The sequence below is a fragment of the Chamaea fasciata genome, unplaced genomic scaffold, assembly GCF_029207755.1.
Source record: "Chamaea fasciata isolate MVZ Bird 193981 ecotype frontalis unplaced genomic scaffold, bChaFas1.0.hap1 SCAF_1, whole genome shotgun sequence".
Taxonomy (NCBI): Eukaryota; Metazoa; Chordata; class Aves; order Passeriformes; family Sylviidae; genus Chamaea; species Chamaea fasciata.
In genome coordinates this window covers 25,299,585-25,587,942 of record NW_027094086.1, presented here as the reverse complement: position 1 = coordinate 25,587,942, position 288,358 = coordinate 25,299,585, and the positions used below count along the sequence as shown (strand labels likewise).

Sequence of the window (288,358 nt, the reverse complement as noted above, 5' to 3'; positions counted from 1 at the left end):
GAATCCATGGACAAACTGCACCTGCTGACCCTAGGGACCTGTACTGCCCTGAGGAGCACTGACATCAAATGTGCAGAGATCCCAAACTGTGAAGACTCAGTTGAATATAGGTAACTGTCCTGGTTTTAGCTGGGATAGAGTTAATTTCTTCTCAGAAGCTATTACGGTGCTGCGTTTTGGATTGGGAATGAGAATGGTGTTGATACCACACTGACATTTTTGTTCTTGCTAAATTGTATTTATCTAAGTCAAGGACTTTGATTTTGTTAATGGGTTTTTGGTTTGGGGTTTGGTTGGAGTTTTTTTGGTGGGTGAAAGGTGGTTAGGTTTGGTTTGTGGATTTTTTTTGGTTGGTTGGGTTGGGTGTTTTTGTTTTTTGGTTTGTTGGGTTTTTTTGGGTTTTTTTTGTCTCATGCTCTCCCAGAGAGGAGGTACACAAAAGAAAATGCCAGATGACCCAAACTGGCCAAAGGGATATTTAACACCACAGAGCATGGTGCCTAGTATATAAACTGGGAAAGTTACACAGAAGGGGGCCAGTTGGGGTTCAGGAAGGGAAATCTGGCATTGGTCAGCAGATGGTGAGCAATTGTATTGTGCATCATTTGTTCTTCCCTTTTTATTGTCAATATTATTATCATTTACCATTCTTAATGTGTTTTACTTTGGTTTTGATTATTAAACTGTTCTTATTGCAACCTGCAAGTTTTACTTTGATTCTCCTCACCATTCCACTGGGCTGGGGGAGAGAAGGGGCTTTGAGTGAATGACTGCATGGTGCCTAATTTCCAGATGGGCTTAAACCATGACAGTAATTTAATTTGCTAATTCCAGGGAAAATTGTGTTATAAATACAAACTACTTGTCTCACTTATGCATGGTTAATATGCTAACAGAGACTGACAAGTGTAAAGAAGGGTCACATCTTTCTAATTTGAATTCATAGCATTAAAAAGTTATTTGGGGTTTTCATGTTTTTGTGGTTGGTTTGTTTTGCAGTAGCTATTGTTTCCTTCCTTCCTTCCTTCCTTCCTTCCTTCCTTCCTTCCTTCCTTCCTTCCTTCCTTCCTTCCTTCCTTCCTTCCTTCCTTCCTTCCTTCCTTCCTTCCTTCCTTCCCTCCCTCCCTCCCTCCCTCCCTCCCTCCTTCCCTCCTTCCCTCCTTCCCTCCTTCCTTCCCTCCTTCCCTCCTTCCTTCCCTCCCTCCCTCCCTCCTTGTAGAAATGTCTCATGAAGAGTCTCATGAAGGAGTTCCTTAAAGAAATCAGAAAACTAGCAAGAAAATTGGATGTGAGATGTTGAGTTTCTGTTGAGAGCAAAGATCTTGTATCTTGGGTCTCTGTAACACCTTTAGTCTTCATGATTTCACCTCATTGTTTCTTAGTTGCCCCTTTCTTTAAAATTCGTCGTGCATTTTAAATTTTCAACTCTTCAGATGCTTCATGTTACTTCACTGGTCACTACTCCTCCACTTGTTAATTTGACCAGAACTTGCGGGGCAGAAGGCAGAATACATTTCTTAGACAATACCTTTCGAGATTGCTTCAGAATTAAGACAACTGATGATAAACTTAGTTTGCAGTGATAAAGCCAATCCCAGTAGCTTCCCAAGAGATACAGGAAGCTTTTTGCAAGGTTACCCTTTAGAGACATATCAAATTTAGGAACAATTCATTGCACTGACATTTGGAATCTGCAAAGCATTTATTTTTATTGTCTTGATTTTTAATTAGCATTTTACTTATTTAAGTTTAAGCAGCCCTTTCCCATCTTTATAGTTATTCCTTTTTCTCAGAAATTTCAAATTGAGTCTATTCAAGGTAAACAAGTTGGTCAGGCAGGATTTTCATTTGGGAAATCCATGATTACTCCCATATATGTTTTTCATGTTCTCAGAAGACTTTATTTGTGCTGTGTGTCTTTTAGATAACATACAGAAAATATTTATTCAGAATGCATTTTTACTCTGACTAAATTTCTCACTCATTTCTCTGCCATACACTTCTCACAGTGTATTTTCTGGTACAGTACATATACCATGATCTCAGAATGTCACTTGTGGAGAGCAAACACAAACAGGGCTGGATCCAACCCATATCTAGACTTGGGAACTGTGCTGTGTGTGGGGCTTCACACAGTGTGTCTGAATCCATGTGCACACTGGAGAAGGCTAAAGAAGGATGGACCAGTGATGCCTAAAGAGGCTACCTGGAACAGACACTAGACAGTGTTAAAGGATTAAAGTAGGTATTTATTAAAAGGCCTTTAAAGGATACACCTTGGGCAGTGCAAGAGCCCGGCCAAGGCTACACCTAAGATGGACCCAAGACGAACTCAAGATGGATGACTGCTCACGAGGTTTCACACTTTTATATGTTTTGGTCCATTTACATATTGGGGTTAATTGTCCAATCACGACTTCAGGTCATGAAGTCCCATCCTCCCAGTTTACTCTCCTCAATTCACTGTTGTTTATACTTTCTTGGGCCTTGAAGCTGCAATGGTGTCCTTGGTTCTCAGGCTGGAAAAGGATTGTTTTGTCTAACTAAGCTGTGAGGAGAACTTGCTAACACTTTATATGAAGTTCAGAGTCACACACTAAGGCAGTACAGAATCTGGAAAATATGAAAGCTAATACTTAAGGCATCTGCAGGACAAGGTTAGGGTTAGTGTTGTGTTACCTGTCCATGTTACCTGTCTCCCTTCCCTGCCTCTTCCTTCAGGGTGTTATTGTCCCCTCATTAGCAACTATTTCTTTAAACAGGTAAAAAACCGGAGGAGGGAGATTAATAAAATTCTATACAAGAAGTAGTTACATAACTGAAAACTTGATCTGATTCAATAGGGCATTACAGTAGCTATAGAAGAAATTATCCTCCTTGACAACAGAGATTTTACATGAGCAGAATAGGGGACACAGAAGCAGTCTTAGTCTTCAGTGTAACAGAAGGCTGCTTCAACAACAGAGGTGATAAAGTAGTTGTAACTCTGCTGCATCCAATTACAAGGTTTCTAATTATGAAGAATTATTTAGGATTTCCCCAAGGAGTTAATTTTAGAGAGTACCAGAGATTATCTCTAAAGACCTCTTCTAACCTATCGCACTTAAAAGCATTCCAGCTTCTCAGACGTGCTGCTCAAGGGAGCTCTTTCTATTTTATTGGTATCCACTAGAGAAAAATAAGCAACAGCCAAGTCATAAAAAGGTTGGGGTTTATTGCTTAACATTACAGCAATTTGCTGTTTCTAACCTCGTTGGGAAATTGCAGGGAGGTGAAGATGAGTGGATGAACCGATTCACTGGGGAGTATGATTGATTGATGGTGGGAAATAATGACAAGTCCCAAGGAAGCACAAAGGAGAGAGAAACTTAAGCAAAAGGAGAGCTTTAAAGAGAAGTGTTCTTTACTTTTTTTTTTTTTTTTTCTTTTTTTTTTTTTTTTTACAAAAGCACCCAGTATCTTTATGATATGCTTTGATGTGCACAATTTTGATGAGGGTATTTTCAGAGCACAGGAAGCTCTCCTTTCTTTGGGAGTGTGAAAAGGCTGTGCTTGCCACCCCTGGAAACAGCTGTGGGATTCACAGTTCACTCAGAACTCCTGAGAAAGTAGATTCACATATGTAGTCTGTATTTCCTTTTGTTAACATAAAACCAGCTGGTTTGAAGTAGCTTGTTAAAATGAGTCTAGACGAGGTCACCTGTGGCTGGTGGTGGATGCATAGCACACCTGAGTGGATGATGAACTGTTCCTCTTCATGCCAGCGTTTAGTTCAGAGCAAAGCACACATAAAAAGCCCCAGAATATTTCCCCATGTTTCCTGTCCTCCCACAGACTGCCACCATCCCTGTGGTTTGGAAGCAAAGCTGAAGAGGGAAGCTGTGATTTCAAAGCAACACAACATGAAGGAAATGATCAGTGTGGCAACAGGGTCTGCTGTGCCTGCTGTCCTGAGGGACAGTGATAGAATTGCTCTGCCAGTGTGAAATACTTGCAGCACACATATCTGGAGATCTCCACTTTGTGGTTTGCAAGAGCACCTCTGCTTTACCATGAGGGCAAAAGAAGGAAAATTTGGTCAACTGGAGGGAAAAACTACACAGCCAAGATATTTCCTCTTTCTCAGAGCTCAAGGAAGAGGAAACTGTAGCGAGGAGAGGAGAGGAGAGGAGAGGAGAGGAGAGGAGAGGAGAGGAGAGGAGAGGAGAGGAGAGGAGAGGAGAGGAGAGGAGAGGAGAGGAGAGGAGAGGAGAGGAGAGGAGAGGAGAGGAGAGGAGAGGAGAGGAGAGGAGAGGAGAGGAGAGGAGAGGAGAGGAGAGGAGAGGAGAGGAGAGGAGAGGAGAGGAGAGGAGAGGAGAGGAGAGGAGAGGAGAGGAGAGGAGAGGAGAGGAGAGGAGAGGAGAGGAGAGGAGAGGTATGTGTGAGCATCAGGAGAAAGCCACACTGAGGGAAGCCAAGCAGCCTGTCTCTAACAGATGTCTGCTTTTAGGGGAACTCAGGACATGGGTAAACTTTCTGACTTTTCCTCATTGTTGACATATACAGGCAGTACCACATTAAGTCCTCTCCTTTAAGATACAGATTACCACATAAACATGATCCTCCATTTTCATATTTTTTGGAATTAAATTTAAACATACATTGTACTAGCACAGCTAGTGTTGCTACCACAGTGGTTATCTTTTATTTCCTGTATTTCTGCAGCAACACAATTTAAAATAAATGAATGAACATGCCTTTAAGACAGAAGAGTCCCCTGTAAAGGAAATTATCTCGTCAGGATTCTGGACTGAACTAAACAGTCCTGTTTAAGTGCAGAGGAGACCAAAATTAGTATGTTAAAGAGAGCCTGTACTGCTTATGCAGCTTTAGGAAAGGAGAGCTGCCACAGAGGGATTATTCCTGGTGCTTACTTCAGACATCATTTTTCAGCCTATGTAACAAAGCAAAACAACAGCAAAAAAAAATTTATATATATACATATATATAAAAGAAAAAAAAAGAGAAAAATACTATCATCATTAAGATTTTTATTAAGGAATGAGAAGGGCTGAAAATGAAACAGGAAAATCTTCCTTTTTTTTTTTTTTTTTTTTTTTTTTTTTTACTTCCTGAGTATTTATTAGGTAGCCAACACAGGCCAGCTCCTGGAAAAACACTTATTTAAAAATTGGACAAAAATCAAAAGATATATTTGAAGGCCATCTCTTTGGCAGCTCTCTTCAGCGTGCAGTAAGGCTCCTTTAAAAATGTTACAGGCCAATCAATCTAAAGATGCTGTGTATCTTTTAGGAGAGATTCAAAGTGAAACTAATCTGCTTAGGGCCATCATGAGCCCACAATAACATTTATCGTCTGTCCTCATCTCATGTTCAGAATACCAGCATGACAATCAGATTTTCCTAGAGAGCATATTGTTAATCTTTGCTCTTTATAATAAACTGTTGGTTTTATCTGTATTGTATACAATATGAGCCCAGGATCCTGTCAAATACTCATCCTTTATGGAACCCCCTCAGCCCAGCAATGTGGGAGTGGGAGTCTCTTCTAAGACTGAAAAGATGTCCATTGTGATTTCCCTTAGCTCAGGAGAAGGAAAATGCCAATAACTCCAGAGAAAGAAGTGCAAATTTCACAGATTACAGCACCCTGCATGTGACCAGCTCAGGCACATGTGCTGGTTTCAGGCATGTGGTTGGATGGGTGCACACACCGAAGCAGGTGAGGCTCACTCCCACCTGACTCTGCAGGCAGAACTGTCAGTTCCTGTATTAGGCCAGGTTCCCTCTTGGGAAAACCTCAGAAATTAGCAACTCTAATTGCCTGCCCAGAGAGATTTTGGCCATGCTGAGCAGACATAGCCACCAGTGAGACCTTGATAAAAACTATCAGTCTTTTGCCCATCTCCAGATATTTCTTAGTAAGTTTACTCACTGTAAGTAGATACAATGTAGCAGAATAATAGCTTTATATAGGCTGTATAACTTTATGCAGCCGGCTTGAGGGTCAGGGACTGAAGGAAAAGGCAATAGGAATACTTGGAGCTGGAGAGCCTAAGAGAAAGAGCAGTGCAAATACAGCCCTCCAATAAAATAAGTGCTTGTGTTTTATCTAGATTCTCTTGTGCTTTATATTTAAGACAATCTGATTAGTTCAGGTTATTCAGCACCTGGAATGTTCCCTTTTCTGCTTGCCAAAAATAAATTATTAAGCTTTATGCTTTGTGCTAGAGGGCATTGGAAAGGGAAGCCATGGAGAAAAAGACAAGAGAGTAGGCTTTTCTCTATTGAGAAATACTCAGAATACTCAGTAATGTGTTTATAATTTCTAAGTATACCTGAAGTCTACAAGAGGTCAGAATTTCGGGCCCACAAACATGAGGGAATTCAGAAACTGCTCAGTCAGAAATGATGGAAAGAACAGGTGTCACAAGAGTGCCAAAAGGTGAGGATCGCTTCATCTTGGTCATATCCTTAGCAAGGAAGAAAATTATTATTTCTGTAATTTTGCCCTTGATTGAGTATGAAGTCCTAAGAGAAACAGAGTGTCTTAATGATGTTTCCCTGCTGACAGATGTTTCCATGTCTAGTTCTGCTCATATTCACTGCTATGCCAACAAATGGGCATCAAATGCCTTTCCACTGATGCTTTTTTTTCCAGAACCTCTGCCAAACCATCCAATTCATGGGTTTTTTTCAGTGTTGATGCACAGTTTGAGAGAGTATAAGCTGTAGTTCCTGCAAGATACACACAAAAGCAAAGTGAAGAGAGGAATAAAAATCTCTTGCCTGCTTTGATGGCAAAATTGTCTGTACAACAAGGAAATAGAATTTCTTTTGTTCTTTCCTTTTAAGTTTCTACAGCTGCCAAACTCATCTTCTGCAAAATTTCAGTATTTCAAAAATGCAGTGACTTAACTCCAAAGAGTTTTGCTGATGAATTGAAATCCCATACCTCTAGCTTTGAAGCTAACTTTTTCAAACCAACATACACAGTCATTTTCGTACCTGGGTGTAGAGGTTCTCCCAGTCCCAACCTCAGACCCTGTCTTCTGTATGCAATATCTTTTTTCACATTTGTTTCCTTACCCAATCAAGAACCACTTTCATCCTTCAAACTAAAGATGGAGATGTTAATTAGTACTAGTTAGATTAATATGTAACTTATAGTTAGACAAAGGACTTGTCAGTGGAAACTTGGGAAGAGGAAGGGGGGGGGGAAGAAGAGGAAAAGAGAAGAAAGTTTATTTGGGGAAACCACTTCATAAGCACCAAGGATACCTCTGATTGCCATTTCTGAAGGACAAAACTAAAGCAAAAACTTGCATTTAGAACTATAGGTCTGACTGAAACCAGTACATCTGCCAAATCATTTGGCTGTCTCGGGAAAATTTCACTAGGCAGTACTCTCCATTATACTGTTGTTTCCTCATGTGAGTTACATACTCAGTAAAGTGAGCAGAAGGAAAGAGTCATTGAGTTAAGGAGAGAGAAAATCCCCAATAAGAAAAACTCAGTTCCCACTAATACTATTAACTGATATCTAATGATAATGCATAAACAGTTACCATCTTGATAATTAAAAGGTAATTGTATAAACCTGTGGCTGTAGTGTAAATGGAGATGTGCTAACTCAACTGAAATTTGTGCATGTATCATCAGCAACTAATCATACCCTTCTTCTGTATAGGTTTGCTTGAATTTGCTTATTTTGGAAACAAAGCAAAGCTTTATCCTCATTTGTTAAAATCGTATTGACAGCAGAATCAGCCACTGTTTTACTCTGTCCCATGACCTACTAGTAAAGTTCCCAGCATCAGCAGATTTCCAGGTGCAGAAATTTTGACTGGTGACAATATACATGGCAAAGGTGACTTGTGAGTTGTAAGATTAATAATGAACTAACTAACTCTGATGTGTGTCCCAGTAATTTATTCCAGCGGTACATCCAACACATTTCTGTGAGGTGTCCTGAAGGTCACCAGCATTAAACATAAGTCAGCACAGTCAGGTTCAGTCAGCATTTTCAACAATATAGATCTAGACTGACATCAGTATTAAAACATCAACAAGAGAGAGAGAGAGAGATCGAGAGCACTTGGCTTTTCTTCTGGGAAGACACAGAACCAAAAACATAGTACTACCTTTCCCACAAAATTTTACATGGACAGAAGTGATGGAAGCATGTAGGTACTAATTCATAATCCTTGGAATTAATGTCTACATTCTCCTATCGTATCCACTGAGACTCTCAAATTACTTTTGTTTTAACATCATTTCAGGTGGAATTTGTAGGGAAGTTCTGACTCCTTCAAAGTTGTGCTCATTCTGAATGGGAACAAAATCAACTTTTTATAGTTTCTTAAAAGACAGTTTCTAGAGGAGATGCTGTTTCAGGAAATTTAAAATGCATTACTCTAAGATAATTAACTAGCAAAGAGGTTTAAGTTTCAATCATGAAACAATTTATTCTGAAAAGGATCCAAATTAATCCCACTGACATTGTTAAAATGCTTTTCAATTCTTTTCATCATAGAATTTCATGAAAAGCAATGCATTTTTTCAGATAGTTGAGGTTTTTAATGAAGCTTTATTTCCCAAAGGAGAAATTTTCTTACCTTTTTAACTTTATCCTTTGTTTTCTATACCCTATTCATCTGACACAATTATACAATGCCGGACAGACACTTGCAGCACTTCCACTACCAGTTTCCAGGCATGAGTCTCTTACTCCATCTGTCAGTACAGAAGTGTATTACAAGACAAACATTACAGCTCGATGTATTTAACGGATGGAAGGTTTTCTAAGGGTTAAATATTGATACCAAACTATACTGGTAAATGCTATAAACCTACAGCACACCCCAGCTTTAATCTAGTTTTTCATATTGGAAGTGAGTGCTGGCTAAATGAGGCCCTTCTGCTTTTAAAGAGGTGATCAGAGAGAAATGGGTAGATTAGGAAAAGAAGCTTATCTAAAAAAATTAGGAGGGAGGAGTAAGGCCTGAAGTTGAAAAATACATAGGCAGTATCTCAATTAACAAGAAAAAGCTTTCCAAAGAATGGATGTACTTGAAGCATGGTAAAAAAATTAATTGGTTCTCTTGAGGTTAATAGGGAATTAGACAGAGGATGGAGTCGCATTGCAGACCTGTTGTGTAATTTCCCTGCCTGCTTTTACAATTGAAGTGGATGGAGATTTGCTTTAGCTGGAAGCCCATTTTCACAAACAGAAAGAAAAGAACTAAGAAATATTGCTCAGCTTTCAGGACAGGCAGGACACAGCAGGGCCAAATGGAGTTGAAGCAAAAGATTTGCGGATGGGAAACTGTCACGTAACTACTGACAAATATTTGTCAGGCTGGTTTTGGTTGATTCTAAAACAACAAATATTCTGAAGGACGGGGGGGGGAAATGTAAAGCAAATACCAATACAAGAATCAAGGCTTATTTGCCAGAGATTAGCGACTTTTATTACTGAGCACACATATGAAAATCTGACCTTTGGCAAGGAGATGTAATTAGACTGTGTGCACACTGCAGGCAGCGTGGCTTTCCCCCGAAGGACAGTGTGAGAGCAGCACGGGCTGAGGTGCTCTGGGGTTATAACACAGAGACCAGCACATTCCAGGCATATGTCACCTGTGTAGCAAATTATGCCCGTTGTCCTTGGGAGGAAAAGAGGGTGCACACACTCTGTGCAGCTCAGGAACCTAGCCTAGGTCTGTGAGGCGTGAGATCTGGCTGCAGCCTCTCCAGGTCCTGGGTCTTCTGCAGATGCACCTTTGCCCTTATTCTAGATAGTCCAGAGTTGGCAGAGGAGTTAGTCCCAGGCTGCGATGGGCTGTGGTAATGTTCCTTTACTAAGGGCTGCTTTAGTGTCTTTGAAATGTCTTACACATAATCTGCTTCCTTTACAAGTGAGATCTACCTGATAAATACTTCTGTTTACTGTTCAACTGCCCTGTGTTCCTCATTGTTGGCAACACAAAGCAACTAAGGCTGGTAAATCTTAGCTGTTAATTAAGGCTATGCTGAGAGTCAAGGACTCTGTCATAAACATCCATTTTATTGCCACGTGCAAGAACCTGGGAGAGCACTGCAGAGTGAGTGTGAGCTACAAAACAGGGAAGGAGAATTTTTATAACTCATCCACCAGCTATCCTTAAATTCAGCACTGATCTTCCTCTAGTGCATACCACCTCCCAGGCAGACTCCTGTTCTTTTATGTCTGCTGAGCAGGTAGGCAGGACAGCCAGGACCAGGATGGGCCATCCAATGTTTTGCAAAGTGCAAAGCTAGGTGTGTGGGAAGGAAGCTGGCATGGGAATAACATGACTGCAGAGGAAACTGAAGGGAGAGACTCCTCTGGACCAAGACCCTGGGGCTATGAGGATCTTGTCTCTTACAGATAAAAGAGACATCAGCTGGGGTCCTGTGAATATTTACAAAAAAAATAATAGAAGGGAAAAAATACATCTGCTACATATCTCCATAAATGTTCTTCTCTCTACAAAGGTTTCAGACATTAAATCCTCACTCAGTCAAGAAACTGGCATTACCTAAAAATAATCATATTGACAAATCAAAGAGCTGAGAACAGACAAATGAGGAAATTATTACATCTGCCATATTTGTGATTTTTTATGCATTGTATCCATCACAGGATTTCATCTTGTATTTATCAAAATAAAAGTTCCCTCCTTGCGATCTTTTCTGAAAATAAAATCACTTTCTACCTTAACAGAATCGGGAGCTAACGGCTTTGAGTTATTAAAGATGCTGCAGTTAAACACAGAGTGCTATTCAGCAGACAGGAGTGTTCAACAGACCGTGCCAGCTTCTGCAAACACTGCCCATGTCTCTCTCTCTCTCTGTAAGCACTTTTCCTGCTTTAATTTGTGGTTTGCAGAAATTGATAGCCCATCAGTAGGTATCTTAGGTCATCATCCTGTTAATAGCTTCTGTGGTTTAATCAAATACACGACAAATACTACTAACCCTTGTTAATTCCCAAATTCTTATCCATGAGAAAGGCTTAGTGTAGGCAATGCTCTTTGTGCAATGGAGTTTGTACATGTGTGCATTTTATTTCTGCAGCTCTCATTTAACCTGTTCATGTCCTTTGAAATTTAGGAATTGAAATACAAAATGGAGGGAAAGAAAATCAGATGGGGACCAGATGTGACTGGTAAACCTCCTTCCATGCACCACAGCTTTCTAAAGACCAAACAAAATTGCTGAATGTCATGCAGAGGGAAATAGGAGACTAGCTTTGCACAGCTTTAAATCTCTTGTTTTAATGACTTGTTAGGCAAGATTCAGAATTTCTGAAGTGTTCCATGTCAGAAACTCACTGGCAACGAAAAGCAAATAAAACAAAGAAAAATGTAATTGAAGAATGTTATTCAAACCACCTTCATGCAGTTTTATCATATGACAATTTTGATTTTTATCTAAATATGATAAGCTCAAAATGAGTTAAAATTAATATAGGCATCATGTTTATTCTCCAAAATAAAAGTAATAGATTTATAAACTCGGTTTTCTGAAATGGTAACATGTATTTTCTGTTCCTTTTACATGTTAAGGTAGAATATTTGTAAATGTCATTTTAATGTTTTAAAACTTTAGTCAGATCATTATTCACAAATATGTTTGATGATTTACTTGTTTAGTTCTGAGCAAATACTTTAATGTGGAAATTTAGAAAGATTGTTCAAATATAATTCTGGTTGAGAGCCAGCAGAAGGCATGTTTGCTGAAAATATACTGTTCTGGCACTTTAATACAGAGAGACTGGAGAAAATTACCTGAAGCTTTTGGTTAGATAGTATTAGGCTGAAGTGTAAAAAATAAAATCTAAAATGAAGGAGGAGTGTTTGTCTCCTGGCAGGTTTGTGTTCAGAGGGGAAACCAGAGCATGCCTGCAGCCCATGTCATTTTGCTAAAAGGTGTAAACCTTTAGGATTTTGCATGCTTTTCACAGCAAAATTGCACCAGATGAGAAGAGCAGATCCATGAAAATTAAGACAAGACTCAGCTACTGAAAATAAAATCCTCAGGGTCTTGTGCTGTTCTGAGACTCCACAGCAGGGCCCGCGGTGTGCTGAGCCCCTGTGGCTGGAGGACAGCCCGTGGCTGTGCCCAAGCTGCCCAGCTGGGCAGGGGAGAGCCCTAGTTCCAGGCCTTTTGCATGAGCTATTCCTGTCCTGACTTTTCCAGAGAGGCAGCATTTTCTAAGGCTGTAGCTTGTGCTGTACCTGATCTGTAGATTAATGGAGTTCAGCAATCTCAGCTGTTAATCTCCTGCTTTTCAGGAACATGATATGTATACTTATTTACACTTGCATTGCTACTCATGAATGTATAAGCAACTGTGAAGGGAACAAAAATAAAAATAAAAAATGAGACTCGTGGGAACTCTGATTTCTAATTAGAAACACTGCACATCTCTTATTATTTTGGCTCACAGAAGTTAATAGAAAATGAGATCAAAGGCAGCTTATGTTTACCAATGGTAGATCATGCCAGACCAAGCTTCTTTGATGTGCTGAGAGATCTGAATAGGAAATGCAGATCTCATCTATCTGAACTTCAGGAAAACATTTAATGTGCTGTCACTTGGGACCATGTCTGATAGATAAATGGTAAAGGAACTCACAAGAGAAATGGAAAAAATGGAAATGAAAGTTTGGAACAAGACAGATGACAAACTGATTCTGTTGGAAAAATAATTACTATTCCGGAAAAAGGTTAGTAGTAGAGACTCTTGTGGGTTTGTGGTGGGTTAGTAATTTTCTGTAACAGCACTTACACAGTCACTCCCCCTCAACCAGAGAGGTTCCCGAGAGATTTTCTCACCAGGTGCTTCAGGACTGTACAGCAAATGAATGCAATGCTGCCCTGGACCCTGAGCTGCATTACTCAGCCTTGGGAGCCAGTGTTACACGGCAGTTCCCTTCCTTCCTCCCAGGAAAATCCTCCCCTGGGCTGCAAGTGTATGCTCCAGGGAGGGCTCCAGTACACAGCAAATGCAGGGAAGGGGATGCCTCCCACTTCCCTTCTGCACAGACACTTTCAGAAGAGTTCTCAGGGCTGCACAAACACCACAAAATCTTCTGGACTCAAGTCCAATTGACAGCACTGCCAGGTCATCTGTGAACTCATTGAGAAAATATGTTCCTGTGCTGAGCAGAAACAAACAACACAGGAGCTTTCATCCCTACTTTAAAATGTCATTTAATTGATATTGGCATGATGTGACAAAGCAGAAGGCTGCAATATCATTCAGGAGGATCTAGGGAGCTTTAGGGCATGGAGTCAAAGCAGTGTGATGATCTTTCATCAAGTATGTTTTAAGAGCCTGCCCCTTGGACCTGCAATGAGATTTGTGTTGCAGATTGCGAGTGGATCATCAAGGAGATGATGAACCAGGGGTTATTTTCAAAGAAACAAAGGCATCCAGAAGGTTTTGTCTGAGCTCCTGGAGCAGGTTCAGCAGAAGATGAAGATCATGAGGGATGGGAGCACCTGACTTAGGAGGAAAGGCTGAGAGAGTTGGGCCTGTTCAGCCTTGAGAAGAGACAACTGAGTAGAGACCTCATCAATATCTGTCAGTATCTAAAGGGAAGGTGGAGAGGCTGGAGCCAGGCTCTTCTCAGTGGTGCAAAGCAATGGCACAAGAAGCAACAGATAGAAACTGATGCACAAGAAGTTCCGTCTGAGTATGAGGAAGAAATTCTATACTGGGCAGGTGACCTTTCACTGGAATAGATTGCCCAGAGAAGTGTTGGAGTCTCCCTCACTGGAGATATCCAAGAACCATCTGGACACAATCCTGTGTCTTGTGTGGTGTGGGATGACCCTGCTTGAGAAGGGAGGTTAGACCAGGTGACCCTCAGTGGTCGCTTCCAACCTGGCCCATTCTGTGATTCTGCACTCGTTTTAGCAAAGAAGACAGGACATGTAATGACATTTTCCTTTTGAACCCTTTCTGAGAGGTGGCATAAAACGCTTGTCCTCTGCTTTGAAAAAAGAAGCAAATGAGTACCAGTGCCCAGAAGCAGAGATGATGAGGGAACTCACAGCTTCTTTTAATGAGAAGCATTAAAAAGTTTAACTTAATTAGCTCAGCAAAATCAAAGCTGAAAGAAGAAACAATTTTTCTCTGTAAAGCTATCAAGACCAAACCTCAGGGAAGGAAAAGGACTTTTAGCTGACACAGCGAGACATGGAAATCACCTGGCTGTGAATATATTTAGTCTGGAAAATAGGGGGGGAAATAACTACCAGGAAGCAGGGTTGTCTCCCAATAAAGACAAAAAAAAAAAAATGCAATTTTAGGACAGCAGCTACTAAGAATATGGAAGGGCCACCTGGAGCACCACCATCCTGCAGCAGGAAAAAACTCCATGAGTAGTCAAAAGGCATTTCTAGTTTGCAGCTGGACATACAGAAGCCAAAGGGATACCAAATTGCGCAGCAGTTAAGTAAAACCACTTCATCTCTCAATGGCAGAGACTGCTCTCAAAGCAGTATATTAATGCTGGGATTAAAAGGCCACTCCTACATTATGGCAAGCAATTCCACGGCTCTGGGGTTATAAGTGAAACTGGAATCATATCTATCTGGCTCTTTTTGCACCCATGTGCTCCTGCTCCTAAAAGCAAAGAATGAAAAGAATGGCAAGAAGAGCAGCAAGCTCACAATAAGGAACTTCAGCCAACATTCAGATCCACAGCTGAAGCTGAATTGCAATGGCAGAGGGTTGGTTATAAATCCTCTGTGTTGGAAAAAAATGCAGGACCTTCTAGAAAAGCTTACATATACTTTTGCTATGAGTTATTGAAACTTCAGGTAGGAAATTAACACAATTTGAAAGTGAAAAGACCTCTGGACATTACCACAATGACATCCTGACATGCCTTGCTCTCTACGCTTGCCAACCGACAGCCTGCAGACTTGAAACATTTCTTGGGGCATGTGTCTGTCTGTGAAGCATCCTCTCCTTAGCCATCACCCCTTGGCTGTGGCTGAGGACAAGCTGTTGCACTTTTGATTAATTCCCAAAGTAAAAATCATTACAAGCTTTGTGCAGACCACAAGATGGCACAGATGTAGTAGCTATATAGAACTGCTTAAGGCAGCCCAGCATGAATAGATTAGAAATAAAAATTAAGATAGAGTATAATATCAATTTGGAGTTGGAGTAGAGCAAAAAATGTCCTTTTTTGGTGAAAAAACTCTAATTTATACTTGAAAGATAGTGTTCTCTGAGCCCATAAACAACAACAACACTGACATCTTTCATTTACAATAAGCAACTGCTTATATATTTAAAATGAAAAAAACTGAAAGCAGAAATTACTTCTGAAAAAGCTAATCAGTTTTGTTCGAGATCAAACAGAATCTTGTGATTTTAGATTCTTTTCAGTCAAATGGTACAATCATTATAGAATGGATTTTTTATTGATCTATTTTCTTAAGCTGGAGAATTCTTTAATTCCCACAAAGCCTGTCTATCCTACAGACAATTCCATTTGCAATCATTTTAAATTTTTGAATAGCAAAAGAGTTTGAGAACAATCCCTTATTAGATGTCACAAACCGATGACCTTTTGAAAATAGCCTTTTTACAACACAACCACAAGGCAATGAATGCACTCCATGATACAATAAAGTTAGTGATATGGATTTATAGGTTTCAGAGTCATTGCTCTGAAAGTGTGTCACGAGGGACTGGACAGTGTAGGTGTACTGTATCCAGGATTTGCTTTTATTATCCCTTAACTACCAAAGCCATTATTTGAGGTAAAGAGAAGCAGACATATATCAAGAACTATGCAGGGAGGAGGAATTCCATTTTATCTCTATTATGGATCTTTTAAACAAAAATTATGTGATTTATATTATTCACCAGTGAGTTTTGCCATTTGTCTTGCAGCTGTTAAGCATCTATCATAACAGACTCATATTCCATGGTTAAGATATCTAGGAACATCTGCAATAAAAATATTTATTTTCTATTCATGTGCTGCCATGTTTGTCAATAATTTTCAAATATCTCAGGGATTTGGGGAGGTCCCTTTATGACAGAATAATCAAAATGTAAACATAAAGTCATTAAAATGCTGAAATATAAATGTAAATATAAATACAAATATAAATACAAATATATAAATATCCACCAGAAATATTTAGATCTATTCATCTAATCTATATCCAAAGAGAAGGAAAATAATAACTTCATTATTCAGTTCCGTAGTAAATCAGAATCCCTGATTAGCATTCAAATGAAAAACTGACCTTTCCCAATTTGCTACATTTCATCTAGGCAAACTGTTCTCTGACTTGGACAGTGAGGAGACTCATAGAAGCCTGTAATTTCTTTTAAATAGGATCTGAAACTTTAATTAACAATTTTTTATTTGGGTTGACAGCCTTCCTTATGCAAGTAACAGGGAATTGCCTATGACTGTTCTTGCTATGCCTGGGGTAATATTTATAAGGAATATCCTAGTAAGTGATTTGTACAATCAGTCTCTTCACTCTCTCACAGTGAAGCACATACAATGTCCCTGTTGTTTATTGCATCCTTTGATGATTGTGTTTTGGCTTTTGTAGAGAGTACACATCCTAAAATCTTGTTACAGTTGCCTGTTTGTGTTGCACGGAGTGACCATAGTCTGATATCGTATGCATATCTGTAGAATTTTGTTTTCCTGCCCGTATCTTTATAGGTAAATGCACTGAGGAACCTTCTCTTCTCTTCTCCAGGCTGAACAGTCACAGCTCTTTCAGCCTTTCCAGGCCAGCTGGAGGCCAGTCACTAAAGTGGGACAACACAGGGGCTGATACTGGGACCAGTACTATACAACATCTTCATCAATGACAAGGATGATGGGACAGGGTGCACTCTCAGCAAGCCTGCAGATAACTTGTGGATCCAGGGGCTCCTAGGTGTACCAGTGCTACTAAATTCTTTGTCTAGGACCCTACAGAATATGGCCAGGAATTTTGTAGTACTAGTTTTCTTTGGGTTGGGCTAGCACTGGGGCATTGAACCAGCATTCATAAGCCTGGCACCAGGAAAATGGCAGCATTAGTGGGATATGTCTGTCCAAATCACTTACTGTTATCCTCAGTCTCAAATCCCACCTGTAAGTAGAAATTCTCAGGGAATATTTCAGCCAGAATTTCTCCAAAGAATCACAATGTTCAGAAGCAAGCCAAAACTTTGACATTCATTACCAGAAATTATTTCAGTTTCTCATCCAGAGTTGTATTTTGATGGAAATTTCTCCAAAGCTGTGCTCTGTTTGGATTAAGGCTTTTGGTTCTGTCAAACAGCGGAAGTGATTCTTCATTTCAAGTAGACATCTATTAATTCTTACATTAAATATTTAACCAATAATTGTATTAATTATTGTTAAAATCAATAACAGATAAAATCACATCTCTCACTCCTTTTTTTTTACAGTTATTTCCATTATTCTCCTTAGCCTAGGACTGAGCATGATAACAGCTGGAGAGCAGGCAGTGATTGACACTGAATTCTCTGGCAATCTAAAATTGCTAGAGACTTTATTTTAAAATAGATGGTGCCATATTTGCTCTTTCTGCAAGAATTCAGTTTCCCCCAAAGATCCACTGAAAGCAAAACAGAGTCTTACTGCACTTGTAACAATATGATCAAAACATCAGTCAAAAAGGCCTTGAAGAGCCCTTTGCCTTCCTTGAGGTAAGAAGTACCAGGAGACGTTCCACTAAGCTGTGAGCACTGCCCAGCTGGGGAGAGGGTTTTGCCTGCATATTCTGAGCTGTCAGCATGGCTACAAGAGATGAAATCACTGAATTGGTATAAGCCAGGAGGTCATTTCAGACAGCAGAATTTCAACAACTGCCAGGGATTTTCAAACTGAAAAGCAAAGAAAAGAACTGGAAAAATCACATGAGGTAGTGTGTTTCATGGGAGATGTATATCTGAGGATCAGCCTGGGAATGGTAGGGAGAAAATTATTCAGTTCAAAAAGCCATAGGAATAATACAGTTTTTCTTTAAAAAAAAAAATCTCAAATCCCGCTACAAAAATGAGTTTGAGATACTCTTCTCAGATCCATGATTTTTTGTAATTAAAATTTTGTAATGTAATTAAATCCCAGTTGAACAGGAAGGATAATGACCTACACCTAGAAAAATATTTGGGCACCCAAAGCAGAGCTCAGGCACTGAAGATTTGCCAAAGTCAAAATCATGACTCCATGTCACAGGTCTCAGACACTCTCCCAGATTGCTGTACTGTCTATTAAATGTGTATATATGTGCTCATTTCTGGCCCAGGTGTGAGGCACAAGGGCTTTGGCATTTTCTCAGTGGTGATCACAGCAACAAAATATGTTACATATAAGTTGCCTTTTGGCAGGAGCGCACATAGACATGGAAGAAACTGTAGTTATTTACACACTCCAGCTAGTCTCAAGCCTTTGAATAAATTAACCAGACTCCTAAAAGTACTCTGTAGTCAATGGCTCCTTCTGAGCTCTTATAGGACCAGGACCCTTAAGACTGGAATTAACTCTTTGGGGGAGCCTGATTCCCATTTTCAGTTGTGTGGGAAATTGTTCTTCCAGGCTTGATAAACAATTACTTTAATTAGTGACTAAAGCTTTGCAATACAAATAGTGATTAAAGCTTTGCAATTAGGGACTAAAGCTTTGCAATAGCTTTAGTCAAATTTGTGACTAAAAAATTGTGACTAAACAATTAGTGACTGAAGCTTTGCAGTACAAATAACCTTGTGATCCCCCCTCCAAGGGGGAACAGAGCAGGGGTGTGTGAACTGCTCAGGACCATTGCTTATACCTGAGCCTGACAGTTGCTGTGAACTGAATTTCTTTGGGTTTGGATTAAATATATGCCATGGTTTAGAAATGGTACTTCCAACTCACTGTCTCCTCCGAGACTCTCCAAAACCACATACCCGCTCCCCTTTGTCCTTCCCCCCTTCCCAATTCACTGGGATGGCATTGAGAATTGGAGGCACAAAAGGCAAAGATCCTGGGTTAAGGTAAGAACAATTTACTGGAAAAAGAAATGAGAGAAGAAAATGAGCAATAACAGCAACAATACTAATGACAGAGGTTTTAAGAAAATAAATTTTTTTCATGGGGGAAAAAAAACCTAATAATAGAAAACACCATGTTTTATTGATTGGAAGGAATCCCTCCTCCCTGAACAAGTGTCCCTTTCCCCTGCCCCCAGCAATGACCAGAGGTGGTTCAGAGCAACCTCAGTGCCCTAGCCATGCCCCCTCCCAGCTACTGCAAAAAATTAACCCTGTCCTGGCCAGAACAAGGACTTTATAAAATCATTTTAGCTGCAGGCTAACAATAGCAGTTTTCTTCTACTTTTTTTTTTTTTTTTTGTGGGAATGTTGCGAATATCAAGAATGAAAGCACAGATTTTTCACTGAGCTTTTGCACTGTTTTGCTTCTGACCCTTATGCTTTGATCCTCTCCTTAATTCTTTTTCTTAGATCTTATGAGTAAATATCTGCCTTATCCATCCAGTCTCACAGCAGGCTTTCTCTCAACATGAGCCACAGCCGCTGCTGGGTGCCCCTTTACCCTCCCTCCTCCCCCTTGGCCAGGGGGTGCAAACCTGGCCTCAGTACAGCACCCTGCTGCCTCCACACATGGCCGATTGTTTTGAGTCATTAACCACTAACATTGCAGTTTCTCACAACGGCTTTACATCATATTTGTTTTCCTGGTGGTTTAGGAAAGAGCTCCAATCCATGCAGACTGCGTTCAGGTTCACCTGCTGATATTTATCCCTGTTGTTTGCACTGGCTTGCCATTGAACGGCCCTGTGGCTCCAGTACAGCCTTTGTCTGGTTTTCCTTTCCACCACCAGGTGGTTATGGGACCAGAGGGAAAGCAGGAGGGCAGGAAAGCCATGGGAGCAGACTCAGGCCTTGTCCCAGGAGGGATCACAATGAGGGCAAAGTGAACTCCCAGGGCTGGGAACCTTGAGGTGATTTTCATCTGATGAACTACACCTAGCTACACGCTCTTGTGTAGGTGGCTGACCTAATGGTTTTCCAGGCACACCACCACTCCTTCTGGGATTTTATACATCTACCCTTGCTGTCACTGGCACAGTTATCATATGTTGTAGAGAAGGACTAACTTCATCATCATCAGAGTCCAGTTACTAAGAACACTGAGCTGTAGAAATACTGGGTCCTCACTTGGGTCAGATTAGTTCATGTCTGAAACACAAAAGGAAAAGTGGCCTCTGGCATCCTCTGTTTCTGCTCATATTACAAGCCGTGGCAACAAACACACTAAATCTGAATTTTCTCTGTTTTCCCTTTATGACTAAGAAAAGTTATGAGGGAGCAACTACAGGGGCAGCATTTGAGTACCCAAACCAGAGGCTGGTTTGGGGTTCGCCTACAGAGCACCAGACCAGATGGTCAAAACATGACAAAACAACAGGTTTTGAAAGCTGAAGGGGGACTCTGTACAATACTGACTCAGCCCTTTGGATATGTACCAGTCAGCTCCTGCAGTGAAAAAAAAGATTATAAAACAGATCCATTCCCTTAACCAAGTGCAAATAGTACTGTTCTTCTGCTGGAAAGGTTGTATTTTGACACAAGCATTACATAGTGTTTTTCCTGTCCGTTAGAGGCCACACACGTGTGGAATCATGGAGTGGTTTAGTAACTTGATTAGGCACTTGGACAGCTTGCATTTCCTTGGTAAAAAAGGAAGTTTTGCTGTTTATCTGTCTCAGCATCGATGGCTCTTGTTGCACATCACAGTCCACTGCACAGTAAGTGGAAGATAGCTCTTGCTGCCAGCTTTCATTTGTTTGTTTTTTCCAGATTAAAGGGCAAAATCATTACACGCTGGCTGACCGTTTCACATGAGCAAAGATGCCGGTAAAGTAGCTGCTTTCTAAATAAAAGTTTAATGATTTGACACACAGCAAGAAAAAAACAGGTTCTTCTAGGTTTTATCCTCAGACACAAATGGAACAACTTTTATTTCTTGTAATAGATGGTGAGCAGCACGGGTCTGTGGCTGCTGAGGGGACCATGATGCTGAGTGCTGACCTTTGCTGACCTCACCTGGACAGGTCACAAAGCCATCATGCTCCCAGTAAGGCAGTACCTGTGCTCCCACATCACAGGGCATCACATAGCTGCATTCCCCTCTCCTCACATCTTCTTGCTCAGACACAGAGGGAGATCATTGAATGAATATGGAACCTAGTAAAATTCAGAGCTCTGATTCTGCTTCTGGCACTAAAATCGAGGTAAATTGCTTCAGGTAATTTTAAAGCGGTATAAAAACTATCATCAGTAAGTTTCACATATTCTCTACTCACAACTTTCTCATATAATAGAAGTCCTATGAGACATTTTTGATTCTTATGTTTTAATTTTTACCCTAAAAATATCAAGATGCCACAATATTTTTTCTTACAATTTTGAAGGAAGATTTCTCTAGACAAACAAAATATTCTCAGTGAATGTTAAGGCTGTTCAAAAAGGAAAGAAACTGGTTCTTCATCAAAGGTCTTTTTATTTCAACATAGAAATTAGTCAAAAAAAGTTAAAAATGTAGACTATTAATGTTGTTATAAAAGTTAAGAAAAACAAGCCCCTCTATAGTCTAAAGAAACTTGTTCTTATTTCCACTCACCTTGGCTCTTGAGACAACCTTTGGAATTTTTTTTCTTCTTTCCTCTCTCTGGAAAAAAATATATTCCCATTGTTCCGTCATAAAAATCAGATTAAACAAAAGCCTTTCAGTATTATTAAAAAGCAAAAATAGCCTGAGATGATCTTTCCATCTCTTTTTCAAGCCATCTTTATGAATTGAGATAAAAATTGCTAACCTCGTGAAATGCCTTGTCTTTCCAATTGGACAGTTCTCTCTTCCATCTCTTAGGTTTTCCTCTGAAATGTGGAAAGGAAGATGACAGAGGGAAGCAGAAACTTTCAAGTCACAGCACGGCTGAGGCTTTTCATCTATGGTGTTTTAAAACAAAAACTTCACTCTAGAATTTTTTAAGAAGCCTAGTATCATATATAGTACTCAATAACTGTAGTATATAATATATAACAGTGTTGTAAGAGATGATGCATAATTGCAATGCCATCTGCTCGTGGTGTGTGGTGGGAGCACTAAGTCAAAGACCCTGTTACACGATGTCCATGCAATAACTCCTTGGCACAGGTCTGAAACAACACGGAGAGAGCTCTCAAAGCTGCTTTTCTTCTCCCTCACCCCGGGACCCTTCTTTGTCTCACCTCACCGAGCCCGCTCCTGCCCCCATCCCACAGCTCCCCGCTTGCTTCCTTGCAGGAGCACCACAGCTAGGAGTCCCTGCAGCCCTTGATTTTTGGCCAGGCCACTCTGAGGGATATATTATATTCAAGCATCTTATCATCAAGCCCGAGCGCTTTTGCGGAGCGCAGCGCTTGGCGGTGCCCGCCCCGCGGTTTGGAAGCGCAGAGCCGTCCCATCACCCCTCTGCAACTGCCGAGACTTCATCCTCGGGCTGGGGTCTCGAGGCTTGCTTGAGAAACATCTCCCAAAAGTGACCGTGCTGAAGGGGAAGGCAGCCAAAAGGACGGCGCAAAACGTGACCCGACAGATCGCAAGACCCAAGTTTACTTCGTGGAGAGGAGGCGAGTGTCGCCAGGGCACGATCTGAGAATGCAGCAGGGGGTGTGTGCCCTCCCGCAGGGCGCGGGGAGCGGCAGCCGCGGCCGGCCCTGCTCCTGCCCTTGCCGGGGCGGGTTCCCGGGGCGGGCGGCCCGGCCCCGCAGGGACCCCGGCCACGGGCAGGCTCCGCGGGCGCTGCGGCGGCTGAGGCGGCCGGATGGCGGCGGAACGGGGAGCGGGGCTGCGCATCTTCCGCGATGTGAGTGCGCGGCACGGAACCCATCCTTCCGCACAGGGCACCTGGGGAGGGGGCACCTGGTTTGTTATGTTTTGCCTTTTTGTCTTGTCTTTTTTTCTCTCCGTACTTCCCCCCTCCCCCCTTTTATTTCTTCTGTCCCTATTTTTTTGTTTCCTTGAGCTGTTATCTCGTCCCTCGGTGGAAGGGAGTGAAGCCCAGTGAGGCTGTGGATCTTCTCCCTTTCCCTTTCCCTTTCCCTTTCCCTTTCCCTTTCCCTTTCCCTTTCCCTTTCCCTTTCCCTTTCCCTTCCCTTTCCCTTCCCCTTCCTCTTTCCTTTTTCTTTCCCCTTTCCCTTATCCCTTCCTTTTCCTCTCTCCCCTCCCCTTTTGCTGCTAATGGCTGCATGGGTGAGGAGAGAAGGTTAGTGTTTGGGAGTGGTTAGGAGAGGTTCTGGGTGAAAACAGTCACTTTTCCAAACACATTGCTTCAAATTTTATTGTTTTTATTGGGATGGGGGGAGGGGAGCGCTTTTCACTAGAGTTTCTCACCTTATAAAAGTAGGTTTTTCACTGACCATGAAGATTGCTCCCATCCCTTTAGACCCTGATGAATTTGAGGTGCCCAAGGTCAACATGCAGAGAATCCTGAGCCCCTCAGCCCAGGGAGGTGCTCTGATGTGCACCTGGCCACGCAACCCCCAAGAGGTTCTGTGGTAGATTGTCACCAAGGGCTCAGCATCTTGCAAGGTACAGCTGTAAAGGGTTTGTTTGTTTGTTTGTTTTTGTCTAAATTTGAGCAGCACAGAGCGCTTCTTTGCTCCAAGGCAAATCCTGGTAAAAGGCAAACTCCCACGGAAAGTGGGACCTTAAAACTACCCCCTGACCTTGGTGAGACCTACAAATCTTGAGACCAGCTCGACTACCAACGCTGATCCTCTTCAGACCAGCTCTTGTATTGGCATTATTCCACAATATCATCTGAAAATGGCATGTTCTGTAATTAAGGACTCTCTATCTAATTGTTTTCTCTAATATGCCCATTTCAACTTCCTCAACCTTTCCCCAAATTATTTCAAGCAACCCTCATCTGCTCATCTCCTGATTTCTCTAGCTTCCACAGGAAATAATTCAAATAAGACTTTTTATTGACTTCTATTATTTCAATTCAAATGTATATTGAAAATGCAGATTTTTTTTCTTTTTTTTTTTTTTTGTCTCAGAGATACCACTTTTAAAAGAAATGGGAGAATTGCAGTCATACATCGCTAAAACGGAAAAGAACTCTAAGTTGCCAGGAAAGAGTTAAAAACCATTAAACTGGGGAGTTGTTAACAACTCCCCAATTTAACTCAGCACACTGGGTTAGGAAACTGCACATGATCAGATTATCTGATAGACTGAAAACTTTTGATTTCACTAAAGTAGAAAAGATAATTCAAAATAAAGTTATTTGTTTGATTTTCAGGATTTTCTTAAACCAGCGTCAGGCTCATATTCATTTAGGAAAGCAGATACCTTTCACAAACCTGCAAATAGGAAGGAGGGAGGCTGTTTCTGTGATTCTTCTCTTATATCTGGAAGAAAACCTTGAATCCAAACCGTGCCTGCTTCAAAGCAGGGACTGGACCCTGGGTGCCCTTCCTGCTGTGAGAGTACATTCATGTCACAGATATTTTAGATATTTGGGGGTGTGTAGGTGTGTGATTACTCCTCAGTGAAGTACCCCCACCTATATAAACACAATTAAATTAGACCAGGCAGCAAGAGGTTTGTTGCAAGGCTGCAAAGGAAGGGCAGTCACTGAGGTCCTGATCCCACTGGGAAATAGAATTATAGAATCATAAAATGGCATGGATTGGAAAGAACCTTAAAAATCATTCAGTTCTGAACCCCCTGCCATTGGCAGGGACACCTTCCACCAGCTCAGAGCTTCATCCAACCTGGCCTCAGACACTGCCATCCACAACCTCTCTGGGTCACCTGTACCAGTGCCTCAGCACCCATACAGTAAAGATTTTTTCCTAACATCTAATCTAAACCTATTTTCTTTTAGTTTGAAGCCATTCTCCATTGTCCTGTCACTAAATGCTGTTATAAATAATCTCTCTCCAGAGAGAGAGACCTGATGAGAGTGATATATGATTTATGATTGCTAAGTCAACCTCCTCCTTGTTCTTCTGTCAAACTCCCTCTCAAGTGTCTAAAGGATTTTAACATTTCCTGAAGGTTGGGGGCAGGGAGGTTAATTAATTAAAACAAATTAATATAAACATTAAATAATAATTATAAAAATAATAAATACATAAAATAATTGTTTCTAAATCAATTTTTAAAATTACTTATGCAGAAACTTCTTGACCCATGATTAGGGGACATTTCTATTTGACTGAAAGTCCACTGCTACATCCCTTCAAAAGTCCAATCGTTATACTGAAAATTGAGTGTATGATTTATTTGGATAAATATGGATGGGAAAATATCATCTTACTAAGTATATTTCATATTTTATGTACTGTAAATTTGGTCCAATGCAAAGTTCAGCTTAGAAACCATCTGTGAAGTCCTGGATGTTGGTCACAACTCTGTTGGTTCCCTGCCAACCCCACCCTACGTAAAACAGTCATGAAGGTGCTCCAGCATAGCTTGGCAAGATCCATCTTGTCTGGTTTCACTTCTAGGAGAAGAGCAGTCTTGGCATGGGCTGGAGAAGCTGTTTAAATGCTATTAATGTTTTAATAAACCAGAGAAGATTTCTATTGCTGTCAGCTCTCAAAAATATATGTGCCCATTTTGAAACACTTCACAGATATTCACAGCAACAATAGAAAATACATTTGGAAGATTTTTTTTCTTCCCTTACCTACACTTGTTGCAGAATTTCCTGGATGAGTCCCCACTGCAATTCAGGCTGAAGTAGTCTGTGACACTAAGTCTGATCCCTCATGCCACCCAGCTCCTCTTCTGACTTATCCCTCAACTTCCTCCACCCACACAAACCATGAGTCTTTCTCACCATCTCAGATGCTCAGCACACCCTCCCAGCCATCATTCTTACTCTGCTTCTTTAAGCCACTTCTCTCAAACCTGAATCCAGTATCATGGTAGCCATGTGGTGTCAGGCTTTGTGCTTGAACATCATCCCTGTAATCCATAAACAAACCAGACAATAAAGCTGGTTCTTGTTGTGGTCTTGGTTTTTAGTGCAGACAGCAAGGGAGGAGTTAAAAAAATACTGAGGGAAGGATGGAGACAAATTAAGAACTTTAAAATTTTACGCAGCTTTGTGAAAATATGGTGTAGAGCACAAACTATAAATGTGTACTAAGAGGAACATTGTTATTAACCCATACAAGCAAAAATTTGACTCTGTTCTTTCTGTCTCTCTTTTTGTTTAGATATTAAGAAGAGCAGACAAGAATGGTAAGATTGCTTGCATGTCCTGCCCCCTTCCTTTAGATAAAAGAATCCATCATTAATTGAGCATTTTAAGTCATGTCTTAAACATTGTAACAGAAAAACCAGACATCCCTCATGTCATTTTATGTTTCCTGCAGACTCAGTGCCATGTATTATGTTGTGCTCTGATCTTCCCTTCTCTAAGGACAGATCTTATGTTTCCACAATTTGACATTTGTGTTTGATTTGCACTTTGGGTGCATGCGGGTGTTTTCCAGTGACACTGACTCAAGAAGGTTTGAAATACTTGTTAGTAGCTCCATCTTCCTATTTTTTAAAAACACCATAGGCTACATCCAGAAATCAGACTTGTTTTTGTATTTGTTCAGTGTGTCAATAGGAAGAATAAACCCTTGAATCCCACTCACATATTTAGAGCACAGAAGTCATAAGTTTTTCATTAACAAGAGAAACATTGAACAGTGTCAAATACACAGATCAAACAGGTTTAACCCTGACATGTAATTCCCAGTCCAGTCAATCCTCAGAAAACAGATACTGTGTGCATTCGATAAAGAGAAGACAAAATGGATACCATTCAGAAAATCAGTGATAATAACTTACAAGGAAGAACTCTTGGACAACAAGTGGCTACTGTACAGTTTGGTGGTCTAACTAAGCATGTTGAATAACTGTTTAGTGTTGCTGAGACACTAAAATCTCACCTCCACAGTCCACTTCTGGTTGCTCTTGCTGCCCCAGCTCACATGCATCAACTGGCACTTCCCACAAGACCATGTCAGGCTCCTTCAGAGAGCTCAGGAGCCGCAGAATCCATCACTGTGAGAGTTTTTTGGTAGTGTCGTCTTTAACTCCCTCAGTCAGCTTTCCAGTGGTTTGCATGGCCAGTGATGGTGCAAGTTGAATTTCAAGGTGAGGGCTGGCATGGCAAGGAGGAGGACTCCATGCAGCTGCAGTGGTGCATCTCTAGCTTATTTACCTTCCAAAGCTCTGCTGGCATCCTCCTCAGACCTCCTCGTGGTGTTTGGAATAATGTGTGTGTATCTGCCCTGAAGACTGATGAGGGTCAGAGCACATGGTACAGAGCAGAACTCATCACTCCCCTCTAGAGCTTTGTGTCCCTGCCCTGGCCTTTGGGCTCATGCTGTCCCAGCCCTGGTGGATCTGCAGCATTTTGGTGGTTAGAAACACTTCAGTCCTCATGTGGGTTTCCCCACAGCTCATTCCTATACATTGCTATGAAAACAGCAATTTGGGAACAGCTCCCAGTATCAGTGACAAACCTGCGTGTTCCAGAACAATACAGAACCATATCAGCTCCAGAGGCCTTGGTGACTGGAGTTCCTACCTGTATACAGTTTCTTTACAAGATATTATTGGCAGAAAAGTGGCTAAGTTCAGTCACTTCAGTTCTATTAATTTTCGTCCATGAACTTGAAATTATTTCAGCTTTTAGGCCTTAATTGTGTTAGCTCAACCATCAGTTGCCCATGGGACTTCCACTTTGCTAATCCAGCAATGCACAGGCTTGTGCCACATTGATAGGGAGATTTGTTTCAAGGCTGTAAAGTTAAGTACATTCTCAGAAAGGTTACTGGATATGTGACCACTTACTGAAAATGTTTACACTGTTGTCACCATAAATTATTAGCTTTGATTAATGACTGGTTTACTTACACTTTCAGTGTCACCTTTCTGTGCTACAGGAAACCAACTATTGACTTTCAGTAACAAATACTTCATTACTGTCCATGACCCAGCCCTGTTAAATTCTCCCATATACTTTTAATAGAACCTTCTCTGCTGTATTCATTCACTTTGTGAGATTAAAATACCTTCAGAGGAAATATCATCAAAAACTTTACTAGATTCTTGCTAGACAGCAAGGAAAAAAATATCAAAAAAGTGGATCGATCTGATAAATAGGAGTATTGGATAAGCATTTTTACAGTTCATTCGTGGACTGTGGGACTTCAGGTAAGCTTACCACAGCAAGGAAAGACAAATTTTCTTGCAAAGGCAATATAAAATAAGAGATCAAAAGAGCCAAAAAATTCTGCTGAACTGCTGGTACTCAAAAATGCTACAATAATTTATGACATCTGTGTTCAATTTAGTCCTTTAGCAAACAGCCATGTGAATGAAGTCATACAAATGGTTTCTTTCTTTGCCAGCCCAGGTACGTATATCATTCTGTTACTGCCCTGTTTCTGGAAATATCAGCTATGCAGAGATTCCATAAGAAGATCAGCTTCATAAACTCTACTTGTAATTCTTATTTCATGGCTGTGCAGCTGTGCTTTTTGTGGAGCTGATCTATACATACATCTCCCATAAATGAAAACGTCATATAATTTTCTTAAAAGGAGAACAAGGCATAGGGAAGGATTTTTTTAAGAACTATGTGGTTCATAATATTGACAAAAGCAACAGAAAATCCTGAGGGGAAAAAAGCAATTTCATGAAGGTGAGATGCTGCACATTGACCTTTTTGGAAAGGAGAAGTTGCAGGTCTCTATGTCAAAATGAAATTTTGGTCAGGTTTATTTTATAAAACTCTATGTGCCCAAAGAAAAGCATGTGGAATTCACACAGAACTAATCTTGAAAAAAATCCAGCTAAAAGGGAAAATCTTCATTTGTTTAATTTCTGTTGCTGTTTAAAAGAAATCAAATTCATTAAATTCCTCTCGAAAAGTAAAATCTTGTCCCTAGCCTGCAAGGGAGGGAGTGAAGAAAAATGGAAAACTGGAACTGCCAGATGCAGCCTTTCCTAACAAAAAAAAATTTTACTTCCCTCATCTCTCAGGAAACAGTGGTTGCCTCACATAGGTGTGAATGCAGCACCTGTATGTGCTTGTCTGCATGAGGTGTCTTTTTTCTCCTGATGAAATGGGGCCCCCCATTACCCTTGCAGTGACCTGCAGTCAAGTGAAATGATATTTGTTGTTGGTGAATGTCACCCAGGGGACTCTTCTGACTATGCAGCTGTGACATGTGCCCAGTTAGAATTGCCTCCTGCCAGAATTCCATCCCCTTAGCACAGGAATGGAATTTGAAATACAGACTACATTGCAGAAATCCAATCACAAACAGCCTGTCAACATAGAAGGGCAAAACAGAAGGTAATAATCTACTGAGAATGCAACCCTTGATCTTGCAAGAGTGACAGTCTTCCTTCAGCGTGGGGAAGGTGCCTCAACACTGATGGTTCAACACAGACCAAAGGCAAGGAACACCACAAAATAACTAGAGAAAAGTGCCCTACCTTTGCTGGCATTGTGGTAGTGGTCATTTCTCTTCCCATCCCTCTGGGGAGGAGGCCCCCACTGTCTTTTCCTTTGTCTATTATCTCCAGCTCTGGATCTCCTCTCTTACTCTGGAAACTTGGCATACTCTGGTGTCTGAGACTCCCCTTGGCACTCTTCAGTGTCCATCCAGTCAAATCTGGAGGGAGTGACTCCTAGCCCTGTTCCCCAGGAGGAGAACCTCTCAGCTGTCTCTCTCCTCCACAAAATTCAAATTGGTATTTGATTATGGCCTTGTTCCAAATTTAACAGCTCCTGCCCCCAAGCTCTTGGATACCTCTAAGCCCTAAGGAGGGCAGCTCTAATATGACAGGTTTGGAAAAGATGTTTTGTACGTAGATGCTTTAATTGATTTGCTAGTACAAGTCAGCTATTATGAAAAAACACTGAGTAAAACATATACCTCAAAAATTCTTAAAGCTCCTAAGAGGAAGATATTTGAAAACATCCTTGGTAACATCTGCCACAGAAGCAGACATTTTTGTAAAAATCCAAAAAGCCTGAACTGTAAGAAACACTGTAAACAGTATGCCTCAGGCAGTCAGGAATGACTGAAAACAAATGAGGCAAAATTTTAAAAACTGACTAAACAAAAGAAGACTAAATCTCCATACACTGACAAACCTGAATATCAAACAACCAGCAGATTTGCAACAGAATCTTATTAATGTCAGAGTCACTGCATTTATATCTGGTTTAATTTTTTTTTTCTCTGACATTTCAAACAAGCACTCACTGAAAGCTTTTTCCCCCCCTAAAAATATATATTTTTAAATGTATTTGAACTAGGATCTGTAAAATGAAAAATAGTCAAATGAGACTAATCTTTTCATTCTGTCATATGCCTTCATTCAGTACCCTGATGTCCATGATATAGGGCAGGGACACCAGGCTTTTAAATGTAGAGTTCTGAAACTGTATAAGATACTGTGATAATGCATGCAGTATGTTGATTACAATAATCTGGGGATTTCAGCCCAGCTCTAAAACTGTGCAGCCTTTGGCCTAACAAAAACTGTGGGTCATATATAAAGGATTCCTTAAAGTAAGGCAAGTGCAGCAGTAGCACCCTATCCCTTTCACTGGTGTCAGTGACCAAAGGGATAGATTTACAGATCATAGGCTTTTGAGTGACACAACAAGGTTTCCAGAAAATAACCAAAATGCTTCTGAACTGCACCTGTATGATTGTCAGAAGGAAATCTTGCAATGCCTACTCCAGAGGCAGTTTTGCAGAGATCAGAGGAGTTTTCCTATTCCTTATTTATTGACAGTGCTATTGCAGAATAAACACTGACTTTTCAGGGGAGTCTTCTACCATCTGTGTTGGCTCATGTGTCTGTAGGTGAGCTCTGGCAGGTTGAAAGCTGCCTCACTGCAGCAGTCCTCAGACTGTGACTTCTCAGTGGCTCCAGCTCGTTTACCAGAGTGCTTGTTCATACTGTGACAGCGGATTAAGGGAATGTGCCTCTGAGAGGCAGAGAAAGCACCTCAGGAAAGGGATCTCTTGAATCAGCGAACTGTCAGAGTATTGGGGTTCCAAATACCTCTGGGGGTCCAGCCCAGCCCTTGCAGGAAAGTGGCTAAAATCAATTAGTGAGATGTCATGATCGAGTGTGTCTTGAAAAAGTAAAAAGGTTTTAATAAGGAAAGAAAATAATACAAACGCAAAGAGTAAAGCCAAGCACGATATAGGGACAGGTCCCATACCTGCTACAACGCCTCGAAAGTGCACAGAGCTTCTTTGTTCTCTTTCTTTAGTACTTAATAGTTCAGGTGGGCTGTTTGGCTTTTGGCCCAATGAAATTAGCAACAGGCTTTGAGTTACACTTACCAAGCCCAATCAATGCCTCTGTGCTGGCACTGAGCCAATTACTGACAGGGAAGCTAAGATGTTTCTGGGTCCTTTATCTTATAAGAAATACAAAGGGTCTTAAACCTTTTCCTATTTGGAAACACCTGCTGCGGGTGTGGGGTGCATGCCAACATCAGATTTGGCCTCAGACTCTCAAGATTTCCACTTAGTGGGTTTAACCTTACTGAGAAAAAATTTGGAGTTATACCAGAACAAAGAATGTCAAGTCCTTGATTTCAGCATTTTTTATCTAAGCCAGTATTTCCTAACCCTAGGGCTACAACATCCTGACATCCTGACATCATGAGGTCTTCAGCTAGCCTGGAGCCTGCCCCAGAAACTCTGCTCAGTGGCACCTGCATCAGTGCTCAGGCATACAAAGTGGCCAGAGAGGTCACAGCATGACAGGGTGATACATCCCTTGTGTGACCTTTCTGGAGGAAAACAGCAATGTGCAGGAATCCCTTGGGGAAGCTCTGTGCATCACGATACCCAGAAGACCCATGTCTGAGTGGCCCAAAGTGGCCATGTTTGAGCTACAGATTTACTGAATGACTTAGAAGAGCACATTTTCTTAACAGAAGCCAGAGGACAAACTCTCTGAACTGAAGCATCCCTGATTTAAGCTCCCAAGTTACTCAGTGAATGGATTAGTAAGGCATAACCCTTGCAGTACATCCCATGAATTCTCAGCACACTGCTGTTTGCTTCCTGACCATCTGGATCCACTGCAGACATCACCCTGCATCCTATTTCTGAGCCCAGGCTCAGCCTGGGGTGGGATTCCCCATCCCACCACCCTGGGTCCTTCAAGTGCTGCAGGGCTGGAGTCTGTGCTTCAAATCCTCAAAAATATTTCTACAGATAAAATCTAGACTTTTTCCCTGTTAGCCTTGGAATCACTTGCTTCCTAGGCTTTACCAGCATAACAGATGCCCGATAATGGCTCAAAATCCTTATTTCTGATTATATCAACATACAGTACAGATCAGAGTCTATAAAAGCTTAGTGCATTTGCCCAGACTGTTAAATCTTCAGCTATGTCTGTGCTTTTTCTGATGCAGCCCCTTGTGACTGAGACCTAGTGGATATTATTAACACACTCACTTTGGCACACTGAAATTTGTTATTTTGGCAGATCTTTCTTGATCTGATTCCAGCCTGTGTGTCATGTCCCAATAAATCATGTGGATTTCATCTTTTTGCATCTGGTTCAGTCCATCTATGTCTGTTGTGATGTGCCCCCCCACACTACCTTGCTTTCTCTGTGTATGGGGCAATATCTTATAGCACTCGAGTAATCTGATCCAAACCTTTTATAGCAAGTGTGGACTGTCAGTTCTTTCCACAGGACAAGTGCCACAGCAGATCCCCAGGAGCAGGTGAGCTGGGAAGAGGCTCCATGTTCACACTGCCTTCCCTTTAGGTTCTATAAAGGCAGATGGATTCAAAAATCCATAAAGGGCTGTCACAGCACCCACATGAGGTTTAGAAACTGAGCTCCCATTGAGAATTGTGTGGGTCTAGATGGGGTTGTGTTCTGGTCCTTTGCTTTCCCACGGCAGAAGTGACTGCTTCATTTTGAGCAGTCATTTCCTAGTCCCTGATGTACTTCCCTGGTGAATAAGCACTTTCTGCCACAGAAAATTCTTGTATGTATTGCTTTCACTTCTTGTTATCTCTTATTCCTTTGCTAATTGTTGGCTTACAGGGGCAGAGATCTGTGCTCATAGAGCTCCAGACCCCAAAAAACCTCACTACCCTGCTAGTGTTCGTGTTGCCAGCCTGGAGGGAGGTTGGACACTGTCTGGTTGGGCCAAGACAGTGTTGAGAAATCGACTTTCCAAATCACATCCTTCCAAGGTGAACCCCAGGATGAGCTCTAGCCAAGTGTGGTTTTGTTCTCTGATTGTCATAAACTCTCACATGTGGCTCTTCCAAGAGCCATAAGCCCTATGACTGCCATTCAGCCATGTAAGCTCCATCTGATGTGGCCCCTGCTATGAAAAGACTGCTTTTTATCTGCTGAGAAAGGCTCACAATCCTAACAGGATGCCCAAAACTGGGGGCAGTGGAAGTGGTTTAGTTGTCCTCCAGCATTTTCTGGCACCTCTGTGAGACATCCTTTTTCTCTACATCCCTGTAAGTTCCTTCACTGACTGCAGTCTCAGCATTTGCCATTATGTTTGTGCACACAGGCTCCAAATACATCTGTGCCCTTGTCCATTATTCACGCGATACCTTTTGACTCTCTGAAACCACCTTTCAACTCAGAGAGTGTGTGTGACTTTCCTCTGTCAGATATGCTGTTCTCTACTGAAGTCATTAGCTATCCAAAGCATGTCCTGGAGATTATACTGGTGTTTCTGCAGCAGACTGGCTGGGGGATATCCCTTGGGCATATTTTACACAGAGAAACATCTATTCAATAGGCAGGTGAATTTTACTGAAATAAATGCGAGAATGCAATTGTAACCTGAAGGAGGCTCCTGTAAACCACTGTGTCAATCTACTTCTGAATTTGCAAGTGCAAGGTGGGGAGATGCATTTTATTGTTTATATCTTCATTTTATTTATTTTTCTGGCAGTTAGGAGACAAATGAGAACAGGTGACTGTGCCTGTTTATGAAGAAGCCCTTCTTTTGAAAGATGTCAGAAAAGACCGACAAAAGCAAGCAAGTCTTGCAAAACAGCTTCTTAAATAACATTGCCAAGGCAAATGCAGCTGAAGTTTGATTTCCCTGATGGCTGCCTCGCTTCAGAGAAGTTTGCCTTTCATTACTCATCCTTCCCTTGTCACTTTGCCAGTGGCAAGGATTGAAGGATCTCTAATAGAGGTTTCTGCTCAGCTATTCTGCAGCACTTAAACCAGATAGTGTTTATCTGGGCACCCCAAGGGCAGTGAGGTGTGCCCCGGGCAGTGGTGCTGAGGACACATGACACAGCCTTTAAAATAAAAGCTATTCTTGACACTTGAGGGAAAAAAAAACCCCAAAACTGTCTAGGCAAATGCATCTTCAGTTTAACAGCACAGGGAGCACTTGTCCAGCATTGGGTCTGAGCTTCATGTGAGCACTGAGGAAGCATAAGGATGGCCACAGGCAGTGGAGCCCTCCCCAGTTGCTCTGGAAAAACAGTTACACTCCTACAAAATCAGAGAAATGCCCTGGATAATCAGAGCTTTTTTTAGTAAAACTAACTGTATGAAGTCTGTAAGTGCCAAACAGGTTCAAAAGTCCTTGTTTTTTGCCAGAAACAATCTCAGTGATTTGTCACTCAATGTCAGTAACATTCAGAATGTTTTTAAGAATAAGGAGCAGTGAACCAAAAGGCAATGTCTTCTTCTGGATGACAAAAATTTTAAAGAAAATAGCTAAAGTACCAATCTGTTGGTGGATCAGTGATTTTCTGGACTGAGATAAAGCCAATGATCCTGAAGGACCGAAATAGACTTATTTAATATTTTGTGTCATACCCCAGGCTGTGCTATGGGTAAACTCATACATTTATCTCAGAAAAGTTGCCAGAAGTCACTAGTTTCTTGAGTATGTGTATAATTTGCATGCAAATCAGCCTTCCCAGCAAAGGATAAAGCTGCAGAAGTGGTTTGATTAGGCGATTTTATCTGTAAGAGCCATAGCTGTGAGAACACTCAATATTTGATATTAATTCTCTGTAAACAGTGCTAAATGACAAATGTATTTAGATTCTCAGCTAGGTAATCATTGCAGTTTTGTGCCATCTTGGTTTTTGGCTCTTGAAGATCTTGACGTTTTATTTTGATTGTAATGATGGTCATCTCCAGCTAAAATCTGTCTTATCATATAAAACATTTCAAAATGGTTTTGTTGAAGGAGTTATTTAATTTGTACAATTTTGAAACCTCTTCAAGAAATCTGAAGCCGTATATTCCAGTCAAAGAAATTATGAAATAATAGCAAGTAAAAGAAGAAGGAAACTTCTCCGCTTTACTCATCAGATCCGCCTGCTGTAGTGTTGTATGCACTTACAATGTTTAGATACTGCCTTTATAATAGATTATTCTTCTTCACCATTATAAAATTACATCACAATACACTGTAGATTAGTCTGATGCTTAGAGCATCTTAATCTTATCCTCTACAGTTTTTTAGTGCCCTATGAGTGATTCAGTATGTTTCTGAAGGAAGAGAAAGAAACATGTGAACTTAAATTTAGTGCTATCTAAAAAAGTTATGAAGCGTTAGGCTATAAAATATTCTTTATGCTTCGTGCAAAAGCTCAGTCAGTTTAGATCAATTATTGCTTAACTATAGTTTAATCTTTAAAATTTCTTATAATAACAGGAAAAGATGAATCTTTATTTGACTTTTGTTTTCTCATTATCACCCTTGCATTTAAAATTTTAAGTTTCTACATTTGAGCTGAAGACCTAGAAGCTTTTAATACTTTCCTCTTCTACTGCATGAAGTAAACAAGAAAAAAAGGATGAAATTAAGTCAATTTCCATTCCTTCATTTTCTCAGATGATGGAAAACTGTCCTTTGATGAATTCAAAGCTAACTTTGCTGACAGAGTTCTGAGTGGAGAAGAGCTGCATGAACTTTTTCACACCATTGATACTCACAATACTGAGTAAGTGCCCCCTTCTTACAATTCCAGTGCCACTTTCTGTTCCTGCAAGTGGAAAACAGACCTCAGGCTGATTTTAGGAAACCAGTTTATGTAGAAAACTGCTTGAGGGAAGTCAGGCTGTGTCATATGGCTATAAACTGTGTAAGTGAAGTATTTTGAAAACTTATTGAAATATTTGCATATTCCAATAGGGTGGAAATTGGATGCTTTCTGTATTCCGCACCCATGGAAAGAAAAGGAGCTGGGGCCTCTTTCAGGCTTAAATATGAATTCCTCAATTCTCAATTCCACTGAGTCATACTGAGATGAATACTTGGAGCAGATGTTGAGAAGGAAATAAAATAAATGAAGCAATTATATATAGTAAAGAGTTGAAAAAGCCATCCGGTCTGGTGGCAGGGTACTTGTGCTGGTGTGCTGGTCCCTTGGCATACTCCCATTATGACTGGGTTTAGCAAGGCCACAGGGAAATAAGCTGAAAGGATCTTCACAAAGTTCAGCAAGGAGAAGTGCAAAGTCCTGGTTTTGGGGAGCAGAAGAGCAAGCCCCAGCGTTTGTGGGAAATGGAATCAAATTAAATGTTGTTTTTTAGTAGAATTCATAAGATTTTATAGTTTGTGCCAAAATAATGTCCTAAGTAAACAGAAGAAATGGTACTCATTCTGTTGGATTTGTGGGGAATAAAAAATGTTACAGGCTTTATAAGGTGATTTAGGGATGGGGTGATGGAGATAGGGAGGGGGAGTCACCACCCTGGAGGTATTTGGTGGATTTGGCAGTGCTGGGTTAACAGTTGGACCTGATGGTTTTAGAGGTGTTTTCTAATCCAAACAGTTCTCTGATTCTATGGTTCCGTGCACCAATATTTGCTGCGGCCCACTCAGCTGGAAAGGAGCTTGGCAGAAAAGGATATTGGGTGAACACCAAGTTGAACATGAGGCAATAATGTCCCCTTATGGCCAAGAAGGCAAATGAATGGTATGAATGACCCAGAGTCAAAAACTCATTTCAGAGCCAGACTCATTTGTACAGCTTTGGACTTCCTCATATGTACCACATATCTGTAAAAATGGTTTTATTTTACCACAATTCCATTTGTCTGCAAGCATCCTGACAAGGGCAGAAATTCTTGGTACTAAGCAAGATTTCTAAGAAAAAATACAGGTGTTCTACATCTATTTTTCCTTCCTTTTTATTGGTAAAGTTTTTTAAATTCATGAGTTGTTATTATTATTATTATTATTACACTATTTTCTTTTTGACAGAAAATATATAAATCTGAAAAATATGTAGGAAAGTGAGGATAACATTATACTTTTCCTCCTGGTAGATAGACACACTTGAAGAATCGGTGCAATTGTTGAATGCTGTTGCTATTAACTGAAAATAGGTAATTAAACTGTCATGACAGCCATCTGAGAGAAAGATCATTCTCACTGTCCAGAAAAAACCTGGCAAAAATCTGGGCACAAAAGTCACAGAATATATACTGTGGATGGTTCGTTTTCATGTATTTCAGGGAATGGAGCAGGAGGAAGATTAAGACAAGCTACTAAATTACCTTTTTGAACCAGAAGAAAGGGTGCTTTGTATTGATGGATTAACATTTGTTACAGGAGGAGAACCTAGATATGGGTAAGAAGACATGCTTGAAACTTAGATTTAAGACAGTAACAAGAAGCTTTTTGAGTGTTTTTTTCGTAAAGTCTTTAACTGATAAAAGGCTTTAGGGTGACTTTGCAGCCGAAAAATATTCTACCATGCTTGATATTTAACAGAGGCAAATACATTTTAAAGGCTTTCCATTTTCCCTTTGTAAGCTTTTGAGAAACCTGTCAGCAAGACGTCACAGGCCAAATATCAGAAGGATACAGCAAAGAGAAACAGCTTGGCCAGTACAATATAATTTCCTTGTTAGCATAGCTTTCAAAAAAAATCACATGGAGCAGCTATAATGAGGCAAAACCTTTACTCACTGGCATTTCCTGAAAAGGGCAGGTTATGTAAAATGTCTCAAATTAATGAGCTAGCTAAGAAAAGTAGCAAAATGTTCATTGAACCTTGGGAAGTGTTTTAATGTAGGCTTTAGGAGAATCGTGTACATATCAAACAATCCCAAAACCATCTATTTTTAGATATTTTCACTTCCAAATTATCCAAGGGAACATAATGGAAATGATGCAACGCAGAAGTAGTTTATGGCTGCTTTTCAGTAGGGGAGGGCAAAGAATTCTGCTCAGTTTTGTAGCTAGTGGGAGATTTGCACAGATTATTTTGTCTCTCTTATCCAATTAAAATGCAGACACTGTCAAACTCTGGGCAAACCTTTTATCTTCTCTTGGCTTCACTATTTACAAGTTGCAGACTGTAGCTCCCTATCCTAGAAATATTTTGTAAGCATTGAGATGATGCTATGATTTACACTACATGTAAATGCCTAGAACAGATGTCTAGGGAAGCATATCATGATCCCTTAGTCATTTCTTGGAGTACCTCAAGATTTCATAACCAGCTTGTCACAAGATCAGACTTTGGGTTGTTTCCACCTGTGTGAAATCCTTTAGCTCTGCTAGCATTCAAAACGTCACTGTCTGTGTGTGTGCACGAGTCTTTGTACTTTAAAGCCTGAAGATGAAAAAGGAGATGTGGCCTTCGAGTGATAGCCATGGACCACAAACTCAGGCAATTTGAATTCCCTTCTCAGCTATGCTGCAGCAATTTTTCAATAAAATATTCAAAGCATGAAAGATTTACACTGGCTTAACACTTCTGAGGGAACTAAATTAAGCAGGTATTAAACCCCATTATTACACAGGCCCAAATGTCAGTCTTGTTGAAGTGAGATTTAGATTATTAACTTTTAAAAAGACCAATCCAAGCTAATGCCACATGCTTGTCACAAAGCAGATAGGCTGTGGAAGGCTGCTGAAATGAATAATTACCATTTCCAATGTGATAGCAGGGCAAATAACAGAGGGTTTAGCTTCCCAGTAAATCAGGTTGTGTCTGCCTGACTGACTAGGATCTCTGCATCTTTTTATTTGGAGCAGTCAGGTGTTCTCTACTTACAAAGTAAAAGAGGAGTAAATTACTGCATGATCAGCAGGGAAAACAGATGACTAAGAATGTTACTGCCACATAAAATTTCCAAGACATACATTGAATAGGAATTTATTATGACATGATGAATTTAAATGTACAATTTTTCTAGACCCTAAAGTGCAGGTTATTCATTCAGGACAGATCATCAAATTTTTACTGAAAATTTGCATTAGCTAAGGGTATTTCCTCAGTATGTAACTTGGACATATATTTTGCAGTTTATGAATGTACTTACATGTGTACTATTTTTTTCTTTCTATTTGAAATTACCTTACCTTTTTATAACATTTGAAATATTAAATAAATACCACTAAAGACACAGTGTACAAATTGGTTGCCTAATTTTTAAATTTCTCTTCCTTTTTCCTTTGGATACAGCCAGAGACAAGTTCATAAGACAACCAAATTAAGTAGTGTATCCATGTAAAGTGAAGTAGTGGTGTATCCATGCCAAAAGGAATTTATTTTTCCATCTTTTAGTACTGCTGTGATATTTTACCTTTCTTGAAGGTAAGCTTTGATTAGGCCATACAATGAGCATTTCTGACATGTAATTAGTACAAGGTGACAGATTTAGGGGGGTAGCAGTTAACTGTGCTTCTCTAAGTACAGTTTCCAGTATTGTCATTACTTCAGAGTGCAGCTGAAAGCCAATTAGGCATTTGACCGCCACTAAGAGTCACTTCTATTTGTGCTTTCCAGGATCTCATTAAATCTTTGGGCAATCACACACCATTAAGTGGTATAAAGAAGCAGTTACAGAGGGTCCACACTCAGATGCCCTCACTCTGCCAGTGAGAGGAAAGGCTTTGCATTGATGCAGAAGGGATCAGGTCTAGGCTGTTACCGCCACATCTCCAGGTTCTTGTTTCCTAGCATGCATTTTCTTCTACTGCAAAGTAGTGTCTTGTATTGAAAGACTCTTAAAAAAACACCCAACCAAACAAGTATAGGCAAGAAATCAAGCGCAGTGAGTTAAGCTTCAATCTGGGGTTGCTACAGTGATTCTCCTCCCCTTTTTCATAATGGGTTAAGTGTTTTGCAGGTAAGCCCAATATAAACACACTCCAAGCATCTGGGCAACATCTTAGGTTCTTTTTAAGTTACCAGGAGGCCAAGGTAGATCCCCACAGTTTCTTGAGTAGGAGCCAGGTCCCCAGTGTGTGAGTTAGACCAGCATGAGTGCATGTCTGCAAGCAGGGAAGGGGCAAGGGGAAGAGATTTTCCTTGTGTCCTGATTTGACATATATTTGACATGACAACCATGTTATACATCTGTAATGTCAGTTTGGACCTGCTCAGTGCTTGTCCTAACACTTCAAAAAAATCTCAGTGTACTCTATTTGAAACCTTTTAGGAGGTTTGTGAGGGTGAAGGAAACACAGTGTGGTTCCTCACCCCTCTCTTCTCCCCCAATCTGAGCTCTGAGCTCCACAGTGCTCAGTGAGACTCTGCAGGGCTGATGGCAGCAAGGGGAAGGGTGTTGGAGCAAATGCAAGTGCTGCAAAGACACCAGAAGACTCTCTTCGTGTTGACAAGGAGGGTCATGGAGAACATGGTCTGCAGGTTGTAGTAATTTTGGAGCTGAGGACCCACATAGTGTGCTGTGTCAGAGCATTAGGTAAATCGTCTCCTACTTAATTTTAATGTCACCTCGGTCATGTTTCAGCAAAGCAAGAATCCTTGACATTGTTTATGGTTTAGCAAGTAAGCCTTCACAAAAGTCATTGCAAATGTAACCTTGCTTTTACTCTTATCCTTTACCCTTCCCTCTCCCCAGTCATGACTTCCATGGAAATTGTTTTAGCATAATGGCATCCCCTGGGAAAAGGTGTCAGAAGATAATGAGAATATTTGGCGAAGTTACAAACTGGGAGATATACAGAAGGTGTCAAGGGGATTTAGTCTGCAGCACTGCCAGAGAGATAGTGCAATAAATGCTTCACTGATTACTGACTCACAGGAGTCTGTGGGGAATCAGACTTAGTTTTCTCTCTTTACTCATTGGTGAAATAAAGTCCTTAGTCAGGACCCTGGTTACAAGGTAGGAGGGAAGCTAGAACTGTTGAGGGCCTGGGGCACAGGCAACCTCCCAAAGGTAGGGAGGTCCCATTAAACCTTTGTGTGTGGCATAAGTTATACTGTGCACAAGCCAGAGATGAGTTTGGTGAGGATTTGAGAGCCTTGGCCACCTGCAGCACTGAGCTTATGCTGGGCATTTGTGGAGTGTGTCATGCTGCAGACACAGCAAATGCAGGATTTGGATGTGGCACTATGGAGACACATCTACACTTTCATGCCTGTGTGTCAGCAGGTGTCTAAGGCTCCCTCATGGACAGAGAGGTCACTAGCACCTAAGACATGGTACTGTTCACTTGGGCTTCAGCTCAGTTGCTCAGGCATTAGACATTTAAGATGCTCACACATGAAAATCACCCCAAGGTGGAAAAGATAACATAGGAGAAGTAGTTGGGACACAGGTGGTAGGAGAAATGCTGGAGCATTCGAAACAACACTGGATGCCTGTGTTAAATTACTTCTGAGTCTCCTCCCAGCTGGTCTATTAAACCCTCTCAACTCCACTGAATACACTGTGATTCCTTTGCCTGTCAGGGAAGGTTGGACAGCTGGTGCACATACGCACATCTACATTTAGGACTCGTCCCCAAAATGAACAAACCTTCCTCCCACCTGCCCAGGTCTTCATTAGCAGAGGTCTAGTTCCTCCCTTGGGTCAAAAGAGAGGTGCTGAGATCATTTGCCCTAGCAGCAAATTCCAAAAGGTGACAATTGGATGTTGAGGATGTAAGAGGCTGATTAGCAATCCTTGCAGCCATGGGAACCCATGAGCCTGGAGTCCAGTACTGTGCACTGAAACTAAAATTAAATTCATGTTTATATGGATCAGAATGCTTCCTTCAAGGGTCTGCTTGTAAACTTACTAATGACAAGTCCTCAGTAGTTTAAGGGTACTCTCTAAGTGTATTGATTATCTCTGCCTCTCCTTTTGTTATAGTTGGAAGGCATATTGCAGTCTCATGCTGTTGTTGATCTTTCACAGTTCAATATAAGTGCACAGAATAAAATAATTAGCTTCTAAGTAAAACATGGAAAATAAAAAAATTGTTTAGAACAATATGACATGCAGTCAGGATCTTTAATTAGGTGAACTGCAGGTGAGTAATTTTTTAAGGACTTTTGAATGCAAGAGGAAAGAGGAAAATAATATGTTGAGGTCTGACCATTTTTTAAAAACTGGTTCTTTTTGGTTAAATTAGAATTTCAGGCATATGGTGCAGCACTGGCATCAGAAAGATGTGTTTGCTGATATTTAGGACATCTATTGGCTTTAACACAGATGTCTCAAGGCCATAGCTACAGAAATCAGTTTGGAAAGAAAGCACATAGACAAAGGCAAGATACCAGTCTGAGTGAGCTGATTGTACATTTTAGTATTTCACAACTGATCAAAACAAGTTTGCCAAGAATGATTTACAAAATTCTGATGCCAGCAGATCCTCTGGTCAGACAAGACATGCTGCGAATAGAATTTTGCTTAGAAATTTTCCATATGAGTGGTTATTTTTAATGGGAAAATCAGCTTTCTGCAGAAACAAATGGCAATCCCTCTCAGCGAAAAAATCAAACAGTAATGACTATTTTCAGTTGGCTGTAACTAAATGGAGCTGACTTAAAGTGCTTCATCTCAGTTCTGCAGTAGATAAGATTGGCTTCCCTGCGGTTAGCTCGTTGCTTAATGGTAGGTATAGTTTGGAGGCCTCGTCCCTTCCATAACATGGCTTTCCCAGAGAACCACAAGAGTTTTAGTACCACTCAAAAATCACCTAGAGAAGTTTTACAATTCCATCAGATAGCTCTGAAGATTCTTAGATGAGTCCCACTAGGCTCCAGAGATTTGTAGGGATCTACCACCTGAAGGAGCAGATCACACACAGTTTCAGGGTCTACTGGGAGTCAAACATTCTCACAGCCACAGTCCTCCAACTTAGGGCAGTGAGACCCCCTTGGTCCATCACCTGTGTTGAAGACAGAGGAAAAGAATGCATTAAACACTTCTGCCTTGTCCATGTCCCTGTTTGTGAGGTGCCCATCCTAATCCTGTTAGGCTGATGTTATTTCTGTGCTGCCTTTTGCCATTAATATATTTACAATAACTTTTTATTTTCTCACACATTTCTGGACAGTTTTAACTCCAGTTGATCTTTGGTTGTATGAATTTTCATTGGCAAGCTGCATCTCTGTATTCTTCCAGGTCACCTGACCTTGCTTCACTGGGCAGACACCTTCCTTTTTCAAAAGAAGCTGCCTGTTCAGCAAAGCTGACCTTCTGCCTTGATTTCTGACATTTTGGAATTGCCTGCTCCTGTTCATTTCCAAGGAGTGTAAGAAACCAAAGTAAACATTTTATTATGTCTAAGAATAAATAATTTTATCTCAGGGTTTTGGGTATTTTTTAAAAATCAGTTTGTGATAAAATCAGAAATTGCAACATTATCCCCTTCTGTGGGATGAAACTCTGAAATTTGCTCTCTGTGGCGAAAGAGCCACCGTGATGCTGCATCTCATTTCCTCATTTAGGTTTGTGTCATTCAGACTCTGCAAAAAATTATAGCTCTGCAGCCCTTGTACGGTGCTCCACAAATTTTGTCATAGACCACAAGTTTTAATAGCATTATTCAGCCTCTTTTAGCAACACAAAGGTTGCTACAGCTGGGATGATTAAGGTGACTTGTCAGTGATATAGTCATCGCATCCCTATGAATCACTGCTGAATGCAAAAAACTAGAGGATTGTTTTTTTAGAGTTCTCAGTCAGGAAGAAAAAAACCCCTTTATTCTCTCCTTCAGTACTGCCACAGGCAGAGCAGTAAGTGATGATTCTGAAGTTATCACTTAGCCTGGAGCTAGGCAAACTAGGCAATTATTTAGTGAAGCAAAATGTGGGATAGCAAAAGAGCTGTGACCCCACTGCCCATGTCAGAGCCCAGAAAGCCAAGCTGGCTGCTGCCTTTGGGAGCCCAGAGGGTGCACAGTCCAGATGGGTCTGGGGTTGAAGAGCAGTAGTGTCCTCAGGGCAGCAGGAAGTTTGTATCCCCGCGGACAGAAGCTTTGTCCCACTTCTGCCTCCTCTTCTTCTTCTCTCTTTTCTGTGACCAGAGGACTGAGCTTCTTGCAGCACTGCATCCTACTGGAAGCAGTTTTGTCTTCACTGGTAAGAAACCTTGAACAAACCTGAACAAAAGGTGTTGTTTGCTGTTGCAAAGAGCTGTGAGGCAGAAAATCCTTAAAATGGAAGTGAGCACAGAGGACTCCTTTGCAAAACACCCTCAGTAGTGTTGGAGCGGTTACTTCATTTTGCTGACTTAAAGTGGGATGGTACACAGGTTTTCTTGTTGCAAAGACCTTACAGCTTTTTGGCTGAGATCGTCTATTCTTGGATGCCTATTCAGCTACCCTTGCAGAGTTTAAGTAATGCTCTAATTCCTTTTACTCACAATTTATATACTTCTACTTAACAATAAGCAATACTAGCTTCAAACTTTCATCCCTAAAACCAGATTTAGCAAAAAGACACACAAATGGGACTGAAAAGATAGTTAGTTCTAAAATAAACCAGTTAGTTAGCTTTGAAATAAAGATAGATAGTTAGATAGTTAGTTTTGAAACAAGTCCTTCTGTTATCTGAGAATGAAGAGAGAGCTAAAGAAGAAAGTGTTCTCCTTCTCCAGCTGTAATTCACGGCAATGATTTTCCTAAATTAAGTTAGTTCATAAAGTCTTTAATATAGTATTGGGTTCTTCAATAAAGTAGCTGCTTTATATTTCGGACTCCATGCTCTGTAAGATATTGCCTATTGGTCCAGGGAAATATGTAGATCTTCTGCTGGTTCCTCTGCCTAGAGGTGCCTTTTGTACCATAGAACAGTGTGTGTCAGGTGACTGGATGGATCCATGCACCCACAGCAGTGGACAAGTGGTGGAATCGCTTTAACTTTCTCTCCTCCCTGGCTGCCCCCAGTACAGTGCTAACTGTAGTGGGCAGAACAAGAGCACAACTGCTTTGTAATTCTACATTTTGGACCACTTGCAGAGGTACTATGAATAAGCACTTTTGCCACAGTTCATGCAAGTGAATTTGCTTATTTTTCTGTTGCTGGCCAATAGACATGATCAACTTTTCAGTGATCAGGACTGCTCAGTGTAATAGTCCTTTAAAAACATCTCACGTTTTTCAGTTAGAGAACATTTTAGACATGGACAGGTAGAAGGACTGCATCTAGTAGTCAGAAAGCAAATTGAGAATTATCATTCTGACATGATGTGAATGCATTTGCCTCACCCTGTGCTTTGGTTGCTTATCATGAGTGGAGAGCTGGTGCCTGGATGTGAGTCATCCAGCAAATATTGTTAATAACCTGTTCAGCATTTCCAGATTATAGGTCTAAGCAGAAGCATCCTTGAAATGAGGAACAGGTGCCTGCTGTAAATCTAGTACTGAGTTACAGAAACAGCCCTCTGGTGTGCACCTTACTCTTGTACTATTAAACACTTGCCAAACTTCTTTAAATATTTCTGTAGCACCTTGCAGGGAGCTCAAAATTGTTTGTATGCAGCAAAAGAATTCCTAGGTTTGTTCACAACTGTTTTTGAAGCAGCATGTCATTATTTCCGAGAGAACGAAATAATCACTGACACAAAATTATAGCTTCCCTGTCTAGAACAGCATCCCTTTCAAACAGGATACCAAGAACAATGAAGCCTTCAAGGGTATTTATGACAGAAGGAAGTACCGAGTATGCTAGACAGAAGTCCACGTTCTTTATGTCTTTTCTGTGTTTTTTCTCAGGCTGCATAAAATGTTTTGGATAATATTTTCTGGTTATTCAGGTGTCCAGTTCTAACTGAAAATGAATTCAGCACCTGAATATTTTTCCATTTTCACTGGTAGTCCATTTGCAGCTGTGCCACTCCTGTCAGTAGTACAGTATGACAGCCTGTTGAAAACAGGGATGTTGAAAGCCTCTGACCCACTTCCTATGTCACTTACATGGTGCTGAGGACGTTGAAAAGAAGACAGATCAGAATGGATTTAAATATAAAATTTTAAAAGAGAGCATGAATTTGTCTGGCTAACAATGTGAAAGGCTGTTTTAAACACAGTTATCAAGCTGTGCACTAAGAAATGCAGAAGTATCTTTTACATTAAGTGATATGGGCAGATGATGTGAAGGAGCAGAAAATGCAGAAATTTATGAAAAAAGAGCAGGCATTATAACAGCAAACTCCTGTCACTTAACCACATCATATCCTGTCAAGGCTCTTTGACTCGGGCAATTTTCCAGCTTTCAGGGTTTCAGTTTGCATTTACGAGCTGAACATCTGGACTGTTTCAAAACTGACTGCTGAACTGCAGAAGTGTTGGCCAGAGACATTTGATCATAGATACTGTAGTGATCTGTGGTAAACAGCCTAAAGGTGTTGCAGATGCTTTTCCCCATCACATAGTTTGTTTTCCTAAGAGTTGAGTTTCACAGCTCTAGCACCCGTTCATACAGACTGTGAATTCCTTTATACCTGCCACCAAGGTCATTGGAGAAATCAGGTGCAAGTCTCATTTGCAGCCGTCTAACTTGGCCTGAATCACCTTCAATTAACAAATGTTGTGTGAAAATCTCATTTCCATTATCAATTAAAAGTGTTCAGAAGTTTTTATAGCCCTGAGTATGCAAGTTTGTGATAATCCAGGATCCTGCAATTTCTATAATTTTCTCTCTCTTGTGAAATAAAAGCCAGATGTATGGAAGTTAGCAGTGGAGAAAGTGATTTTAAGATAGTACTGTGTCATCATTTTATTAAAAGGTCAATTTAAAAATTCTATTAAAAAGATAAATTAAAAAATACTAAGTGCAATCAGCCGTTCAATATTTACCCCTCAGAATGATTCAAAGAGGACATTCATGCTTTTAAGTTTCTTTAATAATCTGTTTCTTTTCCTCCTTGGAAGAAAGGCAATATGGTAACTTTCAGTAATGACCTGTAGGACAAATGTTTTTTTTCTTTTAACTATTAGAGTTGATCAAAATGAAATCTGCTTCAAGCAAACAGGTTTGGATTTAATAGAATACTTCCCTGCATTTATGCATTTCTATAACATTGGCATGGGAGTATAGCTGTACATCTATACTTTTCACATCACTATTTTGCCGAAGTTAGTAGTGGTGAAATGGTCTTGCATGGCCAGAAAGTCTTAGGAGTTATGTGTGCTCACGGGCTGTGACAGGTTTTATCCTCCTGTACTGTCTCTCCCACAGAACACTATTGTGCAGCAAAGATTGCAAATGGGAGAAAGTTATTGGGTTTTTTCTTCTTTAGCCTGGAAGGCCAAGCTCTCTGAGCCTTGCTGTCCAGCATGACAGCCACAGAAGAGGAGTACAGGCAGAAAGGTGGAGAAAAAAACCCCAAACCTAACAATTCTGATGTTCAGATGGATTCCTGCCAGAACTGGGGCCAAATGTGTAAGGCCTGAGGAGCAGTGACTGCATCATGATGCACAGAGGCTGAACTTTAGAGTGAGTCTGCAGTGAGTAGGAAAGTGCCCATGGGAACATGCTCAGGAACAGAGGCTGCACCTGAAGCCATCTTCAGAAAGAATGCAGCCTTCTGCCCCAAGGCAGCAGAGCAAGAGCCAGGCACTTGCATCTCCTGCTGCAGCCCAAGCAGGGGGTCTTCATCTCCCAGTCAGGCTAATATTTGAGTTGCACTATTTACCAGTACAACAAAAAAAATTACTAACCTCACTAACCTCTTATATTATTATCTTTCCAGCAATCTTGACACAGAAGAGCTCTGTGGTAAGTTCTTTTTTGGGAAAGAACATAATCTATGCCTGCAGCAGCCCTGTGCAAACAAATATGCCATGTGATTTTTTTTTTCCTGTTTAATCTTTGTAGCTCAAACAGAAAATAATTTCCACTCAGAGAACTCCTGGGAAAATGCAGATGGCTTATAATCTTTTCAGACTCTGTCATCCCCCCATGTGCAGAATTTACTTCCAAAGTATTTTTCCTAATCAGTATTTCACACTCTCTGAGATTCAAGATCTGTTCTGACATAAAGATAGATAGATGATAGATAGATAGATAGATAGATAGATAGATAGATAGATAGATAGATAGATAGATGATAAATTACTTGTATTTTATTTCCCTTTAGTATGAGGTATTTTTTCTGGTTAGTTTCTCACTTTATACCCCACTAAAAGAAAATTCATTACTTTCCTCCCACTTGAGCCAGGGAGAGCAGCAAGTTTGACAAGTTCTATGATCCTTTGTCACAATAAAGCTTCTGCAAGGCCTAGATTTTGGCCCAATTACCCATTTCTGTACCTCATTCTGAGCTGTGAGTCATTTCACCAACACCCTGTTTGCTCTCCAGCTTATCTTACAGCACCTGATTTAGGAGTGCCTCTTGCAACAGAAAACAATTTACAAATGTTTTCTCAGGTTCTCCCAAAAAATGTCAGAAAAAAAAATCATACTTGTCAACGCCAGCCAATTTCTGAGGGAAAGATGGCAGCCTGAAAATTTTCCAGTGGTCAACAATGTTAAACACCTTTAAAAGGTGAATAAATAAAAGTTGAATACCAACTCATTTACTCACCCACAGTGTGATATGGCGAAGAATCCACTAAAAGACACCTCACCCCGTGGCTTATAAATATATGACAAAAGGCTTGTCTGAAGTGAAGTGGGCTGTGACAACTTCTGCTGGTTGAGCATCTGGCCAAAACTGTGTAAACCTGGCTGAAGAAGAGAGGTGGTTTTGTTCCACAGGGGATTTATTGCATGGATGTTGCACTGGAGGCCTACAGCTTGCTGGCTGAGGGGATGTCAGTCCAGCACTGATTCTGTCTACCGTCTGTTTTAGTTAAATACAGGCTGCTTCAAATGCCTTTCAAGTCTTTGACTTGAATGTAGCCACAAGGATGTTTCTCATCCATGATTCTGGTACTGAGTTTATTCAACACATGTTGAGTAAACATGTATTGTTTATATATTGTGATTATACAGCTCTGAGTTGTATCAGTTCACCTCAGAAATGAAGCTAAAAAACATCCAGGGTACTAATTCATACGTTTCCGTCCTAAATAATTTCATTCAACCTCTCAGCAATACCAGGTCGTGTCACAGTGTTCCTGGTAACTTATGTTTTCATGATTCTCCTGAGAAGCTCATGCTGACCTCTTAAAAGCCCCAAACGGTTGCTATTGATTATTTCAAAATGCTCCTATCTAATCTTGTCTGCCATCTAGATGTTGATTTTTGTGCTCTTCCAGGTGATCTGATGTCTAAATGTATTGTCTAACAAAGTGTCAAATCCTTAATGTAATTTTATTTATTTATTTTTCACACTTTTTCCTTCCTGTTCTTCCCTCTATTGTATTTCACCACATCAACTAAATAGAAACTCTGGTCATGATTTCTCAGGTTTGCTTCCTCTTTTTGCTGTAATCCCTCTGATTTTACATCAGCTCTTTCTGCTAAAAAGCCCTTTGCTTTGAGAAGCTACACAAGGAGATCGTGCAATTTATTATTTCCATGATTTTTATTAAAATGAATTTTGCATGCATCATATTTGTTGAAAATATCACAGCACCTGGGACTAGAAGTTTATCTGACCAACTCATGGTGTTTTCATTTCTCAGAGAAACAACTGCTCTCAACCAACCCTGCCTCACAACAGCCGCCACTTGATATTATCTGCTCTAAAGGAATTATTCATTTTTGTATCAATATAATCAAATTCACCACATACATACAAAAGCTTAATTTCCTGCTAGTAACTATAGACAATTAGACAGAACATCAGTTTACAAAGAAGATGTAGATATTTTGAAAAGAAGTTGCTTTCCGCTGTCAAATTGATAGTTACATTTTCTGTAAATTTGGCAACTCATTTATTGAAAGAAAACGTTTAGAAATACTGGTTTAGGTTTTTCAAGTACACCAGGAATGATTTTGCAGAGAAAAAGTACAAAATTTAAAACCAAAATTATTGTTTTCATTTTAATTCCTTTCCATTTCGTATTTAGATGTTTAATAATGCCATAATAGAATTCAGACTTGATAAAGCTGATATTCAATGCAATACTGGTTTTTCAGGCCATTTGTAGGTGATATGGGATTTTGTCTTCTTTCAGATTATTTTTCAAAGCACTTAGGAGAAAATGAAAATGTTCTATCTGTCTTGGAAGACTTAAACATAACCATACTGAAGGCAATGGACAAAACAAAGAAAGTAAGTAAAAACTGTGAAATTCTCTTTACATTGTATATTTTGTTTGTTTGGAGTATTTCTGGTAGTTTTCTTATCTGAATTTACTAATTCATATTTAAGTTCTTCCAAATATATGTGTTTGGAGCAAAATCCAATATATAAAGGCTTGTCAAAATGGTTGTATACGAAATCTTTAAAGTCCTGTCTGCAAACTATTACAGTTTGGATATAGCCAAAATTCTCTTTGTGAATGGTCTGAAGAATGTTCTTTGCATGTTTGTACAAAGAGGGTTCTATGTCCCCTGCCAAAGTAAGTATCATCACCAACATTTGGAAATAGATCAAATTTGAAAAAAACAACATAGTTTGTTGAGAGAAAGCTCCTGGCCAAGAGGAAAATTTAATTTCCATTTGAGGCATTTTGAACAAAAGCAGTGGTCACAGAGCCTGCCAAGAGGAGGCGTTAGGGCTGTTGCCCACCAGCACAGCACAGCAAAGCAAGGGGACTTTTACCGTGGAGAGAGGAGGGGTTTCTCAGGGGAAGAAGGTCAGTTTCTCCACCTGCACATCCCACCAGGAACATGACCATGCTGCTGGACATGCCAGGCAGCAGATCCACCTGGCACTCAATTCATCATGGTTGTACTGCTCCTGTGTTCACACCACATCCCAGCTGTGTGTCTGACCAAAAGTGCCTTGATACGTTGGGTGATTCACTCCTCTTCCCTGGCTGAACAGGTAAATATCCTGTGCAAGGTGGAACAGCTCCAAAAGGTGAGGGAAAGCACAAACCAGGGAAGTGAACCCAGATCCTCCAAACCCAGTCACAGATCCACACCATGCTAGTCATGAAAACCAGAAATTCCAGCCAAAATTATTCAGTGAGATCCTGTGGGGTCAAAAAACCCTGAGGTTTTTTTTCAATCAGTGGAGAGATCAATGTGGAGAAAGTTATGCTTCTTTAGTGAAGCTGTTATCTTTGGTACTTGTGTGCTTGCAGGAGTAAAGTATTCATACATTTTACATAACCTGACAAAATAAAACCCCAAAAGTGTAGCTAATTTATTTAGAGCTTGAGTCAGGAAGCTGAATGTCTCTTCATTCATGCTGTGCATCTTCCACTCCTAATGAAGTGAATGGGCACTGACTCACTGTCTTGTTGAGCTGGATATTAAAAAGCAACAGATTGGTTCATTTGAGCTATGCATTATTTTAAAAAAACAGCCTGTGTATAAAATACTGCTGCTGAAGGGCAGGATACCATCTCACAATAACTGGAAGTAAATAAAAGACAGCATTAAAGAATTATTTCAGGAGTTAATTACAAGGAGGAGTCCCAGTAGAGTAATGAGATTATAAAATATATGTACTGGTCTGACTAGAAATATGGATAAGAAAATCTGCAATATTACTAAGTGTTCATTTGTCTACTTGAAGAACCCATCTAAAATATAACCAAACCACAATTTTTTTAAAATTTTATTTTCTTACCCGAAGATTCAAGCCTAATGGGTTTTCTGTCTTTCAGGAATGCTTCAGCTGATTATTTGTTAGAGGTGACAGGAACAGACAAGGCTAACACTGGAAAAACACTTTTAATTCCACTTAGTAGAAACTGTGTGTGAAACAGTCAAACAAAAAAGATGTCCTCAAGTATTCTAAAATAGAGCTTTCTGCCAAGGATAAGCTCAGCCATTACAGCTTTGTATACAAATTAAATTTTCAATTCAAAATTTGGATTGTTTTCAACAAGAACTCAGTTCTAAGGAAACAGATAGGTTCTTTGACCTCATTACCTGAAAAATCATTGGAGTGCAAATATTAAAATTTCTATCTTAAATAGTTCAAGTTTTACTTAAGTTTGTGGTCTAAAATCTGGACTACAGCCATCTAAAATCAGAGCTGGAGGTGGAGCAAAAGTTAGTACATTAAGATAGCTTAATAAATTATGTTCTTCACCAGTGACACACAAGATGTGAGGCAGTTCATAGCTCCAGCTGACTCCCTGCTCATGCAAACAGGTGCTCAGAAGTGATTGGTCTGGTTTTAAATGGTCATCATCATTCATCCCAGGGAAGACTCGGGTTTCCTTTCCTAGTGCAGCATAATACTTTGTCACCATTCTGCCACTGAAGCCACTGAGTCCCTTGAAGAGTCACTGAGTAGTAGCAGCATTTTTTACTCTTCTAAGTGATGCCCTAGTTGGAAAATTCATATATGGAAAAGAAGTCTGGAATTGAAGACCTACACTGTGACACCCAGCAGCACACGGTGTATCTACAGCGGCTGAGTCAGATCCCTCCTTCCAAAGCAAGCTAAACAGCATCTGGGAAGACAGGGAGCCCTTGGGAGTGTAGGAACCATTGCTTGATGAGAAGGTGATAAACTAAAGCTGCAGAGAAATAGATTTCTCCAACATATTTCTACAGGGAAAGGACCGAGTTGCATTTGCAAGCACTATACTTCAACACAAATCCCATTGAACCAGAAGGTGGTAGGGGAGCTACAGTCTTTGTGCTCTGGTACTGTTTTCCCTGTGTTTTATCCTTACAGCAGGAAGGAAAAACATCTGAGGAGTTTTAGAGGGATTTGTGGCATTTGATATTTGATCATTTCTCTCCTTAGGATGGAGAGTCTGCATGAGTTGCTTATACTAGAGTGGTGAGGACAGGTTAATCTTTGGCGTCCCTTGGTTTTCTTGGTCCTGCCGATATTTTCCAGAACAAAGTGCTATCTGGATAGCTCTGTTTATTGCATTTCTTCTTCATCCTATATACAGGCAGTATTAAAAATTAGACACTCAGCAGAACTTTACAAATGCATGCTTCAGGCCTTTTTTTCTGACATCTTTTATAAAGCATATTTAGTTAAAATACTTAATCTTTTTTATTACCCACATGAACATAACACTTTCAGCAAGCTGCATTTTTATTACATTCTCTAGCTTGCAGTCACATATAAATATAATTAAGGAACATTTTTCAACCCACAGCTCTGAAAATGAAATGTCACTGAGTAATGATGTAGATAGGTAAAATAGACCATTTGTTTAAGGTGCTCAACATCTCAACTCTATTGACTCCTGAATATTGCAAATCAGAAACTTACAGATTAAATAACGTCTTCCTTAAGTTACCAAGCTGTAAGATTGTTGCTGTTTGTCAGCTATTTGGTAAGAACAAGTTTTGCTTTATCATTTTGATTTCTGATATTGCTATAGTTTATTGCAAATGCAACCTTCTGCTGGTGGTGAGCTATTTTGTATTCAATAACCCAGCAAAAGCTCATTTAATTACCAAAAATCTAATTTCCTTATGAAATTAAATTGACAATATAAAAGTATTCAGGGATTTAAACAGTTATCTAAAGATATTTTAGAAGATCTGGGATATTCAAGGATGTCCAAGATGTTTCCACGGGCCTGACAAATAGCACACAGGACCTCTACGAGACCCAGGGGCAGGATGAGACCTCCTTGTGGGGCAGCAGCTGGAAACCAGGTGGGTCTTTGTAGAATTCCAGTTTAGATACTTGAACAGCTCTGAGGTCTCTGAAAGGTTGTTGTTTTTTTTTTTTCCCAGAGGAAGTGTCTCTCAGAGAAAGACCAGGTGATGCTTACCCTGATCCGACATTATCTTTTATAAGTCATTGCACCCGTTTGAAGTTCACTTTTTTGTTGTCTGAAGAGCACCCCGCTCTCTGCCTGACTCCTGCCTTCAATTTCAGCGTTGGCAGAAGTCTAACCACAGCAGGCTGGTGGTCAAGTGACTGTGCCAGGGGGATTTCAGGATGGGACATGCTCCCTGCTCCATGATTTCAGTGCCTGCTGGCTTGAGCCTCACCTACCAGTCTGTTGTGGAACTGACAGTGGTCTTGACTTAGGATATCAGCTCTTAACTTACTGGAGCAACAGCTGGAATTGAGACTGTTTGCACTGGCACAAAGAAAAAGTGGTGGGAACTGGGAATCTCTGGGAGTGACTGAATGTGGCAAAGCTGCTTCCTCAGGAGATCAACACCAGGTGACCACGCAGTTGTTTCTTTTCCTTGCAAGTGCAGGGTCTGTTTAGCACTCACACCCCCCTCAGGCTGTGACCTGCCTCAAAAGGGGCTTAAGACCATCACAGCTGTTGTAAATGTGATTCAGTCTCCCGCAAAAAAAACCCTCATATCTGAGCTTCTACTTAGATTATATTGATTATATTTATTAGATAGTGTATTTTAATTTCAAAAAGAAATAGTGCTATAGATTCTATCAAAAAAAACTCCTGAAACTGGTTTTTGCAGTTAACACTGCTAATAAAGATGAAAATTTGATTCAGTGAGTAGGAGTGTAGCTTGATCTGATATAACTTTCTATCTCAAGTGTAAATCAAATGACTACAATGCAATAGCAATCTCCTGGATAGACTTGGGCAGGACTTTTCAACAGCCAATGGAAAACATTTATTTTTTCCACATATTCAAGCCAAAAGGTGCTTTGGCTACAGCAGTTAATGCACACTTTTTCTAAGTGATGACCTCGGAGTGCACACCACTCCTGTAAATACTGAGGTACAGTTCTTCTTTTGGAGACAAAAGCACAGCAGGCTGGCATGGAAAGGAATTGGCAGAAAACACAGGAAAAGAGCAGTGGGACACTACAAATTTTTGTCTTTTCACACTCTGTAAAAGTCTGATTCTTTGCTTTGGAAGGACTTTCTTCCCTCCTTTGCAGATCTTTTATGAAAGACACCTAACAATCTATCTGTGATAGCAAAGGACCAGACTAGATGAATTAGCGAAATGCATCTGAGCAGTAGTTAGCAAAGCTGGTTTATTTAAGACTGGTTTTCATGCAGAATTTACATACACAAAACATAGGCATTAATTTTAGGATGAAAACAATACAGTTCTTCAGGATGAAAACAAGACAATTCTTCAGCTTCTGGAGCGATAAAGTTCTCAAACAGCCTTCCAAGTCTTTTTGGGGGAAAAAGCCCCTAACTTCTTTTTACATGTTGCTTGCAAAAACATAGAAAGGAGGGTGTGGGATGTGCAACAGCAAGATGCTGGATCAACACAACAAGTCTAATTATCTGCTTCTGTTAAATCATTACTTTTTCTGCTTTGCTCAAAAAAACCCCCAAAGCTAAGCCAGGTCAGTGCAGCCTTATTATTACTTGAAAAATTCTTGAATAGTCTAAAAATAGGAGCCAATAAAGTAAAAGAGAAGATTATAGGAACTGAGAGAGTAACAGGGCTTGAAATTTAGTTACTGGTGGTGTATTTGTGGTAATTATGTAAATCACTGCAATCTTGAGAGTTGATAGCCATTATAAACAGAATGTCTTGATTTTTTTTAACTTGCAAATTTGACTAATAGTAACAGTAGCATTTATGTAAACTTTATCTCAAAACAAATTGTCTGGGAAGAATGTTAAATAAAGATTTGTTGACAATGGTGTTCCACAACTAACCTTCTGTTTGAGCAAAAATGAAGTTTTAAATTGCTTTTTTGTTTTCAGAAAAACTGTGTTAAATTGGATGGCACCCATTTTTCCATGAGGTTAGAATTTATTACCCTTTTTCACAGAATCTAGTCTTGTTCTCTTTGAAATCACACTTTCTGCAAATGCACCTTTCACAGAATTAATGCAATGAATAGCTGCTGCACAAGAATAACAGCTAGTGCTCAGTTTATCCTGAGTATTACTTTTCATGCACTGACTTGGAAAACAGTTCATTTGTTCCTTTAGATTTATTGCTGATTTTTTTTATGTCAATCAAAAATCATAGACTCGTTAAGGTTTAGAATCATTCCAGTTGGAAAAAATGCTTGAATTCATCAAGTCCAACCATTAACCTCCTGGCACTGCCAAATCCAGCACACAACCATGTCCCCAAGTTGCACATCTACACAGCTTTTAAATACCTCCAAGGATGATGACTCCACCACTTCCCTGAGAAGCCTGACCCAGTCAGTAACTGAACTGACTGTCTCTCAACCGAAGAGAGGAATGCTGGTGATAATGCTAAATATATCACCAGTTCCACCCTGCCACAAGGCAGAGAGGACCCTATGAATAAATGCTCTTTTTATCTGGGAACATTATTAAATTATGTTTTGGAATTTTTATTTTTGTTTATTTTTAAGATTGTGACTTTTAGTGCAAGCCAAATCATACTAAGATGAATTCAAAAAGTTGCAAGAAATTAATTCTGAGGAGTCATGCAAGGATATTCCAGAGATTCATGCCTTTCCTCTTCTAGCTCCTTATCAGAGTAATGAAAACTCCTGGGAACTTCTTTGATCTTTTTTTGTGGGAGTTTTATACCTATCGGGTCAGAAAGACACAATGCTCTAATTTTTGCCAGTAGCAGAGAAGATGTGTTTAGTCAGAAATGAAGATAAAATGAAAACTCCCGTAATTTAATATTCATGCCTCTAAATAGAAATTACTTCACAGCAGGAAAATAAACATTCAACTAGCCATTCTCTTCTTGATACTTATCAAAACCACCAGAGGCTTTGATGTTTCCTATGTATTGTTGCAAACTTCTTCCTGGAGCAATGGCTTTACACATTTCCCTGCTACCTGCTAATATCAAACACGGCCAAACCAGTTTCTTGGCTCTAAGCTATGTGCTACACCTAATAGCACTTCAATAGGAGATTTCATCCATGCATGGATTTTGTGCATACTATTATTGCAACAAGAGTGTATTACTCCATCAGTAATCCCAGTACAGGAGAGTGATAAACTGCTCTGAGAGATGCTGTTACAAATGTGTAATGATCTTCTTTCTAATCAGCCATGGCTGCCTATTTTATCTCATTGCTGTTAAGTCAGCACTGTAGATGGTTAGTAGAAATTGTCACTGTTCCAATTCCCTAGGTAGAATTTAAATACATAATTTATGCTAAATATTATACTTGGATAAACTTATAAAATTTGTGCCGTATTCAAAGTTGAACCTAATAATTGAGCACATCCTGCCTTTGATCACTTTTACAGTGAGGATGCTGTAAAGGGTTACATGTGTGTGACATCAATACATTGAGAACCTCTCAACATGGCTTCTGGTGAAATTATGATTTTATTCTGATGCTATTTTGATTTCTTCTTACAGTCTGAAGAATTAGATCTTAGGGATTTCTTTTTAATGAAGTTATTCTCACTAATTTTATATCCTCAATTTAAAGTTGTAACCCAGGGCATTGTCCCTCTAATTTGGGATCTAATTTGGGAATTTGGGCAGGAGACATTCTATGATAAAGGGAAATTTAAACAGATTATTCCTTATTGAGTTCTACTCAGTGGTAACTGCTTTTCAGTTGACTTGAGGGTATTTTCTGTAAAGATAAGCATACATATTTTGTGAAATTATTTTTAATGCAACATATAGATAGGAAACAGAAAAATGCCAAGTAATATCTCAGTAAGAAGTGCCCCACTCCTTCTCCGTCTCAAGGAGCTGCTCTTCTGGTAAATGGAGCAGCACAGTCAAGTCACCCAGGGGAGAAGGCTGAGGCTGGCACCAGAGGCTGAGAGGATCAAGAGTTGCTGAACCTTGAGATGAGGACTGCACCAAGAGATTCCTAAACCCTGCCTCCTCTGCCTTTATAAAAGGAGAACCTCTTCTGCACTTTTTAAGATAGCCTTTAGACACTTTTAAAGACCATGGTGACCTTTTCCACAGTGAAATCACTAATTATGTGCATTTTCAGTTGCATTAAAGGAAACACAAATCTTTGCTGCTCACAAAGGTCATAGTTGCCTCTTGATGAGGAAAATGTGGAAAATTACCCTCATTCATTCACACTCAGTAAAACTAACAAGCAGAACAATATGTTAACACAGACTCATTTCATCTGGACTGACCAAATTGTGGTGCAGTGTAATGTGTATGTTAATGAGCAGTCACTTACAGCTAATGAAATTCAAGCAATGGGCCAGTTGTCTAGTTTATGTACAGACAACATCCATGGGTCCTGGTGGCACGATGCACTGGCAATACAAATGCTGGGCATGTCAGTTAAGTTGGTGCTACCATTATATGAACTTAATAAATTGATACAAAAATGTTGTACCAGTGTGCCTTTAGTAAAATATAAAATAAGGTACTCTTTGAAGGAAATAGAGTGGTGAAATGATACCAAAGCATGACTATTAATGTCTCAGTGCTGAGAGCTGGGCTTGAGGTTTAAATCAAATTGTAATGGACAATTTTTTTTCCCTCCATGACTTAAATTACAATAATTTAGATCATTTATATATGCTGAATACCTTCTTCGGTGATCTTTGAAGAACTTTAGAAAGACAGGTAGTAGTTATTTTTCACTGGGCAGGAGTTGAAGCTGCCCAACATTGGTAGAGCTCAGAATTTCTTGACTCAGCAACTCTTTAAAGAAAATAGTAAATACTTTGCAATTATTTGCTCAACGGCATGCATTAAGAGAGTTAAGTAATTTCACATAGAATAGTTGTAATCACTAATATTTGGATAAAATATACATAAGAAAAGAGTCTGATAATTCTAGACTGCCACAGATGATATTGGCATCCTGCCTGCCTTTCCCATCTTTACAAAAATAACTCTTTAAATCTGATAAGGTAACTCTAAGACATATCTAAAGATCACAAGTACCTTTTCCATAGGGAAGCCTTTAAATATAGAAATTATGGGACAGGAATATAAAGGAAAAAAAAAGAGTAAATCCCAGTGCAATGCAAAAACTCGGAGCAGTTCTAATGAAAAATATCTTACCAACTTTGAGATGCAAGAAAGCTTTTCTAGCTAATTTTTTTTCTGAAGGATTTAGAAGGCAGTAGCCTCAGACAGCTGAAAGGTAGCAAGTATTACACAGGTAGTGTTTATATGATAAAATAATCTATCTGTGAGAGCCCACCTGAACAGTTTGCAAAATGAAAATATACTGGTGTACATTTATGCTGTAATTCAGCATGTCTGTATCAGATTTACCGTGACCATCAACAGGAAGCAATATGAAGATATCTGCAACATTTATATGCTGGATGCCCAGAATTTTAAAACACAGTTCAAAAACTTACAAGAAATGGTCAGTTCTGGGATGATTTTTTGACTTATTTCCAAGAGCAATGGCAAAAGTGGAAAGAAAAAAAAAAAAAAAGAAAGCATACCCTGGATTTCTACTGAAGGGTTTTAATTATCTGTCTTTAATTTAAAGATTTAAAGATCTTTAATTGCTTTAATTGTCTTTAATCATGCTGCACAGATGATGTTCTTCTAACATGCCAGATAATCAAAACTTTTGGAAATTAAAGGATCTGTCAGGTTCACTGAAGTTTTAAATCAATTACAATGGAGACAGTTTAGAAGAAGAATAAAATAACAGCTTTCCTATTGCACAAAAAGATTAAGTAATCATAAAAGTTTGCCATAAACATTATTTGTAGACTGGTGTGAGTCCCTCAGGTAGACACATCATCTCTCATGAGCATCGATTTTAAAATTGTATCAATGAAAAATTATTTGTAGGAAAGTGACTCACAGCTAATTAATCTGAAGCTAGAAGAAGTAAATGTAGAAGACCAGGAACCTTCTAGCTACATTAATAACTTCTGATGATTCATGGGGGGTTTTACACTACCTCTGAGATTCCTGTGGCAGAAGTCTTCCAACAAGAACTAACTTACTAACATATATTGTGAAAAGCTTGCACTCATTTGACAGCAAAAGGCTTTTAAAACTATTATCTGACAATCTTTCATTTTACATTCGAATTTCTAAACCTCTTGTATTTGTGTTCTGATTGCAAACACATATATAAAAAAATTCTAAGAGAAGTCTAAAAGTCAGAAAGGCATTTCAGCTGTAATTCACATTGGAAAGAACATGGAATGCCTTAAAAATACCCATATGCATTGCCAAAAATACTCAAATGGGTTCTCAGATAGTGTGGAAGTCAATGCCATTGAAGTGACAGGTCTTCTTTAAAGCTTGGAGGTAGGGGACCATCATCTATCTGTCTTCAGATGTGCTGAGTAAAGAAATCTGTTGTTGAAGGCACCTTGTATTTTATGAAACTGGTTTAGATGGAATTGTGCCCAAAGGTTTTCAAGATCTGCTGAGTGAGGAGCCAACAAATTCATTCAGAGCTTAAGAGATGTAAACCTATTTTCTATCTCTGTTCCTGATGTGACCTCAACACTGGAAGCAGGGGCTTTAGGGGTCTGTTCTATCCTCTCAGCTACATTTGTTAATGAGAAAAAAGAAAGAGGGTGTTTATATTATTGTAAAAGTGACGCCGCTCACAAAGCGTTACCTACATATTACTGCAGAACTGCCAAAACACAGAATCACATCATGGGCACGGTTGGAAGGGAGCACCGTGGGTTTTTGTAGATCTGGGCTTGCCAAAAACGTCAAATTTGACTCCAGCCATGGAAATGTGATTTATTGGGCCAGGGAGACAACAGGCATAAAAATAGATTTCTGAAATTATCTACACAAAAAAAAAAAAAAAAAAAAAAAAAAAAAAAAAAACAAACCACAAATATTTTTTGTTACGTACAATACATTGGAAATGTCATTCAAAGAACCACTACAAATTGCTAAGTACAGGTGCACACTTTTATAATAACCAAGCTCTAGTTTAAATAACATTTAGATCCATTTAATGAAATTGTGAAATATACAGATATATGGTTTCAAAAATAATTAAGCAAATTAAAGAAACAAAAATCAGTCAGAGAGTGTTAAATTCAGAAGGCAACCTCTCTCACATCATCCTTCAGCCAACTGCTAGTGGGATTTTTCAGGAGAGTATCCTAAACATGTGCCCTGTTCCAAGATTATTCCCATAGTCAGTGTCTGAGACAGGCCAGTGGGATTGAGAAACATCTTTTCACAAGAGTGGATCTGAATTAAAACTTTAAATTCAGTTCTGCAGCTGCCAAGCTTATTTTGGCTTTTCCACACTTCAGAAGTAATGTGGCGCTGCCATCAACTGGAGTTGATGATGTAAAGAAAAGGATCTTTTTGAGTAGAAACTGTGTTGTGTCACTGTGTATTTGGGCCTCTTTTTGGGTGGGAGTTGTGTCTACACCTGGAAATTCAGAGGTCTTTTTGTCCATCAGCAAAGGTTGCTTATGTGGTTTATATGTATAAACATGGAAACATCCAACCTGCTTCCTTTCTGAATGAAGTCTGAACCTTCCCATGTGTATTTCTAACTTAGTAAGCAAAGCCTGACCTTTCGGGTTTGTTTTGTTTCATGTGATTCTTAGGACTATCAGGAAGCTTCCAATTTGGAGCAGTTTGTGACTCGCTTTCTTTTGAAAGAGACATTGTACCAACTGCAATCCCTCCAGAGCTCCCTGGAGTGTGCCATGGAAACCACGGAGGAGCAGACCCGGCAGGAGAGGTGAGCAAGCCCCTCTTCAGCTGCAGGGAACGGGCTGAGGAGCGAGATCACCGCGAACCTCCACGGCCACTTTACATTTCACCCAGAAACCTGACAGAGGGAATAACAGGAGAAATAAGGATACGCTTTTTATTCCCTATAGGAACCCACTAATAGGAGTTTTGCTGAAATTGAATGCATCTGATCTGATACAATTTAACACGTGGCCCGAGTGTTTTGAGCCCTGTGTAAATGTATCAAACCTCTGAGGGTCCAACCCGTACAGACTGGCTTAAAATAATTAGCGACACTGCTCTTCAGGTGTGTTTTGTGAAAGTAAAAGGTATAATACATGAAAAATAACAAACGTTACAGAAATAAAAAAGAAAGCCGAGCACAACTATCAGAGAAGTCCCTGACACCCTCCTTAGATGCCCTAAAAATCCCCTGAGTTCCTTTGTGCTCTTATCTAGCTAATGATTGAGGATCGTTCTACTGGCAAACTGCCAATAGAAGGAGGTACAGGCTTTGACAAACAGTGACAAGACCCAACAGGTGCTTCTTTTTTGGCACTGAGTCAATTATTGTCAGGACAGCAAAGAGGTTTCTGAGTCCTTTGCCTTATAAGAAATTCAAGGGGTGAGTCTTAAACCTTTCCCTAAATGGAAACACCTGCTGGGGGTGTGGGGTGCATGCCAACACTGGTCTTATTGAGGGCTGCCTGTCAGACAATCATTTTGGTACATGCTAGGCTGTGCTGATTTCTTTTTAAATCCCTCAACAGTTTACTATCAAAGGTAGAAACCAAATCACTGCAATATAAAGAGCTCTGAAATTACTAAGATGACTGACTGTTTTGTTTTTTCCAGCTTTATGATTTTTCTTTTCATGCACAATGATCTCCAGGTTATAAGAAGAAATAGCCAGACCATAGCTTGTCACAGCTTCTTCCTAGAATACATGGCCATATTCTTTGTTAACATCTAGCTCTAAACTCTCAGTCACCTGGGTAGCCTTTATCCATCCAAGGATTTAGCTGAATTTAGTACAATGTGATTAAGGTTTGTAGAATCAAGGATCAAAATATTTTTGAAAAGTTACTTGGCTATATGGAATTTTTTTGCTCAGTATGCTATTGTTAAAGGCAATAGGGAAAGCAAAACTGTTCTATTTTATGCACAAAGAAGATCTTAAGACCTTTCTGTTGGAAATGTCATTTTCTTTTTCTGTTAGAAATGTAATCTTATTGTTTGCTTTGCTGTTGGTTTGAGATCCCTGAAGCACAGGTCTCATACTCTGTGGTTTTGTGCCAGCATCTTGACTGTAGGAATCAAGCAGGTTTTGAAAGTCTGAGGGTGCACTGAGCATGCACAGTGTCTGTGAACCTCTATTCATGCCAGTTCCTCTGCAGTGATGCTACAAAATTCCTGTGGAGGAAGAAACTGTGAATGATTACTTAGGTCAGGTCAGAACCACATCATGGACAGATACTAGCCTTGAGATTTGTCTCCTTCAAAGATGTAGGTTTATGCCAGCTTAACCCTCTTTTTTTTCTTTTCTTTTTTTTTTTTTAGACTTCTTTAATGACATAGTCAAAATTAATGAGTTATAGTGAAAATACAGAAAATAATTCAGTGCTCTCAATAGTTTTTTTTTTTTATTTTATTCAAAAGGGAACATAGAAGCACATTTTTTGAGAACAGAGAGAGAAGAGCTATGCCACATATTTTTCCTTAAAAAGTCTCCTGTGTTTCTGTGCAGAAAAGATCCAACAAAACAAAAAGTCCTCTCAGGCCAGGAAAACGCTTAGCTTGGAGGCTTCAGAGGAACAGCAGCCGGTCATCAAATAACCCTTATTCTAGCACAGGTATGGTATTTTACATTTTAAAGATATTTAAAACACATGCATGTACACATTTACAGAAAAATATACACATACCTTCCTCTCCAGAATTTAATTTAGACATGTAACTAACTCAGATACTTTACTGATAGAAGACACTTCATAGAAGGTATTAACTGAAAACTTAGGAAACTGAGGAAAATTAATTCATATCCATAGATCTGAAATTATAAAAGATAAAAAACTTAATTGCAGGCTAAAGTGTGTGTTTTGGATTGATTCAACATTTTTTAGGTAATCTTTATTGCCTGCAGATATGAATGAAAAAAGGTGAAGGCTATAACAACCAAGTCCTCTGCCACGACTCATATCTCAGCTGAGGGGAATAAATAATAAACAGAAAGGGGAAACACAAAACCTGAAAGAAAATAATATTTCACTTAAAATAATACAAAGAAAAATCTGCAGAAGCATTTCTACTTTGGAAAATGATAGATTACTCTGGTAAATGGGATTCTTTGGAAGCAGTGACATTAAGCATGAGGCTGCAGTGACGATATCTCCGTGCTCAGTAGCATGTCCCAGAATCAAGGCACGAAGAAAATAATTCATGGAGTCAAATCATGCTTTCCTTCAGTTTCCCCTAAATGAACATTGAACTAGTTGCAGCATAACCTTTGAGAAGGCAAATAAATTGCAGGGTAATTTTTTATTTTAAATAAAAACCAGGAATATGTTGTGTATCATCAACTTAGTAACATTTTACAAAGGTTTACCAGTTATCTTTTCCAAAGGTTGGACTGAGGAAGACAGCCAATGGGTGATCCAGAGAAACAGAGTCCAGAAGCTAATTGATAGACTGGAAAAGAAGGTATGTGGGCTTTCTCACCTGTTTCTTTTTTCACTTTCAGGAAGACAATCCTTAAAACACAAATGTTTCCAATGCTCCCAGCTGCAGCATCATCTAAGAGAGCTAACAATCATTAAACACCTACATTTTTCTTCCACCTTCTTCTTTCATATTCATGGCATTGTTTTTCTTTTCTTCCCTTTCCCCCTCCCATCACCACAGAGTCAACTTTTCATAAAGATGTGAAAAACTGTAGTATTCTGTGGCTGGAGGATGTTAATGTATTTAGTTATGCTTCTTTGGGGGAACATGCTATAACCTTCCACATTTAGGATCTGATATTTTCCTCTTCAAACTTTCCCATGAAAGCTTGATGGGAAGTTTTGTTTCCTCCTTTCCCATCAGAGAATACTCATTAATAGAGATTAAACTGCTTTCCTTGTCAGTACAGTTCAATCAAAATCTGATGCAGATCCTTCTTGGGAGCCAGCTGCAGCAGCCACCAGAGCCCAGATATCACCCCTGGTTCCCAGACCAAAGCAGAGCCCTCCGGGAGTCGGACAAATGACCCATCTGATCCAACAATGCCAGGGCTTCCCAGTGCTTGTAAAATCCTGGGCCACATCTGCCAGTACAGAAACTGTCTATTCTTCTTGATTATTATTCAGAATTGATTGCTACCCTGGTGTTCAAAAGTTGTTTTATAATCTGTGTGTGATGACTTCTGAGGTTTTTTTGGAGAAGAACAGCAGAGGAAAAAGTAAGGTTATAAATTCCTAAGTTGTTTTCTGCATTAAGTTTCCCTATTGAAGGACAGACAGACAGTTTCAGATAGGCAGTAGGGGAGTGGCTGAATTCAGTGGATTTTGAGACCCAGGGTGTTTCTTCCTCCTAGTCCAATAGAGGTGAGGTTTGGAGTTGAAGTGTTCTCAGACTCAGGAGTAGCTCCAGTCCCAGTGCAGCTGATGCTGTTCCTCCCCACAGGTCAGTGCTCACCAGCAGTCAGATTGTGCCTGTACTCCAAAGACATTGGCATGGATCTCTTCACCGGCACCCACAAACAGGCAGCACTCACAGGGACATGAAAGAGCCTGATCTTGTTCTTTCTTTCTAGCTGATTGGGATATTCTCCCGTGAATATTGTCATCTAGTACTTCTGGTTAGACCCCTACCCCTGACCCAGCACTGGCTCAGACCTTGGGTCATGGCACAAAAATGTGTCCTGTAACTCAGCCGCTAGTCCAACTTGAGTTCAGTAACAAGTTACACACACAGAAAATAGTTAAGTAAGAGATTTAAAAAAAAAACCCAATAAACAGTGGTGACTTGGCACAAGGCTCAGCAAGAGAAGTATATTGACCTTTCTCTGCTATTCCTCCCTCCCAAATGAAAAATTGTCCCTAATTACTTTTCCCCTTTGGTTCCAGTTTGGTATTTCTGTTATCTCAGCCTTATTACTGATTAGCTGCATATGGCCACCCCCAGCACTGCTGGCCTTGCTCCAAAAGGAGCCCAGTATTCCCTTTGGTTATCCCTGCAGTCTGACAGTCTCTCGCATCACTTCTCCTTAACCAGCTGTGAAATTCAGCCATTCCTTGTGGCACTGCCCATGACTTCTGTCAGCTTCTCACTCTGCTCCTTGCCATGCTCATCAGCTCCTCATGGTCTGCTCAGTCCAGTAAGCTCTGCCAAGGAATATTCATGAGCCTCCATCCAATTGCTTCCTCCCTGAGGTCATTTCTGCATGGGAAAGGCAATTACACAGCAGTTGCCACATTAATGACATTTTTGTAGCAACTTGATCTTTTTCTGAATAGATACAAATTGGATTTTGAAATGTCAAAGTCCACCATGAAAGATAAGTCTGGCTTTACTCCCCACTCTGCTTTGGAAACAGCAGCTCACTGCCCTGCCACAGTTGCCACCTGACATGGACTGATGCCAAAAGAAAACATTTAAAAGAATGTTACTTGAAAAAAAGAAATAAACTAGCGCTCAGCAACAATCCAATGCAAATGTTACAGAAAGCAGCCAAACATTTTGTGGTAAATAAACTTACAAGGATGTTTTAAAATGATCAAGTTTCCTACAGACAAACGACAAAGAACCTCAGTCTAAAAACAAGCTCGGTGCCAAAGGGAAACAGTGGAGGGCATAGACCTCCCATAATTACCTCCTTGTCAATATAAAACTTGATTAATAAAACATAGCAATTACATAAGTCTAATTTTTCCAGTAGACAACCTATCTATATCCACCTTTGCCTAACTTTGCATCTGGTTGACGTCGTATCTCATGTTAAATATCAGCTGCCTTTCATGCAGCTACTAAAAGCCCTTTTTTTGGACTTTGCCCTGAAGCAGATTAGAAGGGATTGCACAATCGTGCTAAAAGGCCATTTCAGAAGCCACCACTCTCAGCTGAGGTGAGACAGGATTGCAAAGGCATTTTAAAGCCCTGGCTCTGAGCTGAAGCCTTTTTTATTTCCTTTTTCATTTGCGTGGTACTGGGCTGGCAGGACCTCTGTTCTGCACACTGAGCTACTTCCATCAGGTTCAAGGCACCCAGTGCACGAGCCCTCTTCCACAGGGATGGGAAGTGTGCCAGTGATCACACAGGCGGCGGTGCACACCTACCCCATCTGTGCAGCCACGCTGTGCCTGATGACATAACATCACTGAAGAACTACCAGAGACTATTTTTAACTACTAGATGGGGCTGGCACATTATGAGTCAGTGTTCCTACTGAAAAGCTACCTGGTGAAGGGTAGATTTAGTGCTAAGTCTTCTGCTGTGTTCTGTGAAAGGGGAAATTGACCATAAATCAGTCCTGTAATTTGTCTATTTTCACTCAAGTTCTACGTTTACATATACTGGCAAAGAAAACAATTATTTTCTTGCTACATTTAGAGAAATTTTGTAGTTCTTCCTTGAGTCATTCCTTTTCTCTCCTTCTCCATATGTTTCCTGAGAAAAAAATGGCAGTGAAAGTGAACTTGCACTTCAGGAATACACATTTTTCCCTCAGTTTTTTAACTGAAGTGTCTGCACTGACAATAAGGCTGGCTATCTTTCTTTTCACACACATTTCATGACTTTAACTACACAGCAGTTTCTGAATACTTCAGAGTACTGCCTTGCTCTGCCACCTGCTGCTGGTGGAGGTCCTCTGTTCATTTAAATTCTACCTGTACATTTCTTTTCAGTGAGTACAGCATCTGTGCTGGCAGAACAGCTGCTACCTGAGGTTAATCAATCCTTACCCACACTGGGAGTGGAAGGAAATTTTTCTCTTTGTTGCACAAGAACTGTGTTCAGTGAGAAGCAGAGTGTGTTTTTGCTCCAGCTGCTTATTGCAAATCAATCTGCTTTTTTTTTTTTTTTTTCAGGCATATGGATATTTTTCAGAATATCATAATGGCACTGGGTTAGGAGGTACTGCAAGTGCCTGGTTAGTAAAGAATGATTTTGTGTGTGCTACTGGTTGGTGTTTATGTGAATCACTGATTCCTGAAGCACACATCCAGTTTGTGTACCAGGTGTACTCACAGACATCTCTTTGCTGCTGCCCAGCCCTCGTAGCAAGGGCAGCAATCCAGAAACCTGACTTGGACCATCATGCACATCTCTTTCACTGCTAGAAAACAGCCCCTTGCAACCAACCACAGATTCCCTGAATGGAAGTTTCTTCTGTGTAAAGTTTTATGATTGCACAATAGTAGCTGATAGTTCATTGCTCATCTCCACAGTCCATGTGACAATTGAAAAGGATGTCTGTCTTTTCTCGATTAAGTCCAACATACATTTGAGACCAAGCAGATTTGTTAAAATGAAAAATCACCTGCCAAGCACTATAAATAAAACCTTACAAGACAACCTGGGCTGGAATTAACCACTGAGGCATGCAAGATCTTGTAAACCCTTGTGTTTGACTTAGAACTAATAAAGAAGAGATTTAACTTCTTGAGGCAGAACGGAATCTATTGGAATAGTTTGTTTAAAATGTAAGACTGGAATACAGCTGTTGTATTGACTCTTCTTACAACTTCTCTTTTCTTTTCAATTGTCTCAAAGGACCTAAACCTTGAGCCACTTGAAGAGAAAGTTTTGGAAGAAAATGCAAGATCTGTAAGTACTGTTCAAGATAACGATTCTGACATTTTATTTCAAACACCAGGCATTGAGACCACACCAGGCATTGAGACCACAACAGGTCTCTTTTGTTAAAAAATAATCTAAAAAATCTTTATCTTCACTTTTTCCAGTGATAAGAATCCATTTTAGTTAGCAGAATACACTGTGCAAATAGTAACAGAACAAAACTTAGAATATAGGGGGTAAAACTTTTATATTAATTTTTGCATTGTTTTCAAAGGATAGAGTGAGCCAAAACCTTAACACACATAAGGAGAAAAAAGTGTCATTAATAAGATTTATCAAATTTGGCAGCAATGCTTATGGGGTGGTAGCTTCTCTGCTCCAAAGGCTGCATGCACCCTTTAAACATTGTTGTACAGCCTTCCTCCCTCCCTCCCAAAACTACTACAGGAAATCCTATGAGGAAAACCAAAAGAGTATCTCATTCTCATTACAACCTACAAAACCAAAATTGGGACCAGAAATAAACTTACTGTTAAACAATTTTATGTCCCAAGATTGATATACTAGCATGCCTAAATTCATGAACCTAACATTCATTCATTTGAACCTAACAAAATGCAAATCAAATACACATGAAAAAAATTATTTAATCAGAGGAGTTGCATTAGATTTTTTTTAAATGAGATTATGCAGTATTGCTACACAGACTGTTTATAATCCATGATATAACAGTATTCATAATCAAGGCAGAAACAAGTCAAAAACCTGTACAAGAAATTAAGTTGTACTCATTAAGAAGCCCATAGTGTTGCTTTAAAAATTCCATTAGTAAAGTTGACAAGCTTCAATAGATTAATCAATAAATAAACTACTTGAAAGAGCTAAATGATAATTATATTAATTGAGAAGAAATAGTTCTTCTGCACTGCTAACTGTTTCCATAGTCCTGTTTATAAAGACTGTTCATTTTCCTGTAAAATTATGCAGGGAAAACCCCCTCTCCATTCATCACTTAACCCGGGCTATATTGGGCATCTCACTCAGGTGAGGGTCAGGGCTCTAAAAGGTAAAAAACTATGAAAGCACTGTAACAAAAGCAACAATGCATCCAGTGCAGATCGTGTAGAGGTGCTCTTATCCCAAACCTCACACCTGCTGGCATAGAGATTCATCCAAGGAAACACACTGACATTATTACTGAACATCTCAAAGACCAACCTCTGCTTTGCCCTTTTCTGAAGGCTCTGCTCCAGAGTTAGGACAACTGTCTGAAGTGGACACTCATGCCTAGACATAAAAGCCTTGATGCTTGAGCATTTCTACTTTTCTCCCCTCCAGATCACTAAATCAGGGACTGCAAACTTCAAGGGAACTTCTGTGGGTTTTCTTTTATGACTGCGGTTTGTATTTTTTCATGTATTATTTCAAGACTTTTCTGAGTTTGAAGTACAAGGAATTCAGAGGAAGATGTGGCAGTAAATATTGTAATGGTTTTGTATCAGCACATAATGATTGCTTAGCATCAAATGTCTGTGATAGAAGGAAAAGTTGAGGAATTCCATCTTGCCCTGAAGCAGTACCTGGAATCTGCTTCTGTTCAAGGTGGCTGCTTGCAGTAAGTACAGTGTTATTGTCCTTGGGCTGAAGGAAGAAATGCAGCCTTTTTTCTTTAGTAACTCAGATTATTTATGAAGAGAGAACCTATGACACTTTTCTTGTTGGGTTATGTGCATAGGTAAGACAGAGCTTTTCAAAGGCACCCACAACTAAAAAGAGATGTCAGACTGTGCAGATTTTAGGTACTATCAGAAAATGGAAGTACATCCCAAAGATGCTAAAAAATCTTTGCAGGCTTGTTAGCTCTGCAGGTCATCAGTTCATGACTTCTGGAAGCTCCTAGGCTGACATTCTTAATTGGAAAACTCATTTGCCATCCTTCATTTGTGCTCACCTGGCAAAGGAGCAATTTATCAACTTGTTTGCCAGTACTCTGCTTGGAAGCTTTCACAATCTTCCTTTTAGGCTGTCATTGTAAAATTTTAACAATTTCATATTATTATATTTCATAATAAAGGACTGGAAAAATTGAAAAGCAAAATTTTCAATGAAACTGTGTTTCTGCTTTGCTCCTTTTAGAATTAATAAAACATTAGAGCTGGGTTAATAATAAATTTTAGTGGTTTACCACTGTACTTAATTTCTGAATTTAACATAGTGGGGAGATCTACCATCATACATACTACAGACCATTATGAAAAAGATATTTTTGTAATGAGTACACAATACAGAATCTTCCTATGTATTCAAGGGCTTCAAAGACTGCCTATCATGTCCCTCATTTATGAGTCTTGTTGCTATGAGATTATCACATTTAGGATTGTATCAGTAGTGTTCACATAGACCAGAAAAATTAAGCTGGAAGAAGAGTGATCTTTCTGCAGTGGTTCACTTTTAAGGCATACTGATGAAGAAAATAAAATTCTCTTGTTGGCTAAGAGATGGAAAAAAACCCCAATGAGAAGTCCTCCTGGCCTGCTCTCAGAAATGAACATCCAGCAAAACACTGTAGTGACTGCAGATTTGCCGGGGAAGAGAGATTACATGACTTCAGAAACCAAGTTAACAAATGGTGGCAGAAAGTTCCTTTCTTTCCCAAGTTTACAGGCATTTGGTGAGTCTCTAATGCCACCTAAAGGATGGGTTTTGCTGTAGCTATAATTGACAGTGACTTGTTTTTTTTCCAACAGCTTTTGATATTTTTGCAATTTTACCATGCACTTTCACGTTCAGCAGGAGAAAACAAATAAATCATAAAACATTGCTGACTACATTATGAAGCATAATCTGAGACCGGTTTTCAAGCACATCATTAGTGAGATGAGCAATCTCACACTTGGGCACAAGGAACGATCTGTATTTATACTTTCTGTACTCTTTATCTAAACACTAATTTGAGTACCCAAGTGAGTAAGTACCCTACGCACTATAAAGCTTTTATGCTCAGGATAATAAGCAGGATGATTCTGTGTAGAAGATCAACAGTTATCCTGTGGGTCATTTTTCCCTCTTGAGAAGCTGTTACTCGAAAAACTAAAAAAAAAGTAACTAGTAGGCAAAATATTATTTTAAAAGCATATCTGCAGCAGATATCAGGCTATCTGGCTTTATACTCCATTACTTGTATACTTAATTTACTCCCTTTGCTTTCAAAGCACCTAAATTCTATGACACTTCAACGCATCTCTCATACAAAAGGATAACTTATTAGATATTAGATTATCTTATTAGATTATCTTCCCTGAACAGCTGTTTAATTAATTTTCTGTTTAGCATTTGCTTAGAAAAATTACACTATTGGAGCAATATGAAAAATGAGTTTCATAAAAAAATACTAATTAATAAATATAGAAAGTGGTTTATTTCTGAAAGCTCAGATAATTCGTAGTATAGGATCACTGTGATCACTCATTTGTTAAGTTTATTAATTGGGTTGGTTTGGGGTTTGGTTTTCTTGTTTTGCTTCATGGGGGTGTTTTTCAAAAATCACTGCACTTTTTCCTACATATAAGCAGTTAGGAATAAAATGTATATGTCCAAAAAACTTTGTTTCATTTCATTAAATTAGTTCTATTGTGAAATTTTTTGTGTTTCCGTACAGAAGCTTCCATGTAATTTCCACTTCATTGTCTATGAGTTCTAGGAAAACAGCAATATCAGGACTTTGGTGGCTTTCTTTTTTTCTTTTCTTTTTTTTTTTTCCCCTTTTTTTTTTTTTCTTTTTTTTTTTTTTTTTTTTGGTAATACATAAAGTTTTGAAGGTTAGAAATGAATTGTGTAGAAAGACTGAGTACAAATTACTTTAAATACTACTAACTGATCTTTTTCTAAATATATCACAATTAATACTTCAGAACAATACTTTCATTGCTAAAGACCTGAATATACTGAAACATAAATAAAAATGCCAGAAATAAAAAATAGAACTTTTTAGAAAATAAAACTTTTTCAAAATAGAAAAAGTCTGAAAGTGAGTACATAAAGGTACAGCATTGGATGGATGTTAATTCATCAGAGACAGAAAACCAGGAAGACAGCAAAATCATCAGTTTCACAGTAAAGAAGAAACAAAAAGACAATTATTGAAACAGAAGACGTGCCAGCCCACTGCACACTTCAGCATGCAAGTAGTTGTGGGGAGCTCTACCAAAACTTCCCAGTCCAAATCACAGGAGCCCACCCAACAGACTCCCAGAGTGTCTCTTTTGGGCCCAAAACAGAAATTATTAAACATTCTACCAGCTGAATTCTAGCTTCCAGCAGGCAGATGACTAAGGAATTGAGTAGAGACAAAAAGATTGTCCTTATCTATAGTTAAAACACTCAAATAAACCAATTCTACGATCCTAAACTGTAGAGAGAACCTGTTCTTAGGTAGATGGAGAAGTCTCTTGCAGCTTTGTGGCTTTCCTTTCAAACAAACCCCCAGTTTTACTGGGTTTCCTATCACAAAGACTCAAGAACACTGGTAACACATGTCAACACTGGACTGGGTCACAACCAAGAGATGAGAATCAGACTGACAGTGAGGTGCACAGAAGAAAACCTGTGCTTAATATAACATGCAGGCACTTCTAAGCTTATCTGGTCACCTCTCCCACTATCACTGCAAGTTTTGAAGCACAGAATCTCTGTACAACATTAACTGTGAAATTTCTAATGCTCATTTAAAAAAATTGAGCCCCTTTAAAAAACCTGTTACATTTTTAGTTTCTACAATTATTTAGCCACTTTCAAATGAATTACAGCAAGGCATTCCAAAGAAGTAATGTGGTTTTCTTGGAAACGCTAGAGCTTATCACAACAATGCTAGTCCCTGGTAAATATCAACTTTTTTTTTTTTTTTTTTTTTTTACTTTTTTTTTTTTTTTTTTTTTTTTTTTGTTCTATTAATGTGTTCCACATGCAAGACCATTGCATAACATCACCCTTATTTAGATCTTCTTTGGTAAAGTATAGAGGAGAAAAGAACTCCAAATGTTTTTATTCTAACCACATAAATATAAAATGCATCAGCAAGGAGAAGACCCACAGTGCTTTATTTTACATAGTGTGAAGTTACACTAACATACACTATTTGAGAAAATATCTAGAATAAACAATACTATGTGTCAATGGTAAAATAGACCCCATTTAAGCTTTTCTAGGAAAACAAATGCTTTCTGATTAAGACTTCAATTTATTCCTACTTACATTAACTGAAGGGAGCCTTAATTACTAATAATTGAAATTTACTAACACACTTGTACACACCCGATGCTATGTTAAAAAAAAGCAAGGTGGTAAAGATTCTAAATTATTACTCTTAATACAAACCAGTGAGCATGTAACATCTTTCTCCTAGAAATAAGAGTTAAAAGACACAGTGCAGATGCAGGATGAAGCAAAGAAAGCATCAGTCCCATATTTACAGAGAGAGGACAGTAATATTTTTTTTTTTTTTTATTTTAGGGAACACAAATCTATTACAATGAAGCTCTAATTTTCTATGTGTCTGACTACAGACTAAATTTAATAGAATAAAACTCCACTTAGTAGAAAAATAAATGTAGTCCTGTACCCAGGGTTTGTCCTTAAAAGAAACCAGCGAAGACATCTCCAGACTCCGTGAGCTTGATGTGGACACAAAATTATATGCCAGGGATTCCTGCAGAATCAGGAGATTGAAGTTAATGAACTGAGTATCTCTGCAAATCTTGTATCTTACTGGGATATTGCTGGATTTATGACAAACTTGACTGTAGGAAACAATGAAGACTTTTCCCAAATTCTTTGTGTCCAAGACACTGCACATGATCCAGCAGTGTTCCAGGGTAGTTTACTCACGGGTAAAGTGCAATTAACATAAAATAAAATGTAAACATAATTTTTAAGTGCTAAATATGGAAGTGTCTGAAATTGGATTCCAAGTACTCATTAAAGCATTTACTCTGCCTGCTAAGAAGGATTTCAGTCTGCAGCACTCTCTCCTGGCAGACAGTTACCATAGAAACAGCATTTCTCACTGTGCACTCCTTGCTGGGGTTGGGAGGGGGAGGCAATGGGAATTAATGCATTCACAGTTCTTTGTACAATTTTATACATTACCTGTAATTTAGAAATCCGTGTAATGATTTGAACTCTGTTTCACAGAAGAGCTTCCCACAAATGATCTATACAAATCATATTTGTGTTTGAAAGACAGAAAATTATCTTGAAGTCAAAAACGATGGCTGCAATCCCACCAGTACACTTTACAAAAGAGTTTTAGAGACCATAAAGAGATATCACTGTAAAATCAGAAGGAAAAACCCTAAACCTGTCTGCAATTAGAACACAGATAGGCTCTATTCTAAAAACAAGTTTACCCCAGCTGAGAAATTTCCAAACTTCTTTTAAACATCTGGGTAGCTAAGAATGGAATCAATTGCAAATTGTAATCTGAATCTGATTCATTCAAAGTTTACAACCCATAAGTCTTAAACCAATTACCTAAAATTAGTAAGGATACACTTATGTGGCCAAAAATGATTCAGGAAGACAAGTTTTCAAAACTGTTTGATCCAGTACTGTCACCTTAACTTTGCTTGTTTTTCAGTGTTTGCATTTTGTTCTCATGCAGCTTCAAGAAAACTATGTATATTTTTATAATTTATCTATTTTGTTTACGTATTTCTCCCCTGGGAGGAGAAATGTGATTGATGGTGATGTTCACCAACGAAGTCAAAGAGGTGGCAACCTATGTAGCCAATCTTTTGCCTTCTGATCAAACTGCATATAAGATGGAGTCAGAAAAATTAAAACAGAACTTTCCTGCTGACTTGCTGTTGCCTACCTCATTCTTCTGTGTCCCTAAGAGAGACATAGTACTATCCTAAAGAAAATTAATTTACCATCTGTTAAGACGAACCACAAGCAATTATAACCACTCATACAACTTCAGCCAATCTACCAGGGCGGCACGAATCACTCAGTTCACATTCAGTCAATGTCTCATTTTTATACAAGATCTGGACCTGAGGACTCTAGAGAACCTTTGGGCAAAGAAAACAAGCTAAGGGGAAACCACTGAACACTTATAACACTATAACCCACGAAATAAATACTTAAATTGGCTTTTTTGGGGGCTGAAATGCATTAATCCACTGATGCTTCAGAGACTACTAGGCTCATAATCTGAATTCAGGTAGCACTCTTGAATATTTTCTCATAATTTTTCTTCACAGATAATAATTTTCATTAAATAACATTAATGGAAGCATTTATGGATACACACATAAGAAATAAGGTCTGCTAATGAATTTGTGTAGTGTGAAACTGACGTAGCCTAGAACACCCCTCTACTAAGGGCGCTTGGCATCTCAGATATAGTCTCAGTACCTTTCCTTCCTTCCCATCTCTCTCCATAAATCTTGTGGTTCCTCTCTGCAAAATGTTCCATTTCAAAAGGCCAAAGGCTAGAGATCGCGGGTAAAAAACACAAATTGGTTTCATCCCAGCACTGCCTATAATCTGGTGATTACAGAACTTTTTATGAGAATGACATTTTACAAATTCATCAGTTCTCTTACTTTTGAGGACAAAAAAGCAACTAACTCCTAGAGTTGTGTGAAAAACCTATCAGATTTAAATTACGTCACCAGGAAAGCAAGCCATTAAAGCTAACGCAACCACCCAGGGAACATAGTGCTTGTCTTAAAAACTGACACACACAGCACCACAGGACTGAGGATTTATTTTGGTTTGCTCCTAGGGATCTGGGCACTTAATTCTATGCAGCCGCACCTATGACACATTAATGCTTCTTTGGATGTCATCAAAAGGAGATATAGTTCTTGTGATAAAGCCACCTTCCCACCACTTACACTCAGCTCTCCCAGTATTCTGAGTATCCTTTCTCACCAGTATTAGCTGCATATATAAACAAAGGTCAAAAAAGAAATGCAATTTATGCTAACAAATAAATAAGCTCTGCTCTCTTTCAGCATCTTGGTGGGTCCTCAATAACAACTAGAAGCTGTGGTTCCAAGTAATGTTAATGTTGTATTGTCTTTCATTACACTAACATTCATATTGCAGTGTACAGGTGAATTTATGATGTGATAATGTTTGTTATTATGGATGGGATCTTTTCCACTTTATCAATTCTAAAATCTGGAACACTGCACATTTATATCCTTTTCTTCTTGTGACTAGTTCAGTGAAATGATGCATTTTAAAAACTGAAATAAGACAACTATGATAAACTATTTATTTCTGTGACAGTCTAAACTGTCACAGAAAAGTATGTCTTGAATGTATGACTAAATATTTGTGAAAAGTTTTATTACTGTAATAAAAAACAACCATTACTTAATGCTGCCGTGGTCTCCTTTTACAAAAGAAAGAAGTATGAACCTGAACACACATTTTCATACATATCTGCAAAGAATCTGTAAGTCATTAATGAATGGCAACTGCAGTAATGACATAGGGACAACTTCTTGTGCTAATACAGAACTTCCCCCAGGATATTTTCCACTCACAAGACAAGGTAGCACAATCCTCTCCTAACAGACTTAGCCCTTACCCTCGCAAGAGGAAACTTATCTACCCATCTGTTGTCACTACAGATCCCCAGACTGAACACTGCACAACCTCCATGTCCTGACCACTCAGAAAATATTTTCTTTGGATCTCTGGCAGGTCACTGCAAAATCATTAGAGAAACTGTAGTTACATCATTAATAGCCATGAACCTTGAGCTTGTTTGGAGGTTGGTTCTAGCAGGGGGCAGGGCTATACTGTATACCCTTGACCAATGAGCAGCACCACCTCCATGGGGAGATCACCCTCTTCAAGCAGTGTGCAGCTTTGGTAGGGATGTGCATGGAGCACTGAGGAGGAAGTGGACAGCCAGGTCAGCTCAATCAGCTGGTCATCAGTGGTGACACGTTGCAGCCAGACTGCCCTCACATCCAGGGGTCTGGGGCCCTGGTTGATTGAATATGGGCCAGCAGTGCCCTAGCAGGCATCTAAGATTTGACACAGCCAGTATTTGTTGTTCCATTTTTATTTCTGAGGAAGAGAGTTGGGAGCAAGCAAAACATCCCAGTCAAATATTTATTTAGAATTTATGGTCAGGCAAAATACATGGCTACATAACACAAAAAATTCAATGACAAAATTCTGCCACACCAATATGTAATTTTTATTTTTTTCACTTTAATCACATTACCATTTCAGGCATTACAAATTAAACGTTTTTCTCTTAAAGCATTCAGGCAATTACAGGAAGAAACAGGCATTTTCATACGTTCCACAGGGTCGTACTTCCATCTGCAGGCACCCAAGTACCTTCAAAAACCTGGAAGACCCTACATCAAATGTAGCTCCCTCATGGATGGACTTCAGATCTTCCAAACAACATGTCACTTCTTGCAGATGTCAATGAAAGGTTTGTTCTTTACCTGTAAGACAAACCAACCCTCAAATTACTTCAGTTATAACAGATCACTTAAAGTTTCATTTCAGTCTGCTTGCAACTCTTTTCTAACCCATGTACATTTCACATTTTGGATTTTTTTTTTTTTTTATTATGGCAAACAGTTCTATTTTCATTAATCATAGGGACTTCATCTAAAATTTTCCTATTGTGTGCCAACACAGTAAAATCTGTTCAAATGCTGAGCCATGTATTGGTAGCCCTGGTCTCCACATCTCAAAAAAAGGCCAGTGTCCTTTGGGACAAATGCAGTCCACAGTCCACCAATTGTAAAAACTGCCTCTCGCTTGTACAAGTCATCCTAGGAAGTTTTTTTCATCTGAAAATACAACTTTTACTCATAAATGGGCACATACTTCAGCAGCAGCTTCAAAAATTCGGAACTAGGAAAGTCTTAAGATAGGCATGAATTGTCTGAATACTGAGTTCAGCAGCAAACTGTTGAAAAGCACCTGCTCCAAAATACAAGCTCACTGACACTGTAGGATTGTCTGTTTGTCATTTGTCAAATTTATTTGCAGGCCACCTTCTACCACTTTTAAGCATCATTCATTTAATTTACACATGCATCTCATCAATCCCTATGGTTTCTATGCAGAAAAACAGGTGACATGATCAGTCAACAGGCTGGAATTTTGGCTGAACTAGGTGATCTCACTGATTTCTGGAGGGACCCTCCTTTTCCCCAGGAATGTAAACATCTGAATGCATACAGATTATCAAAATTTGCCACTCTCCCAAACACAGGTGGTGGGAGAGGGGGGAAGGTTAGGAAATTAGAGCTGAGACTTCTAAATCTGAAAGCAGGTGTTGAAACAAATAAAGCTTTCATCTTGAAGGTAAATAGAAATACATAAAAATTAAGATCAGGGAAAGCTGATTATGGTCATATATTAGTTAATTTTTTTTTCAAAGGACAGAAATTTTAAAAGCTTAAAAATGCTTCCAAATGTGGCCAAGACAGTAATCATGTGGACATACTTTTCCACAACAGGAATCCTGTTTCTAGCAGAACTACATCCCAATGGTCTCAAAATCAACCTAGTATGTAGCCTAATTTGATATCATGATTACACAGAAGATTTTCCCACAGTTGGGGTCTGGAATGTGATCCAGTAGATGTTTTCTCCTTGCATATGAAGTATTTGATAATTATTTCATCACAAACATCAAGGTAGCACACATGGATATCCTTCACATTCATCATTCATTTCTATTAATTTCTCCCCAAAACCAAAGACCAAAAATAATGATAATATAAACTGTACTGAGCTCATTAATGGTTTTGTAGTGGACACTGGTGCACGAACAACTCAAACACTAGATTAAGACTTTTACCAAGCTGGAAATTTATCAAGATTATTCTCTTTTATTTTGAAAATACGCAAACATATCTGATCTTTTTTCCTGAAAACAAATTAAAAACCCTTTCCCTTTATATGGTACTAGCCAGGGTAAGACGGCAAATACCAACCAGAGAAGCTACATACAAAAGTTGTGCTGAACTGCAGAATTTGTCCTTTGAAGGTTTTACCAATTCAGCAGGCCAGTTTAAAGGAGAACGTTTCCTGTCAAATGGTTAATCAAAACCTCCATGGATGATTTTAGAACTCCACTTACTACAAAAAAAATGCACTTACTGGCTTTTCAAGTACAACTGGGTGATCAGGAAGAAACTCTGGTTTCTTCTGAGAGAGAGAAACACTTGAAAGCTTCAGAAGGAAGTCTCTGCTGTACTGGATCCTCTCTGTGGATATACAAAATCATTAAGTTCAACATTCTTGTTTAAGGGATTAAGATTGGGAATTTGAAAAAAATATTTGGTTACTTATAGAATGGTAGAAATGCTACACATGGAATATAAAAATCAGTTTTAAAATTAAGTTAAATTTCACAGTTAAACTGTTTTAATTACAGTTAAATTTCACTTTAACTGTATCCAACTGACACAGTAAATCAACACAAAAGAACAAAAAAGGTGAATCCAACCTTACACCAGACAGACTCACTGTATCTTGTTCTAATTAGCAGAAGAACCACAAACTGGTCTTGAAACCCACAAGAAAATCTGTTTATAACTCACTCCAAAGTGGCACCAATTTCTAAGGGATAACAAAAACAGGGTGTCTATTTTCTTGGAGATAGTAAGTTAAATGCCTTTCAACACCTAAAAGTAATGAAGAGATCTGCTGCACATCAAATGGCCAACAGATGAATAGCAGTGAAATACTTTTGAGGGGTTATGCTGAATCAACAAGAGTCAGAACCTTTGCTCAGAACATGTAGGTTTCTCATTTGAGTTTATAGCACTATCTCTACTATGGCATAGCTTTGGATACAATATGTCTAGAAACGTCTGTACTTAAGCTGATATTCTCAAACAAGAGCAGAAACAAGAGGAAAGGAAACAGGCAAAGGAACAAACTTCATCTCTGGTCCTTGATGAAAAAGAAGCTTATTCCTTTAGGAATGATGGGCTTCCTGCAAGATTGTTACACTGTCACCTGATGGACAACAATTTTTGTTTCTCAGACTGTAGGATGTTGAAGCTGATATCACCTATGACATGATTTTTTTCCTGCCTTTGAACACAAACCATGCAGTAACTGGTGAACCTAAGGGAGAGCATATGGGTAACTTTGAAAAAAACAGTTTAAAGAATATGAGCATACTTGAAAACTTAAGCTTGTTGTTTCCTCCCCTTGATTAAAAACCTATGAAGATGATGACTTCTGTAAGGCCTTTGACACAGTCCCCCACCACATCCTTCTCTCTAAATTGGTGAGATGTGGATTAGATCGGGGGACTGTTCACTGGATGAGGAACTGGTTGGACAGTTGCATCTGATCTCATGTTGGAAAAAGTCCAGAGCACAGTCCCTAAGTTAATCACAGGGTTGGAACACCTCTCCTGTGAAGACCGGCTTAAATATTTGGGGATGTTCAGCCTGGAGAAGAGAAGGCTCTTTGGGACACTCTGGGGCAGCATTCCAGTATGTAATGGGGGTCAACAAGAAGGTTAGAGAGGGACTTTTCAGAGGCATGTAGTGATAGGAAAAGGGGGAATGGCCTTAAGCTGAGGGACAGTAGGTTTAGGTTAGATATGAGAACGAAATTTTTTACTGTGAGGATGGTGAGGCACTGAAAAAGGCCGCACAGAAGAAGTTTTGGGTGCCCCATCTCTGGGAGTGTTCACCATCATACTGGGTGGGGCTTTGAGTAACACGGTCTACTGGTAGTTGTCCCCGCCACGGCAGGGGGTTAGAACTTGATGACCTTTTAGTCGCCTACAACCCAAACCATCCTATGATCCAAAGAGCAGTGGTCATGTCTGGATGTAGATAAGTGAGTGGTATCCCTCACGGTTTCATATTTGAACTAGTACTGTTGAGTATCTTCATCAATGATAGACAGTGGGATCAACTGCACCCTCAGCAAATTTGCAGATCACACCAAGCTGAGTGGTGCAGTTGACACACCTGAAGGACAGGATACCATCCAGAGAGACCTGGAAAAGCTCAAGAAGTGGGCCCATGGGAACCCCATGCTGCACTTAAGAACTGCTGAGACAGATAATTGAAAGCACAGTACCGCTGAAGAGATATCAAATGGAAATTATTATCTGGAACTTGAAGTACAGCTGAACATAAACAGAGTTCTAGACGAAATTTTACTGTGCAAGGAAAAAAAAAAGAAAACAAAAGACTTATTTGTAAGCAGTAGCTGAACAGTAGGGCCTCTAAAGTTGTGTAACTCGGAAGGAAAATATTACAACAATCAGCAAACAAACAGAAGCCCTTTGAAAACAAGTGTGAGAAAAAGTTTGACAGTGTGGAGAATTGTGGAGTAGACTCAGGGAGGCATGACAGAGCAATTAACCACAGAAAACAGTCCAAAATACAAGAGACCAGGATCTGATGAGAAGCTGTTTAAGACCTTGTAGAACAAAACAATCTCTACCCACCACAAGCAGAATCGATGTGAAAGGATCAGAAAGACACCACCAAACAGACAGGACTTGACAAGTCTGTCATCTAACTAGATCCAAGAACCAGAACTCTCTTCTGTTTATCAGGATCAAAAATAGAAGAAATGAACCTGAGCTTGAAAGGAGATACACGGAAGACTTACTTTCAAGTCAGTAACACACAACAGAACAGAACTCAGCTCAAGAACCTGAGACATGGTAACCTCAGACTGACAAAAATACAGAAATCTCATTAAAACTTAATAGAATTATTTCAATTTTTGAGTGCTAAGAGCAAAAGAACAAACCACATCTTCAGAGATGGCTTAAGGACTGGAGATTACAGATGGATGCCTTGATTACAGGCAGACACAGACAAAAGAAATAAACTGTCTCAATAAACCGGTGACCTAACCTGGGTCACTGATGCAGTTTCTGTGACATGTTTAAGAATGAAGAATTCGGTAGGAAGCAGGGCAGAAGAGCACTGTGAGAATGCATTTGAATGCTGAGATTATCCCTTAATGAAAAAAAAAAAAAAGGAGTAAAATTTTGACTTGATTAAACTACCAATTGTCTATGAGTACAGTGGCAGGCAGTAGAGAGAGATAAGGAGCAGACCTTAAGGACAATACTGACACAAAAAATCGTCCAGGATTAATCATAAAAAAATTTAATTCACATCTAGCCACCCAAATACTATTATTTCAGAACCACTGCAATAACGAAGGTTCCTGGAAGTTTCTTCCAGGACAAGGAAGCCAAACTGCTGAGTTCTTAACTTGATTACATTCAATAGTCTGTATGCCACAGCTAAGCCCTGCAACAGGCTAAAGGATGCAACTCAAATCTGTACTTCTACACACACAAGCAATCTATACAAACCCAGGATTTTGTGTGAATGATTGTTTTTATGTTTGGGGTCTGTTTTCTTCAGGGGGTTGGTTGCGGGTTTTTTGTTTGTTTTGTTGGGTTTGTTTGGGTTTTTTAAAGATAGTTATATGCAAGCAACTCTACCAGTGGAAGTTTTCCACCTCAGTTATGGTCAAATTTACACCTTCTCTAGAACGTTATGTGAAAAGCAGAAAAGGTTCATATTGCTCTCCAAATTATCAATGCACTGGCTGATCAGAAAAAATAAAAGTGCAGCCCACATCACTTCAAAGTTCAGATGTCGTCCATCCAGAAAATACAATCCTGACACAGCTCCCCGTGCAGTATTTTACCTTTTTTTGCTCCTGATTCATGTTGTTTTGGTTGACAGAGCATCACAGTTTGAGTTAAGATCTTCACTTCAGTCATTTCAGATGACTAAAATAAGAAGGAAGTTATAAAGCTTATCTCCTTTAGTCATATTAAAACAAGGATACATGTTTCTTAGTTAGAAGTAACAGTTGTAGCACAGTTTAATTTGCACCTGTAGGATGTTACTGTTGATTACATACAACAAGGAAATAGCTCAATAAAACAATACAGATGAAGATACTGGAGAGACCTTTTTTACACGGAGTGTTACAGTGCCATTGTCAGTTTTTCAAAAGAACACATTTATCCTCTCCTTTTCTATTATCTCACCTGGAACACAGCCACAAGCTGCTACATTTGGGAATAATACAAGCAGGAAGGACTTTCCTTAAGACCGAAGGATGGACTTGGATTCTCTCACTTAGCAAAAAGGTTTGCTTTTTAAGCATCAAGCCCCAATATCCACAGTACAATGCCACAGTTTCTTCCAGCTGCCAAAACCTTGAAGAAAGTGTTTTGGAAAGTTGGAAAGCAGTTTATCCCTAAGAGCTTGTCTTAGCTCTGAAAAGGCTCTACAGCTTTGAGGAATCTTAACATCACTCTGAGTCAGATGGGAAGCTGGCAGGAACTGAAAACTGCTCATCAAGCAGGGGTGGGTTGATAGGACACTATTCAGATGGCACTTGGGCTACTTATGAAACAGTTCATGGTCAAAAGTATTATTAACAATTCTTTTCCATGTGCTATGTTAAAGAAGAAGTTTAAAAAAAATTAAAAATACATCCATACTTATATCAAACAAATGCAATATGCAGCTGCATGTAGCTAAACACTGATGAAACTGAATATTACAACACTGATGATTGGAGGCTTATTTAAAAGGGAGTAGTTTGTTCTCCTGAGTCATTGCTGCTCAAAAAACAAGTGTAAGTGTTAATTTCTCCATGTCCGATCAAAGACAGGCTCCAAAGACCTTGACTTTTTTTTTTTTTTTTTAAATCAAAGGCAGCTTGCAGAAGCTTAATACAATAAAGAAGGACTACAGGATTACTAAATAATAAAAAATAATAAAATAATAAAGTAAAAATTAAGGAACAGGTATTTGTTCTAACAAAAAAACACATCTCTCAATGCTCTGAAAAGATATTCAAATCAGAATCAACTGAAGTCAAATTCAGGCTATGAAACATGAAGCATTCCAGGTGGAAGACTTCAAACTTCATTTTCCAGCAAACAGTTACAACCACTTTCAAGTCTGAAAATCATCTCTGTACCATGTCCAAAGCCAAGCACTTCCAGCAATAAAGCATAAAGTTTCATGAAGTTTGCTGTCTCAAATGCATTTGTGCACGTGCTAACAACAAAAAAAACTTCTAATTTTATTATTTACACAGAATAAGTGAAGACAGAATACACACACTCTAAGTTTTAAAGAGCTGACTTAAATTCAGTGAAAACTAAAGAAATGCCACACAGATTTTCGTAAGAATCTTAAATTCCTAAGCTGCATTTCCCAGCTATTAGTGCATGCAAACACCAGGGAAAGGCATTGCTGAAACTCATAATTCTTTTCAACAGTTCTGACACTGATGGTTTAAAACACTCAGAGTTAAGGACACTCCTAGCTGGAAATAGTTTTCATTTGCTTACATAACAGATCAGCTGACCTCCAATTTATAAATAATTATATATTTCCTCAATACTCACCCAGTTGACCTTACTCTGCAAACATACTTCAGTGCTGCTGGGTAATTCAGTCCGAATGTTTAATGCAATGGGTGTTGCTGGAGAGCACAAAACATTCAGAAAAAATAATTTCAATGGACTCCACAGTATTATTTTGTGATACTTGCCCCAAGAACACTCTTTGCTGCACAGGGATTATGTGGGCATTTATTCACAGTTTAGAAGCTCTACATCACCACAGGACCCCTTTCCAGTCTCTTCCATGAATTTTATACAAAGTAAAAATTTATGATGCTGCTTATTTTCAGTCCACACCAGCGCAGCTGATGATTTTCTGACCACCAAAAATTTCTAACTTAAAAATAAAAACAACTGTAATACTGTAATATCTAGGCTTTAATCTCTAGAGGTTTAAAATGTAAACCGAAATATTCACACCTGACATAAGTACGGCATGATTATTTTTCTTAAAGTTTTTTGGGTTTTTTTTTGTTTTGAATTTGTATGAAAGCTAGATAAGAACAATGCAGTGCAGTGTACTGTACTTGCAATAAAATAATCTGTTAAATCATGTATATTTTATTTTCAATAGCAGGAGTCAGCTACCCCAAGAAACCCAAATTTAACAGAGAAGCCTGATCCAGCTTTCTGAAGTTACAATTCAGATGCCAAGCTAGAAGAGCAGTACCAAAGAGCTCTGCATAATCTTAATGTAGTTTAAATACAGATTTTATCACAGAGATTATGTCCTAAAATCAAGACACAGCAAGGTATTTACTCATTGTAGTTTAACAAAATAATTTAAAAACAAAACAAGACAAGACACCTTACACATCCTCGTCACTTCCCTAAACATAACCCAAACCTTGGTGAAGTGAAGTGCACCTTAGCCATGCCACTCACCTTGTTTAGAAGACAGTTGATGCACAGGTCGTGCTGGCTGAAGGGATTTACGAATAAACTTTTTTGCTTCTGTAACATTTTGAAACATCGCACTTCAAAAAAGAAGCTGGAAATCATTAGCATTCAGTTTCACACATGGGTGTTAAGCAAGAAGAGCAATCTACCTACTCCTTGTTAGTTGCATTTGACAAGGCAATATTATATCTGGGCAGGAAAAAGCAGAGAGGTCTGATGAGTAATTTTTTTTAGATGATTGAACATGCCGGATAGAATTTGCAAGAAGACAAAATCAGACATTTTTCTCATTTTTCCTTCCAGTTGAGCTACCCTAGCTTCCTCTCAAGATTCTTTCCCTGTATGTCTATGTATACATTTGGAAAAAGGAGAGAGGGACATGACGGAAATAAGGAGATTTTGAATATTTTAGTTCAATGGGTTTTTAATTAATTAGCATCAGCACACCCCTTATCAATCTGTTGTCTGCACAGGAGTGCCTTACATATCTATATAAACTTACAGGATTGGTTTTTAATAGCTACTCTAGTTAAATTAATACAGTTTTGTATCTTACCACTCAGTTTAGCTACTACAGAAGCATCAAAAACTGCTAAGGTGGTGCTGGGCTGAAAAATCTCACACTTTTAAGTTGAAGTTGGGAAATGTTCATTTGCAGTATCTGTATCTTAATATATCTCCTCGTCACCATCTCATTTGTCAACTGGGAGATTTTATAATTTGAATGAATTTCAGCTTTTTTTAGAGAAAAAGAATACCAGAAAGAACAACCACCACAATAAAAATGATACTGATTTTTTTTTTCTCTAAGGAAGTTTACAAAAAAAGGGAATAATTGTTATAGCAAAAAAAAAAAAATCAAGAAATAATCACGACTGCAAGAGTTACAACTACATTATCCATTTTCAGCATGAAACAGGAAAAGAGAAGTTAGGCTATTACAGCCAGCATCACATTCAACTTCAGCTGGTCTTTGTGCTATAGGAAGAAAACTAAAAATCATCTAGAATTTATTACATTATAATTTTTGAACCCTTCTAACATAGTCAAATAACAATTTTCCAACACATGAAGTTTGAGCCCACCCAGGTCTAGAAACCAACTGTTTGATGGTTACTGCCTGAATAAGAACAACTTAACTAAAGCTAGGAAAAAGATTTCTCGTTTGGTTCTCTAATTTTCCTAGCCTCTCATCCTAAAAAAGACGACTTCAAAACTGTAGTCAAAAGCAGCAATGAAAATTCCTGCAGCTGAATTAACTAAGACTACACATATGGATGACATATTTCATTTTACCCAGATCAGGAATGCTTGTCACATTTATCCTAGAGAGCGAATTTCCACAGAAAGCAATGCAGTAATAATACACATTTGCATCAGAAGCGTGAAAAAAACCCCAACAAACATGCCCGGATGACAAATTATATGCACGTCTTTTTAAAACAGTAAAACCTGCTTAAGAGGCTGGCTAGCTTCTAGACTGCAGCTCACCTCTCTATTTTTTGTAGTGTTCTGACAATAAAAACAAGTTGTGTGGTGACAGCAAAACACCTTTTGCCGCTCTTCCCTCACCCTCCCTCAGGAAGACTCTGGAAAAGATCTCAACAAGTTATCTAGCAGGGCCTCGTCAATTAATAGGGTGTTCTTTCTGTTCTCATATAACCTCCTCAATTAATAGGGTGTTCTTTCTGACCAGTGTCAAGGGAAGTGGAGAAAGATTCCTTTTAATAGCTGAAAAATAAACTGCTTCCACGAGAGACTACTGCAGTAGGGGGCGGCATCCCAAGAATTCCTCCATCCAAGGCTTCTCTGGGGTCATTCCCGTGGGAATGTCCAGCAGAAGGGAAGCCTTCTGGCAGCAGCAAACAGGCCTGGAAGCAGTTCTCCAGAACCTAGGAAATTTTTTTTTGGTATCTTAACAAGCTGGACATTAACACCAGCCATCTTCCAAGAGGCCATCTCGAGTGTTCGGAAGGCTCTTTCCTAAATGCATGAAGGGGATTTGACGCTATTTTCGTGAAAAATCCCCACGAGTAACCAGAAACCGACCGTCCCAGAAATGACACGGCACTGGGAACCCCACAGCCCCCCCCAAGAAACAAAACCTCCCTCCTCCACCCGGCGCCTCGCTCCCCGCCCAGCCCCCGTGGCCTCCTTTGGGCCGGGGGACGCGCGGCCCACCTCCAGCCGCCGGCAGCGCCCGTGCCCCGCGGTGCCGCTGCCCGTGGCCCGCCTGAGCCCGCTCGGTCCCTCAGCGCCGCCGGGCGGGGCGGCCTTCGCGCGGGGCGCCGCGGCCGCGTGCCGGGCGGGGCCGTTCAACGTCGGCCCGCGGGCCGGGCACGGCCGGGGCTCCGCGGGGCTGCCCGCCGCTGCCCGCCGCTGCCCGCACCCCCTTGGGATTCAGGGAAGTGGAGCATTGAGGTGCTGCTGCCCAGCTCCCTCTGGGGTTAGACCTGAGGAAATAGGTAAAGGTGGTGTCCTCCTCTGTCCCACGAAGGGAGTCAGGTTACGTCAGGGCCTTACTGTGGAAAGTGGGAGAAATAAGGGACTGTTGAGCATAGCTTCTAGAGCTAACGTCGTCCAGAAGAAGGGCAATTTGGGGCCTTGGAATGCTGTCAGTGAATACTGCCCTCACCGCTCTGCCCCATGGCACCGGGCAGGAGGGACCAGAGGACGGCCTCTGGCTTCTCAGTGACGGAAGTGACGGCATCCTGCATGGTTTGGAAATTCTGATTTTTTCTCTTTTTTTTTTTTCTCACAACACTTAGTTGACAGTAACAATGAACTCACCCTGCTAACTCGCACACTAAAGTTCCCTGATAGTAGTTTGCTGGGCTTCACCTTACTTAAGTATCCAATATTAATTTAAAGTCCTTAAGTTTTTGCAGATTTTTTTTAACATATATATTTCATATCACCTACTAAGAACTCCAGAAGTTCAGAATAGGAAGGTAACACCAAGTACATAATCACATAAATAACAAGTAATTAATTATTAATTACGTAATAACTAAATATTATCCAATGTTAAGATTTGCAGTCCTGGCTAGTTTGTAAAGACTGTTTCATTGTTTCCATCAAGCATATTGGCTCTGCTTTGCTGTAGTCTCTGAATTTTATTAACTTAGGTATTCAGAGATGAATACTGTCCCTGAAATAGTGGCTATTATGTACAGATGTCATGCTCCTACAATCTTCTCTCTTAACACATCATCTTCCAGTTGGTTTCCTGAACTGTTCACGCATGATGTGCTATCAGCCCTCTCTTTGCAGACACTGATGTAGCACATCTGCATCCTCACTAATCCATTTGCTGCTGTTTAAGGTCTGATTTAAAGTAATTTCTCCCAAGTGAATTAGTTTATACTCAGACATGTCCTGTTTCCTCTGACCCACCATCCATTCCCACAAGATTGTCATGTAAAACAGTTGTTCTCCTGTTCTTATCAACCATTCCCTTAGCTACATAAGAACTAATTATAAATTATTAATATGTAAGTGCCCATAAATATTAAATGTCTCTGGCTGTTACTCCAGAACTGTTAGTGATGGGAGAGTCAATGGGGCAACTAAAGGAAAGGTATGGTTTTTCACGGGGCTGTTGTGGGGCTGTTGTTCTTTTCGAACGAAGCATGTCAGGTGCTGCAAACCAGATTTACACAAGACCAACCACCTTTCTTGGCGTATTTGAAATGGTATCAAGTACAGACACAGAAGAACGTATTTTCCCAGTAGTTTTGCATATTTAAATATGCTAAGAATGAGCTAAACAGTAAAAACCTCACACGTGTTTTTCACGGGGGATGTAAATTGGGTTGCTGCTGGGTTGTAAGGCAAGGAGAAGGGGGAGGAACAGAACTGCAGGAAAAAAAAAGGATTGTGCCACAGCCAAAAAAAAAAAAAAATAATTGTGCCAGGTATTTTGAAAGCTTGTTGCTTGTGTGCCTGCTGGAAAGATGGGATTATTAGGCTGGAAATGGCTGTTTTGCGAGGCACTGTCCATCCCAGCAGGAATAGTTATCACCTCACATGCTGCCGCCCTGAGTTGGCAATGCCGGCAGAGCAGCCTAAGGAGCGCTGGACTGCAGCCACTGCACAGATCCCAGCAACCTGCTCTCCTAACCTGCCTAGAGAGAATCGTGCTCCTGTCTGGGGGAAATGAAAATACAAAGTGGAAAAAAATCAGCTTATCAGTTGTCTCCCAGTTTGTCTGGTGCTGGCAATTACTCTGCTGAAAATTTCTATTTCATTTGGTTAGTATTGTTTATGTTCTTATATTAAATGATGGTAATCTAGTGTTCTCTCAAATACCTGATATATGCAATAATTCTTTTGAAGGGCCAATGATAGGTCTAGCCAAAAGACACTTACTATATGTGATAAATACCGTAGGATTAATTCGTGTTTTCTTTTTTATAACATGGTATAAAACCTATATAACTTAGTCTGAGAGTTAGTTTGTATGTTACTGTATAATGTTCTTAAGCCTAAGGAATGCAGGGTTCCGGGAAGACATTCCTCTGCCGAGAAACAGAGAATGACCCATCACCGAAAGAAGAGGGTGCCACCCGTGGGTGATGGAGCTGAGCCCCGCCATCACCGGCCATCAGCCAAGCGCTCAGCACCCCATAGCCATCATCCCAATCTCATCAAGGACATTCATCTAAATACCTGGTTCCTGCGAACCCAGACATAGGTTTATGTCTCCTCGGAAAAACTATTCACCAAAATCACATCCAGAAAAGAAACCAGATGAATATGAATCCAAGACCATACACACAAAAGAACCGATGAAGTAATCGGTTGCACAAGCGCGGGAACTGTATAAAAATGGACCCTGCACTCCCCGAATTTGTGAACCAAAGGGGATTCTGTGCCACAGGAGGCAGGATCTGCGGTTCACCCAGTGCCGATTCCCGGGATCGGAACTGCGCTTTAGTTGTGGTTTTTATCGGGTTTTTCCCAAATTCTTGATTTTTTGTTATTAATAAATTTGTTATTAATATTTTTAATTCACGGATTCGGCTTATCATTTATAAGACTATAGTGTTATATTGCAAAATATAAACATTAAAGGTTTTTGTAGCTCTGTGAACAAAATGCTTATATGTAGACAAAAAGAAAAAAACAAAACCAACTTTTTTTTTTTATTATTTGGTGAACTAATCAGGGAAATTATTTCTTTTTAATATACTGATTGTGCTCCTAAAGGCTGCAGATTGCAGAAAGTGACACACTCTTTCTCCCTGTACTAGATACGGTTCAGGAAAGCAGAAAACATTTATTAAAGACAGTATCAATATTGCACGTGTTAAAATGAGCAATTGCACATCTAAATGAGCGTGTAATTGTAGTTGCACGCGATTTTAGGTTTGTAATGGATGGCACTTAACAGCAAAGTAATGGCTTTGTGCTGAAATGAAAGGACTCTTGGGTCAGCCTGAGGGCAGACTTGTAGTTGCAAGTTTAAAAAGCCATTTTCAGTGTAATTTGATACTCAGTTGTGCAGCCAAATGTAATCAGTCTATTTGCATATGTAATTGTGATTTATTTAGCAGTACTTTTTTGGGAGACTTTCTTTTTTCTTAAACCCACTTTCAAAATAATTGCATTACAAAGCAAAAGAAACCCAAAACCAAAAACAACCAAACTAACCCTCCCCCCAACCATTATTTCCAACGCTGTACACTTTATTAAGTCAGTCAACAGAACAAACACCAAGAGACGAGAATGTGCATGTAAATATATGCATGCACACACAAAATGCTATGGTCGCACTTTTGTGAAGTGGCTACTTTCAGCTAAACTAATGACTAGTCCTGTAGAAGGCAGCCCAGAGAAAGAACATAAAAAGTCTTTTACCCCCTGACTGTTCCTGAAATTGAGCTACTTAATATATTGAGGCTCACCTTTGAATAGAGTTGATAATTCAGAATATTAATCACGAGTATTAATCTTGTTCTTTTTTACTACAGAAATTGTTGAATTAAAAGTGGAAGCTATTCCTGTATTTAGTGCTTACTTGCACTTATGAGTAACTACAAGAATGTTTATGATCAGCATATAGCACTATATAAAATAATGTATGAAATATATTTTCTTCACACACAAAAATTCTCTCAAGTCTGTCAACTGTCACACTTCTCAAACTAGGATTCTGTATTTTCCTTTAAAATTAGTTTTCTGGTAACATGAATTGCAACAGATTCTCAACATTTTTCTGATTCCTTTAAATTTTTCTGATTCCTTTAAATGTGGGGAAAAAATCTCAACAGCATGGGTCAAAAGCACTGTGTGAGTACCAAAGAATCCCTAAATGACAGATAAAATTATTTTATAAATAAAATATATATCAAAAGTAAACATTCATTATTTTGGGGGAGGGCTGCCTTGTTCATCTCTGTCACTGAGGTTGGCAGTACTAAATTGCAGAGGTAAATTACTGCACCTGAACTGAAGGTGCATTCAGGATACCCTGAATATTCTCAGTAACTGCAGACCCTCAACATCAGCGAATCACCTGACCTTATTTTGTAGGCTCTGAAACACGAGCTGCATGTCCTGCTTCTTAAAAAGGATCCCAGGAGCCACAGGCAGGAGGATTAAAAGGCAGAAAGGCCCATGACAGCTGTAGGCTCTGCTGTGTGACAGAGTAGCTGGGCAGCAGGGTGTGCAGTTAATGCCTGGACCAGCACTGGCACTGCACCTTTCTCAGGGTTGCCCTTTTGTTTTGATACACAAAACGATGTGTCTGTTGAAGAATTAGCCTGTGGAGAGCACAGCTCAGATGCAGAGCTTGAGTTTGCTATGTGCATCCATTGGATGGTGGAAAAAGATGCCATGGGACAGTTGATGCCAAGAGAAGGAAAATGGATAGACTGCAGCTAATAGCTTGATGACCTTATTTTATAAATAAAGGAGGATATTAGGAAGTATCAAGGTATCTGCTGTTTGCTGCTTCTTTTTTTTTTTTGGCATTAACAAAAGAATAAGGTAAAGAAGTAAGGAAAGATTTTTGGTTCTGCTTAGAATCAATAAAAATTCATCTACCATTATTAATGTCAAAGTCTTATAATCTATAAGTCTATAATCTACTACATATGCTTAGTAGTAGATAGATTAAACAAATACAAGACAAAAAAGAACCCCACACAAACAGTTCTCTTGTGTGGTTTTCATATTCACAGGAAAAGAGACTCACATATTTAATAACTAATAATATTCCTGTAAGAGTTCATTTTACTTCGGAAGAACTGAAATTCTGAAATCGCAGCTTAATAAATTTAATGCAAGTTCTGCACTTTTTTCCTGCACCAGAATTTCACCTGTTATTTGTATAGATTCCTTTACTCTGAATTCTTACACCTGATGCATCTCTCATAGCTGAATTACAAGACCTTTATATATGCTGGAGTTAGTCTCTGAATCTGAAAAAAAAAAATCTTCAAGAGAAATCTCATTTCTTTTGAAGAGAAGCTCATCCTTCAATGCAATGAAGAATTCTGCTTTCCAGAATTTCAGTCATGGGAGTTTGGTTTAGTTTTCAGGCTGATTGAGATTGCTGTCATAGCTTTTAATACCACAAGTGTATATAGAGCCTTACTACTAAGACATTGCTACCTTTAGATTCAGACTCAATCAGCATGATTCAGCAAATGGCACCAAAACCTCTACTGATAAATAAAGATGCAGTAGAATGTGGACAGAATAGTCAGGACCAAGAGCATAACAGGTAAACAAAAAAAAAACCAAAAAAACAAACAAAAAAAAATTTAAAAAAATGATAAAAAAAAAATTCCAAAGTTTGGAATGAGACATAAGGAAACATTTATTAACTGTGCAAAAGAGTAGTGATTATAAAAAAATACACACATTAAAACTATGCATTCATGCTTCTTTGGATTGAGATAATTGTTTGCATCATAGCTGTGACATGGTCATCAAAATTGTTGACAATTTTAATTAACATGCCAAATAGGAAATATAATTTCAAGTTAATACAACTGTTGTGTGTTCAATTGTATATATATACATGAGATTAAGAATGTCCTAATTGAAAATCAATCCTTCATAAATTAATCCATTTTTATGCACCCTGGGAAACAAGATTTGCTTTTTCACCTTGAAATACTGTGTAAAATTACTAAATGCATATTGTTAACTATTGGAATGGAATAATTATGACCTCATTTAGCTTTTGCTAGATGTATGTCTGATTTTCAAGGAATCAGAATAAAGTTCCTTACTTCTATTGCTATTTAAATTATTTATTTACATGAGAAAGGTTAATATTTCTATAGCTGTTAAATTAGTACCTGTCTTACATCAGTTCACTGTTCTTCTGTGCAGTGAATATGAAGTCCAAGTGCCAAGTCCCGCACTTTGGCCACAATAACCCCCTGCAGCATTATAGGCTGGGGACAGAGTGGCTGGACAGTGCTCAGGCAGAAAGGGACCTGGGGGTTCTGGTGACAGCAGCTGAACAGGACCCAGAAGTGTGCCCAGGTGGCCAAGTAGGCCAATGGCATCCTGGCCTGGGTTAGTGTGACCAGCAGGAGCAGGGAGGTCATTCTTCCCCTGTACTGGGCACTGGTGAGGCCACACCTTGAGTGCTGTGTCCAGCTCTGGCCCCTCAGTTTAAAGAGGACGTTGAGATGCTTGAGCGCGTCCAGAGGAGGCAACAAGGCTGGTGAGGGGCTTGGAACACAAATCCTGTGAGGAATGGCTGAAGGAACTGGGGTTGTTTAGCCTGGAGAAAAGCAGACTCAGAGGTGACCTTATCACTCTCTACAACTTCCTGAAAGGTGGCTGTAGCCAGGTGGGGGTTGGTCTCTTTCTCCAGGCAGCAAATGATAGAAGGAGAGAACACAGTCTAAAGCTGCATCAAGGGAAATATAGGTTGGATATTAGGAAAAAGTTTTCTACAGAAAGAGTGATAAAGTACTGGAATGGTCTGCCCGGGGAGGTGGTGGAGTCACCATCCCTGCATGTGTTTAAAGAAAGACTGGATGTGGCACTTGGTGCCATGGTTTAGTTGAGATGTTGGGGCATGTGTTGGACTCGATGATCTTGATGGTCTCTTCCAACCCAGTGATTCTGTGATTTCAGAAGAGGCAGGGGACGAACCGTAGTCTTGTCTTAAAACAGAGTTTGGACCATACACCCACCCCCTGCAGAGAGATAATCTGGCTGCTGTGTGTGCTGTTGAAGACAGTGAAAATGTAAGAAAGAACAAAATTTTGTGCTTCACCTCACTGTGTGGAATTGTGATCTCTTGCCATGTGAACCTGCATGAGAGAACCAACATAGTACATAGAAGCAATCTGAGAAACAGTAGTTCAGAGGAGTGCAGAACTAAGTCTACAGGTTTTGTCTGTCTGCTTAGCAGCTGCTTTTCCTCTGCCAGAAATAGCAGCTTCATAGAGTCAGGGAAGTAACCCCTGCCTGTGCAGGGACTCCTTGTGATAGAAACTAATTGCCAGAAGCAGGAGAGCTCTGGCAAGAGAATACTTGCACTGGGGTGCACTAAGGAAAATGAGTGCATTGTGTGCCTTGGCTTGGCATTGCCTACTGCAGATCATCCTGCTAAAAGAAGCCAGAAACTGCACAGTTTATGCTCCAATGCACCCATCGTTTACTCACTCTCAGCTATCTAAGCTTGCCACTTCATTGTGGCCTTAGAGCCATCACATTTTGGCTCTTTGGTCTCTCAGGACAGCAGGTTGTTCCGGCCAAGAAGGCGCTTTTTTCTCGCCCAAATGCTCTTGATCATTTATTGTGTGTCTCTTAAACATAAAGGCAGGGAAAAAACAAAGGTCACCAAAAAGCAAATGAGAAAAAGGAATAGCATCGTCAGAAAAAAAAGAATTGTTGCTGTCATTAACCAAACATAGAAATAATTAGAAAAATCCAAGCAAACAAAAACACACACAAAACCCCAAAAATAGTACCTAAAAAATCTATTTTTGAATGGAAGCCCTGTAACTACCCCAGGAATAAAAATTAATTTGATTTTCTGAATATGCAGAAGTTTCTTTTTCTGTATAAGAGCTGAAAAAATGTAATTCAATGCTTGTAAAATGAATAGTTGAAGTCTTTGATGTTTGTGAGAATAAGCACACATCATGGCCCCCTACCTGGCAGAAAATAAAGGATTTTAACTTCATCTTATTAAAAATGAAAAAGAAAGGTAAAAAAAAAAAAATTAGATGAAGTTCTAATTTCCGTGTAGGAAATACTGTTTGGTCTGTGAGCATAAGCTTGCAGAGACATTTGGCCCCATAAGTCAGTGTTCCTTTGTTTTAATTATTAAGTCTGACTTTCTAGGGCTTTGGAAGTATTACATTTATAACATGTCTTGGTCAGAACAAATTTATACCAGTATATCATATCTATTTTTTATTATTCTACCAAAGCTTATACTGGAAGTTTCTTAAAAATGTATTTTTTATGGAGCTTTAATCTGGATTTAGTGTTTATCATATGAGCTTGTTGAAAGAAATGTGCAAAAAATTGTCTGCTTATATAAACTGTGTAAATAAAAAGACATTTTCCCTCCAAGTTTGTAAATATAAAAAACTATTTCTAAACAAGTTAAAATTTTAAACACTTTTCATGCTTTTAACTGGCACTGCCAATCAAACCCAGCTTTTATGAAAAAACTACTTTTCTGGAGTAATCTTTTTAATAACATTTTATTTGCAGTTTAATCAACAAATTTAACCCATTTTGAGATTTTTTTAGTTTTTAATCCAAAGGTTTTAATTAAGCACAAGAGCATTTAGGAAGTTGAGATTTTGAGGGAGTCTTCTCAGCCATTTTTTTAAAGAACAACAGAGATTCCATAAATAATAATGGAATAGGAAATTTAGGGTTCTGTCAGCTCACATAAATATCTCATTAAATCAACTCACTGAAGGCTTTCCTTCAAGCCAAGATTAGGATCTGCTGTTACTTGAAAATTCCATTAAAGTTTTCCAGCTAAGCCAGCCTGTGTGCTCACAAGTGTGAGACCAAAAGCAGTTAATCCTAGTCGGGAAGTAAATTAGATTTCACAAATACAAACACTGGAATTGTAACATTTATAATGTGCTTCTTTCCCCGCCTACTTTAAAAACAAACAAACAAATGAATAAATAAATATTTTTTTCAATCCAATTGCACTGATTTTTTTAGTTTTAAACAAAATTGAAACAGAAGGTCTGCAACAAGTGGTTTTGTTCTGTATTCATGACATTAGCTTAAAACCACTGTATGTAACAGATTTTGTTTTCTGCTTTCTACTTTAAAACAAAGATGAAGAAAAACGGTTTATTCTCACTAATATTACTTTGTTAAACTGGAAAAAAGCATTCTTGTTAAGCTTTCTGCTACAGATTTAATACCAGATCTACATAGTATCTCATTACTATGCCATTTCTACATTTATAAAATAAACTATAGTATGTTTGTACATCAGGAGTCTTATTATCAATAATAGCTGCAACATTATGTTTTCCAAATTCGGAAAGAAAAGCACCTTTTTTAAGGTTGTGTCTTCACTGTTAACAGACAGAAAAGGTGTTATATGCTGCAAGCCTCCCATTGGTCCATGGAGACCATTCCCTCTGGTACAGGTGACAGAACATGTAAAACAAAACTGGATGTAGACTAGAAATGCGCATTCAAATGATTTTTCAGGAAACCTACAAACTCTGTCATGGTCAGCAATATGCAAATTAGGCTACCTTAGTGGTTTTCTAACCAGAATAAAACTTGTGCATTTGGGGTCAATTTGGCTGTCCTGTTAATCACTGTATAGGACAATGATGAGTGTCCCATCAGCCTTTTTGGGGATTGTAAGGTGAGCTGACTGCAAACCAGCTTATAAAAAGACTAATGCGTAACAATTATGAGAAACTTTTGTGTGTGTGTGTGCATCTCTATGAGAGACAGATCTTGGAGGAAAATCTAAGCCATTTGGTTGCAGGCTCTGATTTGCTTTAGAGCTGGTTTTTTTTATACTGCGCATGCATTTTTAACTTTTCCTCTTAGCTCTGTTAGCTCCCTAGTGTCCAGTTTAGACATTTATATCTAAATATGGCATTAAATACAGCAGCTTTGTAAGTGACATTTACTCATTTACCATTTAAAAACCTACAAAAAATAAGAATGCCCTTGTAGTTCTTGTTTCAGCCATCACAGGGCAGGGGTAGCTGGAATTTTATACAGCTGCATGGTTTTATTTAGCCATAAACAGTTTCCCCCCATTCTCATTCCTGGCAAAACAGTACTATTTGAACTGAAACTGCACAGAAAATATACACATGGCTTTTGGGATGGAAAATTTTGATCTAAAATATTAGTATTTGACATTATAAGCATCAAAGCAAAATAAGAGACAAAGCTCAGAGAATGCAAACATTAGGCAAGTTAAATACTTTTCAAAAGAACACTTTCTAGTTCATTACCCTGTCCATCAAAATAACAATAGTGTACATTTATTTTAAGAGATTAAAAGAAATGCATTGTTTTCTTACTCCTAAAGAAAGGTACACAAACTATAAATAGCACTATAGACTTTCTTAGTCCCCTTCCACGCTGATTAGAGTGAGCTGATTAATTTTTGGTGGAGGTAAAAAACCCCAAAACCAGAGAATACCAGTTTGTCAGACTCAGATTTCTCAAGGGAAACTCCTTGGGTGACTGCATTTTCAATGAAATACAGCCAGAAAACTCTTGTGAAAACTTGCATGCTGTGTGCTGGTTCAGGTGGTGGCTATTTGGGGTTCCTTGCCATACTGCCTGCTCGGGGCATAGGGCTCCAAGCTTGCAGAGCTTCTTGGGAGAAGTGTTACACCTTTCAAATTACTGTTGAAAAACAATTCTCTATTAAAGATTCATGTCTTCAAGGTACTCAATGTTTTATCTCTCTAATAAAGTTAGAAATTCGGTTCAGTATCTTGTTAAAGCATTCCCTTAAGAGGCAAGAATTTGGTATACTTCATAAGTTTGAGAAACTGGCAGATACAACACAGTGGTAACAGCTACAGATATAAAATTTAAAAATACGTGAAGAAAAATATCATAATCACATTTACAAAATTAAAGAAGACCCAATCTACTCCAATAACACTACACAGACAAATAATATAAAAACAAAATTCTCTACTTATTTCATAAGAAACTTTGCTAATTTTTTAACAAATTGAAAACATGACAAGAAAGATACTACACATGGGTAAGAGACTTCATTAATGGACAATGAAAATTTAAAGATTACTTTGGAAATACTAAAAATTGACTCCTTCTGTGAGGGTAATATGCCATATGCCACTTGGCCTGTCAGCAAATTCTTTCTCACACAATTTAACTCAAATCAGTTCTGAAATTCCATCAGACAAATCATTTTTCCTAGGAAATACTGGAAGGACCCCCCCCCGCCCCCCCCCCCCCCAAAAAAAAAAAACAAACAAACAAAAAAACCCCCAAAAAACCAGCAGCACGCCCTCAGAATTGTTTTCTAACCTCAGTCTTTTATTCCCTTCTCCAATTGCTTGGGGTGGTTTTAGACATTAAGCAATGCACGTAAATCTAAGTAAGCTGGAACTATAACCATGTCATTACAAACTTATATAAGTTCATGCAAAAGAGCTCCTATTAAATTTGAAATAAATGGTTGTTTCTCCATTACATGATATGCTGTTATTGGATAAAACGTTAATATGGAACTGTCTTTTTGACCCTATGCATTTCATCCAGCTTTATCTTTTAGCCACTGCTTATAAATGTTCCCTGACCCACGTGATAATCATTTTACTACGTCATTGCAAGGACATGCAGCTTGTCATCTGGATTAATTTCCAATACATAGTCATATCTGTTACTTTTGTTCACAAGATTTAGCTGAACCCACTTCTTTCAAATGAACTGTTAAAAAGAACCATAAAATCCACTACATAGGTCCAGATCCAAAGTCTGTTATGGCCATGTCTTCCCCCCCCAACCCCCCCAAACCAGCCAACATGAACGCCTACAAATGAATATTAAAGCAGAGGAGGTGATACAGGGATACCTCCCTGGTAGACTCCCCCACATTCCACTGAAGCGTAACATGACGAGTTGCTAGTTAATCAAGCTAACAAGTAGCTTTATTGTTCTAAAATGAAAAACCTTTTTGTGGCTAAAGCTGTAGGAAACTGAGCCTAGATATTCTTGTTGGCTCAAATATCCATAACAAAAATCTTGCAAATAACTTAAATCGGATTAAGTTCCCCTTTCCCCTTCTTCATGACCTCCATCCATCCATTTATGCTTTCACCTTCGTGCAGTATGCTGCAGGTTGACAGTACCAATAAAATCATGGAAAGAAATCTGAATTAAGGAGGCACTTTCCAAGTTATTTTCAAGCAGGGTATTGTCCTGCAGCAATGTGTGTAAGTGCAGTTGCTCATACTCCTCCAGTACAACTCTGCTGCTGAGTCCTGGGATAGCCATAGTTGGAAGGCTGAGAAATGGGAACAATTTAATATGGCTACTGAGACAAATATGGTTTGTAACTCTCCTGTAAAGAGACTTATTTTTCATATGAAAGGGGATGTAATACAACCAGAGTCCAGCTTTCAAATACATGTTACTCAAAATATTATGGTTAGGATTTTTTATTTCAAGTAATTTAGTGATACTCATTTCTCCAACACTGATCTACTTTTCCACAACAGATTTTTTGAAAGGGAATGTTCAGTCCCTGGCAGTGTAATCCAAATCACACAGGAAATTAAGTAGGAAAACACAATAAATTAATATGATGCAGTCACTCAACCTGCTCTCAGTTTCTAACAGCTGGAATTATAGGAGATAAACAGCATACTAACCTGACAAAAGTGTTAAGTCTTATTTCCAAAAACCTGGTATGCACGGCTTGCCACACATTCAGTGGCATGCATCAGTCCCAGTCTGATAATCACTACATTTGAATAATTTTACTGATGTGTTTCTCAAGCTTGCTTAGAACATTTCCAAGATATTTTTAGAGTGCATACCTCATTCAGTGTGGAACTTTTGCTGTTGGAAAATGCAGTGAGATAGATTTAACATGACAAATCATCTTGCTGCTACTCACCTATTTATTATTCAAGTCCTTAAAGCTAGTTACAAAGATTTTCTAGCACTTCATTTGAAGCTGCTGCCCTGGCATTCCCTCTGTTTATAAAGGCATACACTGAAAGGCAACATCCATTTCTCAGCAATAACCACTAATGACTCCACAGCTGCTCCAGCATCTTCTCCAAGCACTTCACGCTGAATTTCTTATCAGGCTGATTTGAAAGATTCACTTCTTTCAACATGCTACTTGTGACAAAGATCTCCTGATAACCTAATTTTCAGAATCACTACCCTCTTGGCCTCGTAAGACAACATATTAACATGTATGGTGGGTATAATAAATAAAATCAGTAAAAGGCTTATTCATCATAGGTTTATAATTAAAAACTTAAACACAGTTTAAGATCTCAAGTGTTTCCTAGTCAAGGACACACAGTTTGTATAAAAGCTCTGGCAGAAAGGATTGGAAGGAGAGCAGGGAAGGGAAGTAAAACCTCAAAGTACAGAAGTTCTTAATCATGAATTTGAATAAGTCCTTCCCATACTTAACACAAAAATAATACCTTGAGAAAAAGACTAATGAAAATCTACAAAAACAATGAGTGACTATAAAACCTGAAAGCTGTTCCAGCGGTCTGTATGCACAGGACAGGACTTACTTTATTTTTAAGTTCAAAGAAGCTTATTGGATTGATATGTAGCTCAGCACAGAACATCACAACTGTCTACAAACAAGCCCGCTTCATAAATGGCCACAACTATTTGAGTCCTATCAGATTCTACCATTGCATTTCTTAGCTGGTGTAGATATCGTAATTCTATGTACCCAGCACTGGTTGAAATGTAATTACATATTTCACAGAAATAACTACCATATTTTACTTTGCAAAAGGAACTAGTAGCAAATATTGTGCTAACACCCTAATCCAGACAAAAGTTACTTTGTCTATGTACCATCCCATCTGCTGAAAAAGGCTGAGAAGAAAAAGGAGAAACACAAGACAGGAAGTACAGCTTAATGCAGTGAAGAAAAGTACAAATTCCTTTGATTCACTAAAATAACATTTTACCCAAGCCCCTCCCACTGCCACCCTCACTGAAGTTACAAAAGCAGTGGATGATTTTCTGTACAGCCCCAGCCTACTTTATTTCACAATGTGGAGCATGGGCAGTATTTTGTAACACAAAGTACCAGGAAAGAGTATTCATAGGTCCACACGCAAGTGAATACAGCAAATCCCAACAGTGAAGGGATGTAAAAAGCACTAGGAAAAGAAGGGAGTATATTAGTCCATCAATAAGCCATTGACTCAAGAAAATACAATCCCAACAGTAGTTTCATCCCTTATTTACTTCCTCATTCTTCCTAAGACCAAGGTAATTGTCTCATATTCCTGAGGCCACCATTTAGCAAAAATGCAAAGCTCACCTTTGGCGGGCTTTGTGGTTCCTGTATCATACTAAGAAATTCATCCACTTACGCATTTTTATTGACATATAAATAAAAAATACATTTAAGTTTGAATAATAATCTTTATTTCTTTATTAGTTTATTTGTAAAAGGTACATTGTAATCCTGAGCTACTGCTTTTATACATTTAGCGTCATACAAAGACAGATCATTTACAGTTCGATCATTTACATTTATTGTGCTCCAAAATCCTTATCCGAATATCATTTTGACTTAGCAGGAACATAGATAATTTAAATTACATGTATCCCTGAAACATCCATATTAATTTACCCATCTGACCCAATTATCTAAATTTCTACAGTTGTCTAAATCACTCAGGACATTCCTTCTGAATTTAGCAAAAACTTGTTTAAAATTATAAAGATGGGCAGTGCAAGAACTGGTCCCTCAATCCTTTGTGAATACATCATTAGAAAAAACTTTCTGTTTCCGTATTCTCTTGGCAAGTCATTGCTAAATTGACTAGATGTACTTTGATGGAATGGTCCAAGTAACAGTTTACTCATTTCCTTATTACAGCAGTTAATGAGAATTTACAGTGTCTCCCTTTGCAGTGACCAGTGTCATAACTCTCCCAAGCAGGGAAAATCTGATGTGATCAGAGGAAAGTACGAGGCAACCCATCACCGTCTTATTGCCATCTACATGACACTGAAGTATGACAAACCAACCCATGAAATGCTTCCCTTAGACCCTGTAAAGGAACTTGTACGAATAACCAGAGTTAAGTTCCATAATCCGAGCATGGCTTTTAGGATTTGCCAGGAAAAACAAACAAACAAACAAACAAAAAAACCCCCCAAAATAAACCACAACCAAAACCTCAGTCCCTGGATCCTTGAGGAGAAAGCATTTATCCTAACTGAAAGCCAATCCTGGATAAATGGAAATTTAATTGGACTACCAAAATACCATCTCTCTACCTGAAAAAGCTCCAAGCATACAGTGTTTACAAATGTGTCTCTAGCAACAGTGTCACTCTTTTAAACACTCACAACTTTCATTTCCTGAATAAGGTCACTATGATCTCAGGCAAAAGATGCAGTAAAGCAGTTCAAGCAAAATGCTTATTGCTTAGGTTTTAAAGCAAGCCACTTGAATATAATTTTAGTTAAAATGTTAAGTACAAATGTGAAGCTACTGTAGAAACACTTATAAACACTCTTGCTTTTGAATTCTTACTGATCATCTAGAAAAATGGCAGACGGATTTTAACATAACAAAGGAAATGTAAAACTTAATACTGTCTGTTGAAATAAAATTCAACACCTATAAAGACAGAGTTATGAACATGTAAACACAGCTTTAGTATTCAGAGCTAGGGAATCTAGCAGCAAAACAAACTATTTGCATATTATGTAGTGCAATGAACATTTGTTCTTAGAGACCCCCCAGTCTTTAAACTACTTTGAACAGAATGGAATCCTTACAGGAAAGGTTTTAAAAGTGTCCAAGATGTAAGATCCAGAACTACTAGATGTTCATCTCTAACCTAACAAATTGTCTACGCAAAACTGTGCTCTGGATAGCTGACTTTGATGGCTCCCCAGTAGCAGGCTCGGATGAGGCAGATTAAACCTAAGAGATAAGCAACAGCCCAAGAAACATATGTTGCGTGAAATCGCCGGGCAAAGTCTTGTGTACCAACCTAAAAAGAGAAAAAACAGTAGTGTCAAATGTACAGCACTCTCTGTTCTTCAGGGAAGAGCAAGTTATATTGAGAAGCATTTTAGCACCTTTTCAACTCTGGGAAGGGTAAATTGGGTATTTTATTAGCTTAATTTTACATAACTGTAGGATAATTGAGCTTGAAAGGGAGATCAGGAGACCTCTAGTGTCAACTCCCCAATCAAAGTAGGGTCAACCCCAAGGTCAGACAAAGTTGCCCATGGTTTTAACCCAGCTAAGTCTCAAATAACTCCAAGGATGGAGGCTACACAAGCCTGGAAAAATGGGAAAATGTTTTTACATACTTTTCCAATTCAGTAAGGTCAAGAAAAAAAAAGGAAAAGAAATTTGTCTCTCACTGTTTTTATTTCTGGCTTTGTTTCTATTACAGAACCTGGAAAGTCCTTCATAACTCATTTAAGAAGACACAAATAATTATTCAAGTTAAAATGCAAGTTAGAAGCATAATGAGAATTACATATATGAATTCACTGGAAGTTATTTCCTCTCATGAACTTTTCTGGGATTCCCAGGTAGAGAGTTGGCTCTAGTAACCCATACGAGATACTGGTAAACCAGACAGCTTTCCAAGTAACAGACTAACAACAGAGTGGGCCTCTTCATTTGTAAATAACTTATGAACAAGTTTTACTCTTTACAGCTTGCACAAATTACCAAGACACATACGTATTTCTAGTGCTTGGAATCCTATTCACCTCTATTGCAGAGGAACTTATATTTCTGGCTATACAGCAACACGTATTTCTGGAAACCTGGAAGTTTCAAGAGCTCTAGCAAGAGCGAGATGTTCCAATATTTCTACAGTGAAGTGAACCAGTTTTTATAAAACTGAAGTTTTAGAGATGAAGAGTTAAATTTAACATCAGAAAAAAAGATTATCAAAGTGCCAGAATACCTCTTCTGAAAAAAAAAAATCATTTTTCAGGCTTATTCAGATGATTAAGTCCACAGTTTTAATAGAGGTGACAAAACCCACACCAATTTAGGAAGTTTTACTCAAATGCTGGGAAAAGAAGAGAGGTCAAACTAAGAGAACCCCTTTGAACACACACAACCCTGCACACAGTTGCAAATTTATTGGGGGACATCACTCACAGTTAATCCAACACCAATGAAGATGCATATCATTCCAATTGTGATATATGCACAGCAGCGCCTCCGTGGCAGTGCACTTCCCACAGAAGAACTGTTAGAAAATAAATGGTATTGTATATTAAAAACAAACAAAGCCCAAACCCAACCAACCAAATAACAACCACCACAGAAATCACCCCCACCATGAACTGTAACTGGTCAGTCTCAATGTAGGGATGGAAAGAGAATGGCAAGACACATACACCATCTTAAGTTTATAGAGTTGGAAGCAAAGTACAGGACAGAATCCACATTTTTATTTTAAAGAGGAACTATTAGTGATTATCTAAAAATCTAGGTGCTTACAAGAAAGGGAATGGTGCCACACCCACAGTTTGAGTGTGTTTACCTTCTGTACCCACAGTGCACCCCAGTAACTGTCTTGGATAGCCTTTGGATAGCAAAACTCAAGTTTGCTTTTCAGCTTCTATGCTGGTTGCAAGACACCCCTTAGACTTTTAGTGCATCAGCATATGGCTTCAACACTTCACTGCATCTAAGTAACTGAAAATAACTTCTACCACCCCTACATGTCATTAATAACAACCTTCACTATCCATTTCTTGGATACCCAATACAGGTCAGTGACTGAACTGCTCTGAAGATAAACACAAATCATTTTAGTCACAGACATATAATTTTTTTCCATGTTCAACATCTCCAAATACTGAAATTCTTTAGGCCATTAAGTCAACCTGATGAACATGACAAGTTCTTCTTACTTTGCATTTTTTTTCAGAGTTCTACCACAACTTCCATGAGCTTCACAAATCACTTCTGACAACCAAAGTAAATAAATCCCCTGGAAGTTCTGTCACTTATCATCTAGACTGTGAACTCCAGGACAGACAGTTCTGTCTCTACCTGCTGCGTCAAGTTATTACAGTGCTTCACTCAAACAGAGTATCAAATGCAAATAAAACATTACATTATTTACTACAGGTTAAAAAATTATTCTAGAAGCTCAGCAAATATGTTTAGCAAATATATCTTGAGTCACACATTTGCAATCAAATACAGCTTACTAATGAGGAAAACAGGAACATGATTTAAGTCCACTGAAACGCAGTTAAAAGGACTAAAGTGGCAGAAGTGCTTTTATAAAACATGTATTATCTATCTTAGAGGTGTTTTGAAGCATCCTGAAGCATGCTATCATTAGTTAAGTATTTCATCCCATTCTGGGAGATCAAGACACCTTTGGAAATAGTGTAATGCTTTTCCTCATCTCATGATAGTTCAACTTATTCAAGATAAATGCATAACAGAAAAAGCACTGCTAAACAATTGAAGTAGTACACGGATCATATGACTGACCAAATTTCTGGCTCTAGTTAATTAACACATAGCAAGGCCTCATATGCTTAGCATGTGACTAAAAATTTTTAAGCATTTGTCTTAGAAAGCCTTCAAATAGATTGCTTTAAGCAGCTTTACTTCAATGTTATTTCTTTACAAGGAATTTCTGAAATGCTCCAAGAGAAGAAAAAAACCAAACACCACCAGCGTCCTCAAGTTAACATGCAGAGCTTCATCTTTCAAGGCAAGAATTGAATAAAGTGATAACTCACAAGCTGTTTTCAGAGGAGCTGGAAAAGTCCCCAAACAGTACTGCTCATTAGCTTCCATGGGGAAATGACCTCCTTAGCAAAATCTCAAGATACATAGTGAAATGGGACACTGGAGGGTGCCTGGGGTAGGATTAGGGTAAGAATTCCCTGTTGGGCAAATAATGGTATCTTACCCTCTCACATACACCTCCATGTACTCCCTCAAAAACCACTCTACGGCCATTCTAGAAAAGGGGTATGTTGTTCAATTCCAAGTTACATGAGTTAAAAATAATAAAACCAAACAATAGTTTTATAAAAGGGAAAAAGGGAAGAGACTGAGCTTGTCAAACTGACCTTAGGTTCCCTCCTTTGCAGGATTTTGTGGCTATGTACTCAAAGTTAATTCTATTACAGAGCTGGATACCATAAAATAAGTTGGTAAAAACGTCACATTCAATACACCTAAAACATACATGATATTTACTCTGCTGGGTATTGCACACAAAATTCATTCTGGGAAAGAGACTTTCACTTTCAGAGCTGACTTACAGTCTTGTTTTTGTAATCATAACATTGCAGGTGCTGTGTATATTTTCCATCCATATTTCTCATGTGTCTTCCCCTGTCCAGTAAAAAAGGCTGGGGGAGAAATCACCAACTCAAATACCACAAGATGGAAATGTAAAGAATGTCTCAATTTAGCTGCCTTTCTCTTTCCACAGGAAGCAATGATTAATTAAATATATTAAAGTTCATACAGTCACATAATAGATCTAGGAGTCCCAACAAATCATAATTTTCACCTCCCAACAGTGATACCGGCCACTGGCCCCCTCTAGATAAGTGTGGCTTCCCTCTAGCCACTCCAAATTACATCTAAAACCCCCACACTAGCTTAGAATAAAGGAAGTTCAAACTCTATCCCAAAAACCGACCAACTGTGACAACTTGGACAAGCACATCTGGCAATATTAAAAATGGGATCAAAAGAACTTTTTCATATCACAGAAGCAACCGATTAGTTCCATCGTGGGAATATGAGGGAACTCTCTTACAGAGCTATCTAGAAAGCAGCAGTTCCTTCTTTCTGAGATGCTGCTGAGGAAGCAAAGGCACCTGCCGAACTCTGGGCAGCAGCAGCAGCAGATATAAAAAATGCCAAATCCAATATTGCATCAGGGAGTAATCAGAAGAGGGGAAAACTGCCACATGGGACAAAGGCTATAAAGGAAAGTAGCAAAGGAAGGAATGCTGGGTCTCTCGTGCTCCAAATAATAGGAATTATGACCAGGATTTCAAACATGCTTTTAAGAGGAAAATTAAAATGCCAGTATTTTGAAGGTGAATAGCACTGCTGAAATTAGCCTCCACAGCAGTGATGGGGTTCCAAGATCACTCTTCTTTCCTGAAAGTCCTTTATGGGGCAAAGGTGTTATAAATTCATTAGGGTTCATAGTTTTGGCAGACCTTAAGAAGTAAAAGAGAGAGGTTCTACAGGAAAAAAACAGATTTGACACTGTGAAATAATAACCTGTACCATTCAATTCTCTTTCTAGTAACTGAATTAATGAACTGAATTTTCTACATGATTTAATATACATCTTGAGAAAGAGACCAGCAAGCAAAAAACCAGTTCCTGCTTCCTCATCATTAAATGAGGAAAATACCGGAAGCCTTCCCTGAATCTCTCACTCTTGGAAAACAAGCTGATAAACATCTGGTATTAAAAATACAGAAGAACACTAAATCAGCAAAAAAAAAAAAAGAAACCATTTCCTCCCATTCCCAGGTGTCACTATAAAATAAAACCGTATCATGACAATTTCCTCATTAGCTACATTTATTTTCCCAGTGGAAGTAAGTGCCTGTGTCAGGCAGAGCCACTACACATCAGTAAGGTGTTCTGCAAACACCTTACCTATAACTGACATGATAGGTTTATAGTCCACTTCCAAAGAGATTTGGTCATTTACCAAATAAGATTTTATTCTCTACAGCACAATTAATTTCTTACATTTCCCAAGTTATTTTGCAAGACAAAACAAGTGCGTCACAAAACAAAGTTGTATCATAATGGTAGCATATAGATGGGATTAAAAAACAGACAAGATCCTATTTCTCCCTACATTCAGATATGAGAGGTTCCCTTGTTTAGGTACTATGAGGTATGATGGCTTTATTTCTCCCTGAACACTGTTTTATTATTAACTTCTTCGTGTATTAACTTCTGATCTCCCCTGCAGTTTTAGAAGACATTCTTAATATAAAGATCTAGTATCCATCAACCAAATACAAACAACTTGCAGAGATTCAAAGCACTTTTAAAAACATTTTAAACAAAATTATACATCTATAAGTGTCAGCTGAATTCTCCTTGAAAAAGTTACTGTTGCAGTGATTCACGTGCCTTTTGCCTTAGTCTACACTATTCTTTTTACAGTGACAATCATCAACTGAATCAACAGAAGGAATGAACAGTTCTACTTCTGACTACTCAGCTACTAATGAAAGAAGTTTTGCTTTAATAAGATGAAACCCTACATTCCCTTCTAACTACTTGCCTATGATGATCTCTGACAAAGACCTGATAGAAAGCAGGTCACTACAGTTATTTATTCCATCATCATGACTCAAAGCTCTGTCTCACCTGTGCTGCGCCCTAAATCCATGTATCAGAAATGTTTATCCTGCTGGAAGCGCACAACTCCCAACCATCACATCTCAAATGCAGGAAAGCACCAAACAACTCCTTCAAAGCTAAATTACAACACTGCAGTTTGCATCCTCAGCCCAAGGACAGCCATGCCCACTTGTTAAAATTTGTTTTGCATTCTGCAATACAGATGCCATGCAAACTGTAATTATCACAAATTGCACTGCAGAGAGGCTCCCGCTTTCTTAAGGATAGCATGCTTTGCACTTTATGGAGGAAAATACTAGGAAAAACTTTGAGTTTGGCTGGAATTTAGAACAGAAGCAACATTAACCAACAGAAGTCAGAAAGAAAGATCACATGCTGTGACTTTTGACTGTTGCTTGGAGCATGGTTTATTTTGCTGTTATTACTGTTAAGGTTGGGTCTTTTGTTTGTTTGAGTTTCACTTTAAGGTTAAACAACAAACAAAACTGACATAAGGAGAGTCAAGAGAAAAACCAAGGTCAGCAAACAAGGGTGACATAAAACATAATTGCAATTAGTTTTAAAACAAAGCAAACAGCAAAACTCCAATGCCTCCTCAAGGAGTGAACAGACTTAATGTGGCAGTACAAACAGCCCTGCAAAGCAGCATCTCATCCAGACTGAGTTTATCCAACCTAAGCAAATTAGACCACATCCACAGCTCCACACCGGGTCAGTTACAACCCTGAGGTTAAACACAGCATTAGACTGACTTCTCTATCAAATACTCTGATAAAAAGACTTCAACCACTGTTGAAGGCCAGGCCATGCCATGCCCACACCTACAGTACATTTATCCTAAGCTTTCTCCTTCCTAAGGGACCTGCTAGTTTTCTTACAACATGCAACACAGCTGAGGTTCTCCATTCCCAGTGGAAAACACATTTGTGCCTTTAACTGGAAGTCACACTTGCCTGTCAAAGGAAGACAAATATTTAAATAAATCAGCAGGACATGAAAGTCTCTGAAGTCATATTTATGTGTTATTTCACACCCTGTGGCTGAGATCCTATGCAAAATTAAAGTATGTTACTAGTGGAACAATTCAAATTAAGAATTCCTGAGCTCAGATAAGAAAGGTGAAACAAATAGTCAAAAAGAGAGGCCCCAAAAAACCCAAACCAAAACAAAAAGCTTACAGCTCTTGTATTCTAATTTTTCTTCTTCTTGAAGTAATAACAAATGAATAGACAAGTGATTCCGCAGCAATTCATAAACATTAAACAAGATAATGCATTAAGATGCTTAACACAAGTTAGTTGTCGAGTTTATAGTGTCAGTAAACCCTCTTTCAAATTAAGACATTATTATTTCCTTTCCTCCCTTTACAATAAAGCAATTCAAGTTCTACCTTTAAAGATGACACCTGATGACTACTGTATGAAGAGGTAAAACTTCAAGGACATAAAATGTTTATTTCAGCACCCCTTCCTGTCTGTTGTTGGCAGCTTATTTTTGCCTCTATCAATTCAATCAGAGCATTTTCATAAATGCAGGTGGATTTGTCAAAGCTACTGATTTCTGCATAATGAATGGAGAATTCACATGCATGCAATATCTGCTTTAGCCTTGAAGTTCAGATGAGCACAGCAAAATAATCAGCACAGTAAAAAGACTTCTGTAAGTCTTTTTACCCCAAAGACTTACAGAAGAAACATTGGCTACTTCACAGTAATTTACATAACCTTGCTTTCGGAGAACTTACATTTTTTTGCAGTGTGGACATTTTGCTAGTGTGTTAAACCTCAGTTCCATCCACTGTAAAAAGAAAAAAGGAAAAAGGTTGAAAAGCAGACCTGAGAAAATGGTTGTTGCACTTAATGTTAAATAGCACTATGAGAACATTTTGCTTCTCAGACTTTCTTTGACTTGTTTCTTGCTTTCTTCTATAAACGGGATGCCCTTTTGTCAGTAGCAACATCGGATTGGGATTTCCATGTAAATATTTCCCATGATTTGCCTTAGTATTACAAAATTCGCTTGACGTCATGTGGTTGCATCCACAAGCATAGCATGGGCAATATTATAATATTAATAGGTTTTGTTCTCTTACTTAAAGCCTATGAATATACCCTGAATCAAAATAAGTGTGTTTTCTTTGGCACAATTACAGACAGAATTATTTTCCAATCTTTTCCCAACCATTGCATTACTTATGCAAACTAAGTTATGGGTACACAGAAAGATGTGTTACAGAGTATTTTAGAAAGTAGATATCAGGTTCTACATCAATGAAATAGAAAACACTATTGGCTACTTTACATGACTGTTGAGAAGACAATATGTAAAATTGTACGTGGTAGGATCATCACCTTCCATGCTCAGACTAAAACCTATGTGGGAAACAGCCTTAGTGAAAGCAATGCCCAGAACTAACTCAACCAGGGGATACAGTGATATACTCACTTAAAAACAGCAGGTTCTGTTAAATTTTGTTCTGTGGTAACAGTATTAGACGAGCATTTTAAACATCTTTGCCTTGACCAAGGGAAAAGCTCTTTTTCTTCTCCCTGTAAGCAGTTATTTTGTAACTGCAGCTCTCTTCCCTTGCCCTTCTCAAGTGGAGGTTACTTGGAAGCTTTCTTGGTGATGCAAAAGCCACACTGCAAGTTAAAAGCAGGGGAAGAAGCCACAGTGCAGATCCCCAGTGCCTCCATTAGGCTCTGCCTTATCTCTGTGAGAAATCTGAAGCTGTCCTACTGGAGTGAACAGTGTTACAACTGCTACAACCACAAATCAAAATCAGAGCCCATCATCCTCGTATGGAAAACAACACCAACCTACAGCAAGCACCATTTAAATGCTGAGAAGAATTTTATGAGCAAAGAAAGATGTGTCTTCTCATGCCTTTTCAGTATGAAAAGATTTTGCTGTGAGCAAGGTTTCGAACTGTGGTATTTATTGAGCATTTTCCTACCTCTTAAACATCTCCCCCAGTTTTATTTACTTGGGGATAAATCTCCACTAAAAACAAAATCATATTTTATTTTCTTGTTCTGAAGTATCCATTTACACATTTACAGAATAACTATGTAACTGGTATTATTTCTTTACAAAACCTGACCAAACTGATTTAGCAGAGTTCTGTTTTATTCCTTAATAAAGCTCCTATAATACTCCCCACCCAATCAAAGCTCTTTAAGAGCATTAATTCTACCTCCACATACCTGGCAGAGGAGCAAGTTCAGTATTTTTCTGCATCCTTTTCAAAAATCTACATAATTTCCCTTAATTCTACACAGTGAAATTTGGATAAGATGCAATTGTCAGTATTGTGGATGGAGACAGGCCCTGCCAGAGCAGTTATTGCAGCTTTTAAAACTGTAATTCCAGGATCTATATTTTACCTAACTGCAATTCAACTTCACTTCTATATACCAATTTCGATTCTATATCACAGTGTAGGCAACTCCATTTCCTTGGTTACTCATTGCTGATCTTTCCAGGGTTTTAATCTTTCTAATCATTAGCCCAAATTATTAATGGCTACAAACTCAAATACATTTGGGCTGCAAATATTGATGGAAAAAGTGTCAGCAATAATCTGTTTTCATTGAGAGTTATCTGGAAATAACAGAAGCAGTAACTGTTATGATGCCTTTTACATGGACCAGAAGTATTTGCAGAAAAAGAGCAAAATTGTGACAAGACTTTCAAAGTACAAGAACTCAAATCACATTAGCACAGTGGGGAAAGGTTATGTTCATGTGCATTCTAAATCATGCTTAAGCTGGTAATTTTTACCCATATTCCAGAGTGCTTAAAAGTACTTAATACTGATTCATTTTGTTAAGAAATTACAGTTGCATGAAATTCAGCTCTCTGCTGAGAATACAATTATTTTTTTAATTGGAGCAATACAATATATATCCCAAATCCCTAGTTAGATGTACTGAGACACAGATGAAGATACGAGAAATCCAGAGCTCATCAATATTTCAACTGTAGACAAAACCAGGCATCCATCAAAGGAGTTACTATAAGAACAGACAAACATTTTCTTTCTAAGCCTAAAATAGTTCTCAATGCACTCAACACAGTCCACTGAAAAAACAAAGAGCCCAAAACAAGATACATGTACATAAACACATACACAGTCCTACGTACAGGTGCTTCTGCAAAAGAAGCTTCCTCTCCATTCCCCTCTGGTCCTTTGGGAAAGCAAAATATTTTCACAAACTAAAACATATCTAAGTTTTCTGAAAAGTTTAATGGGTTTTCTATTCAATTATTTGAATAGAAGAATATTTTTCATATTTTATTATTTTTAAAAAAACCAAAATTGACAAAGCACAGTGCTTAGCCTACAGCCTGTGGCTTCCATAGCTTGCTCCTGGCTTCTTGTCTCTGAGGTACCTCTGAAAAAGGACAGGAGCAGGAAGGCGGCAGAGGGGGAGGACACAGGGACAGCCCTCCCTGGTCCCCTGTTTCCAAAGGCAGCTCAGCCTCTGACAGCCACAGACCATTGCAGGCAGAGAGGAGTAGCAGGGAATGACTTACTGCTGGCAGAAACAGTAACTTCACAGCCCATGTCCAATAGCTCTCAATACAGCCCAAACCAGATCAAACTGATATTTAGCGAACACAGTTAAACCCTCATCCTGCCCTCCTTTTCTATAGTGAAGTCCAAACCTGCCAGAAACAGTAGAAACCTTAACACAGAAAAAACTTCTATCAGGTTACCAAGGGAAAAAAAAAATCTGATTAACAAGATGTGAAGTATTGATAGTTTGGCTACAGTTTCACCTCAGTACTAAGCCATTCTTCCAGCTAAAACAGAGAAACTTTAAGGCACTCCATAGCAAGGAGCATGCTTTTCATCATTTGTGAAAAACATCCCTCCATGTCTGAGGAAAGCAAAACACAGGCCCCACAGTCATGTCTTCAAATCGGAAAAAAAATCTTGGAAAGGTGGTAAACAAGTAGATTCTCTTAAAAGAACATAGAACATGACAATTTGACTTTTCCATCCCAGGGATTCTAGATCTGCTTGTCTATTTTATTTATTTTTTAACCGCCAAGTAAAGTAAAAGGGATAGCCTACCGAGTTGCTGAGAGATGCATCTAGCACTCTGTATATTCTTCACAACATGGATCTATCAAAAGGCAGAAATACTAACCCAGAAAGTGAGCTTCCAGGCTGGCTAAAACACTTTTTTGTTGCTTCTCTGCTCATTCTCAAATCCAAGCGATTTCCTGATTTTTCTTAACTAAAAATTTTATTTTCAGAATCTCAGACTTAATTACAGAAAAAAGTGGAAGCAAAAGACTGGTGGGAAAGCTGTGTAACATGAGGAAGAAGAAAGAGTTTGTTTCTTCATAACTCAGCATAAAAAAATAGCAAGCTTCCAATTTCTAATGGTTCAGAGTTTCTTTTCAACATATCAAGAAGAGACAAACTGGTCTTATCCCGGCAGACCAGACGACAAAGTTCAAAATGTTGCAGTTCCCTAAAGCAACCAGAAGATATGAAGTCACATGCACAAATCCCAAACTAGAAAACTTAGCCTTGTAAGGCATAATCTAGAAGTTACAGGCAAAACCCGACTTTATGGGCTTCATTTTTTTTTCCCTTATGTTCATCTGAAGTAGTTCATAGTGTAAACTACAAAGTTACTCTGGACTGTACTTATATAAAGTAAATAGGGGATGAAGACAAGTAAAACTTCCATGCCTGTGAAAGTCCCTAAAGATAGGCCAAAAAGAAAAGTAAAGAGAAAACCCACTTCTGCTATCTTCAGTTTCAGACTACTGTTCTTCAGCAAGGGTTCTAAGAAATAACATATTTTTTAACATAAAGGCAGAGTTAGTAGACAGAATATTTCTTGAGCATATCTGTAATTGCTTTCCAGTTAGCACATTACTTGTAAATTCCTCTTCATATTCCTATTTCTCTTGGGGGAGGAAAAAAAAAAAATAAAAAAAGCTTCAGGGCCATCTCCTCCTCCCTGCACTCATCACCTACTGTAATAGTTAAGACATTACAGCACACCTGTCCTGGATTCAGCTGGGAGTATTAATTTTCTTCTTAATGGCTGGTACAGTGCTCTCTTTTGGATTCAGTAACAATGTTGGTAACAAGTTAAGGTTTTAGTTGCTGCTAAGTAGTGTTTACCCTAAGTCAAGGACTTTTCAGTTTCCCATGCTCTGCCAGCAAAGAGGTGCACAAGAAGCTAAGAGAGAGCACTGCCAAAGACAGCTGAGCTCAGCTAGCCAAAGGCATATTCCACACCATAGAACATCATGTCTGGTACACAAACTGGGAGGAGTTGGCTGGGAGATCCTGATCATTGCTGGGGCACAGGCTGGGTCAGCAGGTGGTGAGCAATTGTATTGAGCACCACTTATTTCTCTTGGGTTTTATTCCTCTCTCTCTCTTTTCATTACTATTATTATTGTTATTCTCATCATTAGCAATATCTTTTTTCTGTTTCAATCATTGAATTGTTTTTTATCTCAACCCACAAGTTTTACACCTTTTTTCCAGTTCTCCTCCCCACCAGGGCAGGTGGGCTGGGTGGTGTTTGCAGTGAGCAAGCAGCTGTGTGGTACTTCAGCTGTTGGCTGGGGTTAAGCCATGAAAGCACCTCACTGATCCAAAACCTGAAGTAAAGACTTAAAAACACAAGCCTATTCCATTACAGAGCCTATCACAAGCCAACCCTTCTCTCTCTGCTGGTACAAGCCAACATGGTGTGGCATCCCCCTAAGCTTCCTTTTCCCGTGCACAACAAGCACTTGAGTATTCTCTGATCTTTATGTACCTTATAATCCTTTGTTTCAGGAATATGCCACCTCTCTCATGACTGTTTTCTTTAAATGTATCCCTTACCTAGTCACTTCCTACAACTCACAAACCTGAAAGAGATTCAATCACTGCTGGATGATGAAGCCAAAGTTAGGTTACTTGTGTACTGCAATCAAAATTCAAGTGTGGCAGCACCTTGTCCTTTTAAAAGACAAAGAGTTCAACAGCAGAAGAACATTTGTGCATCCTTCCACTTCAAAAATGGGATCAACTGTAACTCTCACATATAAACCAAAACCTCCAGTTCTCCAACAACCTACAGATATGCCAATGGCAAGTGCCATACTCACAGCTTTCAAGGGCTCATACAGCAATGACAGGACTGCTCTCTTGGCCACTGCAGAACACTGCCACCACTGCAAGCCTAAACAGAACCTGGAAGACCAACTTCCACTTCCCAGCACTGTCCACTCTCACATCACAACACAGTAAGACAGACTTTGGGCTTTATCTATCCACATACAGACAGACTGTTAAAAGTTTTCTTGAAACACAAAGATAACCAAATACAGACCATACAGCCATACTAGTGAGTACAGAAGTTTTAGTTCCTCAGTGATGCCAGAGAGTGAGGCAATACACTCTTAAAACTGCTTACAACAAACAGCTTGAGGGATAGCACGGTGAGGCGAGAAGGAGAATGTGATGCTTTACTTACAAGGAATGTATTTCCACAGTGCCCACACACCACTCTAGTTCCATCTGGTTGAACTGGCAAGGCAGGTTGAGCTGGCTGCTCTTCTGGAATCAGCATTACTGGACCAAGAGTAATGATGCGTCTACTGTGGTAAGAACATTAGATTACATATGTAATTTAGCTAGCAAAAGAGAACGATGATGCGTTCAAACAATTACCTCAGTCACTACCAAATTTTTTACACATTTAAACTATAATCTACTTGTTAAACAGCTGATGAACCAAGTTTTGGTCACTCTCCAAAGCGTTTTCAGTTTTAAAAATACTCTCCCTATAAGATCAGCCATACAAGCCTAAACCCTATAGAGATCAAAGACTTGCAAGCACAGGACAGACAGGCTCCTCAGAAAAATGAAAACTTAATACTCTGGCTGAGCAAGCCTGAGAACTGAAATCTACATACCCATGTGGAACATGTAGAAAGAGTAAGGATCTTCCACAATCTAGTTCTCCCTCCCACACTACTAACAACCATGTCAATATAAGCAGCACATCCATACTTGCACATTAAAAATTCCATACTGTTGAGTAAAATAAAGAGGAAGACTACCCTAGACTGACTAAATGAAATCAATTTACTTTAAAGAAAGCATTTGCTTTTATGTTCAACGTGATTCCAGTTTAATTACACAATTTGTCAGTCCAAAATGACAGTACCCAAATTAACCAACTCAGAATGAGGATGAGACTTCTTAGAACTAAAAAAGTGAAAGGAAAAATTAAAGCAATATTTAATTTGCATTGCATCTCTTCCATCTACAACCAAAATTGTATTCTGAACGGCTTTCCTTCAATCTAGAGTCTTCCATTTAAGGCATACTCCCAACTCTCTCCTTCGAAGTACACTACACCAATTTTGCTCAGTTCCTAGCAAGACAAATACATAGACTGTCTTAGGGAAACTGCTTAGATGTATGCTATTGAGATTATTTTAATAAAATTAAGGAACTTCTGATTTAGTTTAGTTACCAACCATGTGATATATTATAACTGAACTATCCCATGAACATTTTTGCACTCTGAGAAAATGTTTGGAATGTTTTGAAGTCCTATCCAACAGAGCATTAGTAAAAAAGAGTAATTCCCACAAGTCTCAAACTATGTTTCAAAACCAGAACAGCCAATAGACTGGTGACTAGAGAACTTGGTGGGGTAGAACTCCCTTTCACACAGCTGCAGACTCAGCCTTCCTCTCCATTTCTCCTTTTAGAGCTGCACCACTTACAATCAAACTCCTCCTACCTCAGTGGAATCTTTAACACCTTAAGCCCAACACTAAGAACAATCACTATGACAATCACAATTGCTTCTTTTATAAGATGTGTGAACATTAAGGTTGAGAGCTGAGAGAATGAAAACTCAGCATAGTTGAGAAGGAGACTGAAGCCAAGCTACTACTCCATCTCCCATTTCACTTTGAATTCCTACTCTGAACTTAGCAAAGTGAGTATTCTCTGTAGTTATAATAACTAAGTCTCCAAGAAATTATGAATGTTAAGTCCCAGAAACAAGAAGTGAATTTTCTTCTATTGCTCTTTACATTATTTTTGACTTAAAAAGTAGTTATATAATGGGACACACACATCTGAGACTAAAAGAAAAAGAAGAAACTTTTTCCTCTTTAATCTTAAAAAAATATTCAAAATGGACACTAGCACTACCTGTGTCTGCAGCAATTTAGTAATGCTCTGTAAGTGTCCATGTAAAGAAACCAAGGCTTGACCCTTTTTCAATACTCAACACAAAGAGGACAGATGCTTTAAAGAAAATCATCTCAAGGCACTGAGAGTATTTTATTCTTACCAGTTTGGTCTTGGACAGCCTATTTTCCGAGATGTATCCTTACAGATAAGGAGACAGTTACATTGACATCTAACATACTTCTTCCCTGAAGGAGGGTTTTTGATTGGCTAAACAAACAAACAAACAAACAAAACCACAACCACCAGAGAACACACATCAGAAGTCATAGCAATTAACTTTTTTCCACATAACAGGATGACAAAGCAGAATAACTTCAGTCAAAAGTTCTTGCTAACAGAGAAATGCACTTCCTCTTACAGAGGAAACTTCAGAGTCAACACAAAATTAAGAAATTTTTTCTTTTCTTAAGAAGTGAAAATTTCCTTACTAGAACAAATTCTGCAAACTCATGGAAAAAACATTCATATTTCAGCACTGAAAATTCAAGGCTTCAGTTCACTTTTTTTTTTTTTTAATATGAGTTAAAATAGTGATTTAAAAAAAAAAAAAAAAACAAAAAAAAACAACAAAAAACAACCACCCCAAACCAGTCAAAAAGTCAAAACATCAAACAACCCTTCTTGCCTGGTACAATGGCTTTATTCAACAGTGAAAGGACCACACTCTGTTTCTTGGTCACTAAGAGAATATGAAAGCATCACCAACTGTAATCTTATTTTAAACTGTACTGAAATTATCTTTCTCCAACCTAGGAGTCAAGTTTCAATGTCCCTTTCATGCAGCAAATCAAAGGGTGCACAATACTTTGTTTGGCTTGAAACATTATATATTGGACAGGAAGGTGACTATCAGTGGCAGGTTCTCTACCCTCGAACTGGAAAAAAAATCTCCTGCAGTTTTCAGGCTTCCTGTTTTCAGGACATGATTTAAAGATATTTTCATATAACAAATATATAATAAATCCATATAATAAATCTAATCCATTGTTTTTCATACAAATGCTTGCAGTAGCTGTGGAGCACTGCAGTATCACATCCCAAATCTAAAACTGGCAGGAGGAAAAAAAATAAAAGCAGGAGGCCAAATACTGAAGACTTGAATTAAGAGGAGAAGAAACAAATAGGTCTGTGATGGCTGGAAAATAACCTAAGACTTAAACATTTCAAAGTTATTTTATTGTGATCTGTTACAGCTAACAAAGTGACTGAAGAGTATTTCAGGAGAAAGGCATTCATCCAGGGAGAGGTGTGGGTTCATTACTTTGTTTCTCCCACTCTTAGAATAACTCAATTCTGCACTGCTCCTCATCCCATCAAAACCAATTTTATTCTTCTTTACAGAAGAGTAATTATTTAAATGACATCTTTGCTTTTTGTCCTCCTCAGAAGGAGACATCCTGCAAAGCCAGCTCGACCGCATGAAGATTTATTCTAACTGCTTATGACCATCCTTGTGCCAGCATGCCTCCAACTTGCACACCAGCCACACTGGCAGGAAGGGACTCACCCTGCCCAGGTGAGGACATGACTTCTACCCCACCCAGTGCCCCCCACAAAAAGAAAAGTGCTAAAAATCCATTTTACTGTAGCTTCATTGCAGACTGTGCATTTAACCACATGTTGGTGTAGCTTGCCATCCAAATTGATGAGTGACTGGCACACACGGCAGTTGATCACGGGAACACCGCTGGCATCTGGACTGGCAATGGCAGTGTACGGAGGGGGAAGCTCTGCTGCAAGAGACAAGGAAATCTCGGCTGAAAAAACAGAGGGTCCCAAAATGCTTCCAGCAAGTACAGTTTCTAGCAGTCACAGGCTCAAAAAAAGAAAAGAAAAGAAAAAAACCCAAAAAAACAACAACAAAGAAACCACAAAAAAACCCCAAAACAAACAAACAAAAAAAAACAAACCTCAAAGTCAGTGTTTAGAATAAGCATAGAACAAAGCTAAGTTTGCTTTCCCCTTCTCCACAACTTCTATGTACACAAACACCATCCATAGTTGTAGGTAAAGCAAATCAGCAACACAAACACACAGTAAATCACCCCAGAAATCTGGATCCAACAAAACTCATCAATGTAACTTTATTTCAAACCAGCTTTTTGCAGTCCTTAGAAAATGCATGGAGAAAACACACTAAAAACCTACTACAGATTAGTAGAGACTGGCTCTTGAAGAAAAAGACCCCAGAAAATAAGACACAGGTAGGAAGAGTCATAAACAGCATTCACAAATATCTAAAAAGACTGAAATACAGTAACTGTTTATCATATATTAGAAGATACTACAGGTAAAAAAACCAAGGAAGTCCTGTTAAGAAAACAGGTCTTGGATAGGAAGTGGCATGAAATGCTTCTTTTTTGAGTACAATAGCAAATTTATGCTGTCTTGAAGAAAAAACCCAGAAGTCTCAGAGTTTCTGCTTTTAAAGGGTCCAGATATTCTCCTTGTCCAGGAGCCAAAGTACCAATGGACAAGAAGGTCTTCAGTCACTCTGGAGAGAGTAACACAAGGAAGGCTTTAATGGCCTCAGGCCTCCAGGGAAGGGCAGACTTCAGACTCCAGCTTTGTCAGTCTTGAGCCCACAGCAAGACAGGGAGGAAACACTGAAGATTCTCTGAGGCTTAAGAATCCATGGAATGAAAATAATTCAACACAGCGATTTCTCACAAGCTTATCACCACAATTCTTTGGCATATAATAGCACTGACTTTTATTTCACCAAGAAGTTCAGGGCTTTTCAGGTAAGCAAATACATAACAGGCATATTCAGTAGTTCATATTTAGCTTTTTAAAATACAAGTAGTTTGAAATGCTCTGCAGCCTTGGGCTTCAATAAGTTTTTCAAAAATTACATCCAAGCAGCTAGCAAAATCTTCAGAGAAGCAGTGAGAGATCAGCCTACTTCCCATTTACCAACAGCACTGAACAGAGCAGTATCTGCTGGAGGGTGGTGAGGGAAATCACAGGCTGCTATCAAAGCTGACAAGCCCAAGTATTACATTTAAGCCTGCAAGAAAGCACTCATCACTCCTTCACTCTGTCTTGAAGTGAACGTCGTAAGCTGGAGGGATATAAGGAACCCTGTCTGCCCTTCAGATCCAAAAGTCATCCCACATCTTTGAAGTGCATGCTGAACAGCCATGCTGCTATCTCTCTTTGCTATATGACCCAGACCTGTGCTGGATTTTAACTCACAGAGGCAGCAGGAAAAAGTCAGATACCTTGAGAGTCTCAGAATCACATCAAGTATACTTGAATTATTTCAGGTGAGAAACAAAATTAACTTATATGCAGCAATACAATGCTGAATTCATGACACTAAGTGATGCTCTATTTCTTGAGGAAGTGAACTTCACACCTTCAGCTCTGATACACTGGTTACAGAAAACAACATCCTTACGAAATATCAGGTAACAGTACTGTTATTTCTTCTGTTTCTGAGGAAATACATTCTGAAAAAATGCAGCAAAAATATTAAATATCAGTATTTTGTTGTACAGTGATACCCTATTTTTAGTAAGACTGCCACATGCAGGACATGAGACATTACAAGACATTAAAAAACAAACACACACAAGACAAAACCCCAACCCACACACTTTGGCAAGTAGAAACAAGCTCAAGCCTAACAGAGCACTCCAGAAATCAGGTTAGAGATTTAGATGATGCCACGGTGGAAAAGTCAAGGCTGCTGCAAGGGGCTTTTGGCAGTCAGCAGGCTGCTTAACTGCTCCTGCAGTGAGCAGCTGACACTTTCTGGCTAGGGGAACAGGCAGCCAGAAAACAAAAGGCATGCTCCAAAGACTAAATACCAAACTCTCCGTCAAGACACCTCTACAGTTCACTCCCAGCTCTAAGGTTGCTTTTCTGAAAAGCAACAGTTGTTTTTTAAAAGTTCTTGACTTTGTCCTCTCCACTTAAAGCGTAACAGCTCAATTCTGTGAGCTGGGAATAGAGTGGCTGTACTAAGGCAAGCAATGTCTTTAAGGGTACCAGAAAGTGAAAAGACACACAGCCACCAACATTTCAGCTTTCCATGATCCTGGAATACTTTAAACATTTACCACCATACCTTCTAGACATTTATAATTTTCTATACCCCATTTCCAAGTGATAACTCGTACAAGTTTGAAAGCTGGTTAACCGAGGTGTGTGAGCCCCTACACACAGCGCCAGCCACTTCTCCAGCCTCATTCTGGAGCTGCTTGGCTTCCAGGTAAGCAGCCTCGCTGCTCCTGTCCTGCTGGCTCAGCAAATATCAGATAGCAGGCGAATAATGGCTGCTTTTCAGAGCCGTGCTGCAGCAAATAACATTTGCTATGGAGCAGAAAGCATGAGGTATCTTGGCACTGCAACCTTCATGCTCAAAGAAAAGATGCATTTTGAAGAGCTCCAAAGACCAAACCCAGCAGAAGCCACCAAAATTAAATATAAAGAAAAGTATACTGGGGAAGGGTAAGGAGGTGGGGGATGGTGAAAAGGAAAATAAAGACATTGTCTCAGAGTGAGCTACTCGTTACCCCTTAATAAAAAGGTTTCAAAGCACATTAGCATAGTTTGGTATGACTTTTTTTTTTTTTTTTGACAGCTTGAATTTCAGGCTAACTATAATGCCTAGAACCAGTTTATAAAGGTTTGTCAGTCTGTTATGCTGGACGTGACTGGGTAGTAGGCAAGCTTCTCATACACACTAGGAGACATGTAATGAGATACTGAATTCCCTGCTGCAGACATACCCGTTTACAGCTATATTATCATTTTTTCTTAAGAAAAAAAAGAAAAACCCCCAAAACAAAGCAACAAACAAACAACCCCCCTCCCCAAAAAAACCCCAAAACAGTAATTAGTTCAGCAAGATGAGCAAAGTGCCCTACCATGCAGTACATCTGACTCCCTCCTCACCCCTACAGAACAGCAATGAAATGGCAGATATCCCATTTGCAACCTGAGAAATTCCTTGTGGTGCTTATGCACTTTCCTCCCTTGGCAGCTGAAGGGTGGAAACCACAGAGAACCACTTGCAGCCTACCTGGGTCAAACAAAAATGAGTTTTATTTTTATATATAAAAAAATCACTCTTTATCACTATCTAAATCATTATTTATCACGACCTGGGAGGGGGTGGGTAAGGGAAAAAGTGATAGATGCCAGAGATCAGTTGTTAAGAGCTAAGAAAACCTGGAAAAAGCCCAAGAAACCTAAAAGAAACAAACAAAAAAGCACTAACTATCCTATTACAGGGAACAGAACTGATAGTTTCACCCTTTGTCAATGTTGTGAAAAGTTTCTTAAATACCGTGGCCTGCATCCACATTGAAAATATTTTTTCTTGCTTGCTTGCATCATTAAGAACAAACATGGAGCCACTACTAGGATTCACGGATCCACCAGTTCACACAGGGAAGAGTCAGCTGGGTCTCAGCTGCAGCTCAACAAAGGCATAGAAGCCTACCTTCAAACCATGGTCTCTCTGATTTAAATATATTGGGCACAGTAGATAATTACAGGGATAAACCTATGAATGTACATTCAGGCGGTAGTTTTGACACAAAGGCCTTTTTCCTCCTTCCTCTGCCACTCCACACTATTCAAGGGACGTTAATCAAGGAAGCTCTGCAGAAGGAGTTTGCTTTGGAAGAAAACCCAATTTTTCCACAGGAATGCTTCTTCCCTCGAAATCTAGCCTTGTGCTAGAGAGAGAGATAAAGACTGCCAGTAAGCTAGAAAGGTGGTTTAGCTTGCAGAGATCCTTTCACTAAGGAAAGCCAACAGAGCAAGGGAAGTAGAGCTACTGGGCCTACGCCACGGCTCTGCAAAATTCTGTTCCGCAGCTATCCTCAGAGAGTTTTGCAGAGCAAAAGTACTGAAGTGCTACCTAGTATGTTTGCTCATGGACTGATCAAACAAGAGATATTTGACATTCAAGAAAGCTCTGTGTTGGTTCTTCCTCATTTTTGGGGGGGAAGCCACTTATCTCAAGAACCACATCGCACCGCAGGTGCCCAACCAGTTATCTCAAGTAACAGATGCCCACTGAAGGCACAGGAAGACATGGCTAGGAACTAAAATGAGGATTTTAGGATCCAGCTCATTTCCAGGTCATGAGTTTTACCCTGATGCATCACTCATCTAATGCATTTTCATTACTTTTTAAGTTTATAAAGACTAAAACAAACACACCACCAAAAACCAGATTGGAATGTATGCAACAATAATGGTTACAGGATAAGGATCATGAAGAATAAAAACATCAAACACCAGAATGTAAACTAAGGTATATATGTGGATTTTTTTTGACTTAGGGGATAACATCAATACTAAAAAACTGATGGCAAATAAACCCCAAATAAAAAGCCAAAGCCTCCAAACTCCTCTGTTTTTTAAGCCAATATTCCTTTGTCCAGTTCACATCAAAGTAAACAGCCAACACCAGTTACGGCCCTAAATGAAATACATTTTCACATGAAGACAAGGCCTAGCTTTCCACGAGTTTAAATATCATTCAAAATACAGATGCTCACTCATTCTAGTTACATGCATGTCATGAATTTACACGGTTAATAGAAATTGTTAAGAAAGGACCAATACACTGGACCTACTGAGATAAGAACTGTAATCTTACATTTTAAAGGGTACTGCTAAGCAAAGCTACTCTAATCTTATTTAGTCTTGATTCCTACAGCTTTCTCCACACCTCAATTTCAGAGGTTTAACTGAAAAAAAAACCAACCAACACCTACTAATATACTTTGATAAGGTCCTGATTTATATTTTCTAAGTAATTTTTTCTACCTACTAACTAAATAGTCAGTATTGATCAACAAGATGATTTTTCCTAAGCCTGTGCAGAAAAGATAATAGCATATAATTATGCCAGGACTACGGATTTGTAACCGCAGTATCGGACTTCCTTTAAAAATAAAGCCAAAACCAGCTATGGCCTTGAAACGTGTTTGCAAGGACATCCTGGCGGTTTCGGGCTCCAACTACCACACTGCACCCAGTCCCTTCGGTATTTCAGTGCGACTGCCAGGACAGGCGCCGGCCACAGCTGGGCACCTCTGGGCTGTGGCCCGGCGATGGTCACCGGCCATGGCGACCTGCGCGTTCGGCGCCGCTCAGCCCCCCCCTCCCTGTGCCCAGCTGAGCCCTTCTCAGCTCCGGATCCTCCACTTAATCCCGCTGCTAATTAATGGGGAAACCCAACTCCAACAATTACCACGCAAGCTGCGGCATGCGAGCGAGTTATAATGGGCAGACCGGTTCGGGCTTGTTCTGCCCCTGCAAACAATTATTTTCATTTCTTTTATTATTTTTTTCCCCCTGAGCCGCTCAGGCCGGAGCGCGGCGGGGAGCGCGGCCTGTGCCGGGCACGGAGCGGCGTTACCTGTTGTTCCCCACCGGCGCCGGGCGGGGCGGGGGCTCCCCCGCCGGCGACCCCCGGCCCGGCCCCGCCGCCCCCGGCCCGGGCGGGGGGAGCCCCGCACCGCCGCACCCGAGCCGAGGCGCCGCGTCCCCTGCCAGACACAGCCGCAGCGCCAGCGCCAGGGCCACCCCCCGCCCGCCGCCCCCCTGCCCGGCACGGCGGCGGGGCGCCGGCGGCCGCCTTACCTCGGGGACTGCTGTCCGGCAGATAGGGCGGTGCGGTCGGGGTGACATTGCCGGAGCCGGGCGCGGAGAGCAGCGGGGAGCGCTCGTCCACCCCCTCGGCGGCCATGGCTGCGGCGCGGAGGGCCCTGCCCGCTGCCGGGCGCGGGGCGGGGAGGCGGCCGGGCCGGCGGCGCCGGGGAAGGGGAAGGAGCGCAGAGGAAGGGGCTGGGAATGAATGAGAGCGGGGCGGGGAGGAGGGACGGCGGGGCGGGCGCTGGGCCGGCCGGCCCCCGGCGCGGGGTAATGAGCGGGGCAGGCCGGGGGCGGTGTCTGGGAGAGACGTAACAACCTTCTGTTGTAAATAAAATTTTCCCGTAAAAGACTGCATTTGTGGCGTTGTGTGGGTTTTTTTTTCTGGTTGTTTGTTTGTTTGTTTTGTTAAGGTTTTTTTAAGCTCTGTGTTTGGATATTGACATCAGTACCAGGGAAGTGCTACAGTCGATTTAACTGGAACCAGTCGCTTTTTGCAGGACTCTGGGGATGCGGACGGACTGAGGCGACACTCTCCGAGGTGAGAGCGGTGGGAATCTTCAAGGGCGCTCTAAACGTGAGGAGATAAATCTACGCGTTATCAAATCTGCTGCTCAGTGGGGAAGTCTGTCCCCTGGTGCCACTGAGCTCTCAGGACGGAAGGACTAAATTTCCTTCTGTCTCTCGGGCACCATCTGGAAGTCTCTGGCAAAGAGGGAAAATAGCTTCCCCTGATTAATTTTTCAGACCATGCTGAGATAAAGTGATGTTTGTCCCCCTTGTGTCGTGCGCTGCTGTCCGTCGGTCAGATTGCCAGGCTGCAGTAATAGCAGAAGATAAGCGCTTTGTACACAAGTGGACACGGCTGCCAGGCGGCACCGAGTCGATTAACCAGAGCCAAGCCAAGCCGCTCCTTGAAACGACTTGCATGGAAGGCAGATGTTTTTGTAAGAGCTGGGGAAAGGTGAGATCGTGGCCTGAGAGTTCACAGGCTGGTCAGATGCCTTCCCTCATAATACAATTTATAAAATAAAACAGGATTTCTTGCATCGTGTAGAAAATTTTCTACGGGAGCTTTTCTTCATATTCGAATCTAGAAAATCAAACTGTTCTATGAAAACAGATTAATGTATTTGAGAGTCTATGAGAAATAAAATATTAAATGAGGGCTGATGTGGTTTATTTTTCAAAGATTTCGATGATTATTACTTTAATAACTGTATTGTGGAATTAATCAACTACTCATTCGGTGCAAAATTGTGTTTTTGAACGTTATTATCCTGTAGAAATAAACTGAATATGAGTGAGCTCTGATATAAGGGATAACATTCTACAAGGCAACCGGTTGTGTTATGACAGCCATCTTCATCACGTATGAAATGCAGTAATGCTATGGCAAACCGCTTTTCCATCAGAAAATGTGGTAACTAACCTGCAAGATGTCATTTTAGTATAAATTATATGGACCTTTCGGTGGTCAGTCAGCTTCTAAATAACTCTCAAGCTTAAATCAATACTTAACAGCTTTTTATTTTTGTGAGGATTTCTAAGGCTCAAGGTGTTTTGTGCCCCAAACTCCTGCTTGATAAGGTACCATGAAGCCAACCTTGGCAGGTAAAATGTAGGTCGTAAATATTACCAGTAAGGTTGTATCTTTAGCACATGATTTTGCTATCACATGCCCAGTTTTCAACAAGAACAGAGCTGTAGGCTTTCTTTTGGAATCCTGTTGAAGGAACTGGCAGTTGCAACCAGATTTCTTTACTATTTTTCTTGTGTGGGAAAAGACAGAAAAGATTTCATACACTGTTAAAGCTGCCAACTAGGCTGCACTGAGTTCCACCAATGCCTGGTCCATCCTGCAGCTATTACAGCAAATTGTGAGACCACCTTCCCCTCTGAACTGTTCTTCTGACTTGTAAACCTCAAATTCCCTCCTAGGGACCTGCAGGGAAAGCTATGTCACAACTCAGTCTGACTGCTCAAGCCTGCACATACAGCTGAAAATTATTGTTGTTAAGTATCCCAGCATGCTGACCTTATTCTTGCAATATGACTGTCATCTAAATAAGAACCCACTTGGGATAAGAAAAAAAAAGCATTCCTATAGCTCCTTGACTTGATTTTTCAGAGTTCTTTATACTCTAATCACCTGAGCTGCTATAGTCTTAATAGTGGACATTAGGTAGTAGCTCAGTCATCTGCCTCTGCTGTTCAGTATTTCATGTCCATGTGTCTAAAGGTAGTCAAAGGTCTACAGGACTTTCCAACCCAAACATTGCAGTCTGATGTGTAGATTTGCTAGCATGGCCGGCTGTATCCATGGGAAGCTAGATAGTACCTAAAGGTGTACCAGGAAACTGGTGAATGCACAAGCCTTCCTCACATGCTAGTCAGGCTCTAAAGGAAAAAGAAAAATTCAAGCATCAGATAATGCCAGGCTGAAGACAGCTTAGGCAGTGAGAACTTGCTGTTTTCTTCCTGCTCTTCTTCCTCTGGACACAACTGCCTTATAATACATGTTTAATTAAACTGCTGTGCAGTTTTCCTTCTATGAAAATCCTGCTTTCTCTGGTGGGTGGGATGCTTTGCTCTGAGCAGCCCTGCTTGTGCCTGAGCTACCCAGAAGACACATCATGACCTGAGTTCAGTGTCGTAGCACAAGCACAGGTGCTTTTCTGCACCAGTTGCCCCTGATCGCCTTCGACTGGCAAGTTACAGCACACCCTGTGCATGCCTCAGCCTTCACTGTGGTACTTGGCTGTGCTGCCAAGGCATCTCGTGGGTTCCCAGCACTGTAGGCTGAGTGATACAGACTAGGAGTCCAAGCACGTGCCTCCATGGGAAATGCCTCCCGCTGAGACACGCTACTATGCAGCTTTGAAAATGACACAGGCAAATGAACCAACTATACCTCTGAGAGCAGCTCTACAGGAAGTTTCTCAAGGCGTCTTCACCTGTGTCACAGAACAAAATCCCACATGTACCTCTCTGTCCTGCCCCAGTCCTGTTGTTTCATATAAACTTCTGTGCCAAACAAATGAGGGCCGAGCAAGGCAGCACATTGGTTACTGACAAGGCTTACATTAAGCAGAGAGATAAAATGAAAATAAAACATATTTTCTCCCTCTATTCTTACTAATATCCCATGCTTAGAGAGACTTTTTGAGATGTTTGGTAATGCTCAAGTTTAATTTTTCTTCATTCTAAAATTATCATTCTCATTGATTTTTTTTCCCTAGATAAAAGAATCTTAACTTTTGTATGAGACCAACCAGTGAAAATGTGAAACCTCATTGTCAAGTGCAAATGTATTTGTGTATCAATATTAAAACAACTACAACTCTTTGTTAATCTTGCCTCTTTAATAGGTAGTAAGTGTAAAAAAATACCCGAGAGAGTCTATTTGTATTGTGCAGACTTTTTCAGGTACCATTGTAATTTTCTGTGTTACATTTTAGAACAAATAACCTCCAATAATATTTTTTATCTGTCTGTTATTTTTAGTTTCATAATAATGCCCAGAGTCTGCAAGCCAAAACCTACTGTGATAGGAGTTGTTCAAAGACACAGAGAAATACACTGATGGCTTAAAAGACAAAAAAGGTTAAAAATAAAATTTCAGACATAATACAGGTTATGCAAATTCCCGTAAGTTGTCACTCACAGTGTAAGAATTGGAGTATGGTCAAAGGACTGTTTGCTAAACCAAGTTTCTTCCTCATGGCAAGTATATGGAATAAAAATAGCAAAAAAAGAACTTATTATTACATTTTCCCAGATTCACTACATTGTGAATGGCACAGTAAGCTAACACAAGACCTGGCTTATTTTTTAAAACTGTAATATAGAGAGGTGCAGAGGAGCAGCATATACAATGAACACAAAATTCTTTTAAGATTATCATTTGCAAAGCTATCCTGTGCTGTAGGATCAAGTCAATGACAAGATAAAATTTCATTCTATGGCTAGCCTGAGAAATGTAATTACAGTACTGTGTGTAGCATGAAATGCAGGATGTAATAATCCTGTACCAAGATACCACTTATAAAAATAAGTAACTGTAGATTTGAATATGTTGTTTCAGGTAAGGTAATGCAATGTAAACTAATATAACAACTATGATACAGCATCCAGAATAGTATTTCAGAGCATATTTTGAAAGTTGGGCAAGGCTTTTGAAAATACTTCTGTGTTCTGTCCTCTGTACCATGCCACAACGTACTGCAGGCTTCAAGCTCCAGATAGGCCCAGGACTTGGCAGTGATATGCACAGCCACGTGATAATCTCTGGAATAATTAGTATGCTGAAATGTTTAACTTTCTTTTCTTTTTTCTCTTTTCTTTTCTTTTCTTTTCTTTTCTTTTCTTTTCTTTTCTTTTCTTTTCTTTTCTTTTCTTTTCTTTTCTTTTCTTTTCTTTTCTTTTCTTTTCTTTTCTTTTCTTTTCTTTTCTTTTCTTTTCTTTTCTTTTCTCTTTTCTCTCCTCTCCTCTCCTCTCCTCTCCTCTCCTCTCCTCTCCTCTCCTCTCCTCTCCTCTCCTCTCCTCTCCTCTCCTCTCCTCTCCTCTCCTCTCCTCTCCTCTCCTCTCCTCTCCTCTCCTCTCCTCTCCTCTCCTCTCCTCTCCTCTCCTCTCCTCTCCTCTCCTCTCCTCTCCTCTCCTCTCCTCTCCTCTCCTCTCCTCTCCTCTCCTCTCCTCTCCTCCCCTCTCCTCCCCTCTCCTCCCCTCTCCTCCCCTCTCCCCTCCTCTCCTTTTTGTATGTATCTGTAATTTATTCACATGCAAAAGTATACAAGCACCGTGAAAACGGGAACATGATACAATTCCATATATATTTACTTGGGAAATGGCTTTTTTATTCTCTGCAGAAATTAGACAGTAGATCTGCAGAACACAGGAATTAAATATGAACTTCTTATCTGCAGAAGAATTTTTCCTTTAGTCCCATCAACAGTGCTCATCCCGTTACAGTTGTGTAATGTCACCCTCCCACTGACGAAACACAGACAAGGAACATTATGTTACTCAGTGATGACTTAGGAGGCTGACAGCACCTAATGTTGCAGAAAATGGTCGTTCTTCCAACCCACTCCTTCCCACCTGCAGGGCTACAGACAGGAGAGCAGCACACCAGAGCTGTGGGAAGGGTCATGCTCGCTGCACTGACAGCCTCTCCTGTCGACACCCTCTGTTCCCAAAAGCATTTGGCCAGTGACTAGCCAAGTCTATTTTTAGTAACTTTTTATGCTATATATTCTATTCCTGTCACTCCAGAGTACTCATGCAAATGTATGTAGGGCTGCTGCTGTTACAAACCTGCAATTTCCTAGACTGCATTAATTTTACTACAGTAGATTATGACAGACAGAAATTATAATGGTAAAGAAGTCTTCATTTACACAAAGGGAGGCATCTTCTGTTATTTGTAACTGGAATTGCAGTTCTTGTAAAACTTATTCATGTTATCATCCTTTCCTGATTGTACATCTGTCATTTCTTTTACAGTATTGGTGCTATTTCCAGTTAACTTTATTTTTAGAATAATGGAGGAATTTTCAGTCTCAATTAAGAAGCAGTTCACACTGGAAAAATATAATCCTTATTGGCAGGAAAATTGTTTATGGGTCTTAAATTCCTTTACATTCCAGCTCCATCTCTATGTGTTACCATAACCGTTAAACAATTTCTTGGTTGTCTTGAAGACACCAGCTGCTTTCAAAATTTTTTATTTAATATATTAATCTCTTCTTAATCACATTACATATACTCAAGATTTTTGCCTTTGTTATTTGTCAGAGGTTGCTACCCAATATATTATTATTATTAAATATCTATATCTAAATATGTAGATCCCTTTCTTCTGTAAAATCATTCTATTTGTTTACTAATGTCAGTCAAATGGTATTTGAATAAACTTTTAATTCCTTTTTTAAAATTTATTTTCTATTGTGGAATGGACTAATATTGTAGAGATAATTAGACAGTTTTAAATGTTAGAAAGTTCTACATGTTGGCATCATATACAATTTTAATTTGATCTCTGATTTTTAGTTCTGAGGAGCAGTTTGAGGGGAATGAGGAAAATATCGTCCTGTGCTTGAAACACCGCTGAGTCTTTGGTCATGAAACCAAGCAATATCAGGCTCAGTCCATCCCTGGATAAGATACAATGAAGAAAAGCAGGTAAAGATGTGAAGTAACTTGTGGTGCTTCACTAGACAGCACCGTTTGCTGTGCGGAAGAACAGAGCTGCTGTACCCTCCTGGCACCTGGTGGACACTAAGTATAAAGAAGAAAGCTCCAAATTCAAGTCAAGGTTACAGCAGCTTTTGATCACGAGCTATCCCATGACACATATCACAAGAATAGCAGTATCTTGGTCAAACTCCAGTTTGGATAATTAAGTGTCTGACTTGAACTCCCTTTGCCATTTCAGTCTCAATGAGCAGCCTTCTTCAATTTCAACTGGAACTCAGTTTAACCAACATGTTAATTACAGTGTAGCTCCATTTCAGGAATGGATGAAGTTATAAACATACAGTTCATGATTTTTCCAGGACAATAAGAAAGAGTAACAAGGCCTGTCACTCTAATTATTTTATGTGAGTACCAATCTCTATTTCAGATAAGTAGCATCCTTGATGATAATAAGTAGCATCCTTGATGATAATGCTTAGCAGATATATGACAACACTGTAATGGTGTAAATGCAAAGACTGTTCCATGCAGATATGGATGGTGTGGATTGAAGTGGCACAGTACTCCATTTTAAACGTAGCTGCATTTGTTAATATAGTACATAGTGTTTGGCAGAGGGACACAAAGATGGTGAGGGGCTACGAGGGGAAGCTGTGTGAGGAGCAGCTGAGGTCCCTTGGTCTGTCCAGCCTGGAGAAGAGGAGACTGAGGAGAGACCTCATTGCAGTATCCAACTTCCTTGTGAGGGGAAGAGGAGGGGCAGGCACTGACGTCCTCCCTGTGGTGACCAGTGAAGGACTCAAGGGAACAGCATCAACCTCTGCAGCATCAACTTCTCTCACAGAAGATTTAGGTTGCATATTATGAAAAAGTTCTTAATCCAGAGGGTGGTTGGTTCCTGGAACAGGCTTCCCATGGAAGTGGTCATAGCACCAAGCCTGACAGTGTTCAAGGAGTATTTAGACAATGCTCTCAGGCATATGGTGTGACTCTTGGTACTGTCCCATGCAACTCCAGGAGCTGAACTTCAATGATTCTTGTGGTTCTCTTCTAACTCAGCATATTCTATGATTTTATTAAATGTGATCAAGAGCAGCCATACTGAACTGATGATATTTGAATCACCAGCACTTAGGAAGTAAACATTTGGAATCAGACCGGGGGAGTGAAAATCCTGATGATGGCCAGTCTCCAAGGTAAGCTTTTCTACTGGCAGCTGCCAAGAAAGATGTTGCTGCAGAAAAAATGTGCAGATGTCAGAAATATGATTAAATTCTTAAAGAGTGTTGGGTGCCTTGAGCTCATCTGCACTATGGCTTGGGGTTCTGCAAGGCTTCTGTGAGTTAGAAAAGCTCCACATAACCAGATGGGAAAGAAAAGAGTTTGAGGCAGAATGAGTTTATTCTAGATACCAAAAAAATGAAGTTTGCATATTTGCATCTAAATATTGGCTGTACCTGCAGAATCTCTTCAATGGATGCTTTTCATAAAGAAATAATTTATAGGTATGGAGTTTTATTGTGTGCCTCTCAGCATGGAATGGAAGAGTGGCAACAGCTAGTCTAATCACAGCCACCAATAAAGAAGAATTTGTAATTAACCACGAAACACTGTAGCTATGAGAAACCAGACAAATTAGAGGCCTGGAGGGTCTTCAGGTACTGGAAAGCTGAATTTTCTGCTATAAGAATAGAAATAACAGAATTAAATTTTTTGCCTATATTTTGCCTTTATCTAGATCATATCAGTACATAGGTTGTAAAGGGAAAAGCAGAAACAAATGTTGATGGAAAAGATGTGGGAATCGTACCAATAGTTATTGTGAGCTTCATCAGAAGAGTATTACAGCTTTTTAATACAAAACCCAATATCCTTATAGGAAAGGTTAAAACAGAGCCACGATTTGCTTATCCTTATCAACTGATCAATCTTACGACTGTCAGGAAAAGATGCAAGTCCTTTTGACAGAGAGAAAGAATGCAAAATAGTGCAATTAAGGTGGCAACTGAATAGAAAAAAAACCCCAACAAAACAAAAAACCCAACCAACCTTTACCAGTACTACAAACAAGTTTCAAGACCCATGGAGTTGAAAAAGGTGCAATGAAATGAGTGTATTTCATGCCATTGCAGTATCTTTATAAGTAGGTCCCCCAAGGAAGAACAAATAAATATGGAGTCTGCACATTGTTAGCACATAATGCTTGAAATAGGATTCCTGTGATCTTTTTAGCTGGGGAAAATAAATAAGACTTAGTTGCTGCACTGCAAATTCTATTTTGATGTGCATCAGCTTTGTAAGCCAATGACTTTTTTTTTTTTTTTTTTAATCTTGCTATCAGCTAACTCACTTAAGTTATAATATTTTGCTCTCTCCTTGTAGAGCTGGAAGATCTTGAATTGTGCTCCTATTTAATGTGCATAGAGCAGTTTGGAGAGATTCCACTTCCCTTATTTCCTGCAGGCAGCTGTTACAATTCCAGCTCTGCCTTCCTTCCACAACCCCTCCCAGATGACCTGCTGTGCCATTTGAGGTCCCTGGTATGCTATCTATTATAGATCACAAAGAAAACAAATAGTTTCTGTAAGAAATCTATCATTTCTATGTTCTTTGATATGTTCTTGTCATTTAACAGTGATCTAAATCTCTGGCCACATTACTGTAACAGATGACACAGCAAGAATTAATACAATTCTTCAACATATTTTTGGGGAATATATATTGGAAATTGAAGAGTTGGAAGTACAAAGGCACTGGTTTAGGATTTCCAAGGAAATAGAAAATTCAGTTTTGCCACAGATTCAAGCTCTAAAAGCAGGTTTCTTTCCTCCTAAAAAAAAGAAAAAAAAAACCCAAACCAAACAACAACCAAAGAAATACACTCAAAAGGAATAATACCATGTTTCTGTAAGCATCACTTGCTTGTAAGTATGGAAAATTATTTTTGTGAACTGCTTAATAAGATGAATGGAAATTCACATCAACTTTGGGGTTTTGTTGCTTTGGATTTGAAGAAACTGTTGGACTTTCTCTTTTCGTCTAGATGATACACTGCAAAGGTATAGAAAGGCCTGGCTGGTTGCCTACTAATAGGTTCTATCAACCTGGAGATAAAAAATCATGAAGCAGTTTGAGAGAAGGATAGAATGATGTCTGATGTTAAGTACCAACAGTGGTTTCAAACATTAAAAGTAGTGCTTTTGTACCTACAGCCCTGTAGTTATAATGTACAGCTTATTCTTTCTTCATTTACCAAGGGCTGTATCCTTTACATGTTCTGCACCATTTCAAATAATCCAGTTTTGTCATTTCAAATCAATTATTGTCTTACTTACCATCTCATCTCTCTCCACAATTCAGTTGTAAATCACTCTATGTGAGGAAAGTCTGTTGTCAAACTCAACTACTTAATTTGCTCCTTTTTTGTAAATGCTGGAGTTGGTGTGATAGTTATCTTTGGAGTGAATGCAGCAATGTCTCTGCATGTCAATCCAATTATTTGTGGGGCCCACTCACTTTGGGATTGCACTGCAGAATTTTGAAGTTTGTCCATCTGTTTTGTTAATCACTTTTAACCATTTCATCAGCCCAGTACTCATATTTACAACTCCAAGTCCTTACCCTGTTTACCTCTCACTTTGTCCTCCTCTCTGGTTTCTCACTCAGTTTACCCCAATTTTCCTTTGCAGCCTTGCTTCTTGCCAGAGATATCTCCTAACTCCACTTATCTATGATAGGGATCAATAACTCTTTGCCTCCTTCTCTGACTACTCCTAATCCCATTGTTCATCCCCCAGTTTTTGAATTCATAGGATCATAGAATAGTTTGGGTTGGAAAGGATCTTTAAAAGTCATATAGTCCAACCCTCTGCCATGACTAAGGACATGGTTCACTAGATCAGATTGCTCAGAGCCTTGTCCAACCTGACCTTGAATGTTTCCAGGGATGAACCATCTATCACCTCTCAGGGCAACTCCTTTCAGTGTTTTACTGCCCTAAAATTCCTCTCCCTTTGTCAAACATGCTTTCTCCAATTATCTCTACAATTTTCTCTACTGGGTCCAGACATTCCTTCCCCTTGTCAAAGCCATGATATCTCTCTCCAGCAATCACATCTATAGTTCCTTTGGAGCTCTCAGTCAGAATTTCCCCTTTCCTTTCCCTGTGCCAGGGTCACCAGACTTCTTTTCTGAATCTCCTGCTTCTCTTTTCCTTGTCCTTAGGGCACTAAGGCAGATTCCTTTCTTCCCCCCCTCCCCAGGGTACCCAGAAGATGAGAGCATTAGAGGTGGGCTCCAGTACCCAGCCCACCTCTTGTTTGACCTGTGACAGTGATTATGTGTGCTAGAGATGACGAAGAGATGTCTGTATGCTGAAAAATGACACAAAGGTATAACTGTATTTTATTGATCTATGAATTTATAGTGCACAAATCATAGTGGAAATACTTAGTCAAATATTTGTCTTGAAGTCTGTGTACAAGGAAAATGCAGTTTTAGCTGGAATGCTTACTACTGAATGCTACTTTGAGAGTCTGTCCTGGGTTGTAGTACAGCATGTGCACAAAGTATTCTATCACCATCTTCATGAACTGTTGAACCCAGGTGGGGCAGTGTTTTTTCCCAGACCCCCTCCCTCTGGGCCACTATCTTCTGTTAATGGCCCATCAGATGCCTTGCCCATGACTCATAGATAACTCCCTCTGGGAGTTATCTCTGTTTAATGGGCCGTCAAGGACCCCCTGCATGACCCATCATCCCATTGTGAGATGCTCCACCCAGGGGGAGGAACCAAGCATTCCAGCCTGGATATAATCTGGGGTTTGGGACAGTACAGGGGGTCTTTACACACTGGATTCCCAGAGGATCAGAGCTACCAGACCTTTCTACATGATCACTACTTCAAGAAGACCACCTCATCTGGACTGCTTCCATCACTCTGCTCAGGTAGTATTCTGACTCTATCAGTGGTCTTTTGTATTATTGCATCTATTTTATTTTACTTTTTTTCCTTTCTTCCTATTAAATTGTATCTCTGACTTGGAGCCTCTCATTTGTTTTGCTTTCAAACCACTATAGAGTCTCAGAGACTGCAGTAACTGTCCCATTACTCATTTTAGAAGTTTAAGGAGTACCTAGGGTTCCTCTTGTATTTTCTTTCATTATCATGAGATATGGAAAGATTACCTGGCAAAAAAGAAAGTCTGCTTAACATGTGACACTCTCTTTCCTTGTTTTACAACAATAAGATGAGCTACAGTTGGAAACTCCACAGTATAGAAAATAAAAGAGCTTAGTGAAAATAACAGCAGATTCACCTGAAAATGACAGGAGTTTAACAGAGCCTGTATTATTGGCCAAGATTCTTTCCAGGACTACACCAGCAAAATATGATTATATCCAGTGCTAGCCCTGTGAAACCTGACTGATAGTGTCTGCTGAATGCATCAAGGATCTGTACTTAAATACTGGAAATCCCAAATGTCCAATTTTAAATATCTTTTCCTCCTGAAAAGCAGTGTGAAGAGCTGCAACTGGGCTTTCACTTTTTGCTTATTGTTTCTGAGCATCTAGAATGCATTCAAGTCACGTCTTGTCAAAAATAGATCACCACTCAGTCATAAAGCCAAGAAAACTGCTTAAAAATCCAGACTTGTGGGTTTTTATGAAATCTCACCATTCTAGCTTGCTAAAATTTAAGAAAGCAAAACACTGCAAAGCTCACAATACATCTGCTGACGTTGGTGAAAATGTGCCAGCACTAACAGACACATTTCTCTAAAGCAATCTTCACAGAAACCAAGGACATCTCCAGGTAACAGCAACAGTTTCTCTGTATCTCAGCATTAGTAAGACGGCTGTGAGTGAGTGACTGAATCTATTTGCATTAACAGAAACTTAAGATTTTTTTACAACTTCTGATTTTACAAATAGGAAAGATAAAGACATTGGTCTTTGTAAGATCAAAAATATTAAATCTAGAATTAAGCTCCACTATTTTGTTTAACTGAGTCATTACTCATTACAGATCTTGTTAAGTGATTTTATATACATTAGGTCCTGACTCTTGTCAGATTTGTGTTGAAAAATTACTAGAAAAGTTTCACAGATGAAGGATGTCAACTGCAGATGTCCTGCTGCAAAAATCTGACAGCACTGTTTCCAGCAAACATAAACAAACAATAGGAAAATCTCAGCTAGTTCATTTGAACTTTCAGAAAGTCTGTAGTACATGCTGGGAGATTTGAGGAGCCTAACAGCACTTGCCATATGAAGCTTTATGTTCTGTGGAGGCTTGATTGCAAGGTCATGTATGCTTCATTCATGTAGACTAATTGCAAACCTTACTGCCAGCCAATTTTAGGGCTTAAAGAAAATGAGAGCTTAACTACTTTTGCTTCAGTACCTGGGCTCAGGTGACCCAGATTCACTGATTATATAGCATGTAAATCAGAAAACTCTCAACAAAACCTTAGAGAAACAACAGAGCCATTTCCACAGTTTCATGTATAGCTGTAACCAGCCTATAATTCACTTGAATGCTCTGCAAGAAACATCTTGTAGATAATAGAGGGGAAAGAGATACACGCTGATGTAAAAGGAGTAAGATAGTTTCTCTGCTTGACCAATGTTTTGTATCATTTAGCTGAATAAGATTTGGGTAGTTTTTACTGCTGTCATGAGAACTGTCTGCCAAACAGCTTATTGACTTTGCAATTGAAGAAATAAAATCAAGATTTTTGGAGAGTAACAGAAATAGCAGGGCTCCCACCCCAGCTTACTTATGAATAAACAAACAGCCTTCAGATGTTACTAAATACTGTGACACCACTGGCAGAACGATACTAGAAAGAATGTCAAAGTGCAGAACTTTAAATTGCCATGTGTACTTTCCTCCCCAGAAAAAAATATGAAAGAATGTGAACACAGCAGCTAGTTAATTCACTGTCCAAATCATCTGATATCACAGGTATGAAGTTACTGACTTCAGTGACTAATTTGACAATATTCAGTCACATTGCAAAAGTACCCCTTAATTCTGAAAGTTTCAATTTTGTCAGTGTATAAGACAGTCTGTGCTTAGTACAGAGCATCTTACAGCTACCACTGATTTCAATGAGAGGCTCAAATTCCTACAGAATGGATTAATGAAGTCATAAATTTTAATACCAGAAAGGGCCATTGTGGTCATCCACTCAGACTGCTTTGAATTCTGAAAGTGAGTAAATGCTGCTTGCATGAAGTCTGTAACTTAGATCCGAGCTACCACATATCCATAGGAAGGATTATAGTCTTGATTTAAAGACCTGTGTGACAGCAAACCTATCAGATTCTAGATAAAGTGCTTCACAGTTGGTTACCTCAGATTTCAGTTCTCCTTGGTTTTTTTTTCCCTTTCAACTTTTAACCATTATGTTTTATTATGACCTTATCTGTTAAACCACCCTTTCTACTCAGGAACTAGGTATGCTGAGCTTAAATGCAGGAAGGCTCAAGCTAGGTGATGTAAGACTATCAGAGAGGAAAACCAGAATTTGTGGAGGGGAAAATGATGAGCTGGCAGACCAAGAGGCCCCTGAGGAACCAGGGATCCTAGCAGGCAGGAACAGGGAGGGCCCCTGGAGCAGTGGCAGGCAGGGACAGGGAGAGAAGGTGACATGCTGCGCTGGCAGTCCCACAGCAATGTCTTGACTGCAGGTCCCTGTGATGGCAGTTTCCCCGAATTCAGATTTTTTTTTTTTTTCCTTTTATAAGAGGATTTCTGATCAGCCAACAGCCTTTGGTCTCCACCCCTTAGCCCATACTCACACTTGGCGATACCGGAGAGTGTCATTTTCTCAGGTCTCAGCAATTGCCTCCTCCTGTTGCTTGGCTGATCCTCTCCAGCTCAGCTGCTGCCTCCCTTTGATAGGCTCAGAGCAGTCATCTCCATAACTTGTCACATGATTTTTTTTCCCCAAACAGTAATTTGGTATCAGTTAGTTTATAATGCTGGGTCCTCTGCTTTCAGTATTTTCAAGGCCTTTGCTGTTATCCCACATTAAACTCCAGTTCCTAACAGCCGTCTTGGCACAAAGCCCCAGTTCCCAGGACAGGCTTTCACCATTGGCTGATAACAAGCGCTGCAGGGCAGAACTGGGGCATTGAGCCTATGGCCTGCTGCTAACGATGGAAGTGCTCCTCTTAATAGCTTTCATTTATTCCAGGTTTCATGGCAGCAGAGGAAACTCATCATTAGCTGGCTAAGCAGCACCCCCAGCATTTATGGTACTGCTGTTCTCAAACATGTAGTCCCTCATACTTAGTGTGCACTAAAATCTCCACTCCTGTGTAAATTTGAGTTCAGTTATATTAAGTGTTGTTCAAATGAAGCTAGCTTTAATCAACTCAGCCCTGTCCATTTGGTGACTTGAGGTATTTTTTTGGTTGTTGGTATTTAATCTATATTATTTTGGGTTACTCCTAAAGATATGGCAGAAGCCTGGACTAAAAACAGTGGTCACTACAGAGACTTCACTGGATCCCTGTAGAGACTACCCTTGACTGGGGATAGGTCTGCTGGAGGCAGGAAACCTTAGCTACCGTTTTTTTTTTCTGAAAGATTTAAGGCTGTAGTCTCCTAAAACACAGGAGAGCTCAGCCTGCTTGAATGACCGAGTGTGTCATATGTCTCAATGTCCAATTATAGTGTCTTGTCTGGTAAAAAGAGGATTTTTTTTTTTTTTTAACTTAGATGTGATTTCTAACATTCTGGAAAAAAAGCCAAAAATCCAAACAGAAATGTAGAAGGTTATATGTTAAGGATACTCTCCATCTGACCATTCTGATGGCAATCTGGGAGTTCCACTTGCACCACTCCAGATTTTAATGCTGCGACAGAAGCCCCTTTGCAGCAAGTAGATCCAGTGACCTGAGAGGTTTGAGTCCCTGCACACCCCACACTCAGACCTAAGTTCCCCGCATGAGCTTGACCCCAGGTTTCCCATAGTAGAGTCCCAGATATCCTGTTCCTTTTGAGTAATTTAACTGTGGTGCAGCAACTTACAGAGCTCGGTACCTCTGGGGAAGGACCCCCAAGGAAAAGATCACTGGGGTTTTATACCCTCATAGTCTGTGCACCCCTGCTTCAAGCACCTCTTGATCCAATTGTGGGTTTTGGTCTGGGGTCTTCTCGTTGTTCACTGGGTCCTGCAGAGTCTCTGGGTGATGGACCATCCCTGCCTAGCTGGTGTTGCAGGTCCACATGCCCTTTGTCAGGCAAAAGGTCAGTGCTCCTTCATGGCTCCTTGCTTGTGGTTCCAGCCATCCAGGGCACACACCAAGCAATCTGAACTGAGTGTATTGCTCTACAGTCCTCCTGCTAATATACTGAAAGGAAAAAGAAAAGAATTGTGAGGCATTTAACCATTGCCTTTACATACAGCTTTATTACAGGTAACAAACATAACAAAATTAAGGCTACCGAGATTACCATAGTGTAGAATACAAAGTCATGGATTCCTGTGCACAAATACTCAAATGATTACAAATACAAAATCACGAAACATTCTCAGAAGTCTTTTACTTACCAACTGACTGATATCCCACTCTTCATTTGATGTGAGAATTAGTGTAGCCAGTTTTCCTTACCCAAAACTTAAAACAGCAAAATTTTAAACAGCAATATAAGGACGCAGTATAAAAGTATGTGGCCTTCTCATTTTGGTGCTAACTTGGATTTTCTAGAGAATACCTTAATTAAAACTTCATCTCCAGGCTATATATGATATACCTGTATTTCAGATGATATGTGCTGATAGCACTGAGCATACTTTTTTTCTGCTCTTACATGCTCTTTTTGCATCTACAAAATATACTTTGTCAACAGTACAGTCTGAAGGCAAACAAAGGTTGACTTCATGTATTGGGATGCTGAAAAAGCCAGCTGCTAAATTATTTACAATAAAAAAGCCATCTTTAAGTAATATTTGTAAAAGTATAGTCAAGAGGCCTGGCACCACTGGGTGAAGGGTCACTGCACATTGGTTAATCGCCCACAAATCATGCACGCGTACCCAGGGACTTCATCTAACCTGGTTTACAGACAATATAGGAGTATTATATGCAGACACACATGTTTTAAAATTCCTTTGCCTAAGTATTGGTCTGCCTGGTTTTGGATACTTTTCCCAGCTTCCAGAGGAATAGGATACCATCTCACAGAGGGTGGCATGTCTGCCTTGGTTGTAATGCACATGGGCTGTGCTGAAACCAAAAGATCCCCATCTGTAGTGGTCTTACCCCAGAACCTCGATAATATGGCTTTCAGTATTTCTCGTATCTTTTGTTTATTTTTGAAGGTCTCAGTAATCACACTCAGTGCCATAATTAAATCCATTCCTTCTGATGACTCATGCAATTCTGCATCAAAGGCCTGTAGAAGGTGTCTCCCTGACCAGCACACTGAGGAATCTTCTACTTAGACAAATCTTCCCTACACACTCTTATTTCCTATCATTGCTAATGCAGGTTTACTTAAATTTTTTCCCTGCCCTTTGGTATTGAATCTCTCGGGGCAAAGTTTAAGAAGAATAATGTGGCTCCTGTGTCTACCAGAAATTCAGCAATGATACCTGTAACATTGCGTCTTTTTTGGAGTGCAGCTTTTCTAAATCCCATTCAGCCTAGAGAATACTAGAAAATAGAGAAACTATTTAGTGTAGAGAAACTGCTTGAGAAGCATTCAGGTGGCAATCAAGCTCCCACAACCACACATGTTACCAGGCTAGCTCAGCAGAGAGGCAGAAGGCTCCCAGCCCCAGATAAATTTCCAGCAAGCGTTTATTCCATGTGCTGAACGTGAACCCGGTGCCAAAAAGTAGGACCACGTGTTTTTTCTCAGTTATACATCGTCTCAGGTTCGTGGGTGGTACCGGGGGCAGGGCAGAGGGAAAGTGACCATAGGGAAGAAAGGAACTGGACACCAGGCCCTATAACCAATGGGGAAACAAGGAAAGAGGATACCATGGGAGAAGTGATGGATTTGCGAAACCCAAAGAAAAGATTGCACAATGTCTGCAAGGAGCCATGGGAAAGAAGCCTTTTTTTACACCTAAGATATCTTTAATCCTCGCTTTTCCAGGGCAGGGCAGTTGGAAATTCCTTTAATAGCACGAGGGATTCCACAGACACCCACTCCCCACAAAATATATGTCCCCGTTGATCTGGGTGTTGTCCGCAAATTGTGTATTCCTAATTTTATGGCTCCCTAAAATTCAGTAGAATTGCTGGCCTCTAGTCATCGTGACAATCTATCCTTGCACAATTACTCCCCCACTTGGTTGGAAAGGCTATTCTCTTTGCCTATGTCCTAAATTTCCACAATAGTAACACTCCATTTCCACATTGCTTCTCTGTCTCTTTCTGCTTTCTGGTTTAGGTCAACTAATTGTATTTGGTCTTCCTCTTTTTCATTTTCTCCCCTCGAGATTTCCTGTCAAGGCAACAGTCATCAGATTTTCCACTTTCTCCCATTTCCCTTTTCTCCTCTACTTGCTCTGCCCTCCGTTTTTTCTTTCGTCCACCACACACAAATACTGCAACACATGAATTTTCTGTAGTTTTACTCCCTGGCACCCTGGCATTTGCTCCTTAAAATACTTTTGGCTGTCTGGTGCTGCCTGACCTACAAAGACACTAACTGCAAGTCTACCATTAAAGTTTTGTGATGCCATTCCCCTGTATTTTAGCAAAACCTGTTGGAGGCAACCCCAAAAATCTCTAGGATTGTTGTCCATTGTCTACATTCCATTATTTTAGTCCAGTTAGCCTTTCATTCCCCATCATAATATGAAATATTTCCCCGCAGCCCCCCGGGCTAGCTCAGTTCCTTGAGAGGCTTTGGAGGGGTATCTCAGGGGACAGGACAAAAGATTGCAAAAGAGGCTCTTGCCCCAGGATTATTCCAAGGCATTTATTCTCGAAGGGTTCCAGGGGGGCAAGAGAGAGAACAAGGAAGTACAGGGTCTTATGGTCCAGAAAGGAAGGAAGGAAGGGTCAGACTACATAGTTACAGGCTTTAGGGGGTCCTGGGGAAAAATCATTCCCCGGAGAAATACAACAATAATATTGCTTCAACCAGGTTTTGAACTATTGTCCGACATGCAGGGCTGTCCTCCGTGGTATTACCATTCCAAGTCGGGTCATTCACTGGCCAGGAGTTCCTGTTTCCTTCTGCTTGCTGTGCCAGTTCTGCTTTGCTATTAATTATTTTTCCCCTTTCACCTGGCCAGAACAGTTCTTTCAAAAGCACCTGCATGTCCCTCCAGCTTGGGTCATGTCCAGTACAAATATTACAGCTGAGCACACTTCTTGCCACCTTCCCTCAGCCTTGGCGTCTCACTTCCCTGTAATGCCAAATCACTCGGACTCCACGGGTAAACACTTGGAGTAGCCCCACAGGAGGAAAGTTAGATGGTGTTGAAGGAGTATTTAAAGGACAGGACGGTACCGAGGCAGAAAGAGCGCCGCGATTCCTGCTTTGGAGATTAATCGCCGCGATCCGGCAGGGCGGTGCCGATGCAGGCAGATCGCCAGGGTTCCCGCTTTGCGGCTCAGCCCCGGCCACCGCCAGTGACACTGTCGGTTCGGCTTCCCTCTGCTGACATCTCACCCGTGCACAGCTGTTCCAAGCATAACACTAATCCATGTGATCTGGGAATCCATTTTCCAGACACTGCCGCAGGAAACTTAATTTGTGTAGATCAAGAAGTGGTTTGTGACGGCCATTGTTCTGGCGGGCTACCGCTACAGGTTACAGCCGGCCAGTGCTCCTGGGGATGTTTCTGCCTGCCCTGCGAATGACAGCGGAGTCCCAGGCGCGCTGTTAACCTTTAAGTGATGTAATCGTGGTGCAGCTGGGTGCCTCTGGGGAAGGACCTTCCCAAAAAAACATCACTGCAGTTTTATTCTCTCACGGTCTGTGCACCCGCACTTCACACAGCTCTTGGTCCAGTAGGGAGTTTTGGTCTGGGGTCTCCTCGCTGTTCATCAGGTCCCGCAGAGCCTTGCGGGGACCGGCCACCCCCTGGCAGGTGTTGCCGGTCCCCAAAGGGACCGCTGTCCATTCACAGCTCACAGCCTGGGTCCCCAGCAACTTTCCCCAGCCAGGGCACACTGACATGTCAGCCAAGGGTGTTTTTCAAACAGTTTAAACCGGTATTCTATTTTTAAATATACAGTATATTCAAGAATATGTACTACATGTAATAAAATTAATACATAGATACGTGTGTGGACAAATACATGCCACAGATAAACTGATACAGAGCACATATATGTTAGTCAAACCAAATCCAACACGGATTTGTCCCTATTCTGGATCAGCAGAATATTTACAAGGCCATACTAGTACTTTCCAGTGTTATACAGTTTTCCTGGCTAAAAGCCAATTGTCCCTCTTTTCCTAGCTGATCTGGGATGTTTAATTCTAATAAGATGTGAATAGCAGGTGGAAGTAAAAGAAAATTATACTTTCGGATATGGACATATGAACCTGAAAATCACTTATGTTTCAACATAATTCTAAGGAGATCTAATAAAATAAGTAGTTCTATACAGCAAGAGAGTTTGATATATCATGTTTTGATTCCGTTTTAGACTTGCGTCCTTCCTTTACACTTGACACTGTACTTCATAGAATGTCAGAATTGTCTAGGTTGGGAAATATGTGCATGATGTCCAACTGTTAACCCAGCACTGCCAAGTCCATCACCATATCATATCTCTAAGAAACATATTTACTGGTTTTTAAATATCTCCAGGGAGATATTCTGGTAGACGTTCTGTTCATTGCTGAGTAACAGCAATGACCTTAAGAGTTAAGGACAAACGCAGTTCCATTATTTGCTCAGTTTGAGTAATTTTAAGCGCCATTAAAATACTAACTTTTATAGGCTGTATTTTGCTCGTATCAACTGAATGTTCCCCAGTGTTTGTGCGTGCACCGAACAGAAAAGCATCTCGCTAAGCAACAATTTGTAGTTCTCACTTCGAGATGCTGGTTAGACCCCAAACACAAAGTCTGGCTTTTTACTGTAACAAAAGTGTTTCACTTTCTGAGGAGCAATTTCACAATGGTGAGGAGACATAAGCAGCCCAACTTAGATATTCATGAGCCTTTCCAGTGTTTTTGAGCTTCATGAGAAAAACTGGCACACGCAGCACACTGTGTACTTTTCGCGGAAATGAACAGCTAATTTTTTTTTTCCTTAATGTGATAAATTGCGTAAAAACCCTAACCGATTCCTTTCTCACCTCCCTGTTTAACAGGATCTGCCTTTAGCTGAGTTAAAAGTATGGCTTTTTCCTAGTGCAGACTTGTCCGCAGGAGTCCTTTACAGAGACCTTACGGCAGGAGCGAGTACCCCGCAGATACCAGCGGACAGAAACGCTGACAGCCCCTGAACAAACCGAGCACTTGCTTTCCGTCGCAGAAGCCGAGCCCAGGGCCCGGGACCAGGCGCAGGCTCCGGGCGGCTCCGGCCCCACACAGCGCGGCGGAGGCGGCGCCGGCGGAAGCGCGGCGAGCTCCCGCCTCCCGTCGGGGTCGGGGGTCAGCCGCGCCCGCCGGCTCCGGGCGCCCATGGAGGGCTCGGGGGACGACGAGCCGGGGCCCGAGGGGCCGCTGCAGCAGCTGGTGAAGAGGCAGCGCAAGGAGAAGCGAGAGCTCCAGGGTGAGGGGCGCCATGCCCGGCGCAGGGCGGGCGGGGAGAGGGCTGGGGAGCGGCGGCGGGGACACGTGGGGCCGGCTGGGCTCGGCGTCCCCTCTCCGCCTTCCCTCATGGAAAGCCCTGCTCGGCGGCTCGTGTAGCTGGGATGGGCGGGAGGGGCGGCGGCGGCTGCGGAGAAGGAGGGAGCAGCCCTGGCAGTGCCCTCGCAGGGGGACGAGGACGGCGGTAGCGGAATGGGGCGGGCGGGCAGCGGTGTGGCGGCCAGGCTGTGCTGCCGGGAGCCGCGCTGGGCTGCGGGCGGCCTGCGGAGCCCGCCTTGCCCCGGCCTTGGGAGCCGGGCCGTGCGCGGGAGCTGTGGCTTAATGCTGTGCCACTGGCGTGATGTTCGCGTTTTGTTACTGTGATTTTAAGTTGAAGAAGGTGTTGGAGGCATTTTAGATTCAAAAGCCTGCATAGGGGCTCTTCCTGCCCAGCCTGTTTTAATTTTCTTCATTCCAAATGCAGTTGACCTGAATGGAATTTTCATGTCCTGTCCAGCCATAATAAAGTATCTGTAGTAAAGGATCTGTGTGGTCTTACAGTTCTTCAGTATGAACTTGTAACACTTTAAGTCCTTTGACCTACCCTATTACAATATATGAATATAATTAAGGAGGCCTGATAGATGGATTCTATCATTATTTTAGCATTTTTGTTAAGCTTTTCTCATTGCTAGTATGTTGATGCGGCTTTTTTCCTTTTTTTTTTGTTTGTTTGTTTGTTTGTAATGAAGTAGGCCCATCTGCAACCTTTTATCAGAGGGTTAAAGAAGAAAGGAGTCAGATTGCATACTGTCACTAAATCTGTAGGAATTTATTGTTTTGAGATACCTGTTCCTCCCTCAGATTTGGTTGAAATTGGAGAGGGGTAGGAATCAAGCATTGTCATAGGCGGCTGGGGTACCTGGCGCACTGATTGGGAGTGGCTGAGGAGCAGAGGGTTTTTACACCTGGAGGAGGTGATACTGGCTGTTCTCCACCGTCAAACTGTGGGAGGGGTACACACAAGGCAGAGCCCCATTTTCCCAGTTGGGAGAGGCAGGTGTACTATAGGTACATGTTTGCCTACTAGAAAAATTCATTCCTGGTATGTTCATTGATAACGGTTTACCAGAAAGCAAAACTGTTTTTAAGAATTGACACAAGATGCATCTCAGCCTCTGAAAATCCAACACCTTCTCTGATTGATGCTTCTTGTTTCCACACCTCCCCTCCCCCCTTTCCATCACCCTTACTCTCTGCTGTGTATTTGTGTGTGCCTTTTATATTCTGGATTGCCTTCTCCTCTATTATGTTAATTTTAATGAACAAAGCTGGTTTTCTGTCATGCTCAGCAGCTGTGAGGCTGAATGCTTAACATAAATCTTTCAGCATGAGCATTCTTCCTGCTTCCCTTTGAAAAGTTTCATTATCATTGCCATCATCTTTAGCTCAATTGTGTCAGTCAAGGGTGAAGGACAGGAAAATGTGCAGGTGATGAATAGCAAGCAGGGTGTTAAATAATTGCTGCCGTAACTCTAAAACAGTGAATACAGAAGTGATGGAGGTAGCAGGAGTGTTCATTTAAGAACACATGAGAAGAAGAGAAGACCATGGGGGAATCTGGTTGTAGTTTCCATTGTGTAATGGAGCCAGACTCCTCAAAGTATAAAGAATGGACTAGAGACATAGGCTGAAGGGCAACAAGAAAAATCTTCATGAGAAGAATAAGGGGAAATATTTTCACAGCAAGAATCATTAAATATTGGGAAAAACTTTTCCAAGAAAGGTTACTGAATGCCTGTCCCTGGAGACTGCAAAGTCACCTGAATAAATTTCAGGTGCATCTGAATTAACATAACCTGATATAGCTTTGAATTCAGCCCCACTTTGAGTAGGAGATAGAACTAGATAACCTCTGGACACCATTTCTAACCAAACTGTCCTGTGATTTTAGAAATTAAGCATTGATTTACAGCCTAGAAATGCTTAGGGACTTTAGTCAAGTTGAGATTTTTTTTGTTTTGAATACCCATTTTGCTTTTAGAAACTTTGTCATAAGGATGGCTAAACTCAGTTTTTAATTTTAATCTGTTGCTTATGTGATTAAAAAATTGCACATCTTTCCTGTGAGATTTGATATTTTGATAATATCTTTTAATAAATAATATCTTTTGATATTTTGATAATAATCTTTTTGAAGGCAACAGGCCAAAGTCTGCGGCATTGATTAAGTTCATTTGTATTTTTATTAGTAACCTAGCATAAGCTTTTCTCCAGAGAAAGAAAGAAAGAGAGAAAAGAAAAGGCAGTTTGCATCTTTTAAGAAAAAAAACATAGCCATTTGGAAAATGTGAGGATTAGAACCGGCAGTCTAACAGTTAAACTATTATACTGATTTGTTGATGTTTGTAAATTAGTTTTTCTGTGTGACTTGCAGTCATTTTCTGCAATGACCATAGAGTATATATTAAGAAATAATGTTTTATTTTGCTCCTCTGACAGCAAAAATTCAAGGCATGAAAAACACTGTTCCCAAGAATGATAAGAAGAGACGAAAACAGCTGGCAGATGAAGTTGCTAAACTAGAGGCAGAACTTGAACAGAAGCACAAGGAGGAATTAAAGCAGTTGAAGGAAGCATCACCTGAACAGAATAAGGTAGATGCCCTAACTTCAACTGAATTTGTACAGGTACAATTTGTGTTAGGGCTTTTTTTAACTTTGAAAAACTTTTTAATGATGAAATATGACTTCAAAGTAGTTATCCTTTCCTTCACAATATTAGTAACTTTTTCAACTTAGGAAAACTTTAGCTGTTACAGTAAATGGGCAGTATTAGGAGGGGCATGTAACAGTGGGGGATTTTTGTTGTTGAGCACTGTTGAGAGAGTGGTTTGGTTGTTTAAAAGATCATTCAAAAGCAGGTTTAATATAAATTTGCAAAAGCATGACAAAATTCGAGGGCAAGATTTACTGTTACTGATTCCATGGATGAGGCATACAAGGAAAATCATTTCACAAACATCAAGCTGTAACAGAAATTAAATGTAGAGTAGGGGGAAAGGTACACCACCACAGGCAGTATTTGCTGTTGCCTTTAAGGCTACATGAATTACTCAGTTATGTTAGGGAATTATTTTTTTAAGTTACTGTTACATTGCCACTCTGGTTATCTGATGTAGACTACTCAAGTATTGATGACCTTCAGCAGATGTTTGACTCATCCAGTGTGTTTTGTCTTGCAATTTTGTCAGCAGTGTGACTGATCTTTTTGGATAGCTCATGCAGTTACTGAGCTAGGTTTGTCATTTTTTCTTGAGAAGTTTGAACTCTGTCTTTTTCAACTGCTGGTTATGCTTTGACCCTTCTGCTTTAATTTTCACAGAACTTGCTAAATGGCTGTTTGGATACCTCAGTGGCTGGCAACCTTTTCCTTTCAGCCAGTAAGCAATGTTCACACTGCAATATGTTAGAGAACATACAGCTTAAATTTCAGATGCATGTAACTCTGTTGGAGCTGCAGAAAAGTGACGAAATGCAAGACAGCTTGGGATGTGAAATGCTTTGATGGCTTCTGTGCTATACACGGATCTTTGTGGTAAAACTTCGTAAAAATACACTGGAAGAGGACTTAAAGCTGTTTCAGAAGATGCATATCTTAGTTATTGTTTACACTAATAAGACATTTAACTTTTCTTTTTTTCCTTTTTAGACAGATTCCATAGCTGACGGGGTTGCAAATATAGAGCTTGAAGGTGTAGAGCAGCAGATTCAGCATCATCGAATATCAAAGGCACAGAAGAGGCGGGTATGACTTCACATTAAACATTTTGCAAATAACTGATTGACATTGTGTTCAACTAAACTTAACTGTAATAGCCAAAGCTAAAAATTTTTTCAGGGGACATTAGCTGGGTAATTCTGTATTGATGGTGTACCTGGTTGGTAACTTGAATATCTGGTAAACTGCTGCCTAGAGATCTGTAAGGATTTTATAAGTAGTTGTACTTTTCTACCCTCAGCCATAAGCTGGGAATCAGAATAGGTCAGAAAATGAGAGCCATAAAAAAAGAAATTATGTAAAGCAAATGATTTTTGAAAGACTTCCATTAAAATATTATTAAAGAAGTAAAGTAATTGAATTAAAATACTGTGTGGAAGTTACGCAACTAGTAGTGCTTCACAGATTTAATGAAAGAACAATACTGAAGAGATTCTTTTAAAATTCTGAGTTGTTAAGAAACACTACCTAGTGTACTGTCTGTTAGGCTTAGATCTGGTTAAACATCAGATGTTGTGATGGATTAACACTCTCGTTGTACCTGCATGAATATTGAGTCAGGGCAAGGGGAACGCTGCTTTATTGCATATTTCATCCCCTTTTACACGATCACGACAAACATTTAAAAAAAATGTTCATAATTCAGGACACCATGTCTGGGCAAACTAGGAACTCTGGTCTAGTTTTCCTATATTTTTATTGCCTAAACCATTCTGGTCTTAATTTGTGGTGAATTTTAAGTCTGAAAATGGAAACTTCATTCTTTGTACTGCTTCCTTTTTTACTTGCGTATTTACTTTGGTTCTTGCTCCCTTGTTAAGATCAGCATGAACTTATGAAACATTCTATGAAAGTAATTTTTGTTGTATTATTGCATCCCTGCTAATATTCTTTATATGCATTCTTAACCATCCTTCAGGTTAGGAGCAGTCTTTTCTGATGTAGAGTACCTGTCCCGAGGGAGTTTCAGTTTCATGTCATGAGCTCCATTATGCAGTCATATACTTAACTGGTAGATGTCACACTTCTTATGAAAGAGAGGTATTTTCTGATGTTTAATTAGAATTCCCAGACTTGAGTGTTGAAATAGTTGATCCTGAAGAAAGAGCTATGATTACAACACTCATCTAAAGGCTATTAAAGTGTTATTTTGCATGTTGATTTAATTAAGATTTCTCTTGTCATATAATTTTGGGTGTGGTGTCAGAGGTAGCTATGATATATGGGTCACTTAGCATTTGCAAAAGTTTGGGTTTAGGGGGTCTCTAATTGGTAGTACTGATTCAGACAAATATTTTATAGATAAGAATGTACTGAGAAAACATTGGAAGCATTAGAAACAAGCACTAAGCCAAGAACCGTACAGGCACATTCTAAATTTTAACATTTGATGTATTTTTTGTGTGTTTTTCATCTAAGGAGAAAAAAGCTGCTTTGGAGAAAGAAAGAGAAGAAAGAATAGCTGAAGCTGAGATACAAAATTTAACAGGTGCTAGACATCTTGAAAGTCAGAAACTTGCCTCCCTATTGGCAGCAAGGCACTTAGAGATTAAACAAATCCCTTCAGATGGCCATTGCATGTACAGAGCTATTGAGGATCAGCTCAAGGATCACCAAAATTCCTGGACTGTTGCAACTCTGAGGAGCCAAACAGCAAAGTATATGCAAAGTCACTTTGATGACTTCCTGCCTTTTCTTACAAACCCTAATACTGGAGATATGTATAGCAGAGGTAAGACTTGTAGCATATGAGATTTTAAAAACTAATATAGCTGTTTTGGTAAATCTCAGTCTCAGTTACAGCTGAATTAGGACTTTTATGGTGTTTGTAACTTTGTGACTTTATTGTGTTCCATGGAACACAAAATTATGAGCTATGAAACTTGGTACACCAGGATTTGTAATTAATATATTTTTAAAATTTATCTAGGAGATATTATTCCCCATTAAAAATAACAAATAGAACTTGCTGGTTACTAGATGATGTGAACTCATTCTGGGATATGATTTTTTGTTATAAACAGTTTATCTACGAGGTTGGGGTGATATTCTTGTAAAGTTTTATACTGGTATTTTCAATGTACACAGGAAAGCTGTTAAAAGTGGATGTGAAATTCAAGCAAATCTACTTTATAATAGCTTGAATAGATGCATTTTCTTACTCTACCTTATTTTTTCACAGCAAAGTATTTTGGAACCATTTTTTAATAAATAGACTAAAAAATATTAAGAGCTTTAGCATGGAGCAACCATGTAGGCTGAGTAAAAATGGAGTTAATGTACCTTTTATTTGAGCAATACATGATTTATTCATTATACCTGGAACACAACAAAAATGACTGCATAAATTTCCTTAATGCTACATTTGTTTAATAGGCATTGCTGTGGATTTCATATAGTCACTGGGTGCTGTCTTTCCCATGTTGACAGAGATTATTGTCACAGGTTAAATGTGTCCCAGGAGAATACTGAATAAAATTCTGCACAGCAACAGGGAATTGTGCTTTTCTGTTATAAAGGAAATGAATGAAAAGTCATTCTGAGCAGTCTTCAAAAAATCTGAAGATTCTTCTTTCCCAAAATCTGTTTGTAAGGTTCAAAAGCTTGAGGGTTTGTAATTTAGAAATTTTAAGCTTGGTTTCTGTAGAACATGATCTGAAAAGATTTTCTTTAGCTATTTACAAAGGAACTATTGAGAATAAATACTTCAGAGGTTAAAAACATGGAAGCTAATCTGGAAATTTAAAGAAACCCTAGCCAACTGTTTAACTACATGCAGTTGCAAGATTTTTAAAACATACCTGACACCTGGCTAATGTAAGAACTAGATGTACTTGTCACTGTTACATTGTTTTCTAAAGTTTCTAAACATCCTCTGGAACTTAATAGGATGTTTAGTTTCAGGAAGAAAACTTGTTTTAGGAAGAAAACTCTATGCAATTTGATGTTTGTTGTTACCTGTTGTTCTCTGAATAAACAATTTAAAGTATTAGCTGTATTTCTTTTTATACTCTTTTTTTATCCCTGTCTTTTTTTTTTGTCCCTTATCTTGTCTGAAATTTTCTTTTTAAAACAGAATGAGTTTGACAGGTCTTTTTGACAACTATTTTTCTCTGCTTTTCTTCACTGAACATCCATATTTTCCTTTATAATGTGTTTGTACTTTTTTGGCTCTAGTTCTTTATTGCACAATCAATGTTTTTCCTCAGGTGCTTGTTCTCAAACAAGACAAGTACTAAAAGTTGTCTTTTTTTTCCCTGCAGAGGAATTTGAGAAATACTGTGATGATATAGCCAATACAGCTTCATGGGGTGGTCAGCTGGAAGTAAGTATTGTATTGATAATTTTTATTTTTGAAATTCTGAAATGGGTGAATATACCTTTTAAAAAGGGCTTCTTTAGAAAGAATACCTGAAGGCATAAGGGAACATAGTCAGAAATAGCTTATTAAGAACTTTCTCATGTGGTTATATGTTGTTTTCCTAAAATAGTATCTTTTCTGATTGTATTTGACAACATGCAAATTAGTGAATTAATTTGGTATAAATATCATTAGAAAGACTGACACTATGAGTGGGGGAATATTGTTAGGTTGTTGTCGTGTAAACAGAACTTGTGTCAAAAAACATGTATTTATTTTAGTTTGTCTTATTTTTAATAAAGAACAGTTAGCAGATCAATGAAACTAGCCCAATGTTGTATCCTCTAAACAATGATTAGCTTAAGGCAATCTGTTTTCATTTAAAGTTTTAAAAGTTAAAATAATTTTGCTTATTTTAATAAAGTTTATTTTCTGAAAATATTTCTAATGTTATGCTTGACTGTCTGCTAAAATCAAATAAAATGCCTCATCTTCCTGTCTCCTGCCTACTTTGTCTTTAATCCTGTTACTAAATTGTTTTTGCCTTAAAGCTAAGGGCTTTGTCACACATTTTACAAACACCTATTGAAGTAGTGCAAATGGATTCTCCTCCTATTATTGTTGGTGAAGAATACTCAGGCAAACCAATAACACTTGTGTAAGTATGTAATTTCATCACTTAAATTTAGTGCACTTACTTCTGTAACAGAGGGCTCAACTTTGTTTCTCACCTGCTCTTTTTCTTCCTGTTATGCATCTGATGTTGAAACACTGAGTAATGGTTGTGCAGGTCAGAAATTGTTTGAGATTGACACACTTACTTTGGAGAAATTGTAATTAGGCAGTGTTTGATGTGTATCAGTCACTGATTTAGAGAGTGCTGCAGTCATTTTACCTGTTAAATAATTATAAAATAATAATGACATTGATACAAGATGGAGGAAACTTTTTTCCTTCTTCAGAGTATTTGTCAAACTGTGCCTGGAAGTCACCAGAATTAAAATTTGTCTTTATTAATACTCTTCTATGTAATGATCCTTTATATTTCTGTTGCTAAAACTTGGCTTTATTTTAATTGTCTTCCAGTGCTGTTACTGTTAGGTGTGCTGTATACGTTTTTGTTAAACTGAACACTTATTTCTCTAACTTTTTTTTTTCAGGTATATGAGGCATGCCTATGGATTAGGAGAACATTACAATTCTGTCAAAATTCTAACAGACACTGCTACAGAAAACAGCAGCTAGCATACAAAAGCTGTGCATTCACATGGATAACAGTTGCATTGTGATGTGTTGGGCTCCAGGAAATTCCCAGTAAGACTGGAAAGCAAATGGAATGGATTATAAAATAAAATTAAAAAAAAAAAGAAAAAAAAAGAAAAAAGGTTTAACTATAAATCAGAAATAGCTCTTGGTTTAAAACCAAACCAAACCAAAACCACACAACAGTATGTTGAACTTGTTGGTATTAATTATGTTTAGAAGATCTTCTGTAAAATGGTGGCTGTGTAGATCAGGATTTTTTTCAACAGAGCTTCCTCCCAGTGCTGCAGGGAAAATATCAAGTAATAAACATTTGTTTTGGTTTTGGTTAATCTGCATTTCTCCTGAAGATCTAAGGTTACCTGAAGGTCGCTGTTCCATTATTTCTGTCAGATTTTCACAATAATGGAAGAGTTCAGGCATTTGAAATAAGTGATTGTTATTTTGGTTGTGGAATATCCTCTGCAGTGTTTCTGTAGTCCTGTCAGGATCTAATTTCAACAGTGTAGTATTGATTCCCTTCTTTATCTAGGCAGAGAAGATCTGGATGTAAATCCAGCAGCAGAATATCTTGCTTGGCTGAAGGAATTGCACAATCTTTTCTAAGACTTTCATGTAAGATTTTTACCAAGGTTCAATGTAGGTTTTTTTTTGTTTGTTTGTTTGTTGTTTTTTTTGTATTTTTTTTTGTAGTTGACAGTAGGAGTTTAACTGTTGTGCAGGAAGAGCATTGTTATTTATGACTGTACAGTGTACTGTCAGTGTAAGTTAACTGCACTGTTCATTCTCTATGGTCTTTCAGCTGTGCATTTTGGTGAGTCAGAAATCTTACAGAGCAACTCAGTGTCCTCACTTCAGTGAGCTAGTGAAGCTCATTGTCTTGCTGAACTCATAATTTCTGGATCTGCTAATCTAAGCACTTTGTCATCTAAAGTGTGATGTTTTATAATGCTTAAAACAGCTGGTTGCACACAGCTGTAGAAATTACCACCTTGGGTTTCTCAGTAACTAAAGGTGATCTGGAAAAGAATTAAGTTTATTTTATTTGCTTCTTATGATGCTCAGAGACTTGAAAGGTTTTAATATGGCTTGGCTTTTTACATTAGAAATGTAGATTGTTGTCTGTAAATGTGACCTCAAAATTAGGTGCATACTGAAACCAAAGTTTTAATGCAAATATTTTTTAACAAGAGAAGTGATTTTTAATTTTTTTTTAAAGCCTTAGTCAATAAAAGAATTGTCTGTATTTTACTGCTGCTGAGTTGGTTTGGAGAAAAGTGGTTCATGAAAAGATTAAACACCTTTGCCCTGGTTTGAGGATTATGAGCTAACAGTATGTATCTTGTAGTCCTTCAATAAAGCTAGCCTGCAGACTTACATTCCTGGAACTTAGAAAAATCTGCTCTTACTTAAGAGGGAGATAAGTAATCACTTTATGGGTCAGATTGTGTCTGATTTAAAGCACTTTGAGAGAGAGGGAGTAAAAAAAAAATCTGATAATTACAGCAGGAGTTTTTGGACAAGGAGTTCTCTACGCTGGTGCCTGCTGGAAAACAAAGTATTAACCAGATCAGGAGTTTTTATGTTCTTATTTATCTGTTATAGTAGAACAAATGTAGCTGGTTTATATACCAAACCAGCTGACTTACTGTAAAATTTGGTTTACTACCTTGATTGTATGAAATAATGGTTTTAATTTCAAAGAAAAAATAGGATACAGCAGCATGGAAAAAATGTTTCTATTCATAATACCATTACAAACGTCACTAAAAATAATAAGTACTCTTCTCTGTATTGCTTAGGATTGATGTGATATAAAATGCACATGCTGCATTTTATAGATATGCAGGTCTTTGGTTTATTTGGATTTCAGTTTTGTTTGATTAACTGAGAGGGAAAAGATGCCAGAGTTTGTCATGTTGAAGATGTTTACAGTTCGTATAAAGTTAAATAATATAATATAGTGAATGAAAGATCCTTGCCTCATGCTGTATGGGACTTGCCAAAAAGTAATAAATTGGTTTATTTGTGGCAAATATTGTTGGGGTCAGTTTTATTTTTTATGCAAATAATTCACTTATTTCCTAGTATGGATAAGCTTATCTGTTTAAGTTTTAGAATCCTACTGTAATATGAATTCTAAAACAACTGATTGTATTCAGACAGACAAAGCTTCACTCCATATGAAATTAAATTGTTTCTGAACAAAATTTATCCTTAGCGTTTTAGCAGTTGAACTTGAGCTTTTTTGAAAAACTGTATTTGAAAATACTGTTGAACTTCCCCATGCATTAAAAGGATGACGTGAAACTGAGAAGAGGGTCTTCTCACAATTAAGCTTTTACCTTCTTTGTCAGATTACATTTTTTCTGCAGAATAACACTATTTACTTTGTGTATTTCAGTAGCTTTCCTTGCTTTTATCTGTAATTCAGTTTCTTTTAAGGACTGTTGGGTATTTTTTTGCAAGATTGAGATTAGTTGCCAGTAAGAATGTTCACATGACCAGGAGGGAAGCTGTCTAGTGGTCTGCAATAAATTGTGTACAATATTCTGAAAGGGAATAATGTATTTATTGTTGAAAACAGTGGTTACATCTGGCTCTTAGTGGTTGTCCTTGTCCTGTTCACTTACTCTGCACCAGTCTCTGCTCTGTCCAGTTTTGTGGGCTTCAGGCAGCCCCAGAAAGGGGGTGGGAGATGGGTGGCAGCAAGAGGGAGTGCAGACCTGTCAATTTATTTAAACAGCAAATCATTTTTTAAAAGAAAGAAATTGTATAAAATGCAATGAAGCAGGCATGTCCTTTATGCACGTTCGTACAATTCTCATAACTTATTGTGTTTACATGTATTAAAATATTGCACCAAACCTAAACCGGAACTTTTTTATATTGAGGGAGGCAGAGCACTGGAGCAGGGTGCCCAGAGAGGTCGTGTTGTCTCCCTCTCTGGAGACATTCAAAACCTACCTGGTTCCTGTGTAGCCTGCTCTGGATGACCCTGCCTTGGCAGGGTGGTTGGACTGCGTTATCTCCAGAAGTCCCTTCTGTGTCACCCTAGTGATTCTGTAATTCTGTAAAACACACTGAAGAGGGAGTTTGTTTCACAACCACTTGCTTTGAGGCAAAATTGTCAGCAGGAGCACTTTTTGCCTCATCTCCGTGCTCTGTTCTTCTCTTTTTAACAGGCAATTCAACAGGGGCTGTGATAGGCTGCAGAAAAAAACCCCAAAAACCCAAAAAAACAGTGCTGAAATTTTGGGTGTATGCAGAACACATCCCCTCTGCTCCTACTGTGACTCAAGGAGTAAGATGTGCTGGCAGCAGTGTGACTTGGTACATCTGCTGCTTGTGGGATGGTGGCCGAGTTATGCTTGAGCGTAACATTGCTATGAATGACAACAGTGAGAATTACTGGACCTAAATGCACAGGTGGCAGTAGAGTTGTGGGGTTGGGAGGGGCACTCCTGGCAGTTTGGGCTGTGGGTTTTGCCCAGTTCCTCCCTCAGCAGCACTGGTTGCCTTGCAGCTTATGGATTTCACGGTGTGACAATGGCTGAGAGAAGGCAAGTGGGTCCCTTTCATTGGCAGTGCACATAAATGGAGGTGTGTTCATCAGGCCAATCCTGCTCAGACCCTGCACAGGTGTGCTGGGTTAGTGGCATCTGTAGGGGTGCAGCTCCTTCCTGCCAAAGGAGCCCGTGAATGAATGGCCTGGAGATGGCCTGAAGGCTCTGGTGAGTGTGGACATCAGAATGTCCCGTCTGCATCACCTGGGTAATTTGGGCTGTCATCTGTCTTAGGCCATGGAATTGTAGCAAGTACAACTTTCTATTTTTAGTCCTTGAAACACAGCCTGCCTCCCTCTGTCTCCCAGTGGATCTCCTGGGATGTATTTATGAATGACAAGCAGCCTGTGTTTATTACTTAATCTGTAAGAAGTTAAGCAGACTTAAAAATAGGATCTGAATCACAGAAAGTATTTTCTTGTACTTTCCTCGGCTCCAGTGAAAATGCTAACCCACTGATTCCTTTGTTTTGAACAACTAATAAAAGCAACAGATGGGTTGTGATTGATCACTAGAGGCATATGATAGTTGTACTTTTGAATGCAACTACAATCCTTAGCAATTGCCTCTGTATGTTAGAAACAGTTATATCATAAAAAGAACTATTCACGCACAAAAGTATCTGGTAAAATTCAGAATAAACTGATGCAGTCTCTGTGTTGAAGATTAAATAAATACATCAAGGTGTTGGAAAGCTTTATACTCTTTACAAGTTAGAAAAATTTGACTGTGTAAACTTACATAGGAAGCAGATTTAAAAATATTACTAGGAGCCATATTTTCTGCAAAGGCTCCCTGAACTTCATCAGTTTTGCAAGTGTTTTGTCATGATATGTGAAGGAGTTAGACACGTTAAGAATCTGACAGTGCTCTGTTTGTCCAGAAATGAAAACCTTCTAGGTGTGAGTAATGCTGTTCTATTTTTTATTGCTCTTTTTTTTTTCTTTTGTTTTGAAGGATAGTGTTATGAAAATGTTTGAGCAAGGTCTCTTATTTGAAATTATTACATAAATCATGAAGATGCACTTTGGCAATTACATCCAGGAAGGTATAAGAAAGCTAAGGATGTGGCGATTTTAAATTAATAATTCTTCCACATATAAATATATATTTATATATCTCCTCTAAAATAAAAATATGAGTAAAACCTCAATAGTATAAAGATGCAATAGTTTGTCATTAAATCCTAATAAGGTTCCAATAAATGGGGAAACAGTGAGGGACACCTAATGAAGAAACATTTTTCTTTTAGCTGTTTCCAGAATGTTGGAGCTCAAAAAAACCAGAAACAGAGTGGGGAAAATAGCTGTGAACTGGGGATGCCCTCATGAAATGCACAGTATGATTCATTACTGAGGAATATTCCAGGTGCTGGTGGCTGGCTATGCTGCATGTTATGCCCTGGCTGGGGGAAAGTCACTGGAGCCCCAGCAAACAGCTGAGTGTCCTTTTACACTTCAGTGCTTCTCAACAGTTGCACCATATTAATCAGCAGCCTTCGACATTCAGAGTTTGGTAAGCTCCCTGCAAGTGTTCTGTAGGTTCACTGGCAGCTGCATTGCATCTTCATCACCAGTTGGTGGAACCGCAGATTGTGTCAATGGATTTTAAAAAGTTTATTTTGATCTCTGGTATATTTGTCAGTATTAGACATATAGTACTTAATGTTGCTGATTCCATTGTAGTGCTTGCTGTCTGCTTGATCTGCTGCTTCTGTGTGTTTTCCAGCTACTTCTGAATATTTTATTATGACTTTTGCAAACAAGTGAAGAATCAGAGTCGACTTGGAGATTTTTTGAGAAAATGTACAGGGGGCAAGGAGCTGGAGAATGTAATGCAAGAATGCTTTGAATCCAAGCTGAAAAACTGCTGTTCAGTAAAAAAACAATGAAGAGACTATTAAGGAAAATGATTCTGCTGATCTTCCAAACCTTTACGTTTTAGATTGTACATTTTAGTTGTGATAATCAAGTAAAAATTTTGTTTTAAATAGAGAAGAAGCTGGATGTCACACCTCTGATACAATCTGCGAAACCTGAGTACATACTGTCATTTCTAAAACAACCTTAGCTTTCCCCATCTTAACAAATTATATTCCCCCTCTTGTGGAAGGACACGTTACAAAAACTGTGATAAGCTTCTTTTTCTAGTTAGACCATTTGGGAATTCTCTTCTTTTTCATGAAACTTTTTTGATGCTGTCATAATTATCCACATAATCGCTATGTCCTACTCATGCCTGGCTGAGAGCCTTCTGTCTACTACTTTTGCCACAGACATCACTGGAAATACAAATAAATGTGAAATAACTTGTGTGTCTGCAGACTCTTCAGAAAGGATAGGCTGGGAAGGTGAGGAGGAGAGTGCTTGTCTGTGGGACAGGTGATGGTTGTATTCATAGCTTATGGGTCAGGATCAGAGGGGTGGCCTAAGTGGGCTTGTAGCGGGTCCCTGTAACACACCAACAAACATATTTCATATTTTTATTAAGTTTACTAATAGTGTGGGTGTTTTGCACAGTTTGAGCTCCCTGGCCAACTCCAGAGCCTTAATCTAAAAATAAGGCAAAGCAGAGTAAATTTGAAAATTTTTGCTTTGTAAATTCATTTGATTATGAAATCTCAGTAAATCCTGTGTCTGAAATTCTGTATCTTTTCTCTGCAAGACTTCTTTATGCATTTGAAGAAGAACACACAAGACAGATTATTTGTACAGCATAAGAAAGCAAGTCTCAGTAGAGGATTTCTGTTAGTCTCATGTTACACAATGTATGGTACACATCACAATGATGAGTGTACCATTAAAGTTTGTCTGATGCAGAGACTACTCTTACCTTCACAGAGTGGCCTTTCCAAAACTCATTAAAAATGTTACATGAGTATTGAAATAGTCTTTGTACATTTCAAATACTTTGGTATGCAACAGTTTGCAGTCAGAAGACATTAAAAAATCCTTTTACTTAGCGCCATCCCTGGCAGTGATCAAGGCTGGGTTGGATGGAGCTCTGAGCAACCTGGTCTGGTGCAAGGTGTCCTTGCCTGTTGTGGGGACAGGTTCGAACAAAATAAACTTTAAGGTCCCTGCCAACCCAAACCATTCTATGATTCTATGATCATTTCAAGGACTGAAATCAAATATGCATTTTAATAAGGAGGGGGAAAAATCCAGTCCTGTACTGCACACTGTAAAAATTGATGAGAACTACTGAGTATTATATTAGAATCTAAGTAAACAGGCCAAGAAGAGAACAAACTGGTAAAGGTGTAAAGCTTACTTTTTATTTATTCAGGCACTGTGTATGTTAATTATATATTATTCAGAATAAACTCTAAATTTTAATTGAAGAGCCTTAAAAATTATAGAAGAACCTTCACTTCTAATTTTGCACATAATGCATCTCACAAACATTTCCTTTTGAAGTATTGAAGTGAGGGGATAGAAAATCCATACCTATAGTGAGTAACTCAAATTATATTTTAGATTTTGAAACTAAGATTCTGCATGTTGCTCACGTGCACATGGACATACAAAAAATACACAGATGTAAAACCTATGTTCTACATATTTGGTACTTTCTTCAGTTCATTTTATAAAGTAATGCAATAGTTAAAACAAATTTCTGATGTCAGGGCTGAATGTATCCCTGGCACACCATGCACATGACATTCTTTTCATTCAATTAAGGGCTTCAAGGATAGTTTAACCAAATATTTGAAGAACTATACACTGAGATTAAAGATGTAATAAATGTAGTCACCTGTTTTTATAATAGCATAAATCAAAAAACAGGTTGGTGGATGTGGGGTTGGAATATGAGTCAAAGCTGGGAAAAATACTTGAGGTTATTAGTGGCCTCAAAAACACATTTTAAAACTAAGCAAGTACCTTCCAACAGTTGGTTTACAAAATATCAAAATTTGATCACATTTTTCTAAATGCTGTTTAAAACAAATGAGTAAATATGAAGCATGATTTTCATAGATTATTTTAGTTTTAAAGGGATCTCTGATGGTCCTCCAGACTGACATCCAGCTCATAGCAGCACTAGTTTCATTTCAGATAGAGCCAATTACTCTGTCTTTCGTTTTATGAGCATGACCTTGTATGTCGAGAAAGGGGAGAAAAGACAACTGAGAACTCTCTAGACACAGTCAGAAGAGAAATGCATGTTCTGTGTGTTTGCTTCAGGCTGCAGGTCCCTTGTTTCTGTGTCCATGCCAGTCAAAGGGGCCACCTCAGAAATTTTTTATCTGAAGGTTTCCCCAGTTTCAGCTGAGTTTTCAAGTTTCTTCAGGCTCAGTCTCCTAGGTCATAGTGAGGGAGATGTTTGCTTGGGGTTTTCTGATCACTTTGATCGAGCCAGCTGACAGACTAAAACAGCTTTAAAGGTATTTCTGCTTATTCAGCCTATTTATAATACAGGTGTGTGATATTCAGTAGAATTAACACACCTGATGCTTATTCCTTTAGACAAGGCTTTCATTCCATGAAAACTCTGCCTTTCTCATATGAGCTATCATGTTTAGTGCTTTTGGATAAGTCGTTTTATTGGAAAATAGCTGAAGACTTACAGAGACTGTAATCTCCTTCTGCTGGGAACTGTTTGAGTTACTGAAGAATTGGATACCAGTTTCTTCTTGAGAATGCTGGAGCTGTGTACCCTGGTGGTTGTGAGCACATTCCTTGGCAAAGAAATTTGCTTACCATCTTTGGGCAGATGGGGAGCAACTCACCCTTCATTTTCTGCTTGAATATCAGTTTGTCATTTTTTGTTTGCAATTTTCTGTTTCCAAGGGTCTTTTCGTGATCAGACCTCCCTCCAGTTTAGCAGCAGCTGCACATCTCATAAAAGCAGTTTCTATTTCTTGCACCTCTTTAATGAAGGGTGTTACAAGACTGGACTGGATGTTACTAATGAACTTTGTCACACAGCATTAGCTATCCCTCTCAGCAGATGCCTTGAACTTTTATAATTCTCCCTGAGCCTTTCTACATCATAGAACACCAGTCCTAATGATCATGGAGTGTTTCTGACACATTTTGTTGTGGCATCAAATACTTTGCTAGTTGGATGTAAACTACACAAGTTATTACACAGAAATTGCTCGTTTCATAGTCCTTTCACCTCTTTCAAAAAGACTTCTCCATCTCAGAGTAGGTAATCATTTCTTTGCATGTGCAATTCTTGCTGTGACTGCCAGTAAGTGCTCCACCCGTACGATGAATTTTTTTAAAATCTGGATTTCATCCATGAGTATCTGATCTCAGGCCAGGGAGTTAATATCAAATAGTTTGCAGCAGAAACTCTCTGTTATAACTCATAGAATACGTAATGAAAAGAGTGACTTGGAAATGGAATGTCCTAAATTCCTTGGCCATCTCCCTCAGCCATCCAGTCCTCAAGACACATTTGCATTTTATTTACTTTCTGAAGTGCTGATAGCCCTAATTTTTCCCGAGATCCTCTTAAAGCTATAGAGTTTTGGGAGTAAAAGATTTGTGTGTTGGATAATGAACTTTCAACCCCATATTAAATGATGTAATGCAGTTAAAAACTGCTCTTGAAAGAGGCTGAGGTGGATATGCCTCATTCCAAATGTGGGTGACTTAAAGAGTCCCATTATGGAAAAATAAATAGAGCTTCATACTCATAATTACTTTAGCTGACATGTTTAGCTGAGCAGCAATAAAACATACATCATCTTAATATATATTGTTAATCTTCCCAGTGATTTATACCATGCAAGCTGAAATTACCTCACCCAGTTTGACAGAATGAAGTCAGTGAAAAGCAGCTAAGGATAATTAAGCTAGACAAAGTGGCAAGTAGGTTTTTCACTGCTTAATATAAGCTATCATAAATTATTTGAATACTAAAAGACAACATGAAAATCCTTTCTTTTAACCATAATTGGTCGTACTGTGGATGTGTTCAAACAAAAAAAGATATTTCAGGTATTTCGTTACAGTAAATAAATATGGGTTTATTTCATTTGGAGAACTGTATTAAAATGTGCAGTTTTAGGCTAAGATCTCCAGCCTTGACATTCTTCTGATAAATCATGGATGCAAAACAACAAACAAGAGAACCTTGCTGTTTGAGGGGTGTGTCTGAATACACTTCTGTCTGTAGTGCTCGGGAGAGAACATTTCTGTTTAGGTGTGTTTCCTGCAGTCCCTTCTAATCTGAGAGAAATCAGCATGGTGATGACAGGAACTGGGAATCTTTGTAATAAGAGAAAAGAAAATTGTGTATTCATCTACCTTTTCTCCTTTTCTGTTTAACATGATTATTCTTTAGATAAAACATACAGAATTTATACTTATTGGGATATTTTCAAGCACTTTAGCATAGAAGGAGATAATTATATTTTATTCTATAAAAATTTGTCCCTCAGGGCAGTTTTTGTACCATCATTGTGCAAGACGGGCTTGTAAGGTTCATATACTTTTAAAAGTACTCCATAATGAAAATCAGATGAACAATTTCACTAAAAAAGAAGAAGAAGAAGAAGAAAAAAAAGAAGTAGTACCTTCAAATCTAAGATTTAGCTGAAAAGAAAATCCTCATTTTTTAAATCTTTTATCATTGTTGGTTGTCATTTTGTAACAACTTGGAGCAATATCTTAGCCCAAGGTTTCAGACAGAACATGGTTGGCTCTTTAGTCATGGTCACGCATTCGCTTCAGGCCACCATCACTTATGTTCTGTATGCCAGTGAACACAGGAAAACACAAATTTCTTCAAAGCAAAGGCCTGATTTAATAAGCTGTTTCTGGTTACTCCTAGCTTTTGTTTATGACTAAGTTGTAAAGGATATGCTCCTATGCAAGCCTAACTTTATGAGGTGTTGTGAATCAAATATCTATGCTGTCAGTGGAACACAGGTGCATCTTTGTGCTTGTTATACAGACCACTGATTTGCTGTGGTAGATAAGGCCATAGAGGTTAAATGTTTTGTCTGCAATATGATGAATTGTACAACAGGAAAGAGAATTGCATTACACAAAGATGTGGGATGAGAAATTGAGATGGAATTGCAAATCTCTAGGAAGCCATTGGATGCACAGTATTGAGAAACAAGAAATCCTGAACTTGTTCAGGATGAGCATAAATATCTATGGAAGTAAATTAATTTTAAGTGGCCAAAGAATTTTGATTTTAAAACTTATTTTTCTGGTTCTGGGTGATCTTTGATAAGAGGATTTACAGTGCTATTCATTGAAGGACTGAATATTTGTTGGGTTTCTTATACAGCTGCTTAGCTAAAGGCTTTATTCTGGTTTATAATTCACAGTTTTATAAAGTATTTTAAAGACATCAAATATGAACGCATTTTGGGTCCCAGTGTAGGCAATGGAAAGGAAGATTGAGGACGGTCAACACCTCAGAAACCCAAATCTCTTAGGAGCCATTTGAACATGGAGCTACTCCCATCCAACAGTAACATCTGGATTTCACAACAGCTTAAATAACTTTCCATATGAATGTTACTCATGTTCCCATTTCCAGAGATGCAGTTGACATTGTGGAAAAAGAGTGAGAAGCTTGAGGATCTTTTTACAGCACCTGTATAGTGCTTACCTTGTTCTTACTGGCAAGTCATCCATTTCACAGAGCTTGAGAGTCATGGAATTGTCATGGTTGGAAGGGATCTCCTGAGATCGTTGTGCATAACTCCCTGCTCAGGCAATTTAAATCTCTTGGCATGTATCCTGGTTTTGGTCCAGAGCAGTGGGAGGTGGAATGGCCAAGACTATAATGTTACTCAATACCAACTTATGTCATTGCCAGGGGTGGGGGAAAAGGATTCTCTCTTGTTTCCAAGATGAAGGACATTTTTTTCCAGTGGGAAAAAGCATGGTGTGGTGGGGAAGAGCCAGATGGCATTTGTGTTTTTCTGTGTAAATTGTTTCTTTATCTTAGACCTTTTGTAATTAATATTCTTGCAGTTACTGTTTGTTTTCTTATCTTATTGCTGTTTCCAGTAAATTATTCTTATCTTAACCCATGATTTTCACCTTTTATGCCTTCAATTCCTAGCTCCATCCATGGAGTAGAAAGGGAGAAGGGAAGGAGGGAAGGGTGAGCAATCAAGTGGTGTCTGGTTTGGGAGAGTCCTGATGGGGGCACTAAAGTGGGGAGTACCATTCCTAAACCACAGCAGTATGTTAGCTGTAGATAGGAATCACATTTGGTTCCTGAAGATGGTATACTGAATGTTGCATAGAGGGAAATATTAACAGTGTCTTGAATTCTGAAGTGAGACATTACTTATCTGCTGGATGTATCACACAGTGGGCCTTTCCAGGGAAAGCAGGGAGAAGACTGCTCCTGCCCACTGCCAGGCTCTCTGCTGGATCCTGCTTGGTGTGCATGGCTCTAGGAAATAACCTTTATCCTTCATGTGCTCTTCTAATTTTAAGTTTCTGAAGCAAGCTGAGGGCAGTGTGTCCAGCTCAGGATGGCAGTGTTTGTACAGAATGGAAGTGAAGGTATGGATAAGTGTTTAAGAGTGTAGCATGAGGATTTTTAGGGGTTTGTGGGGATGGAAAAACTTCTGGGATAGTACTGAAGAGCTTAGTATGCAGAAAAAGGCAGAACTGATGTAACCTTATCCATACTGACTTTTGGCTCTGGTTTTTGAAGTGAAACCTCCTCCAAACTTTGCTCAGTTTCAACCCAAAAGATGCAGGGAGTAAGCGAAAAATGAAGCAGTGTGGACACTGAAGGGTCTGATGCACAAGTTCATTTTCTGGCCCTCAGTTACTTATCAGCATGGATGTTTTCCATGAGGTTCAATCCTAGTTAGAATATTATTTATACTGCAGTATAAACAATAAATACATAATAAATTAGTTTCTTCTTCCTAAATTAAAAAGAATCTAACTTGTTTATTTGATTTCAGAAAACTTATGTTTTCTTCAGCAACATTACTGTCCGCTCCTCCCTCAGCGTTGTATATGACATGACAGATAACAATGGCCCTGTTTAAATCTCTACATTTAAATATTAATCTAGGCAAAAAAAATTAAGTGTTAGTTGTGCCATTAGTAGCCTTTGTGCCTTTGAAGCCATTCAGAAAGAACCAACACTGTAGAGAGCATCTGGCAGAAAAAGAATTCAGCAGTACTTGGGGTATAGATTTGTGGAAAGTATTTTTGAAACTTTGGTTTTACATTGGTGTTTCTTCAGAAAAAATGTGCAGTACCTCTTATTTTCAGAAGAAAAGGAAAGTAAGCTGAAATGTACACCTGCTAGTATAGAGAAAATGCTGTGCTCCTACCCAGCATAGTCATGGATTGAATGCTGTTGCTGTGCCATAGAGCAGGCAGGGATTGCACCCACTAGATCAATCAGATTGCTCTCTTTGGTATTGTTTACAATAATTGTTAATTAGTTTCCTAGGATAGTACCTCATTTGCGGTCAAAATAAAATGTACACCAGATGGAGAGAAAATGAATTCCAAAGCAGTAATCTATTCATATACATAATTATTCCTTGTAACTCTAATGGTGGTGGTTTTGGCTGTTTAAACTCCAGCAACAGATAGATCAAGCAGATGACATTGCTTAAACATTAGTCAGGGTTTTATTGGGTAAACCATAAACAATTGATATATGGTCGCTTTTTGACTGGCTTCTTTCTTGTGTTTTTATTTGATATTGCGATTAACATTTTTTCATTTAGAGACTTTGAGTTCAAATTTTAAAGTTGCAGAAAATGTTTGGATGTGCTTGAAGTGTTACTTCTAATATGTTTCAGCATTTTTGCTGTAAGTCCTGCCTTCCCTTAGTTTTGAAATTGGTTTTTAAAATGTGATGTATGGATGTCTTGATTTAGGAAAAAACATTCTTAAAAATGAAGATAAAATACTAGGTTTGAAATGTTTGTAGAGTTTTGTGTTGGGTTTTTTTATGGAACAGCTTTAAACTTAAAGAGTCTCTTAGACTTCATGGAAAGGAGTCAGAAAACATACTTTATCTTTGGAAATGCTATATTTATATTCTGCCCATGTTTTTATTCCTGTGGGTTATTTCATTTGGAATCAAGATTGTTATTTTCTTTTATGCTATGAATCTGATTATTCATGTCATTTCTCTCTCCCCTAAAATTAGGTTTTGTTATTTCTCACCCTTTTGAAAGAATCATGTTGTTACAAAGAAAAAACTGATTCAGGAAAGATGTAATTATGTAAGTAGGTAATTAGTAATTTCAGTGGGCATCTCAATGTGCTTGAATTTAAGCATGTGCTTAGTAAGCTTCTTCAACTGATTCAAATTTACTTATTTTGAAATAATTCTAGTATGTCTACTACTTCTATAGTAGATAATTTAAGGATAAGTAAGTCAAAGTTCCATAAAGAGGTGTGGATTTTTTTTTCCTATGTAGATACTTTTTTTGTGCTTAGAATAAAGGATTGCTGGAATGCAAACATTTCTGGAGACTTCTGGCTCTGTGTTGGAGCCTGTGATGACTTTGGGCTTGATCTTTTCACTTTGAACAATGAAACTGGCTGAGAGATGAACTTTTACACCACTGTAAAAACTGTGAGGGGTATCTTGGCTATGCTCTAAATATTTTGTCACCCTCCTGAATCTGAACATTTCAGTAAGACAGTGTTTAAAGAACACTTAATTCTATTTTGGTTTTTAAAGAACACGTAATTCTATTTTGGTTTTTAAAGAACACGTAATTCTATTTTGGTTTTTATGTAGAATAAAAATATAAAAATGACATACTAATTCCTATCCACACCCATTAAGATGACATTAAGAAGGCTGTAGTAGATGCCCAAACATATGGAGGTGACAAAACTGACAAAAGCAGAGCTGGTCAGGGGACTTTATTTGTGCTTTGCCTTTAGAGGTCTTTAGAAATCAAAATTTTATGTACAATCAGATTGTACTTCCAAATACAAGAAGATCAGACTATTTTCATAGCTGTCTAGTCTAAGATATAACATTAAACATGATATAAAAGCCAATTATTTAAAATATTTAAAGAGACCCTATGAAGGTTTTATTTTTTACATTCAACTAATTTATGTTATGTATATGATGTTTTCCCATTTGGTATAGGATAAATCGAAATCCATCTATGACAAGGAGAAAAGTATATTACTGAAGTTTACACAATGCTGTCACAGAGCAAATATTCACATGGGCACTGGCACAATGTCTTGGCTGTGTAAGAAGATATCCACACATACAGGTTAAACATTTAGAAACCTTGGGAAAATAAATGCACATGGATAATTCTGAGAATGTTAAAAATTATCTGTAATTTAGGTACAAATATTATCTGTAATTTAGGTTTTATTGTTATATGTACACATTCTAGTTTATGCTGAAATATTTGTTCTGTTTTCTTTTTCAAAAGCAGTTTCATTACAGCATGAAGTTCCACAGTGTTTCCTGTTTGATATTATATGCACATTGGTTTAAGTTGTTGACTTTTAAAATAACATAAATTACAAATACATATACAAATGAATAAGGCAACATCAAAGTGGTAGATATTAATTATACTGGCAGATAAAATAAGTCTTTGATGGCAGACAGGGGCCTCATTTATCAGCCACTGGGTTCTAGCATGGCCTGAGGTAGCAGAAAATCCAAGAAGAGTTGGAAAATGGAATCATGGTGCAGCAAAGTGGGTGCTGTCTCTAACAGCTGCCCAAACCTTTGGGCTCCAGTGTAGGCTCTCATTACTCCCTTGTAGTTCTTTCGGATTTGTGTAGAGGACAGCCATGAGACATCTCACTGCTTTATCTTCTCATGAGCTGCTGAGTAAGGTTACCTTCTTCCATTTATAGACGGACAGGGAGTATCTGAAACGTAAGAGAGGATCATGCACAGAGCTCCTCTGCCCCTGGAGACCAAAATGATAGTTGTACCTGACAGATTAGTGTCAGTATGGACAGATGAAATTAGTCTTGTTTCTCATTCAAAATGCATAAGAGTAAGCATACCAGATTCCTCTGAAGTCTGGAACGGCCTGAAAAGTTTCTCTGAGTTAATAAAAGTTTCTCCATAAGTTTTCTGTAGAAATTGTCCTGAGATATGTTGCAAAGCAAGTGTTGTGTTTTTTTTTTGTTGTTGTTGTTGGTTTTTTTTTTTTTTTTTTTTTTTTTTTAATTACTGTATCTTGGAGGAAATTTCCCCTCTCTCCAGTGAAATCCTATTACAATTTCAGCTGTGGCAAAATTAACACAAAGTAATCATAGTTTGAAACAAGAAGTCTGTGCTATATATGCCTTATTTTATGCTCTGTTCTGCCCAATGTCTAACAAATATTGCACATTTCTGAATGAATGATTCATTTGAGGGCAGCAATTCTAAACTGGGAAAGTGTGAAACTGATCAGTGATTAAGAAACACCCAGTGAATAATTGCATCAATGCATTTGAGCACATGGGGACAGGTTTTAACAGGGTGGAAGGGAAATGCCTCTATGGAATATGGGAGTCAGGACAAAGAAATCTTGCAGAAGTGGAGGAAAATTATTTGTAAACCAGGGTATGAGAAGACAAAGGCAACACAAGAGCTAAAAAGTCTAATTTTTAGAAGTAGCAATGGAAAAGGAAATATGAGGGGAAAATTTTAAAAATGTTTTTGTCAAGAGCAGGAACTAAACAAAAGAAACTGCTAAGCACCTGACTCAGCAAACTATCCAGCCATATGCTCAAGTGCATTTTTACTTAATAAAGCACTCCACAGTCAATTAAGCAATCACTGGGGTCAGGAGGAATCTTTCCATAATGGCTATGAGAATTTAATCTCCTAGATTTTATTCCTTTTTAATTCAGTAACATGTAGGTTTTGTGTTCCCATTGTTTATGGGAATAGACAAAATGAGGCTGAGACAATGATAAAGATTTTTATAGTTTCTAAGTAAAATTTTCAATGCATGTATAATGAAAAGCACTGTCTTCCTGTTTACTTTCCAAAAGGTATTTGAAAAAGTTGCATCGATTGATGGGTTTCTGTTTTCGAACTTTGTCTTAAAAATACAGGGCTTGAACTATGTAGGAGAGAAAATCGGCATGAAATTACCTCAGTTGTCTGTACTCCCTCTCCATGACAAGGAGGAGTGGTAACTTTATAAGGTTTGGAGCTATCTAGGGCAAATACGGATTATTTGGGAAAACATGAAGTTGTTCAGTAGCAGTGGTACATTTCTCTTGCCCTGATGAGCATCCCTGCTCCCTCAGACAGCACAGAATGGTCTGTGCCACCCATCTTTATCAGCTGTCCTCCACCCTCTAGTTGGTGTCATGTTCATATTCCTAGGAAAAATAAGACATTCTATGTTGTGGGATGTAGATAGTTGCCTTAGAGACCCAGGAAAGGTATCATGTTCAAAACGTTGAGATGTTTACTTAGACTACCTAATTTACTATTATCTATTGTTAAATTGTCTAATCTAAGTAACAGCTGATGAGTAAGAAAGCACAAAACTACTGCCTTTTCTTCATCAATGAGGTCATTAGTAATCACATCAGAAGAGATAAAGAATATATCCTAATTAGCATGTGAGGCAGAGCTATAAAGACAGAATGCACTGTTCAAGATCACCTAGAAGAGATTTTTTTTTTTTGCTGTAAATATAGATCAGTAACAATTAGGACAAACTGTCCAAATCATAGAGTCGAGGACATGCAAGTACATGTTTGTACATGGAATTACTTTTTAAAATAGTCAATTATATAAAATAGTACATGGTTGCATAAAATTGACAAGAAGCAGAATTTGTTTGGGTTTTCTTCTCAATTCTGTAATTTTATGCAAATTAAAATGGACTGTAGTTTGGGATTTGGGGACTATGGAACTGTGTAATGGGCATTTTGAATAAAATATATGGACACATCTTGATGGTATATATGAATGAGGGTTTTTTTGGTGGTTTTTTTTTGTTTGTTTGTTTGTTTTTTTTTAGTACATTTTAATGGATTCTTAAGCACCTGGCATGTGAGTCATGGTGTTCTCAGCTATCCACCACCAGTGTACCAGTGGGTTGTTTTTCTTCCTACACTTTGGAAGAAATTGCTGAAGGAGTAGCAACATTCCTGATTTCAGGGCACTTGGCAAGTATACTGGGAAATTTAGTTTGAATTATTTGTATGCTTTTGAAATTTGGGATTATTATATTTTTATAACCTATGGATGCATGTATGGGGAAGTTTAAAATACATTCTTTCAAACTGAAGTATTTTATGTGTGTCTAGTCACTAAATCCCAGGCGAGGATGAGAATTTTTACTGAAGTAAGCAAGATAGTTGAGTGCAGCTGTTTGTTATGTGACTTTTCTGAGGTTACTGTCTTGTAGTAGTGAAGTAATTTAGAAAATTAATGTTATTATGTCTCTATATATCTTTCATGCTTATTTCTGGGACTAGTAAAAGCTGATGTTACAATTCAGACAATTATTAGTAAAGATCTTTTTGTCTACTCTTTAGTTTGGCAGCAGTGGATTTCCTGTCTACTCACTGATGATTATTAAGTCAGTTTGGCAAACAAGAACTTTAGGGAGAAAAATCATTCAAATCTTTTTGGTCTCAAGTTTGAAGAGTAACCTCTTGTTTTATTCAGTATCCACGAAGCATTCTTCATGTGAAAGTTTCTATTAAGTGGGCAGACTACAAGGTAGTGGTCACATAAAATATCTTTTGAGATATTTTAAATTACGATAAGAAAAGACTTTGTGGATATGTAAATGCTTTTAGATTATTTATGTGCAAGAACTGTTTTAGCTTTCCCACAGGCTGCATGGAATTTGCTCAGCTGTGATCCTGAAATTCTGTCAGTTTGCTGTCTCTGATGGCAGGAAGATATTAGCTACTTAAATACTAAATTTTAATTATTACACTTCATAGGCTTTCTTTTTGAATGGCAGTACTTTCTGTCATGTGTTGTAAAATCTGTTGCCACTGTGATTTATATTATGACAGCCTACAGATATGGATTAGTATGCTGTTTTATAAATATACTGTTAACTTCGTTTCCTCAGTGAGGTAATTAAGTATCTGTTTCAGCTGGATGAAATTAAGTTAATGAGTGAAGTATGTGGACACTCTAAAATTGCAGATTTTTCTGATTAATGCTTTCACTGACTGATGCGTCACTCTAAAATACTTTACAACACTACAATTTGTTGTAAGAGAGGGTAGAAATGAGGCACTTAGAGGTTTTTGCACAAGGAGAGAAGAGTGTGATAAGATAATTTATCACAGGATGCAAAAGAAGGGAATTCATCTGCCAAAGGGTCTGGAGGCAAGGTATTTCTGATTACTCAGATAGTGATATCCTCTTTCTTTAGATTGCCAGAACAAAAAACGTACTATTGAAGAAAGCTTATGTCTTTTGGGATAATCTGTGATTTAGTGTTCATTCCACTGCCATAAGATGTTGTAACCCTCAGTAGAGAGGAATGCAGTGAGGGGGTTAAGCACAAAAACAGTCTGTCCCTCCTGAGCAACTTGATCTGGCTTTGAAGTTATCCAGTCTTTGAGGAAGTGTTTGGACGAGATGGTCTTCAGGTGTCCCTCCCCTCTTAAATTATTCTGTGCTTCTAATTATATCTGGAGATAAAGTCCTTCAGGAATGCTTGTTTCGTGATACTAGTACCTAAATTGTTCTCTCATAATAAGTGAATGCCTAAATGTTCTGTGGTTGATGACATGTTCATTCAGGTAAATGGTAACTTGATGGGTCGCACTTCTTGAATGTAGTTACATTTTAGACCTATCTCCTGTTTGTCTCACTCACAAGACTGTTACACCTGAATTGCAGGCAAAACAGAACCCTTTCATGGGATGTGTTAAGGACTGTTCCTGTCTGACCATCCAGGAGTTACTCTAGCAGTCACAGTCCAGTCCTACCACCTGAGCTGGGACCAAGGCCCCTTCACAGAAGGAGGCCCCAGTGACCCGATGAGTGCCCTGCATGATTCCACACTCACATACTCCAATCAGGTTTGCTAACTGGCTCAACCCAGGTTTCCCACATCCTAGACCTCTGAATCCTTAAAATAATTTAATCCGTGCAACAACAGAATAACAGCATGTGCCAAGAAGTGGAGCCTGAATAAAGGACTCCGTGGGACTTTTATAACCTTACTTTAGGTGTGCAATAGTCTGGATTCTCCTGCTGATTCAATGGCTCCTGCTGTGTCTCTTACTGTCAGGTCAAGTGGCTGGTGCCACAGGTCCCCTGTCCTTTGCAGTTCACGGCCCGTGGCCACAGGCTCGTGCCACCCCAAGCTCAATTTGCACCCTGAGCTGCCTGCACTGACTCTATTCTTCAGCAGGAGCTCGGGTTTGACCCTTCCAGCTGCATCTGTGCCTCAGTGTCCCACGTCCTCTGGTGGGCCAGGCCTCAGGTCCATCTCTTACAGATGAGGCCTCAGACATGAGAGTGGATATTCCTCAAGATGCGCTTAAATGCGTAGTACACACTGCTTTGAAATGAAAGGATGCCCAGAGTGAGCAGAGACTTTGAATCTCATTCTCTGGAGGTCAAGGCTAGAACAGAAACCAGTGTAGATCTGCTTCTGTGGTGTGGTTACTCTGTTCCACAGGCTGCTGAGCACCCACCAGTCAATAAGTTATGCAAGAGAAAGGGTCACTTGAGTTGGAATTTTTTGGTTTCCTAAGTTGAAAAGTTCTCCTTTATTTGTCTGGCTTATAGGCTGGTTTGTGCACTCAATAATCAGGAAATCTGGTTTACTCTCTCTGTTGTAACATTTGGTTAAGGGAAATAATATGAAGAAACCAATGCCTATGATTTAATTTTTTTTTTTTCAACATGCATTTTTGATGTTGAAACCTTGAATGGCATTTCTCTTGCCCAGAAAAATCTGTGTCAAGGGTAAGGAGTTACCACAAAATATTTCTGTTAAATGCCAGTGTCTATATAGATTTATATATTTTGACTATGAAGTTGTGTTCTCAAATTTAAGAGTTCTTAAATCTGTTTTGAGTCCGTTCTTAACGCAGTCTAAAAAGAAAAAAATAATCTCTCTTTTACTAATTTGAAGGTAGCCTCCAAACAGCTGCTAGAAACAACCTTAAAAGGAAGTGAAAAATTACATTTTCTTTACAGATATTTTCCATAAGAAGTGGATACTACTACGTTTCTTATTGTCATTTTAGATATGCTAAAATTATCTAATTTGCTAATAATTTATTTTTTAAAATTTCATTAGCACCTGTATGGTAATTTATTAGCAGACGGCTGTAAGGATCTCATCAGGAACAGAGTTTAGGAGGATGGTTGCATTATTGCATTATTTTTTTGGCTTGTTCTGCCTTTGCCATTCATTAGATGTGCTCAGAGCAGACTGTGCCTGAACATTACGAGCTCCCGTGGTTCAGTACCTTGCCAATCAATCCGTTGACCTCCTGTATTAAATTTCTGACCAGTAAACTCATTTGAAATGTAGTGAGCAAACCTTTTTTTGATGCTACAGATATCTGATTTTCAACTAACTGTGTTAATAAACTATAAGGTTAATGTTATCGAGTTCAAAACCCATCGTGTCACGGCGCAGCATCAGATCGGAACCGCGTTCTTGCATCCTGCAATAGCCAAAGGAAAATACCAAGCAAAGCCACTCGATGTCAGTGTTGCTTCACTGAGTTTTGCCTAGCACAGCATCCTTAAAAATGCTGAAAAGCCCATTTACAGAGAAGATGTTTAAGTAGAGCCCGAGCCTTTTGAGCCATGTCTGGCTTCTGTGTTGTCTCGATGCCACTGTCCCCATAGTCTCGTAAATATTCTGTATGATGAGTGGATGGAAATTATAGCTTTATGTGTTTTGTGAAGGGTAAGAATCATATCTTTGTCACTTTAGGTCTACACTCAAGTAATTGGTGACTGAAATCAGTACCTTTGAAGTTAATTATTACTGAAAATGCATTGCATACAACTGTGGGAGATAAATTGGCAAGCTTTGGAGTTTGTGAATTTTGTCTGGCTTTGATGCAGCAGAATTTCAGAAGGGGAAGTTGTTTAAATATCAGTAATAAATGATTTGCATACTTGCACATATGCTTCTTCTCTGCCCAGTGTTGTGGTTTAACCCAGGTTTATGTAATACATGTGGTTGATAACCTACTTTTTTACAAATTCTCAAAATTCAGGAATGCTGTTTTGAACAGTATGGATTTCTATCTCTGTTTTTGAGTTGTTGCATTTGTCAGCACTCTGTTCTAATTCCAGTAGCTTGTATAATATTCCCATATGCTGTGTTCTGCAATATATGAACTGCACAATTTGGTCTTTCTAAATTAGTTCCTATCACCCCCTTTTAAAAATCTGACTTTCGTTCCTATCCAGTTGTGCTTTGTCAGAATACTTAACATTTTTCATAGCATTTGTCTAGGAATTTTAGCCATAGTTGCTAAAGACACAAGCTTTATGTGACCAAAATTTTTGCCTGTCTTATTTTCCTAAGTCTTCCATTTAGTATCACCTTAATCCTTTAGCCATACCTAACTTATTTGACAGAAACAGAGCAGTACCAAAACTGAGTTCATAAATTTTTTTGGTCAGGATAGAGGAAAAAGATGAACAGGAATTAGTTTCTGCACAGAATAAAAAGGTGAGAGAGGAAAGCTCAATCGTTATGTATTCATTATATATTAAGATGTAAATCATATATGTGTTTTTGCCAGTGGCCAGCCAGAAAGGTGTTTGTTGCTTTGGATTAATGATAGCACATACTTCCCTTTACCCAGTGGTGGTGGAAGGGAGAACTTCAGGAAGTGAGTTGGATGCTCTGGATGTTCTTGGGGAGCAAGAGACGTACATCAGCAGGAGCACAGTTCACGCTGGATATTTGCAGATATTTACTTAAGTGATCTGTCTTTCTGAGAAGACTTACAAAGAGCAAGTTACACTGCAGAATCACAGTGATTAAGGTTGGAAGGGAGCACAGTGGGTCACCTGGTCCAACCTCCCTGCTCAAGCAGTCATCCCAGAGCACACATGGCACAGGATTGTGTCCAGATGGTTCTTGGATATCTCAGTGAGGGAGACTCCACAGCATGTTCCATTATTTCTATCTATGCCCGTCTTAGTTGTGAATAACTTCATTTAAGTTCTATGAGCATATGTATACATAAGTACAGTTTTTGAACTTTCCTGCCAGTTTATGTGAAGTCTAAAAGCAGTTCTCATGCAAGCATCAAAAGATTTCCTATAAAATCTGCTTCCATATGAAGAGGGCTTTAGGGGTTCTCTGTCAGAATTTGTCAGAAATGTTTCCTTTTGAGATCTAAATTGGAGTAAGGTGTTAGGTTTTAATCTTTTTTTAATCCCTTGAGGCCAGAGAATCAAGCCTCCTTTCTTCACGTATCTACCATGCATGTAAACTTCCCATATATGCAAATGTTAGAGGACCTGATGAAAATACAGACTGCCCCCACTTACATTACCCCATTTATTTTTGAAACGCTTTGTAAATCAGGTTTTAAAAGCCCACCATATCTGATATATGATGCAATACATATCTCCTTCTATATACTACATGCATTCTAGTTTTTGACTTGTGGTAATTATCTTTTTAGTATTGTATATAAATAGTTTACTAGAAATATATTTTTATGCATTTCCAGAACAAACAAACAACTATGTAATCACTTGAAGATAGGTTTTACCTATATAATATTATCAAAAAACCTAATTGTGAAGCATTTAATATTAGAAGTGTGTGTGAGTACACTGACTTAAATGTCCAAAACTGAAGGTTTCTTATGCTTATTCTTTGGTGTTCCAGAAAATTAAGTTTTATTCACTTGTTTCAGAGCAGGTACATTATGATACAATTCAACCTATGAAAAGCCTGCATAGTCTAGGAGTGTATAGATTAAAGATTAATAGCTAATGAAAAACATCTGATGGGAAAAAGTTTAATCATATGTGTGATACAACATGTTTCCATTAGGATACTGATGTGTTCTAAGAAAGTGGAGGGTTTTTTAATGTTTCTTCAAGATTCAAAGGTTGTAATATTGTGTAGTGAGGTATACATGGTATATACAAGGTATATACAAGGAGGCTTGTTATACATACCTATACACCAGTTTTCCCTTAAAAATGTTGATTTCTTTGGGGGTTTGTAACTGAAATGTTGCTTTGTGTCATAGTTAACTAAGGGTATTTATTAATTTTAGAGTTACAACGAACAATGTATTTCAATAGTGACGGCATTATCAACTTCAGATTTATGGATTATGCATTTTTTGCTTATCAAAATAATTGTTGGGGTGAAACAAAGTTTCCACAAAAATTCCACAACAGCTGTAGGATGTTTGCACTCATGCATGCACACACCCACAGAGAGATACCATCCCTTGCTGTTGGTGGGGGATAAAAGTCTGTTGATAATGTTCAGATACTAATCTGGTATTGATGAAAACTTGTCCAATTTAACTGACTCTGCAATTAGGAGGTCAGAAAATCTCAATTACAGGCTTTTTCAAACATTGTCAGCATTGTGGTGCAAGGAATGGAGAACATATTCTTGTGTGTTTAGCGGTGGTTCTTTGGTTTCCTAATTTGGGGTTTTTTGCTTGTTTCAGAATATTCAGGGCTTCTAGCAAATAATGATTAAAAAAAAGGGTCTAGGCTCTTTTACACAAGTACCTATATTTGGGTATATTTTTGCACATGTATATTTATGTGAAAGAATGTATTTTGATTTTTATTTCATGGTAAATACTGTGATAGTAAGAGGCACTGAACATTTCATCAAAACTAAGCTGTGCCTGACTGCTGAGTAGCTCTCACTGTAGCTCTGAGGATTCCTGTCCACTTCTGACTATTGAAAGAAGGAAAGGATTTGTGTTGTGAAACACTTGACAGATATAAATGCCTCAATTATGAAGTCCTTGAACTTTACTTTCAAGTTAAAAAACCAGAGAAAACCAGAAACAAAAGCCACAAAAAGAAAAAAGAAAATAATTGATGCTTAGAGGTTTATTCTAATGAACAGAAGTAAGATTACCTGTCTTTAAAAAGTGTATGTTGTTAATGGGTGGGCAGGGCAAAGAATGAGAGGTATAGTTAAAAGTAAGGGTCTGTCTCAAGCTAAGAAATTCTTTCCTTCTCTTCCTTTTTTCTTTTTACTTTGCAATGCTATGGAACATAGCTGAGGACATCAACTGAATGTTACTCAGTAGAATGGACTGAAGCATTTGTCTTTGTGCCAGTCTACCTATTGCACTTGGATGCAGCTCCATTTTTCTAAAGTTGTTTCGGATGGAAAATTCTGCAGTTTTATTTGCCTTAATCTGTATAATAAAATGTAAATTAATTTATATTTTTAAAATGGAAATATTTAAAAAATATATTTATTTTTATTGCTTAATGCAGAGCAGTGATTGGGAAGACACTTCACCCAATGGCTCTTGCATTTCAACTTAAATTTCTTTGCCATCCAGAGATACAGAGAACTTAGAGGAAAGCTTACTGTGTCCTTGCTCCATATCAGTCTAGGCATTTAAATGCCTGAACATTTAAAGCTCTTCCATGCTCTTATCACTTTGTGTCTGAGCACTTTGTAGCGTACACGAGGTGCATGACACTATTACAAGAACAAATGTTACTTGGTGAACTCTCTGTGCTGAGAGAGCCTTTGCTGAGTGGACAGCCAAGAGCAGAAAGGACTGGCTTTGAACAAGAATGATTGTCACAAGAATTTTTGGCACTGCCCATGTGAAGCTGATACCTTGCAGTCCCTCACTGCACACTGAGCTTGTTACTCTCAAGCTGGAGGTTACAGCCTACAGAGAGAGTCTGTGTATGTTTCCGGTAGGACTTATTGCTACCTGATGTTCTGCATTTGCTACATAAATAAGCTTTTTGCTGTCATTTAGAAGATGAAATGCTGATGGAGTAAGACAAGTATTCCAGCAGGAGCTTTACTGAGGTCTTAATGCCTTCTGCCTGCGGCCAGGAAAGCTCCCCCCAGGAGAGAAAAGGCTGCTCTCCCGGGCTTGGCAGGGAGATGCCTGCTCTGCTGGGCACTTCTTGCTCAGATTAGCATAGCCCAGCCTATATCACACACACACCCAGTAATACCTCATTTTGCCACTGGAATGAGGCCAAAAGCACAAGCATTACAGGGATATAAAGCGGGAAGTTACTGGAAAGGATCACAAACTAACGTGAGACTAGACCAAATTTTTGCAAACAGCAGAAAATGTGATCTTTGTTGTAGACGGTTTTTGCATTTAATGTAGCTGTTTATATGATTGAAGCACTTAATAAGTGTTTTCATTGAGTATAGTTACAGAACAGCTGCAGAAATCTTAAGTGCTTCTGTTCATTTTTTTTTTTTTCTCTGTAGTTTGGAACAGAAAAAATCTCAGAAGAAAACTGGAGACTGACAGAGATCAGGGTGATTCCTCAAGTGTGCACCCTCCTGACAGAGGCACTGCTTTTGTGGGATAGGAATGATGACAGGGGCAAAAAGGAAAAGAAGCACAGTCTGGAGAAAGATCCAGGCTGTTCGCTTTGAAGATATCAAAGCCTGGTGTATGAGAAGGCTGCCTATCTTGAAATGGGTGCCTGTCTACAACTGGAAGGAAAATTTGGTTCCTGATACTGTTTCTGGGACGATGCTAGCCATCCAACAGGTGACTCAAGGTACAGTTAACTCATTTCAGATTAATTTTTAAGTTTGGCCATATCGAATGTCAATTGAATCTAAATAAAAATATAAGTAATAAAATATAGTCTTATTTATAGAATGGATGTGCAATGTGGATAGAAATGCATTGTGATATTGTAGTTAATTTCTGTGGAATTTTACTATTTATCCCATGCCTTTGACAATTTTTCATTTAATGTGGAAGGTGAGAGAGCAGTACCTCTATTCATACAGCAATGTTTTATCAGTTAAATAACCACCTTTTTTTTCCCTATTTCACATGGAAAACAAAGTATAACTAAATGATAATTGCACTCTAAGATATGCTATTCTGAAAGAAACACATGCATGATACTATTACCTGTAAAATTCCAAAACACAGCAGAAAAAATTCACAACTTTCTGTGCATAAAGAGTGTTCCTGCCAGAGACATTATCCAGGGAGAGGATCTGTGGCATCTATAGCTTGTAAGCTGATTTAATGCTGTATGGCATTACCTACCACACCTCTTTTCAAGCAGCAATACAAAGTAGGGGTGGAGCTAGACTCCAGTTTACAGTTTAAAAAAAAAAAAAAAACTAAAAAAGAAAGGAGGAAAAAAAGGAAGGAAAAGCTTCTCAGAACCTGAACAATGACCTGCAGAAACTTTAAGTTCCAGTCATTTTGCCTAGTAAACTGATAGCTATGAAGAAATAAATGCTTTTGTCAGTTTTTTGATGTGTCTTTGATAGTGTCACCTTCTTATGACAATATCTTACATTTGTCTCAGACAAATCACAGCTTCTTATCTCAGACAGGCTTTAACTTCTTCCTTCATGTGAATGACACATATTGTTTTCTTACAGTCTTCCATATTAAGTATGCTTAACTATCATTCATGTTGTTAAATTATAAACACTTCTTTAATTGAATTATGCTGGAACTGGAAACAACTGATCTGTGTAAGTATTTGTGCATTTAAAGTAATTAGGAACATCTGCACTGGCAAGATTTAGGTCTAAGAACCTTAGTACCCTAACTCTGCAAACTATCTAATTTCACTGGTATGTGTATATACAACAATTGCAATTAAAATGCTGCTAATAACAGTATGTTGAAATTCATCAAAAGTGCTATGTTAAACAGCATTTCTGCAGTGTTGGTAGTTTTAGCCAGGATTTTCATGTTTGACTCTTGTACCAAGAAGTTGTTTACTGTAACAGATAAATTTAAGAAGACCCAGTGAAGACAGAAAATAAATATTTGTGGTTTTTTAGATTATTTTTAAGTACTCTAGAATCAATTTTATCCTTATTTTATGCTGTTTAAAAAGAAATACTTTGAAACTCCTGATCTGTTTTTTCTTTGTCTGCTTGCTGTTTCTCAAGATTTTGGAATGATTTTAGGGGGTGAAATAGGAAGAGAGTTAGAGACAAAAGCATTTCATCATGTTTGTGGTGCTTTAATTTGAATGCAAATATAAGCTCTTTCCCTAGTGTTGTAAGCATTCTAGTCAGCAGAACTAGAATATTGTAATATTTTCACAGGAAGATTTGGGCATGAAAAGTAGTTCCATTTATTATATAGCACAAAGCAAAAGAACCCAAATTTTGAGAGGTCCTCTTGTGACTGTTTTCCTCCATCCACAAGATAAACCAAGAAATTTTGTAATGCAATGCAAGGCAGAAATTCTAGGAATAGTAGGAAAAAAAAGGTAACTGGTGACAATTGACTTGTTGACCATAGTGCCAACATCAGCAACAGGTTTAAGCAAATTCAAGTATATTGAAAGAAACCTGAGTTATGGAAGTATTTGGAAAAACGTACAGTTGTATTTGTATGCAACAGTTTTCTGAGTGATGAAAGCTGCAAGTTCCAGGGTGGAGAGAAGTCCAGTAGCTTGAGAATAATTAAGAAAGGCCTTCCAAATGAGCTGTGTTTTTCACAATTTCCTTCTGTGGGATTTCTTATTCATCTGGCATTGGTCACATTCAGACTATTCAGGTTGGCAACTGCTCTGATCTGGTGTAATGTGTTTGTGTTCCAATTTCTAATCTAAATTTTAGATTAAATTTCTGGTTTCTCTTTGTATGGTAAGGAAGAAAAGATGAAAGTCACTGTCCTTACTGTGTCATAGTAAAAGCAACGAAACTGTGCTGGGGAACAGGAGACTGAGGGGTATAGCAAGATGGAAAGTAAAGGCATGGGATTATCATGATGTGCTGCTGGGCATTTGTGATGAAAGAGTCATAGCTGAAATCAAGCAGTCATTCTGAAAATGCTCCTATAGTTGTTTCATTATCTGCTAAAAATAATACATAAATATTAATTCAGGACTCACAAAATTCAATGCTCTTTACCTATGGAGACAATACTTGTATTGTCTCTGTATGTACCCCCTAGTTTTAAAATCCATTATCTAATTCTACAGAATATGGACAAAGAAATGTCAAAGATAATTATGTTTTTGAAAAATTTATGAAAATATCACGTAGGAAAAAGACTACAATTTAAAAAACCAAAAAACAAAAAACAAAGCCCTTTTAAATACACCAATTGCTGCAAAGGTCCAGCTGGACTTGCACAGTCTCAGACTGCAAAGCCAGCCACAAGTCAAAATCAGTAAAGGAAATCAGTCTTCATCAGTTCCAGCTATTAATTTTAGTTCCAAATGTAATTTAATAAAGCTGATATAGAATCCTTATTCTTACTTTGATACCTAAAGGCTGTTAAGGTTGGAAAAATAATCTTTGAATCTAAAATGAACATCATGATTCAGTCTTGAAGTTTGATATATACTATAATAGGAAGTTAAGAAATTTGAGCTTTTATGTTTTGGTAATCACTACATAATTAGTCTCAAAAACTTCTCAAAACTCTGTTACTGATAGACCAGAGCAAGATGTCTCTAAATTAACAAAATAAATCCCTAATTTTCTTGTTGGATTAGCATTCATTGCTCTCTTCCCTCTCCCTTTAAAGCATATTAATACCCCAACAGTCATCCTATGAAGAGTCTTCTTTCAATTTAATTCTGTATCCCTCATCCTTGCAAATAAATTCAATTGCTAGATCCATGTAGATGTCCCATAAGTGCCTAACCTTCTTTTTCCTTTCTGAATTGAAATCATGCTAATAAAACAAAGGGTCTGTTGTGCAGGTAAGTAGTTCTCAGCCAGCTGCTTTTTTGTTCTTCCCTGGTAAATGAAGACTTAGTTGCTAAGAGTTAATGAACATTAAGTTATTAGAGAGCATCCAAAGGAGGGTAACGAGGATGATAAAGGGCCTTGAGGGGAAGCTAAACAAGAAGGAGCAGAGATCACTTAGTTTGTTCAGCCTGGAGGAGACTGAGGGAAACCTCAACATGCTCATGAGGGGAGGTGGAGAGGCAGGTACTGATCTCTCTGTGACCAGTGACAGGACTTGAGGAAACTGAGTCAGGAGGGGTTTAGGTTGTATATCAGGAAAAGGTTCTTCACCCAGAGAGTGTTTGGCCATTGGAATAGACTCCACAGGGAAGTGGTCACAACATCAAGCCTGACAGAGTTCAAGAAGTGTTTGGACAATGCCTTCAGGGACATGGTGTGACTCTCGGGGTGTCCTGTGCAGGGCCAGGAGTTGGACTTGATGATCTTTATAGATCCCTTCCAACTCAGTTTATTCTGTGATTCTATGCTTGTGAGATGTGGTGAATGAGTGCATTTACATCACGTTTTTTTCTTTTCTTTCATTCACTTATTGTCTATCTTTACTGACAAGTTTCCTCACTTCTGCTTTTCTGATTCTCTCTTGCATCCTTTGAGGAGGAGTGAATGGTTGGCTGGGTACTTAACTGCTGGTTAGAATCAACTCACCACAGTTGTGATTCATCTGACTAAATCTAACCATCTGCTTTGTTAAGGTTGATTAATTATATTAATAAGATTTCCTTTGAGTGTAAGGGGGGTGCTGTTACACTTGAGTGTAACAGTGCTCAGGTGTGAACACTGATGAGGCAGACATGAAAGTTTAGGTGTCTTAACCATTATATCTATGGCATTGTGGGTAATAAAGAGTTCATGTTTAACAGTTAATGGTTAAAGGCAGGTCTTACTGCTTTGTTTTCTGTAATTCCTCCATTGACCTGTCACAATAGAATTATTTATGGGTTTTTTGTGTGACATGGCTACCCCATACTCATATAAGAAGAATACTTTGATCAGCCTGGGTCTAAATTTTTCTTGGTTTCCTTACATGATAGAATTAAGATGCATTATGAAGCAGTCTTTCTATGTAGCCAAATTTTATAAAACTGTCATCATTTTTTTCTGAAGCCTTCAGAATATGTGCTATAGTCCCATCATATCTCTTCAGAATGCAGCTGCTTAGCTTATTTTCACAGTGGTAATGTTTATTGCACCAAGAAAATTATTCGTCTTTACTTTCAAGGCCTTTCATATGTGATCTTTCCTGATGTTATTTATTCATTATCAAGCTCTTGATCTATCTACCATTAATCCACTTTGTTATCCTTCTTTGTTCAGTCTTGTCTTTTCACACAAACAGCTTTTTGTCTCAGGATTTTAATTTTGCAATGTATATTTGTTGGTAGTCCATACTTTGGTATTTTGCTATTTAGAAAGTGGGGTTTGTGGTTTGGTTTTTGTTTGTTTTGCTGTTGGTTTTTTTCCTGGGCAGAATTGTGCACACTGCTCACAAAGGCTGACATATAGAAGCCATGTAGCTAGTACCATGACCCATCAGTAAGCTTCCCTGAATGTCCCTGAATGCAACAGAGATAAAGCCAAGTTTGTCTGAAAACGTTGTAAAATAGAGCCTCTGTCATGCAGCTGAGTTCATTGCCAGAGGAATTATTACTCAGGGGAGTCTGCTTGAATATATATTTTAGTGTATGTGATTTGTTTATGTTTTCTATACAGGTAGGGGACACAAATGTGGGTCATGACATTTTGGTCATGACATGCTGTGAAAATAAAGTGTTCTGCAAAACACCTGAAGTTGTTTTACTCTTTCTGGATGTAGATTCTTAATGTAGGTACCTAACTTCAGACAGTGTCAATCCTTCTCTCAGGCTTCTTCTCCCTTGACATTTTGATAATTACAAACCTCATCTTCAAGCTAATAATGACCAGACAGACTCCTGCTTACACAAATATATGACTTAAATTCTTTTTTTTTTTTTTTGTAATTTTCTGGGTGATGATAATACTTATACCCTGCAGTTTTCATTATAACAATTTAGAGCTCCTTACACTGTCCAGTAACAGAAAAGTTTATGAGTAGGGAAATTGGACACACAAAAATGCTTTTTGCTTGAAACAGAGAAATTATGCAATACTACATTGAGAGTTTATGGTGCAAAGAATTCAGGTTTCAGTAGTTTGTTACTGATATGAATGTCTAACATTGTAACTGATTTAAACCCCTCCAAAAAACCCCAAACCTAAAATGAGTACAAAACAAAGGCACAGTAATTTCTACTGAGGTGTTTGGTCTGAATAGAAGCCTCCACACAAAATTAGAACTTTGACTCAGTTTCCTGAAGGATGATGATTTTGCCATGTGGGAAATAGTCAAGCACATGCATATATAACTTATATCAAACAGAGAAACCAAAACACATTCAGATTGCAGACTGAGATGGGTAATTGCCATCTCAGAATTCTGATAAAAATAGGTAAGTGTCATTGCATAGATGGTAACACGTACCCTACATGATTCTGTCAAATTTGGAATTATATTCTATGACTGACAGGGAGAATAGTGTTGTACCCCAGTTACAAGTCTGTATTGCAGACAAGGGACTGGACCAGATGCAAGCCAGAGAGTTGTATTTCTCTTTAGTAAAAATAATAATAATTATAATATTAATAAAAAAACATATGCAAGTAGAGCAATAAAGGATACCAGAGTGATTGACTCAGATATGCAATTCTGAAGCACGGCTCTAAGACAGCTGGTGGGTTTTGCTTCAGATTTGTGTATGGTTTCTAAGGACAAATCTGCTGCTACTCTCAGTTAGAGGTGGTTTTAATGATGTGTTGGAAAATAATTAGCCTATTTGAAAAAAAAAAAAAAGGCTGCTGAGTCAGTTAGGAGGTGCAAAGAAAATGATGATCGCTGGCAGTGCTGTCTGTTGATCCGTTATCACCAATACAGTGTGTCATTTTGGTTGCCTCAGTTCATGGAAGGTGAGCTCAGTAGAAGAAAAGGCTAGGAGAAGCAGTAGAAAAACAAAGATTTTATTTGGGAGAAAACTTAAATGGCTTAGACAGGTTAATTAAAACATGAGAAGGTTTTTTTCCTTATCAGGAAAATTAAAATCTGAAATTAAAAGAGAGTTGCAGCACATGAAGAAGTGAAAATAAAGTAATATGAATATGTTTATATTTAAAATTGAAAGTAGTTCTAAAAATATTGTATTTAAATATTGGGTTCAGAAGATGGATCTCCTTATCACATAATTCCATTCATGGATGTGCTAAATTAGAAACAATTGTGTTTGGCTGTCATAATGGGGAGCAGATCACAAGGGAGGGTCTTCACAATTTTATGTTCCCTTTCAATTTTATGCTGTCTTTTGAGCTGCTGCTCAAAAAAACCCAAAAAAACCCCCAAAAAAATAAAAAACCAAAAAAACCCCCAAAAAAACCAAACAAAAAAACCCCAACAACAAAAAACCCCACCAAAAAAACAAACCTGAAGTTTTGAACTTCTGTATATATATGAAAAATTTAAGACAAATGTGTGGGAGTTTCAAAATGAAAACTGCCTCTGTATTTCTGATTCAGCCTTTTCTTGCTAATGTTGTAGAATCATAAACATTTTGAAATGTTTCTTTTGAAATGAACATGTTTCTGCGTGTTATATTGCATGTACTCAATAGCTGCCCATTGGAAGCATGAAGGTATACCTTACATATATAAGGTATATTTGGACTTTCAAACTTACCAGATTGCAATGATGTCAGTGTTTTCAGTTTTAAAAAAATATTTTTTTTGTAGGCAGCTAGTACAGGGATATGCTTCATGTAGAATTTACATTTAGTATTATGCATTTGCTGCCTTTCCTATGACCTCTCATGAACAAGAAATGCTTTGGCTCAAGCAGATTTTGGTGGGCTGTTTTTTTGGAGGGTGGAGGGCCCTTGAGACATATTTCCTCTAAAAGTTAAATATGTAGATGGCATCTGATGAAATCAGTATTGTTATTTTCTGCCAACTTCTTTTCTTTTTCATTCTTCAAGCCCAATAATAACTCACTGAGTCTTGGTGTGGTTTGTATGTTTTAATTAAAGTTAATTTAATCTGGAGCTGGATTTGTTGCTGAACAACTAATTCCTTAACACTGGCTGGAGACCTTGACATTAAAAAAAATTAACTATACTGCCTTCCTGCATTCCAGAACTGGTGCCCAGTGTTTTGGAAGGCATGATGCCAAAAACTTAAATAATTTTTTTTCCTTAGCTTTTCATGGAGGAACCCCAGCTGTGTCTTCTCAAGGGTGATAGTTGCCGGGGGTTTATTTCAGGCTCTGATCATAAATGTAGACATAAATATACTCTGAGATGACTAACTGGAGCTAATAATTTTATTAAGGGGTAAAGCTCCCTTGTAAATATACATCTGGCTTACAAATAACATGTGCAGATGAAATCAAATAGGCACACTGGGAAACAGAGCCAGAAAAACCTCCTACAGAATGCATTGGAGAATCCATGTAGTTCATGATTTGTGGAAGAGAGTGTCCAGTTGAACTCTGTTATAGTTCTCTCATGCAAACCATAATGATGTAAGCTGAATATGAAATTTAACATGTTAATGAGTAAATGTGTGACAATGTTTCACACATTACAACTTTCCAGTGGAGGAGTAAGGCACTTAGGCTGCTGTGCATGCAATATTTTATTTCTAATGTCTATAAAAATTCTTCCAAGTTACACATGTGTTAATATAGACTTGTCTAATGAACTGCTAGAAATGTAAATTCAGCTTCTGGATGACCTCTGGCTCCCTTGGGGCCTCCTGTCTAGGTGCACTCTGGTGTACGTACATTGTATGACCAGATGAACTGCGTGGATCCCTGTGCCTTGGGGTGCCTGAGCACCATGGACAGAGACTGAGAAACCCAGGAAATGTTGATTCTTGAAGGAAGAAATGACAGCACATATAATCTTCCAGATCAGAAAACCATTAATGTTCAGATCCTAGGCCATCGATTTGCCAAAATGGATTCCCTTTTCATGGATTTCAGGAAGTCCAGCTCACCTGAATTAAGGCCTGTAACCACTTATGACAGGTTTTTGTTTCTCCACAACATTGATGCTTCTGAAAAGATTATCTCATAGTTACCTGCTTTCCAGAAACTTCTGAAGGCTTCATACTCTGTTTATTCTTACTGAAACACAGAGAAATTTACCCATAATCCACTTTCAAAATGCTACTTTGATTCTGGAGGTGGCCAAATTCTTCAGGTATTATGGCTGACTAGTGGATAATAGATCATAGAACTCAATCAATAGATCATAGAACTGTGAAACAATTTATAAAATCTTTGTGGTGTTCAGATATTGTGTCAAATTTATCTTAAAAGGGTCTTAATGTTTCATCTCAGATTGCCTATTAAGACTGATGGCATTTTTTGAGGAGCTCTATTAAAAGAAAAGGAAACACTAGAAAATTTTTAATGTTCTGTTTTGTTCTATTATGTACAGACAGGTCAAGCTCTCTTGTGTAGTGAAATCATAAGGAGGTGATGCCATCCACTTGTTTCTCGTACCATGATGCTTGCATATTTTCCTTTAGAACATTAAGATACAAATGTCAGTATCTGGACACCTGTAAAGTGGTAGAATATCTCAAATCTACCTTTGACATGGTTGTCAGATAGTACATTGGGAGAGCTGCATTTCAGAATCTGTGAAATACTGTGAATTCAGGTACTATGGCTAACACAGCTGAGGTGCTTAACTCTCACCAGGCTGAAGGAGACAGTTGCATAGGAAGGAATTGCACTGAAGGATCCTTCTAAAAAGAGGGGGTTTGCGAAATCAACACTGTGTGGTCTCTGAAAGATTTATGGTTCATTTTTGAGGATCTGTCCTTCCATTTTGTCTCTACATTTTTCATTTGCCTCAGGCTTTAAATGACAGATAAACCAAGGAATGATTTTAAGCTCTTGGTACTTTGTCACTAAATAAGTAAGACAGAAGGTACAATCCACTTGTGTGTCCCCAACAAATGTGGCCATTAAGTAATAGAGGTCTTGCAAGCATGAGGTAAATGTGCATTGAGAGAACTGATGCTGAGCTTCCCAGTTTTTGGAGGTTAATATTATTTCCAAATGATCATTTTGGGTTAAGAGCTTTTACGAAGCCATTGCCAAAGAGCCCTCCAGAAGTGTAGGTTTGTGTAGGAAAACTATTATGAAATATGATATTAATTTTTTTTCCTGTGGTAGGAAAAAAAAGTCTTTTTTTCTTCAATAGAAGTTAGCTATCCTGGAGTTAGAAATTAAAGCCTGGGATATGAGTAATTGGTTGTCTGATTTGCTAGTTCTCCAAGAAACATTGATAGGAGACTGATTAAATATGTGTCCGTTCTACATTTTAGGACATCCTCAAAAAAACACCTGTCTTACTACATAATGGAGCTTTGTGAACAAATGGAGAAGCTGTATTTTTCTGAAGCATCAGAGAGTGCCCGCAACTGCAGATAGTATTTTTGAGTGGGATAGGATGAATTAGTGTCATTTAAGGTTCCACAAACCTGTGGTCTGACCATCTTAGTATAGTCACACTTAAGAGTAAAAGGTTACAATTACAGAAAGTTATTTGAATATACACTTTATCAGAAAAACTTTTAAAATATATAGCTTGTTACAGTAAATACTAAATGATACTAATGTTGATATTCCTCAAATTAATTATAGACTTAATAATTTTCCTACTTCTTAATTTAATTTCTGCTTTGCACCTAGTATTTCCAGAAGACATGATAGAGTTTTCCTTGGAACAGATGTATGTATCATGAGCAGATTTCCATATGCAGAAAACAGTTAACTAGTTGACTATACTCTGGTGATTCATAGCTCCTCCTATGGAAAATATATTTTTTTTTAGTGCTGTAGATTTGGCACTAATCTAATTAGCAGAAACTTCCAACTTAAACAGATCTTTCTCCTGTGGTAGGAGATGGCCTTGTTTCTCTTTGTATCAAGCCTGTTATTTTGGAGTTACTTGCATTTGACGCTGAGCAACAGTGTTGAACATCTCTTGCTTTTCAACATGGTGTGCCAGAGGATTGTTAAGCACCTGGTGCTAGTCACAGGTCTTGGTTTTCAGTGAAAGAGTGTCCTGCAATGTTATCTTATGATAAGGAGGTAGTTAAAACAAACAATATTAATGTACTGTATCTGAACTTACTGTTCAATATTTGTTTGCATTTCTTTTCATGGAATTTATATTATGAAAACTTTAATGTCACTGCCATGGGGGCTTTTCCATATTACCAGTGAAGATTATGTGAGATCCTTACTTTATAATCTATTTCTTTTAACTATTATTGTTCGGAATAATAAAAAAAAAGTTTCCTGTAATTTGACAGGAAAGTTGAGCAAACAGAATGCATTGCAGTGATGTTGAATATGAAAATTAACAAAACAAGCTGAAATATACTACTGATTATATCTTGAAAAGCATTTGAACCTTTAGAATATTTTATGTCTAATCAGAAAGCCTGAAGTCTTTACTGATTCTATTTTATTGTGCCTCTCTGTTCTTACACACTTCAGTAAGCGACACGCCTCAGTAATGGGAGTAAACACATAACAAACAGAGTCAGGACTCAAGTCAAAGGCTGGTAATTTTAGCTCTGTCCTGATTGCCACGACCACACCATGAAAAAAATGACACACTGCTTCTAGAAACTTAATACAAAAGAATGTGGAAGGTCTAGGCATGAAATGGAGAAAAACAAGGGCTGAATTTAAGTTCAGATTATCTGCCTGTAAACAAGTGATATTTATCAGCATCAGATCGTCTGTTTTTATAACCATAACCAAGATTAATAGACTCTTCCCAAAAAAACCTTCTAAAGTACATATCTGGCTCAGCATTTGGTACTGAAGCTCGAGTATTTCCCTTATGCTTGTCCACATAGACAGGTCACTTAATTTCAATTATGTTGTTATAATTAAAGTGAGACTGAGGTTATACTGATTTTTCTGAATACTTTACTTTTGGGACAGTAAAATAAATTAGCCCAGCATAATGCTTTATTGCAAGCCTGGAATATCTGTGTGAGTAGTATTCGACTAGTGAATTAATTCTAAATTTTTTGTTTCCGTTTAGTTTTGTTCATAGAATGGTTATAATGGAAGAGCTTTAAAAACCTTCTTCTTTTCTCTATTCCCCAACCTCCTCCGTGCCCTATTTTGTCTGGATAGGGTCATGCAGTTCTCTCCTGTGATGTTTTTATTCTCCTCAGGCACACCCCTTTGTGTTGCTCTTGGGTCAGAATCTTCTTTTACCTCTATTGATCATGTGAACATGGACATTGCACTACAATTTCAAAGAGCTTTCTTGTTTATGATAATGCTGTGCTAAGTGAAAAATGCAGAAGTGACTATCAGTCAATGCGCTAATTGCAAGGCTGAAGAGCAAACAAGTCCATTTCTGTTTAAAAGAAGTTTAAAACTACACACATTTTAAAATATCTCTTCTCCAAGTCATAATTGATAGTGCTACTTTGCTGAGCACAGTGTGGACGAAAATGATCCATGTAGGATTCATCTCAGCAAAATCTTCACCATGAGGTTTTTCTAAGAACAGATGAACTGCTTCACTGAGAACTTGACACTTCTGATCTTTTTTCATTTTCTTGCCTCCCCCCACCATGTGCACTTTGCAACAGACTCAAATGAGAACTTAAGAAGGAGATTTTGAATAAAAATGTGCAGAATTGCCTCTGAAAGCCCATAGACAAAGACACTCTTTGGCACTCTTCTTTTTATTGAAGACCCATAACACCACTATTTCAGGTAAAGAATGCTTTCTGGAGCAGTTAGGAAAGCTTGATGAGAACAATTAATCCTACAGATTTAGTTTTCTTTGAGAGTTTCAAATGTACCCAGAAGGCAACTCAGTTCCACAGATCTGAATCACCTTTGTCACAGACCACATGTGGTCATTCTCCCAGCACACACACATCTGCCCTAGGCTTGTGAACACACTCATGTTGAAGATGGACTTCAGAAAGGCATCTTGTGTGTGTTCCACAGGCCAGTCCTTTCTTCCAGACTGCATGATGAGGTATTCACCAAATTTACAGAGCACCTGTGCAAGGCAAGTTTTCCTACTCTTAGTTTCCAGTAGCAAGGGCTGTGAAATGGCAGTAGAGCCTGATGATCTTAAGCATGGTCTGGGGAGTCGCCTGCTGATGACTTGCAAGAAGCCAATGCAGTCTGACTTGCTATCTTAGGTATATCTCAAGTTGAAAAGCAACCAAATCTGCTGCTTTGCAGGAATGTCTCTGTTGAAAGATGAGTTCCTGTCCAAGACTTTCTAAGAAAAGGATGGATGCTGTCCTCTATAGCTAAGCAATGAAGGTAATTAGTAAGTGTATAAAGCTAAACCTGATCAAATTCCATTCATTCTCCATCTCAATGTGAAAGTCAAATACTTTCTGTTTCTGAACTGACAGCTTTACATGATGAAAGAAATGTTAATATCTAAAGGCTTAAAAACTCCAGGCACCTAAAGAGGATGAACTCTGGAATGCTTTTTTTGTTTAAGAAATTAGAAGAAAGCAGACTGAAGGGGCTCCATCCAAACCAAAATTACAAGTTTTGAAATATTTGTAAGAAGTAACTATCCCATTGCCTGGAGACCTGGCAGTCTCAAACCCATGTTTTTGAGGGTGGGGATGAAACAATGCTGCCTCCTCCTGTGAGGCCTGGCTATTAAAAGAGGCTTGGACCAACTGATGGAGACAACTTGGAAACGTGGTAGGATGTGTGGATTTTGATGATGAAATGAAAAACCTTCCACTGTTATTTCTGATCCTTATTGTATAATAGTTCACTTACACTTTAGGTTTTAATAAAGAAAGATGAGTTTTTTCCTGCTCTTAATAAAATTGTAGACATTTCCTCATAAAAATAAAAAATAACAAAGCAAACAGAACAGTTTTTTCTTCATACACTGAAGTAATTCTCTTTTGCTTTCTACAGGCCTGGCCTTTGCTGTTCTGTCTTCAGTCCATCCAGTTTTTGGTTTATATGGATCTTTCTTCCCTGTCATTATTTATGCCATATTTGGAATGGGACGTCATGTTGCAACAGGTAAGTGTCTGTTTGCTAAAGTAATTTTCAAAAGTAAGGAACCAGATACTGGAATTTATTCTTGTTTAAAGGTCAGTGGAAGGAAAATTATCTATGATTATACAGAAATAAGATGTTTTTGGGCTTCTCTTTACAACTATGCTTTGTCAGTTTAAGTATTTTAAAGAGCCTCATTAAGAAAATATTGGAGTTACTCCTGCCATTATATTTTAATATTGAACTGACACTTTCTTTGTAAGTGTAATTTAGTAAGAGCTTTTGTAGTTTAACTCTGCTTTAGAAATCTGCTTCGGGCTAAGCATTTAACAAAGCACTCTGCCAACAAGATGTATGTAAATGGAAACGAAAAAGGTTTGACTTCCTCTTAAACCGTAGAAAACACATATTACTTCTCACCTGTCTAAAACACAAATCCTGAATTTCTCAGGAAAATAAAAACAAAAACGACCTTCTGACCCTGTTACCTGCTCTTGTATTAAAGCTAGAGACTCTCCTGGTGAGGACTCTTGTCCTCTTGCAGAGTAGCTGGGTAGATAGTGAAAGGTGCTGCCTGGCTGCTCTGCTGGTAGTTATGAGTTACTTGTTTACCCTCAGCAGAGCCACAGCAAATAAGAACTGATTGGCTTTGTGCTCCTAATAGGTTGATGAATGGTCTGTTTCTGAGCCCACAGAAATCAAATTATAGAGGGCAGCTGGAAATCATACTCATTAGATTGAACCAAAAATTCTTTGCTGTGCAGAAGTGGGCACTTGATGGCCCCTGAAGTTTGCAAGAAGGATGAGATAGGCCCAGTAGCAGCACACAGTATGGCGCGGCAGAGGGAAGCAGCCCCTGTGGCTGTCAGAAGATTTAAGCGGGGAGGAGGTAGGGTTCCAAAAAAGGTGGAAATTTAGAATCTGGAAAATAAATTTTACTCTTTAATACAGACAGATTAAAACTTTAGCCTATATTAAATAGCTGTTTCAAAACTAAAACATTTAGAAGGGTATTGTCAGAAATTTGTTGGTGTAAGATTATTAGGAAGACAAGAATCCATCATATGTAGGAAAGTAGATAAATAAGCAGCTGGTTGACATAAATTTTAGTAATGAAAACAGGTGGTAAAATAGGTAAGTATGAGATGTTAAGTCTAAGGTTTTATCCTTGGGAGGGAATATTGTTCAGAGAATGACTTGCTGAGTTCCAGAGCTTCATGTCTGCAGATTTCTGCATGGTCCTTGGTGTGGAAACTCTTTCCATTCACAATTGTATTTCAAAATTTATTCTCAATTAAAAAAAGAAAAAGATAATAAAAGAGTTTTCTTGCACACATGGAATTTTTTAATTAACAAATTTGAGTGACATATATTGTTGATCTTTTCAGAAGGAAGGCCTCATGTACTTGTTCCCCCAGCCTCAGTTAGGGCATTGTGGTGTGTAGCTGAGTGTGTAGGAGCTATACTGCCTGCCTCAAATGCTCCATAATTCCTTATGGACCTTGGAGACAATCTCTTCACTTACCAGAATTTTCTGTAAGATCTGTGATGCTCTCCATGTGTACACAGCCTGTAAAAGTGTCCATTGTTAGTGAAGGCAGTCATGTTAATATGAAATGGAAAATCCATCAGTGGCCCTGTTCTGTGAACTTTTATTCACTTGAAATGCCTCTTCGTTGAAATAACTGGTCTACTTAAAAAATTTCTCACCTGAGCAACAAACACATACACCTTCTTCTTGACTTTTGTTAGCATAATTGATTTTGAACTATCCTCTGAGACAGTTTTATCTGCCATAAGTAATACATACAAGTCTTCAATTTAAGATAGAACTTCATGTAAGCTGTTTTCAAATTTAATTTTATGTCACAACCATAGAATGGCTAGGTTTGGAAGGAACCTTAAAGATGAAGATCTTTAGTTCCAGCCCCTCTACCATGGTCAGGGTCACCTTCCACTAGGTCAAGTTGCTCAGAGCCCCATCCAACCTGGCTTTGAACACTTCTAGGGTTGGGGCAAAAAAAGATATGTATAATCAGACCCTGTTGGAGAAGAGTTAATGTGACTTCTGTAAAGGAAAATCCTACCCCACTACCTTCTAGTCTACTGTATGAATGTCAACAAGTGCACGGAGAAGGGATATGCTTTAAATATAAGATATCAGAATGGTCAAACAGCTACTGATAAGGTTCCACACCAAAGGTTACTAAAGGAACTAAGTTGTCCTTGTGACAAAAGAAAAGTCCTTTTATTAATTATTAGCAGGTTGAAAGATATGAAGCAAAAGGCTGGACCTCATGGTCATTTTTCAGGGTGGTGGTGTTACCCCTGGTGGGTTCCTCAGGAATTCATGCTGTGAGCTTTACTCTGTGAAGGCCAAGACAAGGGCAGGACTGTGTTCACCAGGTCCTGCAGCAGTAGAAAAAAGGCAAGTTCAGAGAGAAATTGCTTTAAAAGACTTTTAAAGACAACAGTACAGCAGATGCTGAACTTCTGCAAGCTACTCTCGGAAGACGTTGCAGAAGGAGAAATTACAAGCAGGTTCAGACAAATCTTTGACAAATTTGTGAATGCTAGTCCACAAACAAAACCAAAAAAAGGCCAGCTAAGGAAGTACTGCTCTAACACAAGAGCTATGGATGCTGGCATTAAGGGCAATGGCTCACAGAAAATGGACAGGCTCTTGTACTTTTCCAGGGTAACACCTCCAGCTATCGCAGCTGGAGGCAGAGTAACGGGCAAGGTGGGCCATTGGTCTGACATAGCAAAATACTCTTATGCTCTAATAGCTTTGCACGTTTGTGTCTTTTAATGTTGAATTGTCATCCTCATTTATCTTTGTGTCATTAAATGTGCTTTACCTCTCTCAGCAAATAAATGTTTTTGTCATAATTTGCCTCCATTTATTCGAGTGCTAGGTATTATTTAATAGGCTAGGTACTATATATATAGTGTGAATTAATTGCCCTAGAAATTTGAATGGTGAACACTTGGGATTCTCAGACAAATAGCTGCTTGATCACATCCAGTGTGAGTTAAAAGCATTTCTGATAACTTGAAATCATTGTAAATTGTTGTATTTGAATCTCTTTTGTAAACCTGTCTTAACGAATGTGCTAAAAAAATTACATTTAATTTGCTTGTATAAATAGTATTTTATGGGAAGAAATGTGTGTTACATAGAAGAATTACCTTAAAATTGTTCTTATGATGACAGAAATGTACAAAATGGCACTTTTACTCATAATGGCTGTTTTGTAAAAGAAACCATGAGTGATGAGTACAGACAGGTATACAATTATTGATGATTAATGTGTGGCTTTTTCTACAGGAACTTTTGCTTTAACTTCCTTAATATCTGCCAATGCAGTTGAGCGTCTTGTTCCTTCAGTCAGAACTAATTTCACTGCAAACAATAATTCAGGAATTTTGGGTTTGTCAGAATTTGAAATGCAGAGGATTGGAGTTGCAGCAGCAGTTTCATTTCTAGGAGGAATCATTCAGGTTGGTGGTGATCACATTTTCTGTATGCTACTGATGTACTGCCTTTGTGACAGCTATGACGTCTGTAATACTTTTTATACTTCTCTGAGAAAAACTAATGAAAACATCTGCTTCAATGGTCGTAAATGATGAAACTAATGTGCTTTAAGAATTTACTACTCTTTGTTGAGATGTAGTAATTATCTGTATACATGCTCCCAGTGTTTTACAATATGAAGCAAAACCACATTCTGTCAGCTCTACTATAACACACACTTGCAGGTGGTGTCCCCTTTCCTTCTCCTTCAGAAAAAAACATGAATAAGCTCCTGGTAAGCACTGACATATTCCTGAGGCTTTCTGTTGCCCTTGGCTTGAAAAGCAATATGATTCAATATCCAATAATTAAAAACAGTAGGGAAAACTTTAAATTCTCTTTAGAGTTCACACACCCATCTTTAAAGTGAAATAGTAAAACAGATGTCTTCAAATGATTCTCTAGAGTTTATTTTTTATCAGAGGTCTTTTAAATTTCTTCTTTTTATTTTTTTATTCTGGGTAAAAGGGCCAAGTTTCTTTATCCATTGCCAGTTGCTTAGGTCTTCAATGAAGGCTTCCCTCTTTCCTTGTAAATATTAAAATAGAAGTAATGTTCCAACATGTGACTTTGCAACACCTCCTAGGTACCAGGGCTTCTGAAAGAAACCCAGACCCCTTCACCTGGTGCTTTGGATCCCTCTCCCGTGCAGAGGATGAACAAAGGAACCCAGAATGGGATTTTCAGTAGCCTACATGCTTGGCAGTAACTGGGGCATGTACTTATATTAGTCAGTAGGAAATATCAAGACTCATTGTTATTTCTGCTGCATTTTTATAATTCTTTTATTGGTTTATGATGAGGATTCCTTTATTGGATTATGACTTGGGGTCAGAGCATGAGGGACAGGTTACAGACAACACAGAAAGCAGAGCTGATACAGATTGTACCTGGCTGTGCCTGCACCGGCTGTCCCAGCACAGGCTGTCCCAATGTACCAGCATGTGCAGCACAGCACTGCATCTTTTGCAGGGTGCTTGCAAGAGCAGAGCATGAATGGAGCCCTTTCTGCAGGAATCCTGTGCTCACAGCTTGGAAATCTCCTACATCATTCCCAGAGAGGCCAAAATGCCTCACATGGGAAGCTGGTGTCTGCATTCATTTGATGTAACTTCAAAATCCAATGCAGAAATTATTTTTGCTTGGTGGCTGCAGAGCCCCATTAGATGTGTAATTTCTCTAAGCCTCTTACTTTTTCATCCTGAAAAGTTGTGCTTTTTCATATGCCTTCAACTGCATCAGCTGATTTATCTCAGCCTATGTCCTATTTAATCCTGACTGGAATGTGAAGAACTGGTAAATCCTCTCTGCATCTTCAGAGAAAGTCTGGCAGGGAAGTGTCCCATGTGTGTGGACTCCTCTCCCAGGTCAATAATGCCGCTTGCATTAAAATCATACTAACACAGCCGGTGCTTTTCATGCTGCCACTAGTCCTTTATGTGAGTTTAATTGTTGGAGACCAGAGTGAAATACTTATTTCCTAAGGAAGTGCCTTGAAGCTGTGATACCCAGGTGAAAGTCTGGATTAAAATTTGCCACCTTCCCAGGTGCTGTTAAGTGCGGGAATCTCTGCTTCACATCATGATTCCAGTCTCCCAACTAACAGTTGCTGCAAACCCCAGATAAGGTGACAGGTCACATCCTACTCTCAATGGAGAGCTAAATCAGTCACCACCTTCTATTTATCAGATTAGATTAGACATTAACCACCAGCCTGGAGTTAATGTATGTTCTGGGACAAGAAGAATTGTGTGAGGCATTTTGAGGCAACAGCTATTCATTGAAGATGTCCAAGAAACACAAAAAGAAGTTATATCTTCTGTGTAGTTGGTATTTGGGATGGTACTGCTCTGGGAAGGGAGCAGACCTGGGTTGTGTTATCAACTATAAGACTTTAATTTTTCTGAAAAACAGTTAAAATGCAGTATTCTAATTCACCACTAATTGCACAAAAGCAACAGATGCTATGGTTAATTGATACCTTGAGCAGCCTCCAGACAAAAGATGAAAAGTCCTTGCCAAAACAGCTGTTTCCTTCTTGGGAAGAGTAGTTAAAGAGCTGAACACCCTTGGCCTAAAAAGCAATTTGATGCTATTTTTCCAGTAGTCTGGCTAAGTACTCTAATCAGCAAATAATGTTAAAATAAAAGGGAAAACATACAAAATAGTGAGTAATGGAGGGAAGGCCAGGGGAGGGGGAGATGTTTTTGAGATGAACTGCTGTTGGCTAGTTTGTGTTTAGTGCAGACCACAACTGTGCATTTGTGTGTGAGGTAGACTCTGAGAAGGCTCAGTGAATTTCAGTGCCATCTAGACATGAAATAAATTAGAACTGTTTTCTTATCATAAAACAAGGAGAGGCAGAGCTTTTCACAATTGAAATTTGGAGCTTAGCTGCTCAAGTTTTTCTCAAAGTAACACCTTTCAGAGTCCTAAACTACCTCTGAAATCTAATGTTTGAAGAAGTGTTCAAAAAAAAGATATTTAGTTATCTTAAGAGGCATTCTGATGAAGATAAAATAGTATTAAAATAGAAAATAAGTAAACATAAAATAAAAACTGTAATTACCAAAACCATTTAATATAATGCATTAACTATTTCATTTTTAAAAGCAGAATGGAAGGCATAATGAAGATTTATTTTTATGTTTGTGTCGCTGCTACTCTATAAAGATAAACAGGACATGGAAAACAAATCAAATTAATAGAATTCTTCCCTGATATTAAATACCTCAGAGGTATTGATGAGGGGAGAAAATGATGGAACATAGCAGACACCTATGGAGCAATTTTGTAATTAAAACTGGATGCTGCCTTTATAACATTAAAAAAATCCTCAAAAGAGCTTTTGGGTATGATTTTTTTTCCCAATTAATATATTAAATGTGCAAGACTGCTTGCATAAATATATGTGTCTCTAAAATAATCCCAGCATACTAAACTGAAATTCAAGATTAAGATTTGCTGAATAAATAGAGTAAAGCTTCTTGCAGATGAAACAGAGAAAAAAATTATGCCCTAGGAAAAAAACCTTAATTCTCCTAAGACCACAGTGGTGTAGACTTCAGTTGGGCTATTCTTCCATAAAGGAGAAATAGCTGCTTATTATATTCCAGTCTTGTAACATTTTTATTTGTATGTTTTTCATCTACTGTATTTTAAAAACTAACATGTAATTAGTTGCTGATATACAGTGTTGGAAATAAAAATGTTTCTGGTTTTCAGGAGAACAAATTTACACAGTCTATTACCAATTTGCTTAATAACAAATGAGCACATTTGAATAAGAAGGGTGTTTCTGTAAGGCAATATTCTTGTCCAAATCTTTATTACCCTGTGGGAAAAATGCTGCAGCACTAGTTTCTTACACATAGCTCTGCATGAGGTAAAAACATGAGTCTATTATACAGTGATAATCATGAGAAAAGTTCATTTTTCTTTTACAATGGAAATACCTTATTGCAGGCTCATATTCTGTATTTTGAGAACTACAAGTTGGCTGGGTGGGAGTTCTGGTTCCCACAATTATGGTAGAGCATTCTATGTGTTAGTTATAGAAAGTTCACAAAAAAGACTCTTTCAGGTCCTGGAATGAGGATTCTGCACACCATCAGAAGCTTCCAGACACTCTCAAGACACCCAGAACGAACATAAGAGCTGCAGTTCAGAAGACTAAAAGCTAGTGGTCTACAAGTTAGATGTCTATTAAAACAGGCCATGGAGAGTTTTAAATTGGCAACTCAGCCAACTTGAACTGTGTCTGGCTGCTGTCTCCAGAGGGTCCATAGATATCTTCATTTTTGCAACCTTAGCTTTTGAGATAATCGATAAAATGTACTAAATGAGAGGCTCACAGTCTGTACTGTTTCCCTCCAAGAGATGCACCCCATTTCTGCCTCATCTACCCAGCCCATGCAGCAAATTATCAGAAAGGGCACCACCACTTTGTCTGCTGTAACAGTGAAAAATCCCTTCCAGTACAGTAGAGTTTTGAGGGGTTTAAAATTCATTTTCTGAAGCTGAATCTCTGCAGCAGGTAACATGAGTCTATCAATTTCTGTGGACAGAAAGCTTGACATTAGTGATTTCCAGAGAGCTGTTAAATGATAAAAATTTTTACTGGCCATGAAGTTAAATTGACTACATGTTGAATGGAATTCTAATAATAATTATAATGATAATAATTAACTGAGAATGTTTTCATGGGAAAAAAAGTATTGAAAGTGGACAAAACCCAAAGGTTCTGAAATAATGAACATAGAGGGCTTTGCTTTTTGCAATTGCTCATTTTCCTTCTCCTGGCTAAATTCCCATTCTCTTCTACTTGTCAGAGTAAAATTATGGAGCAGTAAAGATCTGCAAGAAAGGGTTCCCTTTGTATTGTCTCTCTCCCAATATGAAATTTACTTTTTTTTTTCTATTTTTTTTTAAGAAATCACACCTTCCATTAATTCTGTCTAATCACTTCACTGTATACCTTGTTTCTGTGATCTTTTCTCCTTTACTGTGCATTAACTCTAGGCTGCTTTCCCTTGCTTTCTCTTATATTGTTTTTTTCTTTTATCTGAAAGGTCTTGATTTCATTTACATGAATTTATTCAAGAAGGTATACCTGGAGAAAGCAAGATTCATCTCAAGCAAGTTGCTTCTCAATGAGCCTTTTTACATGATATTATGTATTGAAAATGCCACACAAATAAACCACAGCCAAGTGCCTTTCAAACCATTTTTATCCTGTGCATATTCTTTCCCTGAAATATGCTTTTATCCTCCAGGAACTAAGTTCTTAAAAATTAAAAATTCTGGATACAATTCTAAAATATGTGAAAATTTTTGTTTCTTTTACAGTTTAAGAAAATCTCAGTATTATGACCAATAATAAAAAGATTTTTTTTTCTGTTCTTGCATTTTTCTGTTACTTTTCTCTGTAGTTTGTCCACATCAGGAATGAAAAGAAATCATAAAATATACCAGAAAATAAAGTGAAAACCCACAAAAATAAGCATCACAAACAAGAGCCAAGATAAAGCAGATTGTTAGACATTTCTTTAAGAATATTGAACTTTCTACAGTTTGATCAGTGTTACTGGGTGAAAGATTTTATGACATAATGCAATATAATGCAATTGTGTGCTGTCGACTCTGTTCAGTTTCAAATGGTGTTTATTCAAAATGCAGTGGCAGCCAAGCTGAAATGGCTGTTGCCCAGCATGGAGGGTTAATTGTAGAGTCAGTCTGGGCCTGTGTAAATGCTAATAATTTTATCTGTCAACAAAACTCACATTCAACTAGGTTTGGGAGGCTTGTTTCAAAACTTTTTTCCTCTTAATGATCCAAGCAGTTTCTTTACATAAGTCATGTTGCAAGGACAACATGAGGTTCCCATACCAGTTTATGCTGAAAATTACACCCTCCACCCATAATGTTTCCTGTTCTGGTTGCATCATTTTTAGATATCTCCATGGAAGATGTATGGGTGCACATCATATTTATTTATTATCATGTAAATAAAGAGTAGGATGTTCATGCTCATGAAGTACTGCCTTTGTTTCTGGAAGTCCTGAGCTACTTTCTGCAGTAAGGAGAGAGGACCAAGTGTAGGCTGTTGCTTGTTTGATTGATTGCCTACAGAAATTGTCTAACTGAAACCATACTCATGGTTTGCATGTATTTTACATAGCCTATGGTTACATGCAATCAATAAAAACGGTTTGAAATGTGTTCTTTTAGTTAGTACCTGTGAAGAATCTTCTTAAAATGCTGAAGATTAAAAGGAAAAAGAAAGTAAAAAAAACTAAAAAAGTAGACCTGAGAGTAATGCTAAAGTTTCTAAGCTCAGCAATCATTTTTCTGTTACTCACAATAATAACTTTCTCTGAAATGCTAATAGTAACTAATACTTCTCTGTGATATTATGTAGAACAATGAATTGTCTCTGTGGTTTTTATTCCATGGCTAAATAAACATCCAATTTCCTGGAAACTAAGCTATTACACAGTTAGAAATTTCACATTCAGACAATAGAAATCAATCTTGGAAACAAACAAAACTTCACTACGGAAGGCAGAATTTAATTCTTATTGATCTCTGCCACTGTGAACAATGTTTTAAATATATTGGTAGACACACTGTTAGAACAAACAGCTAAACAAAATATCTGCAATCAGTAATTATCAGTTTTAGGCCTAACTAACTAAATGACTACTCACTGAGGGTATACAGTAATTATCATTATTGGAGTCCAATCCTGAATGGCAATCAATGTTCCAATTGCTCATAGTAAAGAGCAATTTACATGCTATTAGTGGGATGTAGAAGAAAAATCTCAGATTTAATCTCTCAAATGGAAGAGGATATTGCTCACTAGAGATTTTGTGGTAAATTAAAAGCCACATATTTTGATATTTTTGTTTCTTTTATGCTAAAAGCTCACTGCATAAAGGTGAGTCTTATGGTGAGAACACCAATGGTGTTCAGGCATAAAGAATGATAACATCTGAAAAAGATAGTTTTAGCCTCAGAAAAAGAAAACAAAAACAAAACCAAGGGAGACTGATATATTCCAAAATGATGATATTTAATATGGTAAACACAAAATTAACCTCTTAGAAAGTACTGTAACAAAGAATTCTGTGCCAAGAGCATGCAACTTCTCAGGCAGAAGAAAAGCAAATGCAAAAGACCATAGAAGTAAGAAACTGCAAAACTTATTGTGAGGGGAGCTAATGGCAGTGTAACTTAATGTGGATCAGAAAAGCATTAAGTGTTATGTGAACCACAGTAGCAGCTGTAGTCATGTAACAACTTTGTTCAAAGAATTAAGAAACACAAATCTCACACTTTGGAGGGAAAGATTGTTCGATATCCAGGATAAGAAGAAAAAATAGTTGAACACAACAATACCTACAACAGTTGTAGATCCTACTGTAGTTTTAATTCCTGGACTAGAGGTGTCACCACAAGAGTCTCAATAGCACCTCATAAATTTGGTATCTGTTGAAATTACTAATGCTGGGAATCCTGAGAGTGACATTATGGCAATCAGTAAGCTGGATCAAGATAGGGTTCTTGGCCCATTTAGGCTGCACAGCAGTGGAGCAGGAATGAGTCTCCAAACCAACCTCATTTTTTGAGTTGTTGTACTTCTTGTTGCAGTGTTGAGTTGATATTTTTATGTTGTTTATTGTGCTCATGTATTTGAGCAGGAGAGAATATTTAGAGTTTCTTTGAGTCTGCTTTTGTTACTAAACCAGTGTTAGAGTCTGGCAAACTAGTGACTAAAATAGCGCAGGTAAACCCATAGAACTTCAGTGGGTTCCACTTTCAGGTATATTTGTCCTCCAAAGGACTTTTGCTTTGTATCTTTAGCTCATTTGTCTTATAACTTATTAAAGTTATATTAAAAGACTCTGACTCATTGTCCTATCACCAAGAAGCTGCATTTTATAATAATTGCTTGTCCTCCTCCCTTTGCCTTTTAGGTAGCAATGTTTATGCTGCAGTTGGGCAGTGCCACTTTCTTGTTGACAGAACCCGTGATAAGCGCAATGACAACAGGAGCGGCGACACATGTTGTGACTTCCCAAGTGAAGTACCTGCTGGGAATGAAAATGCCATATATGTCGGGACCACTGGCATTTTTTCATGTGAGTTCAGTGAAAGGGATGAGTTACTTCATTAGCTAACATTTTATTATATGCACTACTTGTCTCTGTGTAAGAGTATGGAATTGTTATGCACATGTGTGAATGAACAGAAGATGAACCTTCATCTTGCTTTAACTGTCTGTAAGAAGAGATTTGGGAAACTTGACAGAGAACTAGTAGGAATGGGTACAATAATTAATTTAAAATACTCTTGTTAGGGCATCAATAATTCCATCTGAGCCATCATACACTCATACAGGGAGGGTAATCTCTCTCTGGGTCAGCATGGGGAAGGAATGTAAATATAAATTTAAACATATTTTCTTCATATGCTGCTGAATGAAATCTGACCACCATTGTGATAAAAGGAAAATGACCCAAGATTTGTGTATCTCCTATGCAAAAATTACTCTAGACATGTTATTTATTATTTTATGACATGATACTACTTTGCCATAAACATGGAAGTGGACAAATTTAAGGTAATTTTTACAAAATGAATGCGGCATTTCATGCAGTATTGTTGCAAATGAGTGGTTAGGCTGCATAAAGCATCACCAACAGAGGTATTGGCAAAAAGCAGGTATGAGCTTAATAAGGTAGGAAAGTGTGGCTTTAACAGAGTTCAGTGGCAAGGTTCACTTTCTTACTTACTCCAAGGATGAAGCATTCATAGGAAAATTGTATTAGTATCAAGTTAGAATGGATTGCATGGAGACTGAGGATGAAAAAGTGTAGGGGTGCAAAGGGTATAGATACAAAAATTAAGGTGTGAAAAAGGGTTTAACAGAATTTCAATACCGAGTAATTTAACATTTATGATTAAATGGGATTTTTTATAACAGTGACTTAATTACAGTTTCGTGATAACAACATTCACATGTATAATAATTTCCCACTCATACAGGCGGAGATGTATATACATGTTTGTCTGTGAGTGTAAAGGTGCTTATCAAAAATTCCCCTTGGCTTTTTGAGTGTTTCTCACCAGGCAGGTGTTGCACCTCAAGGAGTGTGTGTGTGTGTATGTGTGTATCAGCCCAGGCCTCGCCCTAAGTGATGGTCTTTCAAGTATCACAGTCTTGAGGCTTCACAAGCTCTGAGAGATGCCCTACAGAGAGGGAGGTGCTGGCACAGCACACTGTGGCACAGAAGAGCTCAGAAAGCCTCACTTAGGACTGCTGTGTTCAGGGTCACAAGCTGATTTGCTTTATTCATCAGTTGGTTTCCATCCTGGCCATAACCACCTTGACAACTACTGGAGTTTCCAAAACATTTGGAAATTGTTTCCAAAACTTCGCCAACAATGGTGCTGTTCTACTTGGGCTCCAGTTCAGGTAGGGAATGTTCCAAGGCTGTCAGGGGATGACTGATCACTCTTTGTTCCCCACCTCGGCCGGACAGTGGCTGTTGCTGTTCCAGTGTTTTCCCACCTGTATCATGTGAAAGCACCTGGTACGGTCAGGGACACGTCACCACCCAGTTGGTTTGGTCAAGGCCAGGAGGTGATGCACCAGCATCATGGTTACAGCCCTTGGAAAGGACATATTTTTGGCTGAAACCTTAAAGAACAAAGCTGTATCATCTTATTAAACAAAAGTCACAAACATATTCTTGATGGTAACTTATTTCAGCAACCCCTGAGTTTCGGTGCTGTGAACATAATCTCTTGGCATTATTAGTGTTACAACATCATATTTTGTTCATAATAAAACTGTATTTACTTGCTGAGGTGATATTTACATTGCAGTGATAGTGAGATTTCATCTAGTCAGCCACTTAATTAGGACACCTTTTTTAAAAGCACTGACTATGTCTTCATGCCCTACTACGTGCTTTATTTTTTTCTTTTATTTGGAAAATTTGTTAAAGTGAAATCTTGACTAGAAGATGTTGCTTTCTAGAATGTTTTTTTCATAGTATCTTATAAATCTGATAGCTTTTCATATGGATAATTAACTTGTTAATTTTTTTACAGGACCAATTTATTAATGAAAATTAGGAGCATGTAATAAACACAAGTAATTTATCCATGTATCTTGTAGAGATATACCTAAAAGTGTCATAGCTATTTTTATGAGTGGTCAGTTGGCTTATTAGACTATTAAAAATGGTTCTTCATATTTTTTTTATTATTTAAAAACCTTTTCATAAATGATTCGTAATATAAAATGCGAATAGCCTCTTTTTCATGGCGTTTCCATGGAAACTATACTTACATATAGGAATATTGTCATTTTGTAGAGATGACTGGTGTTAAGTACTGCAGCCAAAGCATAATCAAAATATACATTATGAGCAATAATAAAGAACAGCAGTGATATGAAGAAATATTTCCACCTTGGTGTGCTGATGATATCATAAATGAGGTCATTCAAATGCTTTGAGAGAAATATATTCCCTTATCCCTTGTATTTTTAATGTGTTTGAAACAAGTTCTTTGCCTTTCTCTTCTCTTTTGAAATCAAACCCCTTTGAACATATTCCAAAGAAAAATTTTCCTGATTTTTTAAAGGTTCTGAATTGCTCTCTCTCTGTAAATTGTGTGAAAATAAATAACCAAAACAAATTCTACTCTGTTCAACTTGAAAGAATAATAAAAAGGGGCAATTTTACTATATAAGTATTTTAAAATATTTCTGGTGTCTGTTCAGACTTATGAATTGCCTTAAGAAGGTCCAGTATCCCAGTCAAAAGCACCCGAGCTAGACTTTAGCAGTAATTTTCTTCTATGGTGGTAGTTTTATGTGAAAATTATATTAATTAGATATGAAGTAGTTTGCACGTGTATCTAGAGAGTGAAAGGCAACTTTGGCATGTCTCTCTGAACATGTTCTTTACTTCAAAATCCAAAGACTGGTACTTTTGCTTACATTTTTTTTTTCTTTGTCCACTCCAAAACACCTCCCACTCACAAAACCAAGTGCTTTGCCTCAGGCAGCCTTTGGGTTGGCAAAGCAAGAATAAGAATGTTTAATAAAGTGTGATAGGAGAGTTGCAAGTATAGCAAGCCAGTGAAATGAATTCTTTATAGCATGTGAGATCATGATTAAATACGTAGAAAGGAACTTTGCATATGGAGAACAAATCTAGTACACTGGCCTTGAGCCTATGGTATTTCTGTGTTTACACATAGGTTATGTAACTTATTAAATTTTGTTTTCCCTGTACATCGTTTGTCACATTTCAATTGAGCTGCACAGTGCAGCATCAGCTAGTATTTTGCAAGTGGAAAAGGAAAAGTGAAGGTGAAGAAGAAAAGTGGGAGAATAATGCGTGTAGATCTAACTTAACAAGGGAAAAGAAAAGGAAAAGTGTCATCAAGTTTTACTCAGCATCTGAAAACTGAAGAACATACTTGTATTCACTCCTTATTTGTGGACAGATATATTTCTCTTTCCACATGTTTCTGAGAAAATACAGCACTGCAAAATGAACTGCAGTGTAAGAAACTTGCTTTGCAAAATGGGGTCTTTTGTGGCTGTGTTGCAAACTTCTTGCAAAATCCTTGTGTGGTTTTGCTGCAATTCTGAAAAAACCCTCAAACCTTCACTGCTATCAGTCCTTTCTTTTCACCCTTTTTTTTCTCAGTTACCTATACAGCTTACAGTATTTGACTGTACATTTTCCCTCCAGTGTGACATATTTAAAAAACATCAGAACGAAATATTTTTGAAAATTAAATGAAGTTGTCCGCTCTTAAAATGTATTGTGTTAAATAATGTGTTCCTTTAATTCCTTTGTTTGCTTCACTCTCTATACACATTTTAGAGCTAATCTTTCGGTCTTTCATGTAGACATTAAAAAAATAACAATGCAGAGGATTTCATTACCACATTCAAATACACACCCTCTCTGGAATACAAACCATTACAATGTTCAATATCACCTCAAAACTGATGGTTTCCCATGAGAAAAGGAACATTCAATGTCTGTATATACATATGTGTGCAAAGCTCGAATATTGCTTGTTTCACTTAGGTCCAAATTACAGAAACTCCACTGATTGCTCAGAATATTGTCACAAAGGTTCTATTAAGAATCTTTACACAAAACTAGCAGTGAAGCTAAAACCACAAGGCAGAAACAGCTCAATTAATATATTATTGCTGATTTAAAAATATTTAAAATAATATTTAAATTGCTTTGAACACTGCAATATCAAGCTAAATTCTGCTGCATAATTTCCAAGTTATTTCTGTAAGTGCATCAGCTAAATATGTGAAATGTTGAACTTATAATTACATTTTTGATTAAAACATTTGTAAATACTTCTTTTGAATCAGATGCCAATGCCATTGCAAGCTTGAGCTTTATGTACTTAGATTTAGGATTTAGTTTTGATCTTGGATGAGAACAGTAACTGGCTGGACAGAATACCATGTAAAATGTACAGTTTAAAGAGATGTCTATTGTGTATGTTAATTACATTTCTGTATGTTAAGAACCATATGCTCCTTCTTTCTTGTGAAAAGATCTCCTCATTTCACTGGTCATACCATGAATTGAGTGGTTTTAGGTTTTCAGAAAATGGTTACCCAGGAACCCACTAGTCAGTGGAAGCTCTTTAGTCTAATGCAGCAATTAATTTAATATTGATGCATTACTGCCAGAATTGTTTTAGTGCACTACAAACACTTTGGGGATAGGGCTTTTTGGGCTACTGAATTTGAATCAGCTACAAAGTGTCAGTAGTTTCATTATTTTTCATTTATTGGCTGATGTAGATTACATACAGAAGGGTACGACTTCAAAGAAACACCAAAGGATGTACTAGGCAGTTAATATAAATATTTTCTTTCAAAGTCTGAAAAACTTATGGCAAAGGTTTACAAGATTTGGCTATGTATTTTTAAAATTAAATGGAAATGTCTTTTTCACTCAATTTGAAAGACAAAAATTCTTGCAGCTGGTGTATATTTCTTCACTAAAATTTTATTTATTCACTCTGTCTTTTGTCTCACTTTGACTAGGAAAATTAGATTTGATGCCATGAACACAGATAGCTAATGCTGACACTTTAACAGACAGAATAAATTTCAAAACAAATCCCATCTCTTTGACTTCAGCAAGTAGGAATCAATCCATTTCTTCCCTTTTCTTGCCACTTCACCTTAGATCTAGTTCAGTCTTTGGTGAGTGTAGGGGCATAGTTTGAAGATTGCCTCCTTTTGTCTTAATTAAGCACAGCTTCTGTTTGGACACTGAGCCAAGTCCTGTGTTCTCTTGAAAATGCATTCTTGGAAAATTATGGGTACAGATCTAGTCCCAAGCCACTCAAGATGCAATCCACATATGTTCTGATTATAGTGGAGCAATATGTGGTTAAAAACTGTGGTTTAATTATTCAGATTTAAGACATATCTAGATCATATTACTTAAGAAGTTGATTTTAAAATATTTTTCCTGGTTTCTGAGAAATGTTTGTGCTGGGTTATATTGTACATCCTTAATTGAAACTCCAAGGGCTAAATTTCTTCTTTATAAAGAAAGTTATTTTTCTGAAACCATCTTTAGGTTTGTTTTTTTCCCCCTTTCTAGATTATGAAATATTCTCAGAGAGAAAAAATCAAGAAGTTATTTTCATTTACCCATTCTTCAATATGAGCATCACCTCTTCAATAAGTGACAGAATCAGAACAGTAGAAATAAATTTTAGCATCATATTGACTACCTTTCTGCTACAACAGGGTTCTTTCCTAAGATAATTTTTCTAGTGCTTTTTCCTGTCCAATATAAATATATGTATTTAACCTCCAAACTGTCAAAACTTGTTAGCATTATACATGTACTTGAGAATACGTTCTCTGGAGCAGAAAATTATTAATCTTTATTTTGATAAAACTACAAATGTCACTTTTGATTTATTTTAGTGGTCTTAGTCGTTGCCAGAGAAAACACCTTTTTTTAATATTAATATTATTATTTCAAGTTTCACTTGCTTGATTTTATTATCTTTTATGTTAGGATTTAAAAAAAAGTTACTTGTGATGATGTCTAAATGTACACCCTAATCTCAACTTCTGTTCTCTCCATGGTTTATATTTCAGGATGAACAATAGTTCCCAGAATTTAAATGCAGAATTTAAGGGACTGAGCCTATCTTTTTTTTTTTTTTTTTTTTTTTTTTTCCTTACAGCTTTAGTAAGCCTGTGTATTGTATCTATCTTTATGGCTTGCTGTTCCTTCAGGCAATAGACTTCTGCTTTTCTTCATGAGGCCTGAAAATAAGCTGTGATAAGATCTCATTATTTATTTATTTATTTATTTATTTATTTATTTATTTATTTATTTATTTATCAGGATAGATGTTCTCTCTAACTTCACCTCTTCTAACTGTTTCAGCAAACTTCTAATTTTTTCCATTACTTTCTGTTAGTCTACTACCATGCCTTATCTCCTGAACCCACAAATTCAGCATAGAGCAAGAATTATAGTTCACTGTGTCATCTGGGCTGGTGCAAAGGCAACTGCTTTCTTCTGAGTCTGTTACTTAAAACATTGTATTCATCATCAACGACTCTGCTTCCCATCACTATTGGTCATTCTATTCCTGGTCTGTATTTCTATTCTGCATGTTCCTTATAATCCAGCACCATATTTCCTTTGTTTATCACAGATCCAACTACATTTTTCTAACCTGTTTTACAGATTATTGCAGCACGTATTAACTGCTGAAAACCTGAAGGACTCCCATTCACAGCTCTGTAGCTCAGTCCTGGTGTCCTCCTCTCCTTTTAACTCTGCAGTCAGCAGAAAAGGAAACAAACAGGGCTAAGAAGATAACTTTAGCTATTTAAGTAACCAGTAACATATGTATGCAAGCTTGGCAGCTATTTAGTGTGTGCAGCACCTGGACCTGACTAAAGCATGCTCCATGGAGCACTCTGTTCGGGGCAAGAGCAACCCACAGGGGAGCTGAGGATGCCCTGCTGAAATTACTCTGGAGAAACATTACCCTGGAAAAATGACCCACAGATTGCAGAGGATGCCTTGAAGAAGATGTTCATCTTGGAAGATTCCTGTTGCATATCTTCCCATCCAGCCACTACTGCATTTTTTTTTCCCTTTTCTATTTTCCTCTCCTTCTCTTTCCCCATTTTTTCTGTCTTATAATTTTATTTTCTCAGAAACAACTTTTTAGTACTAGAGTTGGTGGATATTAAATGATTAATTTCTTACACAAATAAACCTTTGTGTAAGAAACTTTTCTTAACATTTTAATGCAACACTCATTTATCTCACTGAACTTAATGAGACTGAATAAGAAAAGGAAACATATCACATTTATTAGAATTTTATATCTTGCTTTTACCAATAGACACTTGCAAATTTATAAATTTATAATATATATAAATATTCACTGCTTTTTTTTTTTTTTTTTAGTTTTCAGAAGTCCATACAACTGGTAAATTGGTGATTTTCTTCCTTGTAAAATCTAAAATACAGGCCAAAAACTTGTCCAGTAACTCAGCTCCTGCAGTATTGATTCAGCTCTCACTCATTATTTGTCTGAAGTTGTGAGAAGATGCCATGGCATGTGATCCAGAATAGAATTTTTGAATTGTGATTGTTATTTGCTGTTCACTGTAGATTTATGCTTATGTGTTCGAGAATATCAGATCAGTTCAGCTGGAGGCATTACTTCTCTCCTTGCTCAGTATTGTGGTACTTGTTCTTGTTAAAGAACTGAATGAGAAATTTCACAGAAACATTAAAGTCGTCCTTCCCATCGATCTACTTTTGGTAAGTACAAAATTATGTATCAGGCTTCTTCTTACAAAGGTTTCAGTGGCTCAGTCTGTTGAAGTTTACTGTGCTGTCTATAGTTATCCACATCCACACCTGCCACTTATTAAATAGACAGCTGATTTTCATGGCTGTAAGTTAATTGTAAGAACAGGAAACAGTTTCGCTTAATAATTAAGACAAATTACCTAAGCTCCCAATTTGTATAATATTTTTCATATGTTTGCTACTTTTTACATAATCACAAGAACACGAAGCCTAGAATCCTAAAGTGTAAGAAGTTTGAAATAGAAAATAAAAAGTAACCGGCATATTGTAACTCCAAGCAAGTCTTGTGCTAGGCAGTTGTGCCTTAGATGTCGCTTATGATTTATCTACAATAAAGTTAAATAGCTATGCTATTCCTTTCTGTCTTCTTACCGAGTTTCCCTTTAACATAGTATAGACTAAATTGAAATTAGCAATTGCATTAAGGATTGAGCTGTAGTCAAATGATTAGCACCAGATCACCACCAGAAAGTTTCTGGTTTTCTCTAAACCTCTTAAAAAAAATATATGAAGTATGAAGGACAGTTGGTTTTCAGGTTGTGTTATTGTAATTACTCTTCTGTTGCTGGGAAAAAAAAATTACAAGGGCAAAATGCTGGAACAGGAGGTAGTGTGGTCCTGGCCTCAGTGTTACCTTTTTAGAAATATTGGATAAAATGCACCAGCAAACTAAGGATTGCAGACTGGAAGCCAGTTCTATTGGTATTTGTGTGTTCATCTCATTTGAAATACAGAAAATTAGTTTGAACCTCCTCAGGGACAAACTTTCTGCTCCCTCTGCAAGATTCATAAACTGCTGGAACACAAAAACAAGAGGCAGACACATCTTCTGCCGTGTTCTGTGCTGAAGTCAACACTGCCAGTCTGGATTAGATGTGCTCAGAGAGCATTAGCTGAATCAGACTACTCAGGAACATCTAAATTATGAATTAATTTAGCCTGCTCACATGGTTGGCAGTGTTCTGGGGCACATGCTGAACAGAGGGAATTTGGACACTGATTGCCAAGGTTCCTGAGTCTTTACAGAGAGCCATACAAATCTCTTTCATTAACACAGAATGTACAAACTGCACTGTAGTCTCACTTCATTATTGTGTCCAAATCTTAGTTTCTTTTGACTCTTTTCCACATTTGCAAAAAAAAAAAAAAAATCATAATAATGTTTTATAATCCTGTTTTCTGGATTGATCTAAGGATAAATATATGAACAATGCCATTTGCTTAGGTATGGCAATAATAGAGACCATGTCAGAAGCAACAGAAATTAACATCTTTTTCTGTTTGAATAGATAATTGCTACATCCATGGCTTGCTACTATGCTGATATGGAATACATCTACGGGATAGAAGTTGTGGGAAATATTCCTAAAGGGTAATGTGGGTTTTATTAGCTTGTGGCTTTTAAACATTTTTGTTTCTGAGAACAGTCTCTGAAAAGGTCAAAGTAGTTTCTGAAATAAGAAATAGTAAAAATCTATTTTGTTTGTTTCCTGTCCCCCATAGTTAACAAGTTATATATGCATAGATATCATCACAAAAATGCGTTCTTGTATATTTTCACAGCTTTTTATTGCTTTGTGGAATAAAAAGTAGGTACTAAGTACTTGATGATGTATGACAGGGAGGGCAGGACACTCTTTACTAGATTATTGCACCTGGTTTTTGAGAGTTGCCTTGCGCTATTGTAGCAGAAAGGATTTACAATGAGATAAGATTTATAGATTACTACACTTCATTCCTTTTCACCCGTACAGTAATTTTAGAAAATGTGGTTTCTGAGAAAATGTGAAAGATTTAATTATGCTTAATCTAGAAAAGAACAGTTTTACTATAGTTAAGGATACATTTTCCTCCATGACCTTGACAAGAAGGCAAAAAAAAATTCAATATAATTAGCTAGAAAGAGAAATTAGATTAGTTGTCAGAAAAAATGTTCAAACTCTACAGGTTGGTATGGAAGAGAACAGCTGTTGTGTAATTTCCTGCTTGGATATAGCAGGGTTTTCCTAAATTTCACAAAGTACGAGTCCAAGACAGCGTGAGTGTTTGTGTGGCAGCTTGCACTGAAAGAAATAAAGTAAGGACATTTCTGAGAAAGAAAATGGTTTTTAAGTATTTAGAGCATGCTGTGAATCTGAGACTAAAACACAGCTAAGTGTGCCCCTTCTATGTGTAATGAATGAGTATTTGTGCAGTTTTAATCAGGAATTTTCTGTCTAACCTCATACAAGCAGAGTTGAAAAACAGAAGCAGAGCCTGGATCATTCCTGCATCTTTTTAGGCATTTGCCTGAAATACCTAACTGCCTCGTCAGTGGAGAGCATCAGAAAACTTAAGAGTACAATTTGGTTTTCAGACAGTGTGATCTGTGCTCTGGAAAGACCAAAGTATTTTTGAAGAGTTCAGAGAAAATCTGGGGTGGTTTGGTTCAGAACTTGAGTAGTTCCACTGCAATCCCCATTAGATGGAATAAATGTCTGTACTGTCAGCAACTGACAGGAATACAAAATTTTTTTAATATTTAAATTTAACTTACAGGAAAGTCAACTATATTAAAAAAAGGAGAAAATATACAGTAGTCTCTTCTATCGAACATTACACAATTAGTGAATGGTTGCTAATTTTATTTATCAGTCATGGAGTTAATTTATCAACGTCTCCTTTTAATTTCTCAAATTGAAGTTTTCAAATTGAATACTCCGAGACAATTTAATCTTCCACAAATTCTCTTCTGCTGTTCCCAACCAATTGTGATCTTATTAAACTAAAATATCGAAAAATTTCACCTTACAAAAATTACAATACAAAAATTAACTGTTCCCAAAGAGATTGTTTCTCTGGTGTTCACATAAATTGCAGATATATAGAGACCATGTACCAAGTTTTGCAAAAATCACCACCTTTTATTTTTTATAGGTTGCCATCACCAAAAGCACCACCCATGACTGTCCTGCCTGAAGTAGTCACTGAAGCTTTTGGAGTGGCACTGGTTGGTTACGTAGCCTCACTAGCTCTTGCTCAAGGCTCTGCTAAAAAGTTTAAATACACTGTGGATGACAACCAGGTAAAGCTCTTTCTCCTTAGTGTCACTGAGCATTGAAATTGCTTCACCATTTGGGGAAAGTATTATAGATGAATGCCCACTAGAAAAAGTTATGTTCCATATAGCATCCTGACACCTTCTAGTGTTTACAGTAACACCCAAATTTTGTTCAAATTATTTCTGCAGAATGCCCTCATTGGTTGAACTGCTCCTTTTGGGGAAGCTCATCCTTCAGGATAATCTTGTAATGCCACATTCAGTGCAGCATTTGGGTATTAACGCATATTTCACTGCTCTAAGATGAGACAGCTTCTCTCTCCTCTGGCAGTTGAGCTCTTATAGACAAGCTATGATGTTAAATCAGCCACCAATTAATGAAACAAAGCAATTCTAAAATGAAACCAGGTACTTATAGCCCCAGGACTTGTCTGATGTTATAATAGGAAATTATTTATACTTACGCAAAGTAGAAATCTCACCCAAAATAAAGGTTTATTTGTATCTAAGAAGCTGGGTGAGCTCAGAGAGTGCTGCCAAATTTACAGCCATAGGAGCTTTCTGTCCCAAGTTCCACTTTGCAGGGGACATGCTTAAATAAAAGTGGGCCATCTCTACACTACTACATTGCCTGTCATGGTGGGTGGGTGACTCCAAGCCAGCAGGACATCCATGGATATGCTAATTCAAGCACTGTGGTAAGAAAGGCTCAATTTCAGATAATTGGCACTAGTACTGTGTGCAGAAAATGTTGCTTCCACCTTTATATTAAGTGGTTTGGGATAAATGGCATTGGGGTGAATGAAGAACAGTTGTTTTGCAGCTGCAGGTCTATTTGAATAGCCTATCTAGACAGGTTGGTCTTGCTACATCAGGTCCTGTCCTTTACAACTCTTATGTCTTTGGAAAACACAGTGGGAACATTTTTGTCGGTTCAGGTCTCTAAAATATTTCTCAGTTTGAATACATTGGGCCATGAATTTCTACTGATGCTTCAGAGCCATGTTTCTGTGGAGCAGAGGGAGAATGCTTTGAGCTTAGTGCAGGGTGGCATGCTGCTTTGTTTCAAGGCACTCCATGGAACACAACAACCTATGTGTCTTTCGGCATGTTAGGAAGTCTTGTAGCTTACACAGCTTCATTACTGAAGTCCTGGAAACCCTGTGTACGTCTGCATCAAGTAATGGAGCAAAAGAGCAAAACCTCTCCATGAGAGGAGAGCAGTGATGTGGTGTGGCTGTACTGTCTTCAGGGGCCAGGCATAGTGCTTGGCACAGGGGCTTGTGGGTGTGTGAGCCTGCCGGGTGAGCTTTAAGAGGTGGTGTTCTGTGCTGTGAAGACAAACTCAAGAGCTGGTGTTTTCCTGGCTGGATACAGAACCATTTTCCTACACATTTTCCTGGGCAGACCAACTTGCAACTTAAAGTCTGTGATGCTGGGTGGCCATGGTGGAACACTTCTTCAGCAAATGCTGTTGTTCTTAGGCTGCACATACAAGGTGGCTTCTCCACTTTTTCTTCTACAAATCTTTGTTCAGATATGTCTGCATTTTGACTGTGAGCAAACATCAAATACATTTGTGATGAAAACATGCATATAGTGTGGCTACCACACTTCACTTGCACTAAAACATGCTTGAAAGGAAGAGAAATAAGTGGCTGTCTTTTTCCAGTGAGCCATAAACCAGAAATGACCTGGACAGTTTCCAGACACCAGTACTTGGGGCTCTGGCCAGTTAAAAAACAGATGTGGATCAAGATGTAAATAATTTGGTTGAACTTAATCTTCAAAGTTTAGCAATAGCATTTATTTTGGGGAGAGAATGTTTCTCCTGCTTTTGAAGAATCTGTTTCAATGTCTCTATCATTCAAATTAGTTCTGACTTGTGAGAAGATCTATTCTGTTGGGAAACCCTTTGTCATGTACCTGTGGGATTATTTTCCCTCAAAAATATGTCCATCCTTTATCATTGCTAATATTTACATAGGGTACTCCTTTGTTGGCAAGAGACATTGAAGTGACAGAACAATAGGAAAAAAACATCTTCTATTTAATGACCTTGCAGGAATTTTTGGCTCATGGCCTCAGCAACGTGATTCCTTCATTTTTCTTTTGCATACCAAGTGCTGCAGCGATGGGACGGACGGCACTTTTATACAGCACGGGCGCCAAAACACAGGTAACAGCTTGGAGTGAAGTACAGCAGGCATTTAAAACTGAGATTTTACTGCTCACTGCAATTTGTACTGATTTAACCATAGTATTTCTCTAGTCTCCCTTTGCCTCTGTCCTGGGAATCACTCTGCCCTGTCATTTTTAACAATCTGCATGAAATTGCATGTGATCAGTGATGTCTTCCTAGGAAAGATAATGGTTCCATTTGTTAATTTTCACCCATTTCATTCAATGTGAACTGTAAGGTCTATAGCAGAAAGGAAGTTAGGAGTTGTGTTCTCAGACTGCAGGAAACTACATAAAAGCCTTTTCAGTTTATGTGAATTTGTCAGCATTGTAACAAAAGTGCCCTCTAATGGTGTTTAATGGATTTATGGTACAGTCCAATCTGAAGTTTTAGGGGAAAAAAATCACATTTTATTTATCTGATTTAATTTATCTTCTATCTGATTTTCAAAATAAAATGTAAGTAACCTTTAGAACTGTTTATTAAAAAAACACAAGTAATCTCACAGCTTCTGCCTTGTGACATGGTGTACTTGTCCTATCCCTCAGTGTACACTGAGCCCACAGAGATGACATTTAGACTTTTGAAGATGTTTGTTGCTATTTCCTGCTGTAGGAAATGAAACCCACAAGCTGTTATTACAGTAGCTCAGGAAAGAGGGGCCTGTAATTGCTGAGAGTGATAACTGTGACCCTGTCAGTCTGTCATCTGTCCTAATTGTGCCTGTGAACAAGAGAGGTGGCAAAACACCTGGGGCACCCCCACAGCACTGCCTCTTCCTCTGAAACTCAAGGGCCCTTTGGTGGCAGCCAGCCACCTGCCATATCAATGCCATGCCCTTTGGAGTTCACTGCTATTCTCCCAGGTAACCAGTGACAGGACGAGGAAACACCAATAAGCTGCGCCAGGGAAGGTTTAGATTAGATATCAGGATTTTTTTTTTTAATAGAAGGGGCTCTAAAGCATTGGAACAGACTGCCCAGAGTAAGGGCAGAGTCACCATCCTGGGAAGCTTTCAAAAATTGTATGAATATGGCACTTGAGGACATGGTTTAATGGTGAACATGGTGGTGGTGCTGGGTTGGTGGCTGGACTAGATAACATTAAAGGTCTCTTCTATCCTTAACAGTTCTATGATTCAATGATTCTATTTTCAATTTATAGCTGTTTCTCTTGCCTGTATAAAGGATATTAGCTGCAAGGAAAAGGTTTATAAGACTAAATACAATCCATAGGTACTGTTTCTCTTCAACCATGCCTTACAATTATTTCTTATGCAGATGCCACAATATTAAGGAATTACACAGGGCTTTACTTCAATACTCTACATGTTAAATACTTGCTAATTACCCTACAGAGCACTCTGAATTTAATCATAATGAATAATCTAACAAATAATAATCTTGAAAAGTATGTATATGCAAATATTTTAGTTACCACTTGGCTATTAGTTATTTCAGTTATATATTAGTTGAATTTGACGTCATACAATGTGCCGTCATCCTCACAGACATTCTCTTCTGTAATCTGTTAGTGTGCTAATTGTACAGTTTGCAGTTGTACTGCATCATGTTCTACTGGCTTTTTCATGGAAGATTTGAGGTAATCTGCATACCCATAACCTGAAGGTATATAGGGTATTTGAGCACGTTGGCTCTGGTACGTGTAGGGAAAGACCCTGATAAAAGGTTATTCAATACATGAAATGGAAAAAGAAACCACTATAATTTGATTTCAAGACAACAAACACACAATAAAAATCTGCTTGCTTTATCTGTTGGTTTCACAGTATAGCAGTGCCTGTGTCTAAAAGTTAAGAGTGTGGCTGTGAGCTAGCACTATGGCATAACAGTCTCTCCCCTGCCTTCTTGGAAAGCAACACATCAGCTTAATGCTCTCCTTTGTGGCTGTCCAGGCAGAATGAAGAGATGAGAAGATCATCACTTATAAATGTTGGTCAGGTTATAGGCAAAAACAAACCTTTCTTTAACATGGAGAGAAGTCAGTTCAGCATAGGGAATGAAAGAAATGCAAAGAGCATTTCAGGGGCACAGAGCAGCCCTTTTTTCTCAAATGGCTATACCTGGATTGCAGTTTAGTCATTTGTTCCTCAGTGATATATTTTCCTGGGAGAAAACAGAAGTGTGGAACTCTATCATGGACTAAAAGTGTCCTTCAAATAGAATCAACACATTTTTTTTTCTTGCTCTTCATGAAGGCAGAAAGAGGGAAAAGTTCCTTGTGACTTTACCAGCAGATTTTCGATCCCTTTTTATGTAAACACTCTGTCTATCCTTCTTGATGGTATTTTTAAGTACACCATGACTTTAATTTTCTAGTGTTTTAACAACTTGTCTGGTTTTGTTTTTAACAACTTGTCTCTTAAAATGAAACCTAATTATTTTAGTAAAGAAACATATTATCAATATAAAAATAAAGTGAGCATCTGTCTACTTATCGTCAAAAACCTTCTGTGAATCTGAACTGTATATTTATAAGACAGAAGTACTCAGTGAGCACTCAGAGCAGAATAGGACAGTGCAATTTTACTGTCATTTTCCATCAGATTAATACCATAAATACTGTGAAGAAATATATAATTATTAGACCATATATTTTTCTGAATTTATATTACTTGCATTAATTATAATCTTTAATATATTTTAAAAATGTAGTTACATTTTCTCAAGTAAATACACTGATATTAACATGAAATTGTTAGTGGTTTCTGGTTTAACAATAGTTTTCTTTTAGTATTAATCCCAACAAAAGAAGTTAGACATCTTCCCTCATGGAAAAAATGATAGCATATATAATTCTTGCTTAGTGCTATGACATCTGTTATTTAGTACAACATAGGGTGCATGGCTATAAATAAGTTGCAGAATGACAGTGAGTGCTGAAAAACTTCTGGGATGAGATATTGCACACACACGTTCCATTTAGTACCCAAGTGTGTAAGTGATGCTCTGATCTGTGTCAGTGTGCTGGCACCAGGGTCAAGCACAGATGTTGAGTTCTCTCACTATGTTCTCACTGCAGTTGATAAAAGGTAATAATCAGAGATTTAAATTGAAATTTTATGCATCTGCAATCCACAGATGCACTAATAGCTAACACTGTCAAAATCTGATTCTTGACTTTGTCTACCATATTTTATAATTTATCCTTTTCACAATTTCTTTTGTTGTTTTTGTTGTTGTTAGACTGAATGATCTGAAAATCTTGTTTATTGTTTTAGGTGGCTTGCCTTATCTCTTGTGTGTTAATTCTTGTCGTGATCTACACAATTGGACCTTTGCTGTATTGGCTTCCTATGGTATGGTACTTATCCTTTTTAAAGATTAAGATGTCAAACATTTTCTAATGACAATTTCTTTCAGGGAAAGACAGTGCAATCTTTAAAACAGTGCTATTTAATTTCAGTGGCCAAAAGAATAGTATGGGCATAACAAATCTCGAAATAACAAAATACAGGGGTGACAGTATAAGAGATATAGATTTTAGACATATATAGTTACATATACAGGCTATCATGTAAGCACATAGAAGTGAATTTCTCTTCTACTTACTTTTGGCATGTGGTTTATGAAAAATACACACCCAGGTTGCTGTGGATTTGTAAATTGACAAAGCGTGGTAGAAATTAATGAAGATTCATGATATTTCTCCAGATATGCATATGATATAAAACTATGCTTTTCAAATAAATTTGACACAAATTATTTTAGATAGTGATATAAGCTTAATTACAGAAAGATTATGAAGTATTCTGTTATCTTTGTCATACATCTATGTAAGACTCTATACACCTATGCTAAGACTCTTTAAAGCAGTGTAGCATCTTTTCACATAAGCTATATCTAGCTTTTGGTATTACAAATTAATAGTTAATTTTAACAAGAGGCATGTCAAAACTGCTAAATACAGCTCCAAAATTATCCACAATTCTGCCATGTACGTACATGAAGTTTTAACTGAACTATGTTTTAAATCTGCTTTGTGCTATTGTTTACATGGTGTCATGAAAGTTCTCACTTTTCAAACACAGATCCTTTTATAGCTTATTTTAACCATACAAAGTAAGGACACTTGAAGAAGGGTGTGCAATATGTCCTGGGTTGGTTTTTTTTTGCCATACTTCTTCCGTACTTTCATTTGTTTTTATATGGATTATATGTAAATTTTGACCCATCTCCTGTAGGCTTTTTCCCCCAAACTGTAAAAATGCTTTTTGGTTTTTGCTTTCTTAATAATTTATTTCTTTTCTAATATGCTTTTTCAGCCCATCTATGCACTGTAAGTCCATTGGTTTGTATTCCATTATTTTTGGCTCTAGATGATTTCTTCATCCATCTCCTCCTCCTTCCTGAGTCAAAGAACTAAACTTTTTGGGGTTTTTTTGTTTTTTTTTTTTTTTTTTCCTACAAAATGAATGGACTTTTGCCCTAGAGGCCTTCTCTAGGGAAAAGGAAGGAAGTGAAGAAGGGGAGTTACAATTCTTCACTGGATAGAAGTTGAGTGATTATTTGCGTTTGAGTCCTTCAGACTGTGGCAGAATGTATTTAGTTTGGTGATGCATGGAAGAGTCTTGGGTAGTCCTGAGGTTTCTGTTGCTTTTCTCACAATTAGGTAGCCTGATGATTGCCTTCACAAAATAAAAAGGGGATAGGAGGGTTGTTGCTGTTAGTGTCTCTCACAAGGACACTTGTGCTCATCCCATTTTCTAAACACCTAGCAGGTTTTTTTGTAGTTTAATTATGATATTGACTGCTAAATTAAAGAAACGGCATTTGTTTTCACTAACGACTCTGCAAATGGCTTTTGTGTTTATGTCTTTGCAGTGTGTGTTAGCAAGCATTATTGTTGTGGGCTTGAAGGGGATGCTAATGCAGTTCCGTGACTTAAAAAAATATTGGAATGTGGATAAAATAGACTGGGTAAGTAACACCTAATCTAAGGAGGTTTTCCTGAGACCATTTGGCAAACAACTGTTAATTAAACTTTAATAATTCTGTGGCCCTAGAAGAAATAAGTGCAAGATAGTACTTTTTGTGCACTATCAGCTCAGAATAACAGTATCAGTAATATCAGTTTTATTAAAAAATAACATTTTAACAAATGATAAAGAATCAAACCTAATGCTAGAGATGTGTATACAGACAGATCAAGTTAATGTGAGCAAATATGCGTCTAATTTTTATGCATTTTCTATCTGTTTAACATGCTTTTGCTATTGTAGCATTACTGAAGAGATTTTGGTATTGTCATCCTCTGGGAATAGGGAATGACCACATAGGTCAAACAGAACTGAGAACAATAGTGAGGCAGAAATATATAAATTGAGGCGTGTTGTAGGTAAATTGCCTTAACTCTTTCAGATTTTGCAGAGTATCTATGGTTTGAACATAGAGAAATGTTCTGCACTATGAGAGGGGAAATGGGTCAGAAAAAGTAGGTGAAAAGAGACATAGTATGAAAATCCAGTTTCATGCAAAGTCTAATTAGTCTGACAGAATTTTCACAGATTTCCTCAAATAGTAAGGATGAATCCATGTGTAAGAAGACTCCTGGATTTGTCTTTTGTGGGAGATTTTGGGTGTAATGGCCAATTCGTTGAACCAAAATTCTGATGCACCTACATAAATACATACATGCTGACATCCTGCATGTTTGACTTAACAATATTCAGACAGGTATTTTGGCCACATAGGCCTTTTCTGTGGTGGGAAATACAGGTAATTTGAGTTAGTATCGAACTTTTTAAAATCACCAGTTACTGAATATTCTACAGCAGTAATGGTTAAGTCTAGATGGAATAAAACTTTTTTTTGATAGAGGACTGGATTTTAATATGGGAAACAGAGCTGAGTAAATGTCAATGACTATGAGATTTTTTGCACTTGGTTGCAGAAAACTAGAGGTTCAGAAAACTTTTATTTGGAGGTTTCTTTTGTATTATCCAGAAGAAAACTCTATCTTTCCTGAAATCTTTTTTTCCTCAAGCAGTAAAATTCTGAAAATATTTTCTATTTCTTGTTTTGTATTTGATCATCAGCTTGACCCACATTGCCAGTGACAGAAATGATGTATGATGTGGATCAAGAATTATTTTGGGAACAATGGACTTAAGAACATTTGTAGTTATGGGAGAGAGAGATATCTTCTCCATCGGTTCATTGAGTGAATAAGTAGTTACATTTTCCAGCAGGATATTCTGGAATCTCACTAGATTTGACACATCTTCACAGATAGACTAACCTGATTGATTTTTGCTTTTCTGGTTTTGGCAGGAAAGGTTGTGTGAGTAGTTAGTTATTACATTTCTGACATCTGTCATCATTTCTAAGAGAGGTTATAGAACGGGGGAGTTTTCTGGGTTCATCTTTTTGACTAAACATACTTGAGCAATGATTTATCTTCAAGTAGTTTTACCATCAGTCCTTAGCTTGACAGGATAAATCATCTTGCCTTAAATAGCACAGTTTAAAGTAAGACTATAAACATTGATCTTGTGTTGCTGCCTGCTCTGAGGAGCCCCACCAAGCCCAGTGATCTGTGTAACTACACTGGTGTTATTTTGGCCTGAAAGGATTCACCCCAGAAACTGACAGAACACTGCAAATGAATCATTCCATCACCCAGGTTATCCAAAGTGTTTTGAAGATAGAAACCCTAACAAAACATTTGGAAATAATTAGCAGTTGTCCTTACTGGAACTGATTCTTTGAAGGGTGTGTGTCATGTAGCATTGAAGTCAGGTTTGTTTTGGTTAGAGGTCTGGCAAATGATAGTGCATGGAAATGGAATATTACTGAGTTTGTTACCTTGTTCCTTCACACTTCTTTAAGCATCTCATTAAACAGAAATGGGATGAAAAATATTTATTTGTTGATTAGTTCTCTATAAACATAATCCTTTTAAATGTAGAAGGTACAATATTGTTCAGGGGTTGGAGTTGAGGAAATTCATTGGTTCCTTCCATCACAGGATATTCTGTGTTTCTATGAAATCTCTTCTTTCAGCCATGGGTGGCTTTTTCTTTCAAATTTAAATCCCACCTCTTAAATCATATTCAATTACTTTTCAGCTACTACCGCAGTGTCTTTATTACAGAGGTCTCTTTCCTGCAATTCATAGCATCCATACAAACTTCAAATGTCTCCTGCTCCAGTTAAGGTCTTCTGTCAGTCCCTACACCTTGGATGACTTCAGCAATCTCAGATTAATAATTGCACTATTCCACTATATATGTTATATGCATGACTGAGAGTGATTTGATTTGATCTTTTTTTCTGCTTTTTCTGAGAACAGTCAGGTTCTGGCTTTGTCTGTAAATATAACTCACTTCTCAGGTCCTCAGGTCAAATTTCCTTGTCCTTTCTGTAAGCCTAATTTCTTACGCAGGCCAACTTGACGAACTTGCTGTTTTTATTCTCCATTTTGAAAGTGCTGGTGATAGTAGTGATACTTTCCTAGTATTGCTAAAAAGGCCAGTGAAGTTCTTGTTAACTCTTGATTTTAAGGCTCAGGATCACAGATAAGTTTCTTTTTAAGACAGGCAAAAACTACTACCTGGCAATGGACTGCTGAAGAAAAATGTTCCCTTTTCTGTTAACAGTTGGACTTGAAAGTAACCAAAGATGGGGAAAATACTTCAGAAGGTGATGTTCTAAGTGAAAAAATATAACAGAATAAGGATCATTTTAATGAGTTAATTATGTAACAGGGATTTGAGAAGTTCAGCAATGAAATACTCTGGCATTTAAAGAGAAAGAAATGTTTTAAAGTTGCACATGTCTTGACCAGAAAAAGACCACAGCTGAGACAAAGCAGCTTGCATGCCTGACTTTTAAAGCAGGGAGAATGGCAAGAATTTATGGTAAAAATTACACATTCTCAATATGGTGTTGTGATGAGAGGCAGTTATGAATGCATGAATTGAAATTGTATGCACATATATTAATATTAAAGTATGTAAGGAATGGTACTAATTCAGCAATTAAAGTAGATTCAAGAATGAGGGTCTCATTTTTGCCAAGTATCCTCCAAGATCTTGCCATTGTGAATTTCTGAGACATGCATCGAACACCCTGTCAATCTATTTTGTCAAAATATTTAGAGGAGAGGGCCTAAAATGGGTCTTCCTTGAAATCTGGAGCTCATTAGTGCATTTTCTTGGGGTTTTTAGAACCTCAGGTATTATCCTCCGGAGGAAGGTGGCATTTTAATTTGTTCATCACACATGGGTCCTGATTCATGAGAGGGCTCTGAGAGCTTTTAGGGCTCTGCTATATAAACAATTTTCCACAAAGTAGGAAACCATCTCTTCTGTGACAATAATTTTACATCAATGACTCTATCTTATGACATCCTAGGGAGATTTTCTATTTCTCATGCATTAGTGAATATGCTAGTGTGAGTTATATTACTTGTGCTGTAGTTGGTCTCAGTGGAGTGGGAAGGAATTTGTAAATGCTTAATCCATTGAAAGCATGATTACCATATAAATTATTTTTAAAGAGTACTATTTCTATCAGTCCCTCTGTTTCCAGGGCTGTTTGCAAACAAATTCTGTCTCAACCATTATGTATGGAATGCCTGTGAAAAATTGTATCAAAGAACTACTATACCACTTTATTATCATAAGATCATTTAGGTTGGAAAAGACCTTTAAAGACCATCTAGTCCAACTGTTAACCCAACACTGACAAGTCTATCCCTAAACCATGTCCCTTAGTGCATTGGGCAGTTCCTGCTGTATGGCTGTGGTGGACTTCACTTGAATCCCAAGTTTTGATGAAGGGTGTGCTAAGGATCAATGCACACATTAGTCATTTGTCTGCAGAAGGATGTGGGAGTATGGCCATGTCACTCAGTCCTTAGAGCCAAAGCCTCCTCCAGGACTCCAGCATCTTCTGCTGAGACAGTTCCTGAATGAACAGAACTTTAATGGGATTCTTCTTTTGGCTATACTCTGGAGGGCCTCTATTTAAGCAATTCATCACAGCCTTACATTACAGATAGCACAGCACTGGTCAGTTGAGTCAGGTACATCTCTTCCTCCATTAAGCAACAGCATAACCAGGTAGGAGTTAGATGGACTGAAACCTAAATTTTCTTCATTCTGATAACCAAATCCATTGATTATGGTAGGAAACTAGACAGTTGTGCTGCAGATATGTGCGAGGAGCCTTACCCATTCAGGCAATAGCTGATCATCTCCTCAGTTTGCAATAAAACAGGGAAGTGCATAATCTGGTTTCAGACAGGTACAGAAACATTTATTATCACCGTACCTAACATCATTGTTTAGCCCTAGGTTCAGAACGTATTCTGCAGCTTAGTTCTATGATTTTTTTCCTTCCAAGTGCTGATTTTAGATTGTCATCAATGGTGGATCATTAAACCCTATGAAGTGGAAAGTCTAGATGGAGGCAGCTGCTATACACAGTCACTGTACCTCTCAGTGCTTCTGACACTTTCTGATATATACAGGAGTTGACATAAATCCATTTCTTCTGCTTGTTTCTTTTCTCCCTCTTTAGAGTTTTTCTTTAAATTAGTACAGTACTTTGAAGGTGGATTTTGTTTTGATTTTTGATATTAACATGTGCCTGTAATACATTATTGCTAAGATTTGAAGAATGATTAGATTCTATCTGTCCTGGAGTATGCAATGACCATATTGAAGTAAGCTGCCAAGGAAAACTTCGATATTTTAATGACTTCTTTGTTGAACTTTGCAATAACCGATGAATTAAAAAAAAAAAAAAAAAAAAAAAAAAAAGGTCTTTGAGATCAACATAACTTCTTTCTACAAGTTTGATGCTACCCTAATTAAAGAAGAACTGATTCCAGGCCAATACAAAGCACTGAAAGGGTGATTGACTAATGAGAGCATGATTGTTTTGGCTCAGCCCCTACAACAATGGCAGTCTCTGATTACAGTTAAGATGTAAGATACTAGGCTGCCGGAGAGGCACTTAACTAGCTTTCTCAGTAGCCAGCAGTACTTAAACATTTCTGGCTTTGATTCTTCCTATGCAGACTTTGTATTGCATTTTTATGCATTCTGTTGTCTTCTGAGACATAAGAATTTTGCAGGTCTGCAGCAGTGATTTTGTTAGATGTGACAAGGTTCAGGTCTGCAGCTGAACTGGATTGTACTGGAGTGGATTCAGGTGTTGTCAAGGGTTCAGCCTTATTAAGATAGTCTAATTCTCGATCTCACTGATTTTCAGGTTTTTAGTTCTGCTAGCCTTTTCACATTCAGGTGAGCTTCTTTATAAAGTATATTTGATTTATAAACCTTACTGTTATTCATTAATCAGAACTCAATATCTGTTGCTCATAAAGGTGATCTTTGCAAATATTTGCACAGCAATTCATATATGATGTCATGTTAGAATACAACAAGAGATTGAGGACAGTTTCAGAGGATGAACTACGTCCTTACCTAGCAGCCCTCCTGTTGAAGAAACTGAAAATTCTTTTGAAGTAGTTAGGAATCTTGACGATGAGGGAGGAAAAGGTTTCTTGACAGAGTCCAGTAACACTCTGGTATTATGGTATGACATTTTATAATTCATAAAATAACAGTTCTGAAATCTGCTAAAGCAAAGTTCCTGTGGTTGGGCTGAAAGTATTCTATTGTCTCTGGCTTTCGTGAGTTAAGTTAAAGCATCAGAAAGGATAATCTTAACACTGATTGTGCCATTGTAATGTGATCTGCTATTCTGCAAACATGAACAAGCAGCACTATAATTCTTGAAATGGGCACCTGTGGGGATCTGTATATCCAGAGGAATGAAAATACTTTCCATTCTTTTTGAACACTTTTTATATAAAGATTACACGGCAGTCTTTCTTAAGGCTCCCTCAAGGAAAGAAAGATGTACTTTATTATACCAATCAGGATGGTATAAGAAATCAAGTAATTTGTACTTTTCTTTTAATTGTAAAATCTGCATGTCTCTTAGCTGTACACATCATTATAGTATGGAAAGAAAAGTGATCATTTCTGGTAAGAAATAATTATTTAAAAATTGAAATGTGAAAGTTTTTAAAGGTTTTTTTAAATTTCTTTTAAAAGTGACTTTAGTTTCAGATAAGCTTCTGGGTGTTTTTTAAAATTGCATTTAAAATAAATCCAAAGTTTTAGTAATCAAATACTGAAAGATGGGGAAGTAATATGAAATCTCATTATTTCCATTGGAACGAATTAATTCCCCAGTAATTTTTATTTGTCATAGAGTTGTTTTAGTCAGCTGTACTCTGATAAATGCCACTTATAATCAGCCTCCTTGAAAATTATAATTCCCACTTATACGATTAGTGGGAGAAAAGCTCTCTGTATGTGACCTCAATAAGCACATCATTGTGTGAAAGGGAAGGAGGATTTAAAATCTATGCAGTGAAGAAGGTGACAAGAATTTGCAATGTGAAAAATAAAATACAGGTTTTCCAAAACAACTGAGTTTATTCTGACTTAAGCTTTTAGCACAAGTACAAATGCTATTTTAAGTAACCCTGGAAGGAACCTCTGTGAGCACTGGGATGAGCTGTGCCATGCTGCATGTGGTCTCCCACGGAGAGGCATTACTTTAATTGCTATTTCAATCTTCAGTGTTTGCCAGTTCAAAGATCCAAATGTTCACATCTGAGAAACTGTCTTAGTTTTAAAAATCTTTATTTCTGATTCATAAAGCACATATTGCTATAAAATTTGAAACTAATCACTTCTTTTTTCTCCCCTCCTTAAAGAGCATATGGGTTAGTACCTACATGTTTACAATATGCTTTGCTGCTAATGTGGGACTGTTGTATGGTGTTCTCTGCACTATAGTAATCGTGATTTTCCGCTTTCCCAGGTAAGAAACAATTTGAAACAATTGAACAATTGAAATATTCTACTAGCACTTCATTATGTATTCATTCTGCATATTGCTTCACAGTCAGAATAGACATAAGGTGTACTAAATTTAACAACTAAACTTTAGGTTTTTTAGCTGTAGAAAATTGCAAGATAAGACAATTCAAAAGGAAAAGTCACATCTGTCCATTTACTGTAGACGAAGGAATCTCAAAAACATTTTATAAAATGGCATTATTTTGTGATTTCTCTTATTATTGCACATCTGTAAGGATTCATTATGTGAAGGTAGCATAAAATCAACAGGAAGATTAATAACAGTTTTTTCCATTCGATATTTATTTGCTCCTTAAGGAAAAAGTATGTCTGGCAAGCTTTAGTAACTAAGAGCCTTTATAAACTCCTAGGTACTATGTTGCATGGGAGTTGTTAGTTGAGAATTGTACTGATAATATAGATTAATGAAACATAACTGTACAACTATTCCAATGTCTAACAAAAAGTATAAGTTCTGTGTATGACTTAAAAAAGTCAGCACAAATAAACTAGAGCAATCAGAAATTGGTTTTTTGAAGTTGTTTTGAATATATTACAGTTGCTACTTTGTATCATGAGTAAAGGGAAATATAGCTGAAGTTCATGATTGATTTGTGCTACAGAATTAATTCACAGCTCACCAGTCCTGGAAATGACTTGCTGCTTGCATGCAGTTGTTTGCATGAACATTGAATCCCACTGAAATTAAGCACAATATAGACAGCTCGATTAAATGCTTGTTAAAGTTAATGGTGTTAGACATTTGTGCACAGCTCTATTCTCACAGAATTAGTTGCAGAACCAGCATGAAAATAGTTCAAAATTTCAAGGCAGTTAAAAATTATGGGAGATAGCTTCTGCTTGAATCAACAGCTTCTGCTTGAATCAACCAGTACTTTTGTGATAAGATTGTGCTACTCAGCAAACTAAAATTTTGGTAAATTCTGGTACTAAAGCAAAAGACAAGTTTTCATTATGCTTTTGTCCTGAGCCTCGATGTTAGAGGTTCTCCAACACCAGAAAGGGATGGATATCTAACACAAAAGAGCCTGATCTAGTGGTGACATTAGTCTGAACCTGCACTTACTAGTGTAAATTAGACTCTTTGCAGTGATCTCTCTCTGTGTTCTGCAGTGAAGCTGCACATGATTGTCCATACCATCTAAAAGGCATTGGACAAGGGAGCAGCCTTAAAACTGGTACAGCACAGATGGGGTTAACAAGAAAATGTGTAGTAAGCCATGCAGTCATGAGCAAAAGTGTTAGCAGAAGTGAAGCACGGAGAATACCATAGATTATTCATTGTAAAGTTTCTGTTCAGATGTCAGAGTACTGGATGTGGTATATGTTATGTAGCAGAATGTATTAAAACCAGCAGCAGCTACAGCTTCATTTATGCAAAGATGAGAGAAGAGCTGATGTTTGCAAGGCTCATTTATCTGGCTCCGACACCTGCAAATACTCCTTGTATATTGATGCACCTGTCTCAGAGAATAGATATTTCCATATTCTTCTGCAGTTAAATGTGTTCCTGTAAATGACCTGTTGAATCAGAAGATCCTATGCTGAGCTCCCTTTCCAAGGCAACTTTCTTTTTTCAGTGTGTAGAGAGCATAGGAATACTGGCCTTTTCCAGTAAGTCCTCCATTTTGATATCTAGAGTGCCATGTTCTGCTTCATTGTATAAAGATATATCAATTCCAATGACAAATAAAATATCTTTGTTTTTCATGACCCACTGCTATTCCACATATTTATTTTCACTTTCCTTACAATATGATTTTGCAGGTAAAAATATTAATTAAACTTCTTTACTTTTGAAGCTATAGATTATATATGAGCTACCTTGACTTGAAAGTAGCTCTCTGGCCAGCAAATGAAAATTAAAATTAAGATTTTCTTCACAAGAGAATTTAATTTTCATATTATCAAAGTGATCTCATTATTCTAAAATGAGCTTTTTACTTTTTAAGAGGATGATTATCAGAAAAGATAAGGTCTGTAATTACAAAAATATACACAGATTGCATTGTTGGACCTTTAAACTGCTATGCTGTAGTTTGGGGTGTGTGTCCTTTTGTTTCTGCTCAAGACTACTAATAATTTACTATGCAATTTATTTTTCTATATATATTGATTACAGAGCAAAGACACTGAACTTGAAAAATATGAAAGAGGTGGAATATAAATACAAAGCAGAAGAAAATTGTGTAAGTTAATTTCTTTCTTAACTTTTTGCTTGTGTGTTTCACTAACTCAAATTTATTTGTTTTCTCTAGTTCGTTACCAGACTGTAATCAGAGAGTCAAGGGAATGCTCCTATGATATGACCACTTGAAATCAAAAGCCAGAATAATATAATAATAACAGAACTAGTTGGCCATCAGAAACTGGAATATTTTCCTGGTTCTGCTGCTTGTCTGCAAAGTGAAGTTAGGCAATTCCTCTTAGATCTATCTATCTTAGTTTATTTGTCATTTTTAGTAATGAATTGATCTTTCTCAAAGTTTCCTAATGTCTAAATTTAAGGAAATATCTTGCCAGGAATGGCAAGGGCAATCTGAGCAGACAATAGCAGACTCCGTACTATCACTTATCACTTTTAGGAAAAGTCCTTTGGTATTCTCATCATCCCCAATCTCTTTTCTGAAACCATTTCTGCCACCAACCCCTCGTGACCAGACTGTCCCAGAGAACACCACGAAGCTGGGCAAAGAAGGGCAGCACCACAAAATTGTCACAGACTGCTTCACAAATCTCATCACCCTGTGCACATGAAAAATGGATGGAAGAATCTCTCCCAAAGACTGTGCCTTTAAAATTTGGCTTCTTACAAAGTTAAACCAACCAGTCAGATTCTTTTGGTTATTTTCATTGCAATTATCGTCAAAGTTGCTTTTTGCTCAGGTCTATGGTAAGAAGAGAAGCGTAATGACCCAGAGAGGTGAACTCCCTCCTCCCAGATCAAATGGTAGATCAGCAGCCAAGACAGAAGTAGAACCATGTGTCTTTTTCAGCACAGAGCCCCATCACCAGGACATCCTCCCTTCTCCACTGCAGCAGTTTCTCCTACGTCCTTTTTGCTTTCCTAGTGCTGATGAAGGGTCTTGTGTATCAGTAAACCACATGTTCAGCACTTACTGCTTCACCATTAAGCAGATCTTCTTTAAAGAATTTATTATTTCTGGCAAATGTCTTCCATCAGAGCTATCTTGGGCTAAAAATCTGAACTTTCAAGGGCTCAAGGGCATTTACCGTTTTGGCATGCTGAGCAATGTTGGGATGTGAAAGGTATATAAGAATTGGGAGGACTCTGAAATGTGAATTAAAAACACTGTTGTTGAGGCCATCAATTATTATATCACTTCTCATTTTTAATAAAAATGTTGGAGTATCTTTGTCAGAGATGGGTAACCAAAATTTGATTTGCCTGATATTTTTCACTTTGTACAAATGCCTATACATTTTTTTTAAGCTTACTGCTTCCCTGCTTTTTTTCCCCTCTAATTCACTAAGACTAAAGCCAGTAACCTAGTAATAACAAACTAGTATCTGCAGACAGTGGGGAAAATAACCTTATGTTAGAGAAGCAAATTGCTCAAGAGCTTATAACACAAAACAAAGAAGGAAAATATGCCCTTAATTGAATTTAGAGTCACTGGGTTGCAGCAGGCATTTAAGGTAATTTTTAATGTATGAATGTTAGACTGATCCAAGTTTCCCTGGTAAATAACAGATTAGACATAAACAACAGGACTTTTAAACATGAAAATATGCAAGCTTAATGATCTACCCTGCCATTAAGGTCTGTGGATTTATAGGGGTTATTTCATCAATAAGAGAAAAGACACTTTAATGTGGAAAAAATCAAAGGGTATTTAGAAGCTTATGTGAAACACATTTCATCCCAGGCGTTCACTGGCACCAAACTCGTACCCGAGCAGAGCCTGTGCTGTGCAGAGTGCGCAGGGCAATCACCCGGGGCAGGGACACACACGTGAGATACATTTCCTGCTTTCTTAGCAAGGACACAACAAAGAGGAAGTTAATTTTTCTCTGAACAGTTCTTATTAACAAAGAGTCAAACCAGAGCCAGGAGTAACTGGCTGGTCAAATTTAGGGACAGTTGACCTTGTCCATTCTGGACAAAAATTATACCTAAGTTTGCCATCTGTCTGATCTGGCCTTATGATTTGAGCCTTTCAAGTTTTGTACCTTGTACTTATGGAAGCTTGATTATCACAGGATTTGATCTTTGCACATTGGTCTTCCTTTTTTTTCTTAGCTTTTATCTTCTACTTTGCCATGACACTGAAGTGTCCACTTGTCTCACCAAGCTGTGTGTACCATCATTTGTGTGGGAATCTGTGGGATGTCAGAGCATTTCTCCATTTAAGCATATACCATCCTCTGTTTTACCATTATTTTAGAGCTCTATTGCATACAAACTGAGACATTTTATCTGCCAGTTGAGCTTTGCCACTTGTCTGACTGTGGCATGCTGTTGATGTGGTATTTACTGCAATCACATTCATAGGTAAATTGTGCAAAGTCCCTACACATAGTCTGGGGTTCTTTTCCTCAGTTTGGGATGTTTGAAATGTTTCCTTTATTTCATGGTCACTGTGGTGGTGTCTGAGAGATCCCAGAAGTCTGAACAGCAGTCTACAATAAGGAGATAGTTTATGTGGTTTGTGGTGAAGATTTCCGTTCCTGTTTTGCTTGAAAGTCTGCTGGGAAAACTGCATATCTTCAGTGCAATCCCAAACAATTTTTAATACTTAAAAACTGGTCTCTGTCAGCTCCACTTACTTGTGTTTGATTGTGACCTTGTTACAAGACTTGTTAGGAAGAAGAGGGTATTGTTTGACCTACATTCTTCTGCAAGAAGAATGCAAAAATCTTCTTGATTTTTACTTCTGCTGTCACACAACCTGTGGAAAATTGAGAGTTCAGTAGAATTAACTTAATTCTATCTCCTACAAGACCAGTTTTTTAGCATGTCTTGCTGCTGTCCAATATATTTATATATAAATACTGGTTTTTGTTACTGGCTTCTGAAGGTGGTTTATAAGTACACTTTGAGAGTGAGAGGAATAGCACTTGTTTTGTTCAAAATGTCTCCCACTTGTACGTGGGGGTTTCTGAACATTATCTGGTGTCCTTCTAATATTGTTCTGCTGTGTAACATTTACATTTTGAGATACACAGTCTGACTGAAGGTACTCGTAAGCTGGCTGTAGCTTATTTAGTGAAGTGCAGAGACAGGCTCAAGGGTGTTGGAGAGTGCTCGTGTAGATTATTGTATTGGTTGTAGAAATGTGCTGGTAAATCTTTAAATGTGTCACTTGAGGTTAATCTGGATCCACTAAGTATTTTCATGGAGAAGTATCTCTGTACTAAGGTCATCTTCAGATGACCAAGATGAATATTGCCAGCTTTCCCCAAACCATCTGCAGTGTTTGCCCTAAATCCTTGTGTACTTCTTCCAAGATGTGTTTGTCTAACAAAATATATTCCCTGCCTGCAAATGCTACCTTGCCTATGTTTGGGGAATCATGCCAACCGAAAAAGTGCAATTATAATTGTTAGCTAATAGTTCTTAGTGTTATGCCTCATAATGTGTATGCCTTTTTTATGCTAAACAATAATAGATAATTTTCATTATATAGTAATTGTGTTTCCATTCTTACTTCAGTTATGTGTGAAGGCTGATCAATAGAATTATCTGTTAAATCCTTCTCACAATTCAAAGCTCCTCCTAGGTTAATTTACAGGTATTTTCAGGTTTTTTAAAGAAATGAGTCTGGGAGTCTCCAAATCCAAGATGAACTTTTCAGCATTGTGTTTATTTCATTCCCCAGGAATCACTAAAACAGGTAAAAATAGTTTCAGTCAACAGCCCATTAGTCTTTCTGAATGCCAGAAAATTTCACGCTGACCTGTTAAAGATAATCCAGAAGGATGGCATAAGCAGCCAGGTATGTGCTATTGTAAAAAAGGTGGGATGTGCTTTACACTTCAGTAATCACTGTGATTGAGTTAAAGATCATGTTTGCTTTCCTTGCATTTCTTAGAGAATGCAATCAGATACTGAAACAGGTATAAAAAAGTAACATTAGAAATTATTCATTTAGAATAAAGCTAATCCTAATTTTAATAAGATTCAATATGGACTATTTTTGTATTATTACTTGAAAAATAGTATCTCTTCTATTTTTGCATGTGATCCTGTAAGAGATATTAAAGCACTGATCCAAAACTCTAGAAGAACTTACATAACCTCAGCTGATATAAGGCTGGGATTTTAGAAAGACAATGAGTAGCTACAAATATGCTTGAATAAAATGTGATTTTTTTTTCCTGGAGAAAAGTCCATGAGAGATGAACACTTCATTTCTAACTATAAATAATTTTGAGAGAATTAGGAAGAAATGGGCTACTTTTTTTCTCAATGGTATTGTTTCTTTTCCCTCTTTTGCACTGATTGTATTAGAAAAATAAACAGTTTACAAATTACGTATTACACGTTTTTGGAGAATATCCCTGTAAGTGTAGTTTTATAGAATTTCCAAATTCATCTATGCGTAACTACTGCAAGTTCCTGCAACACTTCCTAAAAGGGAAAAGATAAATTATCATTTTTCTATCAGTACATAAAGGCATTCCTATATGATACAAAGCTTACTGTAGACAATTTCATCAAAATTTGGCAAATTGTGCTGAGAAAATCCCAGCTGTGTCTTAGATGGCTTGTTAAGACAGCAACATGTGTCTACCACCCCTGCTGTCCCTTGACAAAGAGTTGTGCTACTCATATGCGCTTAGATGGGTGGAAATTCAGCTCAGAAAATGTGATGCTTTTTTCCCTTGGTTTTTCTAGGCTGACTGATTTGGATTAGTATGATACAAAGCCTCCAAACACAGAAAAATTACTTAGGATTTGCATGGAATTAATTTGAGTCAATTTAATAAGTTAATTTAATAAGTTAATTTATATGTTACTTATAAAGGAGATTTTATCCTTTGTCTCTTCTGTAAGGTACTCAGCAGTACAGCTGCCTGAAATACTGTGCTTTTTTAAATTTTTTTTTTGTTCAATCAATATCTTTCTGTAGCACATAATGGGTGTGAAATAAATGCAGTTTCAATTTTGCTTCTGTGCTCTGTTTCTGGTTTTAACTCATGTTTCTACTCAGAACTTGCATATTGAAATAATTGTTATAAAAATTACCCAGATAAATGTAATTCTTTAATAAATTCATACGTCAAAAATGTTCTTACTAAAATATTAACGTAGCAGATAAGATTGCAGCAAGTAAAAAATTAAACAAAAGTTAGTCTTATAAATTCACTGCCAAGAATTTTTCTTGTCCAGAACATCTTTCCCATCTTTTGACCACTTCTTAACCAGCTGCTGCTTCCCCAAAAGCATGTGTTCAAAATATGCTTTCTAGTGAATCCAAATGTGACAGAGGTTGAGTCAGCTAAAAAGAAACGCAAAATATCAGTTTGAGTATGCATCTCAATATTCTTCTAAAGTTATACCAGAGAATATTATATATCCAATAGGCTGTTGCATAGGACATGATTCTGGAGAGAATGAGTTAACTTTGATACAGGAAAACAGAATTCTTATGTACTGCATTGATTTCCTCTCATTACTGTGCAATGGACTGGTTTTCCTTGGTATGTTAATCATTTGTTGCTTTTATTTCAGTGTGAGCAGAACACATTGCTCTGTTCATTTTCCAATGGAAGTTGCCATGGTGAGTTTATTATCTACAAGTGGTGTTAAAACCAAGATGGATGTAAGTGTGCAAAAGAGCTCCACATTTTTCTCTATATTTCTAGTTACACACAAGTTTTGTGGAAATAAATATTTTCAGGTAGACCAAACATTCAATGAAGCATGAATGATAAACAGTGTTAAACTATGTTAACCTTGGCCCAATAGGTCCCGTTTTTCATTCTGTTTCTGACTGATTTTTTAAGATTTCAAAAGCAGAGAACCCCTTGAAAACACCTTTTCTACAGGAGTGGAAAGTTCTAGTGGAAGTCTCATTGCCCAGCACATAGGGGTTGGAACTAGATGACTTAAGGTCCCTTCCAACCCAAACCATTCTCTGATTCGGTGTCCCTGCTTATTGCAGTGGGATGAGTGTGTGTGTAAAGAGACAGGTACATAGTGGGGGAAACACTTCCCATATTGTTACCTGGAATGATCTTCAGACCAGGCTGAAGAGACTGTTTTGCTAAGTTCTGGTCTTGGGTTTTCTGCATGCACAAGAGTTGAACATTAGTATGAAAATGTAAAAGTAAGATTAGAACCATGTTAAATCTTTGTGATCTTTAAAGCCACAAAGGAGAAAATCTCAGAAAATATCAACTGAATTGTTACTGACGTGATAACCACCAATAATATACAGTATATCAATACAATATATAATAGAATACCCCAGAGTTTTTCTTTGAGTTAAGGATTAAGCTGGAAACTCCACTCTTTCCACATTCTGTAACACTTAAATCAAACCAGAGCACATGCATTCCCTTGGGAGAGCTGCAGCAACCTTTTGCAGTGGATACTTTATACAGATGACTTCATTGTGGATAGAATTAAAACAGTGTTTATTTAAAACACTTATAAGCATTAAGGCCTCAGTAGAAAATCTGATTTGGAGGCTGTTGTCTGAATGCTTGCATTTGTTAACGAGACTCAGGACATTTTTATGGTACTAAAATGTTTAGTTAATTTGGGGGTGACAGAGTGCTTTGCTGTAGCATAGCAACTTATGAAAATGGTTATTGAAGATTATATTGTATTTTTTTTACTATATTGTAAAATACTATGTTTGAGAATATCTTACCAGTACGTATTTCAGTCATCTTGAAGATGAATTGGTTTCTCATGTTACAAAAGTGACAGAAAGCACAAGACCTCTTTTCTGAAAGCCTAAGTCATGCCTTGAGGACTTAAAAGCTGTTGTTACTTGTACCAACCAGTCTATGGTGATTCTTCATGGGGCCTTTAAAACAGAAAACAGAGAGAAAAAAGAAAAACTTCTTGAAAGAGAAAAGCAATATGCAGAGCTTAAATTTTCAAGAAGGAGGGGAGGATGAGGACACAATCGTTAAGCTTTATGGCAGTTGTCCAGAAAAGCATGGAAATTTATGTGTTTGTCAGAATCTTTCCTTTCTCCCTTTGGGGAATACTGTCTGTATCAGCACCAAATGAAACAGGTGCTCTTGCTCATGCCACTGATCCAAAGAGGATGCAGGTCTTTATCCCTCCATTTAGAGGCCAGGAAGCCTCTACTGCAATTCAGGATGCATCAGGGAATTATTACACTGAGCCTGGGAGATGAACTGAGTTTCTATCACAGTAATTTTCAGGAGGTTCCCTTTAAAATTCTATATTTTTGTTTGTATGTTTCTATTCGTGTATGTTGGACAGTACAAAGAGAGTAAATGTCTGGAGATGCAAGGCCAAAAGTCTTTGGCTCTCAGACTACTGTCAGAAAGGAATTACCACCATTATAAATTTGCATCATGGGGAAATTCCAAATCCGCTCAATAGCTTAAAATCTTTATCTCTGCTCTGCCAAAGCTTAACTCATCTTTACCATCAGAATTCCTTTCCTTCATATTTTACTTTTTTTTTTTTTTCATTTGCATGCATTATGATAACAAACATTTGTTTACAGAACAGTGTAAATAAGATGTGCATTATTTTCTAGTTTTCCCTTTATGAAAGCCAGGAATCATTTATCTACATGCAACTTCAGGATACAATTAGAATAGAGGATGTTTAGATTGAACACAAAATGGCCTGAGGTTGAAGAATGAATATAAGAACCTTGCAAATCTTACCAACACAATTTTCTTCTCCAGCATCAATATGTTGTTGTGTATTAAAAAATGAACAAAGCAAAAACCAGCAGAGTAAAACCTTAGGAAAATTAACTACTCTACTTTACATATATTTCTTCCTTATGGTTGAATATTAAGTAAAGCCATAGGCAGGTGTTTAGGGACTATGGAAATCAGTGTCATATCAGAACTTAGAAGAAAAATAGATATATTTTCTGTGTATCCCATGCAAGATGTTCCAAAGTAGCCAAGCTGACTCAATGAGAAATTCAAATTTGAAGAAACGATCACTTAATTCTGGAGACACTATTGCTGCCTAAAACATCTCCATTAATATGTTCTGTCTGTCACCACTTCTTTCCATTGCCCTAAAGGTTCTTCATTTGTTCTTCTAAAATATGGCATTTGCTTGCCTGATACCCCAGCACATAACAATAAAAATTTTATTGTGATAGCTTGGGCTTATTTTGTTTAGCTATCATCATTCTTATACCAATTTATTGAGTATTCTCCTTTTAATTAAAGTTTTTTGTTTGTCAAATGTGTAGGTGAGTTGGTGCAGTCATGTCACAGTGAGCGACGTGTTTTGATATTAGACTGCAGTGGACTGAATTTCTTTGACTACAGTGGAGTCTCAGTGCTTCTTCAGGTATTCATGACATTAGAAACATCCTGCATATGTTATAGTTATACATATACTTATTGGGGCCAACTACTAGTCATTTCACCTATTTCAGTGGATAAATATTTCACCCATAGAAAAGATGAACACAGATTTGGTGTCGAATTATACTGTGCTTATATCTTAAATTGCATTAAAATATTTCTAAATATTTTGGGTAAAAGTGCAAATGTATTCATCTATATGTAATGAAGAGGACTTTTTTTTTTTTTTTTAAAGTTATTTTAGGTCATATTAGACCCTGCCATGTCAGTTGTGGAGACATGTATATTTACCACTTTAAAATTTCAGCTTTAATTCTGTGATTTTATCTGTATATTCTATTGTCTGCTAAGCCAGAGGTCAAAACATGATCTTCATCCTTGCAGACTGGGTTCAGGCATTATGAGTTTCAAGATACTCCCAGAAGACTAAACCCAGCAGTCACTGGTTACCGTGGTGAATGGAACTAAATCCAGATGATGGCTGGCCATGATTGGTGTGCCCTCAGAGCTAGTTCTGTTTAATATCTTTGTTGATGATTTGGACAAGGGGATTGAGTGTACCCTCAGTCAGTTTGCAGATGAGACCAAGCTGGGTGGGAGTGTTGATCTGCTGGAGGGCAGGAAGGTTCTGCAGATGGGTCTGGACAGGCTGGATCAATGGGCCAAGGCCATTTGTGTGAGGTTCAATCAGGCAAAGTGCCAGGTCTTGCACTTGGTTCACAACAACCCCAGGCAGCACCACAGGCTGGAGCAGAGTGGCTGGAAAGACATGGGTTAGTGGTGGGCTTGGCAATGCCAAGTTAATGCTAGGACTCGAGAACCTTAAAGGTCTTTTCCAACCTAAATCTATGAGTCTACGGTTCTGCATAATAAGAGGTTCTAGATCATGGATAAAAAACTATGTTCAAAAGCTGTTTCTTACATTTCCATCAGGAAAATGTGAAAGTTGTGTAGTGAGTACGGAGTTAAGTGGGTATAGAAGGTTTCATTTGCATAATTTTTCTGAATAACATAGAAGACTTGAACTTGGGTCTTACCCCAGGCCTCTTTTTGCCCTAACAATTTTCTCAATTTACTGCAGTGATTGCACAGTGAAGTAAGTGTTGCCTTAAAATATTTTAAATTAAAACGACACATATAGAATATATGAAATATATATAATACATTGAAAAAGAAAACTGGAAAAATAAGGTTGGTGGGAGTTACTGTTAGCCATCCCTTTGAAATATAGGGCATTCGATATAGTATTAGTTAAAAAAATTGTGAAGCTAATTTCCAAAAGGTCTTTGAGACCTCCAACTTACCAATTATGTAAAAGAAGTGTTTGACAAATTTGTGAGAGGTGAATTGGGCATGGGCTGTGAAGTGAACACGTTGGTAGTGCAGCCACTGGATAAACAGTTGGTCCAAAACCAAGTTACTCTTCCTCCTACCAAGAGGACCACATGCAACGTGTCATTGTTGTTACACTCCTTCCCAAAATATCATCACTGATGTCAGAGATGGAGTATTTTTGATCCGAATAAGATTTTTGCTTTAGTTTAAAAATAGAATATTCTGTAGGGGTTCTCCCTGACTCTCTTCTCTCAGAATTTTTCTACTTCACATGGATTATTTAGACATTTTTTGAAGCAGTAACTGCTTTGGATATTCCCTATTTGGCAGAAAAATGCCCTACTCTGATTTTAGAGGGGGTTTCTTGGTTTTTTTGGTTTTTTTTTGGGGGGGGGGCTTGTTTTGTTTTGTTTTTCCCTATCTTATTAATATTTTGTCTCTGGGGAGCTGAACACTTTCAAAGAAAGAATAAAGAAAAACTTAGTGCTGAATGCAGCATGATAATTATGGTGCTTTTTTTGATAGAAGTCTCAAAGTTTCCCAAGTTCTGATTCCTGTCTGTATGGACTGGCAGAAAGCATATGGTAAGGACATGGGAAAACACACTGAGAAAAGAGAACTGGAAATAATACCCAAAAAAATTACAGTCAGAAATTGCAAAATTATTAATCAAATTCAGTTTTAATTGTTAGCAGAGCTGTAGAGTACTGTAAAGAGGTGCAGGAAATAAATGTGGCTTGGTGATGTTTGCATTATAGACGGGCTCGCTCTGGTGGCTACTGGCAGTACAGCTGCTGCAGCAGCACTCCAGGCTCTGCCTACCTTGAATGTGGGCTTTTTGTGTGCTTTATTCTCTGTTGGTATTTAAAACAGTTTGGGTTTTTTTTTAATTTCTTTTTTTCAAACATAGATTTACATGGAGTGTAAAAACAGATACATCGATGTGTTGCTAGCACACTGCAAAGGCAAGTATCAGCTTAGAGTAAAAATTTTACCATGATGGTTTATATATCCTCACTACCTTCTCAGTGCTCGTGTGTTTGTTTTATTGCAGCTTCCTTGATAAAAGCAATGCAGTATGGTGGAAATCTTGACTCTGAAAACCCTGTATTTTTTGAATCTATTTCTTCAGCAATTGATGCCATTTATATTCACAAGGTAAGACTTACAAGCAAGAGTAAATGAAGCCTGGTGGGCTTCTTGGATGCTCACAGCAATTTCTTAAAGTCTGGGAAAGTCTTATTTACCCAGTGAACCTTTTATGTAGAAACCTTTTGTCTGTCTGTACTCTACAACTGGTCTTCACCCTGAGGAATGCAGTTTTGCATTTTTTTTTTTTGCTGCTAGCATTCTTTTCCCTTCACCATGTTTCCTTTCGAAACAACACCTCGATTTTCTATGATAAATCCAGAGGTGCTGTGCTGTGGTGCTCTAATCTGGGCTCATTCTCCACTGGAAAGATTTATGTCATCTAGAAGCACCTAACACGGCCTCTTGGTGAGACAAATTAACTCACAGCCAGTTCTGCATTCCTGAAACTACACTCCTGTTTCTCAGCCTGGGATGCTTGAAGCTGCTTCAAACACCACAGGACTGGTCTGACTGAAACAGTTCTGCATCCCCAGCTAGTTTGGTTTCAGTCAGAAATCTTGTCTCTGCCCTGCAATGTACCATGCATGCTGTACTGGCTCACTGGTGGAAAAAGAAAAATTGCACGAAGTGGAAGAGAGAGCTAGAGGGAGAAGACAGCCTTGAGCACCCCTTACTTGCTCAATGATTCTCGCATTCCTTTTTAAAAAGATTGTAAACCTGGTTTTTCCTCTTGAAGTACGTGATCCTTTTCCACTGTCATGGCAGCGTAAGTGAGTGTGCATTAAAAGCAGTGTACTTTCCTGTGGTTTTATTTATGATTCAAACATGGCCAGAGCTTGGCTCAGAGCCTTCTCCAAGAGACATTAAACTCATCATGGTCTGTGGTTTGGTCGTTTGTCTTTTCTTCTTCATTTTATATTTTACTAATTAAATCAGACTTGCCTATGGACAAAACCACTTTCCATTGATTTATCCAGATTAAGGTGAGTTGGCACAGTTGATCTAGTGAATTGACCGGAAAAACATGTTCTCTTCAGCGCTTTTCAACATTTTTCATTATGTTGTCCTACAAAAAATAATTTGTTGAAATGGTAACTGCAGGGCAAAAATAATGGAGTTGGCTATTGTATATTTTGTCTGGGTTTGATTAGATGAATTAGAATGATTGTTGTGTTATAAAATGTCTGCATTTTTTATTGACATTATTAACTTTCCTGACATTCTTCTAAGATAGTTACGTACTAGCAGTCCCATTTTATGGAACTGGGACATGGACAGACGAGGACAAATAATGAATAGAGGGAGTTAAAACTCAAAGTCCACTTTTTAAGGAACTGATTGCTTGTTTCTACATAATCTGCTAGGCAAATCAGAACTCTGCATAGAGGCTTAGCAGTTTAGTCTGAAAGGCCTGCATGCAGCCTCAAATTTTAAATGTAATTATGAACAGTATATATATACTGCCAATGCTTCTTCAGAGTATTCACAGTATGTGCTTCAAGGACTTTAATGTGTTCATTGTGTTGAACACCTGAAGATAAGGTGGACAGGAGTGAAAAGGCAGGGTGAACTGCATTAGCAGCACCACACTGTACCCACCAGTCTATATACTCCTCCTGTGCCTTTTTAAGATGCTGAGATCAGTTGGACTTTTGAGTGTTACACGATGGAATAGGCAGAATAGGATAGAAAAAAATTCGAGGAAAGAGTTGGAGACTAACAGAAAGTGATTTGTTCTGATTTACATTTCAGCTTCCCCATATAGCAGGAAATAGTCTTCCACTGTCAGAAAGGTAGAGGCAAGAGGGCTTTGTGGTTTATTTTCATCTCTGCTGCTGTTCAGAAATGCAAAGATGTTCTTATCTACATGCTCCAATGAATATGTTGTGTCGTTCTCATTTTTCTGTTTATAAATTGATAAGATATTTGCCTATTACTTTATGCAGGTAATCATAAATAACTTTTTGAAATATTCATTTTCAGAATGGTGGCATTTTCAAGCTAGCACTCCTTCATCTCCTAATTTTACATTATATTATAGGAAAACATTATAATACTTTTTTTTTTCTGTTTCTCTCAATTTAGAATTACAGCAAGTTCAGTGAACAGAGTGAAGTGTGATGCCCACCCATTGAGCACAGCAAGTTTCATCTGCTCATATTCAAAATGAATGACATCATGGCTTTTGCTTCACTTTTTTCTCCAGTGAATCTCATAGATGTTTTTTTATGTACCATATACATATAGTACATTCAGTAACGACAGATCTGCCTTTCAGAAAGAAAATCTTTCAGCTGCAATCACTCAGAGAATTTTTATGCAATTGTTCTATAGTGGTTTTATAAAATATTTTTATATACACTTAGATACGAATTATTAGAAAGCAGACATGAGGTACAGTGTTTACCAGTTAGGTGTATTCTTTAGGTATCTTCTATTGTAACATTAGTTTTTAATATGCATCTGTAGTTTTGTATATAGAATAGAGACATTATGAATTCTTATAAGAGTATGCTATAATTGACACCGTATCTGCAGGAAGGCATATATCAATGCATACTTTTTCTAATGGCTTTACTTACTCTTTCCCCTGTTCAAAACAGCCATTTGCAGTAACAGATCACATCACAGCTATCATGTGCTTCCACTTTTTGCACTTGGTGTTGTATGCTTTTTAATGCCATCCCAGATCAATGGGAGAACTTGCATGAATCTGCAGAGAAGGCAGATGCACGTTGACTAAGTACACTGGATTGCCTCCATCTCTATTAGTTGTCTTGGGCTATTATGTTTTGCTACATTTTCAAAGCCACAGGTATTCTTCAGCTCAGACTGAAGAGGAAAAACTGGTAATATTTTTCCAAAATGTTTTTTTTTTCCAGCACATTTTTTCCAGTCTGCATTTCCAGTTTGAGCTGTGATTTGTTTGGTATTGAAATCCTCAGCTGAGGCAGCTGAAAGGCGATTGCAGTGACACAGAATGTGTGTGCCACATTTCAGCCACAATCCTGATGTGCATTGTGTGAGAGCACACGAAGTGGGTGGAGGAATTCACAGGTTGAGTATTTGGTTTGAATTTATGGGTTATCAGCAATCATAATAAATTATACTATCACATTAGTATCATGGTCTATGGCAACATATTAACGCCTTCCAGTACCTGAAGGGAGCCTACAAGAAATGCGGAGAGAGACTATTTGCAAGAGCATGTAGTGATAGGACAAAGGGGAATGGCTTCAAACTGAAAGGGAATAGCTTTAGACGAGATATTAGAAAAAAATTCTTTACTGTGACAATGTTGAGGCACTGGAACAGGTTGCCTAGAGAAATTATGGATGCCCTGACTCTGGAAGTGTTCAAGGTGAGGTTGATGGAGCTTTTAGCAACTTATTCCAGTGGAAGGTGTTGGAATGATGATCTTTAAGGGCCCTTCAAACCTAGGGCATTCTATGATTCTATGTATGATTTTTCTCTTGCCTTTGTTCCCTTATGTCAACAGCAGCAGTAAAATGTGAGTTGAGCAAAAAGGAATCAACAAATTAGACAGATAAGAAAGTTGGGGTTTCTGGTTTTTCATCATCTTAAAAAAATCTATGGAAGCTAACAGTAAATGAATATGGCACAGCCACAATGGCCATTTTACACTGCAGAGAGGAGGGACGCACAAGAATGTTTTGTGCAGCTGACACATATAGGCAAAATCTAGTTCTAAGCATTCTGTTTCCAGCAGCAGTTACATCTGTATGCTTGTCTGGACCCTCCTTTCTCTGTCTGCCCAAAGCTGCTGCTTGCAGGAGATCAGGTGGCTCATGGAGTAACTTTTGCATCTCTGCATAGTTAAGACGTTGATAAGCTTTTCCTCAAGTCTTGGTCACTCCACATTAGTAGACGATAATGGGAGAGAGCCATGGGTATTTTTGCCCTTTCAATTATGAGTGACTCTTGTAGTTATTCCTTACTTTGTCCCACAGAGGACCAGAAATGTTCTGTAGAGGTTCTTCTGAGACTGCTTTGGTAATTACTATGCAAAAGGTTGATAAGTAACTGTGAGAAACTCATTATACGCAGGAGAAATAAATTCTGTATATTGTCCCAAGCACATTAATTTCAGATGCTGTAGTTGATTGCAAATGGATCATTACATCACTGGACTCAGTAACAGGCTATAACATTTGATTAATAATTTCCTGAAATAGTTTTAGTAATTTATTAACACTTTAGAAACTATTTACAATGTTCTTCAATCATAGAAGCATCAATTTTATGTCACAGTTGAATGGAGATTTCTACTTAACTGCAAACTGAATAAATGAATAAATGGTATCTTTTCTACTAGGTTCAGCATTTGTTCTTTGTCGGCTAAATGTTTTCTCTGAAAATTTTTAGATTAGTTGATTAATGAAATTGTTAAAAATAGGGTCTTTAGCAAAGGTAGCATCTTTCACTTTTCAGGAGACTTTCACTTTTATTCTGAATGATCTTGTAAATGGAACAACACAGATATTTTAAAAATTCCTTGTAGTATTAGCCTTTTAAGAAACCTTACGCATTAAATAATCAATTTTGTAGTGCTTATCAAAATAACTTCTAATTTTTACTGCTTTCAACAGGAATAATTTTTGCCCAATTAAATGGCTGTTTTAGGGATGAACATTTATCTCCCATTAGCTCCAACCTTCAAACACTGGGCTTTGGGATAATATTTCTGTAATTTATTTTGCTACATATAATTCGTCTAAATAACTTTTCATTTCTTGAGGGTATGCATTGTTAATTATATTGCCTGTCTGGCAAGTGGCATCACTTAGGATAGTTGTTTCTCAGCAGAGCAGTGTTTTAAGGGACATGTGAAGATAGCTCCCCTTTCAGTTTCTTCTAAAATACCTGTACTGAGTTTAAGCTCTGTCAAACCAGAACTGCTCTATAGAGCTATGGGAAATGAAGGACGGAGTGTCATTTCATTTTTGCCATTGACTTGAAAGAGGAAATTGCAAATTACAAACTACTGACGCAGTTTCCATTTCTCCACCACCCACCCTTCTGAGCTATTGATGTTTACTAAAACATGTCACTTCACATTGCCTGTGTTCAGATGGTCAGGATGCCATTGCCATCAGACCTCCTGGACTGCCAGACCCCCGGCTGCTCTGCTGGTGGGATGGGAGTTGCTTCACGTCCTCCCTGAGTCGCTCTCTGCAAATCCCTGGTGATGGTGTGTTTGTGCCACTCACAGAGTTCAACTGATTAACAACTGCTTAATACTTAGGTGAAGATTTAAGGAAACACCCTAAACCTTCTGGGTTAAGTCTTGGAGGCAATTCCCACTATCAGTTTCAACCCCTTCCTCAATGCTTTTTATGTACAACTGTCCACTGGCTTCCCTCTGGCTCTCAAGAGAGCTTCACTGGAATGGAATGGAATTAAATAAAACAGAGTAACCTTTGAAAGAAATCAACAGCCATCATCTAGTCCAACTGCAGTTATTATAAAAGAATATCATAATTAGAATAAACCATACTTATTCTTCTGATCCAGGAGGGCAAAGGGAGCCAAACTCATCCTGTAGCAAAGAGCCTGCCTGAAGTCTGGGTGTCCTTATGGTTGTGCAGGCCTGGCCACACTATCCCAATGTGGGTGAATTACAGCCAGTAACAATAAGGGGTTTAGTTTTTTGTGCCCTGCTGAGGCAGACATTCATCTTTGTACATTCAGCCTTATATACTTGAACATCCCTAGGGACTTTTCAGACTAATGCAAAGTTTTATTAACTGTGGTTACACCTGTGAGCTTACACAGTGTTAGCAATAAGAGCAAACTGGAGTTCCCTCTGTCCTCAGTGATGTCTAAAGGTGCAAGAGAGAGACTGCACCTGCCAGCAGAGGCTTTAGGAAGTCTCTCATTTACCAACAGGTTTCAAGTAATGAAACTAATGAGTTTACTACTCTTAGTAAGCAATTCTGAAAATCTAACCATTCACTCTGACTCCTATATATATACTTGGACGCTCAGATTTTATCTTGCAAAATTCAGTATGTGTGAGTCACCAAGCTTTTGAAAGTCAGTGCTTCAATTCTGCACATTTGATGTATTCTGTACTTCACAGGATAACTTTAATAGAAGATTATTTTTTGCAGAGATGGTCCAAAGTTAGCAGAGATGATATATTTACTTGACACATTTAGGATTTTTTAGCTATTTTTAGGAACTTATTCTTCATTTTAAATAGTATATAATGTGAGTAGAGTTTTTCTCAATATTTAAGATTTGCTAACCAGAGTATATTAAAATGGTGTTCTTATCATATGCTTCTTATAAAATTTATTTCACACATTCCAAAACAAAGCAAGCAATGAGGAAAAAAGAGAGCAAACTGATGTTAAAGAATGAGTATAACAGCAGTTAAAAATTAGGCATGAAATACGTAATAAGGAAAAGACTGTTAACATTATATTTATGCAAATTAAATGTTTCTAATTCTTGTCATATGTCTTTCATTTTAAAGGTTATTTGCCCTGATTCTATAATTCAAGTGTCACAAGGTCTGGTTGTAGCTGCTTTGACATAATTTATTTGACAGCTTTGTGTGTCATAAATGTATAATGTAACAAGGAAAGGTATCTTCACTGTTGAATGAAAACATTAATGTGTCAATACTGTGTATGAATACTGTTTGACATTTACTAGTTTCAAAAATAAAATACACAGTATGCCTTGAAAATATGGTATTCCTATTTTTGGAAGATACTTTCTTTGTCTACAGGAACTCATAAATTAATGAAGGAGCGGAGTTCCAGAGTGCATGCTAAATGGTGCCTTCATCATTAAGACAGATTTTACTAAAGATCACATAATCTGTATGTTTCCATATGCTTTATAATGCATTTAAATATTTTTTCTTTTTCCAATTCTGTGTATTAGCATATGCAAAAATAAATTTATACTGAAATAAATTGGAATTTGAGACAATTTGTATGTAGAAGGAGGAAAATGACCTCATTATTTCAATTTTTTTTTTTACATTCTGTACTAGCCACTTTGTTACGAGATATGCTGCCTTCTCCAACCTCCAAATGTATTAAATCTTAACAATGAAAAAAGAGAAATTGCCTTACATTCAGAAATTTCATTTCCTCACAGCTCTTACAGGAGTATGGCATATAACAGACATTTTTACCTCTATGAGAAATATGGAAATCTTGGTCCAATTTCTCCAGTATTGCCTCTTTGCATGCACAGTCGTTTTAATATGTCTTTTTTTAATTGTCATTTGCATCTACAGATGGTGCACCTCATATCCAATTGGCACATACTGACGGCACTGCTTACATACAGTCTGTGGTTTATCCCAGTAGAGAGGAAATGATGGGCAAACCTTCCCATCTCCTCCCAATAACTGTAATGACATTAATGAAAAATGGATTGACATATCTTTAAAAATTTGGCCTTGAAAGTAGCAGCTTAATTTTTCAAGCCTGGTAATTTATGGGAAAGCATTTGCTTCCACGAAAATGAATGAAACCACTACCTTTTTTTTTTTTTTTTTTTTTTTTTTACAGTGCTATGAAAAAGTATAAACAATTTACAGTGCCATAAACTCCTAGATGCTAGACAGCTAAATAGTCTTAATGTTAGTCTCAATGACATAGGTTATTTTCTAGAGCTAGGCTATTTTCTAGAGCTATCCTTTCCAACTACACTCACACAATAGCAAGGAAAACTCCATGTTATCTCATTTCAGAGTGAGATGACTGAGAAAATATCATTATTTTTATTCCCAGAATGGGCATGTAGAAGCCCAAGATCAGCTCTCACCAGGAACTTGAAAGGTAACTTGAAGTGCAACTTCTTCCCTACTAGGAATCTTCTGCTTCCGCAACAGTTCTGGAGAATATGACATGCAAAAGCAGAGAAATGCCTACTTTGTTAGTCTTTTTCTCATGTGTTTTCCAATAAAGAGGTCTTTTGTGCTGGATACATTCAGGTGGTTAATATTTAAGAACCAAGAGAAGGGCTCATGTTGTTGCTCTGACTGACTCAATGATGATAAATGTTTCTCATTCCCATTGTGTTTTGTGATACTGTTGCAGTTTAAAAAAGCAGCAAAATCTTAGGAATTCTTGAAAACTCTACAATGCTGAATTAAGCTGTACCCTGTACACTCACTTAAAGCCCACAAAATATATCCCACTAATTTGGCCACACTGTTTTATATTCCATTTGAGAAGCAAAATTATCTGTTCCCTTACTTGTTACTTGCAACTAATATTTGTAAGATTTTGGGGAAGGTGCTTTTTTGCACATTTGCTCTGATTTGCAGGCTCAGGTAGTAGAGTAAAAAATGTTTGCTGCTCATTGGGTCTGGAAATGAGGTTTCTCAGAGTTCACAGCAACAGTACTGGAATTGTGAGTTGATACTACAGGAGTGGATAGTTTATACTCCAGTGTAAATTAGTAATTTCAGAAACTCTCAGCATTTTGCTTCAAGTTCCTTTTTATCTTCTCTCTTTCTGTGACTGTTTTTAAATCTCAGGAAATTCATTACTTTCTGGTTAAGCTTGGTTCCTATAGCCAGATTCTCAATTCAGAATGCCTCCATAAAGGACGATATGTTTTGAAAGAACAAGAGCAATCCTAACTTATCTGTTGGGAAAAAAAAATGCACTTTTTTGGTTCTGGAGTGCTTCCAGATTTGAACCATATTTTGGAATATTATGTTTGCAATCTGCAACTTGTGATCATTTTGATCATATTTCTAGTAATAAAATTGTGTTTAAATCTGCTGATCACAGCTCGGGTTTGGTGCTGGCCTGTCTCCACTGTTGCCCTGATTTCAGAGGTCTCCAGTATACCTTGTCTTTAGTTCCCAATCCCATGAAACAGAGATGGGGACTTGTAGGTGACCCGTGATGCTCTGCAGGCCTGGGGACAGCTCCCTTCACTGCTTCCTTCAGCCTCTCTCCTAGCAGCAGACAACCTGCTCTACAGATTGTAGAGCACTAATGGCTGCAGAAGTGATTGAAATACAAGTGAAATGCTGCGGATGCAGAGCTGGAGACCAGGGCTAAGATGCTGGTGGGCTGTGAGACTGTTGTGCATGGGCCTGGGAGCAGAAGGGTGCTGGGGTGGACAGCAGGATATGGGAAGAGGCTGTAGAGGAGAAAAAGACTCAAGCGAACAAGACTGTGATATTGTGCGTGAATGAAAAAGCTGAAGAGCAAGGGTGCAGCTGGGATGTCAGGCTGCATGGAGGTCCTGGATGAAAGGGAGGCAGACCACAAAAATCTGGGCCAATTCCTATTGGCAGACCCTTGATCACAACACAAGGTCGTTTTCTTCCAAAATGCAATTTGCCTCATACAAGATTAATTTCCTCACAGTGCCATTGATACTGTCAATGTGGTTTCAGCAGCATTTAAATTACCTCACATTAGTATGAGTTTGGGTTTTTTTCTGGAGTCAGACATAACGCAGCATTTACAGGTGTTTCATTCATATAAGTATGAAGTACACATATTACAAAGCTCACAACTGCCTCTTTTCAGCCTCACAGACTACACCTTTTCAGAGACAGGAGGTCCATAAGGACTAACAGGTGTACCCCAAGTACTGCTATCTCCTTGTTATCTACAGCCCTTGCAAACACTGTGCTCAAAGCACTTCAATCATTTCTCCATCATTTTCACCATTCATATACTTCACCAGGATCCACCTAGGGTAGTGGCAGCTCCATTCATGTCATGCATCAAAGAAAATTTAGCACAGGACTAGAAGTGTGCAACAAAAAGAAAGTTAAATGGGAAACATTTTCAGTTGAAAGAATAATTCCAAGCTAGGATAACAGTTTTAGCATAACCAGTCCTTTAGGACTAATCAACAGTTAGCTATGGGCAACGTTGGTAGAGTTTCATAGGAACATGGTACCCTGTGCCTTGGTGAGTGCCTTCACTCAGTGCAGGGAAAGGCCAAACCAGGTAATGCAGTAGAGTCTTCAGTTCCCTCAGTGCCCTTCAGAGCTGCACTGAGATGCACTGTCCTGGAGATGTGCAGGCACTACACAGAGGACAACTGTGACCCACTGAGCACCTAACAACCAGGTGCCAGCATAGGCAGAGACACTATCGCACCTTTTATCAAGAGAGAGACAACCGTGTGGCTTTGGACAGCTGCTGAATCTCTTTATTAACGTGGTCCTGAGCTTAGAATGGCATCATCCTGCCTGCCTGGGCTGTGCACACCAAGCTGTGATCTGAGAACTTGAACCAAGCATTTCTAAATTGCCCAAATCTACTGTGCCTAAGGCTGGGCTTACCTCAGGAAGGTACCTTGACTCTTCTATGATTTCTCCTTCAAATGGACATTATCCAGCTGCATAGAAAAGAGGGCAAAAAGATTAATTAGTGCCAAGGGCAAAGACAGCAGAGGATATGAGCTAGTGATCCAAGTTCCTGGGGTCTGGTCTTAGTAGTAGTGGTTTAACATTGAACATATATATTGTCCTAGGAAGAAGGAATGGTACTCAGAAGTTCCTCACTCCTGTGACTTTCCCAGGCACTAAAATACAATGTCTCCTTTTGCCAGGCAGCTTGGTTAAGGCTTAAACTCTTTTTGGCATAGTTTTGTTGTAAGGTACCCTCACCCACCTGTAAAAAGGTTACACCCTGAAGGTAGAAGGGTAGATGTAAATTTTGCCAGCCTGAGAAGGAAGTTGTTTCTGGATTTCTCAACTCATATGGCAAAACCAGGGCTATTGTACTGAAGGAGCTGCCCTAGCCTATGCACGAAAAGAGGACTAGCAATATGTTAGCTCTCTGCTGTCAACACTGGAAAAATCAATGAGAAGCATCTCTGTATTTCTGCAAGGGATAAAGGAAATGTCTCACTGCTTGGTCTGGTCAGCTGTGGACAACTCTGGTGCCACCACAGTCACAAGTCTGGACACTAGGTAAAAGCAAGTAAAGTGTTCTAATACCTAAAGTCATAAGCAACTGCCAAAACCTTTTACTAGGTGTTCAAAGTATTTCCTCTGCCCACACAGTTGTCAAAAAGGATAAAAAAAAAAAATTAAAAGGTGATGTTTAACTCTGCAGTATGTAAAGTGTTTCTGCATCAGTAATTTCTCCCCCATGGAACACAGCAGGTAAGTCTTGGTGACAGTCAAGTTTAAGCTTTTTTTTTTTTTTTCCCCTTCAATTTCCTGGCATTTGCAAATATAAGATAGGTCCTTTATGTTATATTAACATAGATTTTTATGTGTCAATTAACAGATAAATTCATTATGAAAACTCATTTAGGAAAGGGCTGACACCAGACAAAGCCTTGAGGCAGCTGTGTAGTGCTGGGATGAAACATCTGCTCCATCAAATTGCACTCAGATGCTCCCATTTCTCAGCTGTTCACTCCTGCTCCACAGCATCTCAAGCAGCCACTTACCTCCTCGGGACATACAAGTTCGGACACAGACCCACACAAAGGCCAAATGTCTCCATCAATTCTTCCAGGCATAACCAGCTAAAGAAAGTTGTCAAAATATGCAACCCTTTGACATCATGAAAGAAAAAAAAATCTGTACAAGCTACATGCCATGTACACTTTTCATGTGAGATTTGCTTTTGTTGACTTATTTACTCAGTATTGAATTTGACAACCATCTCCAATATTGAATCTACTTCTGAAACCCACCTATTTTCTCTGTTATGGACCTCATTCTCTATTTTAGCTAATGCAAAAATGCCTTCCATTACTAGCTGTGTTGCTTCTCATGACATAATAGAAATTGACTCAGAAAGTAGCATATGCTGTTATCACCCATAATAGATCAGCCACATCTCAAGGATTGGAAGCCAAAATTACCATTTGGCATGTCTGTAAATTCAAATATAACGTCTGTCCCAAGTTGGAAATTAATGGAATTTTATCTATTTTATAGATATATATCAAAGCTTTCTACTACTGCCATAAGAGATTTTTCATTTAGTATTTCTGTTAAAGAAATTCTCTGTGGGTGTTTAATGTTGTTGAAGAGCTCATCAGGCTACAATTTGTAAAACACATCTCCTGCCTCTCTGCAGATTGTTTCCTCCACTTTGAGGTTCAGTGCTTCCAGAAACACAGAGCTGGGAGAAGGTCTTGAGAAGCTGCTTCTCTGTCTCCCTGTCCCAAGGCAGACCCACTAAACTATTTCCAAGTTATTTCTCAACAAGCTAGAAGGCAATACTAAAATATTACACACTTGTATATACACACATCCCTTCATATATGCGTAGTGTACATCACAAAGTCTTCCCTATTGATTGGTACTATTTACGTTCAGTTTTTAAAGAGCCAATAATACAGAAAAAGGCAATTACTGAGGATGAAGCTTATCTGAACACTTTCAGAACAGAAAACTCCCTGACAGCAGTCAGACTTCCATGCACATACATGGCAGGATCAGACCTTTCATAAGTAACTCATTTCTTACCTGTAGCTGTGGTGCATTTTCAACCAGCACACAAGCTCTGGTGGGGATTTTTCACCCAATTCTATAGACTTTTTTTTCATCCTCTGCCACTCGTGTTTTTGATGAGGATTTCTTTTCAACAGTTATGGTTTCTAAGAAGGACAAATCATGTGTCCAATTCTGCAAACCTGCCTGCAATGAACGCCTTTATAGAAATCAGTGGAGCTTTCACATGGCAGATGGCTCCTAGGATTGAGCTCTACATAATTTTGCGATATTTTAGCTGGGGATATTTTAGTGGCTTTTTCCCTATGCATGACAGCATGATTTGCTAGCTGCTAGAAAATGTCATCAGACCCTTTCTCATTCCACCGTGAAACCTTTGGATTTGTTTTGAACGAGCAAAATTCTTTCTTTCCCTGCTGTACAGGACACTCCTATCCGAATAAAAATATTTCCAGATCAAAACAGTGACAGTAGAAGGAGAGAAGGGTAAACCAGCCATGTTGTGATTCAAAATAGATGTAAAGCCAAAAGAAGGGGAAAGAGGTTTTGCTCAAAGCCTTTAAACAAATGTTCTATTATTGAAAATGCTTCCATTCCCTAAAATCCTTGTAGAGGACTTTCTAATTATTTTATTTGTGGGTTATTTCATTTGTGTTTTCTCCTACAATGCAGTAAATGCAAAAATATGACAAATTCACTGAGTTTAGCTTTTTTTGCATTTGTTCAAAAAGGAAGAATTCAACGATTATTGCACGTCAGTCCATCTAGACTGCCTCCTATAAAAACACAGCAAAAGCAAAAAAAAAAAAAGTTGCTTCAAACCTCTCTCTTTTTTTGCCAGCATTTGTCCCAGTCCCAGAAAGAATTAATTCACTATCCCTGGCCAGGCCTATATCTGCACACAGAGATTGCAGTGGGTTATTTTATACTAATTTTGCCAATGAACTCTGCAGGGAACATTCTCCTTCAAGCTGGTCAAACAACTGATTTGAGGTAACAAGACATGTTCTAACCAGCTGCTATAGTGCTTAAAATGGACTCACATGTCCAACTGATGTTTAAATTCAAAAGACCTGTCAATGAGTGAAATAAAGATTAGCCAGCTCCTGGGACAGTCCACAGAATGAAATAGGAGGCCTATTTAGATAGTTTACATTTCCCATTATGTCATTCCCATAGAAGATACATGTAGTTATGACTTGCCATCTCTGGCTAGTAAGATTGATTCTACTGTCAATTTTTTCCCATTTTTAAAAATCTAAGCATCTTTGTCTCTATTCTGAAGCGAAGCAGCTGAATACATCTCACTCCATCCTTGAATTTGTAGTGTGTAATATCATTTACAGCACACACAAATACACAACTCTGTTTTTAGTTTTCTCCATTCTGATCTTGTGACTAATAATCCCTTTCCAATGTTTCCCCTTGTTTTCATAAGGCATTCCTTCTTCTTTGACCTTTCAGTATGACGGCTATTCAACAAATCTGCAATTAATGTGGCTTCCTTGTCTCCTTCTATATACAACAGTGTAATTGATAATATCTGACTGTTGCAGAAAGGAACTGTTAGTTAACCTTCCTAGCTGCTCTTGGGCTGAACAGTTGCCGGGCATTGCAGCATGTAAGACATTGAAAGTTACCGAAAAATAGTGGCTATCTTCAAAACTATGGTGATACAGCAATCATTTTAACAGCAGGGTATTTTGGTTCATTGTTCACATTTACTGTTCACATAATAAACACTTCAGGATTTGAGTCTGGGCTATTGAAGAGGGTGGTTTTTTTTGTTCAAAATATTTCTTAACCACTGTACCAGTGGTATTCTGAGCCAGATACTTGATCAGAAAGCTCTGGAGCCTTGGGAGACTGGTTTTTTTTTCAATGGTATTGTATCAAATGGACAAGAAAAAGTTTTAAGAAAGCAGAATGAATAACAAAGATTTTGCTTTGGCTGTTGAGAATCATGAATGTGTTTTGCAGCTGGTAACCAACACAGTCAGGGAGGAAGAGTGCTCATTGTTGCACCAGTGACAAGTCAGTACATGAAGAGTTAACAGAACACATTTAGAAAATTAGGGATATGGGACCTTAAGGAAGAACTCTAAGGCATAACATGCAAAGCCATTTTTGCTAATCAAAGAGGCAATCCAAATTTGGCTGACATTTGCTTCAACGAAAGACTTTCATTTTTGTCCAGCTCCTCCACAGAGTTCAAAACTGCGCAGCTGAACTCTAAACTGTCTAGTATTTTGTGTTGAAGGTCTGAACTTTTTTGTCAACAAAGAAATCAAGGGATTATGTATTCCCATTTTTCAAACTCTGGTCAGCCAGTGTAGGTGAGTTCTTGCTTACAGTCCCCAACTTGTAGACCCTACGTTAGTTCATGAGGATGAAAAGCGAATTAATTTTGCTATAGGATTACAACACCCAGTTTAGCATTCTTTGAACAAACTTACTGAACTAGACCAGTAACTTCCTTTATATATTCACTTCAAAACATTCCCATTTCCTCAATATAGCAGCAGTCATCTGTTTTGGAGGAACCTGTTTATTGTCATCTAAGTAGAAATCTACGCATACACATGTACAATATTCTTGAAACAGGCAGTCTCTTGCTCTCCTTTTATAGTCTGAAACATAAATTACATATTGGATTATAACTTCAACATTGATATATCCATTTAAGTTTTTCTCTGCCAGGGTCCTTAGAAAGTTTAGTTAGTCTAACTTACATCAGAATTCCATCACAAAAGAGAGAAAATAAGGAAAACTTACTATCAGAGGTAATGTTTTTTGAAATTGTCATAATTTTTATTACAATTTTTTTGTGGAGTCAAAAAAATAAAGTCAATAGTGTTGTCTCCTCCAATCTGAGATTTGAGGGGAAGTAGGTCTTACCATGGCAAAAAAAGGCAGAGCATCCCTGAGATCAGTTTATCTGCCATCAAAAAAATATCATCAAAAAAGAGCTGAATTTATGGATTGAACCCTTAAGAAGAGTTGATGTGCTGAGATATTCCCTGCCTTGCCCCTAGATGAATTCCAATAGTACCCAACAGCATCCCAAACCAGAGCTGGTTAAAGAGAGGGTATGTTTGCCAGAAGAAATTAATTCTTATATTTTGTTCTAGAAAAAAACCCCTTTATTTTCATTCTTTGAAAAGGGATTGAGCAGGTGAAAGAAACTGTTTTGATTTAAAAAGCCCCTTGTTCCACCAGCTATACTGATTTGGTACCTGAAACATGATTTCTATCCACTGGTAACAGAAAAAATATTTAGTTTTTATTTGAATTTTTGTGCTATTAATTAAAAGGATGATAATTTTTTAATTATTTTAGTAAAATTTCATGTTAATTGCAAGATAGTTTTTCACTAGGGAAAATATCTTGATAGAATGTTGCCAATTTAGGTAACATTCTGATATAAATGAGAATTAAATCCTTCCATGTTACTAGAGAATGACAATGAAATGAAATTATAACCTATCAGGGAAAAATAAGTTTAATTTATGGGAGATAAGAGCCTCAGTGGCTGTTCAGCTGAAAACCCTTAACACCCTTCCAAGGGCTCAGTCTGAGTTGCATGCAATGTTTTAGCTGCTTACAAAATACAGATTTTAATTCAGAGGATGGAGTTGTCTTGACCAAATATTCTGTGGTGTTGTGTTTCCAACTTGTTATCCACTCCAGGAAATGCTAACACAGGCAGACTGTGAATGGCTGACACCCTTTAATTAATTGGATGCTGTATCATGAACTTAAACTGAGCTAAGCTAATTTTTTTTCCCATTATCTATTAACGATAACAGTAACTTGGTTAATCATTCCATGTATTTCATGGACTGTCAATACTGAAAAAAGGTGAATTTTGGTCAGTATTTTGCACATAATTCTTACCAGCACTTGAACAACAGACCTGTAAGTTTCTCTACTTCTTTGATAGTGATTTTGAAGAATGCACAACTATGCTTGAACTCTCTTACCAGAAATGAATGCAAAATAAAAATGTTCTTAACCTAAAAACAGAAACAATGCTCTATTTACACAAGATGGTTATAATAATAATATTGATTATGTAAACAAGGCTATCATTATTGATTCCAATAATTAGTTGTTATTTGGGGAGATTTCTGCTGAAAACTCTTTGCACTCAATTTGTGTTTGCAAATGTTTTAAAAAGCTGAACTAAAACTGAATAATGAACTCTATGGGTATTTCATCAACTAACCAGACTTGTGACTTGCTATGTGAGAGAAACAGAAAACAATTTTATGAAACAGCTTCTCGATAAAATTGCAATTTCATTATTCTCAAAACACTCTATTTATTTTGGGCAAATGCACCATGAAAAAAGCAAAACCAAAACTGATTTATTCTTTAATTGGTTTCATTTACTATCGTATTCAAATGCATTGAATATTATGCTATACATGAAGGAGATTTTAATATAACATAAAATCCAAACAAAATATCTAGAATTATAACTGGAATCTCAAAATTTTTTTACAATTTGAAATAGGGTGATTTTTATTTTCCTAGACTGATGTTACTGAGATTAGACTACAATAACACTAGATAGACTGCCAAAATAGATTGCTTCAACCAGCATGTACTAAAGATTTCTGGATTTTTTATTTAATGAGAAATACCAGAATTTCAGCTCTCCCCTTAATTTAATTCAAAGAAGAAAAAAAGAGAAATTATTACTCAAAAAATTTCAATGGCATTGTGTAATAATAGAAATTAAAAACTATGAAAGTAGACATTGGGAAGTCTTGGTCTATGAGGTTGCATGAAGACTAGTATCTCTTATTATATTAACAAATCTGCATATGTGCATATGTTAAATAAAACCAAGGATTTTGGCCTGACAATTAAAATATTTGGGGGTTTACTGTCTCTATTGTCTTAACTGGTAGAGTATATTCATCACTTTTATGAGGGCACATAATTTACACCTACTCTTCACTTGACCTGAGCCACTAAGGCAAATGGATTACCATCAGTTCAAGTCAGTTTATACAAAGACCCTTTTCACTGCATCAGCACAATAACCTAACAAAAGCCCCACATAAAAGACTTTGTAGAGTATTTTTAGGATACTTTGTATAATTTTGATCTAGTTCAGTATACTTTGCATACCTTCTCTGTGTTGATATTATTTGAGTTTTAAGTACAATGGACTTTGTATAAAACTATAGAGGAATGAAACAGGGAATTAAAGCAAAAAAAGAAGAATCCCTTCAATGCTTTCATTTGTAGTCAGTCACCACTATACTCCCTCTCATTTCTTTTGAGATTTGTAGCCAAGCCGAGATCTATGGCCATCTGTTTTTAATCTCTATTCAGGATGATAGTCTGTGGATCAATGAACTCTAGCCACGGTCTACAGAGAAACTGCAAATCTTCTCGGGTTAATTTCCAGAGGATAATAATATTCACAAGAGACTTCTTTTGCCTTCCTTATCTCCAACTACAGTTTTTCATAAAAGACTGGTATCATAGCTGCCTGTTCTAACAATTGCTTCTATCATGATGCATTATTGCCAGTGAGCTAAACAACTGAAGCCATAAATCTTTGAGCTTTTACCTCTGCTACCACTGCCCAAAGGAAATTTTATAAGATACAAGTGAGCTAAAGAGAGTCAAGTGACTAAATGCAAGAGGATGAAATGGGACAGAAAAGCTTTCCTTCTAATATATTGTTTGGATTTTTTTGCAAGAAAACATAGCATGAAATAAAGTTCCTTTGTAAGTCTGAAATAAAACACGGGGCACTTGCTTCAGTTAATGCCCATCAGTCACCAACCATACTGACAGAAACAAATAACTCTACTAACTGTACATTGCACTGATAAACACATACAAGCAGAAAATAATAACTACTAGTTCCTGTCCTGGTGTCCATTGACTTGGCATCTGCTGAGACTAAAATGCACAAATGCATATGCTAAGAAGCCCCAATCTCGCTGACTCTCGCACAGTTCAGTGCTGAGCATTCCCCTACATTCACTTCTGTGCATGACCTGCAGCCATCCTGCCAAAGCCAGAAAGCACGTGGCTTTGTAAAACCCTGACAGGGTCTGCACTGCTGCTGCTTCTCCCCTCCTCATACTGAGGAAAAAGTGGAGAGAGTATCTGGGACTGAAGGAGGTACAGGCTCCGCAATCCCAAACTGAATTAACTACTGGACTGGTGGACAGCACAATACTCTTCCCGGAGTTGGCTGAAATCACCTGACTCTAAAAGGCCATTACCACACAAGCAGGTCCATTCCTTGCAGAGGGGCATGAGGGCATGATAAATCAGCCCATCAAACTGCTCCAAAGAAAAAATAAATAAGCAGCAGTCCTTAACCCTTAGCTCTCCCAAGTGTGCTTTGTTATTTCTTTCAGAAATCTGTCCAAAATGAAACTGGCATAAACTCAGGAAATTCTTTCTGATCTGAGATTCAGGCCTCTTATCTGAATTGCATCACTGCACTTAAAAATCACATCCTTGTTGATGTGAACATCCGTCTTTTTAAATTATTGTTCTGTATGTCATGTAAGTTGCAGCATTCTTATCTCTCTTGAGAAAAAATTAAGCTATTTTTTCAGATTCATGCAACATTTTTTTAGGATGTTGAGATTCTACATTTTAAATATGAACAGCTGAATTCTCCCCTTAGATACATAAATGCAATTCCCACTGAAATCAATTAAAGCTGTCTTGAAATCTCACAGAGTACCCATAACTTCATATCCATTGAAAGTAATTGGACATATATCATGTGAATTGTGTAATGGAAAGATGAATCACCCACAGTTCACTATCTGGAAGGAGAGTTTGGATACTTGATACACAGCTTTTCACTCCCTGTAAATTTTCAGAACCACAGCTTCTCTCTACACCTCCATTTGTAAAATATTTCAATTTCATGGTGCTAATCCTCTTTTTTTTGTGAGCTTTAATTCGATTTCCTGCCAAGAGAGGAAGAACTATGGGAAAAAATTAGTTCTTAATTGAGTCTACTCTCATATAAAATTTTTCTATTCTACAATATTATGGGGAACATTTTAAAACAAAACAGACTTTAGAAGAAAACAGCAAGGCCATGGTATTAACCTGAGAAGTATTTACAAGGAAAATGACTACGGTGATCGACATTCCAGTTGTTCCAGACTAGTGCTTACCCCATCCAAGTCAATAGATTTTTTGCCACTGATTTTTGTGCTGGACAGAGTTTCACTCTGCTCAAGGGCTGGGACTTCTCTCTTGCCAGTGGAATCTTTAAAACATGTGAGAAAAAAGATGAAATGGAATTTTCTTGAAAATATTATTTCAAGAGGCCATAGAAACACTGAGAAGCATGTTCCTTATTCCAGAACGATTTCTTAATTCCAAACCATCTCTAATCTCCACTGAAAATAAATATAGCATTTTACAAAGTACTCCATATTAATTGCAAAATATTTTTTCTGAAACAATTTCTGAGGTATTAGTTTCATTGTTTAAATAGAAGCATTTTCTTGGCTTTAACAGCTTTAATTCTGATTAAAATAAAGTTAGGCTAGGGTGGAAAATCCACTTTTAAAGATATATCTGTCTGGAAGATATAGGTACAGGTCAGAAGCTATCAGAAGCCCTATTAGATAATGTGTGTGAAGCATCATCCTTGGGAATGGGAGTGTGAGGATAACTGGGAGGCAGCATCTGGAGCCAAGGACCAGGGGAAGCAGCTTTTCTGTCTTCTTTCCATTTCTACCACAGACCTAGTCAGCTTTAGCTTACATATGAAATTATCTTCCTGACCACACTTTTAATAGAAGAACCATAAACTTTTAATTAAGAAGTAATCTGCAAGAAATAGCAGATTTTCGTCGAGAAATAGTCTCTTGCTGGCGGCAGACAAAGCGTTTACTGAATGAGATTTATCTTCAAATCAGAAGATATCGATCACATGCTATTAGAATCACAGCACTATTTCTTTTACCAGGTGATGGACAGTGAAGCAATGATCTTGACTGATGGATGTCAGTACACAGGAGAGACAGTGGTTTAATGCATTTTTTTTCAACAGCAGACCGTTGAACAGTTCAAATCATAACTGCCCCTTCTGGGGGCCAGAAAACTAGGACAATTTTGAAATGAGAAAATAACGGATATTTCTTCCATAGAACAAATTTTCCATTTGAAATACCATGATTAGTCTATTCCTTAATCAGTGGGCTTATAAGTACTCCATTACAGTAATTTTAAGTTATTTCAATATTCTTTTTTCATGGAAATAAAACTATTTGACTAGTAAAATATAATAGAGAATAAAGAATACTTTTTTTTACATTCAGCCTCAGAGTATAACCCAAGATCCATGAATTGTTTCTATGAATACAGAGTATTCCTGCTGCAATCACCTGCTTGTGTATTTTTGGGTGTTGACTTCATTTGTCCAAAAATTACCTACTGGGACTTCTGGTACCTCTCTCCTGTGGCTATGAGAATCTCAATTATCTCTTAAGATCAGTGATGAATTCTGTGTATCTTAAGAGGTGGGGGATCTCCCTTCTAATCTCCTCTTGGGGTACAGCTTTGCCTAATCCTATTTGGTGATCCATTTGCTCTTTAAAAACATCCACAGTTCATTCATGCTTTCCCAACACATATAAAAGTATGTGAAAATACAATTCTTTAAAGTGCAGTGACAAAACCCAGCTTTCTTTTATGTTGGCCATTTTGTACTGAAAGCTGCAGGCAGGATATCTTATTCAATAAAAATGGTAAGAACTGTAGATATGACTTCCTCACCTCTTTTCATTTTTTTTCCATTTCATTTTATGTCTTGCTCTTGTGAACTTGTTATATCTCACAAATCACGGGATCTGCTCTAAATATTGTGGTTTATTAGCTTTCCAAAGTTCTGGGCCTTTCTGCCCTAATGACAAGACAATAATACTGGGTAAAACTGATTAAGCATTTTTCTTTATTTCGACTTCTTTAATTAATTTACTGAGGATTTAGAAGCTGTAGAAAAATATTTTTTTCCTGTGGCCTGTTAGATATTATCGTTAATTGTGAGCCTTACAGAAGACATGAGAAATTACACTCATCTATCTCTATTTTCACAAGTTTATTTGGCTGGCTTCAATTACTCTGTACTTTCAAAAAAAAAAACCCCAACCAAACAAACAAAAAAACCCCAGACATAGAAATGAACAAAGCATTTTTAAGTTTGGAAAAAAATATTTTGCAAAATAAAGTGCATGATAGGTCTAGCACTGTCTGCTCAATGTAGATTTGTGCTGCGGGTACCCAATGAAACAGTGCTGCTAAACTCAGTGCTTATATTCCCTTAACAGGTGATGAAAAAGGATAAAGGGCTTTGAAGAGCTCCAGAGGCAGGTCTTTTCTGGCAAACTGAGGCTTCTAAAAGACCTCCTCTCTGGGGGCCTGAAGGGGAATCTGGGGTTTCCCACTGATCGCACATGATACAAGACAGATTCTGCAGTTTAGGTTCCCCTTTGCCCAAATAATGCATCCCTCTTGCTCCAGTCGTAAGGAGGGGAGGACAAGGGCAGGGACTTTTGGTTTTCACTAGGCGTTTTCTTGGCTCACATCTTGCTCTCTGGTTCTACTCTGGTTTCAACCCAGCTGGCACGGGCTTGTGTTGGTAGCTTTGCTACCGCGGGGTATAGGGAGGGATCGAAGCTTGGGCATGAAATGAGGAGCTGGGATACAGATGAGAATGAAAACGGAACTTTCCTTCTAGTTTTACACCTGTCTTTGCCGCCGTGCTCGGTGGGATTGGCCATGTCGGTGTTTCGGCGCCCCATGGAGCGGCTTGAGAGGGCTTTCCACTTGCCCGGCTCTGCGGGCTATCCCACAGCACCAGCACGGACACTGCTCCTGCCCTGGGGCTCGGGCAGCTGCCCAGCCCCGGAATGTCGCGGTCACCAACCGTGTCCGGCTCCTGCCACGCTCCGGGCTGTGTGCCAGGGCGCCGGCACGGCCCCCCCGTCCGCCCGGCTCCCCCGTTTGGGGCGCGGCCCCTGCCCGGCGCCGCCGGGAGCCGCCCCCGCCCCGCGCCCGGCCCCGCGCTGCCGGCCCGCTGGGCGCTTCGCTTGAAAATAAAACCGTCATCAAAACTATTCGGGGTGAGTCAGCTATTAAACCGCTTAATTCCCAAATCCATACCGTGGGTGATTTAGAAAGGACAATTAAAAAGCCAGGGAACGCTCTCTACCGATTTTACTGTGAGCTTTATCAGCCCGGAGCGCTCCCTGCCATCCACTGCACTAAAAAAAAGCCTCGGTACACAAATTGCAATGGTGTTTCATAGGTGCCTGCTTGGCTTCCCCTGCTCTGCCCCAGACTGTCAGAAAATGTTTTCTTGGATGCAAATCACTATTTTATTTTATTTTATTTTTTATATTTATTTTATTTTAGTTCATTTTATTCTATTTTGCTCTGACTGTAGATTTAGGGCTGGATTGAAAATAATCAGAAAGAGAATGGCAATGAGACAATCACCTAGTGTGAGATCAGCCCTGACTTGCTGTGAGCTTAACCACCCTTCTCCTGGGCAAAGTAAAGGAGCAGCAGGACTTGGGAATGAGCCAGCTCCATCACAGCTCTGTTATTATGCCAGCAACCCTCCTCAGAACTGGGACCAAGGGTTCAGTCTCACCTTGCCTGTCAAAGCCAAAGAAGATAGGACTTGCAATTAAGTGGACACAATTCTGCTTTAGTATCTATTAATTCTGGAGTAACAAAGCCAAGAGTAGAGTGACTAAAACAAGTGTCACCGCAGGATTAACTTGAAATGAATTTTTTGTTTTCATGTTGTCCTCCTGGCTGCTCAAAAACAAGCTAATACCATGTTAATGTTCCTTTTAATAACAGACACTGCATGAAACTCGCCTGTTCACACCCTGCAGTATTTGAACAAGAACCTGGCCCAGATCGTATGTTCTGTGTCTCCATCTGTGCTGGTGGGTCAAACTGCTCTGTGAAAAGAGCTCTCCAATAGCTCCTGGTATTCAGCTAAACTAGCAAGAATCTGAAGTGCCAGGAATTTGGATTGAATTCAGCTTTCCTTTTGATTCAAAAAAATCCAGACAAACTCACAACGGAAAACCTTCCTGTCTTTCCCAGGTTAAAAAGGAGGGTGAGCTGGAGTAGTAGATGAGGCAGCCTTTGCTCACTCTGCTGGAGCAGAGCAGGGCATGGTGCTAGAGCAGCAGGAGCCGAAATGCCTGCAGTGAAACTCAGCAGACAGATGTTCCCCCAAAAGAGGGAATCTAGTCCACAACAGAGGTCCCTGACTGTTCTGTGTCCAGTGTGTGAGCCTTTGTGAAAGAAAGCACTTTATCCCTTGTTCTTCGCCCCAGACAACTTGTGATGCTCTCTGGATAGCATTAATGGAGTTGTGTTTCCTTGCGTTTTCCAAAACTGCCTGTTTTTCTACTTGTCTCCCCTTTTCCGTTTCCTGTTGGCACTGCATCCCAAACTCCTAACCTCTTACACACATGCACTGGTTTTTTTCACGTACTGGGGGAGGTGCTGCACAAATGAGATCCATGTAGTGAGAGTTCAATTGCTACACATCGGAGCACGGCATATGCTAGCCAGTTTTCTCACCCACACCCCTCTCCGTGGGATTTCTCAGCACATTTGCTTCCCAGCTCCTGCACTCAACATGTGCTGCGAAGTGTAGTGGAATATCCGGGTCTGAGGCCCTGCAGTGTACAGGAGGACTCTTCCTGACTTGTATTAATATTGCTGCCAGTGAAATCTGTGGCATTTTGATTGCTTTGGAGTTCCAGTGCTGAAGCGTTTTTCTTTCTGCCTACCCACATGACTCTCTCCTTTCAGCTTTTTGTCTTCACATGAAAGAGAGGGCAAAAAAAAAAAAAAATCTTTTGATGTTTTTTGAGAATATTGCAAGATATTCTCATGAAAACACCATTTCATTTGCTCAGGCTCTTGTTCATACAGACTTTCATGACTTCCAGGATTGACTATTTTAATTTGTTCCTGGTGGTGTTCCAGATTGTTTGCTAAACTGGCTGCAGATGGTTTTGAATGTTGCTGCTGCCAGAATTGTTACTAGGACTTGATCTGCAGATCATATTTCTCCAGTCTCACGTTCCCTCTACCCTGATGCCTGTTAAGCAGCATATGGCTTTAAAATTCTTTGCTGACTTTTCAAGCTTGCACTGGCCCTGATTCTTTTTACCTTCCTGGCCTTATAATGCTTTAGACTTTGGCTTAGGCTCATGGCTTATCTGATGTAATGGCCACTGACAGTTCAGAGCCAGCATCCAAAAACCAGGGTCGAGTATTGCTTTGGATTTTGCTCCTTGTCATACTTTTCTTTCAGTGAAGGGAAGGAAGTGAGTAGACTTTTTGCTTCTATTGCCTAATATTCTAATGATTATTCCAAGCTTTGCACTAAGCTTTTCTATGTAGATTTACACACAGATGCAGACACACACAAAATCAACATATAAACAGTATGCTCCTCCTTTAAAATTCAAAAGTGCAAACAAAAGAAGCTTGATTTCCAGCTGATGTACAAGGGAACTGGTCTAATAAATTCTGGAGAGCCACTTCCTGATGACATCAGGTGAAGAGGGATAGGTCCTTTTATGGGAATGGCATGAAAAAATTTGGGAACATCACCCTCTCTTACTTGCCTGCCCTTCAAACGTTTTGATTACTGAAAGCTAAGGAGTGTCACTCTTAGCTTTCAGCTTTGTGTTGCCTCAGCTGAAAAGGAGGTATGCAAGAACACTGCCTTGCATGTGTATATTTCGTCACACAATGTTTGGTTCTCCCCCTAACTAGTGAGACCCTGCTGCTGGTTTTCATCCCTGCCAGATGCAGAACAAAAGGACAATAGAAGGCGACTGGGTTCTTTTCATCTGTTACGGAATGTGCTCATAGAATTTTTATTGATGGTTGTTCAGCACAAATACACAAGGGGTGAAATTTTCTATTTACGGAAATCTATGAGAGTTTTCTTTGTGGCTTTATTAGAGCCCAGGCTTTAAGGAACAAGATTTGGAAGCACAGTTGGCTTGTATTGCAGGGCTGGCAAGTGCATGGAAAGGGTTCTTGCTATCAGTAACTTAAGTGAGGATTGCTCTGGGAGTCACTGAGGTGCAATCAGGGGTTGCCATAGGTTTAGATCCCCTTCCAGAGAGCCACTCTTCAGGCCCAACCACTGGTATTTATTCTTCAAGGGTTAGTTCATGAAGAGTTCTTGTTGTCTTGCTATCTTTTTGAGCCCCTCTGGACACTGAGATGTTTATCTCCATCTGGAAAGAATTCACAGTGCTCCCTTCTGCTCCCACCTCAGTCTGCAAGACCACACCAGGACCCCAGTGTATCCCACTCCTTTACCTTCACTGACTGCAGTGCAGTTATTTCTGAGAAGATATGTACAAGTTTATTTGGCCTCACTAGTTCTGAGTTTACAGATTTCTTTTTCTTCTTAGTCTGTCCCTTGGTGAGGTCCTATATATTTTATACTTATTCCTTTTTATTCTTTTAACAAAGTAGAAAGTAGAACACAGGTTCTACTTTCCCTATGGAAAACCATTCCAGACTTTTTCGCTTCTTTCACTTCTTTTGCAATTGACCATAGCTGAAGATTATATAAATTGCTAGAAATGAAAATTTAAAAAAAAAAGGGGGGTGGGGAATTTGACTTGGGGAAAAAAAGTGGGAAAAAAGGGAAAAAAAAGGGAAAAAAATAGAAGAATTTTAAAACTTATATCCTCCACCATTTAGTCTGAATGTATTCTGTGTGTTTTGCTTTTGTGTTGTTCTGTCAAAAAAAAAAAAAAAAAAAAAAAGAGGGGGGGAGGAAAGGGAAGAAAATATGGACATATCAGCACTTCTTCATAAAAATCTTTTTCTCAAGAGAATTGTATATTTTATGAAAGAGAAAGTCAAATTTCAGATTACTTTTTGGATCATAGAATATATTAAATTTATTCCTGTGCAGTAAATTCATCAAGAGAGAATTGTAGGACTCTATAAAAAGTTAAAGAGTGCCCTAGTAAGGTTAGAAAGTATTGGAAAGCAACTGTACTATAAGTCAGGGAACAGAAGACAAAGGACATGGAAACCCCTTAAAGTTCATGACAATTTACTGCCATGATATTGAGGCCAGATGACTTACGAAGTCTCCAGGTATACAACCAGGTCAGTGATAAGTAGAAATCAGGAGCTGCTTTTCTCCTGTGTGTGCATTTTAAGACTAGTATGAGAACATGATGCACAGGACTGCAGTCAGCTTTTTAAGCAAGATGTTGAGCAATTAGAAAAAATGAGTTCTGTAAAATTAGGAAAAAGAGTAAACAAAATTATCTGAGTGCTAGAGAAGTTACTTTCCCGTCACAGACTGGAAGCACAGTGTGTTTATTGAAGTGAAAAGGTGGATGCTGAAGTAATCTCTAATCAAACAGATATGGCCACAGCAAGAGTTATGGCTGGAAGCTCTGGGCAGACGAAGTCAGAAGAAAACGTGAAACAGGCCCTGAGCAGCAATGGCCAGAAACTACTGCAACACAATACCAAAAACCCCCTGTGATACTGCCTAAACAAGTCTGAATGCTTTTTTGGGAGACTTGTGTTCACACAAGTTTTACCTTAGTCACCCATATTACTGAGCTCACTCACTGCGTGGATAAAATGCTGGGCTCTGGGATGTTCAGAACAGTCTGAAAGAGATGTTGGTCCATCCTTACCTTAAACTTTAGCAAACTGGGAGGTGACTTTCTGGATCAGGCCAGGTTTCTGTTACATCTTGCTTCACATGGAAAAGTAGAAGAGCAACCCCAAGACATTATTTGTCTTTGTATTTTAAGGGGGAAAATGATGAATATCAATATTTTTACAGAACTAGTTAAAATGCATTTCAGCTGATGCTTTCAATTCCTTTGACTGAAGTTAAATTTCTTAACAATTCCAAATTGTTTAATTTTGATTTATTTACTTGAACATTTTGAGCTTAGGACTCAGGGGGCTTTGATTCCCCACAGGAACTGTAGTTCAAATGCAGCATCTCCATTTTTCCTCTGTGGTTTGGGGTCCCCATTTCAGTTGGACCTGGTCTGATTTTTCAGCTTCAGGAATGTCTATGGTGTAACTCAGACAGGGAAGCTTTTGCAGAAAAGAACTGGAGTGTGTATTATCTGAACTAAGCTGCCATGAGACATTTCTTTGACTTTTGTGACCATGAGGTAAGGTCTGACTGATCTGATCTGATCTCTACTTTAACCAGCCAAAATGTTTTTCTTGGAGTCAGTGTTGCCCAGTGAAGATTCAGAAACTTCAAGGAATATTATTGCTTCCTTGCAGTAAAGTTCAGTTTTGCAGAAAATGCATTTTATATGAGAAAGCATTTGTGGAAATTTCCTGACTAGTTTTATTTAAGAACTAGAGAACCAGCTCTTAATTGAAAGGGGGAGTGTGCCAAATATTAACACCCCTAGGGACAAAAAAACCTGATTAAATATGTGTCTAATGTTCTGTTTTTAATCCAAAGGAAACTGCTTCGATGGCATACATGTTGTTTTAAGTTCTTTTTCATTTTCCTGAAAAAGTGTCTAAGTGAAACAGCATGTTCTTTATGCTGGGGTCCCATTCCCTCGGGTTACTCTCATCATGCTCACAGCACATAAGTGCTGCTCTTTCCCCTGAGCAAGCAGACGCGCCAGCAGCATGAGGGCTGGAAACAACAGAGAGGGAAAAACACTGCAGTGGGCCTTGGGTGTGCCTGACAAACTGCTGGGTCATGTGAGCTGCAGGGATTGGGGACCTGAGCTTTCTTAAAATTGCTCTACGCTGATGCATCCCTTCCTGAAGTTACAGCTCTTATGAACAGCCCCACTTGATGATTAAAATGAATGACAGAGCCCTAAAAATGGCAAAGTTTTAATCTCTTTTCAAAATCACAAATTCACAGATTGGCTGAAGTTGGCAGGACCTCTGGAGGTCACCTGGTTCAGTTCACCCTAGTCAAGCAGGGCCACCCAGAGCCAGTTGCCCAGGACTGTGTCTAGATAGCTTTTGAATGTCTCCAAAGAGGGAAACTTCACAGCCCCTCTGGGCAACCTGTGTTAGTACTTGGTCATCCTGACAGTAAAAGAGTGTTTCATGCCATTCAGAGGGAACCTCCTGTGCTTCACTTTGTGTCTTTTCTTCTGGTCCTGTCACTGGGCACTGCTGAAAAGATCCTATAGCCATTGATTAGGTCCTTCTTGTGCCTCCTCTTCTGGGTAAACAGTCCCAGCTCTCTCAGCCTTTCCTATAGGAGAAATGCTCCAGATGCTTAATCGTCTTCATGGCCCTTTGTTGCACTCTCCCCAGTATGTCCATGTCTCTGTCATACTGAGGAGCCCAGAACTGGGCACAGCACTCCAGGTGTGGCTTCACCACTGCCAGCAGAGAGGCCGGATCCCCGCCCTTGACTTGTTGGTAATGGTTTGCCTAATGCAGCCCAGGCTGCCGTGTGTCATTTTAGCCACAAGGGCACAGTATTGCCTCATGTCCAACTTGGTGTCCAGCGGGCCCCCAGGTCCCTTTCACAGCGCTGATTTCTAGCAGAAATGCAGTAGTGCATGGAGTTGTTCCTTCCCAGGTGTAGTGCTTTGAACCTGCCCTTGCTGAACTGTGTGAGGACTTCCTTATAAAACTAGGTGTTACCTGGTAATAATCTTTGCTATTCAGCCACGAATTACATTAAAATAGAGTGTGTAATTAAAATAAAATAATTCTGATCTTTTGTCAGCACTTACTGTTTATGTATTCACCAGCAGCACTATCAGAGTCATTAAAGTATCCTACCTCCTGCCATACCAGATCCACCCTCTCTAGAAAATATCCATGTTATTGATCAATATCCTTTAGCAATGAGGAAGATCTAACGAGGTGGAGCCATTGAGGCTACCCTAACTCTGAAATAACATTACCAAACCTCCCAAATCTCTGCTGCCAAGAGAAGAAAGAAAACATCTTGATTTTTACCCCTTGACTTACTACCATTGCTGCACATGCTGAGAGTGTAGTGTTCCATCCCTGAGAGAAAACTCACGTATCTGTAGTACAGACCTTTAACTTACATACTGTGATCAGATGGTCTATTGCAATACAGCCAGGTGACTTAAGGAGATATGGATCACAGTCAAGGTTGCCTTGGTAGGTCTAGCTTTTAGCTTTTCAATGCTTTTAAGTTTGTAGGATGAGTTGTAGCAATTTTACTGTAATATCATCTGGTTTAGTGCTTATTAAGCTGCATCAAACTGCATTATTTTTCTTGAAAAACATTGCATATTTATATGTATGTTCATATACAGTTTTTTAAAATTAAATTTGTAACATGAACAGCTGATATAAATCTAGGTGCAGTGCCACGGACAATATGGTACTTACTTCCTGGAAAGGCTGATGAATAATTGTAATTCTGGCAAATATTTGCTTAGGGGACTCTAAGGCTGAAAGATGTCTTTATAATCTGGTGCTAAATACCATTTAAGGAAAAAAAGCCTCATCCAAAAGTCATGTGCAAATGTAGGCAAAGGTTAAATCAAATCTGAACCTCTTTTACAGGACAGAAATCCAGAGCTGAGGTCACATTAAACCACAATCCAATTCTGTAGACAATATCCTGAGAAAAAGCAGAAATTCAGAGAAAAACTCATCCATCCCTAACAAGCAGGTTCTTCTCATCAGTGAACACAAAACCAAAGGAAAAGACCAACAAAGCAATAGTTTACTTTGACCACTAATTTGTGGATGGCTAATTGCAGATGACTGTGTAACAGCAAGCAGCAAATGCTTAGTGTTTATATCAAGTAATCCAGTGAAATGGTCAAAGACAAGCCAAATCATTTACAGGAGGCTTTCAGTGTGGCACAGGGTTTCAGAGTGGCTTTGCCAGTAGACAGTAAGCTCTGCTGGAGATGTTGCATTTAAGTGATTCTTCGTGACTGATCCTGGGCTCTGGATGCAGGAGTAGAACCATGTGTGGCTGTGCAAAAGTATTAGGCTTCTGGGTGCTGCTAGCTCTCAGATGATTAGGAATGTGGAGTTGGAAACCACTTTTGGGGATGCCAAATACAGTCTCTAGAAAATAAATACATTAAATATTTCCTTTCATATAGGCACCATTAAAATATGATATAGAATTTTGAAGTCACAATTATTTAAAATTGGGAAAGATGGGAAACCTTTTGAATAGCAATGTTACAAAACAGATAAACATAAGAGTTCAGTGCGTACAGGTAGGAGTTTATCCCTGATCTGCTATGCCAAAGACATGCCTGAGGGAGGAAGCAGAAGAATAGTGGTGATTGGCACTTGTTTCCAGATCTGCTCCTGGATTAGATTAGGACTGCTGTATTTGTGACAAGGGTTTCCTGGCCAGAAGTATGTGTGCATGAACCACCCAGGTGGCCTACATATGAACTGGAAGTGCATCCCAAGCTCAGCATGTCTGATGTGCTCTGCATGTGCTGTGCAGCTGTGCACACACAGTCAGTCAGATGGATCCAGTACACACTGCATTTTCCCTGTCATCTGTGCAGTCTATAAACTACTGGGTGAATCAGGCAAATGACACATGTACACAGTGTAGGATTTCTAGTTGCTTTTGAACTTCCTGCATCCTAAGATTCATTATGGAGGTAAAAAGAGGACATGCTTGGGACAACCCAGACACATGGGGAATGTTATTTCTTATGTATGATTTACCCAAAAGGTGTTTTTTTTTGGAAGTTGTAAAATACCTGTTGTGCATTTATGGATAGGGACACGGTATTGTATGAGCAAAACCAATGCTTTTTTCACCCAGTGAAAGAAAGCAAGTGTTTAATAGATGACTCCTGGACCAAGTTGAGAATGAAATCATATCAAAGCAAAAATGTACCATTCAAGCAATGCAACATAACTCCCAGATGCATAAACCTTTGGAGTAAAATAAAACCACATGATCCCCATTCATAAAAGCAGCCTTTGGTGGCATTTGCTCTGCCTTTGGCTTGCAAACATTCAAGTGTGAAAGCTTTTGTTCATGAGGATATCTGCAGGGATGTGAATACTCCTACACACGCACTGCTGATATTAAAAAGTATATAGGTATACAAACCCCTGTGTAAATAGGCATCTTCTGTAGTGATTCTCTTGAAAGCTTCTCTTCATTTTAGGAGTCAGGAAGCAGGTACTATATGGTTTTGATGAGCAAAGGCAGGCTTGGAAGAACAGAGCAGATAAGCAGTTCATGTAAACTGCTATTATACAGAAGTATTTGAAGAAATGCGTGAAAATCAATTCTGTACTTTGGTAAAGCCCTGTCTGGGAGAGGGAATATAAAGGAGATGATGCATTGCTTATAGTGATAGGTGTTTTCAGCTATTTGTAAGGTATTTTTTATCGTTCACAAGGAGAGAGGCTTGAAAGATTTACAGCAAGGAAATTCACAATAAAAATGCAGTGAGTATTTTTGCCAATAGCAGAACCTCGTGCAAAATGTTTCTTTCCCTTGTCATTTCAATTCAAGACCTAAATGATATTCACTGACACACAAACTAACAATGACATTTTAAAGCTTGCACAGTGCACATGCATCCAGCTCCCCTAGGAAAAGTCAGGCAAACACCTGATGCCTGCTGGGAATTTTGCTGTGGGTGCCAGACAGCTGCTGCCCATCAGTGTTTCCAGGTGTGCTTATTCAGTTGGGAGGTCGCTCCAGCTGCAGACACAGTCATAGCAGGGACTCAGGCACGCTGGAGAGACAGAGGACATGCTCAGATTTTGCTGCTTGGGCTGCCATGGTTTTGCCCTGATTCAGAGCACCTGGCTTGTTTCAGGATGCAGATGTTTGCTCTGTTGCCCAAGAACCAGCACTTCATTCCCTTTATAATGAGCACTGTGACCTGGGAGAGTTATTAAATCTCTGGTTCAAAAGAGTCTAGTTTTTCTATCTTTTTGTTTCTCAGCTGACAGTCTAAAGTTCACAAACAGATCAGTGGAAGGAATATATAGAAATTAAAAACTTCATTTTCAAACTCCTCTGAGTCAAATCTAATTGACAATTTGAATTATAACCTGTGCTGTTCTTTGTTTCATTTTTCTTTGGGGAAATCCCTGCTTAAGTTTTGCTTTGTCCTTTACTATAATTTTACAAGCCTATATTTAAAAAATTATTCTGAAGCAACTTCTAGAGGCTGAAGCAATTTTAGGACTACTGCAGTGCTGGTGTGAGACCATGCAATATTCAAAATTGAAAAGATTATACCTTACTCAGGAGACTAGGTACCTTTTTTAAAACCACCAATTTAATTAAAAAACACAGGCTCTTATATTAGCAGCAAGCTCATGGATCACCATATGCCAGTCAAACATAATGAAATACATGCAAATGTTAGATTGTGTATTCTTTTGTCTCTGAAATTAGCAATTTCAGTGAACAATTTCTGTGCTCTATGTGGGGATTTACTTTTTTTTATATTTAAAAAATAGTGCCTATCTGAGTACATACCTTTTGAATTATAAGAAAGGTAAGAAATAATGTATTGTCAGCAATGCTTTCTTTACAGTTTAGGCTTGGCATTCTTCTTTTCCATCATGAATGTCTGCATCATGCATAACATTGACATCACATTGAGGTATCCTCTTTCCTATAAATACATTTCTGCCTTTGGAGGTTGTTTGCATTGAAGAGGAAAAAAGTCATGAAATTGAAGCCCTGGAGAAAATCACTTATGCTCAAGAAACACATTTCAGCCTTTCTGTCTGAACAGGTTTGTTTTCTATTCCAGCTTCATTCTTCATCACTGTCACCCATCCACTCAGCCATTTGTGTTTGAGAAGGTGAGAAAGGAGAACATTTGCTCTTTGTATTGCTGCCACAGTCCAGAGCCACAGCAGAAACTGGACAGCTGTAATGTAACTGCTCCAGTGACTGTCTTTGAGAATCTTAATCGAAGCAAACTAATTTTAAGTAAGGCCAACCTCACAACTGATACATGGGCAAATAGAGTAAAATATATTGGGAAGAAAATCTAGAGTGTGAACCTGATGTGAAGACAAGTGCAGAAACAATCTTTCTGATTTATATATCTGATAAGAAAATAGAGTCTTAAGTTCTTCAGGATGTCACCAATATAAGACACTTTATTCCAAAGGGAAGGAGTTCTGAAGTTCTTTTCTTCTACAGAAAATTATGATGTTACTATTGCAAGGCCTTTGTAAAGTTCCGTTAGTATAATTTTTGGTATGTTTTCTGAAAATATTACAGCTCTGTCTAAAGATACTATTTTTATCAGTACAGGATCATCAGGGGTTCCATAATAACCAAAACAATGTAGTGTATAAGGGTCTCATGAGGAAATTACTTTTTAAATCAATATATCAGGTTTATTTTTTTTCCCTTCATGAATACGACCATGCTTTGCTTAGTTATTACATTTGCTGGTGCTCTCAGCTTACCCTGGAGACATGTCATCATATTTTGAATAAAGTCTATTCCTTCAAATACATTCGGGTGACAGTGATAATAACATTTCCAAAGACCAAAAGGTGCCTATGAAAGAAAGGCTTAATAGATCCTAGGTCTGATGAGACTTTGTTTTTCAAAGGTCGCTTTTCATACCTATTTTAAAATATTTTTAAGTTATTTTCTTTTATCACTATTGTAATTTAAAATAACTCTATTTTGATTAGCATGAAGCGAAAAATGTCACATTTACTAAATGTCTTCAATTTCTCCATGCCTGTAATCCAACAAATACAGAAAGATTATTGCCCAAGTAAAGTGCTATTTATTCCCTTTATTTTTTAATATAGCTAAAATTTAGATTCTATTCTTGCTAAGCTATATAGAAAAAGAGAAAATACATCCAAGAAAGCGTAGTGATAAAATATACGTTTTTACTATAGTTGAACCACAGGATGTCACTGTTCCTCTTTCACAAGAAACAAACTTCAGCTGTGAAAGTAGACCAGATTCTTCTTAAAATTAGAGAAATGCACAAAAATTACATAAAAAGCACAGAAATTAAGTCAGACATTTCTTTTTGTATGTGTGAGTCAATCTAGGCAATGTGTTGCCTATGTAGAATAACAATTTAATATTCAATTCAGTCTCATCATGTACCAAGATTGATATATTTTTGGTACATCCCTCCAGACAGAACTGACACATATCAATATGTCCCATATTGCATAAAGAGTCAGGCAGAGCTGAATAGAGTTCAGGCGAAAGTTAATGTAAGACATTAAAACTTCTTGTAGCCTTCCCTAGTTAGCACTGAATTTCTAAAATTTAGCACCCTTTGCAACCACAAAGCTGGATCTTGACAAACACATGCTGCTTCTAGAGGTTTAATATGATCCCTCCATAAGATCCTTGGTTGCCTTCATACATAGAGTTCCCCATCCTAGATGTCCTAGTAGGATGCTGGAAATTAGCTCAGAGAGGCTTTAAGATGTCAATGTGCTTCAGGTAGTGTTTTTCATCCGAGGGCATTGCAGAATAAAGTCCTTTTCACATAGTCATCCTGATGCCTTTCTTCACACACTTCTGTGTGTCTGTCTAAAGATACTATATCTATCAGTACGGGATCATCAGAAGTTCCGTAATGACCGAAATAATGTAGTGTAATGTTAAAGGGTCTAATGAGGAAATTAGCTTTTAAATCAATATATCAGGTTTATTGTATCCAAGTCTTTTCTCATTGCAGTACATGGGGCCACTCCTTCACTCACTTCAAATCTCCTCCGAAAGTACCTTGTTCAAAACTCCAGTACTATTGATCTGCCAGTTCACACAAGCCCAAATCCAGTTTTTAAAACTTGCCATTGGCTATGGATTCTACATTTAGACTTCTTGCATTTTCTTACAGAGTTGTCTTGTTCTTTCTGAATTATTTCTCTATCCTGAGCACACTGATTACACATGAGACATGATGAAGGAATTGGATTAGTGGCACAGGTTTTAAGAAATATTCTGTGTGGAAGATGACTGCTCTCTGGTTGTTCTGGAATGGCTTGTGTGAAACGGAGGCATTCTGGCATATTTAACTCACCTTTTTGGTTTCTACATTCTTCTTCTCACAGCTTTGGTAAAATGGACTCTTCTATTTTCATTCCTTTTGTGGGATGACATGTAAAATATATGGAAAATGTGTAGGAAGACTTTTCACAATCGCCAGTTTCATCCCTGCAGCCCACTGAGATCTCGAACTGAATCACACCCCATCTTCTACATGTCTGAAATAATTTCCATACTATTCTTTAAAATGGCAGCCAGGAGTCAGTGAGAGGCGGGTGCAGAGACATAAAACAGAAGAGAGTGCAGTACCTGCAGAAATCTTTTTTCAGAAATCAATGACTAGATCATCTGGCATCTCAGTCTGAAATCTAGATTTTCCTATCACTTAGGAACTCCTAAAAATAATTATGCTTTTAGTTTTCTTTGTAAACAATGAGGGTACTTCGCATGAATCTGCCTTCATAGATATTCTTCCAAAAAAAATAGAGGAGGTAGCAGTTTGGGGTGAGGGTTTGCGTGGTGGTTAGCAAGACATATGGTGTGCAGCATAAGGACCATACTGGATGCGACTCAAGGCAGTAGCAAAATTCCCACCCACATCACCAGATCCAAACCTGGCCCATAAACACTTCCTTTATTTGACAAACCATAGTATAAATGACTTTTTATTTTATAAATGGACTCTATAATTCCCCCAATAAAGGTTATTATGAATGCCACGGAGCTCTCCCATGCCAGTGACATCTCATTGCCATAGGAGCTAATGCACTTGAAATGTGGGGAAAATTGATGAAGATTAAGAAAGATTTGTAGGACCTAAACTAAATATGTGGTGACAAACATTTCCCAGAAATATTTAGATACTTTGGGGATTATTTAGCTGAATAGCACAGAGGTAACCATAGGCTGAACAACAGCCTTACAGTATTTTGTCTATTGGTGCAAGTTGGCTGGACTACACATTTGTCCCTTGAGCTTCCTGTTTCCACAAACTGCAAGAAAAATTGTCTCCAAACACTAAATGTGTGCTCCCATGGGCCAGTCCATGCTACTCTTGCAGAGTAACTGGGTGTCTGACAGAAGTGTGGCAGATGCATCTTCAGTAGCCTCAGCAGGGCTAAAATATAACTAGCAGTGCGGAAGATGTGGAAGCACAGAAATCAACACGGGCTACCAGCTAAACACTCCTCATGTGTGACAAAGTGTAACCCAGGGTCTCCACTGCAGTGTTCCTGGGGCTGGTGAAACACAGCATCTTTGCTGCAGTCATACCCTGTGGTGCAGTAATAAGTTGTTCTGTGACAGCACTTTCATTGGAGCTTTTCTCCGTATACACTGCTGGCAAAATATGCAAACAAACACACCAACAGTCTTAATTCACAACAGACATAGTTATGGCAGCAATATTTTTTGCCTTTTCCAGACCATGTGTCAAATTCTACTTTGCTTTGAATGAAAGCATAATTTTCTCCAGAAAAAAAAAGATAAAGGAGATCCCATTAGGTTGAAAATGAAACACTGTAGGGAGAGTGAGGGGGTTACAAAACTCTCCAGTGTCTTTTTTTTCAGCTGTATTGATTTTTTTTTTAATTTCTATTTCATTTTAAATGAATAAAAATAATTTGTAGGCCTTAGAACCCTCAGGGGTACTGAAGCCTGCAGCAAATTTAAGCATACTTACCACTTCAAAGTCAACTGGGCTTTCTCTTATAGCAGACTAGTTAGCATTTCAGGGGGGAAAATTCAAGGGTATTTCTCACTGGAGATGAGCATGGAGGAAATGTGCCTGACTTCCAGCAGAAATAAAGTGGTTTTGAATTTTTTTTTTTTATATTGGGCAATTCCCTTTAATACCTCCTCAATCCTCTGTTGTCCAGACAGTCAGAGTTTCAGTCAATATGGCCTGCACCATTCAAAATCTCTCCAAATCTGAGCAAATGGGCACTCTGAGGACTTTCAGATCCATTGAGTTCTGGTTTTGGTGATCTTAGAGAAGTGTGGAAAGCTGTTCTGGTTTGAAGGGACAATTACTATAGATTTTTTTTGATAAGTCATGACTGGACTAGGAGATCCCATTGGAGGTGTGTGCCCTGCTGGTGCAGTGTGTCAGATGATACTGTATTTGAGGTCTTGGTCAGTAGGCAAGTATCCAAAGCACATACTTAGTGCTTTCAGTGTTGCTGGGGAACCAAATTAAGAGCTTGGATGGAAAATCATAAATTTGACTCAGAGTCTAGCCATCAGTGATGGCTGAAAAGAAACAGATTTCATGGGGTTTTAAGTGGCAGAAGCTGGAGGGCAAAACCCCATTTTTTGGAGCTGGAGCATTGGTATCAACCCATGGAGGCCACAGGAGATTGATTGCTGCCTCCTTGGGGAGTTCTGCCAGAACTTCAGAGGCAGAAATTTGTTTGGTGTTGATGGCATCTTGGCAATTCCCAGTGTCAGGCATGTAGTATCCTCAGTACCTCAGGCACTTACAACATAAAGAGACAAGTGAGGGGATTAGCCATAGCTGCCAAGTCCCTTTTTGACTCTACCTAAAAATTTCATGAATATTTTTTCCCAGCTCCTTTTTCTCCAATATCGAGGGCATGTTGGATCAGTAACTGATGTCTTTAAACAAACAAACAAACACACACACACACATGCACACACACAAAAAAAAAAAAAAAAAAAAAAAAAAAAAAGGAAAAAAATATAAACTGCCCTGCTTCCTGTTTAAATCTTTCTAATCACCTGAAAAGTGGCATTTCTATTGGGCTGAATGAGGTCAGTTCTCAAGTGGGTACAAATAGCAAGAGAACAAAATAAACACCTTGGTTCACTTCAAAACCCGTGATGAAGCCACATCAACACTTTTGCATATTTCTCTCTCCTCAGAAGTACACAGGCTACATTTTTGGAAGATCAGAACTTTACAGGCTTCCTGAAATAAACAGGGTGCAGAAGAGAAGGGGATAATATTGTTGACTGGATACTAATGTCCTTCTTGCTTAAGCTAGCAGGTCTCATTATGGTTTTGCATCTTTCAGCTAACTGTGATCAAAATCCAGCACTCAGTGGTATTGTGCTCATTTATTTTGTGGGCTCGATCTCTATAGGCTTATAAAACAAGGATTGGATAATGCTTATTCATAGATTTACTACATTTCATTTTCCAGTACAAATGTACAAGATAATACATCTAAGTATTTCAGACTTCTTTGTCATAAAACTAAAATAAAATCAATCTAAACCACAACTAATTTCAACCATCAGCAAAACATATTTTTCATTTGCGCTCTCAAGGCCTTTCCTGTAAAAATCCTCAAGTCTTTAAAGGCAAGCACTGTACTGGGAAGATCATTAACACTTTTTTTTGACCCAGTGGAGGAAGCAGGTTCAAAAGAGAAGGTTTCCCACAGAGAATAAACTATCCTGTGAACATCTGAGCTACTGGAGTCAGAGTTTTTACTAAGCTATGTCTTATGATTGAGTTTGGTATCTAAGAAGGTGCTATTTTGATTGACATTTGGGGAAAAATTGTTTCTTTCTTGTTGGGATTTTTTTCCCCTTCCCAACACCCCATGTAATGATAGAATCATGAAGTCTCTGTTCAGAATAGATTCTTTGGTTGTTTTCACATGGCTGTCTCATAGAGGCTCTCTCCTTAACTTCTCCTATTTTTTAAAGATGTTAATTACCTTTGAATCCCTACATCTGTGTCAAATTTGACTGAATCAGTCCAGAAGGACCAAATACTTTGTGTCTGTGTGGGAAGCTGGATTTGCAAAACACCTGCAGACTCTATTTTTAGGAAACCAGATCCTTTAATAATCTCCCTTTCTAAGTGATAAGAGATGGCCATTCTTTGCTGACGGTGGCTAAGGCAGTATCCCACAGGTGTGAGGTCCCTCCTCTACACATGCATGGTATGAACATGACATAGCTTGATGAGCTATCCAGATACAAAATGAGAGGTGACTTGCAAGTAGGATCATTTTACACGGGAAGGCAGATTTGCTGTCACTCACATTCACTCCCTTTGCCCAGTTGTGGCACCAAAGCTGACTTCAAAGGTAGCTCTGTCAGCGATCCCCTCACCAGTGATTCCCTGGACTGAATGTTTTCCTTTCCCGTTGGGCAAACTGCTACGTGACTCAGACTATGCAAGATCCTTCCTTGTCACCTACACCTTGCCTTTGCTTCTCACTCATCTCAAGACCATCTTTGTAACAAAAACCTAAAGAGTTTCCAAACAATCTAGGAGAAGTTTTCTCTTCCCATCCTCCCCTTCCTAAATATCTGGTTTAGAAATCAAAGAGCTAGGTTGCCCTGGAGATATCTGGCTTTCCTCATGGCACAGCACCACCTTATGACTGATGGATAGAATTCAACAACATTGTGGAAAATCCAGCAGTTTATTCCTTTTTGTGGAAAACAGAAAAAAAAAAAAAAAAAAAAAAAGAAAAAGTGGCAAATGAGAAAATAGAAGGAGGAGGTAAACTCCAGGAGGATCACCTCAGGGCTCAGAACTGCAATTCTCTGCTCTTTAAACCTCATCCAGTCCAAAGTGACTTGTTTAGAAGCACTTAAAAATGCAACTGAGTGGAAATTGCTGAACAAAACATGTAATGAACGTGGGAGTTTCACTGGGGTGAGAGACATGTTGCACACTGTTTTGTCTACTGACTAATGCCATAGTCTAAGGGACAGGCATCACATTCAAACAGAGGAGAGCAAGGAAACAGTAGCAACCCCCACTCACCCCAGCTGTGCTCTCTTGGCTCTGTACTGAACACGGTGATCATAGTCTGGCAGAGCTGTTGTAGAAAATGAGATCTGGAACACTTAAAAACATTTTTGAGTGAATTCTGTTTATTAAACACCATGGAGACCTTTTATATCAATTTTCAATCCTTTCAATAACTTGTTTTCCAACAGTACTAAATCACCCACCTCTTCTTCAGATCTTAATTAGGCCATCAATTAGGTAAATCACATCTGCTTGTCCTTTTTACCACAGTTCCGCATGTACAGTAGCTCTGGATATTTTAGAGTATACATCCATGTTGGCAAGGCAAGATTGGCACTGCTCCCAATGCTGTTGCCACCCACCCTCTGTTTTCGCAAGGGTGCACACAGATGCAGCAGGGTTGAGGATCACTTCTGCTGCAGATGAGTTGTGTCTGAACAAGGGAGTTACTCTTGGCTGAAAACCTGTTAGTATACAGAAGTATAAACAAAATCAGCAATAAACGTGATCAGTTTGCATGACTGTGCACTCAGACTAATGATGAAATAGTTGCCTGGGCTGAAGCAGCTGCCAACTGCTGTCACTCTGCATATTCCATGTTGTGTACAACTTTCCGTGGCATGGAGAAGGAGGAACCGTTTCAAAGAGGATGCAGGTGTTGAGTCACACCTGGCATGTTAGGAGGATGTACCTCCTTCACTCTGCAGGCCCACCATGCTGCTGGCAGATGGAGTGTCAGGAGCTGAATGGCTCCCCATGGCTTCCTGGTCACACATACTGTGTGCAGGGTGCCAGGGACATCCCTGCAGGGCAGGCTCTCCATCCTGCCTCCAGCCCTACTGCACCTCTCTCCTTCCATTTCTGTAGGCACCAGCTGTTTATCTCCATTGTTTGCAATGGGGCTAAGCCCACCCAGGGCTCTCCATCAGTTTATTTGTCCTGACCAGACTCACACTGTGAGTCTTAAATTCTTGTTGGTGTAGGTGGTTCAAGAAGCCCTAAATCCTTCTATTCCGAATTGCTCTCACTCACCAGATGGCTTTCACTTCAGTACCTCACAGATTCAGGTTTCTTGTCTTACTGGACACAACTGAAGCAAGAACATTCAAGTGGGTGAAGATTGTAAAATCTGTCTTTGAGATTATAGGTCCTGACTCTTCTCGTCTGAGCTCCTCACAGTCATTGCCACTAAGGATATATGTGTATAGAGTAGATGTAAAAAACTACTACTTAAAACTCCCCTCTCAGAAAGAAATGTACTTACTACACTTCGCACATTTGAAAACTACTCACTAACATGAAAAGCAGTGTATAATTGGTTCTTCACATTTAATTTGCTTGTGGAACATAATAATAGCATGCACATTACCAAAGAAAGCAAATTTTATAAGGACTCCTTTAACAACTTAAAATTGTTAGATGAGACATGTTAAAATTATACTAGGTCATTCAAAATCCAAAAAATAAGTTTCAATTTTTAGCCTTCAAAAGTTAAAAACTTCTATATTAAGATTGCATCTAAGATCATTTTGTTGCACTGTGTGTGTGCACTTTGAAGATGTTTCAGGTGCTCCGGTGTCATGATACTGCAGTGAAGGAGGGTGCCATTACCTGGAAAACCCTTGTTAATGAATTTGGGAATCTAATTGACTGTGTTGCAGCAAAGAAATTATTTCATGCCAGTTCAATGAAATGCAAGTTTAGAGAGCTGGATCTCTCGTCCAGGATTCCTCTGTGATGCTAGCAAGCAACATAAAGCCTTATTTTCCTCTGAGGCTCACTAACCTGTTTGCTCCTTGCTTTCTGGCAAGTGCAAGTTTCTTAAGGCCAGGCTAACAGAGATGCAAAGTGCTCAAAAAGGTAGAACTGATGGATTGGAGCCATGAGAGAATGGGTTATGTGCTAAAAATTGCAGTATCATCTGAAGTATCAGGACCTCATCATCTCCAGTGTTCATCCAAAGGAACAAGCTTGCACTTACCTGTGACTCAGTTCCTCAGAGGTTAAATTGTGGGGGTGGCAGGAATGCCATATAACTGGCATTTTTAATGCCTGTGGAAGAAGCAGAACTAAGAGCTCTGTGAGAATTAAAGATGTGATCAGTATCTAATTTGAATAATGTCTGCTAAAGTAGTTATGGGAGTGCCTGGCTGTGTGCTGAATGGGGAACACTGAGGAAGGTGATGAGTGGAATCCTCTAGGTTGAAAACCATGTGGCTGCTTCATCAGAGTGTTAAACCTGTGCAGAGTGTGTGCAGAGTGTGTGCAGAGGGGCATGCCACGCCGTCATGGGCAAAACAAACATCCTTGGTGTTTCCCTGGGCAAGATCTACACCCCAAATTCACCCGGCCTTTATTTAGTAAGGGAATATCTAAGACGTTACTAAATTAATCTTTTTGATGTAGAAGAATGTCACATATATGACAGAGGCCAATCACATCACTCCACAATCTTCTGGAAAGCAGCAGGTGGTACTGCAGTGAGGGATTGAGCTCTACTGGAAGTTGCAGTACACTAATGGTTCCAGGGCTCATGGCAGCATAATTTTGGCAATTAATCAATCAATCTCTCATTTTCTTCTATGTTTTCTGCCCTGTTGATTATCACCCTTCAGTCTTCCCACTCCCCTTTTGAGATGGCATGGATCACAAGAGCAAATATCACACAGGCATCGAAAGGGCTTTTCCTTCCTCTCCTCTCAGCAGAAGAAATACATTCCCAGGAATCCTTACCTGTCTCTAAGAGGGCTGTGATGGCGCTGGGAGCATCCCTCTTCTGGGATCTGACTGCCAGCCCAGGGCTGGTTTAGGGACAGGGCAGACTTAGCTGGTCCATTCCTTTGGAGGCATGGGAAGGTGACAGCCTAAGCTCCTGTCCCAGCCTTGGCTACCAGTTGCCCCAGGGAGGTGGCTGATGCTCAGGGCTGAGTCTACCCAGGCTGCTCCCTGTCCTACCCTCTCCCTGGCTGGAGCAGTGGGGCATCACAGGCTGTGAGGGACCCCCCCAGCCCATGCAGTGTATTTACAGAGAGACATTTAATCAGAAATAGCTTGCTCACCATTCCTTTTGATTTTTTTAAACTTAATTTCCATTTAAAAGTACCAGCAAGAAAATGTGCTGACAAGTTTATACCAATACATGTAATGCATAATTAAATGTGTTAAATGTGACTGAGAAAACAATTTTTGCACCCATGTACAAAACCAATGCACAAAAGTTGACCTTTTCTGCTAAAATTAAGTCTTTTTTCTACTCTGCTCTCCTGACCACTGCTGTGTTCAGGTGAACTCTGGTTTGCAAGGCTGGACACCATGAGACCATTTATTCTTCTGGTGAGGACAGCATTCTCTAACTCAGTGGATTGCCACAAAGGTTCATTGCAGCAAAGAAAGATCAGTTGAGCCACAAACTCTCCCAAGTTGAGCCTAGATCACTGCCAGGGGCTTGCAGAGGTCTCTCTCTCCAGATCAGGTCTTCCCTGATGCCATTTCACACAATATTTTTAAAGAGGCACAACTAGTTTTAAATTTTTCCACCTTTTTCCCACCAGCCTCTTGTCTGCATCTGTCTGCTTGCTTGCCCTTCCTTGTGCTGATTTAATGGATTGTGAGAGAGCAATGTTGAATAGTCAGCAGAAGGATTCAGGACACAGACACACACGATTTCCCTAAAAAAATTTCCACATTTTTTAAACTC

General features: G+C 38.5%; 5 protein-coding genes across 10 annotated transcripts; 3 read left to right on the top strand and 2 right to left on the bottom strand.

The window, feature by feature from the left end:
* The first annotated feature begins 22,886 nt into the window (after positions 1-22,886).
* Positions 22,887-76,729, top strand: NECAB1 (N-terminal EF-hand calcium binding protein 1). Its single transcript, XM_066204790.1, is given in 14 exon segments — positions 22,887-22,946; positions 26,320-26,344; positions 36,009-36,117; positions 48,065-48,090; positions 50,439-50,536; positions 61,770-61,906; positions 63,647-63,675; positions 63,678-63,752; positions 64,523-64,599; positions 68,653-68,706; positions 70,182-70,294; positions 72,325-72,403; positions 73,447-73,555; positions 76,701-76,729. Coding segments are annotated over 14 exon segments (1,002 nt in total). The 5' UTR covers positions 22,887-22,904.
* A 1,111-nt stretch (positions 76,730-77,840) lies between these two features.
* CUNH8orf88 (chromosome unknown C8orf88 homolog) lies at positions 77,841-88,309 on the bottom strand. 3 transcript variants are annotated; one of them, XM_066204772.1, is made up of 6 exons: positions 88,196-88,309; positions 86,000-86,105; positions 85,118-85,194; positions 83,392-83,476; positions 79,840-79,946; positions 77,841-78,164 (listed from the first exon to the last, which is right to left on the bottom strand). In XM_066204772.1, exons 2-6 carry the CDS (start codon positions 86,085-86,087, stop codon positions 78,126-78,128), a joined length of 396 nt encoding a protein of 131 aa, XP_066060869.1. In that variant the 5' UTR covers positions 86,088-86,105; positions 88,196-88,309; the 3' UTR covers positions 77,841-78,125. The 3 variants fall into 3 exon arrangements, with proteins under 3 accessions (XP_066060869.1, XP_066060863.1, XP_066060877.1); XM_066204766.1 differs by having other exon boundaries at positions 86,000-86,091; XM_066204780.1 differs by lacking the exon at positions 88,196-88,309 and adding an exon at positions 87,506-87,597 and having other exon boundaries at positions 86,000-86,091.
* Positions 88,310-102,611: 14,302 nt separating this feature from the next.
* PIP4P2 (phosphatidylinositol-4,5-bisphosphate 4-phosphatase 2) lies at positions 102,612-140,535 on the bottom strand. 2 transcript variants are annotated; one of them, XM_066179024.1, is made up of 7 exons: positions 140,467-140,535; positions 120,421-120,569; positions 118,937-119,043; positions 117,095-117,218; positions 111,334-111,386; positions 105,357-105,447; positions 102,612-104,220 (listed from the first exon to the last, which is right to left on the bottom strand). In XM_066179024.1, the coding sequence occupies exons 1-7, from the start codon at positions 140,489-140,491 to the stop codon at positions 104,077-104,079; spliced, it is 693 nt and encodes a 230-aa protein (XP_066035121.1). In that variant the 5' UTR covers positions 140,492-140,535; the 3' UTR covers positions 102,612-104,076. The 2 variants fall into 2 exon arrangements, with proteins under 2 accessions (XP_066035121.1, XP_066035112.1); XM_066179015.1 differs by lacking the exon at positions 140,467-140,535 and adding an exon at positions 126,451-126,688.
* Positions 140,536-147,251: 6,716 nt separating this feature from the next.
* Positions 147,252-157,828, top strand: OTUD6B (OTU deubiquitinase 6B). 3 transcript variants are annotated; one of them, XM_066178993.1, is made up of 7 exons: positions 147,252-147,371; positions 149,891-150,045; positions 151,100-151,195; positions 152,588-152,900; positions 154,432-154,493; positions 155,081-155,187; positions 155,690-157,828. In XM_066178993.1, the coding sequence occupies exons 1-7, from the start codon at positions 147,281-147,283 to the stop codon at positions 155,772-155,774; spliced, it is 909 nt and encodes a 302-aa protein (XP_066035090.1). In that variant the 5' UTR covers positions 147,252-147,280; the 3' UTR covers positions 155,775-157,828. The 3 variants fall into 3 exon arrangements, with proteins under 3 accessions (XP_066035090.1, XP_066035080.1, XP_066035099.1); XM_066178983.1 differs by having other exon boundaries at positions 149,891-150,078; XM_066179002.1 differs by having other exon boundaries at positions 147,255-147,334; positions 149,891-150,078.
* A 21,949-nt stretch (positions 157,829-179,777) lies between these two features.
* Positions 179,778-248,748, top strand: SLC26A7 (solute carrier family 26 member 7). The gene is made up of 19 exons (XM_066178970.1): positions 179,778-179,816; positions 181,716-182,014; positions 195,229-195,339; positions 198,647-198,819; positions 206,377-206,541; positions 214,135-214,287; positions 215,628-215,710; positions 217,255-217,402; positions 219,444-219,557; positions 222,802-222,879; positions 224,405-224,500; positions 231,327-231,433; positions 233,615-233,681; positions 237,336-237,452; positions 239,192-239,240; positions 241,890-241,990; positions 244,253-244,307; positions 244,397-244,500; positions 246,520-248,748. The coding sequence occupies exons 2-19, from the start codon at positions 181,822-181,824 to the stop codon at positions 246,553-246,555; spliced, it is 1,950 nt and encodes a 649-aa protein (XP_066035067.1). The 5' UTR covers positions 179,778-179,816; positions 181,716-181,821; the 3' UTR covers positions 246,556-248,748.
* Positions 248,749-288,358: the final 39,610 nt, after the last annotated feature.

Coding starts and splice junctions, on each gene's coding strand:
- CUNH8orf88 (XM_066204772.1), bottom strand. CDS start 86,087: ATGTTTCAAAATGTTACAGAAGCAAAAAAGTTTATTCGTAAATCCCTT. Junction 79,947..83,391: donor TGAATCAGGAGCAAAAAAAG/GTAAAATACTGC, acceptor GTATATCCACAG/AGAGGATCCAGTACAGCAGA. Junction 78,165..79,839: donor CAGTTGTACTTGAAAAGCCA/GTAAGTGCATTT, acceptor TTTGTCTTACAG/GTAAAGAACAAACCTTTCAT.
- PIP4P2 (XM_066179015.1), bottom strand. CDS start 126,556: ATGGCCGCCGAGGGGGTGGACGAGCGCTCCCCGCTGCTCTCCGCGCCC. Junction 117,219..118,936: donor GGCTGTCCAAGACCAAACTG/GTAAGAATAAAA, acceptor TTCTTACCACAG/TAGACGCATCATTACTCTTG. Junction 104,221..105,356: donor TCATTGGTGTTGGATTAACT/GTGAGTGATGTC, acceptor TTCTCTTTTTAG/GTTGGTACACAAGACTTTGC.
- SLC26A7 (XM_066178970.1), top strand. CDS start 181,822: ATGATGACAGGGGCAAAAAGGAAAAGAAGCACAGTCTGGAGAAAGATC. Junction 231,434..233,614: donor GTGATTTTCCGCTTTCCCAG/GTAAGAAACAAT, acceptor TATTGATTACAG/AGCAAAGACACTGAACTTGA. Junction 239,241..241,889: donor TTCCAATGGAAGTTGCCATG/GTGAGTTTATTA, acceptor TCAAATGTGTAG/GTGAGTTGGTGCAGTCATGT.
- OTUD6B (XM_066178983.1), top strand. CDS start 147,281: ATGGAGGGCTCGGGGGACGACGAGCCGGGGCCCGAGGGGCCGCTGCAG. Junction 147,372..149,890: donor GGAGAAGCGAGAGCTCCAGG/GTGAGGGGCGCC, acceptor CTCCTCTGACAG/CAAAAATTCAAGGCATGAAA. Junction 155,188..155,689: donor GGCAAACCAATAACACTTGT/GTAAGTATGTAA, acceptor TTTTTTTTTCAG/GTATATGAGGCATGCCTATG.